This window comes from Erythrolamprus reginae, chromosome 1 (genome assembly GCF_031021105.1).
Source record: "Erythrolamprus reginae isolate rEryReg1 chromosome 1, rEryReg1.hap1, whole genome shotgun sequence".
Classification (NCBI taxonomy): domain Eukaryota; kingdom Metazoa; phylum Chordata; class Lepidosauria; order Squamata; family Dipsadidae; genus Erythrolamprus; species Erythrolamprus reginae.
Window position 1 is genome coordinate 326944161 of NC_091950.1, and position 287137 is coordinate 327231297.

General features: G+C 41.1%; 5 protein-coding genes across 7 annotated transcripts; 2 read left to right on the forward strand and 3 right to left on the reverse strand.

Moving 5' to 3' along the window:
- Window positions 1-10225: 10225 nt before the first annotated feature.
- On the reverse strand, window positions 10226-11215 carry LOC139161284 (mas-related G-protein coupled receptor member H-like). Its single transcript, XM_070740209.1, has one exon. The coding sequence runs from the start codon at window positions 11213-11215 to the stop codon at window positions 10286-10288; it is 930 nt and encodes a 309-aa protein (XP_070596310.1). The 3' UTR covers window positions 10226-10285.
- A 12206-nt stretch (window positions 11216-23421) lies between these two features.
- On the reverse strand, window positions 23422-34096 carry LOC139161292 (proto-oncogene Mas-like). The gene is made up of 2 exons (XM_070740220.1): window positions 34065-34096; window positions 23422-24676 (listed from the first exon to the last, which is right to left on the reverse strand). The coding sequence occupies exons 1-2, from the start codon at window positions 34094-34096 to the stop codon at window positions 23710-23712; spliced, it is 999 nt and encodes a 332-aa protein (XP_070596321.1). The 3' UTR covers window positions 23422-23709.
- A 10377-nt stretch (window positions 34097-44473) lies between these two features.
- IGF2R (insulin like growth factor 2 receptor) lies at window positions 44474-171349 on the forward strand. 3 transcript variants are annotated; one of them, XM_070733800.1, is made up of 48 exons: window positions 44474-44802; window positions 51637-51767; window positions 69148-69269; window positions 69976-70074; window positions 72877-73009; window positions 74117-74237; window positions 75051-75156; window positions 78843-79005; window positions 79968-80136; window positions 80416-80519; window positions 81284-81445; window positions 82304-82444; window positions 84719-84865; window positions 86185-86322; window positions 86539-86680; window positions 87649-87826; window positions 94222-94337; window positions 94812-94977; window positions 95178-95357; window positions 98035-98136; window positions 98890-98991; window positions 99706-99859; window positions 101637-101804; window positions 102602-102745; window positions 104177-104355; window positions 109767-109854; window positions 115280-115498; window positions 116656-116789; window positions 119423-119520; window positions 121304-121440; window positions 123274-123464; window positions 124765-124891; window positions 128991-129116; window positions 131306-131577; window positions 133352-133558; window positions 134415-134564; window positions 136158-136319; window positions 138199-138406; window positions 139902-140048; window positions 142203-142437; window positions 146323-146459; window positions 147537-147654; window positions 149345-149491; window positions 154930-155114; window positions 162867-163053; window positions 165044-165196; window positions 166729-166798; window positions 169255-171349. In XM_070733800.1, exons 1-48 carry the CDS (start codon window positions 44645-44647, stop codon window positions 169288-169290), a joined length of 7059 nt encoding a protein of 2352 aa, XP_070589901.1. In that variant the 5' UTR covers window positions 44474-44644; the 3' UTR covers window positions 169291-171349. The 3 variants fall into 3 exon arrangements, with proteins under 3 accessions (XP_070589901.1, XP_070589900.1, XP_070589902.1); XM_070733799.1 differs by having other exon boundaries at window positions 169588-171349; XM_070733801.1 differs by lacking the exon at window positions 169255-171349 and adding an exon at window positions 167074-167136.
- A 10738-nt stretch (window positions 171350-182087) lies between these two features.
- On the forward strand, window positions 182088-218288 carry LOC139157244 (solute carrier family 22 member 2-like). The gene is made up of 11 exons (XM_070733804.1): window positions 182088-182382; window positions 184929-185880; window positions 190042-190145; window positions 196840-196994; window positions 197646-197814; window positions 200094-200208; window positions 200759-200871; window positions 203940-204154; window positions 208419-208527; window positions 211878-211990; window positions 215547-218288. The coding sequence occupies exons 2-11, from the start codon at window positions 185467-185469 to the stop codon at window positions 215669-215671; spliced, it is 1632 nt and encodes a 543-aa protein (XP_070589905.1). The 5' UTR covers window positions 182088-182382; window positions 184929-185466; the 3' UTR covers window positions 215672-218288.
- Window positions 218289-222320: 4032 nt separating this feature from the next.
- Window positions 222321-243577, reverse strand: LOC139157243 (solute carrier family 22 member 2-like). Its single transcript, XM_070733802.1, has 11 exons — window positions 243108-243577; window positions 241311-241414; window positions 239268-239422; window positions 236846-237014; window positions 233477-233591; window positions 231764-231870; window positions 229611-229825; window positions 227392-227500; window positions 225630-225742; window positions 224473-224572; window positions 222321-222744 (listed from the first exon to the last, which is right to left on the reverse strand). Exons 1-11 carry the CDS (start codon window positions 243522-243524, stop codon window positions 222678-222680), a joined length of 1671 nt encoding a protein of 556 aa, XP_070589903.1. The 5' UTR covers window positions 243525-243577; the 3' UTR covers window positions 222321-222677.
- Between the last annotated feature and the right edge of the window lie 43560 nt (window positions 243578-287137).

Consider the following 287137-nt stretch of genomic DNA (forward strand, 5'->3'; position numbering starts at 1 on the left):
TCCTACTCTCTTCATTCTCTACATCAATGACCTCTGTGACCATATCGAAAGCAACTGTGTTCTTTTTGCCGACGATGTGAAACTTTTCAACACCACTGACAACACACTCACTCTCCAAAAAGACCTGGACTTTGTCTCAGACTGGTCTAACACCTGGCAACTTCAAATATCAACCAACAAATGCTCTACCCTCCACATCGGCAAAAAGAATCCAAACCGCACATACGAACTGAATAAACAATCTCTCACTGCTAACCCACACTCAGTAAAAGAACTTGGAATACTAATATTGAATGACCTAAGTGCTAGAGCCCACTGCAACAATATCGCCAAAAAAGCTTCTAGAGTTGTTAACCTGATCCTACGCAGCTTCTGCTCAGGCAATCTCACACTACTCACAAGAGCCTACAAACTTTTGCCAGACCCATCCTAGACTACTGCTCATCTGTCTGGAACCCATACCACATCTCAGACATCAACACCCTTGAAAATGTCCAAAGATATTTCACCAGAAGAGCCCTTCACTCCTCCACTCGAAACAGAATATCCTATGAAAATAGACTTACAATCCTGGGCCTAGAAAGCCTAGAACTACGGCGCCTAAAACACGATTTGAGTATTGCCCACAAGATCATATGCTGCAACGTCCTACCAGTCAATGACTACTTCAGCTTCAACCGCAACAACACAAGAGCATGCAACAGATTCAAACTTAATACGAACCGCTCCAAACTTGACTGTAAAAAAAATGATTTCAACAATCGAGTTATCGAAGTGTGGAACTCATTACCGGACTCAATTGTGTCAACCCCTAACCCCAAACATTTCTCCCTTAGACTCTCCACGATTGACCTCTCCAGGTTCCTAAGAAGCCAGTAAGGGGCATACATAAGTGCACTGGTGTGCCTTTCATCCCCTGTCCAATTGTCTTTCCTTTTTTCACCTATCATATATATTCTCTTCCTTTCATATATCCTCTCCTCTAAGTTCACTTTTACCCTTATATATATATTACCACATGTCTATTTTTCTTCCTATGTATTTGTGTATTGGACAAATGAATAAATAAATAAATATCGACTTCTGCAAAGCCTTTGATTCAGTGGTCCATGACAAACTACTCCTAATACCTAAATCCTATTGCATCTCAGGATTCCACCACAGCTGGATTACAGCATTCCTGTCAAAGAGACAAGTTGTCAAAATTGGAAGCACCATTTCCACCCCCGTCCCTGTTAAAAGTGGCATTCCCCAAGGCACTAGGACCTACTCTTTTCATTCTCTACATCAACGACCTCTGGGATCATATCACAAGCAACTGTGTTCATTCCGCCGACGATGTAAAACTCTTCAATACCACAGACAACACAGCTATTCTCCAAAAAGACCTTGACTTCGTCTCAGATTGGTCTAACACTTGGCAACTTCAAATATCATCTAGCAAATGCTCTGTTCTCCACATCGGCAAAAAGAATCCGAACTTCGTATACAAATTTAATAAACAAAATCTCACAAACAACCCTCACTCAGTAAAAGACCTTGGAATACTAATATCAAATGACTTAAGTGCCAAAGCTCACTGCAACATTATCGCAAAAAAGGCTTCTAGAATTGTCAACCTGATCCTACGTAGCTTCTGCTCCGGCAATCTCACACTACTCACCAGAGCTTACAAAACTTTCGCCAGACCCATCCTCGAATACAGCTCATCTGTCTGGAACCCACACCGCATTTCAGACATCAACATCCTCGAAAATGTCCAACGGTACTTCACCAGAAGAGCCCTTCACTCCACCACTCGAAACAGAATACCCTACGAAAATAGACTTACAATCCTGGGTCTAGAAAGGTTAGAACTACAACGCCTTAAACATGATCTAAGTATTGCCCACAAGATCATATGCTGCAACATCCTGCCTGTCAACAACTACTTCAGCTTCAACCGCAATAACACAAGAGCACGCAACAGATTCAAACTTAATATCAACCACTCCAAACTTGACGGTAAAAAATATGATTTTAGCAATCGACTTGTTGAAGCATGGAACTCATTACCAGACTCCGTGGTGTCAACCCCCAACCTCCAATACAAGCAACATTGTCTGGTTGATGGGACCCTAAGGAGGCCAACTCTGTGGGACCTGACCAAATGCTGGAATTCGTGCGGCAGAAGGAGGTCTCGGAGGTAATCTGGTTCAATGCCATGTAGGGCTTTATAGACGAGTAGTGACTGTGAAGGTAGAGGAGAGGGGTGGTTTTGCACATACAACCTCTTCCCATGCATGCACAAATGGAGCACACATTACTCACTCGCCTGCTGCTTGCGTAGACCAGTTATCAATGTGCTACAGACTGTTACCGGTTTACGGACGTGAGGTTGGGTACCTCTAGCCTACAGTCACTTCAGTTAGTGAGGCAAGGTGGCATTAAACATTAATTGATTGATTGATTAATTAATAATTAAAATATCTAACTCTCCAGAAGGATGAACTTCTCAACATCCCAGGATGACTGCTGACCGGTCATTGTTTGAATTAACTCCAAGAATCCTCCCCCCCCCCCCCCGATTATTTTCTTCTGAGAAGCTTGATACTAACAAGGTATCTGGAGTGATACGTTCCAGCACAGCCAAGGAATATGAGAACCTTATGACCTCACAGTGGTTCTTACTTCCACTGTGATGACATTTTAAAAACATAGAAGATTGACGGGGGAAAAGACCTCATGGTCCATCTAGTCTGTGTTGTACATACTCTTGATCAGTTGGAGGATGATGAAGATATTGAGGACACAGATTCAGATAGTGTTTATGAAGTAGTGGGGGGCCAGGGGTTACAGGTAGTAGAACAGGTGGGAGGCCAGCCACAGGATGGGGCTATGAGTTCAGGATCTAGTGAGGGAGAATTAGGGGCACGCTGGGTTAATCCTAAATTCAGAAGAATTCAGAAACGTAGAGAGCAAAGGTCTGGAAGAAGATATTAAGGAGATGAATGGGTTAAATAATTGAGTGAGGTAATTGGCACATCATGGGACTAGTAAAAAAAAGGGTAGAGTTTCAACATTGCCGAACAAAAGGATGTTGAGTTTTTATGCCGTTCTCCAAGTAAGCCAAAAATTCTGTGTGATAAACTGTCTGTCTGCTGTTTTTTAGTGAGCATGCTTTTACAAAATAAATCTTGTCTAGCAGAGCAGGAGAAGGAATGTAAGGAATGCAATTAAGAGAGATTACAGAGCCAGGAGAGATACGCCAGGATGAAATATGTGTATAACCGGAAGAGAAGAGAATAAAATGGAGTTTCTTTGTTTATGAAATAATGTGTTTGATAAAAGTTATTTGCACTTGCTGAATTTCTACCAGAAACCAGAACAGTCTGCTCTTATACTATTTCCTGTATTTTATCTTAGGATGGCTATATGTTTATCCCAGGCATGTTTAAATTCAGTTACTGTGGATTTACCAACCACGTCTGCAGGAAGTTAGTTCCAAGCATCTACTACTCTTTCAGTAAAATAATATTTTCTCACGTTGCTTCTAATCTTTCCCCCAACAAACCTCACATTGTGCCCCCTTGTTCTTGTGTTCACTTTCCTATTAAAACACTTCCCTCCTTAACCTTATTTAATCCTTTAACATATTTAAATGTTTCGATCATGTCCCCCCTTTCCCTTCTGTCCTCCAGACTATACAGATTGAGTTCATTAAGTCTTTCCTGATACGTTTTATGCTTAAGACCTTCCAATTTTCAAAGTTATCACTAATCTATTGGCTGGGGGCTTAGAGGTCAGCAGTTAGCAGAGGAACGGGCCCCAAAAGGCAAGATTTTAGCTTTCTGAGCAGGTTTTATTTTTTGCATGATTCCATTAATTTATGCATTATTATTATTATTATTATTATTATTATTATTATTATTATTATTTTAAAAAATGAGGGTGCAAAATAGAAATGTCTCCATATTTGTCATGTCTCAGTATTTTAGTGTGTCACTCTGACTGATTATAGACCAGAGTAAAACTGAAATTCAACTTTATTATGGTTTCAGAAAATGTTCAAAAATTAATAATAAGATGGGAGAGGAATTCCTTGCTGGTACTTTCTTGTCTGATTCTATACCGTCACCTTATTTAGTCTAAAAATGCATTACTACATTAATATCCTATCTTTTCCCTTGGAGTTCAAGCTCTAGATCAAGGGGGGGGGGGAAACCATGGTCTTTTAAGGCTTGTAGACCAGTGACAGGCAAGCCCGTCGCTGACGCTACTGGTGCGCTCCCAGCAACGGGCACAGGTGCGTCTGGCATGCATGCCAGCACAAGATTCAGCTTTGCAAAATCTCATGTGAGGATGCTTGTGTGTGAGATTTCACCAATTTTCACGATTTTTTGCTTCTGCGCCTGCGCAAAAGCAAAGAAATTGGCAAAAAGTGGCAAAATTTATTGCACGCGGGCGCCCTCGCATGACATTTTGCTTTCTGTGCGTGTTTTTCCAACTGGGACTGCAATTGGACCATTCATGCAGTAGCGTACTACTGCTGTAGACTTCAACTCCCAGAATTCCTTATTCAGTCATGTTGGCTTAGGAACTGTGGAAGTTGAAGTCCATTTCAGCAGTGAAATGCTACCTGGTTCGGCCTGGTTTGGGTGTATTGGTAGCGGCGGCTGCCGGTGTTTCAGAGAACTGGTAGTGGCTGCAACGCAAAGCTCCGCCCACACGCCCTCCCAGATGCCACCATTTTCTTTTTTTTAACTCTCTGCGCATACGCAAAAACTTCTGAGCATGCGCAGAAGGTGAAAAAATGCATGCTTCTGAACCGGTAGGGAAGGTAAGTAGATTTCACCACTGCTTCATAGTTGCCTACCCCTGCTCTAAATAATACCCTTGCCTCTAATTAATCTCCAAAACAACCCTGTAGAGCTGGGCTGTCAGGGTGTCAAACTCAATTTTATTGAGGGCCCCATCAGTGTTGTGTTTGACCTCAGGGGCCATGGTGAGCATAGCCAGCTTGATGTAGTTTGTGTCAGAGGCGCCTATGGTGGTGCTAGTGCTCTGTCAGCAAAAAATGGGCTCCCATTTTTGGCCATGACGGCCTCCTGCAGCTCTTTGCCAGTGAAAATGGAACTCGGGTGGGCTGTGCTTGCCCTCCAAGCCCCATTTTTAGCCATTATGGCCTCTGGCAGTTCTCTGCCAGCAAAAATAGAACTTTGATTTAGCTGGCAGAGGGCTACAGGAGGTCACTGCAGCTGCAAATGTGGCCTGTGAGGGCCTCACTCAGCCTTACTGAGCTCTGGTTTCTCTGCAGAGGCACCAGTCCTTTGCTGTTTCCAGGATGATTCCATTGGTCAGAGCTATGCACCATGCGGGTCAGATCCAGCCCCCAGGCCATAGTTTGACACCTCTGCTGTAAAATAAATAGGCTGAAAGATACAGGTGAAGGAAACAAAACTTACTAGTAAGTTTCCATGGTACGGTGGACTTGAACTAAATCTCTCAAATCCTAGTCCATTTTGTGGTTCAGCTTCTGGAACAGGTATGAATGTCAGAACAACTGTCATTTTAACTCATGCTTTTCCATAATTTTTTCCAGAACCAATTATTCTTCTTTTTTGCAATATTTAGACATTTTATAGAATATTGATTAAAATTTCAGATAACAAAATAAAGAAATTGCTTATGACTCTTTTCTTGGTTTTTAAAAAATTCCTATCACATAGATTGCAAGTAATTCAATGATCTTTGAGTAATTCTACAAAAAGTAGACAATTAATAATCCAGACGATACTTAGCTCTGTTTTTCAATTCCTGTTTCATGCATATTGGCTTAAACTTGCTCTAAAGAATCTTAACATTCCATTTCCAGGTAATCCTTGACTTACAACAGTTCATTTAATAACAGTTTGAAGTTATAGCGTCACTGAAAAAGTGACTTTTGATCATTTTTTTTACACTTGCAACCATAGCAGCATCTTCATGGTCACATGACCAAAATTTGGATGCTTAGCAACAGGTTCATATTTATGGCAGTGGCCGTGTGCCCAGACCGTGTGAATAACTTTTGTGACTTTCTAACTAACAAAGTCAATGGGGAAGCCAAATTCATATTTAACAACTGGATTATTAACTCAACAACGGCAGTGACTCAATTATGGCAAGAAAAAACAAAACTCACTTAACAAATTTCTCACTTAGCAACAAATTGTGGGCTCAATTATTGTTATAAGTGGAGGACTAACTGTAATTGTAAAAAGGCTTGACCCATATAGTGACAGATTCCCCCCACCCCAGTCTTGATAAATATGGGAAAAAGAAAAATACAGTAGGTAGGATAGGAAACCTTATCCTCTATCTATAGGAAACCAGGTCAAAAGCCAGAATGTTACATTCCAGGAGGGCTTAATTGACAATAGACTGGCAGATTTATTTATTTATTTATTTATTTATTTATTTATTTATTTATTTATTTATTTATTCATTCATTCATTCATTCATTCATTCATTCATTCACTCACTCACTCACTCATTCATTCATTCATTCATTTGATTTCTATGCCATCCAATCCCGAAGGACTCAGGATTGAAGAAAAGGCCAACAACAGATAAGCAGCAAACTAGCTTTTCCATTCCTAGTCTGTTATGGACAATTTGAGTCTCACTGATGTTAATGCTAGCGTTAATACTCTGGTATTTTTTAAAAATATATATATACACACCTAACTTGACAATGTATAAGTTACAAGCTGCTTATTTTTCCCTCTCAAAAAATACTCTGTTCTTTTCTATAGTAAGAAGGTGCTTACAATATTCCCAAGGAATCCACTGGATCTGAAAAAGCTAAATCTTTGCAAGTTATCCTAATCTACCAGGTGTGAAGAATCAGGACCACACATTAAACTCCAATTGATTTATCACTACCTATACACAAGAATCTGGTCAAAGAATGGTCAGCGCTAAATTGCTGTTAGATAAGAATTAACAAAATTTGGGGCTGGGTGGGTGGGACTTGGATCATTGTGGAAATGTACCAACTCCAGGCTGGTTCCTCTCTTGACTCTGCCTTTTCTTCTTTTATAGTTGTCTCTTTGAACAATGCTTTGAATCATCAGTTCAATCAGACCAGTCAACAAAGAAAGACCCAGGGATTCCAGGAATGCTATGCTATGGCATAGGGCAGTAATGGGTGCGACAGATGGCACACCAGGGCATATCTGCTGGCATGCGAGCTGTTGCACTAGCTCAGCTCCAACGTGCATGTATGGGGCGGCCAGCTGATTTTTGGCTCACACAGAGGCTCTGGGAGGCCATTTTTGGCTTCCAGAGAGCCTCCAAAGGGATGGGGGAGGGTGATTTTACCCTCCCCAGCCTCCAGGGAAGCTTTTGGAGCCTGGGGGAGGGCGAAACATGAGCGTATAGGGGCCCACCAGAAGTTGGGAAAGAGGGCTGCTAGGGGGGTAGGGGAAGCTGTTTTTTGCCCTCAGGCATTGAATTATGGGTGTGGACACTCACGCATGTGCGATAGTGCACGTGCACGCTCTTTCGGAACATGAGGAAAAAAAGGTTGGCCATCACTGGCATAGGGCATCTTAATTTCAAAAGACCACCCAAAATCTTCAATTCTCCCTTTTAAGATCAACAAGGTCAAGATGTGTTTTTTCTTGTTTTTTTCATCATGCTTTCTACATTCTGTTGTGGTTAGCTCTGGCCCAGGCTCCTGCCCCAAGGACTGTGGATGTGTGGGAGACATCCACATGCTGCAGGCCTGTTTTGCCCTCGGTGGAATCTGCTGATGAAGGCTCCTCTGACCAAGAAGACATGAGTGACAGGGAGGAGGAGAGTGTGGCAGACAGCTCAGAAGGAGATCAATTATCTAGCTCCTCCTTGGATTCAGAACCAGAGTTAATGATACAGCCTTGCATGCGGAGAGCGATGCATAGGCAGCAACAACGGAGAGATTATCAAAGAAAATGAGGCCACCTGTGGTTGGGTGGGGCTGTGGTAATTAGTGAGGCTGCTATAAAGAGCAGCCTGTGGGTTTGGCCATTGTGGAGGATTATCTGATCATTGTGTTTCATGAGTGCTTTACTGACTTTGACCTTTTGTGTGCTGATTTTCCCCCGCTTTGAAACTAAACCAGAGCAAAGTGTGTTTCACTTTGTGAAAGAAGAAGGACTGTGAATTGCCTCACAGCTGCAAGCTAAGTATCACAGAACTGATAAGGGACTTGTACAAATTACCAGTTTGTTTGGAGACGAGTGCTCTTTGCTATACCAAAAGAGGGCTTGGTTTAAGTGAATTTTCATTATAAAGAACATTGTTTTGAATTTTCAAACGTGTGTGTGTCTGAACTTTGTACCTGTGAATTTTGGGGAGGAGTGTACCAGAGAGCTGGACAGAACACATTCCTGGGGTCGAATATTTGGTTTTACTAATCTTATTCCTCTTGTTAGTAACAGAACTAAAGTCCTCTATAGTATGGATTTAAAATCATGTTAAGTTGCTAAATCAATTCCAATCCAAATCCAAAAACATATGCACAAATTGATACAAATCAGTCCAAATCATAATCTAAGTTGTCCACAATGTTCCAGGTATGAATCAACTCTTGCCTCAGCCCACTTTAAGGGGAGTCATTGGTTGAAGTTTTTCTTGGTGATGTTTGGTGAGAGGAAAAATAAACTTGGGGAATCCAACAATTGCTTTTCTTAACATCTGCATTCAACTGGTAAGGATAGTACCATTTGCTGGCTTCGTTACTAAGGCAGAATAGGGACAGGTCATCAAGGCAGTTCAAAGATCAAGGTGTTCTTTTTAAATGCGGACTTGAGGCCGAGCCCTTAGTAATGTATCCAAAGGTCAATGTCTTGATTGCATATACAGTGGTACCTCTACCTACGAACTCCTCTACTTACGATCTTTTCTAGATAAGAACCGAGTGTTCAAGATTTTTTTGATTCTTCTCAAGAACCATTTCCATTTACAAACCTGAGCCTCTGAAACTGTAACTGGAAAAGGCAGGGAGAAACCTTTGTGGGGCCTCTCTAGGAATCTCCTGGGAGGAAACAGGGCCAGAAAAGGCGGGGAGAAGCCTCCATGGGGCCTCTCTAGGAATCTCTTGGGAGGAAACAAGGCCTCTACCCTCCCTGTGGTTTCCCCAATTGCATGAATTATTTGCTTTTACATTGATTCCTATGGGAAAAATTGCTTCTTCTTACAAACTTTTCTACTTAAGAAACTGGTCACGGAACAAGTTAAGTTTGTAAGTAGAGGTACCACTGTAATGGCTAAAGATTTGCAATGTGTTGTTCATAGAAGAGCATAAGCATTGGGGTGGGTTTCTCTCACCTTCCCTACCAGTTTGGAAGTGTGTGCATCATGTGCATCACATCCAGGTTCTGACCCTTCGCATATGTGCGGAGGTCTTTGCGCATGCTCAGAGGGCTTGTTGTCATTTTTATTTATTTATTTATTATTTATTTATTATTTATTATTTATTTATTATTCATTCATTCATTCATTCATTTATTTATTTATTAGATTTGTATGCCGACCCTCTCCGTAGACTTGGGGCGGCTAACAACAGTAAAAAGACAATATGAAGAAATCTAATATTAAAAGTAATGTAAAAAACCCCAATTTAAGAAACCAATCATACATACAGACATACCATGCATAAATTTTATAAGCCTAGGGGGAAAGTATATCTCAGTCCCCCCATGCCTGACGACAGAGGTGGGTTTTAAGAAGCTTATGAAAGGCAAGGAGGGTGGGGGCAACTCTGATATCTGGGGGCAGTTGGTTCCAGAGGGTCGGGGCCACCACAGAGAAGGCTCTTCCCCTGGGTCCCGCCAAACAACATTGTTTAGTTGACGGGACCCGGAGAAGGCCAACTCTGTGGGACCTAACTGGTCGCTGGGATTCATGTGGCAGAAGACGGTCCCGGAGATATTCTGGTCCGATGCCATGAAGGGCTTTATAGGCCATAACCAACACTTTCAAGCAGCAGCAACTGGGGAACTGATTCAGGGGAGTGGCAAGCCGGCCATTACTACCAGTGAACGGGGCCAAATTTCCTCCCCCAGATCACGGGAACTTGTCCGAACTGGTAGCAACCTACCATTGGTAAACATGGTTTAGAAACTTGCAGAATGCAGATATATTAGAAGTAATGAACATAGCCAAACTGTATACAATAAATGCAATCTATTTATTCTGGAACTCAAGGCAATCACCAGTTACAGAGGGATGATTTTTGATAGCATCCCTTTGGTCCAACTTTCTTTTAATAAGCTCCTGCCTATTCGTGTGTTGTTCCATCATCCAACAAAGCTCTCTCTAGTAATGTTTGCAAAGGTTTTTCGGGATCGAGCTTTGTCTTTGAATAGCCAACAATCAGGTAGACGTAGGGGTTCCCACTGCTGTCAATGGCGTCAAGAAAATGAAGGCTGAGAAAGAGAATCGGAATGTGGAGTTTTGGAACCCAACGGGCTATGATTTCAATAATCCTCACTGAAGCAGAGAAAAGAAGAAACAGAAGAACAGTGGCCACTATAGTGATGTCAAGTCTTCTCAGAGGAGCTTCCTGGGATACAGTCAGCATTCTTGTGAAAATAAGGTATGTAGAAAAGACCATGATGGGAAGAAAAACAAGGAGGTTGATTATTACTCTGGCCGTTTTTATAGGCTCACAATGCTGATTAACATCCTTGAGTAATGAATCGGTGTCTAGATAGCAAGAATAATATAATGTGAGGGCTAGCAGGCCAGATAAGCTCCACAAAATGGCACACACGATTTGTGTGAAATGCTTGGGCCTGTGAAGTTGATACCAGGCTGGAAAGAAAATCATGACATACCTTTCAGCAGCGATAGCTGTTAGCACATAAGTCTTGGCATTGAACCCAAATGTATGTGCCAGGTCCATTACATGTAACGAATATAGACTGATGGGAGCAGATTTCAAAAATAAGACAAAAACAATAACATAGTAGATGAGTACAGCAAAATCAGCCACCACCAAATTTAGGAAATAGACAGTAAAGTTAGTTTTCCTGATTGTGCAGTGGAGAAGGCAGAAGATAATTGCATTCCCAAGTAATCCTAAAATGCAGATTGGAATGGAAATGATTGTAATTGTTTTTTGCAAAGTGTATCCAGTTTCCAGTTCTATCCCAGCATATTTTTGTTCTCCAATAGTATGGAAAGACAGAGAGTATGTTTCTGCCATCTTGCAACTATCAGTTTGTGATTCTTTTCAATCTGCCAAAATCAAAAACAAAAATTAGTAAGATGCAGCAAAGTATGCAGGCAGGAAAACTTAAGTGAATCAGCTGTTCAACTAGGAATGCTTGTTTGATTGTCCCTACAAGATTGGCCGGAAAAATCTAACCTGAGTATCATTTTATTTTGGCTGAATGTTTTGTATTGGATCATATGTCAGAGATTTTAATTTAGAAGACCTACAGATGATGCTTACAAAACGTGATCTGATCTAAATGTAGCAGTAAGATATACCGTGGATCAGTGGTTCTCAACCTTTCTAATGCCACCACCCCTTAATACAGTTCCCTATGTTGTGGTGATCCCCAACCAGTGGCAGGCAACATACAATGCTCCCAGGTACGCGGTTCTGGTAGGAAAATCCCAGATGTGTGCACAGTTGTGTTAGTATATCTTGCTGCAGCCCTGTGCGAAACCATTGATATACATACAGCAGAGTTATTGCAGTAGTATAGAAATGTATGCTAGCCAGTAAAAGACACAAGCTTAGTATTTAACAAAGTACAGTAGTACCTCTAGATACGAGCTGCTCCACGTGCGAGTATTCCAAGTTATGAGCCAAGATGCGAGCAAAATTTCTGTTCGACACCCGAGCTCAAATTCGGGATACGAGCTGAGCGTCCACTAGGTGGCGCAAGAATTCCATGTTTCCAGTTATCTCGGCGCGAAAAGCAAAATCTAAATGCATTCGTTCAAGATGCGAATTGATCGACATACGAGCTCGGCTCTGGCACGAAGTAAACTCATATGTCGAGGTACCACTGTATTATTTACAAATATATACAAATATCAACAACAGAGTATAAACCATACACAGCTACTCTCAAAGATAACTCCCCCCATAGAGAATGGTGCTGGCGCCCTCTTATGGTCAAACCAGCCAAAGCACTTAAAGACATATTACATCTTTACAGTCACAAACTACCATTGGTAGTTTACTACATGGCAACCCCAAAACAGGTGAGTACCAATGTACTAACAAGCTGTGCACCCCCGAAACCCCTCCCCACGAGGTTTGGCTTTTGCGCATGTGCAGCAAGCCAAATTTCATGTGAGGATGTGTGCGAGAGCGAGGTTTTAGTTATTTTTGCACATTTTTTGCTTCTGTATATGCACAGAAGCAAAAACATTGCCAAAATAGCTGAAATCTCACTCTTGCGTGCGTCCTCATGTGAAATTTGGCTTGCTGCACATGCGCAGAAGCCAAATCTTGTGCTAATGGGTGTGCACGTGACCAATGGGTGCGCACGCGTCCACGATGGCCTCTGAGGGAGCTTCGGTAGAAGGTAAGAAGAGCAGTCCTTCACTGCTCCCAACCATAAGCCTAGCACCAATTCTCCCAACAGAGATTTAAGCTGATTGGCAGGAAGGTCAGAGGGACACCCCCACTGTAAACGCCTGATTGGTCGGATTGTAAAAATATGTCCCAAGGTGCCAGAATAGAAGCTTCAGTTCCTAACACCATGGGAAATTTGTCTTTTCCCATGGTATTAGGTTGAGAACCACTGCCATAGATCCATGATGGCGAACAAATGGCACATTTGCCACAAGTTGTACATGGAGCCATATTGGTGGACATGCAAGCTCAGGTCCAAGCTGGAAAACAGGCCATTTCTGGCCTCTGGGATGGGTGGAGAAGGCTGTTTTCACCCTCCTAAGGCGCCTAGAAAGGCTCTGAAGCCTGCGAGTGCAAAAAATGGCCATGCCATTGTGTGCCGGAAGCGGTGGGGCACGCATGGAATTATGGAGATGAGCAACGCAGTCCCTCCATGCTCCCCCCCTTTTGGCACATGAATCAAAAAAGGTTCACCATCACATGATCCATGACTTTGCCAGGAATTGCCCTGCAGTTTTCTTGCAAGATTTCAGAAGTTATTTGTCCTTGCCTTCCTTCTCGGGCTGAGAGGGGGACTGGCACAAGGTCATCCAACTTGCTTTGTGCCTAAAGTGGGACTAGAAATCATAACCTTCTGCTTTCCAGTCTGTGTCTTAAATGCTACACCAAAGTACTCCATCAAAATGTATTAAATAAACAAAAAAAAAGCCTATAAAAACCACAGAACAGCGCAGATCCAAATGAAAAGATTTTTGCATGGCTAGGTAGGGAGAATAGAGCAGAAGCTAGTCTGATGTCCCTGAAGAAGATGTTGCCAAATCTGCAAAGTTGCTAAAAAGGTTCCCTGTTAGAAGAACACTTCCTAATGCCCAGTCAGGAATTTATATAGGAAAGTTATTTTTCAAGTAATTTAATCCAGTGGTGGGAAAATTTTCTGGGATTTGGAGAGCACTTGGGTTGCTTGGTCAACAATTTTGGGAGTTCAAGTTCACACACATCTTAAAGTTGCCAAGTTTGAGATATACAGTAATACCTCATGATACGAACTTAATTGGTGCAAGGAGGAGGTTCGTAAGACGAAAAGTTCGTAAGACGAAACATTGTTTCCCATAGGAAACAATGTAAAGTCAATTAATCCATGCAACCAAAAACCCCCCCGCAAAAAAACGGCTTTCCGGCTGTTTTAAAAGGTGACAGCCGGCCTGGGGGGCTTCCCAGCACCCCCCCGAACCCGGGTTCGGGGTTCGGGGGGGTGCTGGCAAGCCTCCCAGGCCGGCTGCGACCTTTTAAAACACCCGCGCCGCTTCGCAGCTGTCTCCTGAAGCCGAACGCTAAAGCCGAACTTCCGCGTTCGGCTTCGGGAGACAGCTACGAAGCGGCGCGGGTGTTTTAAAAGGTCGCAGCCGGCCTGGGGAGCTTGCCAGCACCCCCCCGAACCCCGAACCCGGAAGTTCGGCAAAAGTTCGGGGTTCGGGGGGGGTGCTGGCAAGCCCCCCAGGCCGGCTGCGACCTTTTAAAACACCCGCGCCGCTTCGTAGCTGTCTCCTGAAGCTGAACGCTAAAGCCGAACTTCCGCGTTCGGCTTCGAGAGACAGCTGCGAAGCGGCGCGGGTGTTTTAAAAGGTCGCAGCCGGCCTGGGAGGCTTGCCAGCACCCCCCCGAACCCCGAACTTTTGCCGAACTGCCGGGTTCGGGGTTCGGGGGGGTGCTGGCAAGCCCCCCAGGCCGGCTGCGACCTTTTAAAACACCCGCGCCGCTTCGTAGCTGTCTCCTGAAGCCGAACGCTAAAGCCGAACTTCCGCGTTCGGCTTCGCGAGACAGCTGCGAAGCGGCGCGGGTGTTTTAAAAGGTCGCAGCCAGCCTGGGGGGCTTCCCAGGAACCTCCCGAACCGAACCCGGGGTTCAGCCAAATTTTGCCTCTTCTTACGAACTTTGTTCGAGTTACGAACCGGCGTTCGGGTGGCTTCTGGGAAGCCCCGCCGCCCGGCTGTTACCTTTTAAAACAGCCGCGCGGCTTCCCAGCTGTCTCCGAACGCAGGTTCGTAACTCGAAAAAAGTTCGTAAGAAGAGGCAAAATTTTGCTGAACCCCGGGTTCGTATCACGAGTTGTTCGTAAGACGAGGGGTTCGTATCTTGAGGTACCACTGTACAGTGGTACCTCTACTTATGAACTTAATTCATTCCGTGACCAGGTTCTTAAGTAGAAAAGTTTGTACGAAGAAGCAATTTTTCCCATAGGAATCAATGTAAAAGCAAATAATGTATGCGATTGGGGAAACCACAGGGAGGATGGAGGCCCTATTTCCTCCCAGGAGATTCCTAGAGAGGCCCCACAGAGGCTTCTCCCCGCCTTTTCCGGCCCTGTTTCCTCCCAGGAGATTACTAGAGAGGCCCCATGGAGGCTTCTCCCCGCCTTTTCTGGCCCTGTTTCCTCCCAGGAGATTCCTAGAGAGGCCCCATGGAGGATTCTCCCCACCTTTTCCGGCCCTGTTTCCTCCCAGGAGATTCCTAGAGAGGCCCCAAGGAGACTTCTCCCTGCTTTTTCCGGTTACAGTTTTGGAGACTCAGGTTTGTAAGTGGAAAATGGCTCTTGATAAGAGGCAAAAAAATCTTGGACACACAGTTCTTATCTAGAAAAGTTCATAAGTAGAGGCGTTCATAGGTAGAGGTACCACTGTACTGTGCTAGAGGCCACACCAGCTTTCATTCTGCATTTTTTTCTATTAAAATAATCTTTTTAAATTCAAGTGGGATAGAATTTGTTGGCAGCCCAGTTTCCATCAGGTGGTACCATTTTGACATCTGTAGCTGTAGTACAGTACTTTATAATAAACTTTAATCCATGTTACTTGGGGTTTAAAGGTGACTTGCAAACAGCAAACTGGGAATTATGACATTTTCACCTTAATAAGAATTTATGAGACAAAAGACACATCAATTCAGATATACAATTAATAATAACTTGAATACTTCACTTACATGGAAGATTACTTATCATTTGTGGAAATATTTGTAATCCAGTACAGATTCCTGATAATAAGCAGAGGCAGATTATTTTCTAGTCTCTCTTTGCCTTGATAGTTTCTCCTGTGCCTCTCTCTTAGCCTTCTAGAGAGCTACAACAGAGGTACAGCTTTTAGTTGTACTAGGGTCAAAGGTGGGAGAGAGAATTAGAGTTATGACCAGTTAAACAGAGACCTAAGATGCTATGTGTTCATGAATATATATTTCATGTTAGTATTCCAGGATGCTTGGGATGCTTCATGGATAATTTGTCTCTGATTTCTACAGACAAGTAGAAAGATTTGTCTAGCCAGGGTGGCGCAGCAGGTAGAGTGCTGTACTGCAGGCCACTGAAGCTGACTGTGGATCTGTAGGTCAGCAGTTCAAATCTCATCACCGGCTCAAGGTTGACTCAGCCTTCCATCCTTCCGAGGTGGGTAAAATGAGGATCCAGATTGTGGGGGCAATATGCTGGCTCTGTTAAAAAGTGCTATTGCTAACATGATGTAAGCCACCCTGAGTTTAAGGAGAAGGATGGCATATAAATCGAATAACTAAATAAATAGTTCTAGTTTCTACTAGAAAGGAGGGGGGGAAAATAAACAAACGAAAATGGTCAACTATACTCATAACTAGCAGTGGGTTGTTCCCGGTTCGGGCCGATTCTGCGAACCGATGGTGGTAGAAGGTTCCACACATCATTTCTGCACAAGAGTGCACACAAACTGGTAGCAACAGGTTTTATAACCCACTACTGCTCATAAGTATTTTGTTTCTCTGAAATGTGCCTCTTGCTTCATTTGGACCTGTTCAACAATCTGTGACACAGTCATTAAAAGATCGTCTCTTCACAGTCCTGAAGATTCACTCCATATTAGGAAGTCAGCTCTATTCCAGAAGGCATGTACAGTGGTACCTCTATTTACGAACTTAATTCGTTCCATGACCAGGTTCTTAATTAGAAAAGTTTGTAAGAAGAAGCAATTTTCCCCATAGGAATCAATGTAAAAGCAAATAATGTGTGCGATTGGGGAAACCCCAGCGAGGGTGGAGACCCTGTTTCCTCCCAGGAGATTCCTAGAGAGGCCCACGGAGGCTTCTCACCGCCTTTTCCGGACCCGTTTCCTCCCAGCAGATTCCTAGAGAGGCCCCACAGAGGCTTCTCCCCGCTTTTCCCGGTTACAATTTTGGAGGCTCGGGTTTATAAGTGGAAAAAGGTTCTTAAGAAGAGGCAAAAAAATCTTGAACACCTGGTTTTTATCTAAAAAGGTTCGTAAGTAGAGGCGTTCTTAGGTAGAGGTACCACTGTATATTCGATTGGTACCAGTTCTATTTTTTCTGGCTGGATGACTAAATCGAGGGACCCATCTACTGTATTTCTAATTGGTGGTTTAGGAACTCATGACTTAATCAAGGAAGAGTCTCTCAATTACAATACATTCCAAAAATATCGACTTGTCATAGATGAAAATAACATTTTCACCCCTTTCACCTGTTATTTCATTTCCCTTTCAGTGCTCGTATGTTCAATCATGATAGAAAGTTAACATAACAAAACCATGGTAATGTGACCAATGACAATAACAACATCGTCATGAATTCGGTAAGAACAGCAGCTAAGTAGAAAACTAAATACTACCATTACTACACTGCATCCCTTTCAGTCTTGTCTGATTATGCTTCTGCCATCATATGAAGCCTTATGGCTTGCTGCAAAGGTATGGCCAGCAGCAACATGATAATGGGTGCCCTATGTAATAAACAGAAGGTGATATTTTCATGACCTCATAGAAACTGTTAGCTGCTGTGTTGCAAAGTTCACAGAGTCATTGTCCTTCATATCAATTGAGATCTAATGTCATGATTTTTGGCCTGAAGTCTCATGCAATCAATCTGACCGATGAACTATTCTTAGAATCAAACAGAGTATTTGTTTTAATGTTGAGAGTCCTCATTTTTCCAGTTAGTAATTTTTGAGGTCATCGGCCATGAGTTTCTGGTGGGATGGCTTGGATTCTACAACACTCCGTGGCCTGCATTGGCTGCCGATCAGTTTCCGGACACAATTCAAAGTGTTGGTCATGATCTTTAAAGCCCTACATGGCATTGGACCATAGTATCTCCGGAACCGCCTGCTACCGCACGAATCCCAGCGGCCGATAAGGTCCCACAGAGTTGGCCTTCTCCGGGTCCCGTCAATTAAACAATGTCATCTGGCGGGCCCCAGGGTAAGAGCCTTCTCTGTGGCGGCCTCGGCCCTCTGGAATCAACTCCCCCCCGGAGATTAGAACTGCTCCCACCCTCCTTGTCTTCCGTAAACTACTTAAGACCCACCTATACCGCCAGGCATGGGGGATTTGAGACATCTTTCCCCCAGGCTTATTATAATTTATGTTTGGTATGTATGTGCTGTTTGGTTTTTAATTATGATAGGGTTTTTAGTTTTTTAATATTAGATTTGTGCCATTATAATGTTGTTTTTATCATTGTTGTGAGCCGCCCTGAGTCTTCGGAGAGGAGCGGCATACAAATCTAATAAATTATAATAATAATAATAATAATAATAATAATAATAATAATAATAACAACAACAACAACAGGATCATGAAATGGCAGCGATTCTGCTCCTTCCAGGTCAGAAGATTCTGTAACGATCTACTCTTTTTGGATTCTTCACTTTAAGTGTGTTTCTAAATTTATTTATTTTTATTTTTTATTTATTTGTTTGTCAAGTACATATTGGTGGTATACAAAGATATAATAATATTTATATACATGATACTAGTAAAAGAGAAACATTAGGACGGGGGACGGAAGGCACTCTGGTGCACTTATGCAGGCCCCTTACTGACTTTCTGCTTTGAATTTGATTAGGATTCATTGGTGGAATTGAATAATGTGAGACTCAAAGTAGGAATAAATTCACCCTACAACCCATAGATGGCCAATATGTCTAGTCTGGATGGTGTCGTACTATGTATAGCAGAGGTGGGTTTCAGCAGGTAACTGACCAATTCTGGAGAACCGGTAATGGAAATTTTTAGTAGTTTGGAGAACAGGTAAAAACCACCTCTGGCTGGCCTTGCTCCTCCCATCTAGTCTTGGCCTCCCTAGTCCCAGCTGATCGGGAAGAAATGGGGATTTTGCAGTAACCTTTCCCTGGAGTGGGATGGGAGCACCGTTCCCTGTAGGCTGCGTGCATGAGTGCGCGCACACCCCAAAATACCGCCCCGCGCACCCTTTTCCATGGGCGCGCAGTCCCCATCCCCCTGCCAGCCCGCCGGGGGGCGGGGAGGCGCCGGCAGCAGAAGGGAAGGGAGCCGCGGCCGCCCCTGCCTCCCCACAGTGCCTCCGGCCCCCTCGGCCTTTCCGCGCTGCCCACCGCCCGCCCGTTCTGCCCCCTCTGCTCCTCCGCCACCTCCTGCCTTCAGCGCAGCTCCTCCCGCACCCGGAACGCACGCCCTGCCCGTCTCACCTTTGCCGAGAGCACTTTCGTCCCTGGCTCTCAGCAAGGGGGGCAGCCGTTCTCTCAGCGGAGGCCGGTGAAGGTGATATTCAATGTCGGGGGCGCGCGGGCGGTTGCGCGTGCTCCCTATCTCCCTGCTAACCCACTCGGAATATTCAAAATAAGAAAAACCTTCACCGGCAAAGGCTTTTCTTATTTTGAATATTCCGAGTGGGCTAGCAGGGGGATAGGGAGCACGCGCAACCGCCCGTGCGCCCCCGACATTGAATATCACCTTCGCCGGCCTCCGCTGAGAGAACGCCTGCCCTGTCTCTCCTGCAACCCCCTTGCTGAGAGCCCGGGACGAAAGTGCTCTCGGCAAAGGTGAGACAGGCAGGGTGTGCGCGCGTCACTGCTGAGAAGAACGGAGAGAGAACGAGAGTGAGTGAGAGCAACAGACAGCAAGATAGAGAGAAAGTGAGAAAGAGAGAGAGAGAAAGGGGGAGAGAAAGAGATAGCAAGAGAGAGAAAGAGTGTGAGAAAGAAAACAAGAGAGAAAGAGTGAGAGAGAGAGAAAGCAAGAGAGAGAGAAAGAAAACAAGAGAGAAAAAGTGAGAAGAAGAGAGAGAAAGAGGGGGAGAGAGAGAGAAAGAGAGAGAGATGAGAGAGGAAGGAAGAGAGTGAGAGAGAGGAAGAAAGCAAGAAAGAGAGAGACAGAGAAAACAAGAGAGAGAAGAGTGGAAGGAAGAGATAGAGAGAAATAATAGAAAAAAGGGGACAAAAGAGAAATGAGAAAATGATTGAGGCAGAGAATGACAGGAAAGAGAGAAACGGAGAGAGAAGTGACTCTTGATTTAAAGCATATGGTAAAAGCACTTAAATAATAACAGAGAAAAAAAACCCAGCCCTCACCTGTTTTTATTAATAGTTATGTTTTTGGTTTTGCTGGTTGATTTAATAGTAATGGATTTTGGTTTTTTTAAATTATTAATTTCTTTTAATAAAAAAGAAGGGATTTTTTTCTTATTTATTTATTTATGTATTTATTTATTATTCTATGCCGCCCAGTCCCAAAGGGACTGTCGCTCAGACACTATACTTTTCCGCCCACACCGAAAAAAATTTAGCGGGTACATTGGATGGGAGTAGAGATTTTACAGTATCCTTCCCCTGCCATGCCTACCAACCCACACCCACAGAACTGGCAGTAAAAAAATGTGAATCCCACCACTGATGTATAGTGTATCATATTTACAGCTGAGAAATATCCAGAATCCAGCCTTATTGAAGTCATGGCTAGAAGTGTCACTCCATTAAATTTTAACCATCTCCACTTTGTACAGAAATCTGATAACTCATCCTATATGGTGGTGGTGATGGAAGGTCTAAAATAATAAAAAAGGCAGTTGTGATTTTTTAAAATATATTTTAATTGATTTTTACAATAGCATAACAGTAAAATATTCACACGACCCATAACAAGTGTGCTCAATGCTCAAAGTGACCACCACCAAACAACATTCATACACCTCCACCAAAATGGGGGCATATTTTCTAAATACCATTTTAACTTAAGAGCAGTATATCTATTTACATATTATAAAGTAATTCTAATTTATTATTTATACCTTGGTCTCGAATTCTGCTAACCACGTCTTCTTACCTTGTCCCATCATCTCATGAGTTCCTGTAGATTAGTTTCATTGGCCGAATTCATCCTCTTATCCATAATCAGTTGTGAATTTCTTATACCTTCTCCTGGCTACTTTTACCATAGTTTAGAATTCTCACTGGTTCATATCCTATTTTAGTTCTCTTCTGTTCAATCATGCCCAATTCTTGGAGATTCTTACAATTTTCTTGGCAAGCTTTTTCAGACGTGCTTGCAATTGTTTCCTTTTTAGGGCTAATAGAAAGTCACTGGCCCAAGGTTACTCAGTTGGCTTTGTGCCAGTGTTGGGCACAAAGCCAGCTGAGTGACCTTAGGCCAGTGTTCTGGTTTCGAAGCTGATGCCTTAAGTCATTAAAGCAGAGTGTTAAAGCAGCCTACGTTTATTTAATGAAGTATAAATATAATTGAAAGTTTATTATAAAGCATAATTTCAAGTTAATTCAGGCTACCCAAATGGTCTAACTTTAGATCACTAAGAGTTTGTCTTTTCCTCTTTCTTTGATGAAAATTATGCTGATTTAATTGCTAAATCCATTTATATTAACGATTATCAACCCCCCCCCCCCAAGTAAACCAGGCTGCTTGGGAGATTGCCTTGAAGAAGAAATACAAGAACTGTTGAGGTCACTTTAGTTAGAGGAGGGATGAGGAATAAGAAAAAAAACCCACAATAACTCTGCCTTGATTCTGTATTATGAGAGGAAACAGGAGAAAACTGTAATAGGATTTCAAGATTCTGTAGTTGTAACTTATAGCAATAGTAGACTATATACTGTCTGCTCCTTGACCTGCCCCACCTTGATGGTTTGACATTTGGTCTAATAGAAACATAGAAACATAGAAGTCTGACGGCAGAAAAAGACCTCATGGTCCATCTAGTCTGCCCTTATACTATTTTCTGTATTTTATCTTAGGATGGATATATGTTTATCCCAGGCATGTTTAAATTCAGTTACTGTGGATTTATCTACCACGTCTGCTGGAAGTTTGTTCCAAGGATCTACTACTCTTTCAGTAAAATAATATTTTCTCATGTTGCTTTTGATCTTTCCCCCAACTAACTTCAGATTGTGTCCCCTTGTTCTTGTGTTCACTTTCCTATTAAAAACACTTCCCTCCTGGACCTTATTTAATCCTTTAATATATTTAAATGTTTCGATCATGTCCCCCCTTTTCCTTCTGTCCTCCAAACTATACAGATTGAGTTCATTAAGTCTTTCCTGATACGTTTTATGCTTAAGACCTTCCACCATTCAGATGGAATAGGTGTTTGATGTCCTCATGCTGCTTGTAATGACACTTGCACTCCTCCCCAGCTCATTCCTATGTCTGGACATTAGAATAGCTAGCTCATGTGGTAGGAGTTGTGCATGGAGAGCAGCAAAAACGGCCCCATATAGGACTTATATCTCACACATCAGAGGTGTCAAACTCATGTTGTCACGGCAATGTCACGGGACGTATTGGGACTTTTCTCCTCTTATCTAAACTGGGCATGGGTGTGGCCAGCATATGATGCATCCAGCCTGCAGGCCACAAGTTTGACAGCCCTGCCAAACATATTTAAATCATCAGCTACTAACCAAGTTGAATGACCCTAGAAGTGGTTCGGGCAGCACATGCTCACATTAACCTAGCTGTGAGCTCGGTAGCCTGTGTTCTGAACTCATGCCCCTCCTTACTGACTTTCTGCTTTGAATTTGGATTAGGTTTCAATGGTGGAAGTGAATAATGTGAGACTCAAAGTAGGAATAAATTCACCCTACAAACCCATAGATGGCCAATATGTCTATTCTGGATGGTGTCCTACTATGTATAGCAGAGGTGGGTTTCAGCAGGTAACTGACCAATTCTGGAGAACCGGTAATGGAAATTTTTAGTAGTTTGGAGAACAGGTAAAAACCACATCTGACTGGCCTTGCTCCCATCTAGTCCCAGCTGATCGGGAAGAAATGGGGATTTTGCAGTAACCTTTCCCTGGAGTGGGATGGGAGTAGAGATTTTACAGTATCCTTCCCCTGCCATGCCTACCAACCCACACCCACAGAACTGGCAGTAAAAAAACTTTAACCAGCCCCTCCTGGCTGGTTAAACCCTCCAAGGAAGTAAGTAACATATGGTTGGGTGCTCAGTGGGACAGGGGCAGGCTACCAATCCCAGCCCTACCGGAACGCACCGGGAGCACACAACTGCGTGTGCGCCTGGTGCGTGATTTGGCTTCTGTGCATGTGCACAAAGGCGCGCACACACGCGCGATATCCAGGTTTATATTGCTTCTGGCCCCAGTGAGGTAAAATAAATGGCACAATGCAAAAGACGTTTGCACATGGGCACAGTTAGAGCGTTGGCCCATGCCTCGTTGCATATTGAAAAAAACTGGATTTCCCAGGAGCCAGGACCGAGGTTATTGAGAAAGGCAGTCTGTTATCAGCTGCAAACAATAATGGTTGATTATCTAAAAACCCAATCCAAGGACATAAGAACATAAGAAGAGCCGTGCTGAATCAGGCCAAAGCCCATAGAGTCCATTCTGTGTGACACAGAGGCCCACCAATTGTACATGGGGATCTTATTTATTTTATTTTATTTATTTTTATTTATTCATTTTGTCCAATACACAATAATACACAATGAAGGTAATAGAAGGAGAAGGAAAAACCCTCCCTTTCCCCTGACCCCCAACAAATGGTACCCAAGGGAATCCTGCCTGCCTCAACCAACATAGAAGCAGCATTTGGACATCCATTTCAATAACCACCAATACACTTGGCACATCATTATGTAAAATTATATATCGTAGTAATGGAAAGAAAATGAAGAAAACAAAAACCCCAGGCATCAGTTAGAGAGATGGTGTGGTTATCAAAGGAAATCTGTCCTTGGCAAACCATCATTCTGGAACATGTTAGAGAACTGACTTCTTCATAAGCAGCCTTTTGAATGAATCAATCACCTGTCACCAAATGGATCTGTAGAAAGCTGCTTTTAGTGCTGCTTGTTCGCTGCTTGTTCACTGCTTTTTTGATCCAGTGTTTCATCATTGCAGGACCTATAGATCACTACATGCAAGGGTTCCTTGGAATGCCGCCATTTCTGTCTTCCAACAAAAAAGTAAACAAAAGGATTGAGGCTGCTGTTGATTAAATTAAGCAAGGAAAAGCTACGAAGAATGTTCCAATTTATGTACGTGGCTGGCCACATGTATTCTATCATGCAAAGGATCTTGTGAGGCACAGCTAAAATCAGAAACAGAATGACTGTGATAACAACAGTACGATAAAAGCGAGCTGGAGATTTTGACTTTGGGTATCTCGATATTTTGATAAACAGACTGAAGCTACAAAAGACCATAACTGGCAAAAATAGCATGAAAATAGTGGCAACGGCTATATTTGCAGGATAATTACTTGCTGTGGAATACAAGTATTCCTGCCAACATATATAATCTATTCCCAGCATGATACAGGAAAAGATCCAGAGGACAGCACACAATATGGTAGAAAGATTCTTTGGCCGTTTAAAACGATAGCAGAGAGGGAAAAATGCCCCCACATACCTCTCCACACTAATTGCTGTCAATAGGAAAAAACTGCTATTGTACCCAAAAAAGGTCAAGATATCAAATGCTAAAAAAAAATTCCAGTCCCAAGGAGTGTCACTCCATTCAATTACATTGTTAATGATCTGACAGAAGAGGAGAGTGAAATCAGCAATGGCTAAATTCAGTACATATACCGTGTATTTAGTCTTTTTGATTCTGCAGCAGAGAAGCCAGAAAACAACTCCATTGCTGAAAAGTCCCAAAATCAGGAAAGGTAGAGTAATATATGAAAATATTAGCAGAGTCTTCTGTTCTATGAGAAAATATTGGGTCTTATTTCTCGTGGCTTCATGATCAATAGGAGTGGTCTCGGTGATCAAGCCTTGTATGGAGAGACCAGTGTTCTCTTCCCTGTAAGAATAGAAATAACCCCATCGTTATTAAGACTGTTGAACTTCGTACGTCAGAGGTGTCAAACTCAAAGCCCACAGGCCAGATCTGGCCCACGGGGTGCTTAATCTGGTCTGTGGGGTGGCCCTGGATGCAGAGAAGGGCTGGGCCGCGGTGCTTCTGCCAGAGAAAATAGAGCCTAGGAGGGCCACCCAGGCCACCCCAGGTGCCCCATAGATGAGTGACACATTGAGCTGACCATTCCCCCTGACCACACACCCCAGCTCCCCCAGGGTCAAACCTGATGTGAAATACTTCCACACTTTAGCCGATAAATTGTGAAGTTTTTAGTCAAGCAGTTCTTTTTTTTTACTTAATAGCATAGTTCCTTCTAAGCTGAGCAGTGAGCAATCGCTCACTTAAAAATCATCATCAACTCAGAGTTTTCCAAACCTGCCCAGAAGCCGAGAGGGAAGGAGAGAGAGGGAAGGAGAGAGAGAGGAAGAGAGGAAGAGAGAGAAACAGATAGAAAAAAGAGGAAGGAAAAGAAAAAGAAAAAGAATGGGAGTAAGGAAGAGAGAAAGAAAATCAAAATCTAGTTTGAAACTAGTTCAACTATTTAAGTGGCATTTTGATATTGATAGAGTTGCCCTATTATGAGCTCACTGTTATAGACACACAGTACAGTATTTTATTTTGAAATTCTCTGAGGCAAAACAGGGTGGGTTTTTTATTTATTTGTTTGTTTGTTTGTTTGTTTATTTATTTATTATTTCTGTGCCGCCCAGTCCCAAAGGGACTGCTGCTCAGACACTATACTTTTCTGCCCACCCCCCCAAAAAATTAGAGGGAACACTGGTTAATAGTGTTGTGAGTGATCCTTGTCAGTCTCAGGACATGCCTGATTCTGAGGACAATGAGCAAAGTCCCTCAGGTTATCCTGGGTTAGAGAGGCTGTCAGACGAAAGGGAAGCCGAGAGTGAGGAAGATAGTGATGTGGGAGTGCCAGAGGGGGGTGATGTTACAATGAGAAGTTGGTCCCTATCAGGTAGTGAGGACAATGTATCAGGAGATGAATGGTTAGACCAGTGGTGGCAAACCTTTTTTCCCTCGGGTGCCAAAAGAGCGTGGGCACGCACTATTGCACATGTGCGAGTGCCCACACTCATAATTCATAAAAGAGTTGAGGTGGTGCAGCAGGTAGAGTGCAGTACTGCAGTCCACTAAAGCTGACTGTAGATCTGCAGGACAGCGGTTCAAATCTCATTACCGGCTCAAGGTTGACTCAGCCTTCCATCATTCCGAGTTGGGTAAAATGAGGATTCAGATTGTGAGGCAATATGCTGGCTCTGTTAAAAAATGCTATTGCTAACATGTAAGCCACCCTGAGTCTAAGGGGAAGGGTTGCATTAAAAAAATTGAATAAATAAATAATTCCGTGCCTGTGGAGGGCAAAAACAGACACCCCCCCCTGCCCCCTAGGAGGCCCTCTGGAGGCCAGAAATGGCCTGTTTTCCAATTTTGGTGGGCCCAGTAGGCTCATGTTTCACCCTCCCCAAGCTCCAAAGGTTTCTCTGGAACCAGGGGAGGGTAAAAATGCCCTCCCCCATCCCCCGGAGGCTCTCTGGAAGCCAAAAATTCCCTCTCAGAGTCTCTGTGCAAGCCAAAAATCAGCTGGCTGGCACACACACGCATGTTGGAGCTGAGCTAGGGCAACTGCTCATGTGCCAGCAGGTATGGCTCTACGTGCCACTCATGCCATAGGTTCGCCGTCACTGGAATAGACCATAGATATAGAAGAAGGGTAAAAAGAAGAGAAGAAATACAAGGCAAAAGGCATTAATCCATATAAATAGCTCTGTGGATTGTAAGATGTCATTTCCAGGTTAGAGTAGGAAGTGAAGGCAGGGTTTGACAATGTTGATCAAAGAGAATGGCAGAGATTTCGTGGTGTTCCTGAAACAAAAGAATATAAACTTCATGCTGTGGTTTTCGAAATGAGTCAGAAGGTGCACTGTTGAATTTATTATGAATCCCAGTAAACTGATGCACTTAAAGTGATGATTTATAGTTCTGTTATCTCCGAGCCAGTTAATGAAGGGAATGTTTGGAACACTTCCCAGAACGGTTAGAGTTCAAGATGAGAGAAATCGCTTCAGTCTTGTTGCGCTGCATTTTACCTTCCTAAGTTTAATGTATCTAAGCTGGTGTGAACATAAATAAAGAGACTATTATTTCAAGGAGTGGATTTTTCAGAGTCTTGGAAAAATATTGAAACTGTGCTCAGAACAAATAGCATGTGCATTCACTCCATCTACCTGCTCTTTTCTTGTTGTTGCTTTCCAATTTTAACAAGTCCTATAAAATGTAATAGTTTGACCGGGAGCCAATTTAAAACTCTGCAGAAAGAACACAGATGACCTTATTTGTATCTCCACCAAACTGAACTCCTTCCTCTATATTTAGATGTAGCTATTTGCACCTGGCAGCTGAACAAAGGGAAGGGTCACTCAGACAAAACAAACTACAGCACAATAGTTTTGGCTCCTCTTAGCACCTAAATGTGTATGCTTCTCTTTCCTTCCTATTCCCTTTTCTGTTCTTTCTTACACAGTCAGCCCATATGCGTGGAATATCTTGTCCTTTGTTTTCTTAACAACTCTCTAGTGAGTTGCACTAAATGCATTTTTCCCCTGGAATACACATGGGACAGAAAAATTCCCATGCATTTTCTTCTCTAAGTTCTCATTCTGTTTTACAGCTAATATTTCAAACAAGAAGAGCGTTTCAAACAATTATCATGAGCATGCTCTTAAACTGGTTACTTGTGTTTGCAAGACACAACTGCTTCAGCTTGCTACCGTGTTTCCACGATAGTAAGACCCCCCCGATTGTAAGACATATGGCGGGTTTCAGGGGGGTCGGCTAATATAAGCCATACCCCGAAAGTAAGACATATGTCTTACTTTCGGGGAAACACGGGGCTTTCAAGCGGCGCTGGGCGAAAGAGGGCGGGCGGCCAGCAGCAGAAGGCGAGAGGTGCCTCCTTCTCGAGCTCTCCGGCAGATTGAGCGCGCGAAGAGGCACCTCTCACCTTCCGCCGCTGCTGGCCGCCCTCTTTCGCCCAGCGTCGCTTCGGAAGCCGCCGAACGCCGTCAGGGGGGCCCTTGGCGACCGCCACTTGGTGAGCGGAGAGGCGGTCGCCAAGCGCCCCCTGACGGCGTTCAGTGGCTTCCGAAGCGACGCTGGGCGAAAGAGGGCGGCCAGCAGCGGCGGAAGGTGAGAGGTGCCTCTTCGCACGCTCGATCTGCCGGAGAGCTGGAGAAGGAGGCACCTCTCGCCTTCTGCTGCTGGCCGCCCGCCCTCTTTCACCCAGCGCCGCTTGAAAGGACCCCCCCCCCTTTCCACCCCTTGTCGCCCGACAAAGGAGAAACTTCTGTGAATCGTGCGCCGTCTCCAGCACTCTCTCCGGGTCGGGTTGTGTGAAAGAGGCCGGGGTTGGGGGAAGGGGAGAGGTAAGATGTGTTTGGGTTTTTTTGCAATGCCGCTCCGTTGGAGAAAGAGGGAAGGTGGTTCGCTCGGAGTTGGGGCTGAACAGAAGCGCGTGGAGAAGCCCAACCTTGGGGTGGGGTGGGGGAGAAGGGAGAGCAAGGAGGGCCATTGTGCATTGCCAGGTGGTGGGGGTCTCCCCCAGTTCAAAAGGTGCCTTGGCTGGAAGAGTAGCTGGTTTCCAGGGCATAAACTGGCTCGCTTCCGGGGATGGTGCACATCCGCTCACTTGCAGGGAAACAGCTTTGGGGCTAAAGAGGCGCTCCGGGCGGAAGATTGTATCCCGAGTAGTAATTCCATTTACTGCTCCGATGTGCCTCGCTGCAGGCTTTCTGTCAATGAAATAACAGCAACATGTTCTCGGAAGCCACCGCCTCTTCCCCTGCCTCGCTGCCCCTTGTCTCGGGCGACAAGGGGTGGAAAGGGGGGGGGGTCCGGAGCTGCGCCCTCCTTCGCCCGCCTCCTTTCCAATGTAAGACATACCCCGAAAGTAAGACATAGTGGGGCTTTTGGGGGTAAAAAGAAAGTAAGACACTGCCTTACTATCGGGGAAACACGGTATCAGCTGGAGTAAATAGACCAAGACCAGGAAGCAGATAGCCTTGGGTGTGCCCAATAAAAGGCTACCAAAAATTTTACTACCATCCTATGGGCATGGCTTATGCATTTTCTTTCAACATCTTTTAGTGCAAATTGGGTGTTCTGGGGTAGAGCTCCATTTTTGCTACCCCACTGCATCCCCCCTGGGCAGTAGCCCACCCTGGGTGTGCCACTCAAAACAAATAATGATTTGCAGACAGGTAGCTGGTAACCTGGGACTTCCTGAACTCTCTGAAACAAAAATCCAGTAGCCCAGATGGTTCAGAGGCACCTTAGCACTGTTGAAGGTGAATCTTCTCTGAAATCTTTGCAGGATCTGCCTGATCATATAAGCCTAGTTCAGCTCAAGACAAATCTAGTGTTGTTTGATATTAAAACTAACCCTAACACAAATCTCACATCTGGTTGGATGTGTTATTCCAATGGACACTATCCCCTCTTACCTGAGTTGTGACATGCAAATATGACTTAGTTAATAAGTACCGTATTTTTCAGAGTATCAGACACATCTTTTCCCCCCTAAAAGAGGCTGAAAATTTGGGTTTGTCTTATACTCCAATGTAGCTTTTACTAAGCTTTTTTTAGCCCTAGCAAGGTGCTAACATGATCTAAACATTCTTTCCTTTGCCTGCTTCTTTCATTGCTGCTCCCTCCAATAATCAGATGAGCATTTATTCAGCCCTAAAGAGCGCTAACAACAAGAACATCTCAGGGGCCGCCTTCTGCTGCATGAATCCCAGCGACCAGTTAGGTCCCACAGAGTGGGTCTTCTCCGGGTCCCGTCAACTAAACAATGCCGCTTGGCGGGACCCAGGGGAAGAGCCTTCTCTGTGGCAGCCCCGGCCCTCTGGAACCAACTCCCCCCCAGAGATTAGAATTGCCCCCACCCTCCTTGCCTTTCGTAAGCTACTTAAAAGCCACCTCTGTCGCCAGGCATGGGGGAATTGAGATGCTCTTTCCCCCTAGGCCTTTACAATTTCATGTATGGTATGTCTGTATGTATGTTTGGTTTTTTATATTAATGAGTTTTAATCATTTTTAGTATTTATTGGATTATTATTGTACATTGTTTTATTATTGCTGTTAGTCGCCCCGAGTCTCCGGAGAGGGGCGGCATACAAATCCAATAAATAAGTAAGTAAGTAAGTAAGTAAGTAAGTAAGTAAGTAAGTAAGTAAGTAAGTAAGTAAGTAAGTAAGTAATCTTCCTGCTTTGCTAGTAAGCAATCTTCCACCTTTTTTTCAGCCCTAACAAGGTGCTAATGAGTGAAGCAATCATCCCTTTCCCTGATTTTCTCATTGTTTCTCTCTGAAGAAAAAGAGAAGTGTTTTAGAAGCTGTTTTTATCCCCACCCAAGGGATTAAAAGCAAGCAGGTGGACTCAAAACCAGCAAACCAATGTGCTGAACCTGACCAGAATAAAGACTAGCCAGATCAATACCTGGTGGGCAGATTATTTTTCCCTATTTTCCTCCTCAAAACTGAGGTGTGTCTTATACTCCGGTACATCTTATACTCTGAAAAATACAGTAATCAACAACATGGTTGTATGTCCTGTACCCCACTTTTCTAGAAATCTATAGTCTTCCAGATTTACTAGGTTTGAATTAATCCCAAAAGAAGGCAACATGAAGGAATACCTTCGCTTGGAGAAGGGCGGTATAGAAGACAAACAAATAAGCAACCAAGCAACCAAATAAAAAACAACATAGTAATTGTGCCATTAATGTAAGCCTGAAAATGTTGTGGATTTTTTTCCCCCCTCTCTAGAAATTACCTATCCACCCATTTGATACAGGTTTGGCAATGGCAGTTCAGTCCAACTCTTGCTGAAATGTTTGCTGATCTTCAAGGCTCAAACAGCAATCCCATCTGTCATAAAGATTAATGTGATCTACTAAAATGTACATTATATCTCCCAATAGGAGAGCCCTGGGTTTGATGGCAGGCATATGTGCCTTTGCTGATCAGCCCAAAAAAGGGAAAAAAGTTTCTTTCACTTCTATTTTTTTCAAAACCTTAGCTGAGAAATGTTTTTAAGATGAGAAACCCATGACCCTGAAATGAAGGGCAATATTCAAAGATTCTGTAGGGATTCTGACAACCTTCAACCTGGGAATCTCCTTGTCACAGGAGACTATTCTCTAAATTTGGGATGACACTGAGAATTTTAACAGAAGGAGTGAAAGCATTTGACGAGGTAAAAAAATGAAAACCACGGAAACATATTTAGGGAACATCCTTAGTAGATGGAATAATAATGCCTACATCTGCAGTGAACATATTTCCTTATATACCTAACACATCTTTTTAATTTCTAAATTTAGTTGCATTATGTAGGCGGGGCAAATCCCCTTCATGCAAATAGTCATTATTTGATTGCTTATCACTGAAATTAAGAGACAGAGATTCTCTGAAAAGGACTGAGAAAGACCCTCACTAAATTCCTCAAGAACTGGTGCCAGGAACTTTGGAATATCAAAAATATTAAAACCTCTCTTTGTTCCCTAAAAGTGTGACTGTATCCTGGAGACAACTCCAGTTTTTTCCCTGACATAGGTGGGGCAGGCAGGGCTCCAGTGGTTGGACTTGTATGATTTATAATGGCAGAATTGTGGCTGATTTTCTCAGTGGATATAATGGGTGGAATAATGAGGGAAAGGATAGCCATGTATAGAAACATAGAAGACTGACGGCAGAAAAAGACCTCATGGTCCATCTAGTCTGCCCTTATACTATTTCTTGTATTTTATCTTACAATGGATATACTGTATGTTTATCCCAGGCATGTTTAAATTCGGTTACTGTGGATTTACCAACCACGTCTGCTGGAAGTTTGTTCCAAGGATCTACTACTCTTTCAGTAAAATAATATTTTCTCATGTTGCCTTTGATCTTTCCCCCAACTAACTTCAGATTGTGTCCCCTTGTTCTTGTGTTCACTTTCCGGACAGACTGGCAACTATTTCTATGAACTAAACTTAACTACGTCTACGGACTAAAATTATGATGATAGTTACAGTGTTTTTCATGGAAATAATGCTTAATTCTAATATATAATGAGCTTGAATAAACAAACCAATAGATATCTATATAGATACATTTATAAACAGTGGGGAGTTTGAAACAGTTCTTAACCACCTTGCTTGTCTCCTCTCTTTAATCATTGTTTTGGCTCTTTCTTTAGTGGTCTGACTGTGGCATTGGCTTTTAGGTAATAGAACAACAGGAAAAGCAGAAAAAATAACTTTTCCTTCAGCTTCTTAGCATTCTAGCATCTCTGTTCAAGCATTTTTCTTGCTTACTCCTGATCTGGCTTTTCCAAATGACTTCCTAGTGAAAAGAATCACTGAACAGGGAACTAGTTGAAGGACTTGGAGATTTCCGCTTCAGGTTTTTCCATTCAGCCTTGTGGCTCATTGGAACCCAGGGGACTAGTCTGTCCCTTTCTCAGCCTCACCTCATCTCATCTCACAAATAGCTGTGAGAATGAAATGTAGGAAGCTTCATGTAGGTCAGCTTTGATGCTCATAACAAAAGGCAGGATATTTATTTATTTATACATTTTTTAATTTATTTGTTTTGTCAAGTACCTATTGGTAGTATACAAAGATATAACAATGTTTATATACATGATACTTGTAAGAGTGAAACATTAGGACAGGGGACGTAAGGCACGCTGGTACATTTATTTACACTCCTTATTGACCTCTTAGGAATCGGGAGAGGTCAACAGTGGGATAGTCTAAGGGTAAAGTTTTGGGGGTTAGGTGATGATACTACAGAATCAGGCAGTGAGTTCCATGCATCAACGACTCGATTACTAAAGTTGTATTTCCTGCAGTCGAATTTGATGCTGTTTGCTTTAAATGTGTATCTGTTGTGTGCTCGTGTGTTCTTGTGGTATAGATGCAACAAATAACTAATGCACTTATTTGGGATGTGAATGCATGCATATACAGATTTCTGAAGTGCGGTTTAAGAAAAGTGAAAGAAATGAAATAACGTTTTAAAGAAAGGTAAAGGACTCGTGAGATGAGTTTATACATTCATTGCATTTCTTAGGCCAGGTGTGTCAAACTCAATTTCATTGAGGGCTGCATCAGGATTGTGTTTGATCTCAGGGAGGGGGGGGCATTGCCAGGCTGGGTGTGACCAGTTTGATTTCACTGTGTCAGGGTGCCTATGGCAACCTGAGCGATTTGCCAATGAAAACGAATTCCCAACCTCCAGTTTTGGCTGTGATAGCCTCCTGCAATCCCCTGGCAGCGAAAATGGAGCTGTTTTTGTTGGAAAAGGCACCACGGGCCAGTCCTTCACTGTTTCCAGAGCAGCCCCGCAGGCCAAATCTAAGCACCCCACAAGCTGGATCTGGCCCCTGGACCTTGTTTGACACCCATCTTAGTCAATCCTGAAAAGTGAGATTAAAACCACCAGAGGATGAATTCATGCCAATATGTATCTTGCACAAAGCACAACATCAGTAGGGAAGCACGGTTACTGTCAATTTGTTAATAGGCATTTCTGAATTTCTCAAACTATATAACTGGAAGTTTGGGGTGCGAGCCTTCACATTTCTGCACTAGGGCATATTTCGTTTTTCAGCCATGATTTGCTAAATAAGCCCAAATGGGCTGGGTTCAGTGAAGGGCTACCAAAATTTTGACTACCATGCTGTGGGTATGGCTTATGCAGGATGCCCTGCATTTTCTTTCAACATCTTTCATTGCAAATTGGGTGCTCTGGGGTGGAGATCCATTTTCGCTACTCCACTGTGTCGTCCCCCCACCCCCGTCCAGACAGCAGCCCACCCCAGGCTGGGTTCATCACTACATATCACTAAGCTGTAAACAATGGTTAAGAAAACAAACAGGCGACTTCTGTATTCTGTAAGCCGCCTTGAGTCGCCATGTACGAATAGGTGGGTGTTAAATTCCCTAAATAAATAAACAGCTAGATTCACATTACAATACATTCCTATCCCAAATAAGCCATATTATAGCTTCACTCAATGTGTGAAGTGAGCTGCTGGTTAAATCAGGCATATTACAGGTAATATAAAATTCTACACCAATGTAATAGTTAAAAGAAAAAAACCATAGTTAAATACCTGCAATAGCAGAAAGATTGTACAAGAATAGAAAAATGTGAAGGTGTGCTGCAAGAACAGACCAAAAAGAGCATTTTCTGGCAGGGATAAATCAGGCTTTTACTTTGGATCCTAAATCACTTAATCATCAAACAAATATAGTATTACTTACCCTTCATTATCCGGTGTAAAGTTCCGAAACATTTTTTTCCAGACAGTCAAATGATCTTACTAGATGGTAACAGCAGGAAAATAAAGTTCAGCTGCCAGCAGAATGAAGACACATCTTTATCTGCTTGCAATTTGACAAATGTCCAGTGCTGGTCTTTATTTGTCAGTGTTCAGCAGAGGCAATTTGGCAATGAAGAAAATTCATGAATTCATATGGGACGAGGAAGAAACAGAACTCTATTTTTTTTCCCTTCAGGCTAGGTCACATCTGACACTTGCTGACACACCCACGATTGCTTTTATGTGAACACTCTGCAGGTACCAGAAATATTATACATGTACGTATATTCCTTAAGTACTGTATGTTTTGCACACTTCAACAAACGGGCTAACACAGGGAAGGGGCTAATAACGGGCATAACACAGAGAAAATATTGAGAGATTAAATCAAGTGTGGGTTCCTCCCGGTTCAGACCAGATCGCCCTAACCGTTAGCGACCCGCTAGTTATATAATTATGGTATCATGGACCCGGTCCTGTCTATGCCGGTCCGTATTCACCACATTTTTTCCTGAATTTTTGGCCGATTTTCCTGTGTGGAAGGCTTCTCCTCCTTCTGTGCTTTGACCCCGATCTCGCCTGCCCCTGGGTTAAATAGTGACCTTTATTTCTTCACCCGAAGCACACCTGATCAGCTCCTGAATCCACCTTCTGCGTGGAAGTGAAAACCAGTGATGAAGGTAAGTGGAACCCACCTCTGTCTTAAATCTGAGTAATATTCATAGGTCTGACTACTTTTCTCCAGGGTGGCGCAGCAGGTAGAGTGCTGTACTGCAGGTCACTGAAGCTGACTGTAGATCTGTAGGTCAGCGGTTCAAATGTCATCACCGGCTCAAGGTTGACTCAGCCTTCCATCCTTCCTAGGTAGGTAAAATGAGGACCCGGATTGTGGGGGCAACAGCCTAGCTCTGTTAAAAAAGTGCTATTGCTAACATGCTGTAAGCTGCCCTGAGTCTAAGGAGAAGGGCGGCATAAAAATTGAATGAATGAATGAATGAATGAATGAATGAATGAATGAATAAATACATACATAAATACATAAATATATATATATATATATATACTATAGAGCAGGGATCTTCAATCTTGGCAACTTTTAAGACTTATGGACTTCAACTCCCAGAATTCCTCAGCCAAGAAGTTGCCAAGATTGGAGACCCCTGCTATAGATTTTTCTATAGAGAAACACTTGAAGGAGTAGAGTAGAGTAGAGCAGTGTTTCCCAACCTTGACAACTTGAAGATATCTGGACTTCAACTCCCAGAATTCGCTGGCTGGGGAATTCTGGGAGTTGAAGTCCAAATATCTTCAAGTTGCCAAGGTTGGGAAACACTGGAGTAGAGACTATAGAACACTTTATTGGCCAAGTGTGATTCGACACACAGGAATTTGTCTCTGGTGCCTAAGGATACAATCCAAATAATATAACCATTTGTAATCTTCAGCAAATCATAGTAAATAACAAAAACATCAAAACTATTGGAGAGCATTTAACTAAGGCTGCCATCAGTGATACCATCTTAAACCATATCTATTAGTGGCCTCTTGAATTTGCAAATTAGTTCACTGATACAGCATGGTTATTCACAGGATGGGGTTATAAAAAAACCCTCCAAATGGTAACCTTAGTAGGGCAATTAAAATTTGTCATTTTTTTTACATGCATCAAGTGATACATATAAAAAAGAACAGCTATAATTTTGGAGCTATGTTATCATTTCAAAATTTTGACCAGTTCCACCCATGGATGCTTTTGGGACCAGTTATTCTGTACCATCTTCTGATCCATAGTAAAATCAATGAAGGGCTGCAAAAAATTTTATTACCACACTGTGGGCTTATTTTGTGGGTGTGGCTTGCTGGCCATTTGATCAGGTGGGAATGGCTTGATGATCATGTGTTCGGGGTGGCTTAAAGGTCATGTGACTGGCTTAAAGGTGGCCGACCTGACGTCAACTCACATCACTCACATTTGGGTTAGGGTTAGGATGCCTGGTCTCTCCTCGCCTCAAAGATACAATTTCCCTTACTATTACTGAACATCCAAAATATACTATTTAATTCTATGTAAATATGCCATATATGTACATACATATTTCACACAGGCACACAAAAGTATACATTATCTACTATATAAAGTGTATGTACACACATGCACGCACAGTTCTTGTAAAATTATACACATTCAACCTCATTTACTGTAATAGGAAAAATATACCCAGGGCCCAGAAGGGGAAAAAAGAAAAAAATTATTTTTCTACTGGTTCTGTGCACCTGAACAAAATTTTTCTACCAGTTCTGCCTACCTGACTGTAACCGGAAGAGCCCATCACTGGGTAAAATGCAGCTAAAATTGGTAAAACTTTCTGAATGTGAATGGGACATAAACCTATTCTAGTCAGTGGGAAAATGGGGTCTTCTTCATTCTTACTTTCTTTTTTCCACACAGAAGAGAAAATGGAGAAAAGTGAGAGAAATAATTCCTTATCAATTTCAATCATATTCAGTGAATTTTTTGAGCACGTCTCTTATCACAGCTCATCTTTTTTGTTTCCGCTCCTTTAAAAATTATAGAGAAGTGGACTTCTCAGGATCTGGGAAAAAGAATTGTACTTTGTATGATATTACAGGTTCAGAGCTTCTGAATATTCTGCCTTAGTGAGTAGTTACTATCTGTCACAGCCCAGGACCCATTTGAATCTGATTCTCATGAAACTGCTCCAGCTGAACCAATGGAATGTCAGCCTCAAAGGGACCAAGGCAAGAATCGCCTGAGGCTGATCAAATACAGGAACCATCAGAATAGCTGGAGAAGTGAGAAGATGCTATATAGCAGTGCAGTAATGGGCAGCCAAATGTTTTACTGCCAAACTGTGGGTGTGGCTTATTTTGTGGGTGTGGCTTAATGGTCATGTGACTGGGTAGCAGTGGCTTGTCAGCCATGTGACCATGTGGGAGTGGCTTGAACGATCATCATCCTTTAAGTGAACTGTTAAGTCCTCAACTTACAACCTTACCAGTGTCGCTTGCTGGGGTGACAATTTGCTTCGCGTTTCCTGCACTCTCCTTCCTGGGTCATCCCCGCCACCTCAGGCTGGGTAGCTAGGCAAATGGGTGTTGCCAGAAGCATAAATGCTGCCAGCGCTGCTTCCACCCACGCCTTCTGCTTGCACCTGAGGCAGGAGGTGGCCGTGTGAGGCTGGAGGGGAGCTGGGCAGGAGAGAGGGAAGCTCGTCCGAGGCCAGGAAGGAGAAAAGCAAGGAACGCAGACATAGCAGCAGCAGCAGCAGGGAAAAAAAGGAGAGTCGAGCTGAGCCCAGTAATCCAGGAAGTGACAGCCACCGATCAGCTGGAGCTGCGCACACATCTTCATTTCCGCTGGTGGAACTGTGTTCCACCCCGTCCTGCCTGCTGCCCACCCCTGCAGCAGTGTTAGGTTGCTACTGGTTTGCCCCAGATCGGGCGAACCACTGGCGGCAATGGGGGGAAGGCTCCACTCACTCTCCTGGACATCTCCACCCACCCTCTTGGACCGCACATGCACTCCCAATAGCTAACTGGTAGTGAAGGTAATTGAAACTTACTACTGGTGCACAGCCTTCAAGTCTTCAGGCTCAATGAGTAAAGCAGGAGACTAGAGTAAAGACACTTACAGTGGCACTTTGCCAAGCAAGGAACTGACCATCTTAACTGAAGTTAACTGATTGCAACATCATTTAAGAGGCAGCCCTGGCTCACACTTCTCTGTTGGAAGCAACCATCCAATTTATTTTGTTTGCTGTATTGTTCCTGTATATTCTGTTTGTACAAGAAACCTTTACCTCCTGACCAGTGGTGGGTTCCTATCGGTGCGCTGGAGCGTGCTGTTCCACTAGCGGGCCACTGATTGCACAATTTGCATGTGATAGCTCTAGTGCCGTCTTCGCCGGTGTGGTGCCATCTTTTTTTCAATTTTTTGGCCTTTTTTGTTCCTGCGCATGCGCGGAAGCAAAAAAAAAATCACCAAAACCACAGGTGTGCCAGTGTCCCCTCACAAGATTTTGGAGACTTTTTGCTTTCTGTACATGCATGGAAGCAAAATCGTGTGAGGGGATGCACATGCATAGCAAGCGCTCACATGCATGAAACATGTTGTGTGCACAGCGCACTGGTAGCCAGGTAAGAGGAACGCACTCCTGCCTGTGACCTTTCAACAGGTTGATTAATCTGGTTTGATTCTTTCAATTTTGTATTGTATTGTATTATATTGTATTGTATTGTATTGTATTTATTTATTTATTTATTTATCCATCCATCTAATACACAAATACATAGGAAGAAAAATAGACATGTGGTAATATATATGAGGGTAAAAGTGAACTTAGAGGAGAGGATATATGAAAGGAAGAGAATATATATGATAGATGAAAGAAAGGAAAGACAATTGGACAGGGGACGAAAGGCACACCACTTATGTATGCCTCTAACTGGCCTCTTAGGAACCTGGAGAGTTCAATCGTGGAGAGTCTAAGGGAGAAATGTTGGAAGTTAGGGGTTGACACAATTGACTCTTCTGAATTTGTGTCTTTTACTTGTCTGTCGTTTAGCTACTTAGCTTTGAGTAAACTGCTGTAATCACCTGCCAAACTATATGAAAACTGAAACACCCATTGCATCAACAGGGGTTTAGCAAAAGAATCAAGGGATCCTTCTTCTAAAGAATTTAGAAATAAATGGTTAAGGTAAATGTATAGTATCCAGCTGCCATGAATTCGGCAACCTAATCTCCTTTCCCCCTTTTAATCAATTTTGTGTAATGAAGTTGAAAAATGTAGTTTTCTTGGCTGTAAGAGACTCCGGAGCACCTGTCATTTATCTTGGCAATTCTTCCTTGGCAACGGAAACTAGTTTTCCTCTGTTCCAGCTCACCCACTGGAAACAGCTAAACCACTGTGTGCATATGTGTCTTTGAGGGAGTTTTTGACTCCCGGGGATTATTTGAGCTAATCTCTGCATATTTCTTTAAAAGGTTATTCAGGAGTGGTTTGTCATTGTCTCATTCATAGAGCTGGAAAGAAACCTACTGGCCCAACATCAACCAGCCAGCATCATGCCTAGACTGAAACTCAGTCTCCTGGTTTCTCACCTGATCAAAATTGCTCTAAAATGGTGATGGCAAACCTCCCCCCCTGGGTGCCGAAAGAGCGTGTGCATGTGCTTTCATGCACGCGCGAATGCCCACATCCATAATTCAATGCCTGGGGAAAGCGAAAACAGCTTCCCCCACCCTCCGGAGGCCCTCTGGACGCCAGTAATTGCCCCGCTTCCCAATTTCTAGTGGGCCCAGTAGGTTTGTGTTTCATCCTCCCCAGGGTCCAAAAGCTTCTCTGGAGCTGGGGGAGAGTAAAAACGCCCTCCCTCACCCCACCATGGAAGCTCTCTGGAAGCCAAAACCACCCTCCCAGAATCTCTGTGCAAGCTAAAAATTAGCTGGCTGGCACACACATGCACATTGGAGCTGAGCTAGGGCAACAGCTCGTGTGCCAGCAGATATGGCTCCATGTTACCACCTGTGGCACCCATGCCATAGGTTCACCATCACTGCTCCAAGCTAATACTTTATTTCATCTCCATCAAAGGGCATAGATGAATTTACAACTATTCAAATGATACTCAATTTGGTCAAAAAAAGCAACTGACGGGGTACCGGGATTCATCTTTTGTTCCTACTTCACTGACCATGCTATATCACTCCCCAGGTTCATTAACACATAGATAGGATAGCTCACCATATCTTTTTAAGCCTTTCAACATTTAGTGTGAATTATACTTTCAGCTGAAACCAACTGAGTTTTTTACAAGATGTATTTGGGTGACATTCTTGCATTCTACATACTTACAAGCAGTTCCTATCATAAGCACCAATGAATCAGTAGCGGGTTGCTACCGGTATGGATGAAGACAACGCACTGGGAGTGAAGTTGCACTGCATGCCCAGCTTCTATTCTGCATGCATGTGCATGTATCCCAGGATGTTTTTGCTTCTGTGCATGCGTAGGAAGCAAAATCTCACCAGGGGATGCTTGCATGCGTGAGATTTCAGCGATTTTTTGCTTTCGGGCAGGCACATGGTTTCAGCTAAAAGTACACTGCTCAAAAAATAAATAAAGGGAACACTAAAAAAAGAGAATATAACTCCAAGTAAATCAAACTTCTGTGAAATCAAACTGTCCACTTAGGAAGCAACACTGATTGACAATCAATTTCACATGCTGTTGTGCAAATTCAGCTTTGTACAGAACAACGTATTCAATGAGAATGTTTCATTCATTCAGATCTAGGATGTGTTATTTGAGTGTTCCCTTTATTTTTTTAAGCAGTATGTCAGTGTTCTAAATAGAATCTGAGAAATAAACCAAGTCCCAGTCTAATTCTCTCAATCAGAGCTTGATTTATTAACACAACCATGTTAGCTATGCCATTGTTATTCCGATTCTGAATCCTTCCCAGAATCCCACCTAGGTTAAGGTTCATCTTACATCCCCCACACCCACAAGTTCATCACGAGAGCCCATCTGTGTGGAGGGGCTTATCAACTTCCTCTTCTCTTCAGTTGAGGCAGAACAAACGGTGGTCTTGGCTTGGAGAAAGGAATCTTTGGTTGTGTCTAGTAACTTTCCCCTCTGACTACTCACTACCTCTCCCATCCCCCCTTGTGTTGTATCAAGCTGAACTCTCTAACTCCACATGAAGACTTCGGCCTGACACAGTATATAATTCACAATGAATGCTGAAAGGCTTAAAAGATCTGCCGAGCCCTCCCATGGGAATCCGCCCCTGCCAATGAACCCATGATCCAAAACTACACCTATTTTGTGTTGAGGTTTAAACAAAGCTTCTGAAGACTGCCAGAACACTTGATGATTGGAAATTTTACAGATTGTACCAAGGAACATGCAAGAGTTCGTTATAGTTTCAACTGTATTCCAGGAATAGATTAGTTTTAGATTAGATCACCGGTGTTGAACTTTTGGTGTCACGTTACCATCACGTGATGTATCACAATATTTTTTCCCTTTCATGGAGCTGGGCTGGGCTTGGCCTGTGTGTGATGCATTTGGCCCACAGGCCGCCAGTTTGACACCTGGATTAAATTATCATTTCTGTGTTTAATGAACTGAGAGATGCCTTTATTCAAGCCACCACAGATAATTTAGCTGAATACTGTATCTATAGAATACTATAATATCTATAGAAAATTGGAACAGCATGGGTATGAGAAGAGATGTATGGGTATGAGAAGAGATTTTATACCTCTTTCATGCTCATTCCTTTTTTCCCCATTTTGTATGATTTCTGTGATTGAACCTCTGCAGCTTGGAGCTAATAAGCTCTTTTCTTAGTTATAAAATACCACAGCTGTTCCCTTGGTTAATTTGAATTTTAAAGTGCTTTAGGTGCATTTCTTGTAGATTATTTTACAGAAATAAAAGCATTCACAAAACAACAAAAATTTAAAAATATGAATACCATACATAACTGCATTTTGTATTTGTACTGTAATTTAAGGTACTTTGCATTATCTTGCTCTGCTAAACTTTGTTATACAAATCAGCTACGAAGTATCATACATAACAAAATTAAGAATCTTGTAGACTTCTGCCATCTTCTGCATCGGCATCATCTTGCTTTTTGTCAAGAAAAAATAAGAGTTCTTAGAAAGTGGTTGATTAATTAAGGACTCTATAACATTTAAAAAACCCTACTTACTTTGATCTGGAAAAAAATCCCTTTGGTTTTTAAAAAAATTAAAATTGGATTTATTAAATTGGATTTGAGGAGTAACTTTACAATTTAACCCGGAGAAAGGACCTTTATTAATATTTAATAGACTTTGACACAAGTTGGAGAGATCTGAACATACAGCAATGATTTTGGGTTTTTCAAACTGACTCATGATATTTCATGAACGAGGTATTTTGGGGCATTCTACACTGCAGCATATTTAGACAACATTTTGATTTCTTTCTAGGCATAGGGACAGAAATAAGAGCTACTACCAATACAATGGTCAGTTAAAGGGCGCCTGAGACAAGAATATATGTGTTAAATGTCTTAGGTCCATGCCTAGTTCATCCAAAGATGGAAGGAGAGAGGGAGGGGGGGGGGAAAAGCACATTAGGTTTTGTAAGATTCTATTAATTTACAGTAAATGTAGTAGTGATTTATGTGGCATTGACTTCCAAGCCTGATTATTTACATTGAAGGGCTGACACAGTGAACCAACTGCCCAAATGTGTCAGGAATGTTTGGGAAAAAATATAAAAATATGACCTATATGTATGTTTGCGCTTTTGCCCTCCCAGTTATCTAGGCCAAAGGATTTCTTAAGAAGGAATTAAGATTCTGCTGAAATAAATTCCATCTTATGTTGATAGTTTTCAAAATATGTCAAAGATGGAGGGTTTTAAAAAAACTTTCTCATGAGTTTTGTATTGGAGTTTGAAGGACTTCATTGGAAGTTTCAATTTACAAAGAAAGAGGCTCTATTTAAGTACACTTTTGAGGTTTAAGAAGCATTCCAGAATTTGAAATGTTGTCCTTTGGACAATGAATTATCATTTCATTGTGCAAAATGATGGCTTAAACTTTGCACTGAGTACTGTTCTCCCTACTATTTTTGCCTTACACTTTTAATTTCAGCTGCTTTTAACTTGCTGAATGGAAGTGTTTTTAATAAAATGTTTTGAATAAGATAACATGCACATTGCTTTCCAATTATGCTAACTTTTTGGAAGATTCAGTACACCCCCGTTCAATTCCGGATGATTGTTAAGAACCAGTGGTGAAATCCATTTTTTTAAACTACCAGTTCTATGGACATGTCTTGGTGGGCATTGTAGGGGAAAGATACTGCAAAATCTCCATTTCCTCCCTACTCTGGAGCCAGCCAGAGATGGTATTTGCTGGTTCTCCAAACTACTCAAAATTTCTGTTACTGGTTCTCCAGAACCTGTTGGATTTTATCTCTGGTAAGAATCCAGAACAGCATTTTTCATGGATGTATTAAATAGAATAACAGCAGCTGTTGTGTCCTTGGATTTGCATGTTAGCTGAGTTGTTTACAACCTAGTCCAGTCTACTGATCAGAAGTGCTGGTTGCTCTATTTAAACTGGGGCTTTCTGGTAGACCTTTGCTGAAGTTTACTCACTGTAACTAATAAAGAGCTGATGTCAGTCAACCTGCCTCCTGCCTCTTCAGTATTGGGAACCAATATTGGCGATGAAGGTGGGATTCTGAAGGACACTTTTTTCCGAGCAGCTAGCCCAGCCAGGAGCATTGGTGTGTTGTGGCACCAAATTTGAATCTGAACAAAGACTATACAAGCGCTATTGCTAACATGTTGTAAACCACCCTGAGTCTAAGGAGAAGGGCAGCATTAAAAAAATATTCAAACAAACAAACAAATAAACAAACAAATACTACATTCAGTTTTGGTCGCCAGGATACAAAAAGGATGTTGAGACTCTAGAAAAAGTGCACAGAAGAGCAACAAAGATGATTAGGGGACTGGAGGCTAAAACATATGAAGAACAGTTGCAGGAACTGGGCATGGCTAGTTTAACGAAAAGAAAGACCAGAAGAGACATGATAGCAGCGTTCCAATATCTCAGGGGTTGCCACATAGAAGGAGTCAACCTATTCACCAAAGCACCTGAGGGTAGAACAAGAAGCAATGGGTGTAAGCTGAACAAGAGAAGCAACTTAGAACTAAGGAGAAATTTCCTGACAGAACAATTAATCAGTGGAACAACCTGCCTCCAAAAGTTGTGAATGCTCCAACACTGGAAGTTTTAAAGAAGTTGTTGGATAACTATCTGTCTGAAGTAGTGTAGGGTTTCCTGCTTAAGTAGGGGGTTGGACTAGAACAGGAGTAGGCAAAGTTGGCTCTTCTATGACTTGCGGACTACAACTGCCAGAATTCCTGAGCTGGCATGATTGTCTCAGGAATTCTGGGAATTTAAGTCCACATGTCATAGAACAGCTAACTTTGCCTACCCTTGGACTAGAAGACCTCAAAGGTCCCTTCCAACTCTGTTGTTGTTATTTGACTCAATTTAAAGGGACAATAAAGTTATTCTAAGTTAAGTTCTAAGTCTGAGTCTTTCTCATTCCCCGTGTCAAGAGACGGTCGTCTCGCAGCAGCACCAACGATCCCTTCCCAACCGAGATATTTTTCCCCCCTTCTAACCCGCGCCCGGCTGAGGGAGCCCGCGCGCCCATTTCCAGAAGCGCGAGGGAGGCACCCCTCCCTTTGATTGCGCCACCTGCCTCCTCCCCCCCACCTCCGCCCAGCTTCCGTCACCCTCGCCTCACATGATTACCAGCACGTGACAAGCGCCGGGTCGGTCAGGTGACCGGCGCCGCGCGGAGGGAGGGGAGGGCGAGAGGGGATCACGTGACTCTTCCGCCAGTGCGCTTCCTGGCTCGCTCATGTTAGCCGAGTAACCTTCGTGGGAGCTTTTTCCCCTCGGCCTGCTATGGGAGGCGTCGTCGCGTTGGCCGCAGCGTGCGGGGCTGCTGCCCTCCGGCTCCGCTGGCTGCCGGTCCTCTTCTTGCTTCTCCTCCCGGGCCGGAAGGGGCACCTCTCCACTACCTTAGCGGCCCAGGACGCCTTCAGTTACCAGGCTCTGTGCAAGTAAGCGCCCAGCCCTCTCGGAACCTCCGCTCTGTGCTTGGGATACAGCTGCAGCTCCGCGGGACCAATTGGTCGGAAAGGGGTGGTTTGCAAAGGGATTTTGTCCCGGGTGGCGGCCCGGGTTCTGTAGTCGTTTTCTCTTTGGCAGGCAGCCTGGACGTGGGTAACCTTAAATGCGCACTTGCATGGCTTCCTTAAGAGTGCTTTCCCCATGAGTAAATTAAGAGGAACTGCGATCGAAAAAGCGAACCTTTTACAGTAACCGAACAAAGTTGGCGTTTCGGCTAACCAGCATCGTTCACCTTGTTTGTTCACAACTTGGTTTCCCGAAAAGCTTGCTTCATTTCATTTGCTATATTAGAATAGAATAGAATGGAATTCTTTATTGACCAAGTGTGATTGGACCCCCAAGGAATTTGTCTTTGGTACGCTTTGGTACACAAAAACGTTTTATGTACGCTTTCAGTGTACATAAAAGAAAGTATACATTTGTCAACACTTAATGATTGTCACAGGGGTCAAATAAGCAACCAAGAAACAATATTAATAAAAATCTTAAGGATACAAGCAACAAGTTACAGTCATACAGTCATAAATTGGAGGAAATGGGTGATAGGAATGATGAGGAAAAAACTAGTAGTAATAGTCGTGCCAACTTAGTAAATAGTTTCATTCAATAATTATTTGTTTAGCAGAGTGATAGCATTTGGGGGAAAAAACTTCTTGTGTCTAGTTGTTTTGATGTGTGGTGCTCTATAGCGACATTTGAGGGTAGGAGTTGAAACATTTTATGTCCAGGATGGTTTTGGAAGCAGTAATTTTAATGACCGTCACTGAGGAGGTAACAGCTGCTGTTATTTGTTTTAAATTGTGCTGTCTCTTAAACTTTTCGCATACAAAATTCTTAAGTTTAAGTACGTTTGTGTAGTATTTCTCTTGTTAAATACTGTTGCAGAATGCTGTTAATTTCTTTGTTCAGGTTTCCTCTGTAAGCGTATTGACAAACAGCACATAAATGCTTTGTTGCTTGGAGATCAGGGATGTTGAACAGTCTTTAAAAATAGGGGCTGTTATGAACCTAAACAGCCAGAAAAACCTGTTCCTTTCCCGAGTTAGGCAAAAGAAAAGAGATTGAGCTGAAAGAGAATACAGTAGTACCTTTCGCATAAGAGAATGAATTAGCTCTAAAAGCTTTCTGCTGGAATTTCTTGGGATGCGGATGAATGGCCCCTAGTTCAGTGTGTTTTGCTGACTTTATGCAACATGTTCAGTTCTAGTTAGTTTAACCAATTTAATACATGGGTCAGCTGGGTTTTTACAACATGCTAAATAAGCCACGTGATAACCATAAAAAAAAACCACATTATAATTCAGCATGTTATGTGAACGAGGCATATATGTAAGTAGAGGACCATTATTTTTCACCTACCATTATGTTAAGGTGAAAGGTTATTATATAGCTTAAATATTCCATTAAAATGAGCAACAGTTCTTCAGAGTGATAGATAGGAAATTTTGTCAACAATTTTCCTGATGATGCTAAGAATCTATTAGATTCACTCTACTGAGCCACAGTCTTTTTCTGGAAGGCACAATTCCAGACTCTGGTTAGTTTAGGATATAGCTACTTTACATGCTGCATACTAGTACATTCAGCAAAGACATAATCTTAGTATTTGTCACATCTCTCTGCTATTTTGATATGCCATGAAGAATAAGTAAAAGCAATAGCACTTGGAGAATTATGGGAGTTGAAGTCCACAAGTCTTAAAGTTGCCAAGTTTGGGGACCTCTGACTTAGACTTACCAGTATATACCACTTTGTAGTGCTTTTACAGTCCTTTCTAAGCTGTTTAAAGAGTCAGCGTATTGCCCCTAACAATCTGGGTCTTCAGATTAATATTAAATCTCTACTTCCTCAATGGTATAAAGCAATACCAAAGAAATTATGCCTACTGTGTATAGAAAAACACTGGAATGTTGTGCTTGCTTTATTTCATATACTGTATAAGCAAGTATAAATGAAGCACTTAATTTATCATAGTTAAAAACTTATAAAAGCTGCATCACTAATAAATGCAACCTGGACTTTTGGTTTCCTTCATTTCCACTTTCTCTGAATGCAGCATTTAATTGTGAATTTTTTCTCCCCGCAGAGCAATATTTAAGGCACTAACTGCAGCAGACAAATCGCTGTTTCATAAGTGACATAAGACTTTGTATGATTCCTTTCATGACTAAAATGAAATAAATATTTAAATTTTTGACAAAAATACTTGGTACTCCAAGTTCACGTAAACCAACTTTACGTGAGCTGGATTCGCCAACTTTAGAGAATCTACCAACTTTCCAGTGAAGGTATTTCAGCTAATCAGTTATGAACATTAGAAAGTAATTAGCTCATTCTTTTATCACTTCTTTCCATTGGTTCTGAATAGCATATAATCTAAGCAGAATTAAAAACAGCAAAAATCCAAGACAACTGTCTTTCACCACAGTCTGTTCTACAATTATACATTTTTATTAAAGGTTACATTAATATAATGCAAATTAAGCTCATGCAAAATGATATTCTGTTAGCTTTGTATTATTTTGTCACAGTTCATAAGTGTTTCATATGGGGAAAAAGCCTCGTTTTGTTGTTCATTGTTATTAGACATTGACAATGTACAGAGCAATTGTTCAATGTCTTAATTTGTTCATAAAAACAGAGGCCTATTTTCTGACCTGCTCTTAAGTTAGAATTTCCTGATTTTTTCCCTCATTCTATCACTATTTGCTCCACAGTTATATTTGTTACTTATTAATCAAATTAAGATCTGAGTGGTGTGGTGACATAGTGGTAAAGATGCTCACCTCCAATTCAGAAGGTTGAGAGTTCAATCCTAGGTAACAGCAGATCTTTCACTCTCAGGATGCAAAGAGTAAATATCTACAACTAACTCCATGTAGGTGTCAGGAAGGGCATCCAGCCAGTGGAACAATAACTGTATTCAGTTGATCCAAATCTACTCTGAATTTAAGAATTACACAGTTGTAAAAAGAAAAATTAATGATCTATGTTTTGAAATGAAATATACAACTAAGTGAATACTCAGGCAGAGTGACAAAAATATGACAAATGTCAAGTTTAAGTCTTATTTTGATTAAGTATGCCTTAATTGACTGAATAAACAATAAATCTGCAACAAAGTTGTCCCACTTTCAAATCAACTACTTATATATTGTCACCTGACTCTCTTTCGTGTTGTGCTTGAATGTCCCATAATACTATTGATACCTCATTAATAGATTGGCTGCTATTTAGCTCAGCTGCGTTGGAAGACTGTGTAATAACTGAATCAATTATTTAGTTAATTTAATGATTTTTCAAGACATGACTTTAAAATTGTTAATCTTATGATCTCTATTTACATAACATAAATCTAGGGGGGCAATCAATCTTCCTGGTACTATTATCCCCCCAAATAGCAAAATTTCTGCAACCTTCCATAATCAATCAATCGACTGGATTGGCCAAGAAATAAATATACAATCTTGATCAAATCTTGATCATGTCGACTACCTGTAAAAAAAACCCCTCATTTGTCTGACCAAGTCCTTAATTTTTATGGCTAGGTTAATCTTGTCATGCTATAAAAGTAGAACAATAGAGTTACAGAATAAGCTCAGTGAGGACAGTCCATATTTTATAAGGTTAAAGGTTTGTGTACTTTAAGTCATCTTGGTTGAGTGACAGTCACATGATTGGGAACAAAGCTCAGAAAAGCTTTATATACAGTATAGTACACAATAGTTAGCTCCAATGTTTGAATCACTTTTTGTGATTGTGATTCATTTGGTTAACTGTCTAGGCCTGTAGCTGAATCATTTACAGATACTATGGAAAGTTGATGCCTAACCACATAACGTCTTTGGAGAGGGGCGGCATATAAAATCAAATAAACAAACAAACAAACAAACTAACAAATAAATACAATATTAGAGAAATATATTCTGTGAAGAATATAGGCATTTCAAAAAGATTCTTGAAAACACATGTTTAATTGTACAATTTCCTTAGCATTTTAAAAGAAAGGCATGTAATAGTTTCGGTTCTTAGTTAATGATTACAGTTAGGTTTGTTGACACTTTTTTCCAGTGTCATCTGATATTTCTACGTATATACATAGGAGTCAGACATAATTGTAACTTAGGTTAGTAATAAAAGTTTTAAAAAAAATACAAACATTAGTGAAAGGTCTATTCAAGTAATCACAGACAAATGTCTTAAAAATGAAACTTGTGTTTTATGATAGTTGAATGTTTAATCTCTAGTATTGTATTGTCTTTTCCTCTAACATGCTAAGCTAGGATGTCATAAGTTTTCAGGATCTATTTAGTTTTTTCATTAGAATTACTAATATTCACCAAGCATAAAATTTGTGCTCTGAAAAGTAAATGAAGAATTGAAGAAAAAGAGCACAAAACCTGTGCTAAAATTAGTTTTCATTGATGCTTTTGTGCAAATAATTTGTTTCTATTTTTTCCCTTTGAGTTTGCTAGCTGTTTCTATGAAGGTAATAAGGGGATAGATAGTTCTTTCTTAGTCAACCACTTGGAACACTGAGAGCATATGCACCAAGACAAATTCCTTGTGTGTCCACTCACACTTGGCCAATAAAGAATTCTATTCTACTCTATTCTTAAAAATCATTGTTGATTAACTAGAAATTATGTGAAGATTTATATCTCTTTTCCTGATTCTACCCTTGGTGTATGATGTATTGCAATGGCATGGTTTGTACCCAGGGCTGAATCAAAATGCAGTTCATATCTGTATGGCTTTCTTGATATATGTGGACTCAGTTACTCTAGTTTTTAAACCCATTATTAAGTCATGTGGATCCACGTGATGTGGATCAGTCAAATGAAATCACTTTACAGTGGTACCTCGAGATACGAGTTTAATTCGTTCCGGACCTGGGCTCTTAAGTCGAGCAGCTCTTATCTCGAACGACTTTTCCCCATAGGAATTAATGTAAATAATTTTAATTGGTTCCAGCCCTCAAAAAACTCACAAAGTTAGTCTAAATTATGCAGAAAGACATGTTTTTAATGAAGAAATGTACATGTACATATAAATGAATAATGAAGTTTCTTTCACTTAACTTGTAAACTTTCTTAAACTTTTAAATTTACATATGTTCAACTTCTCTGCCACCCAATCCTGTAGGACAGAGGTCCCCAACCCTTTTTGCACCAGGGACCGGCTTTAAGCGATCAAGAGAGGAATGGGTGAATGAATGGACGGAGGGTGGGAAGGAAGGAAGGAAAGAGGGAAGGGACAGGAACAGAGGAAGGAAGCAAGGAAACTTATGAAAGGGGAGAGTAAGAGAGGAATGAGTGAAGGGAGGGAGGGAGGGAAGAAGGTGGGAAGGAGAAAGAAAAGAAGAAATAGAGGAAGGGAAGGTAAAAGAGAGAAAGAAAAAGAGCAAGAAAGAAAGAAAGAAAGAAAGAAAGAAAGAAAGGGGGAAGGGACAGGAACAGAGGAAGGAAGCAAGGAAACTTATGAAAGGGAAGAGTAAGAGAGGAATGAGTGAAGGGAGGGAGGGAGGGAAGAAGGTGGGAAGGGGAAAGAAAAGAAGAAATAGAGGAAGGGAAGGTAAAAGAGAGAAAGAAAAAGAGCAAGAAAGAAAGCTGCAAGCACCCCCCCGAGCCCCCCAGGCCGGCTGCAACCTTTTAAAACACGTGCGCCGCTTCGCAGCTGTCTCCTGAAGCCGAACGCGGAAGTTAGCGTTCGGCTTCAGGAGACAGCTCCTTGGCGCTTGTATCTCGAATTTGGGCTTGTAAGTAGAACAAAAATATCTCTCCCCTCCCAGCTCTTATCTCGAGTTGCTCTTAAGTAGAGCAGCTCTTATGTCGGGGTTCCACTGTACTTGGTTCCTCTGCTTTAAATTTAAATTTTGTCTGATTTGCACTTCATAACTGAGATGCTTTTTTAGTAATAGATCAATGAAAAGTGTAAATGAATTCTTACTTTTGTTTTCATTGATTCAAAACTTGAAATGTGTATTTTTTAAAAATAATCACTTTTACCAAATTGTATTTCCTTTATTAAGTCTTCAATTTCAGGAATGCCTTTGATGGCATTCTCAGTTCTTTAAAATTGTTTATATTTTAAAACTTTGCAGTACTAAAAAGTTTTATTTAATATTTCTTGGCAATTTATAGAGTTTTAAGTATTTGTTTTGCAGATTATCTAATTCAAATACTACAACTTCTTCCAATCCTATCACTCCTAGTTTGGAAGAACTATTTATGCAAATTCAAGAATCTTAAATGTCTTCTGGTAAAACAATAGAAAATTGCTGTAAACCCTATGAAGTTAGTTTTGTATGACTATAAAATCAAAATAAAATATTTTACCTTGTATATATGACACTTCAGAATGTTTAAGCCTCAAGCTATCAAGCGCAATGACTTTGGAGGAATTAGATTCAAAACATAGTTTTCCACACATCTCCTTTTTGTTTTTATCATTAGGATGATTATAAATAATAAAATTATTTCATCAATACTTTTAAAATGTACATAGATTTTATATTAATTAATTAATTAGTTGTTTGCCACCCAGAGTCTGGAAGGAGGTGGGCGGTTTATAAATCGAATTTTAAAAAAATTAAAACACTAACATAATTAATACATAAGCATGGTATTAACAATGAGCAAGTCAGTGTGGATGAAAAAAATGGATGGATGAAGTTATATTTGAGCACAGTAGTTTGGATTAAAACAGTTATTTGTGGAGTTTGTTAAAACATAGCAATAATACTTTCTCTCCTTTCCCCCCAGTTATACATGGGAAGCTGTTGATCCTGATAAAGTGCATTATAAAATAAATCCCTGTGGTAGTGCAGGAGATTGTGGGGGATCCAGTGCCATTTGTGCCCATGACCTAAAACGAAAATTATCTTTCTCCGTAGGTAAGTCAAAAGGCTTTTCTGCTCCATGGATTAAAAACATCAAATGCCATCTGTTCTGTTTTTTTCTTTAAATAAATATTAATGCTGAAATCTTGTTGTTTTAAATCAGTTTAAATTTTATACAGAAGGTATCTATTTGAATACCCTTCACAATTTCTTTCGGGTTAAGTTACATGACAGGAAATACCCGTAAAAAGGAGTAAGAAATAGTGAACAAAGAAATGAAAGGCATGATACGAGAAAAGGAAAGGGCTGCAGGCCTTTATGACCACAATTAGAATTGGAATTTCGGTTGTTGAATGAAACGATTGTTAAGCAAGACGCCTATGGAACCACTACATTCAACTATCACAATTCTGGCACTCCTTTTTGCAGTTGTGAATAAAGCAGCAACCCACCTTCTAGCAGGCTTTTTCTTTTTTTTTTGAGAGTGAAAAGCTGCCTCCTGGAAGATTTGAGTTCCTCATAGAATTGAAACCTTCCATGCTTGCAGCCCTATGAGAGTGAAAAGGCTGTGGGCCAGAGTGTTTGAGTTCCACATGGAGCTGAAATCCATCAGCAAGCTGCTCTTCCCGTCAGACTTCAGAGATGAGATGGAATCCTTTTGGCAAATGACAACAACTTTCAAATTTCCTTGCTGTCTGTTGTGTTTAGCTGTGGCCCAGCTCCTGTCCCAAGGAATGTGAGGTGGATGTGGGGGAGACATCCACATGCCGCAGGCCTGTTTTGCTCCCAGTAGAATCTGCCGACGAAGTCTCCTCTGACCAAGGAAGCGTGAGTGACAGGGCAGAGGGAAGTTGGGCAGACAGACCAGGAGGAGATCAATAATCTGTATCATCCCTGGATTATGAACAAGAATTAATGACATATTCACGCATGCGTAGAGTGATGCATAGGAGACAACAACTGAAGGATTATTACAAGAGAAAATGAGGCCACCTGTGGTTGGGTGGGGCTGCTGTAATTAGTGCTACAGATAAAAGTGCAGCCTGGTGTTTTAGCCTCATGGCAGTTTATCTGATTCATTGTTTCGTCAAGATCGTGGTTTTTGCTGTTCAGGATTGTGTGTGTGGACTCTCTGGACTTTAGAATTGGACTCAATTTCCCAGTTATTGGGTGAGCTGTTGGATTGCATTTAACCTGTGCCTTGTGTGTACCATAAAATCCCTTTGACATTTAAAAAGGGTGCTGTTTCTGTTTTTCTGTTTATAAAAATTTTTGGGTTTTCCTTTTATCGTGTGTTGTGTGTCTTCCTGGACTAATTACCCTGTAATTACGGGCGGTTGAGACACGCCAGCAGAGCACTGTCTTTCCTATTGATTTTCTGGGGGCATTGGCAGAGAAGATTGCAAATGGTGACCATACGAACATGTGGCGGTGGGGAACTTGTTGTGAGTGCAAAGTGATTGCCAAACGCCCTGACTGGAGGGGGGCGGGGGTGTACAATATTTTGTGACTGTCAGATGTGCTATATGGGAGGTAAAGCATTTTTCCTGAGGACTACCTGAACATATAGTTTATACCAGTTTCATTAATGATACCCCCATTTTCCTTTTTCTTTGCCAACTGTCCTTGCTTGATTGATAAATGCTTTAAACGAGTCATGATATACCCTTGCTTTATTTCCTACTCAGTGATAAATCATACATGAAGTATTAAATTTATTTTCACTGTAGAGTGCTCTACTGCATTCAGTAACCAACTGCAAAATTTTGATTTCTGCAAAATATTCTTTTACTCAAGACTTTTCACTTAACAGTCATATCTCAGCACTTGCTGCTTCAAAACTTGTTGAATTAGATTCAATTCTTAAGCACTCTTGAGAGGTAATAAAGTAATTGCCTTGAATTTTTTTCTTTGACTTTTGCTAACTTTCCCTTTGTACAAGGAAACACAAGGTTCTTATAATCATTACACATTTTCTCTCTGTTATATTGTCGTATCTGCAGCGCAAACATTTGTCAACATCCTCAAGCCATTTTATGACATTTTTTGCAACTATTTTTGGATTTATATTTGTTACAAATGTAATATTTGACATCTTGCTCTTATTTCTAAAGTTTCTAAAATGCTGCTGTTTCATCATAATTAATTTCATTACGGTATATTTATTTCAGTTAAGTTTCATTCTGCTAGAGACTTCATCTTCAATCACTTTCACAATAATACATTGACTTCAGTGAAAATCATTTTGCATTCTCTGTACCTTTTTAATATTTACAATTCCTTGTTTCATTCAATTACTTTCTTGACATCTGTTTTTTCTATCTATATACATCCTAATTTTTTGCCACAGTAATTTTCATTGTTGCATTATTCCAGAGACATCCTTTACTATTCTACTCATTATTGTTCCATATTTCTGTAGCACTTAGTAATTTCTTTTTGTTCCAAGCACCTATTATGTTCATTGTTTTATAACCGTTTATGTTCTGTTTGCATAATCCTTTTACTTTCTCTCTAGTTGTTTCACTTCTCCCATAGCCAGTCTTGCCAAAGATTGACTCTTGATATTGCCAAATAATGGCCTTTTTCACATTCAGAACTGTTCTAGTTTTTTTTAAGCTTTTCTTAGTTCCGTATGTCTCTAGATTTGTATTTATTCCTTTGCCATGTGAACATATGTGCTTAAGCCTTGTATTCCAAACAAAACTTTTTCAATTCAAATACCTGTCACCCTTTTTTTCACCGAATCTCTTATCTATTCATTTTTAATGAACTATAAGTTCTCTTGTCTCTCATCCACTCAAGTCACCCAGTGGAATAACTTCCCCCTGGGATTTAATATATTTAGAATTTGAATATTTTTCAAAACTCACATTTGGTCCTTCTCTTTTTATTCCATTGCAGATATTGATACGTTCAATTATGGTAATTCACAAAACTGGAGCTTTTCATTCATTTCCCTTTCTCTTACTTTATAGATATGCAATATTTTTTTTCTTTTATTTCACTTATGGAATCATGGTCTTTGCCACTGACTCCCATTATATTTCAAATTTCTTTTTGTGTGTGCCATGATCATCACCTTATGAGATCATAAATAATTGACATGTGCAGCTCATCATGATTTAATTTAAATTTAGATTTCCAAATAATCTTTTTAATACGTTAGGGAAAGTATAATCTGTGTTGCCTGTCTTAGTAATACTTATGCCATCCACAGCAATCTCTCTTAATGATAAGAACACCCTAAACTCCTGTGCTTTATTATATGCAAGTTATGATTTATAGTTTAGAAATTGCCTTGTAAGCTAGGACCCTGTGGCTTTTATTCCATCAACTTGGAAGTATGTGAAGTGTACCGACATATGATTAAAATGCAACCTGAGCTATCTTAGTAGGCTACACTTCTCCATAACTCCAGGTAAAGTCTACAAATATAGTGATGCCAGATGTATCTAGAGTTTCAGGTTAAGAAAAGCTGTAATAGATTTCAGAGGTTAATTTCTAGGTTTGCCAGAAAGATACAATTTCTTTATAGTACATTAATTGGATTCAAATAGGAGTAGGCAGGATATGTAAATAGTCTGTCCCAGTCTTTGTGTGATTCTGCAGTGGTCTTGATTACTTGTTTTATTAGAGAATCTTATCTGAATTGGCAATATTTTCTGCTACTATCTCTATCCCCATGATCTGTTTAACCCAGGGATTTGGATAAGTTATTTTCCTTTCTTCTTCAGAATCAGCAGGAGAAAGTGATATAATATGACTTAGACTGCTTAGCAGTTTAATAAATCTTAATTTCCACCATAATCTCATTAAGTGGATTTCTGCTATCCATTCTTTAAAATGATTATACCACCTTGGTAGGGCCACCCTTGGAATACTGCATTCAGTTTTGATTGCCATGATGCAAAAAGGATGCTGAGACTCTAGAAAAAGTGCAGAGAAGAGCAACAAAGAGGATTAAGGGATTGGAGGCTAAAACATATGAAGAACGGTTGCAGGAACTGGGTATTTCATTTGTCTGAAGTAGTGTAGGGTTTCCTACCTAAGCAGGAGGTTGGACTAGAAGACCTCCAAGGTCCCTTCCAACTCTTGTTGTTGTTGTTGTTGTCAATACAACACAGCAAATGAGATCACTATGCTGGATTTTGTATTATTATTATTATTGTTGTTGTTGTTGTTGTTGTTGTTGTTGTTATTATTATTATTATTATTATTATTATTATTATTATTATGTTGGTGCTAAGTAAAGACAAGATTTTTTGTCTGTGTGTGTGCATGCACTCCTGAGTTAGTGTTAATTCCTGGCAACTGCCCAGATTAATCTGTGTAATTTCCTTGAAAAGAGTTTTTTTTCCTTTGTAGGTGATTTGCCATTGCCTCCTTTCTAACACAGAGAGAAAGTAACTGACCCAAGGCAGGAGTAGAATGCATAGTGTCCTAGTTTCTAGCCTGGTGGGTTCACCACTACAGCACATTGGATTACTTTGAATAAGAAATAGCTAAAAACACTAGGTTTGTGCGAAAGAAAGCCAGCAGGACAAGAAGGAATGCTTTATAATAAAATTATATATAAATAAATACTTGAATGAGATACATACACTCAATTTTTTTCTTTAATCAGTCAAGTAAAAATACAAGAGGTGACTCTGCATCTGAATCCCATAGGGTTATTTGTTTTGGTATGAGGTGGATGATGTTCTGAAAAGAGCTTGGAATTTGAAGCTGGATCTCTATAGCAGTGTTTCCCAACCTTGGCAACTTGAAGATATTTGGACTTCAACTCCCAGAATTCCCCAGCCAGCAAATGCTGGCTGGGGAATTCTGGGAGTTGAAGTCCAGATATCTTCAAGTTGCCAAGGTTGGGAAACACTGCTCTATAGCAATGACTAGTACATTCTCCGTACTGAAGGAGCGGGTCCAGCAGTCACATGGGTTGCTCACGTCCAATCCGGTGGAACTGAGCCTAGTGTTAAAAAAGCTTGCCGGATCCGCCCCTTCCCCAGAATTCGCTCAGTTCGCATATCCTGCGGTTGTATTGTGATAGCTCGTTCAACATTCTAACACCTTCCCTTCGATCTTTTCCTTCAAAAGTAGTAAGATTTGTTTTACCATTATTATTTACTTGCACTAATAGCGCCAGCCGTTTGCGGCTCGGCTTTTTTACTTTGGAGAAGTTGCGGTTTCGTTTTCCCCCGGCGGTTTTGCCGTGTACGATCCCCGCGGCCGCTTGTGGATTCTTTTAATCCTTTGGCCTGGAGGTTCTGGTGCAAGTATTAATTTATTGATTTATTGATTCTTTATTGTATATATATATTAAAGGGCTTAAGAAATACCTCCTGCGGAGTGAGACGGCTTTCTAGTCTCCTGGACTTAGTCGATCGCTTCCCCTTTAAGACATATTCGGAGCGATTTTTCGGCGCGAAGGCCTTCGCGCCCTTTTTAAATTAGGCCTCTCGTGTTGGCCTCCTGCCAGCCGCGTAGGCCTCAGTCCACCGCGTGGATCCCGGAGCGGGCCTTGGGACGCCCAGGCTAAATTCTCCACCGGCTAAGCCTCCAACCAGAGTGCCTTGGTTTACTTAATTGAAAAGTTTAGGGAGGCTGGCCCCGCTGGATTTGGGGACACGAACTCTGGGTTTGCCCAGATTGTCCTCACGTCTCAGCAGCTTCGAGGCCTCGAAGCAGGATCCATTCCTCTTGGGAAGTCCTTGAAATTCTTCTCCTTATTTATTCAGTTATTGGCTCAGCCTTGTCTTCTGTTAATTGTCAGACTATGGCTACTTTTCCCAAGAGAGGCACAACTAAAGGTCCCAGAGAGGTCAGGCCTACAGGCGATGAGATTACTAGTATCCCCCAGGCCTCTTCCTCCTCTTCTCCAGGGGCCCGCCCCTCGACCAAGGTCACCAGGGCCGAGAAGAGAAGGGACCTAGCCCTGCAAAGAATCCATGACAAATCAGCAAAACGTTTAAAGGTGCAGGCCCAAGTACTCAGTAGTCAAGACCCCCCAGAGGCTTCTAGTCTACCTCCTTCTGGGGTCCCTGTGTTATCTCTGGATGAGCCTAACCTAGACAGACCCCAACCTAACCTATGGGGCATAGGTCCAGAGGAACCAGATAATATTGAAGATTCCCCCCAGCCAGGATCCTCCCAGGCCTTTAGGGATTCTTCTGCCATTCCTGCTGATATTTCTAGTTTACCTCCTGAGTTCCAATCTATTTTTGCTGTGTTGTCTAAGGCCATTGATGCCAAACTCTCTTCCATCAATGAGCTTCCCTTACCTCCTCCTCCTTCTCGTCCCTCCCGCCCCTTGGGTTCTTCCCCAGCGGTTAGAGCTCCTATTCAGGATGACTCAGATTCCTCTCAGGACGAATATGAGGATATGGAGGATGATGAGGACCCTTTTCAAGGCCTATCAGATGATGAGGAATCCCAAATAAAGGTTCCTTCTCCAATTACCATTTTCCCTTCTCAATTATTCAAATCTCTCCTCCTCAAAGCTAGGATTTCTACGGGATTAGCGGCCCAGGAGAAACAAGCCTCCACTTCCACTGATCCCCCGGAGGAGAATTTACCTTACTTCACAGAGGAACAGGAGGATAACGAGGTAATTCCTATGCCTAAATTGTTTAAGGATGCCTTACTCAAACAGTGGGATTTCCCAGCCTCTGGCCTTAATCCCTCCACCAAAGACAGAAAGTTGTACAAACTTTCCTCTTCCTATGAAGAGCTTCTATCCTTTCCCAAACCGGATGAACCTGTCAAGATCCTTCATTCGGCAGCGGCTGTGCCTGGAGAGGCGGAGGAAGTCCTCCGCCCAGAGGACAAGCGTATTGAACAAATGCTCAAAAGAGGATTCACCGCAGATTCCTGGGCCATTAAAAGTTCTGCAGCAGCCTCCTTTTTCTCCAGAGCCATGCTGCTGTGGCTTCGCCAACTTCAACAGCATATTCCTCCCGATGACTTGAGAGGTCAACAAGACTTCAACAAGGTCTTTGCAGCTGCCCAGTACGTGGCTGATGCCACCTTGCAATCTACTAGATTTTCTGCTAAGTCTATTGCAGCTTCTACAACGGCAAGAAGACTCCTATGGATTCGCCCTTGGCAAGCGGGAGTACGCCAGAAGTGGCAGTTATCCCAGGGACCCTTAAAGCGCGACCTTCTTTTCGGTGATCTTCTGGATCCACTCCTCACGGAAACCACGGACAAGAAGAAAGTTTTGGGTCCAACCACAAAAAAGGCTACCAAAACGCAGTCCTTTCGTCGCCCGGGGCGCCAGCAAGATCAAGCGGCTTCCTATCAGAGATCTCCAGGTCAGTATTCCCCCCGCTTTCGTTCCCAAGGTAGGAACTCCAGGGGTAGAGGTTTTCGCTTCCAAAGGGGAGCTTCCTCTAACAGGGCCTCAAAAAAACCTAGATGGTAATCTTTCCTCTATTCCCATAGGGGGTCGCCTAGCTCATTTCGCCTCTAATTGGCGTCTCACCTCCAAGGACCCCTGGGTCATTGACACTGTTTAAACAGGCCTTCTTTTAGAATTTATTTCTCCTCCCCCTAAACGTTTTATTTCCTGCCCTTCTCCCAGGTCCTCCTCAGATTGTAACCGTATGGAGGAGGCCATTTCTCATCTATTGTCCATCAGAGCCATTCAACCGGTTCCTTCCGGTCAGAAGGGCCTAGGTTTTTACTCCATTCTATTTATGGTTCCAAAGTCCTCCGGAGGTTGGAGAGCTATTTTGGATTTAAAGAAACTAAACCTATTCATCAAATATAGGAAGTTTAAGATGCATTCCTTATCTTCTATTTTGGCCGCCATTCACACGGGAGATTTCATGGTCTCCTTAGACCTCACTGAGGCCTACCTTCACATTCCTATAGCCAAATACCACAGAAAATTTTTACGTTTTTCCTTTCAAGGCAGGCATTTCCAGTATAGGGCGATGCCATTTGGCCTTTCCTCGGCCCCTCGGGTCTTTACAAAGCTCTTGGGGTCCCTGGCGGCCTATATCCGGGCGTCTCCCATCCACATTTTATGTTATCTTGATGATATTTTGATTCATGGGAACTCCCTAGAGACAGTGAAAACAGACCTTTCTGTCACCATGTCAGTCCTTCAGGACCATGGATTTTCCATCAACTTTGAAAAAAGTCACCTCCAACCTTCCACATCCATTCCTCACCTGGGTTCCATTATCAATTCAGAATCCTCCCAGGTTTTCCTCTCTCCCGAGAGAAAACTTAGTATAGGGGAGTTAATTTCTAACATTTTATCTAATTCTTCAGTAGCCATAGTAACTCTGTCTTCCCTTTTGGGGAAGATGGTGTCATGCATAGGCATCATTCCCTGGGCTCGCCTTCATGCTAGGGAACTCCAGTGGCTCCTATTACCCTTTCAGAGATCGGGGCACAGCAACTCAAATCGGCGCATTGTCATCCCACCAAGTGTTCGCAGATCCTTCAAGTGGTGGAAGTCTCCGGCCATGGACAAAGGATCCCCGTTCAGGTGCCCGGATCAATTTGTCATCACCACAGATGCCAGTCTATCGGGATGGGGCGCCCACGCCCAGGGGATGATAGCCCAGGGCACGTGGTCCCCGGAGGAAGCTTCCAGGCCAATCAATTGGCTAGAGTTAAGAGCCGTTTCCCTGGCTCTGAAGCATTTCTCTCCTCGCATTCCCAACCGGCACGTTCTCATTCTCACCGACAACATTGCCACCAAAAGCCATATCTGCAGACAGGGGGGCACGAGATCCAAGGCTCTCATGAGGGAGGCCCTCAAGTTAGGCCTTTGGGCGGAAAAACATCTTCGGTCGCTCCTAGCCGATCACATCTCGGGGAGCCTCAACGTCCAGGCGGATTGGCTATCTCGAGCAACGATAGACCCAGGAGAGTGGAACCTCCATCAAGACCTGTTCCATCAAATCAGCCTCAGATTCGGCCTACCAATCCTGGATCTCTTCGCGACCAATGCGAACGCCCAACTCCCTCGCTTCTTTTCCAGATTTCCATCCCCGGGAGCGGAAGCAATCAATGCCCTCCGGAGTCCATGGCCTCCAGGCCTTCTCTACGCATTCCCTCCAATTCCAATTCTCCCGGACGTGATTCACAAGGTCCTCACCGAGAGGGCCCGAATAATCTTAATCGCCCCTCATTGGCCCCGCCGGCCCTGGTTCGCGGATCTCCAACAGCTGTCCGTCCAGGACCCTTGGCGACTCCCCGTTTCGGGGGATATGCTGCGGCAGGGGGCCTCTTTCCATCCAGACCCGGAGTGGTTCCACCTCACCGCCTGGCTGTTATCAGGAGAGACTTAGAACTGCGTGGTCATGACTCCGATTCAGTGGAGGTCATTTTAAAGGCCAGAAGGGGTTCGACCAATCGAATCTACGACCACACGTGGTCCAAGTTTCACCAGTGGTGTCTACAGGAAGGTCTCTCCCCTCTGTGCATCCCCATACACAGAATTATTTCCTTCCTTATGCAAGGCTTCCATAAAGGACTTTCTACCAGCACCCTCCGGCGTCACCGGGCAGCCATTTCATCTGTCCTAGGGGGTCCCCGCAGACAGCCTCTCCGATCCTTCCCTGAAGTTCAGGAATTCCTCAAGGGCATAGCCAACCTCAGACCTTCCAAGGTCCACAGGTATCCATCCTGGGATTTGCCACGGGTTCTCCATTCCCTCACGCAGGCACCATACGAACCCCTAAAATCGGCGTCCCTCAGGTACCTATCTTTTAAGGTAGCATTTCTGGTGGCTATTACCTCTGCCCGACGCATTTCGGAGCTGGCTGCCCTCTCAATCAGGCAGGACCTTTGTCAATTCCATCAGGACAAGGTAGTCTTGCGACTGGACCCCACCTTCTTACCCAAGGTCAGTTCCATGTTCCACAGATCTCAGGATATTGTCCTACCTTCCTTCTGCCTCCAACGAGACCATCCCTTGGCAATTAGATGGCACACCCTGGATCTCATCAGAGCGCTGAGAATCTATATCCAACGCACAGGACCCTTTCGGAGGTCAGAAGCACTTTTTATAGCCTATCACCCCAGAGTCATGGGGGCCAAAGTGTCTTCAACAGTAATAGGCCGTTGGATCAGAGGGACTATATCTAAGGCCTATGAGTCGGCCTCCCTCTCAGTTCCAAGGAACATCACAGCGCATTCTACCAGGAGCGCAGCCACCTCGGCCGCTTGGGCGACTCAAGCCCCGTTGGAGGAGGTCTGCAAAGCAGCCACTTGGGCCTCGCCAAATTCCTTCATCAGGCACTACAAGATTGATTCTTACGCTTCAGCGGACGCTGCCTTCGGCAGAAGGGTACTCCAATCCGTTATCTCACACGATAGCAATCTAATCCCACCCTAGGGACCATCTATTGGGTATGTCCCATGTGACTGCTGGACCCGCTCCTTCAGTACGGAGAATAGGCGTTGATTGCTTACCTGAACGCCTCTTCTCGTACGGTGAGCGGGTACAGCAGTCACTTCCCGCCCTTGTATGTGTCTTCTTTACCTTTCTATACCTTTCTTCCTCTAACAATGAGAGTTGAACACTACAGAGCATCACAACTGAGCCTAGTCTATGGATTCGCGAATTCTGGGGAAGGGGCGGATCCGGCAAGCTTTTTTAACACTAGGCTCAGTTCCACCGGATTGGACGTGAGCAACCCATGTGACTGCTGTACCCGCTCACCGTACGAGAAGAGGCGTTCAGGTAAGCAATCAACGCCTATTTTCTGACTTAGGTTATGGAGTATAATCTTAGTTTCTGCATGAAAATATTCCAGGATGATCCTACTAAATGGTGAGGCTATTCCTAAAAAAACTAGTTCAACAATATACCAGTAGAATTGGGCTTTTAAGAAGGAGCAGGAGTAGAGTTTTTCAGCTTGATACTTTTTGGTCTGTATAAAATGCTACTCTACCTGTGATAGTCTGAACTTTTCCCTATATTGGTATCATGAAATAGTACGTTAAGGTGTGCCAAACTAGTTAAAGACAGATCTGCTCTAGCTGCCCACTGGTTTCTATTCCTCATTACACAATTGACATTCTGCATGGGAGTATTTGTCTTGTTTATAAAATGGGAGTGTACCATTATATTGCCACTTTTATTTTTTTCTTAATTGCTGCAACTTATCTTCTTATCTGGCACTAAATGGTTGAAGCTTCAACTTTGCTAATTTTACATATTCTAAGATAAAATTCAACAGGATTTTCAGCAACTCAAAGTAAAAAGACTCTGACTTTTTAATATTTTCTTCTTAAACTTAAAGCAAATATTCATGAACTCAACAAACCTTGATTAACAGATAATTAAGTTACTAAATGGGATGTCACTTTGTACAAAAATGCTCTGGCCTATGAGATGCAGTTTTGCTAATTTTTAAAATGCATATTGAAATGTCATTTTAAAAATGAATTTATTTCCCTTACATTAATACCATACCTACACTATCTAAAATTTATCTAAGTGTCCTGTCATATCTGCTAAGAGGATCCCCATGTATATTAGAACAGTGTTTCCCAACCTTGGCAACTTGAAGATATCTGGACTTCAACTCCCAGAATTCCACAGCCAGCATCTGCTGCCTGGGGAATTCTGGGAACTGAAGTCCAAATATCTTCAAGTTGCCAAGGTTGGGAAACACTGTATTAGAGAATGCTATTTTACAGGACCCAGGGACTGTGCCTTTTCTTGTTGTCTTCTGGAGTACTATACTATCTGAAATTAGGTTGACACCAAACTGTGTTGGCTTTTCAGAAAACTTTTCAGACCTGGCTATTTTCCCAACATGGGATTGGGAATTTAGCTGAGCCTAGGTAGGCTGGTTGCTGCTTTCCTTGGTTGCTGCAACACATTGTTTGTTCTTGTCTTTAGTTTTTATTTTACTAGTGGCACAGTTTTAGATTTTCTTACCAGTTCAGGATCATGTTTGTGAGGTGGGCAGCTGGTCCCCAAATATTTCAGTACTTTTATCTGCTTTCTGGGAGTGCCAGACAAGCTGTGTTACAGCTGCTCCACACTGTGAGCCAATCTTTCAATTTGAAGTAACTGCTAAAACTAGAAAGTGGAAAACAAGCAGGAATTGACATGTTAATAGCTATGAGTCTGCCTATGGCATAAACAATGTGAGCAGCGTCATTAGCATTATCTTGGCGAATGTATTGTCTCAGTCCAGTCTGCAGAGCTGATAGCTAATAGGCTCAGAAAAGGCTCAGAAAAGGTATGAGTTGTTTCACTACATAGTACAAGCCCCCCCCCCCCCTGTCCATCACAGCCCACGTTGGATGGAATTTATTCTAAAGCATTCCAAAAGTTTATCTGATAAGCATGAGGGATTTCGTGTCAAGGTTGTAATTACAGTAACTCTGTAATTACACTCTTACTCCATTCTGAGATTCAGCATTTATTCTTCCCTTTCATTCTCCATTTTGTAATCTTCCTTTGCTTTTTGCTAATTTTGAAGCATCGCCGAATCTAAGGTAAACATGGAGTCCAGTCAAAGGATGAAGCAGACGGCATGCATCCAGAAAAGTCTAATGCCCACATTTTGGCAGATTATATTTCTGCTCATGTTGCTATCAATCACAGTTTGTCTTTATTACTCGATAAGAAATCCGATGCTTAAATTTTGGCTCTGTGGGAATACCACATGATCAATCGTCTGGGGGAAGAAGACAACTCATTTATGAAACCCCACCTCAATTGTGAAATTTAGGTGGAGTTCAAAAAGGGGGGAAATGAAGAAGATGCATGTTAATCACTAGATTCACCAGTACATTAATCTTATACATATAAGGTACAATCTCTCCAACCTCTAAGTAACTTTCCTGTTCAAAGTTCACTAACCTTTAGAAAACCCCTTGCTTACTGGAACAGCACAAGGAAAAGTCATATGCTGGAACAAAAGTAACAGATGGTGTAAGATAATGTATATTTTCCTATTTAGGATGTGATTTGTTTTCATACTTACTTCTCCTTTTTCTTTATAAGGACATGTTATCAATTATAATTTGTTATTGGCAGATTGATGACACATCTTGATGACTCAGTAGTGTCAACCCCTAACCCCCAACATTTTTCCCTTAGACTATCCACGATTGACCTCTCCAGGTTCCTTAGAGGTCAGTAAGGGGCGTGCATAAGTGCCCCAGTATGCCTTCCGTCCCCTGTCCAATTGTCTCTCCTTATCTCATTTATCTTTTCTTCCTTTCAAATATGTTCACCTATACTTTTATATCTTTTCTTCTATTCTTTTCTTTACTTATATTATTACACATCTTTCTCTTCAATGTGTATTATGTATTGGACTAAATAAATAAATAAAATAAAAATAAATCTTGGTCATCCTGGCATTGTGTAAGGTATAAGACGACTGTGTTGGGTGTAATCCAACATTTAGACTTTGTCATGAGGATACTCTGAACCTGTGTGCACCATTAAACCTGTGTTGTCCCATCCCTTTGTGGGTCTTCGTTCCTGAAACTGGTGAACTCATTCAGCTGCAACACTATATTGGCAAAGATTTCTGTACATAGGAATAATTAATTGTAATAGATTTAGAGTGATTTCCAGAAAGTTACGTTTATATTAGGAGGGGTAAGATTGGCAGAAACAAGGAACAGAAAAATTATGTATAAGTGTTGCTAGTGAAAGTCTCTGGTCACAATTCAAGGTGTTGGTTATTACCTATAAAGCCCTACATGGCTTAGGACCAGACTATTTAAGGGATCGTCCCCTGCCTCATACCTCCCAGAAACCAATTAGATCCCATAGGGTTGGCCTTCTCCGGATCCCATCGACTAAACAATGCCGGTTGGCAGGCCCGCGGGGGGAGAGCCAGCTCTGTGATGGTCCCGGCTCTTTGGAACCAACCCAAGGTCCATATTGCCCTCAGCCTACTGGCCTTCCGAAAAGCCTTGAAGACTTGGCTTTGCCGGCAGACTTGGGGGCTGTGAGACTAACAGCTTAAACCTGGCTGAAACATTGGTATGTGTGATGGTATGATTGTACTGATTATATTAAGGGATTTTTATTGTTATTAATGTTTGAATTTGGCATTTTACTGTATTCTTTTCTGAAAAAACAAAGAATGGAATAGAATAGAATAGAATTTTTATTGGCCAAGTGTGATTGGACACACAAGGAATTTCTCTTGGTGCATATGCTCTCAGCGTACATAAAATAAAATATACATTTGTCAAGAATCATGTGGTACAACACTTAATGATTATCATAGGGGTCAAATAGTCATTCCAGGAGCTACTGAATATAAAATACACCCCTATTTATAGCATAAGCCAGATCAGGTGCCTCTTTTTCCCATCTGCCCAGGTACAGTTGTCTGGAGGTCTCATACTTTAGGATAAGAGATAATAAAATATATCTTTTATTGTAACAGACTGGTCTTGTCTGAGGATGCTTCTAACCGTATCAGAACAGTTTTGGTATACCTTCCTTCTCTATTTCCTCCTCTCCTCCCTCCCACATTCAAGGAAGAACTTGATGCTTTTCCACCCCTTTGCCATGTCTATATCAATATATAGAGACACATTAAATTCTAATTTTCTGAGATTGTGGATTTGGGTTTTCATGAGCTGTACCCCATAATCATAGCACAATTATGACAAATCATGGCTTGAACTATCTTGCTTTGCATGTAATGAGTTTCTCTCACCTATTAGTTTCACCTTTTAAGTTGCATAAATGAACTTTTGCACGATGTTCTAATTTTTCGAGTTTCAATTGTAAGACTGGCTACTTCTCTAAGTATGCCAGAGGAATGTGGTCTAAAGTTAGTTTGTTTGCTTATTTGTCAGAGAAATAGCTGCTGAAGCCATATTGTTGGAGAAATTTATATTTTGTTAGTAATCAAAGAATTGAAAGAATAATATTGCTTATCTATCTCAGTGATTTTAAAACTACTGACTTCTGGGAACCATTTCCTATGATTTAATATTTTTTCAGGATCTTTCCAGGAAAATAATACTAGATATTCTAATCTCGCATCAGCTGCAAGTACATCTAGATAAAGATGCAAAGCATCTTGAAATATCAGAAACATTGAAGCCATGTGAGGAAAACTTGTATACTGAATATATGCAATATTCAGGTAGTCTTTGACTTATGAATCCAGAATCCAGAGCAGGATACTATGGTCTTTCGAGACTGAAGGATGCCAATACAAAAAAAAATTAACTTATGGCCACTGATTTGTAACTGGTTGAAGTTATGACCCACCCAAAAAAAGGACACTTGCAACTTGAATTTAAAGTTTGGCCTCCCTTCATGGTCATGACAATTTGGATGCATCGATTGCCATTTGCAACACCACGTTTTACAGTGGTTTCATTGAAAACTGCTGTTTTTCTGGTTTTCTGCAAAACCATGCCTGCAGCAAACCATGTTTAATGACTGCCATATTCGCTTAATGACTCCAAAAAAATAACAACTCATCTTGCAACCATCATAGTATGGGATCATAGTCAGCAGCCTCCATTATGATTGCACGTTGACGACCTGCAGCGTTAGGCTTTTCTCATCTGAAACTAGAAGTGCAAAACTGATAGAGACAACCTGTTGATAAGTATGTTTACTGCAAGAACAAAGAATGCAACTAAAAATTGTTCTAGCAACTGCTAAATATAAAATACCATCATATTTATAGCATAAACAGTATCATGTTCTTGTGCCTCTTTTTCCCACCTGCACAGGTGCAGTTGTCTAGAGGTGTTATAATTTTAAACAGGAGAAATAATTGGCAGATATCTTTTATTGTAACAGACTACATTCATAATGTATTATTAGTTTTTCAGAACACGACCTTAAACCAGCCCTCTCTATTTCCTTCTTTGCTCCATCCCTTATTTAAGGAAAAAATTACTGTAAGTTTTCTCCTTTCCCTTTTCCTTGGATGTGCAACAACTGAAGGATATGTTGCTCTTCCACTTTCCAGGGGAACTTTGACGTAATTTCTATCCTTATCCAAAAGGTAAAGACCTGAATTTCAGGTTTTCAGGTTTTGCTTTTCACTGAGATAATAAAGATAGATGCTTGAATACATATGTGGGTTGTGTGGCCTATAGATTTAATTACTTAATTAAACACACATGCACTTAAGTAGTACTGAACTACAGATAGTCCTCCACTTGTGACCACAATGGAGCCCAGAATCTTGGTCATTGAGCAAGACTTCACGTGACTTTTTTGCTCAATGACAGCAATCCTGGCTCCAAGCTTGGTTGTTAAGTGACTGCATAGGTTATTAAGCAGAGGGCCTGGAGCTTTCATCTTCTCTGGGAGGCCTAGGGCATCTCCCTGCCCTCCTAGGGTGAATGATCACAAAAACAATGGCAGTCAGTAGCATTTTTGCCAGATTTGAGATTTGTTCCTTCAGTGTTCCGAGGGATTTCTCCAGGGGAAGCTTAGAACACTAGAAGGAAAAATGCTAGCAAAGGCCATTATTATTAGTCTTTCAGAATTATGACGTTTTAAAGGAGAAATGCTAGTATCCTTCTGGGATAGTGTATTAATGTATATAAGTAGGTTTATGGGTTGGTAGGATGGGATTTAAAATTACAGTTCTTGGATGATTTTCCTTAAATAGATTATGAGCGATCCATGCCATCTGTCTCTAATCTGATCTATAGGTCTTCCAGCATAACTGAGTTCATTCATCTTGCTACTGGCTTTCTCCTCTTCTTTTTCCTTCCACGTTTCCCAGCAATAGAGACTTTTCTAGGGAACTAAGTCTTCACATAATTAATACATCCAAAGTAATTTGAACCAGACCATTTGTGCCTTGAGTGGATTGATTTGTTTAATGAGACATTTATTTGTTTCTTTGACTGCTTATGGTATTCACAAGAATCTTTTCCAAAACTCTTTCTATCCAACTTTTCTGCGATCTGTTACACAAAGTACAGTATAGTAGATGAATTTAACCTGAGGATAAGTTCAATTGAAACTCAGTCACCATGAGTTAAAGTGGAGCTGCATAAGATTGTACTGTAGTTCTTAGAGGACAATATCCTTATCCTGTGTCTATGGGTTTTTCAGATGTTTCTTTGGATTGTGATAAAAAGTCACATTGTTTTGCCACTCTGCTTAGAACATCTGTATATTTATCTGTGTAAGTTTTTGCATCCTGCATCTTTTTTAAATAGCTGCTTGAAGACAGTATCAGTTTAATACCTACTTGTATAAGTGGTTTAGAGAAAGTTTAGAAATTCTATCAAGAGCTTGTTGATGTAATGTACAAGGCATAATTTTTTTTGGCCTAGATTTATTGTGCTTGGTATATGGTATTCATAATTAGTTTAGTTTTCCAAAGATTTCTCTTCTATGCTTTGTTGGTGTAAATTTTTTATGTGTTTTATCTCATATAACTGGAAATCACCTTTTGAGATTAATGTATAGTATATGCTCTTTTTGTTTTAGGGGAATCCTCACTGATGAAAAAGTCTAATTTACTCTTGGAATTCAACACTACACAAACTTGTTCTCAGGGAAATCAACGCACATGGCAAAGTAACATCAATTTCTATTGCGGGAAGACTTTGGTTAGTATGTTACCGCTGAATATTTTATTTCTAAATAGGCAATAATTATTTTTAATTATTAAATACTGATAAACTATCCCAATCCTGACAGAATTATGTTTGTCCTTGAATGTATCTGCATCTTCCCGCTGTACATATTGGTTATCTGTTTTCCTAAATGATCCTATTTAAAAAAGGTGTTTATTAATGTACCAACATGAAATAAAAATATCAAATTGGTCAGATTGCATAAAACTAGTGTTTCTTAAAAAATGATTTAAAAATGTGCCACTCAACTTATCTGCTTGATATCAGCTAAAATAAGCATACTTTATGTTAGGCATTTCATTATATATCTGTTTTCAGGTATGTTTCTTTAGCAGAACACCTTTAAATTATTTACTTATTAAATATGCATGCAACCCATTTCCTGATAGAGAGACTCTGGCTGGTTTAAAAAACAGTACGGTGCTATTAAAGAGATTAGCTCTTGGCATTTAATTTTGTACTGTCTAGTTATGTTAGTTTTGTTGTATTTTCCCAGTTATTTTAATTTATGGGTGAATTTCCATACTGAAATGTATCTGGATAAAAATAGTTTCTTGCTTGGAAATGTAAACTATACTAACCAATAGAATGTATTTTAAACTTTATTATTATGTAGGTTTTAATTATAATTACAAATACAAATTGATCAATATTGTGCATCACTTTTTTTCTTAATCAGGGTTCCCCAGAATTTGTGACTTCATCCGAGTGTGTTCATTATTTTGAATGGAGAACATTCCTTGCATGCAAGAAGGACTTATTTACATCAGCTGAAGAGGTAACACAATTTCTGTTCAAACATAACCCAAAAAATCATCAGATATACCGTATTTTTTGGAGTATAAGACATACTTTTTTATCCTCCAAAAGAGGGTGAAAACTTGGATGCACCTTATTCAACGAATGTAGCCTCACCTGGCCACCTCCACCCTTTGGTCTCTGCCTCCCAGCAATTTACCTCCTTGCAGCAAACAGCGGAGAGCCTGACTAGCAAAAGCAAGTGATTCTCAGCCTTCCGACCTACAGTTGGTTCAGCACAGGTAGGTCATGTGCTAGAACTGAAAGTGAAACTAGCTTCAGGGAGGCAAATTGCTGAGAGGTGGACTGTGGCAATGTTGGACTGCTGAAACTGCAAGGAGGTAAGTGTCTATAGAATGTTCAAATTATTATTTATTTTTTAAAGAATGCTTTATTATTGTTCTCTAGACAACTTAACAAAATGAAGAAGCTTTTTAAAATAAATGCCTGATTTGAAGAGGTCCAGTGCTATCTTATCTTCTTTTAAATAGGAGAGAATACTTCCAGAAAGCCACATCAGTTTTAAAGATCTGTAAAAGTATAATCTGATATGTAATAGTGTCCTGTTGTAGTATTAAAACAAGGCAGCTGAGTTAAGCCCTGATTTAGTCATGTTTGGAGTAGATCTATTTAAATAATTGGGAGGAGTTAATGTGACCACATTTAAGAAAACTTTCTGGCATTAATGTACTGCCATAATGTACATTTCTCCAATTCTTTGCTATTTCTATGGGTCAGGCTCACATGCACAAAAATACACAGCAAATAGTGTATATCATCTGTACTGTTTGCTGGGAGGCAAAGGCCTTTTTCCCTTATTTTCCTCCCCCAAAACTAAGATGCATCTTATATTCTGAAAAATATAGTATGTTGTTTGAGAAGTCAGCCCATTAGATTCACTGGACCTATATAGGTTAACTAAGCAATGCATCCTCAATTTATTTCATATTGTTTACAACAAGTGTTATTAAATGCAATTTAGTGTTAGGTTTGTTGTAATGTCATTAATTTTTTTAAATAGTAGTCAAACATTGTATGTTTTTTCGTTTGAACAATCTGTCAGTTTTTTAATCTAGTTATAAAGATGTAATATTCAGCACCAAGCATTAAGTTTAAGGCTTCCCTTCTTATCTGCACTAGGGATTAAGTAACTTGTGATATGAGTTTGACCGAGTTAAGACATTGGTTAGTTACTCTAGGCCCAATTTTGCTTCTGGATATTAGTGTATGATTCAGTAGAGCTAAACTCAAGCAACCAAACTAGTCCTCATTTTCATGAAATCCAAATTAAAACAAAAAAGAGGCGAAGATAATTTATTATTCTTTTTCTTCTTCTATTCCTGCTTATATAATTTCTGTTGTTTGTTAAATATTCTGCAGTATGTGAAAGAAATTAATATTTTGTGTATTCCTGAGAACTCATTTTTATTTTTTGAATATGGTTTTGTCTCAGTAGATTGTGTATTGAATTGTGTACACTCTTTCATATACTCATGCCCCCATTACTTGCTGTTACTTGCTTAGTTTCTTGGAACAGAGTTCCCCACACTTTCTGTCTTTGTGGACTGGCAGGGTGGGGGAGAGAAGATGGTTTTGTGTGAGAGGTGGGTAAGCAGGCACGTACGCTGGACTCAATTTGCGCGAGTGGTGGGTTTATGTGCCGGTCACTTGCGCAAATAGGAGCACACACACACTTGCCCACTGCATGTGGATGTGGGGATGCATAGTAGTGGACTGCAGCCTGGGTGATGGAAACCCCGTCCGAGAAAACTGCTGGGCAAATAGGCAATCAATTACATGGCAGGAGTAAAATAACAATCCAGATATGAATACAGTAATCCCTAGTTTTTCATGGGGGATGCGTTTCAAGACCACCCGTGAAAAACGAATTTCCTTGAAATAGAGGAAAGATATTTTTTATGTATTTAACGAGTATTTGGACTTTTAAAGCCCACCCTTTGCATTAAACAGTCATTCTATAATGTTTCTCAGCTGGAACTACATGTGATATCCTACCAGTTTCTTTAATAGAGTACAGTAGTACTGTAGAAGAATTTTATGAATTTTTAATGGATTTAAAATTTTCAATGGATTTAATGGATTTAAGCCCCCCTTTGAAAACCCGTGAAGTAGCGAATCTGCGAAAGATGAACCGCGAAGTAGCGAAGGATTACTGCTTGTTAACAATTGACCATATATGTATTAAACAGTAGTCACAGGAAATTTTGGATTCTGATGGCCCTTCCAGAATACTAGAGGTTTGATAAAACTGTTCTGTATACAGTAGTACCTCTAGATACGAGCTGCTCCACATGCGAGTATTCCAGGTTATGAGCTGAGACGTGAGCAGAATTTCTGTTCGACACCCAAGCTCAAATTCGGGATACGAGCCAAGCTTCCACTAGGTGGCGCAAGAATCACCTTGCTTCCAGTTATCTCGGCGTGAAAAACAAAGTCTAAAGGCATTCGTTCGAGATGCGAGTTGATCGACTTACGAGCTCGGGTCTGGAACGAATTAAACTCGTATGTCGAGGTACCACTGTATCTGGTTTTGATTTGCTCAAGCTGTGAGTAATAAATAGTAGCTTCAGATGAGTGCACACTCTCATCAGTGCCACAAGATGGAAGCATAATATCTTTATTAGTTCTGATGTTAAAAAGTATAGGACCGGGTTAAAGTACTTCTGTTTAAAACATAGAAGACAGATGGAATGTCAATAATGACCTTATATTGTGTATGATCTTACTTGCAAGACACTTACTGTATGTTTTAAATTTCTAGGTACCTTGCTACATATTTGATGAAAACCTGAAGAAACATGATTTAAATCCATTGATTAAGACTTCTGGTGGATACTTGATAGAAGACTCAGATGATGATTCAGAGTTATACATCAACATTTGTAGAAACATAGGTATGAAATCCAACTAAATAATGGGTAATTTTCTCTAATCTCCCTAAGGCAAGATGTTTTCTATATCTGAAATTTTACCATGCTTCCCTTTTAAGACGAAAGACATAAAATATTAGTGCTTTTATTTGAGCTACACTGATTCCTCAGTGTTTCCCAGTTCTCCATTTCATTCAATACCTCTATTTTATTAAATATTCAGATATTTATTTTCCATTAATATTTATAAGACTTTACAGTTTTTGAAAATATACTCTAAATTTCCTCTTGTACCTGTGGCTTCGTAGAATTTGCTGATCAACACTTTACCACATTTCCCCATAACCTTTTGTCTAAATATTAGATAATGTTTATGCCTATTTTTCTAAAATATTTGGTTGTTGAATAATCTGTAGTTCAATATGTCTTTTCGGTGCTACCTTATTCCATTTTAGCTATCAAAAATAGTGAGATCTTCCTTAAAATGTGTAGAAAAACTATGTCTAAACTCCAGATTTCCTCAAACTGTTGCTTCTTGGGATATTAGTCTGCCTTGTGGCAATCAGTTCTTGGGCACTAGTTTAAATACAATACAATTTTGGGAGAAAATAACAATTTCAGTTATATAAAATATTTTAGAACATATATTAATAGGTATAAAGTTGATTTATAGCTTCCTTTGAAAATGCCATTTCTATCACTATAAGATATGACTTTGGTGCATGATGTTATTCTTAAAGCAGTGAAAACCATTTCGAGGCACTAAAAATGAGTGTAATCTTACATAATATTTAATGCAAATAACTTTATAAATATATTTGCCTTATTTCTGGAACGTCTGATGAAAATACCTCTGTAAGACCGGTATCATTTTAGTCATACATTTCTAAAATGTTCTTGCCCGCTTTGCCATGTTAGTGTCTATTGTATATAAAATACAATCTTAATTGCCATAATTCTGATTTATAACTTGGCTAAATAGCTTGTCCCTTCTATTTTTTTATGGTTTTGGATGATGTGGCCAAAGAACATATTTTTTATTTTATTTAAGCAAACTTTTGGAAACTTTAACCAAGGATCATACTTATATATCAGTAATACATAGGTTGTTACTCATTATTGCTTTAACAGGAAGGTCATCAGGTGAAACTAGTGGTTGTCCAGAGCACAGTGCAGCTTGCTTGGTGAAGGATGGTCATGCATTTGATCTGGGCCATACTAAAGAATTACTAAAACGGCTTGATAAAGACAGGTATGGATTTGTGTTATCTTTGAAAGTCATCAGTATGCAGTGCTGTTTATGGTGAATAAGGTTGGAAGAATGTAGCTATGAAGTATATATATTAATGCAAAGTTTAATTCTTTCATGTTTCTGCTATTACTAGGGATTTTTATTGAGAATTGAATTACATGTCCTTTAATTTACAACAGTTTTAAAATTAGCCTATTTTTTGTATGTTTTTTGTATGTTTTACATGATGGTCTAGAATCCCTAGAAAACCACTAACATTGCTTTCATAGATACTGTATTCTTAATTTTGTTCCTAATTGTGTATTATATTATTCTGCTGAATTCCTTGAATTTACAGCTGTTCTGTCCACCACTATCCCTTTATTATTTACTTGTGCTAATGCAGCAAATTTCAACAAATGTTTCTTCGGAAGTGCCCACCATCTCCCTGGAAGTATCTTACTTGTTATTTTATTTTTTCTGGCTATATATTGCCTTGGGGTGGGCAAAATGATTATGCAAGAATATTGATAGAATTAGTGTAATATTAACCTGGGAAAACAATATAAAAACAAATTGAGTCATCTTGTAAACAACAATTTGAAATTATTATGACACCATTGTTCTAGATTCTACTTGTATAATTGTTCACTCCCCCAATTTGGTATCCTGCAGATAAGTTTGAATTCCATTTCCTTATATTTTCTAGCTGTCTTGTTCATTAACTATTACCCTTCAATTAGACTTTGGGAGGGTTTTACATTGGGAACCTTGTGTGAATCTCCCGGTAGTCTCCCCCTCCCTCTTCATTTTTATGTCTCTTTATTTTCTCAGGTTTCAGCTGAGATACAGCAATGTAAAAGACAGACCAGACTTTTGTGGTAGCCATGACCCATCAGTTACAATTACTTTTGTATGCCCAGAGGGAAGGCGAAGAGAGGTAATCAACAATTTCCTATGGTGGATGTTGAGCACTGTTACTTGACTGGGAAGACCAATGGATCATAGCATTAACTAAAAATAAATGTATCAGCATATTTCAATTTCACAAGGCCAGGTCAAGATAACTTATTGCTTGAAAAGTAAATATCTTGATCATTCTTTCTCATACCGGCTCAAGGTTGACTCATCCTTCCATCCTTCCGAGGTGGGTAAAATGAGGACCCGGATTGTGGGGGCAATAGGCTGGCGCTGTTAAAAAGTGCTATTGCTAACATGTTGTAAGCCGCCCTGAGTCTAAGGAGAAGGGCGGCATAAAAATTGAATAAATAAAATAAATAAATAAATACCTTTCCTCGTTGCCCAGTCAGAGTTCAGTATGAAGGCTGTTAAAATTATTTTTGAGGCAGAACATCTGACAAGTCTTTCCCTTTCCTGACAACAAAGATAAAGTCATAATGGATTAAATGATGACAACTTCTGCAAAATCACCTGTGTTGACACTTTCATTGAGGCATTAAGATCTTTGTCATGATTCATAACCATCTAAACTGCAAACAATTTTTGACAGCCACTGTCATGATTTTCCAGTGGTTGAGGATTTTATTGGACAAGGATACTTACAGATTTAGGGAGTTTTATGGTATTCTTTCAAGTTGATAGTTGATTATTTGAAATTTTAAAATGCAAGGTCAGCTGTTTTTGAGCAAGTGTTGCATCCCCCCCCCCATTTATGTCTAATTCCTAAAGACTGCTTGTGTCAGCGCCCTAAATAGCATCTGAGAAATAAATCAGATTCTAGTCCAGTTCTCTCATCCAAGGTTCGATTTATTAACAGAGCCATGTTGGTCACACCGTTGCCATCCCGATACTAACTTCCTTCCAGTACCCCACCCAGGTTAAGGTTCATCCCCCATGCCCATACCCACAAGTTCATCACGAGGACCAGTCAAAAGTGTAGGGATTTCACCAACCTCCTCCTCACATCCACTGATGCAGAACGAAAGATGACTTTGGACACTAAGAAAGGAATTTGTTGTGGCTAGTAACTTTCACTCTCATGCAACTCCTCCTCCCAGTTCCCATAATACTATTCTACTGTGGCAGGCCAAAGTACAGTGCTCGAAATGATGGCTTTGGCCTGACAGCTAGAGGCAATTGAGATAAAGTCCGCAGTCTGCATTGGTTGCCAATCAGTTTCCGGTCACAATTCAAAGTGTTGGTTATGACCTATAAAGCCCTTCATGGCACCGGACCAGATTATCTCAGGGACCGTCTTCTGTTGCACGAATCCCAGCGACCAGTTAGGTCCCACAGAGTGGGTCTTCTCCGGGTCCCGTCAACTAAACAATGCCGCTTGGCGGGACCCAGTGGAAGAGCCTTCTCTGTGGCGGCCCCGGCCCATTGGAACTAACTCTCCCCAGAAATTAGAATTGCCCCCACCCGCCTTGCCTTTCATAGGCTACTTAAAACCCACCTCTGCCGCCAGGCATGGGGGAATTGAGATACTCTTTCCCCCTAGGCCTTTACAATTTTCTGCATGGTATGTCTGTATATATGTTTGGTTTTTATATTAATGGGTTTTTAATCGTTTTTAGTGTTGGATTATTATTGTACGCTGTCTTATTATTGCTGTTAGCTGCCCCGAGTCTCCGGAGAGGGGCGGCATACAAATCCAATTAAATAAATAAACAAACAAACAAACAAACAAATAAATAAATAAATGTCACAAAAGTGATAGGCTAAAATATTTAGCCAGTTTTTTTTCTATTTTGAGTGGATATACGCTTTAGTTAAAAACAGAAAAAGGGATATAAATTATACCAAAGCTTTAATCATTTATTTTAGGGTGATATTTATTGGATGGGAAAACAGTACATTTTACTACTGAAAATTGAGGCTTGACTAGTAGGTTTTGATTATAGGATCCTCCAAGTTGCTAGAAACAATAAAAAATGATTCATAAGAGGGCTTATGCACAACATTAAACAGTTTGTCATCATACACCCCTGCCCCTTCCCTCCCCAGTTTAGGCTATTGAAAATCTAAAATCTGGGAGCTAGAAGGACAAAGCAATATATAGAAAGCAAGTAGCCATTTGAAACTAAATTACTGTATTTTATAATAAATAGTTCATATACGTTGTTTTGTTGGAAAATTTCAAAATCCAAATTTGATTTTGTATTAGAAAGCTGCACTCAGTCTTGCTATAGCACACCTTTGATTCCCCTGTCAGCTACCATGTTTCCCCGAAAGTAAGACAGTGTCTTACTTTCTTTTTATCCCCAAAAGCCCCACTATGTCTTACTTTTGGGGTATGTCTTATATTGTTAAAGGGGCACTGACAGCTAAAAAAACTGTGTAAAATGTGTTTTTTTAGTGTATATGCATTTTACCTTGTGTGACGGGTGGGGGGGGGAGGTTTCTTTGGAGTAGGGACGTGCCCGAGTAAATTTGCAGAGGCGGCAGTGACAAGTGCAGGAGACGGCGCGGCGACGTATGGAGAGGGGGACGGTGCGGACGTGGGCAGGAGGCGGAGCGCAGCTAGATGAGAGGGAGGCGGCAATACCCCCCGTGTTTCCCCGAAAGTAAGACATATGTCTTTCGGGGTACGGCTTATATTAGCCGACCCCCCTGAAACCCCCGATACGTCTTACAATCGGGGGTGTCTTACTATCGGGGAAACAGGGTAGCAGCTATTACTAAGTACGCATGAAGGATTATTTGAAGTGGGGAACAAAGATGGTTGCATGACATTAGTTTTAATTTTTTTTAAATTGGTGAACAGAAAAAGCTTTTACAGAGTAGGTAGACTAAAATGGAGTAGATGGAACAAAATAAAACCATTCAGCTGGTTGTTCTACCACCTTAGTAGGATTTAGACACTGAAATGGCATTTCTGTGACCAAGTTTGGTAAATATTATTATTATTATTATTATTATTATTATTATTATTATTATTATTATTAATTATTATTATTATTATTTAGATTTGTATGCTGCCCCTCTCCGAAGACTTGGAGCGGCTAACAACAATATAAAAAGACAATGTAAACAAATCTAATATTAAAAACAATCTAAAAAACCCCAATTTAAAAAACCACTCATACATACAAGCATACCATGTATAAATTCTATAAGCCTAGGGGGAAGGGAAATTTCAATTCCCCCATGCTTGATAACAGAGGTGGGTTTTAAGGAACTTGCGAAAGGCAAGGAGAGTGGGGGCAACTCTGATATCTGGGGGGAGCTGGTTCCAGAGGGTCGGGGCCACCACAGAGAAGGCTCTTCTCCTGGGTCCCGCCAAATGACATTGCTTATATAACTTGTTTTAGCAACATTTATGTAGGGTGGTATTAAAACGAGAGGTTGTGTTACTATTCAGGGGTGGATTCCATCTTACATTGCTGCCAGTTTGCTTCCTCCCAGGCCACGTGGCTGCACCTCACCTATGCACAGTGCCCAAAATTCCAGACACACCCCAAAAAGTCAAAAACAAGAGGGTAGTGCATGCACAATGTTTGAAATATGCGCAGAAGAAAAAATATCAGCAAAAACTGAACCAGGAGGAACCCATTCTGTTACTATTCCCTAATTCTGGAAACTTGTTCTGGACTTGTGAGCTTATGTTTGGGGGTAGATAAATCAAAGTTTTCTGATCTGACTATTTATTTTTTAAAAATATAGGATACAAATCCTACGCTCACTGCTTCAAGCAATTGCCACTATGAGATTGAATGGGTTACTGAGTCTGCTTGTGCCAGGGACTACCTGGAGAGTCATAATTGTACTCTGAGCAGTGAACAACATGGTATTTATGTGGATCTGACACCTCTTATGCAACCTCCAGGTAACTATACTATTTCCCCTGAGAATGTGTGCAACATGATATTTTATACGAGTGAAACCAGCAGCTATAGCAAAAAAAATCAAATTCTAGTATAGATGTATTGTACAAAATGTTACGTAAATAGTGTTTTGGTCTTGAAAATGAACCAAATGGATGGATATATAAATGAAGTTGCCATAGATGGGATTGTGCTATTTTGAAGATTATCTGTTTTGAATGTATTTTTATGTATGGGAACAGTTAGTTTTTAGCTTTTTGCCAAAAATACAGTATTTATGAAAGCATTAAAATGAAAGCAACAGATTGAAATTACAGATTGCTCATTAGTCATTGCAATAAGTGCTCTAAACACTAATGAGCTAGCAGTTTAGAAATCAGAGTAATGAACAAATCTGATCAAACGCAGTGGAAACAGTATTATATATCTTCTGCTCTAAAAATCACAAAAACATGGTTTCCTTTTTGGTTGTGTCAGATTAGGATGATCACATAAGGTTAAAGATACCAAAACAAAAATAAATATGGAAGAAGGAAAACAAAAATAAACAAAAAAAAATATTATAAAGACATTACATGTTTTAGAGATATTTACATAGATTTCACAGCTTTATTAATACATGGGATTTCATAATGCTAGATGCAGTATGCATTCAATTTAATACCGCCAGAAGTGGGGTATGGAGAAAAAAACTAAAAAAATTGTTAGGAGACTCTTGTTTTGAATCTGAGGATAAAATAGAGAAAATTATAAATATCTAGAGAGTAGTTTTCATGAAATTAAAATTTGTCTTGCAAAATCCTACGCCTGAATCATTGTGTAAATTTAGAAAATGGCTAAGGAGATCATCACTCGTGGCACACGGGCAGATTATATCAATGCTATACAGTGATCATATAAGTATTTTGGTATTATATCACCATTTGAGTATTTCAGATGTGTATTTCAATCACATTTTCTTTAGGCGATGTGTCACCATATCTTGCAAAAGATAAAGAATATAACTATTATCTGAATGTATGTGGGAAAGTAGCTGGTGATGTTTGTAAGGATAAGGATGCATCTTCATGCCAAGTTAAATCTGAAAAAACTCAACAGAAAGTGGCAGGAAGATTTACCAATCAAACTCTCAGGTTAGTACTAGTCCAGAAATGTAAATATGGGGGGTTTTTTGGGAAAGAAAATATGTGATATTGCCCAAAAATATTTTGCTCAATATTAGAGAAAAATAGTTTTTATTTCTGAAAGAAGATATTTTTTCACAACATAAAGCGTCAAATTATTACTATCATGCAGCAATCATACAAAATATTGATGGCACTGTGATGCTTACAACTGATCCTTGAAATTCTGACTGTTGCATCATTCAATAAAACTGATTAAGTAGAATTGTATTGTTTTTTTGAAATCAGGTATGCTGATGGAGACCTTATTCTGATGTATCCAGGAGGAGATATTTGTAGCTCGGGTTTTCAGAGAATGACAGTCATAAATTTTGATTGCAATCAAACTGCAGGTAATGTATAGTCTGGGTGTTAATAGATTAATTTGAGCAGTATTGTTCTGTTAGAGACACTGCTGATACTTAAAATATATATACATAGAGAAAAATGTTATATAGGAAACTAGGTACAGTAGTACCTCTAGATACGAGCTGCTCCACATGCGAGTATTCCAAGTTACGAGCCGAGACGCGAGCAAAATTTCTGTTCGACACCCGAGCTCAAATTCGGGATACAAGCCAAGCTTCCACTAGGTGGCGCAAGAATTCCATGTTTCCAGTTATCTCGGTGTGAAAAACAAAGTCTAAAGGCATTTGTTCGAGATCCACATACGAGCTCGAGTCTGGAACAAATTAGACTTGTATGTCGAGGTACCACTGTACTTAATTTCATTACCACCCATGTCATTCAAAGAGACATTGTTCTATGCAAAAAGTTGTGGCTTATTTGGTAAATGAATACACTGAACAAATTATAGGTAAGTGTGGTATATGACCTCTAATATTAATTGCAGTATTAAAGCCTTTTTATTTTAACGTGATGGATCGGCTCATGCCAATTCTGCTATGGAAATTATATTTGACTTCAAGTTTTTAATTGTTTATTTTTTTTAGTTTCTCTTTAATTATTTGGGGGTATCTGGACTCTGTTATTGTTACATTTCATTATGTAGGGGACAGTATCAGAACTTTAATCTGATATTTTAAAATATATTTTCTGTTATATGTTAACCCCTTTTAATCTTAATGCTTCCTGTATTTTTGTGAATTTATTAAAGATAATAATGGCAAAGGACATCCAGAATTTAATGGTGAAACAGACTGTTCATATTTTTTCACCTGGCAAACCAAATATGCTTGTGTTGGAGAAGAAGGTTTGCCTTGCATGGTTTCAGATAACAAGAAAAAGTATGATTTGACACGACTAATTCGTCATTCTGGTATGAAACTTTTAAAAATCTATTGTCTACTTAATTGTTTTTAAAATCTCTAGTTCTGGAGACCTCCTGGATGAAGAATTTTATCCCCTTTATGATATGTAGTATGGCTTTCTTTAAATTGTTGTATGGTTTTATATTATACACCAAATGACACCAATAACTGAACTTGTCATTTTGGGTAGGGAATTTAAGAATGGAATGTTTTTCCAACATGTGGCATTATAAAGCAAGCAGGCAGTGTATAAGCTATACAGTGTTCCCTCGATTTCCGTGGGGGATGCGTTCTGAGACAGCCCACGAAAGTTGAATTTCCGTGAAGTAGAGATGCGAAAGTAAATACACTATTTTTGGCTATGAACAGTATCACAAGCCTTCCCTTAACACTTTAAACCCCTAAATTGCAATTTCCCATTCCCTTAGCAACCATTTAGATTATTACTCACCATGTTTATTTATCAAAGTTTATTAAAAAAATATTTATTAAAGGTGGACAAAAGTTTGGTGATGATATATGATGTCATTGGGCAGGAAAAACCATGGTATAGGGGAAAAAACCGCAAAGTATTTTTTAATTAATATTTTTGAAAAACCGTAGTATAGACTTTTTGCGAAGTTCAAACCCACGAAAATCGAGGGAACACTGTAGTAGAAACTAGAAAAGAAAAGTATGGAGAGTGACCATGAGTTGCATTATTGTAAATTAGCTATTATTTTCTTGTCTCTTACTTTTTATTTCTTTGTTTTACAATTACTTACTCCTTTTCTCCAATGCTTATATAGTAACTGCTTACCCCAAAGGGAAATAACATTGTGGATATGTTGTATATTTTAATCTAAAGCATGTCATCTTAATTCTAGAATCAGAGGAGAATTGGGAAGCTGTAGATATCAACCCCGTAGAAGCAAAAAAGAAGCGTTTCTTTATAAATGTCTGTCACAAGGTACTCCAGAAAGGGGAAGCTATGTACTGTGCCAAAGATGCCTCAGTTTGCTCTGTTGGTGAGTAGGGGCCTAAACCCAACCTCTCTCTTAATTGTTCTGTCGGGCTCGCTGGTAGACTCCTCCCCAAAATTCACAGATACAAAGTTCACACACGTTTGAAAATTCAAAACAATGTTCTTTATACGGAAAATTCACTTAACCTAAGCCCTCTTTTTGTATAGCAAAGAGCACTTGTCTCCAAACAAACTGGTAATTTGTTCAAGTCCCTTATCAGTTCTGTGATACTTAGCTTGCAGCTGAGAGGCAATTCACAGTCCTTCTTCTTTCACAAAGTGAAACACACTTTGCTCTGGTTTAGTTTCAAAGCGGGGAAAAATCAGCACACAAAAGGTCAAAGTCAGCAAAGTAGGCACGAAACACAACGATCAGATAATCCTCCACAATGGCCAAACCCGCAGGCTGCTATTTATAGCAGCCTCACTAATTACCACAGCCCCACCCAACCACAGGTGGCCTCATTTTCTTTGATAATAATCTCTCAGTTGTTGCTGCCTATGCATCGCTCTCCTCATGCGTGGCTGTATCATTAACTCTTGTTCTGAATCCAAGGAGGAGCTAGATAATTGATCTCCTTCTGAGCTGTCTGCCACACTCTCCTCCTCCCTGTCACTCATGTCTTCTTGGTGAGAGGAGCCTTCATCAGCAGATTCCACTGGGGGCAAAACAGGCCTGCAGCATGTGGATGTCTCCCCCACATCCACAGTCCTTGGGGCAGGAGCTGGGCCAGAGCTAACCACAACATTAATGAGAGCTAAGTTGCTTTTCTTTTCATAGAGCAACGATAATAATTTATTTTAAGTCTGCAGGACAAAGTGTCTACTCTAGAATTTGCCCTCCCAGTTTCTCTGTTTTGCATGTTTCTTTCAATTTTCATGTTTTAAATTTTAAGATGGTATCTGCATTAAAATTACAACTTAACTTACACTTAGGAGACTGGCTTAATATTCTAGAAGGTTTGATAAATCCTTATGTTCTAAAGACTGATTAGAATAGAATAGAACAGAACAGAACGTAATAGAATTCTTTATTGCCCAAGTGTGATTGGACACACAAGGAATTTGTCTTGGTGTATATGCTCTCAGTATACATATATATAAAAAAAATACATTTGTCAAGAATCATGTGGTACAACACTTAATAAGGAGAGAAAATTAAGAAGTATAGGTTTGAGAAGTAAGGCATCTGTTCTTTCTACACTTTATATTTAAAATTCCCTGAAGAGCATCTGTCGTAGGAGGCTATGCTGTGAATCTTAAAAACCATCATCTTCCCTCTTCCTTTGTTGATTTTTTGGATCACTTGTTGTACTTATTTTAAATTATTTCTATGCTGCCCAATTACCTAGCTCTGGCATATATACAGTTACATAAATGAAACCATCAAATATATAATTGCAATAGAATAAAATAAAAATAAGTCCAAAAGCCAGAGAGAAGAGAATACTTTTAATTTATTTTCTAAATGTCAATAAGAAAGCGGTAATTCATAGAGGATAGCTGCTCCCTAGGACTGGGGCAGCAACAGAAGAGGAGGATATTTCCTGGTTCCACTCTTGAGTTTCATGTTGCATAGGAATATATTATGTCCGATGCAAGCTAAAAACCTTGGTATTTTTAGTTAAGATTTAGGTTTAGATTTACAGGGGCATATGCACCTTATGGATGCAGTTGGTCAGTAGCTAAGATGCTGAGCTTGTTGTTGCCGCAGTTTTGGCGGTTTGAATCTCTAGCGCAGTGTAAAGGAGTGAGCTCCCGTTACTTGCCCCAGCTTCTGCCAGCCTAGCAGTTCAAAAGCATACAAAAATGCAAGTAGAAAAATAGTGACCATCTTGGTGGGAAGGTAACAACGTTCCGTGCGCCTTCAGCTTTGTTCATGTTGGCCACTTGACCACGAAATCATCATCAGACAGCGCTGGCTCTTTGGCTTAGAAATAGTGATGAGCACCGCCCCCTAGAGACGGGAACAACTAGCACGGATGTGCAAGGGGAATCTTTACCTTTACCTTATACACCTTATAATGCCCTTGGTCCTTTGGTGAATCCACAACATAAATAGAACAATCTTTAGCGGTGTATTATAACAGAATTTTAAAATAATTCTTGAATCCCTTCACTTTCAAGATAAAATAATCTTTTCCATCTGACAGCTATATTGAAGATTTTATTTTGTGTACTATCTTGCACTTAACTTGCACTAACCCGCCAGTTTGAGAGCGAAAGCCTTTTTTGTGAAAGCAAGGATTCATAGTTTTCATATTGTATTGCTTTCTAGATAAAAACAACAATACAAGAAATCTTGGGACTTTCATGTCTCCTCCCAAAAAGGTTAGAGAAAATATTGAGCTTCACTATTCAGATGGAGACGAATGTGCACCCAATAAAAAAATTGAAACAAATATCATCCTTATATGTAAACCAGGTGAGTGATGTGATTTCATTATTAAACCTTAAATATCTGAATAGAGAATAGTAACATTTTGAGTGCAAATAGCAGTGAGACCATAAAGTCTGCTAGGGCATCTTTTTTTCACCTTTCACTTTGATCATTAATAATTAAACCATTCTCAAACTACTTTTGCAGCTTTAGAGTACTTTTATATTTACACATACAAGAAAATTTGATACTATTTTGGAAAGGCATGTTCGTCTCAAATGGAAGTGGTATGGAAGTTTCTGGTTGAGGACCTCAAAATGTGAACTGATCTATTAGAGATTTTTAATTTAACTTTATAGAATTACTAATATGTTGTTATGACTAAACAGGTTGCTATGTGGTGAGATTGTTTTGGAGATAACTTTGTCCTCATCCATTGGATTAAGATTTCATAGGCAATAACCAGTGCCTTAAGAATTAAATCTGGTAATGAATTGAAAACTTACGATGATTGCTTGATTGATTATAACCCAACACAATCAGTTTGATTGATGCAGCTGGTTTGACATAAAATTATGCAAAAAGCAATCCTTGGAATCATTCCAATTATATTTTCTAGCAAAATACACTGTAGTAATTGTATATTTTTTACAAGCTTTGACTTTTGAGGCTTTAATGTCTCTACAAAGTGTTTTATTTTTGTGTACAGAATAGTGAGGATTAATTATTATAACTTTCAGGTATACCACTACAAAGTGTGGACATAGCATATACAGTAGTACTTAAAAATGAATACTGTACTTTTGAATCTTCAATATTTCTATATAAATACAGTATGTACAAAAATATGATCTGTTTTCCACACAAGTACTAAAACTAGTTAGAAAATGCTATTAAATATCTCAAAAAACCATTATACTTGTTAAAATGATCCAAAACTACATATGGGAAAAAAAGGTCAAAAGTGAGATTTTGCAAAATGTTTTGATTTAAACCATTTTGAACTAAAACCATCCTAGCTTGAGTGTGAAACCAGCTGCTTTGGCAATGGAACAATTTTTAGTTATTCCAAAAGTTATCTGGGCTCAGGATGCACCTGAGATGCTTGAAATAGCCAATTTTCTGCTTGAGAATAAAAAAGATTGCAGACTTCTAGTCCATAAATCAAAATTTCACAGCTAAAAGAAAACCAGATACGAAAGAAGGTGGCATTTGTCAGTCATTATATTTTATTGGTGATGGAAAATGCTCTAATGGAAGAAATATAAACTGACTAAATACATCTGATCAGATAATCTAGGAAGTTTTGTTACTATGTTCTTGAAGACGAGTGACTATTGCAATCAGTATTTTTCTGTTGATAGGTGATCTAGAAAGTGCTCCAATTTTGATGAATTATGGATCTGATGGATGCTTGTTTGAGTTTGAATGGCATACTGCTGCTGCCTGTGTCCTCTCTAAAACAAAAGGAGACCACTGCAGAGTTTCAGATCTCCAAGCTGGTATGTAGCTAAAAACTTCAAATGGGGAATTCAGATTTCCTGTCTGCTTTTAACATTTTGTGTCAGCTAGGAACACTGTTTTTATCTTCATTCTGAGATTAAGTATAGAATTATACATACTTAAAATAGTTATTACGTATTTTCCCTTTTAAGATGACTGTCTTACGCACATTCACAACTTTTTACTAAACAAGACTTTTAAAAATTTCTACTTAGGAGTTTCCTTCGACTTATCACCACTGATTAATGAATCTTTCTCAATAAACACAACTGACTATACCTTTCACATTAGTATTTGTGGCTCTTTGTCAGATAAGTATTGTGGATCAGAGTCTGCAGTTTGTCAAGTAAAGAAAAAGTAAGTATTATGTGTATGCCTCCTGAATCTCCATTTTATGGGATGCTTGAAGGCTTTTGAATACTTTTTGTCCTTACCGTAAATTAGGAAATTATTTAGGGCAGGGCTCAAAGAATGAAATAAACCAAAAATGGTGAATAGGGCTGTTGGCTTTACCTGCCCTTCGTTTATTGTGTCCTTTAAAACAGTGCTCTACATCTCAACTTGGCCTTCACAACTCAAGTTAATTCAGCCTTTTCATCCAGTGAAGTGATGTTTCCTTTTTCCCCAACCCCAAGGCCAAATTAGGGAAAATTTGACGCAGGATTACTGATGATATCCAAATAAAAGTATGTTGTATCTTCAAAATGAGTTAGCTCCTTTAGCTGAGTGATTGTGAGGTGGTGAAAAAGATTAATTACATTTTGGAATATTATTTTGTGTTTTGTTGGGTTGTTTATATGACGTTAAGGTTTTGGTTTATATTTCTGTCATGTATGTTTTATTCACATACTTACTGAATGGAGTATGACAACAGTAATAATACTGAATGAATGTTTCCTCTAAATCTGTTTTGGAATCAAAAAAGCTCTTCCAATCGCAAGTGATCAATCCCAAGGAGCTGTCCCACTCCATGAATTGCCCAATGGCATGAACTCTGATTAATACTTGACCTGAGCTCCTAATTTTATTGGGTGGCTATAAATATGTGCTAGGATGTGGCCTTAGCAATTTGCCTTCTTAATAAAAGATGAATTATTATTGATTGTGATTGGAAAGCATGATCCAAACACAAGCGTATCTTGGATTAGTGATAACACATTGGACAAACCACAATACAGAAAGTAGATTCATAAGATTGAAGTTATCAGTCAGGAAACATACATGTGACAGTTGCATATATTTTTGTAATGCAGCTTAATTTTTGGAAATGTGAGATTATGCTGGAATATTTAAAGCAAACTTACACGAAATTGCATTAATTCTAGTGACCCAAGTTCTTGGAATCTTGGGATGCCCAATTCTCAGCTGTCCTATTATGATGGAATTATTCAGCTAAACTATCAGAATGGCACACCCTACCACAATAAGGAGCATACAAAGCGGTCTACCCATATAACATTCCTGTGTGATCGTAATGCAAACAAGAGTGTACTGGAGTATCAGGTAGGAGCTGAGTATGAAAAAAATCCTTTAATTCTGTTCTTGCACTGCATTTTTAAGTCAGCTTTTGAAGGACCAACAAAATGGGCAATTAACTCATCAGCCTTTTTGAGCAGTATAGAGGAGGATCATGCGGCTGTTGATAAAAATAGGATTGCCAACATCCGATGACGGATATGGTACAACAAGAAGATGGTAGACCGGGAATCCTAAAAGCCTTATATGCCTTGGAGATCTATCTTTACAGATTGCCTGAAAGCATCAAGAAATCAGCTTTGATGTTAATTTTAGATATTTTCATATAATTCTTACACTTTGGGACGAAGTACACATACATTTCAGCTTTGAAGTCCCCTAGCTAACCCATTCATAAAATTGACATGAGTAGTGAAGGGCTACCAAAAGTTTTACTACCACACTGGGCATGGCTTATGCAGGACGCCCTGCATTTTCTTTCAACATCTTTCAGTGCAAATTGGGTTCTCTGGGGTGGAGCTCCATTTTTGCTACCCCACTGTATTCCCCGCCATCCGGGCAGTAGCCCACCCCTGCCTATGAGGCATCTCCAGTTACACATTGCTAGTTTACTAGAATGCTATCTACCAGCCTCTTTAACTACTCCTGATATAGGACATTTCATCCTGTCTCATTCTCCAATGCACTTGCAAGGAGAGTCCAACGTGGGTAATTCTCCAGTCTCATTGGAGGGACTGAGTTTTAATTTAAACGTTATGCAGGTACCGCCCCCTAGCCTCCCAGTCATCAAAACTCAGTCGCAGTAATGGGACATTTTTTGAGTTTCTCCTCATAAGTATTAGTTGTAATATATGATTAAATACTGTGTGATTGTTTTTTCTGATTACTAATACTTTTCTTTATTCCTTTTCCTTGTTTGTGGGTTTTTTCGTGTATGGATTGGCTTCTCCTTTACAGCAACGGATCAGGCCCTCCGAGGGTTCTGTCCGTCTGACTGTGGCGCCCTGCCCCCCCCTCTTTTTTGTTCCATGGCATTGGCGCTCACGGGGACCGGAGCGCAGCTGTGGGGGGGGGGGCGTTAAAATGATAGGGCGACCAGGTTCCCGGCCTCCGAGGTCGCACCTGGGGATAGGAGACGGTTGCCGCCGGAAAGGGCCTGCCCCGCCCGGCGAATAACACCACAGCCAAAGATCCGGCGACCAAGGGAAGGCTGCGTTTTAAACGCAGGGCAAGCCCCAAGGAAGGGAAAGTTATTATCGGAGCCCTGCATAAACGCCAGAACGGCGTCGGAGCAGCCTTCGGGTAAAACGGCGGGAGCGGCTCTTGAGTTTCCCGCCGGTTGCCATGGCAACGGCGCGGTGGCCATTTTGTTTGGCCGATAGCTGTCAATCACTAGGGGTGAGAGGAGCGAGGAACGCTCCGAGGCAACCCCCCCCGTTTACCCAGCAACACGCAGCCGCATTGAGGTCACAGCCTCATTGCTTTGTTAGCTGCGTTACGATCGGCATTATTGTTCATTGTCTAACCGTGAGTGATTCAAATATGACCGACAATTCGACCCATCTGGGGGAGGAGGGGGCCATTTCCATCAGGCCCACTACCCCCAAGGACAAGCCTTCCTCCGAAAAGGCCAAGGCTAAATCCTCTCAGGCCGCCTCCCTTAAGGAAGCCGAAAAAAGGATACGGGCTCTGGAGAGGCAGCTAGAGATGGCCCAGAAACAGCCACCAGCGCCACAGGCCCAGCCAAATTATCTTCGGGGGGCCATGCCCCCCCCCGGCCTCCCCCTTGCCAGGCATTGCTGGGGTTGTAGGCTCGGCAACAGAACATGATTGGTCGCCTGAACGCCCCCTACTGTCCACTGGACCCCAATATACCTTGCCCATGGCCAGCAGCACGGGTGCTCAGTACAACCAGCCCACAGCCACCTTTACACCTTCTGCTGTGGGTCTGAGGAGCTCGTTTGATACATGGCAGAGCATGCCTCAGGATCTCCAGAATCTAATAAGCAGTGTTTATGCCCAAGGGATTACAGTAGGGGCACAACAACAGGCCCCTGGGATTCCCATTCCACCAAAGCATAGAAATGTGTGGGCACCTACTGCTCCAGCCTCCTTCCAAGGATCCATGGAGGAGGACCTCTATCCCAGAGAGGAAGATAGTGAAGAAGGCGAAGGTTTGTCGGGGGATGAGCAACCACCCGAACCACCAAGCCTTGTAGGCCTCTTCAAGCCCTCTCTCTTTCGAATTATGTTAAATAAGGCTAAGCTGGTCTTTGAGGGAGCAGGAGAGGGGAAGTTGCCTGCAGAAAACACTGCACAGGCCTCTAAAGGGGTCCTACTTTCAGTGCCAAAAAAAGAACCGGAAACCATTCCCTCCTCTGATATTTTCCTTGACAATATTAAAAGACCTTGGGAAGCGCCAGCAGCAGCACAAGGCCCCTCTCTGATTGATAGGAAATACTACACCTTCGATCAGGAGATGGAATCGCTTTTAACACCTCCAACCATAGACACTCCTGTGGCAAGTTTGGTGTCCAATGCCTTGGTCCCTTCTGAGGTTTCGGAGGGTCTGAAGGCGGAGGACAAAAGAGCCGAGACGGTAGTCATGAAGACTCACCAAATGGCAGCCTGGGCCTTGCGAGCCGCCTCGGCTGCCTCATTTTTTAATAGGGCAACTATCCTGTGGATACAGGACATGCAAGCACGTGCAAGTCAGGAGGATGGCAGGTTCCGCCAGGATTTAAATAAACTGCTGGCGGCAACGGAGTTCTCCGCGGATGCTACCATGGATGCGGCAAAATTTGCATCCCGTGCGCTGGCATCCTCTTTGTCCTCCCGGAGATTAATTTGGCTATGAAGCTGGCAGGCGGACGTAAAATCAAAATGGCGCCTAGCTTCTGCCAAGTTCCAAGGGGAACAGTTGTTCGGCGATTCCCTTGAGAAGGTCCTTATCAAGGACAAAGATAAGAAGAAGGTGCTCCCAAGATCCAACAGGAGAGCAGAACGACGGTTCACCCCTTTCTATAGAAGGCAGAACTTTCGTGCAGAGCCCTCCTCAACCGTCTCTCAGGGTTCGAGGAATTTCTCTCAGGGCTCTTTCAACCAGGGAGGCTTCCGTCAGGACAGACCGTACTTCGCGGACCGAGGCAGACCCTACCAGCAGAGACGCCGACTCATGGCATACCTCGACGATGTCCTGATCCTGTCGAAGTCCCGGGACCGGGCACAGCAGGATCTCCAACTGACCCTGTCGACCCTAAGAACTTTCGGGTTTACCATAAACCTGGAAAAGAGTCAGCTAGTTCCATCAACCAGATTAGCTCACCTGGGCACCATCATCGATACAGACTTGTGCCAGGTTTTCCTATCGGAGGACAGACAGGCCAATATCCGTACTCTACTACAGAACCTGTCTTATCAACCAAGACCTTCCCTGGCCTTTCTCTCCAAAATCCTGGGCACGTTGGTTTCTTGCATAGATGTGGTTCCCTGGGCCAGGTTACACATTCGAGACCTCCAATGGTTTCTCCTACCCTATCAAAGGAGAAAGACCAGCCATACCAGGATGCAGGTGGTTCTCCCTGCAGCGGTCAGGAGATCCATGCGATGGTGGACCTCAACCGCCATTCAAAGGGGGTCACCCTTTCAGGGACAGGACTTTATCACTCTCACGACGGACGCCAGCCTGTTCGGATGGGGTGCTCACCTTTCATCCAATGTAGCCCAGGGCCTGTGGACTCCTCGGGAGTTGGAAAACATCAACATCAATTTCTTGGAATTGAGGGCAGTGTCTCTCGCTCTGCTGAGTTTTTCTCATCTGGTGCAGGGCAGCCATGTCCTGGTTCTAACGGACAACGTTTCCGCTCGCTCTTACATCAACCACCAGGGCGGGACGAGATCCAGGCGCCTGATGCAGGAGGCCAACACTCTGTTCAAGTGGGCAGAGACCCACCTGGCCTCTCTCGCAGCCGAGCACATCTCAGGCCAAGAGAATGTAACGGCGGATTGGCTGAGCCGCAGGACTTTGGACCCGGGGGAGTGGAAGCTGGATCCAGGAGTGTTCCGGGCACTAACCGCTCAGTTCAGCACACCGATCGTGGACCTGTTTGCAACGTGCCACAACGCACAGCTACCCCGCTTCTTTTCCCGGTTCCCATCTCCGGGTTCAGAAGGGGTGGATGCACTACGCCTCCCCTGGCCAGTAGGGCTCCTGTATGCATTCCCTCCTACTCGCATACTTCAGAGAGTGCTACACAAAATCATACAGGAACGAGCCGAAGTACTGCTGGTAGCACCTTTTTGGCCTCGGCGGGCTTGGTTCTCGGACTTGAAGGAGCTGTCCGTCTCCCCTCCTTGGAGAATCCCAGACGACCTGGTAGCCCTCAGTCAGAGGTGCATCGCGCATCCGGAGCCTCAATGGTGGAACCTGACCTTGTGGCACTTGAGGGGGACCGTCTAAGGCAATTACGTCTCCCTGACACGGTCATCGCTACCATGCAGGCGGCGCGCAGACCTTCTACAAGGAGGATTTACCAATCCACGTGGTCAGCCTTCTGCACCTTCTGTGAGGACCGGCAGCTCGATCCGGTAGCGGCCTTGCCTGGTACTGTTTTAACCTTCCTCCAGGCAGGATTAGACAAGGGACTGGCTCCGAACACGTTACGACGCCATGTGGCGGCGCTGTCTACAATATTGAACCACGACCAGTACCAACCCTTGTCAAGACATCCTTGGATTCGAGATTTCTTAAAAGGAGCGTCGAATATTAGACCGGCTCCAGTCCATAGGTTCCCCTCGTGGGACCTATCTCTTGTCCTTAAGGCCTTGACAGCTCCACCCTTTGAACCGTTGAGGACGGTATCGCTGCGGTTTTTATCCATCAAAACGGCCTTTCTAGTCGCCATTACCTCAGCCAGGAGGGTGTCGGAGCTGTCGGCCCTGTCAGTAAGATCTGACCTTTGTCTATTCCATCCGGACAGAGTAGTTCTTCGACTGGACCCGTCTTTCATCCCCAAGGTGAACTCTGGCTTTCATAGAACTCAAGAGATAATATTACCTGATTTCTGTACACATGGCACGCATCCATCTGAACTCAGATGGCATAAATTGGATGTGAGACGGGCGGTAAAAATTTATATTCGTAGGACACAGGCTTCCAGGGCATCGGAAGCTTTGTTTGTTTCCTTTTCATCACATGAACAAGGTACTAGAGTGTCTTCACGAACTATCAGTCGTTGGATAAGGATCTGCATCACTGAGGCCTATAAAGCGTCAGGACAGACTGTTCCTCAGGGAATTACTGGACATTCAACACGAAGTGCGGCTGTTTCGGCAGCATGGTCTACACAGGCTTCGATCGAAGAGATTTGTAGAGCCGCCACGTGGGCAGCTCCATCTACCTTCATCAAGCATTACCGGATTGATACGTTTGCTTCCGCGGAAGCAGCCTTTGGGAGGAGGGTGTTACAAAGGGTGCGTTCCACTTGACCGTCCTTGGTCCTGTTTCCCTCCCTGTTTATGTCTTGGGTATATCCCACGTTGGACTCTCCTTGCAAGTGCATTGGAGAAGAACCGTTGAAACTTACCTGAACGGTCTTCTCGATGCACTGCAAGGAGAGTCCAAAACCCACCCGATTGGTGGACCAAGGGCCTCTCTTTTTGTCTGGCATTGTTAAGAAATTGGGCCCGGCGTGTGCCTTCCAGTTGTTAATAAAAAAGTTATAGTTTACTGCTCCTTCGTTTCTTTATGACTGGTAGGCTAGGGGGCGGTACCTGCATAATGTTTAAATTAAAACTCAGTCCCTCCAATGAGACTGGAGAATTACCCACGTTGGACTCTCCTTGCAGTGCATCGAGAAGAACGTTCAGGTAAGTTTCAACGGTTCATCTATACCCTCCCCCACTTTAATCTGGATAAGTTATATTCTAGGCAAAGTGCTCTTACATCCTCCCCCCCCAAAAAACCCCCTATGTGGCTTATTGGGGGCTATGAGAATCTTTTAGAAGTAGAGATAACCTATCATTTACTGTGCATGATGACATTTTTGTTTTCTTTTTTAACTGTACAGTTAGAAAAGTTTAATAGACTTTTTAAACTTTAACTTTTTAAATGTCAATGATTTCAGTAATCGGAAAGGAGGAGTATAGTAGGCATTAAAAGAAGATGCCTTCATTGTTGTCCTGGGCACCGCATTGAGGAATCTGTAGTTAAATATTGAAAGTTTTTGTTTGGGGTCTGCTGCTTCTAATTGCAAGTATAAATATAGATTATACCGAACATTCTGGTGAAAAAGCTGAATCTATAAAGACAAAATCTGTGTCTTTAAGCTGAAACGTCTCCTTTTGAACTGTCATAATAATTGAGGTGTTTTATTTCCAGTATTGATTTTTTGCTTTCTGTATTTTTGATCATGATAACCTAGGAAGAAGACAATTTCACATACAACTTCAAGTTGTATACTCAGTATGCTTGCCCTGAAATACCCACAGAATGTGTTGTAACAGATCCTCAAACCTTGAAGCAATATGATCTGTCAAGGTAAACGAGAAAACAAAAGTTATGAATGTAAATTCCAGATATGTGGGAGAATTCTCAGCTAGCATTTCTGTTTTAATCTTAACACTACCTTGCATTGATCAACAGTGCTGTCATTATGCTGATTCTCATTATCAGAGAATCAGTATGTTGTGAAAAAACAGCTTGTTATCTTACAACTTCTAAAGCTGTCCATGTATAGTAGGAATTTGTTCATCCATCAGTTATTGTTATTATTTCTGATGTGGATAAGTTGTATTAAATCTTATTTTCTCAATAGTGTATTTTAAATCAACTAATTTAAATTTAAATCAATAATTTCTGATGTTTTTCCATGTTTACTGCAGTAGGGAAATATAGGAATATTATTGACTTCTGTCTTATTTATGAATAAATTATTGCCAACTGTAACCTTTGTTTTTTATTCTTTTTAAACTGATATACATTTTAAGGCTTTAATGTTTGGTCTATTTTTAGTTTATCATTATTTGGCAATGCAAAAGAAAATTGGTTTGCAATGGATAACTCTGGAGAGAATGTTCACAAAAAATACTACATAAATGTCTGCCGACCTTTGAACCCCATCCCAGGATGTGACAGAAGAGCATCCATCTGTGAAATGACATTCCAAAGGGGCGAGAGTGTAAGTATGTCCATTGTATAGAGAGACAGACTCAAAATTAACTTTGGAGTTCTCCTTTTCTTTGTATTCTTGGGTATGGGTAAGACTTGGAGAATTTTTATAATCTTTACAGGAATATGTGCGTGTCTTATTGCATTATTTTAAATATTTTTTCCTATTAATGCCCTTGCTTTAAAAATATTTCATTCCTCTCATTTCAGGCTGGCTCTTCTAAAATTTCCAATAGTAACCTTGGGATTGCTCAGAAAAGTCCCAGTTTTGAAGGACCTGGTAGAATCCTTCTAAATTACACTGGTGGCTCTCTATGCATAAGGGCAGGTGATAGCAAGTCGGAACCTTTTTCAAGCCTCATCCATCTTATTTGTACCAAGGGCCTTCTTGTAAGTTTCTGATGATTTGTTTGTTTGTTTGTTTGTTGGTTTGTTTATACACTGTAGCGTCATAGTGTTATGGAATTTGACCACCACTATATAAGAGTAGAAATTATAGATTTTGCTTTATAGATGGATAGATGGGATGGATGGATGGATAGATAGATAGATAGATAGATAGATAGATACATAGATACATAGATACATAGATACATAGAATTCTTTATTAGCCAACTGTGATTGGACACACAAAGAATTTGTCAAAGGTGCATATTCTCTTAGTATACATAAAAGAAAAGATACATTTGTCAAGAAACATGAGGTACCACTCTTAATTATTGTCATAGGGTACAAATAAGAACCATGAAAAATCAATATTAATATAAATCGTAATGATACAAGCAACAAGTTATAGTCACATGGTCATAAGTGGAAGGAGATGGGTGATAGGAACGATGAGAAGATAAATAATTCTTTGATTCCTCTTGTCATATTTTATGTATTAATTTAAAAAATTTATACAGCCACCCGTTTCACAAAACAATACATCTAAATAACAACAAAACACAAATGCTATGTACTATTATTAAAAACTTTAAAGCTATAAAAGCACAACTTTAAAATATGGGGGTCAACGATAATGGAGCTATTTTACTAGTTTGACACTTCTCTGGGATCTCGAGATCTGGTGCCAACCTAACTTCTGTGGAAGTTAGATATTCCACATTGCGGATGCCACAGCTTAGAAAGCCTGCGCCCTAGGACTCTCCAAATGAAGCTGAATGATGGAGCCCATAGCATGCCCTTCTCTACTAAATCCGGTGGTACATAAAGAGGTATTTGGGGAGATGTATTTGTCTTGAAATGACCCAATCCCATGCCATGTAAGGATTTAAAGGTCAAAATCAACAGCTTGAATTGGACCTAGAAAAAAACTGGCAACCTCACGGTGCAGAGGTTGTTCTAGGTGGAACACATGTAACCGTGTTGCTACATTTTGCACTAGGTGAAATTTCCAGATACTCTTCAAGGACAATCTGATGTAGAGTGCATTATAGTAGTCCAACAGGGTGGTGGCTAGGGATGAGACAATGTGAATAGAACTTAATCTAGGAATAAGCACAACTGATGCACAATACAATGTTGTGTGAAGGCCCTTCTAGCCGTGACTGCCACCTGCTTGTTGGTAAGATTTATGAGTCCAGGAGGATCTCCAGATTGCACATGTGATCTACTTCAGGCAGTATAATTTCCATTGAGCAGCAATAATCTTTGTATCATAATACTCCAACATATGCTTTGAAATCTTTGTGATTCATTTCATCTTCATCCAGCTGAAATATCATTCAAGGGTGGAAATAAAGCACCACCAAAAAAAGCCCTAGAATTTTCAGAAATGGAACATTTTCAAAGCACCTTAACAAGGACCACATATATATGTTTTTTATAGTAAGCTAAATAATTCCCAATGTTGTGAAATCAGAACAAAGGGAGGATAGGACATAGTAGGAGTGTCAAATTTGTGGCCTGCAGGATGGATGTGTCATGCACTGGCCATGCCCACCCCTATTTTAGCAAAGTTGTGATACGTCATATGATGACGTGTCGTTGCAAGTTTGACAGCCCTTGGATAGAGCATCCAGTTAATTAACCAGGACTAATTTAGCTTTTTCTATCCCAGGTTATATTATTAAAAGTGATATAACTGCAGGATGAACTATTCTACTCTGTTTTCTCCAAAATAAGGCATTCCCTGATAATAAGCCTAAGTAGGCTTTTGAGTGCATGGGGCTTTTGAGTGCATGGCTTATTTTAAAATATATATATAAGACAGGGTCTTATTTTCGGGGAAACACGGTAATTTAAAAAAAATTCATTTCTAAGTGGAAGTGATGATGGCTAAGCACGTCCTGTGTTTTAGAGGACAGTGGAGTATATTTCCCTTAGTCTATAACAGACCTGGGCAAAGGGCAGCCTGCGGGCCACATGCGGCCTGCCCGCTGTCTGTGACCGGCCCGCCCACTATCTGTGACTGGTCCACGGAGATCGGGGTCCGCTCCAGTGCGCGGATGAAAGAGCTCACCGCGTCTGCCGGGACTCCTCCGGTTTCTGCTTTCCTGATGAATCATGAGGAAACCAGGAACCAGAGGAGTCCCGGCAGATGCGGTGAGCTCTTTCATCCTCGCACTGGAGCAGACCCCAACCTCCTACCGAGCGCGGCCGAGCACAGAAACCACACAAATACTCCAGCTCAGTGACTGTGGTGCACCGTGTTACCGTAAAGCAAACAATTAGGGGTCTGTAGAGTGGGTCTGGGTGTTTAGGTCAGGCCAGGGTCTGGGTCTTTACAGTATTGGATAGAACTGAGTTAATTATATTAGTCCGGCCCTCTAAAACCATCCCAATTTCTCATGCAGCCCCATGGCAAAATTAATTGCCCACCCCGGTCTATAAGCATGCTATTTTCTAGTTCACTAAGTATTAACCAAGTCCAACTTTGCTTAGTTTTTCAATATTGCCCAGATTGGAACATTGTCCCATTTCATATTTTTTTATCTCTCTTTCAGAGCAATTTCAAAATTGACATATTACCCTTCCAAAGTTTTCTTCCCATATTGGCAAAAAAATGTGTGTGTTTATTTTAGTATATTCCTTATCTTAACTTTTGGACCTATTATATTTCCAGAATAGCAGCCCAAGATTTGTAGAAATGAAAGACTGTGTTGCAACTTTTCTATGGGAAACCGAAGCTGCCTGTCCAGTCACCACCACACAAGGTGAATCTCAGGTAAGAGCAGAACAGGCTTATATTTGCATACTATGCATAAGCCTATAAAGATGGGTTATAAGGATCCATATATAATAAATGTGAATCCTAATAATCCATCTTTTGCTTGTTGATCTGGAATTCAGTCTGAGTAAGCTTGCATGCATGCATGCATGCTATAGGCGAAATCTTGTTTCATCTCTTCTATTTCTTCTCCTCTGCAAAGACTAAATAATTATAGCTTTACATTTTTATGCAGCAACTCATTATTAATTTTCAATATGTAGAAAGGCTTCTGGGAGATGACTAAGACAGTAGAGGCAAGCACTTGAAGCAAGCAAATTTACAAAGAGATCTAAACAGGATACTGATGTTAGAATTTACTTTTATTCAACTTCTTACAATATTTTTTAAAATCAGATTTTCCTAGATCATTCCCTTAATTTTTTTTAAATTAATTTTTTATTTTTATTTTTAATTTCAAGAAAGTTTTGAGACACAAATGACATAACCCTTAAACCTTATATATGTGATTCACCAAACAAGATTTGGTACCAAAGCTGCTGCAGATAGAGGGCACTTTTGTAAATACTGTATTACTAACCTTACTTTACTTGATATCCTTTGACTTTCAACAAAATAAATATCCTAAATATAAATAGGTTTGAACTTACCTCTAAATAATCATAACCATATGGTAAATACTACTTCCTTGACTCTTTATTTTCAAGACTGCATATGTTTTAAGTTTATGAATTATGTCTTTTCCTCCAGAGCTGCTCTGTAAAAGACCCAAACACTGGATTTCTATATAACCTGGAACCATTGGCTTTGGAAAAAGCATACTTTGTTGAAGGAATTAAAAAACACTACATGGTAATAATTTTCATTTCTAATTATGTTTTTTCAGAAATGAGTTAATAAATCGGCCTGCTTTCTTGAAGGAAGTATAGAAAGCATTCAGAACCATATCTTGTGTATTGTAAGAAGAATTCCTGATAATAGTAATGTTAATAAATAACCAATAAATAGACTGTGAGCCATACACTGGAGAAAGCTATAGCCCAAGAACTGAACATATTTTAATGCAGGATTTGGTAGTTAAATGTAAAAGACTGTTCATTTAAATCCTTGCAAAGCTGCTATGAAGCAGAACAGAAAATACTCACTTGTGAGTTAGGTGAGTTATATGGGCTAGCTATGAATAGATGGGTAAAAGGCAACTTACAGAGGTGTTACTCTGGAATTAGAATTTTTCATGTCAAACTCAAAGCTTAAATTTATATTCTGTATCAGTTTGGCTGAGCTAAAAACTTTGTATAAAGATAACATGAATAAAATGGGAGGCTGCAATTATCAAGTTGGTCTTGATAACCATGTCCATCAAATAGTAATATAGATTGATTTTGTTCAATCTTTTAATTTTATTATTTTTGGGAAAACTTTATTGGGATTTTTGAAAATATTTTCTTTAAAAACAATGACATAGTTGTACTTTTAGTAATTCTGCATGGATTCATAAAAAAAGAAAAATAAATAATCACATATCTACATTTCATCATATAGATTGATTGTGTTCAATCTTTTTAGATAAGTATCTGTAGACCAACCAAGGAATGTGGTAATGAAGTTGATGATTCAATTGGTGGATGTGAAGCAGAAGATGTGGAACACATTCGCTTGGTGAAACTGAACAAAACTCTTCAGTTTTCTACAGAAGGATATCTGTCACTTACTTATACAGGTAAACGGGAGTGCGGTTACTCTGTAAATGTTTGCATTCTGATACAGTCACCACATGTTTTTGAGATATAATATTTAGTCATGATTCAGTGCTCATCCCATCAGGCTTTATTCTGCAATCTGGTTTCTAGAGCTCATATCTAGAGAAACACCTTTTCTTAATTCAAAGGGAATCAAAGAGTCAATGCACAATGTACAGCTTTTTGGATATTGCCTTAGAAACTGTATAAGGCTGCTCACCTTTTGAATTCATAGACATAAAGGTTTAATGTTTCTCCACATTCTTTGTGTGTGTAAGAGAGAGAGAGAGAGAGAGAGAGAGAGAGAGAGAGAGAGAGAGAGAGAGAGATTGAGATTCTCCACATTCCTGTTAAAAAGGAATGAAAAGAATAAAAAAGAATTTTAAAAGAATAAAAGGAGAGAGAGAGGGAAGGACAGAGAGAGAATGTCTAGAGCTTAAAAATCTGGAGATGTGGAAGTCAAGATATATAAGAAAAGCCCAGTAAGAAAGATTGTAGAAAATGTTCTTTGCTTACAGGATATAATTTATCTCCATCATATTTTAATACAGTGTTCCCTCGATTTTCACGGGTTCGAACTTCACAAAAAGTCTATACCACGTTTTTCCAAAAATATTAATTAAAAAATACTTCACGGTTTCCCCCCCATACCACGGTTTTCCCCGCCCGATGACGTCACATGTCATCGCCAAACTTTCGTCCGCCTTTAGTAAATATTTTTAAAATAAACTTTAATAAATAAACATGTTGAATAATAATCTAAATGGTTGCTAAGGGAATGGGAAATTGTAATTTAGTGGTTTAAAGTGTTAAGGGAAGGCTTGTGATACTGTTCATAGCCAAAAATAGTGTATTTACTTCCGCATCTCTACTTTGCGGAAATTCGACTTTCGCGGGTGGTCTCGGAACGCATTCCCCCGTGAAAATTGAGGGAACACTGTATTTGCTTTTTTCTTTAACCTATATTAGTAAATGTATCCTGACTCAGTCATTTTATTTTCTAAAAGTGCATGCTGAACCTGCCATCCCTGAAAACCATCATGCTGTATTTATTCTTTCATTTAACTGTATTGTTCTTGTGGGATTTTTTGTTTCTGTTTTGCTCATGTTATTGTCTGATATTCCAATGTGTGCAGATTTAAAGGAACAACATATATAGTAGTCCTTATTCAGCAATCACTTGTTCAGCGACTGAAGTTATGATGCTGAACAATGAGACTTATGGCTAACTCTTGTAGTTGTAGCTGTTGTAGTGCCCTCAAGGTCATGCGATAGCAAGGTGAATGTTTGGCAACTGCCTCACAATTACAACCTTGCAATGTCCCTCACACGATTGCTGCTTGTTGCCTTTATTGCTCTTTTCTGACAAGCAAAACCAATAGGGAAATCAGCAGGAGGTTGCAAATGACAATCATGCGATGTTATGCCCAAGTGGGGTTTGCCTAACAATAGCACTTAGATTTATATACTGCTTCACAGTGCTTTACAGCCCTCTCTAAGCAGTTTGCAGAGTCAGCATATTGCCCCCAACAATCTGGGTCTTCATTTACCCACCTTGGAACGATGGAAGGCCAAGTCATCTTTGAGCCGGTGGAGAATTGAACTCAGCAGAAGTAGCCTATAGTACTGTATACTAACCACTGGACCATCACGACAGCAATTTGTCACTGGAATTCTCAGCTCCAAGTACTGTAGTTTACCACTACCTGAAAAGAGTTAGAGAATACTTTGTCTTGACATTTTATTTTCATTCTTCAGGGCCCAATGACAGTTTCATCATCACTTTTACTTGCAATCGGTCCTATCCTGGAGAACTCAAATTTGTACGTGAAGAAATGAATTCTGCACAAAATATTCTTAATACTTACTTTAACTTCTACACGGCGTTAGCCTGCCCACCTGTTCCAGTTGATTGCCAAGTCACTGGTAAGTAAACTAGAAAAGGTAAATATTCCAAGTCAGGCACTAAGTGCTTTTATATATGTTTTTACCCCTACATTCAAATAGTAGGTAATGGAATTTCAGAGTTATGGGCATTTGTGTTGTTATTTTCTAGAATCCAAAGATCATCCTTCAAGGGGAACCTGGTTTAAAAGATGTAGAATTTAAGATGTAGAATTTTGAGCTCACATTAGGGTGACTTCATTACCCTTCCACAGACGGCATGGATTGCTTTTAAACATATTAGCAGTGCAATCTTTGATTTTTGAGATGCTAACCATTTTGTTCTTTTTGTATTTAGTAATTATTTTTTATCATACTATAAATTGTCTCTTTTTTCCTAAGGTACTTTAGTGGGTTTTTTTTTGGTAAATTATGTTTAAAAACAAAGAAGAAACATTTAAGAGGTTTTTTGTTGACTTAATATTGCAAAGATATTTTAGGTAAAAATTTAAAATGCTCAGTCTCTTTAGTTTTTTTTTTTAATGTAGGATGTCCAGAATTTATATTTATATTATTTTTACACCCCCCCTTCTTTTATTGTTGAGATGTGCTTCAATATTTGATATAAAGATACTGGGAAGTTATGTACAGTAAAGCACGCAACATTTATTTGTAGAATCTTCTGATTTCATAATACAGATTTTGTTTTAATATTATTTTATTACTTTGCTCTTCAAATGTCAGGCTTGGATGACTAACCTCTTGGAAATTGGGGACTAATTTGGATAAGGAGGATTTGATTTAAGCAAGCATTTCCAGTTCCTGCTTTGTCTTTTCAGATTCTGATGGCAATGAATACGATCTGAGTGACTTGAGCAGAGATCATGAACCCTGGGTTGCCCTGGATACGACCACAGATGCCAAAAAAAGAACTTTCTATCTCAATGTTTGCAGGCCACTTCCCTATATACCTGGATGTCCTGGTAAGTACCGTATCTTAGATGAACTAATGATGTAGTTTTGAGCTGCCAGTGCTTAGAATTCAAATGAGCAGGCATAGTTGAACAGACTACAGTGGTAAGGTTCAGGCAATAGATTGAATCAGAAATATGCATCCTGTTACTCGTGAACTGCAAGATTCTCCCCAATTGTGATTTTGTTACGTTTTATTGAATTGATCGGTTGATTGATAATGTACAATGAAGTCACTGTCAATTCTTAAGCCGCCCTAAGTCCTATGGGATTGGGTGGCATAGAAGTCGAATAAATCATTTAAATTAAGTGATAACATAGATAAAATTTCTCCATGATGATCTATCCCTCACTGTGCACTCCAGGGGTGGGTTCCTCCCGGTTCGGACCAGATCATCAAAACTGGTAGCAACCCGCTGGTGACATCACTGAATTGGATCGACTGGTGCTGATCTGTGGGCGCCGCCATCTTTTTTTTTTTTTAATTTTTTGTGAACTTTTTTACTGTTTTGAAGGTTTTTCCTGTTCTGCTGCTTGTAAAAGGGCCATCCCACTCGGCCCTGACTTAAAGGATTTATCCCTTCTCCCAAAGCACAGCTGATCAGCTCTTCAGCTATGTTTCGGGCCAATTCTAGCTACTGAGCATGCGTGGAAACCAAATTGCATGAAGGTAACGTGCACGTGTGTGCAATCGGAGCACACGTGTGCATGCAAAACATCACAATGTGAACTGATGGCGAAGGTAAGTGGAACCCATCCCTGGTGCACTGATTATCACTTTAACTTAGGGGTGTCAAACTTGTATCACGCACTGGCCACACTCATACCTGGTTCAGAGAAGGGGGGGAAATTCTGGGGTGCTGTGAGTTTGACCCCCTGCTTTAACTGAATCCATTCACCGTGCTGCTGGCTGCTCTTTTTCTTTTCTTTCACCTTTCTCAGCATTGTGGTGACTTCATTTGCCGATCATATTAATCAAAGCTAAACAAACAGTTTGGCCACATCTCTTATGTAAACCTGTCAATGGTTTATTTGTTTAAGGACCTTCAAATGATTTTAAAAAATCGACTGAATTGTTTCTAAAAGCCTTTTAATCTGGCTTTTATTCTCCTATCTTTGTCAGATTGTATTGTAATGTTAGAATAGCAATTATCATTTTGATGCTTCGGTAATGTAAAGATAGAAATAATAGCTTTAAACCAATTTTAATTGTTTTTACAGAGAGACAACTGTAACAATAAGAGAAGTAAAGAAAAAATCCTTCTATGTCAGCAAAGTCATATTAAGTTTATATATAACTAGCACATAATCAGTCCAGATATGATTAATTTAAGAATAGGAGAAAATAATGTCAAATTACTTCTGAGCCCGTTAAAAAGAATCAATGCAACCCTTTTTGGAAAACATAAACATCTATTTTGAAATGTGTCTTTTGGCTGCAGCTGGCATACTAGGAGCTTGTGTGAAATATGCAGATAAAAGCCAGAATCTTGGTGTCATTCAAATGAATCCTCAGGCTGCCACCGATGGATCCCTTAGTATTATGTATTTAAGTGGAGACATATGCAAAGATAAACAACAGTACTCAACCCGGATAATTTTCCAGTGTGATCAAGCGATGGTAAGTTTTTTTGTAGCAGTTTTTTTTCAAACTTGACAACTTTAAGATGTGTGGTAGCCCAGAATTCCAAAGCCAGCCTACTGAGTTGAAGTCTATACATCTTAAACTTGTCAGGTTTGAAAAACACCGTGTGCTGTATATGCAAAGTCTAGTATTTCAATATCCTGATGCCATAACATGACTGCTTTTTGAGACTGTGCAGGCTGGAATTATATCTGTCATTCATATCTTTTCCCAACTTGTTTGTATTGTTGCAGCATCCTTTATCCTAGTATGTCATGAAGCCAGGGGTGAGCTGCCAGCTGGAACGCCTAACTATGCTCGCCTCCATGGCTATGGAGGTACTGTGAGTTTGAGTGGACTTATGCTTCTGCGCCCGTACAGGTAGCAAAATCGCACACAGAGACGCTTCTGCAAAAAAACTCGCCGGAGTACGGGTGCACCTGCGTCTCCGTGCACGATTTTGCTACCTACACAGGCGCAGAAGCATAATTCCACTCGAACTCCTGGTACCTCGAGAGTCGTGGAGGTGAGCCCAACTAGGTGTTCTGGCTAGGAGCCCACCCTGCACGGAGCTTAGGAATTCTGTCCCTTTAAAAATATTTATTTATTTATTTATTTATTTATTTATTTACTTACTTACTTACTTACTTACTTACTTACTTACTTACTTACTTACTTACTTATTTACTTACTTACTTTACTTACTTTACTTTACTTTACTTACTTTACTTACTTACTTACCTACCTACCTACCTACCTACCTACCTACCTACCTAATGTCAACGCCCCAAATAGCATCTGAGAAATAAATCAGATTCCAGTCCAATTCTCTCACATAAGGTTTGATTTATTATCAGAGCCATGTTGGTCACGTTATTACCATCCCGATGCTAACTTCCTTCCAATACCCAACCCAGGTTAAGATTCATCCCACATCCCCACACCCACAAGTTCATCACAAAGATCAGCCCAAGTGCGAGGACTTCACCAACTTCCTCTTTTCTTCAGTTGATGCAGAACAAAAGATGACCTTGGACTCTAAGGAAGGAATTTGTTGTTGCTAATAACTTTCTTCTCATTCAACTACCCCTCCCAATTCCCCTAATACAGTAGTACCCCTAGATACGAGCATAATTCATTCCATAAGGGAGCTTGTATCTCGAGGCAACTCGTATCTGGAACAAGTTGTTTTTCCCCTCCGAGATAACCAAAAGCAAGGATTCTTGCGCCACCTAGTGGACGCTCGACTAGTATCCCGAATTTGAGCTCGAAACTAGAACAGAAATGTCTCTCCCCTCGTGGCTCGTATCTTGAAATACTCGCATGTAGAGCAGCTCGTATCTAGAGGTACTACTATACTGTGTTACTGTGGAAGACCAAAGCCTCTAACTCCACAAGACGGCTTTCAGCCTGACATCTACTTACCTATTTAAATTTCTAAGCCGCCCAACTTCTTGTGGACTCTGGGTGGTGAGTATTTATCAAATAATTGTGCATAGATGCATTTTTCAAGACTGCATTTTTTTCTAACCTCAAAGGCTTTGGTTAGAAGAAACTTGAGTGTACAGTTGCAAATTATCCCTTTCACAGATGACTCCTTTGGATTCTGTCAAGGCTCTCTTAGAGCAGTCTTTTTTAAACACTTTCCCCCCACCTTCCTCTACACCTGAAGAGAATCAGGGACTCCAAAAGTAATAAGATATTGTACCTGTGTCATATGAATGTATGTAGTTGATTTGGGTGGAATAGCTTCGCAAACTTTCTTCTGCTTATAAAGGTGTAAAAATAAATTTAGAGGAACTAATCAGTGAATGCTTCCTATTTGAAATCATAGTTGCTAAAATAGGATGCTAAATTTAAAGTAAAATAAAATAAAAGGCGCTGTTTTTTCTCATTGTTTAAAAATGACAATTTCATATTGAGCAGTACATATTTGAATTTGAACATTCATTTCCATTTTTCCACTTCAGAGAGAGCCTCGGAGATGTGGCAATATAGGTTGATGAGAAGTTTATTTATTTAGGTTTAACAGTTCAGAGTCTTAGCCTTCCTTCCCTTCCTTCCCTCCCCTTCTCCCTCGCTTCCAATACCAATATTTGATGGTGTGATCTACAGAGGCAGTATGGCCAAGAGTTGAGATTCAAATCACTTGGTTAATTATTATTGTTAATTCTGCATTTGAATGAAGTTGGAGCTAAGCTAACAGAGGAAGAGGGAAGGAAAACAATGCAAGAAAGATTGGTAAAGACAATGTAGACAATAGATAGATAGGTGTTTAGATATGTTTTGAAAAACCTGGCTCTGCTGACTCACTTAGGGCTTACAGACCACTTGGAATGGGTTAGCACTTTGAAGGACCTCCCCCCTCTTTTTTACTTTTATTACTTTATTCCTATTTTAACTGCCCCCTATGGGACCAAAATATTTATATGGTTTTTATGTTTTAATTGTATATCACCCAGAATACCTGTGTGAGTGGAATGGGCAGTCTCCAAATTTGATGAATAAATACGCTTTATTACTTCTCTAAAGAAGCCAGTGTATTACGAGAACAAAGGCTGCTTCCATAGGTTATAAAAACAGTCAGTATGTGATGAAATGTCTGTAAATTGAGAATCATGTCACCTTCCCAACAATCATTACTGTGGTTCTGCTGCAAATATATTTAAAATGGGGATGCAGCTAAACACATTGCCCCACAATATAGATCAGAGGTCCCCAACCTTTTTTGCACCAGGGACCGGCTTTCAGCTAGACCAGTTTTCCATGGCCCGGTGGGGGGGGGGGAGCTAGCTGTCAGCGGCGCCGTAAAAGGGGCGATCAAGAGAGGAATGGGTGAATGAATGGACGGAGGGTGGGAAGGAAGGAAGGAAAGAGGGAAGATACAGGAACAGAAGAAGGGTGCAAAGAAGCAAAGAAAGGTGTGAAAGGGGAGAGTAAGAGAGGAAGGAGTGAAAGAAGGGAATGAGGGAGGAAAGAAGGGAGGAAGGAAAAGGAAAGCAAGAAATGGAGGGAGGAAAGGAAGGGAGGAAAGGAAGGAAGGAAGGAAGAAAGAAGGAAAGAGGGAAGGGACAGGAACAGAGGAAGGAAGCAAGGAAACTTATGAAAGGGGAGAGTAAGAGAGGAAGGACTGGAGGGAGGGAGGGAAGAAGGTAGGAAGGAGAAAGAAAAGAAATAGAGGAAGGAAAGGTAAAAGAGAGAAAGAAAAAGAGCAAGAAAGAAAGAAAGAAAGAGAAAGAAAGAAAGAAAGAAAGGCAACTTCAAAGAAAGGCTCACTGAGCATCTCTCACTCTCTCTCTCTTTCTATCCCTCTTTCTTTCTTTCTCTTCCTTTCTCTCTCTCCTCTTCCTTTATCTCCTCTTTCTCTCCCCCCTCTCTCCCCCTTTCCCTCTCTCTTTCTCTCTCCCTCTCTTGCTATCTCTCCCCCCTTTCCCTCTCTTTCTCCCTCTCTTTCCCTCTCTCCCCCTTTCTCTTTCTCTCTCTCTCCCCCTCTTTCTCTCTCTTCTTCTCACTTTCTCTCTCTTGTTTTCTTTCTGTCTCTTTTGCTTTCTCTCTCTCTCACTCTTTCTCTCTTGTTTTGTTTCTCACGCTCTTTCTCTCTCTTGTTCTCTCTCTCTTGCTATCTCTTTCTCTCCCCCCCTTTCTCTCACTCTCTCTTTCTCACTTTCTCTCTATCTTGCTGTCTGTTGCTTTCACTCACTCTCGTTCTCTCTCCGTTCTTCTCAGCGGTGACGTGCGCACGCCCTGCCCGCCTCACATTTGCCGAGAGGACTTTCGCCCCGGGCTCTCAGCAAGGGGGTTTGCATGAGAGGCGGGGCCGGCGGAAGGTGATATTCAATGTCGGGGGCGCACGGGCGGTTTTGCGCGCGCTCCCTATCTCCCTGCTAGCCCACTCGGAATACGTATTCAAAATAAGAAAAGCCTTTGCCGGCAAAGGCTTTTCTTATTTTGAATACGTATTCCGAGTGGGCTAGCAGGGAGATAGGGAGCGCGCGCAAAACTGCCCGTGCGCCCCCGACATTGAATATCACCTTCCGCCGGCCCCGCCTCTCATGCAGCCCCCTTGCTGAGAGCCCGGGGCGAAAGTCCTCTCGGCAAATGTGAGGCGGGCAGGGCGTGCGTTCCGGGTGCGGGAGGAGCTGCGGTGAAAGGCAGGAGGTGGCAGAGGAGCAGAGGGGGCAAATCGGGCGGGCGATGGGCAGCGCGGAAAGGCCGAGGGGGCCCTGGCACCGCGGACCGGCTGAAAACCCCCAACGGCCCGGTCCCGGTCCGCGGACCGGCGGTTGGAGACCCCTGATATAGATTACCATATTTTTCGTACTATAAGATGCACCGGTGTATAAAACACACCCAAGATTTCATAATAATAATAATAATAATAATAATAATAATAATAACAACAACAACAACAACAACAACAACAGCAGCAACAACAACAACAACAACAATAAAAATAATTTATTAGATTTGTATGCCGCCCCTCTCCAAAGACTCAGAGTAAGAAGTAGAAAAGTTTTTATCCTCCCAGCTTCCAGGAGTACTTTGCAAGCCTCCCAAACCCTCTGGGCGCCCTGTTTTTTGCAAAAAATGGGGCATTTTTACCTTCCACCAACCCCCAGGAGCATTCTTCATGCCTCCCAAACCCTCTGCACACTCCATTCTTTGGAAAAATGGACCAATGTTTTGCCAAAATGGACCCATTTTTCACCCGTTTTTGCAGAAAATGGGCACACAGAGGGTTTGGGAAGCTTTCAGAGTGCTCCTGGGGGCTGGGGGAAGGTAAAAACGCCCCTGCTTCATGAAAAATGGCCTGTTTTTCACCCATATTTTGCAAACCAAAAAATGGCCCTTTTTCACCCTTTTTTGCAAAATTGCGATGTGCAGAGAGTTTGGGAAGCTTACAGAATGCTTCTGGGGGCTGGGGAAGGCAGAAATGCCCCCATTTTTTGGGGGGGAAAATCAGCCAATTTTTTGCCTTTTTTTTTTTTAAACGAGGGTGTTTTGCATCATCCTCCAGTCCTCAGGAGCACTCTACAGGCCTCCCAAACCCTCTGCACACCCAATGTTCAAAAAATGGGACATGGGGGTGAGGCTTTGTGAGGTCCATGATGGCATTATTCAGTGTATAAGACACACCAACATTTCCACCCTCTTGGAGAGGTGGGGGTGCATGTTATACTCTGAAAAATACAGTATGTCTGTCATGTAGCAATACTGATTAGTTCTTCTGTTGGGTTGTAAAATGTTAGGTCAAAAATGAAAATTCTCAGGTTCCCAGGTTTTGGGGGTTTTTTGGACAATTTGAATAGAATAATTACCAATGAATCAGAAAATGGTTATTTAGTAGCATATAGGAGAATCATAAGTTCATGCATGAAGCCTGTCACATTATTCATTTTTATTTTTAGGGATCACCAGTGTTTCAATATGAAAAAGACTGTGAGTTTGTATTTCTCTGGAGAACACTAGCAGCTTGCCCTGTGCACAGAGCAGAAGGTAAGTATAAATACCTAAAAGAGTTTTGTTCTTCAACCTAGATATCTAAAACTCATGAATAAGTTTAATATGCCTGTTGAAAGGCAGGTACTATCTTGACCTTGCCCCATTAGTTCTTTTCTAATTTGTGTATATGGCAGAAGTCTTAACTTCAAAATATTTCATAGAGGAGCAATATGATTATACATATTATATTCTATCTCCAAAATTGTTTTCAAGTTACAGCTGCTAATATTAACTATTTTTTTAGTTTTTAATGTAAATTAAGTAAAACGTTGTTCATAACCTAATTCCACCTTTTAGTTTTGGGAATTGGAGCCTTCAGTATTTGTTATGGGCCAGAGATGGGCCAGAAGAGATGGTCTCACTTTTTAAATTCACATTATAATAACATTTACTTTACTTATGATCAATCTTTATTTTAATAACATAAATATTTACCAATTTTAAATTTAGTCAATTAGTGAAGTCTATATCAATTTATATCCCATTGATATATTCCATTAGTTTCACTTATATTTCTTCCTCCTAATCCATGTAAATGTTTAACAATTTTAAGTTTTTATATATATTTGCTTATATTAAATTGTTTGTGATACCTAAAGTAATACTGAAAAAAAGCAAACAGAAATTGTTCTATAATAAGAACCCAATCAGAACAATTGGAAGAACAAACAGACCCCCAATATAAATTTAATAATAGAAAAAATATATACATGTGCAGAAATGGATAAATTGACAAACCTACTTAAGGGAAACAGAATCAACGAAACTAAAAGCATGTGGAATAATTGGCACGAGTGGATTCAAAGGAAAAGATTTGTATAACCTTATACAAAATAGCAGTACAAACCTTAAAAAAAAAATGAAAATACCATTTGAATGTTTTTACCCTGTTTTGCATTGCATAGTATTAAGTTAATATTATCCATATACAGTGGAACCCCGACATAAGAGCTGCTCTACTTAAGAGCAACTCGAGATAAGAGCTGGGAGGGGAGAGATATTTTTGTTCTACTTACAAGCCCAAATTCGAGATACAAGCGCCAAGGAGCTGTCTCCTGAAGCCAAACGCTAACTTCCGCGTTCTGCTTCAGGAGACAGCTGTGAAGCGGCGCGCGTGTTTTAAAAGGTTGCAGCCGGCCTGGGGGGCTCGGGGCGGTGCTTGCAGCTTTCTTTCTTGCTCTTTTTCTTTCTCTCTTTTACCTTCCCTTCCTCTATTTCTTCTTTTCTTTCTCCTTCCCACCTTCTTCCCTCCCTCCCTCCCTCCCTTCACTCATTCCTCTCTTACTCTCCCCTTTCATAAGTTTCCTTGCTTCCTTCCTCTGTTCCTGTCCCTTCCCTCTTTCCTTCCTTCCTTCCCACCCTCCGTCCATTCATTCACCCATTCCTCTCTTGATCGCTTAAAGCCGGTCCCTGGTGCAAAAAGGGTTGGGGACCTCTGTCCTACAGGATTGGGTGGCAGAGAAGTTGAACATATGTAAATTTAAAAGTTTAAGAAAGTTTACAAGTTAAGTGAAAGAAACTTCATTATTCATTTATATGTACATGTACATTTCTTCATTAAAAACATGTCTTTCTGCATAATTTAGACTAACTTTGTGAGTTTTTTGAGGGCTGGAACCAATTAAAATTATTTACATTAATTCCTATGGGGAAAAGTCGTTCGAGATAAGAGCTGCTCGACTTAAGAGCCCAGGTCCGGAACGAATTAAACTCGTATCTCGAGGTACCACTGTACAGTGATCCCTCGATTAGCACGGTCTCGATTAGCGCAAAACGCTGCAACGCGGTTTTTCAAAAAATATTAATTAAAAAATAAGTCCGCGCTAGTTCTCTCTCTCTTTCTCTCCCTGTTGCCGGCGTGGTATATGAGAGAGAAAGAGAGAGGCAGAGGTCGGGCGCATTACCGGGAGGTGGAGGCGGCGTGGGGATGCTGGGTGCCGGGGACACCGAGGAGGGGGTGGACGTGGCCTCTCAGCTGCAGAGCCGAACAAGGGCGGAGGCAACGGCGGAGTCCGGCGCTGGGGCCATGCGGGGCCGCTCATCCAGGGGGGCGTGGACTGGCAAGTCGCCCTCCTTTCTCTTTCTTTCTCTCTCTTATACCACACCGGTAACAGGGAGAGAAAGAGAGAGAGCGGAGGGCACCTTGCCGGTCCACGCCCCCCTAGATGAGCGGCTCCGCATGGCCCCAGCGCCGCCCAGGCAAAGGGGAAACCCCAAGATCGCTTGCCGCTTGCCGTATTGCAGCGAAGGAGGTGAAGCAAGGCTCCAAGCTGCAATACGGCAAGCGGCAAGCAGCAAGTGATCTTGGGGTTTCCCCTTTGCCTGGGCGGCGAGAAGACCAAGGGAAGGTTCCTTCAGCCGCCCAACACCTGATCCGCTCCGCAGCGCGGCAGCAGCGAGGAGCCGAAGATGGGGTTTCCCCTTTGCCTTTACCCCATCTTCGGCTCCTCGCTGCGGAGCAGATCAGCTGTTGGGCGGCTGAAGGAACCTTCCCTTGGTCTTCCCCGCCGCCCACATGCAAACTCCACCATCTACGCATGTGCGGCCATGAAAAAAATGGTGCGCATGCGTAGATGGTGTTTTTTACTTCCGCACCACTATAATGCGGAAATCGATTAGCGCGGGAGGTCTTGGAACGTAACCCCCGCGCTAATCGAGAGATCACTGTAACAACTGTAACCGGTAAAAAAGTTGGATAAGACCTGTAAACTGTATAAACAAATTGTGATATATGTATCTATAAAACAATAAAAAGATTTGCAAAAAAAAAGAAAAAAAAAAGAACCCAATCATCCATTTTCTTTAAACTTCCATTCTCTTTTTCTAAACTCCCCAAGTTTCTTTCTTTTTTCTTTATACCCCCAATTTCTTTCCGTTTTCTTTTCCCCCTTCTCCTCTTTATGAATATTGTTTGTGTGCATTCCCTTCCAATCACTTTGTTCATTTCCTTCTTCCTTTTTAACTTGCCCATATCCAATACTTCTGCCCATGCCCTATCCTTTTCTTATCATTGTTTGTCTCAGTGTAATCATAACATGAAAAATAGCCATTTTCAAAATCTTCTTTCCTTTTATCTCTATAATTCTCCACATCACTAATCAATCCAATATAATCTCCTTCCACATCACTAATCAATCCAATATAATCACCATAATAAATAATCTGTCCATTTTTAAAATCTTCATTCTTCTTGTCTCCGTAATTGTTGATATTTTCTTCCATCTGATCACCCTCCTCTGATTTTTCTTCTTTTCCAACTCTTCTGCTTTATATTTGCCATTATTTTCAGTCTTTGTTGTTATTATTTAGAAATCTCATTTTTGTCCAAAACTTTTTGTATCTTCCTTCTGATCCCATCTTCGAATTTCTTCTCCCTTTAAGTCTTCACAATGATCTTTGAAAAAAACTGCAAAATCCTCAAATTTACTTGCCTCAGTATTGTCAATGTCAGAAATCACAAACCTTTATAATAAATCCAGCTACCTAAAAGTATCTTCCAACAGCCTAATGCAAATTACTTTTCTCTGTGCCAAATACAGTAACCATTTCGGTATTTAATGTAGCCTTTCCAAATTCATTTAAAGTTTAGTCAGCCAGTAGATGAGAATACTTTTTTATAACAATTAGAGACAAAATAACCAGTGCTTTGTGTTTATTAAGATAAGCTCTCATTTCAAGGTCAACAGCTGAGTAAATAGCCACTGGTGAACAGTTAATGTGAAGCCTCTCATCAGGAGATGGAACACCTACTTAATACCATACTCTATTTCTTTTTTTATTCAATATCTTTGTATATTTTAAAAATGGTAATAATCAATATAGATCTAACCAATTCTTTCTTAATTCGTGGTTAATTCAAAAAGTTTTCAGAATTTTTCTAGGGTTGGGTTTTAGTGGCTGCTGCGGCTTGGATGGCTTTTACAAGCCATTTCCCATTGCCGCTGGTCATGGGCTCCAAGCCGGCTTTCTGGGGGGGTTGCCAACCCCTTCAGCTCGCCAGTGGTGTCCCACTTCTTCACCACCCCTACAGGCGACAGGGATATCGGGATTCTCCTACAGAATGAGGGGAACTCTGTATCGCCACAGTGCTTGGCCACACCCCTCTCATGGCCTCACTTTTTCCATGTGTGTGTGTGATGCATGTAATATATTCAGGAAACAGGTGATGCAGGTGCTTTTGGAACGGAAGTATATAACTAAACAATTGTCTGTACTGTTAGAGATGTAATATTTTTGTATTTCCAGTTATATACTGTAAAATATATAGGAAAAAGGAAGTTTGCTTTTTAGTAATATCCTCTGGCCATATAGTTTCAGAGTGAGGAGAGGAAGAAAAAAACAAGAGTAGTCATTAAGAGAAGGTAATGGAAAGGATGTTGATGGTGCACAGGCATGCAAACGGATGCACCAGCCTTGCACTACTTGCCCCATAAGTCCCGCCCATTCAATTTTTTTGTGGTCAAAAACCTGGAACAATCAAGCAGTTCCAAGTTTAATTCAGACAACCTGCATCATACCTAGAATGGTTCAGCTATATAGAAATAGCACTCAAATCTATCTCTCTAAGTGTTTTACAGTAGTCAGCATATTGCCCCCAACAATCTGCATCCCCATTTTACCAATCGTGGAAGAATGGAGGGCTGAGTCAGCCTTAAGCCCATCAGGATCGAACTCTAGGCTGTGGGCAGAGACAGCCTGCAACACTGCACTCAAACTGCTGTGCCACCACAGGGGCTTCATATTTCTTTGTGGCTTCATACAGAACATTTTTTTCTTTAGAAACCTCACCTACAAAAATATATTGACAAAATTGAACGGGTCCAAAGACAGGCTACAAGAATGATGGAAGGTCTTAAGCATAAAACGTATCAGGAAAGACTTAATGAATTCAATCTGTATAATCTGGAGGACAGAAGGAAAAGGGGGGACATGATCGAAACATTTAAATATGTTAAAGGGTTAAATAAGGTCCAGGAGGGAAGTGTTTTTAATAGGAAAGTGAACACAAGAACAAGGGGACACAATCTGAAGTTAGTTGGGGGAAAGATCAAAAGCAACATGAGAAAATATTATTTTACTGAAAGAGTAGTAGATCCTTGGAACAAACTTCCAACAGATGTGGTGGATAAATCCACAGTAACTGAATTTAAACATTCCTGGGATAAACATATATCCATCCTAAGATAGATTACAGAAAATAGTATAAGGGCAGACTAGATGGACCATGAGGTCTTTTTCTGCCGTCAGTCTTCTATGTTTTCTATGTTTCTATGAAACTTGCATTGTATAATCTATTACTGTGAAAGTAGTTTTAATAGTCCAAGAAAGTTAAATTATTGTCTTAAATAAATAACTATATGTCATTCTACAGTATTAGGTCATAACTTTTTCCCTTGTGGCTTTGTTTTTTTTTTTAAAGGTGAGAACTGTCAAGTGAAAGATCCAAGGTATAGTTATGTATATAACTTGTCACCGCTTCGTGGGCATGACATTAAAGTCAGCACCGAAGAATACGACTATTTCTTTAGAATTTGTGATGGATTAGCAACAGAGCCTTGCAGACAATTGGGCAACAGAGAACGTATTGTGTCATCATGTCAAATTAAAAAACAAGAGCCACATGCTAAAAGAATAGCAGGTAAGATCATTCTCAGAGTGTTCTCTTGATTTGTTATCCAAGCAAATGTCTTCATGGAACTTGAAACCCCACATTTGATATTACTCTAGCTAACTTGATATTTATTTGTACTGGCTGTGTAGTTCTGCTTCCACAGCCAGCAAGTCCTCAAGGTATGCAATAATTAATAATAATAAGTAATAATTTATTAGATTTGTATGCCGCCTCTCTCCGAAGACTCGGGGCGGCTCACAACATTAACGGCAATACAGTACAATACAAATCTAATGTTAAAAAATTTAAAAACTAATTTAAAAGACATCACTAAAAAACCATCAACTACACAATCATACACACTCAGTCCAACTAGTCATAATACAGAAGTCAGGAAAGGGGGGGCATTAATTCCCCCATGCCTGGCGACAGAGGTGAGTCTTCAGCATTTTGCGGAAGGCGAGGAGGATAGGGGCAGTTCGAATCTCCGGGGGGAGTTGATGCCAGACGGCCGGGGCTGCCACAGAGAAGGCTCTTCTTCTGGGTCCCGCCAGATGACATTGTTTAGTCGACGGGACCCAGAGAAGGCCAATTCTGTGGGACCTAATTGGCCTCTGGGATTCGTGCGGCAGAAGGCGGTCTTGTAGAAGAACAGCCAAGCCTGACAAGTCTCAACAGAAGAGTATCCGCAAATGAATGTGCTTCATGAATTATCAATTATGGTGATAATGCCCAGTCTTGAATTGTGGGACTCCAAAACAAAGAATGTGTGCCTCCAGATTACTGAATAGTGAGAAACTGATGAAGCGTTTAGAAAAGAGGATAGAGAAAAGCCCTGGAGAATATTTTATGTTTATGTATTGATTGTGTCTGTAATGAATGGATACATTTTTGGCATATCTTGAACAAATAATATACAGGAAGTTGTGTGTGTTTGCTCAGCTTAATGTAAAGACTAGCATTGAAAGTTTTGGTGGGGTAATGTATGCTGGTGATTAAAACTGGATTGTTAAACTTCCATTCTTTTCTCCCAGAAACATAACTCTATTAGTTTTTTGATACAACTCTAAGAATCTTCTTTCAGCTAGGAATAGCTCATTCTCTCTCCATATACATATGCTTAGAAATTTTAAATTTTCAGTAAGTTTCTCTTAATATTTTGTCATACACATTTCTGTAACTAGGTTTGCAGACTGAAAAAGTGACATATGAAAATGGATTACTTAAGATATACTACACTGGTGGGGAGACATGCCACAAGGTGTATAACAGATCGACAGCCATATTTTTCTACTGTGATCCTAATCCTGATTTGCAGGTAAGGAGACTTGGGGATTTTAGTCTGTTCCAGAATAATTAAATGTGGCTTGGCAGTTGTCTAAACTTGGAAAGAGAAAGAAGCTCTGTATAGATCAACCATACAAAAAATTAAATGCAGTGAGAGATTAATGTTGCATAATTCCAATAGCTGCCTGTTAGAAAACATGTTAAGGACAAAGGTATATACTGAGTCCTCAGATGCAAGTTAAGTTGCTAATGATCAAAGGCAATCTCCTTTTTTTGCACTGTGTCAGAAGGGAAAATATTAAATATATGTAATTTCACCATTTAATTAATTCAATTTTAATTTCAGTTAAGTTTAAAGGAAATCATATGTAGCTTTTCTCCAGGCCTAACCTTAACCCTATCCATTGCTTTGTCTTGTGCAGTGCTTGTCTTAAAATATCACCCTGCTTGAAGCACATAAATTATATACATTCTTGTCATATCACTCTCATTTTTTTCCATTAATTTTGTGCTGCAGTGGCCGTCACTTATTTATATATGTTCTGATTATCTTATTGAAACAAGTCTAATAAATGGCATGGAAATAAAAAAATGTTGAAACTGCAATAGCTTAAAGCAGGCATCATAAAGGGGGCTGTGAAAATATTTACTGACCCCTTGCATCTTGGACATAAACTTCCAACTCCTATCCTCAAAACATTCCTACAGAGCACTGCATACCAAGACAGACACAAGAACAGTCCCCCCCTCCGAATGCCATCACTCTGCTAAACAAATAATTCCCTCAACATTGTCAAAATATTTACTAAATCTCCACTACTATTACTACTAGTTTTTTCCCATCATTCCTATCATTCATTTCCTCCCACTAATGATTGTATGACTGCAACTTGTTGCTTGTATCCTTAAGATTTTTATTAATAGTGATTGTTTCCTGATTGTTTATTTGACCCCTGCGACAATCATTAAGTGTTGTACCTCATGATTCTTGACAAATGTATATTTTCTTTTATGTACACTGAGAGCATATGCACTAAAGACAAATTCCTTGTGTGTCCAAATCACACTTGGCCAATAAATAATTCTATTCTATTCTATTCTATTTATTCTGTTCTATTCTATTCTATTCTATTGTACTCTACTCTACTCTACTCTACCCTACCCTATCCTACCCTACCCTATCCATCAACCTTCAGCCCTTGGGCCACATGTGCCCTGGAGAGCTCGCAACTCAGCCCCACAAGATCATAAACTTTTAACCTTATGTGTATTTCTATATATTACCTATATATGTATATGTAACCCGATTTAATTCCTCTTCACTCAATATGGCCCAGTAAAGCCAAAACGTTAGACATGCCTGGTTTAAAGAAAGAACAGGTTGTGGTCTGTCAGCTGCCAACTCCTCCAGCAGCCAAATCCGAGGAGGCGGAGGCGTGGGAGTCAGGGTCAACAAAAGCGGTGGGTTGCTCCTGGTTTGGCCCAATTCTAAGAACCAGTAGCACATTGGTGGGAGGTTTTGCCCACTTGCCCAGGATGCTTCTGCGCATGTGTGCAAGTGGGAGTGCAAACCGGTAGTAAACATAGAAACATAGAAGACTGACGGCAGAAAAAGACCTCATGAACCATCTAGTCTGCCCTTATACTATATTCTGTATTTTATCTTAGGATGGATATATGTTTATTCCAGGCATGTTTAAATTCAGTTACTGTGGATTTACCAACCATGTCTGCTGGAAGTTTGTTCCAAGGATCTACTACTCTTTCAGTAAAATAATATTTTCTCATGTTGCTTTTGATCTTTCCCCCAACTAACTTCAGATTGTGTCCCTTTGTTCTTGTGTTCACTTTCCTATTAAAAACACTTCCCTCCTGGACCTTATTTAACTGTTTGACATATTTAAATGTTTAAATGTAAAGGGTTTTAGAACCCGCTACTGGTCAGCATCAAGGCAACCTGAGAGTTATGAGGGGAAAGAGGGAATAGAGCTGGCATAAGGAGAGAGAGAGGCAGAGGCAGAGGCTGGGCAGTCCGTCAGCCCTCTGATGAAGAGTCAACAACTCTCAGGTCTCGATATGGTTGAGGAGGAAGAGGAGGAACAGCTGAGTCCAGAGCCTGATGCGCAGATGCTCAGAAGGCACATGAGAAGAGACCAGTGGAAATCCATGGGCCGATCCTTGGGAAGGAAGAGCCCCCTCTGTTAGCGAAGCCCTATCCTAGTTCTGTGGATAAACGGTAGTGGGGTGAAGATGAATAGATGTGGCGGATAACTATTCATGTTCAGGACGGATTGGTTAGCTGGTGTTGAGAGAGAAACTTTTTGCTGGGGCTGCTGGTGCCCCTAAATAAAGGAATCTTTGAGTTAAATTCAGAGAGTTCGTCATATTTGGGGAGCTGGGTTAGAACAGAGGTTCTGTCAAAGGATTGGTTAATTTGATGATAGATTGCCAAGACTTTCTACGTGGGAAGAATCCAGCCCACATTTCTGGCCTTGTCTCCTTTCTTCCACTCCAATAGACTTCAGTCCTGAAATCACTCCCTTGTGCAAAAGAGCTTGAGGATGCATTTCCAAATGTCCATCGGTGGTTTAATATTTTCAGCTCTGGTGCTGATGTGATCTTGAGCATGCAACAGTTTTTTAAAAAAAAAATCTGTTTCCACAGCCAGTATTTCTGAAGGAAACCGAAGATTGCACCTATATGTTTGAATGGCACACCCCTTTGGCCTGCCCACCTGCCAAATCTGTGGAGTGCTCCTATAAGTAAGTTGTCTTTCCCCACAGTGTTTTAGGATTTTCTATTTTATTGATCTGTTCTTTAATCCAGTGTTTCCCAACCTTGGCAACTTGAAGATATTTGGACTTCAACTCCCAGAATTCCCCAGCCAGCGAATGCTGGCTGGGGAGTTCTGGGAGTTGAAGTCCAAATATCTTCAAGTTGCCAAGGTTGGGAAACACTGCTTTAATCCATACCAGATATAAGATTTGCTGTGACATTTTGAAAACGTGAGTTTTCCTCTTCTGTAACTGTAGCCTTACTTGTACATGAGTAACATTTGAGTGCTGTCGAGATAAAATTGTGTTGTCCAACTCAGTGGTTCGCAATGTGGGGGCCACATCCCACAGGGGGGCAATTTGCTTTTAATGGGGGCAATTGGAACATTCTTTAAACCAAGTTAATAGCCTTTTAGGCTTCCTTCGCATGAGTAGGAGTTCACTTTTTGAATTATATGTCACGAGGGTGGAGGGACATCAGGATTTTAGAGATGCTTAGGTGGGGCATGGCCAAAAAAAGGTTGGTCTAACTCAAAGAAAATAGGGATTAATTAACATAGTAATAATGAAAAATAGAGACAAATGCTTAAGTCTTTTCTTGCAATATTCCAGTATGCCTGTCAGGGTTGTAAGAATAATCTTCGGAGAGGGGCAGCATACAATTCTAAGTAATAAATAAATAAATAAATAATAAATACCTCCGAGACTGCCTTCTGCCGCACGAATCCCAGTGGCCGATAAGGTCCCACAGAGTTGGTCTTCTCCGGGTCCCGTTGACTTAATAATGTCGTCTGGCGGGCCCAGGGGAAGAGCCTTCTCTGTGGCGGCCCCGGCCCTCTGAAATTAACTCTCCCCAGAGATTAGAACTGCCTCCACCATCGTTGTCTTTCGTAAATTGCTTAGGACCCACCTATACCACCAGGCATGGGGGAATTGAAACATTTTCCCCAGGCTTATATAGTTTTATGTATGGTACGCTTGTGTTGTATGGTTTTATATAATGGGTTTTTTAGATATCTCTTTTTAAATATTAGATTTGTTTACTGTATACTGTTTATTACTGTTGTGAGCCGCCCCGAGTCTTCGGAGGGGGGCCGCATACAAATCTAATAAATAATAATAATAATAATAATAATAATAATTATTATTATTATTATTATTATTATTATTATTATTATTATTATTATTATTATTAGCAATAGCACCTAGACTTATATACTGCCTTACAGCCCTCTCTAAGCAGTTTACAGAATCAGCAAATTGCCCCCCAACAATTTGGGGCCTCATTTTACCCACCTCAGAAGGATAGAAGGCTGAGTCAACCTTGATCCTGGTGAGATTCAAACTGCCAATTTGCAGGCAGCCGGCAGTCAGCATAAGTAGCCGCCCCGAGTCTGCGGAGAGGGGCAGCATACAAATCTAAATAATAAATAAAAGCCTGCAGTACTGCATTCTAGCTGCTACATTTCCAAATTTCCCAATTTTCTTCTGCAGGCAGCTGTTCTTGCCAAGAAACTGCTTTGCTAGGACAAGGTTTAGCCCTAGCCCTCCAATGTTCAGTTTGGATGATGGAGAACATTGAATATCGTAGTGCATTAGAAATTATGTGGTTAAAGAGGAATTCAAAAGAATTGTGCATACATTCAAAATGTATGTAAATACGATTGTTTTGAACATTTGACCTGGATTTTTGTAACAGAGGTTGTCTACATCTTGAATATATTTCCTCTGTTCATTTATCATTAAATGTTTTTTTTTTCTTGTTTTGTAGAGATAGTGATGGCAATTCCTATGATCTCTCTCCTCTGATCCAGCAAAAGAAAAACTGGGAGGTTATTTCAAAGATCAGCTCTTCGCAGAAATACTACATCAATGTTTGTAGATCATTAGTACCTCATGTGGGAGCTGGTAAGAATTGGGGGGAAGGGTATGCTATTTACTCAGACGTTTTATAAGAAGTTTTGGAGAAAATTTTGAATGTACCACCAGATTCCGAACAAAATAATTCAGTATCTTTGTGGTGAGTCATTTGCTCAATTAAATCTAGCCTTTTATGCCTGAATTACCATCTGTCTCCTGGTAAATTCCCATGTGTAATGGATAATGGATAAAATTTCATTATCAGTTATACAAATCTGGACAGTGAAACAACGGCCAGAAGATTGTAAGCTTGGTGCCATGCTATTGGGTCAAGCTAGGATTTACTGGGGCAGCTGAGACTGAGATAGATTGTCTGTAGCTTTCTCCATTGGCTATATCTTTGGGCTAGGTTGCTGGGGCAGCTGATGTTCCCAGAGCTGGGACACCCAGAAGCCCCTTAGTTGAGTGGTTCTGGGGCTCTTTGCTGCACCACAAGTGTAGGGAAGCCAGAAGGGCAAAGATGGAAGAAATGGGGATAATTGAAGGGGAGGCATTTCCTTACCTTGGAAAAATTGAGATTTGGGTTTGGGAGGGACCAAGCCTAGAACGACTTGGCTGATGATGGCAATTTGAGTGTGTGTGTTGCGGAATAGCAGGATTGCTGTTGCTATGTGATGTTGTCATGTGACATTGCATTTTTTGACTGCATCTCTTAGCGATTTAAATTCTCGTCCAAATTACTGATGTAACTTTAGAACTACCTGTACGCTGAGTATGTATTAAGGGAAGTTGGAATGGGAAAAGAAGAACGTGGTTTTAAAACTGGATGAAGAAACATCACTGGCTTGCACTGTGCTGATGACATTATAATTTCACAACTGAAAATGCAAAGGGTTTGTAAGCTCCAGTAACAAACAATTAAAAAGCAAAGCGAAAACAGTGATTAAATTAAACATAAAGATAGAACAATAAATGTTAACAGAACGGTCAGTTTTAAAATTAGCAATAATGATACAGATGTGGTGATTAGCTTCTGCCTTCTAGGTTCAATAATTAACAGTAAAGGAACAAGCAGTTAAGAAATGTATTTTTTAGAGTATAAGACGAACCTTTTTCCTCCCTAAACGTTGCTGAAAATTTGGGTGCGTCTTATACTTAGAATGTAGCTTTTTCTAAGCTTTTCCCCCGAGCCCTAACTAGGTGCTAATGATCTTCCCAGCTTCCTACTCCCTCTGAAGAAAGTTTTTTCCCGCCCTAAGTTTTTGCAGGCTTTCTTTCATTCCTACTCCCTCTGAAAAAGGCTTTTTCAACCCTAGCACACTATCAGACAGAGTGTTGAATACCAGATGAATACCTGGTAGGTAGATTCCCCCCCCCTTTTTTTACTCCAAAAAAACTAAGGTGCATCTTATACTCTGAAAAATATGGTACATCACATAGCATTTGGTATGGTAGCCATGAGGATTCTGGAAAAGACATTCCTTTGTTTAAATTTATTGGCCACTCAACTACTTACCATTCAGATGTGATGATGTCTCAGATTGGAATTGTGCAAGCCAGGGAGATGGGTGAGTGGAATGCTGCAGTGTCCATGCAGTTAGTTGGAAAGGCAAATGACCACCAGGACGCTGCAACGGAACCAGATCATAAGTAGATTTTGAAGGGTTCGCTGTAATTGCAAACAGTCCCTGAGCAATGACTTCGTCTATATAACATCTTATCTATAAAATGAATTGTCTCATGCTGAATTAACCTTCTTTTTTTGGCTAGATCCAGAATTTTTTTTTTTAATGCTATTTTTAAAGTATAATTTCTGTGTGTATCCATACTAAATTACATTAGTTTTCTAACTGTTGTTTTGTTTGTTTGTTCCATATTTAGATTTTTGTCCCCCAGGTGCTGCAGCCTGCCTAATGAATGGTTCTAAGTACATAAGCTTAGGTGAAGTGTCTGAGGGACTGAGATGGGAAAATGGTATTTTTGTTCTTAAATATATAAATGGTGAGAAGTGTGGCGACCATATCCGGAACAAATCTGCAACCATCCACTTTAAATGTGATGAAAAGAAAGATGTAAGTATGTTTCATTTATGGAGGGCTTGATGAAAATATTTCATAGGCTCCTATGAAAATAGGAGAATTGGAATTAGAATCCCAATTCTTATTTCGATCTCATTTTCATAAATTTGCCTCTACATGGTGTTGTGGTTGGCTCTGGCCCAGCTCCTGCCCCAAGGAATGTGGAGGTAGATGCAGGGGAAACATCAACATGTCATAGGCCTGTTTTATTGCCAACAGAGTCAGGTAGTGCAGTTTCCTCGGATGAAGAAGAAGGTGGGGGAGACTTGGAAGAGGGGGGCTTGGCACATAGCCCAGGAAGCCAATCTCCATTATCTTCGGTCGATTCGGATGAGGAAGTGTTAGACCCACGGATGTGCAGAATTATGCATCGAAGAGACCAATTGAAGAAATATTACAGGAGATAAGAGAGGCCACCTGTGTTTGGGTGGGGCTCCAGTAATTAAAGCAGCTGATATAAATAGCAGCATGCTGGCTTGGCCGTTGTGGAAGATTATATCATCGTTGTTTCTTCAGGACCGTGCCTTGCTGTTTCCAGACTTTGTTTGTTGATTTTTCACGACTTTGAAACCAAAGCAGAGCAAAGTGTGGGGGTCTCACTTCGTGGAAGGAGGGGGGCTATGGCGTTCCTTCACAGCTGTTAGCTAAGTACTTAAGGACTGATTAAGGGGATTGTACAGACTACCAGGTTGTTTTGGGACGAGTGCTCTTTGCAATACAAAAAGGGTGCTTTGTTTCTTTTGAATTTTTGTGATAAAGAACATTGTTTTTGAACTTTCAAGTGTGTGTGTGTCTGAAATTTGTACTCTTGAATTTTCAGGAGACTCATACCATAGAGCCGGGCAGAACACATGGAATAAAATCCATCTTTTCATTTCTTAGGAGGAAGCAGTTATTTAGCTACAGCTATTTGAGTTTTGTAGCAAGAAGAAAAAAAACAAAGAAAGTGAAGTTTTCTGCTTTATAAAACTCTTTTATAAGTAATAATAGGCAAACTGGTATCTTCCAGAAATTTGACCAATGCTTCCAGAATTCCTTAACATCGGTTATACTGATGTAATAATGCTTCAAGTATGTGGAAATTATACCTGTCTTAAAATGTAAATTCATTAGCATTATCCAGTTAATCAATATTAGTCACAATTTTTATGTGACCCCTGAAAAAAGATGAACTGATCCCAGCTAGCCATGTTTTCATTATTTTTCAAAGTGGGAAAGTTGTTTCTTGAATACCGACCAAACCATTGTGTATCAGCTTTGATTGTACTCATATTGTCCTTTTTTTATCTTCCAGAATTCCAATCCAGAATTGGTAACAGCCCACATGGATTGCGAATATAATTTTATATGGTATACCGCTGCTGCATGTCCTCTGAAAAGCAATATGCACAATAATTGCACTGTGTCTAACCCTCGTACAGGTAATACTTTTCTCTAAATGCAGGGTGATTAAATGTAAGTAAGTAGAAAAGTGGATTAGAGTTGACGTCTAATGCCATAGAAGTTCATGCTAGAAAATCCTCAATGTTTTTTCAAATGCTAACTGAACTGAAGCAGCTTTCCTGAAGGAATGGGCCATAATTCCCATATAGGAACACAAAATAACTGATCACTAAGTACCAAAAATGTTTGGCTGCAGTTATTACAATAAAATATAGAAGAACTACCGTGTTTTTCAGAGTATAAGACACAACTTTTCCCCCCTAAAAGAGGGTGGATATGTTGGTGCGTCTTATACACCGAATACAGCCATTTTTTTGCCTCCTAAAGCCTCTGACTCCGCATCCCATTTTTGTGAAAAATGGGCCATGCAGAGACTCTAGGAGGCCTGCAGAGTGCTTTTGGGAGCTTGGAGAAGGCAACCCCCCCCCCCCATTTTTGTGAAAAACGGGTGGAAAACAGACCATTTGTTGCAAAAACTGGCATTTTTGCCAGTTGCCTAGAAGAATAGGGAGGCCTGCAGAGTGCTGGGAATGACAAAAACTATTTTTTCTTACCTCTTGAAAATCTTAGTGCATCTTATTTACTGGTGCACCTTATAGTCTGAAAAATATGGTAATTACTAAATCTAAGGAGGTGATATTGCATATTTCATGTTGGTTGCATTAATAAATTTGGGAGAGGTTTGTTGAGACCCATAGAAAGCTGTGACAACATTCATTGATAGAAAAGGTTAAAAAATTGAAAAGGAAGCAAGTGCTTTTTCACATAACTAGACTCAGTTACTTTCCGATCTAGAAAAAAATATTATTTTTTCTATCCTGCAATTTTGTTAGCATAATCCTCATATTCCTCTATTTTTACCAGCAAGGAAGTTGCCCTCTGATCTCTATACCCATACGCCTCTTGGTATTTTTTAGATCCACTTTCTCTCCGTATTTGGTAAATACTGCTTTCTTTTTCCTAAATATTTTGTTCTGTAGTTTTTAGTTGAGAATAATTAGAACTACAGTGATCCCTCGATTTTCGCGATCTCGATCTTCGCGAAACGCTATATCGCGATTTTTCAAAAAATAATAAATTAAAAATACTCCCCGGTTTTTTTGCTATACTGTACCATGGTTTTTCTCACCCGATGATGTCTTTTTTTCTATCATTTCTCTCTCTCTTCCTTCCACTCTTCTCTCTTTCTTCCTCTCTCACACTCTCTTCCTCCCTCTCTCATCTCTTTCGGGGGGGACGGCGGGAGGGCGGGTGCCTACGGGGGACGGTGGCCGCCAGCGCTGGACTCGGCGGTGAGAGGGGCGGGTAGCGGCGAATGAGCGGGCGGGCGGGCAAGTGGCGGGCGGGTGGGTGCTTACGGGGAACGGTGGCCGCTGCTGCAGGAGGACTCGGCGGTGAGAGGGGGCGGTAGCGGCGAGCGGGCGGGTGGACGAGTGGCGGGTGGACAAGCGGCGGGCGGACAAGCGGCGGGCAGGCAGGCGGCGGACAAGCGGCGGGCGGACAAGCGGTGGGCAGGCAGGCAGCGGACAAGCGGCGGGCGGACAAGCGGCGGGCGGGCAGGCGGCGGACAAGCGGCGGGCAGACAAGCGGCGGGCAGGCAGGCGCCGGACAAGCGGCGGCCGGACAAGCGGCGGGCGGACAAGCGGCGGGCGGGCAGGCGCCGGACAAGCGGCGGGCGGACAAGCGGCGGGCGGACAAGCGGCGGGCGGGCAGGCGGCGGGCGGGCAGGCGGCGGACAAGCGGCGGGCGGGCGGGGAGCTGTATGTAGCGGAAGTAAAAACACCATGGAAAAGTGGCGCGCATGCGCAGATGGTGTTTTTACTTCCGCACCACTATATTGCGAAAAATCGAGTATCGCGAGGGGTCTTGGAACGTAACCCTCGCGATACTCGAGGGATCACTGTAGTGCATGATTGACTTATGACAGCCATGCACATATTAATCAATATTCTCTTTTAATAATGTGGATTATTATTTTTTATGTATTAAAATATTTTTCTTTTAACTTGATTGAGATCAATGTTCCCCATTCTTCATAAATAAGAATTCCATTGATGGTAATGGTACTCATTTTTTTTCTTCAAGTAATGAATTAATTACAGCTGTGCAAAATCTTCAGCTGTATGCTTTATAAATTAAGGTACTTCCTTGAAGCTAACTGCACTGCATTACAGCTACTGCTGTCTCAGAGAGAAACAAAGGGATCGGAGTTCCAGAAATTATACATTTAAATGTCCATTGATATATCTCTCTTTCTCACTTTAAAAAAAAAACAAAACAATTGGAAATATTTGCTATTGCATCTGATTGCAGGAAAATATGCACACCGTATAATTTCAAAGGAAGCTTGCATAGAAGAAAAGGGCAGTACAGTCATTCACAATTGCAACATTTGTAGCATCCTGCAGCTATGTCAGGACTGTCAAACTCAAGGTCTGTGAGCCAGATGCATCGCTCTGGCCACGCCCATGCCTGGTTTAGCAATTGGGAAAAAAGAAAATGGGGAAGCTGGCAGGAGGTTGCAAGTCACTGTAGTATGTTCCCATTCTTTCAATTTTTTTTTCTGACACTTGCCCATTTAATATCCCATAATGCTTGCTCACAGTCCTCAGTGCCCATCCATGATGCCCACCTACTTGCATACACATCACCTGGCCCATCATAGGTCTTGATCTGCTTGCCATGTTTTCTGCCTCTTTCCAGTGGTCCTTGTTTAACCACAGAAGTGGGGACTGCTGAGATTACTGTCACTAAGTGATGCAGTCATGGAACATCATGCTTTAAAACTGGATTTGTGATGGAAATTTCAATCCTAACTGTCATAATGAAATCTATCTATCTATGTATCTATGTATCTATGTATGTATCTATGTATCTATCTATCTATCTATCTATCTATCTATCTATCTATCTATCCTATCCTATCCTATCCTATCCTATCCTATCCTATCCTATCCTATCCTATCCTATCCTATCCTATCCCATCCATCCATCCATCCATCCATCCATCCATCCATCCATCTATCTATACATCTATACAGAATAAAATCCATAATTGTTATTATATGTGTCCTGTCTGGCCAGATCAGGAATAAAGACCCACTCACACTTTGGTTCAGAGGTACTTATAGGGAAAGTCTCTTTGTAACACAACATTCTGCAATACAAGGGTTAACTCAATGGAATGCGATGTTAGCCGGGGTTTCTATCATTAGCAGGAGATAAGGGATGCCAGCCAAAATAGAATCATAAATCTTCGTGACTGATGTCTCTTTCTAAACTAATTTACTCAGACAGTCCAGGGGAAAATATGACTCAAAGCAAAAGCAGGCATCGAAATCCATGGGGACAGAAAAGGTTCTCAGCTCCAGGGCGACTGTCCTCCATGCTGAAAGTTGTTTACCACACCCCAGCCTTTCTTTATATAGTGCCCAGGTGTGGCCAAATGTCCCATAGATCTTATCAACGCCAAGAACCCCTTCTAGAGAGATATTAATATCTAGATCTCATCCTCCTTATTTTTGCATCTAACAGAGGGTCCTGATCATCAAAGTCCTCATCGCCCTCTGACTCAGACAATACCCTAACTGAGGGTTCTACAGTCTCTGGTGGTTCCTTAGTCCCTAACTTTCCCTCACTCTCACTCTCAAACTCAGGTGGCAAGAACGCTGGCTTGCAATGCCAGTATTGCTCCGTCTCCTGGTCCTCGAAATCCATGACCAGCTGAGCCAAACGTGAACCACTCGCAACAATATGAAATATTGTTTGACCGCAGTGACAGGAAGGCTTGGGGTCTCATTCTTATGGTTATATTGAGATGCAAACCATTACACTGCATGCACTTATGTTTAGGGCTCATGTTAAAATTCTGTGGGTATATATATATATATATATACCATCTTTATTATTTTTATAAATAATATGTCAAAAGTCCCGAATGAATGACTTTTATATTGGCTTTGAATTTTTTATGTCCTTCTACTGGAGTCAGCTTACTCAGCATCTTGATTGTTTTAATAAAAACGTGTTTTCCATACTAATATTTCTTTTTTTCCTCCCTCTTCTGTTTTCTTTCAGGTCAACTCTTTGACCTTAATCCTTTAAAGAGACAGGCTGGATACACTCTCTTAGACTTTGTGAACCAGAGAATGCTCCAGTTGAGTGTATGTGATGAACCTAAAACTTCCTGCGGTGGAAACAGTGGTAAGTTTTAACTTGCTGAGATGCTGACATTGAACCCAGGTACATAGGAAGAAAAAAGATTGTTGTGATGCTTTTTTTCCTTAAACCTATGTTACCATTGAGATTTGATGTAGCAGTAGTAATGTAGTAAAGTACATTTCAATAAAAATGTAGGACAGTACCTGGCTAATGATGTGTGCTCTTCTCCTGGGGTAAGCTTTTCCTTCCTTCCTGGTATATCCAGTTTATCAGCTATTCGTATAATCTACACATACGTCTCAATTAGTACATTAATGAATCCCACAAAATGGTTTGAATTCATACTATTCGAGGAGATTTTTCTCTTTTTAAAAGTTTTTATTGATTTTAAAAAAGAAAACAAAAAAAAAGAATATATGTCACATATACATTGTAGAACAGGTCATATTCCTTTTCTGCAACATCTTATATTGCCATTTCCTATACTCAATATTATACTAACCTATATACATTTCGAAGAAATTTTTCTGTGGGAAGCAGAATTATTGTTTCCATCTCAATGGAAATAGGCAGTTTTAAAACTCAACATAATGTTTATATGTTTATTAATGGAATACAGTGGTACCTCGATATACGAGTTTAATTCGTGCCAGAGCCGACCTCGTATGTCGATCAATTCGTATCTCGAACCAATGCATTTAGATTTGGCTTTTCGCGCTGAGATAACTGGAAAAAATTGAATTCTTGCGCCACCTAGTGGACGCTCGGCTCGTATCCCGAATTTGAGCTTGGGTGTCGAACAGAAATTTTGCTCGCGTCTCAGCTCGTAACTTGGAATACTCGCATGTGGAGCAGCTCGTATCTAGAGGTACTACTGTACTGTCATTATTTCCATTTAATGATCTCATAATCCCTTGCGGGTTGGAGTCTTGGCAACCGAATGGAATTAAGTGCTTAGTGGCCGGATGCCTTTCCTGTTGCCAATGCAGAGTTATATTCAGCAAGTATATTCTCATCATGCGCAGAGAGAGAAATATTACCTCTACCTAGGATCAAACTCGTAGCCTCCTGATTGTGAGGCGAGAGCTCTACCTCTAGGCCACCATACCACTCTACTAATGGAATACTGTATAATGGTTAAAAAAAAAGAGAGAGGGAGAGAAATTTGCATCCAATGTATATATAATATCTTCTGTATTCTGCTGCAGTTCTTCAAATTGAACTTTCCTTTTCTCCATTTTGCACAAGCTTTTAAAACCCAAACTGTGGCTTCAGCTACATATTTTCAGCTTTGTACTAAGTGAATTCTGGCTTACATTAAATGTGGTTTGAAATCAGTTTAAAAATTACACTAAATCAAATTTTGCACTATTCAGACTTACTCTAATTGTGGTCTACCTGTAACTTTAAAAAAATAGATAACTGCAAAACTTGCTACATGGCTCAGATTATCTTAGTTTCCAAAATTTATCTGGGATAGCAGTAAAATGATTTTTGGAGCGCATAGGCACGCTATATTTTACAAGCATGAAGTCCATTATGCCATATTTAAACAGCCACTCACTATATTGTTAATGGGATTAATACAAGACAAGTGTGTGGGGAGGAGGTGCATGTTCACAGCATATCATGCTGTATTGTGGATCTGGTGAAGACACTATCCCAACAATCTGATGTTAAGAAGCCTACATAGCCTCCTGTTGGGCATTGTAAGCCTTAATTGCCTACTTTATATTGAAGAAATAAGTCTGGAAGAGCAAAACTATATTAGGACTCTTCAGTGAATCATTAAACAACTTGATTCCAGCACTGGAAAATAGATAATAGTCTTTTAAATAAAAATCATAAAAGCATATCTCTTTTTAAAATGTATTAATAAAGTAGCATTTTCCCTACTACAGTGGTACCTCTACTTAAGAACGCCTCTACGTAAGAACTTTTCTAGACAAGAACCGGGTGTTCAAGATTTTTTTTGCCTCTTCTTAAGAGCCATTTTCTACTTAAGAACCCGAGCCCGGAAAAATTTCCCAGGAAATTTGAGAGCGGCACGAAGGCTCGGCCACTTTCCTGCCATTCCCCCTTTAATCCCAGGCATCTCGGACTTTTCTGGGCTGCCAAAGTTACAGTAGAGGTACCACTGTAATTGTGTTGGGCTCAATATTTCTTCTGTCAAAAACCAAGGAAAAAGAAAAAAAAATCCACTAGCATTGCTCTATTAATTCTGTTCATAGGAGTTTGCGTCACAGGTAGCCATCAGCCATCAATTAATGCTGGACAACTAAGTAAAGCATTAACCTATGAAGATGGAGTTTTGAAACTTGTCTACAAAGAAGGCGAGTCCTGTCCTGCAGATCCTGCTTTGAAGTACACAAGCTATTTCACCTTTGTGTGCAGGTTGGATGCTGGGCCTGGCAGTCAGCCAGTTCTCATTTCTTTTGATGAGAAAATATGCACTTATTTTTTCTCTTGGCATACTGTTTTAGCCTGTGAAGAAGAAAGAGTGGTAAGCAAATTGACTGTTTTATCAACTTAATTTTATCTAAAATGACTTGGTGTTATTTAAGATTTTTAAAAAGTTTAAATCTAGGGGGTTTTTTTGGGGTGGGGGGGTGGGGGGAGTTACAACGTAATACATTTACAAGTTTATTACATTCATTTGTGCTATTTTGCAAGGCAGTTGTTGAAGTAGAATAAGTTATTCTTACTAAGATAATAGAGGCAATATAATGTATATTAATTAGATTACTTGTAATCACCCTGTCATATTAATAAAAATCTTAGGATACAAGCAACAAGTGACAGTCATACAGTCCTAAGTGGAGGAAAAGGATGATAGGAATGATGAGAAAAAAAACCCTAGTAGAAATAGAAGTGCAAGTTTAGTAAAAAGTCTGAAAGTGTTGAGGGAATTATTTGTTTAGTAGAGTGATGGCGTTCAGGGAAAAGCTGTTCTTGTGTCTAGTTGTCTTGGTGTGCAGTGCTCTCTAGCAACGATTTGAGGGTAGGAGTTGAAACAGTTTGTGTCCAGGATGCGAGGGGTCAGTAAATATTTTCACAGCCCTCTTTTTGACTGGTGCAATATACAGGTCCTCAATGGAAGACAGGTTGGCAGCAATTGTTTTTTCTGGAGTTCTGATTCTCCTCTGAAGTCTGTGTCGGTCTTGTTGGGTTGCAGAACCAATCCAGACAGTTATAGAAGTGCAGACGACAGATTCAATGATTCCTCTGTAGAACTGTATCAGCAGCTCCTTGGGCAGTTTGAGCTTCCTGAGTTGGCACAGAAAGAACGTTCTTTGTTATGCTTTTTTGATGATGTTTTTGATGTTTTTGACTAGAGGTTTATGTCATGTTGCCCAGTGGTTAGAATGCAGTATTGTAGGCTAACCCTGGTCACAGCCAGGAATTCAGTCTTGACTGGCTCAAGATTGACTCAGCCTTCCATCCTTCCAAGATGGATAAAATGATATGCTGGCATTGTAAACTGCTCAGAGAGTGCTATAAAGCATTATGCAGTGGCATATGAGTGTTATTGCTATGCCATGCTAAAAGCTGCTGAAAGTAAGAGATGACATACATCAAATTTTCCCTTATTCACTCAATGCAGATTTATCTATAAAAGTTAACAGCCAAAACATTCTGGATTTTCCCCCTCTCTTTTAATAATGTTATTAAAAGTTTGAAAAATCTAAAAGCTAATACAATAATAAAATAAAAAATCAAGTATAAGAAAATTTAAAAAGTTAAAGGAAAGATTGCAAAAAAATTATTTCTAATCTTAGAAGTCTCTGTTGTTTTTATGCAGACATTTGTGTGCCTGTTTTTTATATATACTGTTTTTTATGAGATTATTAATTTCAATTGGAACTGGATGGGTGGGCATTGGATTTGGTATTGTGTACTGTACTGTTTTTTATTATTGTTGTGAGCCGCCCCGAGTTTGCGGAGAGGGGCGGCATATAAATCCAATAAACCTAAACCTAAACCTATTTCCTTACTTGGCTAGGCAATATCCTCAGGGTTAGAAAAGAGCAGTTTTTGTTGTCTGTTTATATATAGTAGCCTACCCTGTCAGTATTGGTGATGTTTGCTCCCTTAATAGTTCCTTGATAATAACAACAATAAAACGGAGACAACTCTTTATTTTTTTTAACTTCCTAAATTATTGCCCTCCAATTTTTATAAATGAAATGTTTGTGTTCTTTTTTCCAATATGTATCTATTATACCATTCATAATGGTTTTTTCTACTCATGTGAATCTTCTCTCCCCCATCCACAGGTAGACTGCTCAGTTACCAATGGCAGCAGTGTAATTGACCTTTCCCCTTTAATCCATTGGACAAGTGCTTATGAGATATTTAATGACTTTTCTGACCAAAATCCAGATTTCTATATAAATATTTGCCAACCATTAAATTCTATCAAGGATGTCAGTTGTCCACCTGGTGTAGCTGTTTGCATGATCCCACTTAATGGCTCTCCTGTAGTAAGTAATATTATCAGCATTTATGAAATTGTCTTCTTTTTTCACACCAGGATATTAGAATGAATACCTAAAATACCATGCCTAATAAGCTGGTTTAGTATTATTTAAGAGCACCAGTTCTTCGGTGACTCCATATTCTCCAAACAATAATTTGGAAAAGTAATTTCAGCATTTGACATAATATAAAATATTGAAAAGATGAGAGAAAAATGTTTCATTTTGGGGCACATCCACTGCTAAAAAGTCATGTTCCAAATTTCAGGAAACATTTCAATTATTTTCAAAGGGTTTTTGAATTTTGAACAATATGTGTTTACATATCATGACAAATCTCTTTAAAATTGAGAATATCTACAATCTTGGGGCAAGTAAAGGTTACACTTATTATTCATTAAAGTAGTCCAACTTCTTTCAGTCTTCTATATAAACTGGAAGAAACATTTTAACTTCTTTAAACAGCTGACTTATTTAAAACTAATATCATTTTGAAAGCAAAACAATTCAAACCAGGTCAGACTACTTAAAATATAGAAGCTGATTCTGGTATTTTGTGCTAAATGGGTAGTAATTTCAGACAGTGGATCATATTGATCTTGCCTAGGTTTTTAGCAGTAGTAATGTAACGATTTTGAGTACATCAGAACAAAATGTAATTGAAGTAATATCTCTCATCTTATGAGAAATACATTCATCATTAAAACGGATGGATTCCTTCTAAACCATCCTTTCACTCTGTCACTCAATGTAACACATGTTATTGCAACTTGTATATAGATAAAAGTAATTTATTTCCCACTTGATGCTGAAGCTTCAGTTTCATTTTGTGGTCAATCATATTTATATTATATTTAATTAGGATATTGGTCGAATCACAGCACCTCCTCACCTCAACAGTGCAACAAATGAAGTTAATATTGCTTTCAACAGCACCACTCCTTGTCCAGAAGATAAAAATCTCAACTATTCATCCCTTATTGTGTTTCACTGCAACAAAGGAACAAATCTGGTAACCATAGTTTTTTTTTGCTTGTTGGCAAAAACTTATAAATTAAGAAAATGTTGCCCGGGGGGGGGGGGGGGGCGATCTCTTCCAGGCATTGGGGGGGGGTGCACAACCAAACAGCTGTCTAATTTGTGAGTTAGCAGAAACTATAAGAGAAAAGAGCTATGCTCTGTTTGCATAGCCAATTCCTACTCTGCTTCACTAATGAGACTGGTGCATGAGGCTGTCTGCTACTAGGAAAGTTAATGTCCAGTAATTACAGTAATTTGTATGCCGCCCCGAGTCCGCGGAGAGGGGCGGCATAGAAATCTAAATAATAAATAAATAATAAATAATAAATTAGTGGGTTTTCTAGTGGCAGAGAAGACATTCTTCAATTGCTTTCCTGGTGGAGTGAGATTGAGACTCTAGAAAATGGAGAGTTTTGGAAATGATTAGAAAATTTGGTTTATTGAAACTGATCTGTGGAGTAGATGGGGGGTGGGGGGTGTTTTCTTGTCCTGCTTTAACAGGAAGCCCATAACTTTCTTGTGCATCACCTATGGTGCCAGATCCATGGGGTAGTTAGGCACATAGATATGGGAAGGTTAAGATGGGTACAGATGGAGGGGGAGTCTCTTTTGCTTCATTTGAAGCCTCTATTCAATCAACAAATCACTTTCATCTACTTGGAGAGGTTAGTACATATCCTTCCTTCTCAAATTCCTCCATGCTACAAGAAGATTCTGAGAACAATTACTACCCACTCATAGATGAGCATACCAGACAAAACCAAACAATGGGTACTGGACACATCCCTTCCCTCCTGCATCATTATCTACCGCCAAATGACTCAAGTCGAATGGATGGCATAGCTTGTGTTGGGAGAAGGTTGAAAACACTATTTCCATATTAGATCAATACATTTCAAAGTTGTCTGGCCACATCTTTTGATTTGGAGATGCATTATGTTGATATGTCCTTGTGGAATGCTTAGCGAAGCATGACATTAGAGGGATATTAAATGTGCTAATAGATATGCAAAGTTCCTTAACTATAAATAAAATAATTTCACCCATCCCAAACGTTCAACTTTCTGATCAGTAAAATAGATACATTGCCAACAGAGCCCATGATGATGAGGGGGAAATGTATTCAAGTTTCTGCTTTGGTCAGTTATCAAGCACTTCTTTGTTCCATTTTTAAACTAAATAAGGAGAAGTGGAGAAAGAATGAATTTTGAAGCCTCACAAAGGAAATATTCAAGTTGTGTACATAACCTGATATCAAACCCTTCTCTGGTACAGGCAAATTAATTTTTTAAAATTGTCTTAGATTTGTATATAAGCATGTGATCTGCAGTTCTCGCCAGAAAATCAGCATGAAGCAACAGAAGTTGAGACATGATCTTATTCTTTTGTTGTTGTAGAAATTTTTGAAGCTTGGTTATTTCCAGTGTCATCAACCTCAGTCACAGCAAGCAAAATCAAAATAATATAAATAAAAGCAGATGGGTTTATTTAACTTCAGTGTGTGTTTAATTTTCAACCATTTAGCTTTCTTATCTGATTCTCAAGCATAACCACTTTATTCCCTTGTTTGTTGTGTTGGTAATAGGGGAAGCCCAGAATGATAGAAAAATCCGGCTGTGAATATATATTTGAATGGAGCACCCCAGTGGTATGCCCTGATGAAGAAAATGTTTTGGGCTGCTCTGTCATGGATGAACAGTTACACTATGTTTTCAACCTGTCAAGCCTTGCAGGAAAGCCCTATAAGGTGATTATTATCAATAATTAGTTATGATTGTTCAGTCCAAAATATGTCAAAAAACCCTCTGGACACAAATTTGAATTTGTCTAGGACAGTAGGATATTCATACGACAATAAAATGTGCTCGTCATAAAAAGTTTCTTTTTCTGTAAGATATGGGCCTAAAAATCATGCAAATAATATACCGTGTTTCCCTAAAAATAAGACCCTGTCTTACATATTTTTTAAAAAAACCCAAATATGGCCCTGGCATTGGGGGGGGGGGCTTATTACTTTTGGGGTGCAGGAGGCGGGGCAGGCCACAAGACACACATCTTACATGAGTCTGGCAGCTCCACGCGAGAAGTTGTTAATTGCTAGCCCTCATGAAAAGTTTTTCTATACTTTGCAAGGTGTTCCTCTCTCTGTATAGAGAGACACCACAGAGCTACCAGACTTGGGTAAGGCGCATGTCTCGCTGTGGGGCAGGGGATTGGAGAGGATGGGGCTCTCGCCCCTCCAGCCGTGTCTGCTCCAGAGCCTTAATCCCTGCCTCGCCTCCGCCTCCTTTCAGGCAGGAGCGCATTTCAGAACACCGCCAAAGGCAGAGCCAGTCTTGTGGGGTAAGCACATCTTGTGTCGGTGCCTGCATGTACCCGCCTCTCGCTTGGGCGCTCTATCGCGCCTGGCCAAAAGAGTGCCCCCCGCAAAACGAGTGGCTTCTGTGCGGGGAAGAAAAAGAGAGCAACGAGAGGTGGGTGCACACAGGCACCGACACAAGAGCCGGGGTGGCGCAGCAGGTAGAGTGTTGTACTGCAGGCCACTGAAGCTGACTGTAGATCTGTAGGTCAGCGGTTCAAATCTCATCACCGGCTCAAGGTTCTCAGCCTTCCATCCTTCCGAGGTGGGTAAAATGAGGACCCGGATTGTGGGGGCAATATGCTGGCTCTGTTAAAAAGTGCTATTGCTAACATGTTGTAAGCCGCCCTGAGTCTAAGGAAAAGGGCGGCACAAAAATCAAACAAACAAACAAACAAACAAATAAACATTTCTTCCCGCTGGGTGAGTTACTACTGCTGCCACTTTTCCGAGGAAAGGATGGGGGGATTTGGAACAAATGGGAGCCACTGGGCGAGGGAGTGGCTTCCTCTGTTGTCCCGAGCGGACTCAGCCCGGGTGTGTGGGTCATGTCTTCCCCTTTCCCCGGAAAGTAGTTGTGAGGGCTTATTTTGGGGGGGAGGGGGAAATTTCCGTGCATGCCCTGAAAAGCCCAGTTGGGCTTAATATCAGGACATGTCCTATTTTCGGGAAACACGGTAGATGCATTGATCATCAGTGAGATGAATAAATACCATTCCTGGAACTGTTTCCCCCTATGAGTGTGAGATGAAATTCTGGTAACAACTGTGGGAGATTTTACAAGCATGATATTCACAGTACAGTAGTACCTCTAGATACGAGTTTAATTCGTTCCAGAACCGAGCTCGTATGTCAATCAACTCGCATCTCGAACGAATGCCTTTAGACATTGTTTTTCCCCACCGAGATAACCAGAAGCAAGGATTCTTGCGCCACCTAGTGGAGGCTTGACTCGTATCCCGAATTTGAGCTCGGGTGTCGAACAGAAATTTCGCTCTCGTCGTGGCTCGTAACTTGGAATACTCGCATGTGGAGCAGCTCGTATCTAGAGGTACTACTGTATTTTGGAAAATGAGCAAAGCATCTCTCTGAGCCTGCTGTTTAAAATGAACATCCTCTGGAAGATTCATTCTGAAACCCTTTGCACATTGTCTTGCATCATCTGGGGAGGCTCTTGGCATGGCCATTTGAGCCTTTTAAAATATTTAGCATTTTCTCTTATTCCATTTGCAGTTTTTTAATGGTATAGTTTTGGCTGTCAAAACAGGTTCCCTCTGGACGCAGGAGCTACCATCTTGGGGTATGTTCAGAAGCAGCAGATATACCTCAAGGACAATGCAAAGACGCTGCAGTTTGTCTTATCTCTGGCAATAGTGCCATCTCATTTGGCAACAAAAAACAATTAAAATTGGACTACCGGCATCAAGATGAAGCTGTTTTCTTGCAGTATAAAGGTGGTGAAAAATGTCCTCCAGGTACGAGATTTGCAAGGAATTTACTTTGAAAACTATACCATTGCTTGCTTAGTGGTCTTAATTCATCAGCTTTTCAGTGTTAAGATAAACTAACCTTATTTCCTTAACTTATTTATCCTAAGAATAATCCCATTGAGAATTTAAGGACGGTAACATTTAAGGCTACTCGGGTCTAATTCACCCATAGAATTTTCACTTAGTGATTTTGAGATTGAACTTTGTCCAGTGATCAAATGCATTAACTTATGTACTATTCTGGACTATCAAATTATAAGAAGTAAAAAGGAGGGATCAATGGGATAATACAGAGTGTCTTCGTGTAAATTTAAATCTTGAACATTGTATGATGTTGTTTTGGGGTTTGCATCTTGTTCCTCTTTGTATAATGTCATTTTGAAAGAAGAGCTGGAAGCAAAAGTATTCCAGGTGAAAGTGGCCAAGAATGATGATCTTTGAGACCATCTCAGTTTGTTCTTGTTCTGCCGGGCTCTCTGGTAGAAGCCTCCCGAAAATTCACGGGTACAAATTTCAGACATACACACACACACACACACACACACACGTACGTACGTGTTTGAAAATTCAAAACAATGTCCTTTATCACAAAATTCAAAAGAAACAAAGCACCCTTTTTGTATTGCAAAGAGTACTCTTCCCCAGAACAACCTTGTTGGCTGTACAAGTCCCTTAATCAGTCCTTAAGTACTTAGCTAGTAGCTATGAAGAAACGTCACCGCCGTCCTTCTTCCCACAAAGTGAAACACACACACACTTTACTCTGCTTTGGTGTCAAAGGCGTGAAAAAATCCACAAAGTTCAGACACAGCGAGGCACGATCCTGAAGAACTGCGATCAGATAATCTTCCACAATGGCCAAACTAGCACGCTGCTATTTACTCCGAGTCTTCGGAGAGGGGCGGCATACAAATCTAAGTAATAAAAATAAATAAATAAATAGCAGCAGCTCTAATTACTGGAGCCCCACCCAAATACAGGTGGCCTCTCTTATGTCCTGTAATATTTCCTCAATTGGTCTCTTCGATGCATAAGTCCACGCCTGCGTGGGTCTAACACTTCGTCATCCGAATCGACCGAAGATAATGGAGATTGGCTTCCTGGGCTGTGTGCCAAGCCCCCCTCTTCCAAGTCACCCCCACCTTCTTCGTCCGAGGAAACTGCACTCCCTGACTTTGCTGGCAACAAAACAGGCCTATGACATGTTGACGTTTCCCCTGCCTCCACCTCCACATTCCCTGGGGCAGGAGCTGGGCCAGAGCCAACGACAACAGTTCTAAAATAACCTGTGTAGAAATATGATGGCTGGTAGCAGTAGTTACATCAATTGTTACTTAAAACATGGCCTTTCTTAATTCTTGGTGCCACTGACAATCAACTTCTGTGCTAAGTTTTTAGTTAAGATATATTAATATTTTACTGTTAACATTTCATTGGTATTGCCGATTAAATATTTATTGCCTTTTTTTTTTACTTCCAGTGACTGAAAAGGGTGAGCTTTGTGTCTTCCCTTTCCAGTACAGTGGTAAAAGTTATGACAGGTGCATATCAGAGGGACAAGCGCGTCCATGGTGTGCTACAACTGATAACTTACTGAGAGACCAAAAATGGGGATTCTGTGTAAATGGTAAGTAAAGCGATCAAATTCTGCTATGCAGGGTTAAGCATTAAGATGCACAGCTGTACTGTATAGTGCTGGGATATCTTGGTGGCTTGAGATAAAGCAACAGCTGCTGAAAAGAAAATCCAATCAGGGTACAGATGGTTCTTGACTTATGACCACAGTTGAGCTCTAAATTTCTGTTGCTAAACAAGACAGTTATTGAGTGTGTTTTTTCCTGTTTTACAACCTTTCTTGCCACGGTTGTTAAGTAAATTACTCTGGTTGTTAAATTGTTAAAACATGGCTGAGAGCATATACACCAAGACAAATTCCTTGTGTGTCCAATCACACTTGGCCAATAAAATTCTATTCTATTCTATTCTATTCTATTCTAAAGTGAATTTGACTTTCTCCGTTGGCATTGTCAGAAGGTTGCAAAAAATGGTCACACAACCGCAGGATAGTGGCACCGTCATAAATATGAACTGGTTTGACAAGTGTTCAAATTTTAATGTAGCCATGGGGATGCTGCAATGGTTGTGAGTGTGAAAAATGGTCACAAGTCACTTTTTCCCAATGCTGTTGTAACTTGAAATGGTCACTAAACAATTAGTTATAAGTTGAGGGCCACCCTAATTTGTATTGCCGCACTTTAAGTGTTGTTATGTAACAGCACTAAAACCAGTTTTGTGCTCTAGATACAGACAATGCTTCAATATTTGTATTTGACTTTATTTATTTATTATTTATTTATTACTTAGATTTGTATGCCGCCCCTCTCCGAAGACTCGGGGCGGCTCACAACATGTAAAAAACAAATCATGTTTATCCACATTTGGAAGCGTCATTCAGAGACAACTGGCCATAAACCGGTCCTGTTGATGCATTACAGGTGGTCCTTGACTTAACCACTGCAAGTCAGGCCAGAAAGGGCTTCACAGCCCTCTCTAAGCAGTTTACAGAGAGTAAGCATATTGCTCCCAACAATCTGGGCCCTTATTTTACCGACCTTAGCAGAATGGAAGGCTGAGTCAACCTTGAGCCTATTGAGATTCGATCTGCCAAACTGCTGGCAGCTGGTGATCAACAGAAGTAGCTTGCAGTACTGTACTCTAACCACTGTACCACTAAAGCTCTTATTATGATCTTATTCATGGTGCTTGTTTAGTGGGCCATCACATGATCAGTTTTTTCAGAACTTTGGAATCATCAGAGTCATAAGTATCTTTCTTGGAGTCTTTTGTAACTTCGAACAATTGTTAAGTGACTGGTCGCAAGGCAAGGACTACCAGTACTAAGGCCAAGAAAAATAGAAACCTCATACAGGTTAATTAACCCCCTATCGTGTTTTCTTGAAGAAGAAGAAAATGTGACTGAATGTTAAGATTGGGAATTCCAAGTATACTTGAATATTAATACCCTCCAAATCAATTAGACTCAGCTTATTTTACATTTTAAAATGAGAATTTTGTAGAAAATGTATAAGATTGCCTTTGCTTTCTGAAACCTTCCTCCTTCCCAAATTCACTGTCCCTTATGATGACCTTATTACTTTGAATCGGTGTACAGCGTTCCCTCGATTTTTGCGGGTTCGAACTTCGCGAAACATCTATACCACGGTTTTTCAAAAATATTAATTAAAAAATACGCGGTTTCCCCCCCATACCACGGTTTTTCCCGCCCGATGATGTCATATGTCATTGCCAAACTTTTGTCTGCCTTTAAAAAACATTTTTTTAAAATAAACTTTATTAAATAAACATGGTGAGTAATAATCTAAATGGTTTCTAAGGGGATGGGAAATGGTAATTTAGGGGTTTAAAGTGTTAAGGGAAGGCTTGGTATACTGTTCATAGCCAAAAATGGTGTTTTTACTTCCGCATCTCTACTTCGCGGAAATTCGACTTTCGCGGGCGGTCTCGGAACGCATCCCCCGCGAAAATCAAGGGAACACTGTATAATAATTCCAGTTCTGATCACTAACTCAGATAGCTGATATGCCTAGACTTATACAGTTTTGCCCAAATATAACACTACCGAACCATTGTACACAACTTGGACGATATGAACATTAAAAGACAAAGATAGATAAACGTATTTATTGCTAACAACTTTCCCATAGAATTTAATTCATGGATTTACAGTCTTATTTATAAAGCTTTTGTTTATATCTTGCAGAAACTGGACAGCGTGAATCTACTATTATTTTTAAGTGTGATGAAAGTGCTAATGATAGAAGTCCTCAGCTGCTGAGTGAGACCCTTGGCTGCTCTGTCACATTTGAATGGAGGACCCAGCTTCTATGTCCTCCAAGGAAGATGGAATGCAAGTTTATTCAGAAGCACAAAACTTATGATTTGAGAGTACTTTCCTCACTCACAGGCTCATGGGTCTTCGCGGACAAGGGCAGCTCGTGAGTGTACTTTGGAACTCTAATGGAACTCAACTTACCAGTTTGTTATTCATTGCTAGTACAGCTAATCATTCTTTTGAGTGTGTATCTTGCAATTCAGGCAAGGATGCTTGAGTATCAGGAAAGTGACTAAGACTAGGCAGCGCTTAAATAAAATGTTGTAGTCGTGTTTTTTTTTCCCCCAGTCAAGGGACTGTTTGAAGGAAAATGTACATCAAAGAGAAGTGTAGGGTGGTTGTTAATTAAAAAGGGAGGGAATACATTATTTTTACTAGAAATATTTGATCACCCCGCTTTGCTCTGTTGAATAATCTAGAATCATTGGAATACCGTGTCTAGATTGACTATCACTTTAGAAAATTATATTTGAAATACAGTGGTACCTCTACTTAAGAACTTAATTCGTTCCGTGACCAAGTTCTTAAGTAGAAAAGTTTGTAAGTAGAAACAGTTTTCCCATAGGAATCAATGTAAAAGCAAATAATGCGTGCAAATCCATTACGAAAGAAATAAAAGCTCGGAATTTGGGTGGGAGGAGGAGGAAGAAGAAGAGGAAGAGGAGTCACTGCCGAAGGGAGAAGGTGAGGTGAGGGGAATCAAAAAATGTGTGCAAACCCATTAAGAAAGAAATAAAAGCTTGGAATTTGGGTGGGAGGAGGAGGAGGAAGAAGAGGAGGAAGACAGTCACTGCCGAAGGAAGAAGGTGAGGTGAGGAGAATAAAAAAAATCCAAAATTTAAGGCTAAAAAAAAAAAGAGGGATTCTGAGGCGGTGAAGAAGAGCATGCGCCTCCCATACACCTGGCATGAGGCTGCTTCCCATACACTGCACCAGAGAGGGAAACCCAGGTGGGGGGAACCTCCCACTCCTTTGAACGAAAGGCTGCTGCTGCTGCTACCTGCTTCCTCTTCCTTCCCATGCTGAAGGGCTCTCCTCTCGCTCGCTTTGTAGCTGGCGCTTTCCTTCACTGTGGTGACTCCTTGGTTTGGCTGAAGCCGAGTTGATCTGGCCAGGGCGAAGCACCGCCTTTTGCCTTTCCATGCCCAGACACTCCGGGAAGCAACCTCGCTGGGTGTATGGGAGGCAATGAAGTGGTTTATCCCCTCTCTAAGTGCCCAGAGAAAGGAAAATGCTCCGTTCGCTCTGGACTGCCAAAGCCTCCTTAAACGCCACCGAAAAACTCCACTGGCAGCCCAGAAAAGCCCGAGATCGCCGAGATTAAAGGGGGAATGGCAGGAAACTGGCTGGGCCTTTCTGCCACTCTCAATTTCCTGGGAAATTTTTCCGGGCTCAGGTTCTTAAGTAGAAAATGGTTCTTGAGAAGAGGCAAAAAAATCTTGAACACCTGGTTCTTATCTAGAAAAGTTCTTAAGTAGAGGCATTCTTAGGTAGAGGTACCACTGTATATAGAAGAACTTTTGGAAAATTCAGTTGAGTTACATTGGTTGTCATAGATAGATAATGTTCCATTTCATGCTCTGGGAATTTATTTTTTAAAGTAAGATAGTCCTTATTGGGGCCCTATACTGATTACATTTGGAAACATTAAACTGCAGTTTAATGTTTCCAAATGTAAAATAATGCACTTGGAGAAAAGGAATCCTCAATCTGAGTATTGCATTGGCAGTTCTGTGTTAGCAAAAACTTCAGAGGAGAAGGATTTAGGGGTAGTGATTTCTGACAGTCTCAAAATGGGTGAACAGTGTGGTCGGGTGGTAGGAAAAGCAAGTAGGATGCTTGGCTGCATAGCTAGAAGTATAACAAGCAGGAAGAGGGAGATTGTGATCCCCTTATATAGAGCGCTGGTGAGACCCCATTTGGAATACTGTGTTCAGTTCTGGAGACCTCACCTACAAAAAGATATTGGCAAAATTGAACGGGTCCAAAGACAAGAATGGTGGAAGGTCTTAAGCATAAAACGTATCAGGAAAGACTTAATGAACTCAATCTTTATAGTTTGGAGGACAGAACGAAAAGGGGGGACATGATCGAACCATTTAAATATGTTAAAGGGTTAAATAAGGTTCAGGAGGGAAGTGTTTTTAATAGGAAAGTGAACACAAGAACAAGGGGACACAATCTGAAGTTAGTTGGGGGAAAGATCAAAAGCAACATGAGAAAATATTATTTTACTGAAAGAGTAGTAGATCCTTGGAACAAACTTCCAGCATACGTGGTTGGTAAATCCACAGTAACTGAATTTAAACATGCCTGGGATAAACATACCGTATTTTTCGCTCTATAAGACGCACCTGCTGATAAGACGCACCTAGATTTTAGAGGAGGAAAATAGAAAAAAAATATTTTGAGCCAAAAAGGGGAGAGGAAGAGAGGAAGGAGTGAAAGAAGGGAGTGGGGGAGGAAAGAAGGGAGGAAGGAAAAGGAAAGCAAGAAATGGAGGGAGGAAAGGAAGGAAGGAAGGAAAGAAAGAAAGAAAGAAAGAAAGGGGGAAGGGACAGGAACAGAGGAAGGAAGCAAGGAAACTTATGAAAGGGGAGAGTAAGAGAGGAAGGACTGAAGGGAGGGAGGGAGGGAAGAAGGTAGGAAGGAGAAAGAAAAGAAGAAATAGAGGAAGGGAAGGTAAAAGAGAGAAAGAAAAAGAGCAAGAAAGAAAGCAAGAAAGAGAGAAAGAAAGAAAATGAAAGAGAAATAAAAATAGAGAGGGGGAATGAAAGAAATGGAAGGAGGGAAGGAAGGAGAGAAAGAAAGAGAAAGAAAGAAAGCAAGAGAAAGAAAAAAGAATGAAAGAGCAAGAGAGCAAGAGAGAAAAAGAAAGAAAGAAAGAAAGAAAGAAAGGCAACTTCAAAGAAAGGCTCACTGAGTATCTCTCACTCTCTCTCTCTCTCTCTTTCTATCCCTCTTTCTTTCTTTCTCTTCCTTTCTCTCTCTCCTCTTCCTTTATCTCCTCTCTCTCCCTCCCTCTCTCTTTCTCTCCCCCCTCTCTCCCCCTTTCCCTCTCTCTTTCTCTCTCGCTATCTCTCCCCCCTCTCCCTCTCTCTTTCTCTCCCACCTCTCCCCCCTTTCCCTCTCTCTTTCAGGAGAGGCGGGGCCGGCGAAGGTGATATTCAATGTCGGGGCGCTCGGGCGGTTGCGCGCGCTCCCTATCTCCCTGCTAGCCCACTCAGAATATTCAAAATAAGAAAAACCTTCACCGGCAAAGGCTTTTCTTATTTTGAATATTCCGAGTGGGCTAGCAGGGAGATAGGGAGCGCGCGCAACCGCCCGTGCGCCCCCGACATTGAAGACCTCCGCTGAGAAAAACTTTTGCCGGCATTTCCTCTCGGCGTCAAGGAGGCGCAGCGGCGGGCGGAGAGAGGGAAGGGGGGGCAGCGGCGTCCCTCCTGGCCTTGGCGGGCCGCCCGACCCTCCCCACCTCCTGCAAATGCGGCGGGCGGCGGGGGGAGAGCGAGGAGCCGGTTCTGGCGGGCGCGGGGCTTGGCTGGCTGGCTGGTGGGGGGAGCGCCGCTGGTGCGGAGGGAGACCCTCCTCCGGGAGGGAGGGGGCCAGGCAGCAGCTAGCCAGCCAGCCGGCGGGATGGCTCTTCCGAGTTCGCAGCCTCCCCCCCCTCCCTGCCTGCATCTTCGCTCCATAAGACGGGGCTGATTTTTCTTCCTACTTTGGGAGGAAAAAAACTGCATCTTATGGAGCGAAAAATACGGTATATCCATCCTAAGATAAAATACAGGAAATAGTATAAGGGCAGACTAGATGGACCATGAGGTCTTTTTCTGCCGTCAGTCTTCTATGTTTCTATGTTTCTATGATTGTGTTTTTAAAAAACTTTTGATGCTTTAAATAAAATAAAACATCAGTATTGATGCTTTAAATATTTATTGCACTGATGGAATGTCTGCTGAAATGACCGTCTTTTCCTTCTTGGATTTAGTTACTACATGAACCTTTGTCAGAGAGTCCACGAAGGACCCTCAGGTTGTCCTGAGAGGGCAAGTGTTTGTCGACGAAATCAGAATGGTGCCGTCCAAGTTCTGGGGTTAGTTCATACGCAAACACTTAATGTTGCAGGTATGTCTCTTTGGTGTCCCCTGCTATTTTATGCAAGGGAAAGTGAAAATAGCCTTAATTTGTTAACATTTATTTATTATTTGTCTTGGACCATTTTGTACTCCTATGCAAACAAATCCAGGTGGTATACAGTAAGTTTGTGATAAAATGATAACATTTGTCCTACATTATTAACAAATACTTAATACATAAGTAATAGCAGAATTGCTAGCTTTGCAAGTTAAAAGGTCCCAATGTTCATTTGGTAGAAGCTAAAGGTTCAATAAAAATGGTAAGGTTTTTAGTGCCCTCCAGGATGCCTGGATGAAGGCGCTGTGTACACCTTTGTTTTACCAAGTGGAAAGAGTCATAGAGAAAGTCTGTTTTCTAGCCTGTGTCCATATCCTTCACAGGGAAAGGAACTTAAGCAGATACTCTATAGAAGTTTGTAGATGATGAGAGGATAAGGAGGTCCCTAAAGTGAACTGATCACTCCTTGGATAGTCTTAAAATGGGACCAGGAAGCCTGTTGGTGGCAGCTGCAAGCTTTGTCTTGATCTGCAAAACTGAGTTATCCTTAGTTTTAATTTTGTTTTCTAATTTCATTAGGGTTACATGAACTCATTTGCATATGGATTACTGAAAAAACAAAACTAATGCTAACATATTATTCATTACATCCATGTAATTCCCCTTATGATGTTCTTCTAGAAAGGGTCTGTAGCTATGGAAATAGAAAGAAACCTCCTGGTGCTCAGTGCTTACATGGGTCAGCTATTCTTTAAAATTCAAACAGTTTTTAGAACAAAATATTTTTTTAATTTTGCGAAAGTATTGATATCAATCTGTGAAATCAAACTATGGACATATACTAAATATATTCATATGTCCCAGCTATAAAGTATTAGTCTTTGGAGATATTACCAATTATTGTTGATGAAGAAAATATTACTAATGCCAAATCATAAATAATTTAATTTTAATAAAACATCACAAATAGCATCTAGTTAAATTCATTTTGGGGGAGAGGACCTTCACAGCATTGCTCTATATTCAGAATCTCATTTGCTTTTAATAAAACCTGGTGCTTTATTTCAGGTGACAAGGTTCTTGTCAGCTACTCCAATGGTCATGAATGTCCAAAGAAGAACAAAAAGGCAACAACAGTCATAGAGCTGAAATGTGGAAAAACTGTTGGGTTGCCAAGATTCAACAGGTAAAGAGGTGTATGGATGATTTGTTTTTTATGGCATAACAAAGGCCACTTCAGCTTTTATCAAGGTATATACTATGCACATGGCATCATTTAGATTTTAGGGAAGCTTTCTTTGATCTAGTGCCAAATTTGTGTCATTGCGGTGTCATACGACATATCATGACTTTCCCCCCCTTTGCTAAACTGGGCGTGGCCGTGCCCAGTGCATGATGCATTCAGCCTGTGGGCCGTGAGTTTGACAACCCTGATCTAGCGTGTTCTGTATATTTTAGTAACTCCTAATCAGCCATAATATGGCCATACAAATGAAGTCAACAAATGAATGAATGAATGAATGTTGAGAAAGACCAGCATGTGGTGTGGACGAGTGATTTACACTAATCACCAAATTAAGTAGTAGAAATAAAATAATCGTTATGCTAGTAAAGTGATACCTCGTCTTATGAACTGAATTCGTTCCGTGACCAGGTTCGTAAGATGAAAAGTTCGTAAGACTAAGCAATTTTCCCCGTAGGAATCAATGCAAAAGCAAATAATGCGTGCAACCCCATCCCAAAAGTCACCCCTTTTGCCTTGCACTGCTGGGAATCCCCGCCTCCGGACTTCCGCTGCCAGCCGAAGCACTGGGATTCCCCCCTGAGGCTCCCCTCGCTGTGAAACCCCATCTCCGGACTTCCATTGCCAGCCGAAGCGAAGGATTCCCATCATTTTTGCTGGCGCTGCTTTGAATCCCAGCGAGGGGAGCTTCAGAGGAATCCCAGCACTTCGGTTGGTAACGGAGGTCCAGCGGTGGGGTTTCCCAGCGAGGGGGGCCTCAGGAGAATCTCAGCACTTCGGCTGGCAATGGAAGTCCAGAGGCGGGGCATCCCAGTGGCGGTGGCTCGGGTTCGTAAGGTGAAAATAGTTCGGAAGAAGAGGCAAAAAAATCTTAAGCACCGGGTTCGTATCATGAAAAGTTCATATGAAGAGGGGTTCGTAAGATGAGGTATCACTGTAGTACCAATGAAAATAAAATCTATGTTCCAGTCTAGTTTTGGTTCTAATTCTTCCATTTTTTGAGCATAAATGTCTCTATCTGCTGAAAATCCAGCTGCAGACCTTGAGCTGATTGATGTAACATACTGTATGTACATGTGCACAAACACACATATCCCCCTTATGCAAAGTATAATTCTGTGTTTTACACTTTAAACCATTCTGCTCAGATAGTTAGGAGGCAAAAGAGGAGGTCTCCCCCCTGTATCTTGACAGCATGCCTATTTTAAGGTCAAATCCTCTAAAGGTTTACATTGGATTACTAAATAAAACCATCTATTTTAAATGGGTGATTTATAAACCTTTGCCTCTTATGGCTATAGAGAAGTGTTGAACTAATTCTTTAAAACTGGAACTCTTTACATAATTGCATTCTGATTTACAGAGCAGAAAAAAGTTTTTTGCGGGGTTTAAACTTTATTGAATAAACCCAATTGGCTAGGTTCACAAAGAACATTAAGTTAGGAACTAGAATGACCCTAATGGAACTTGGGAAAATGTGTGCTTGATTTATGTTCAGTGAAATGTGTAAATCCAATCGTCACATCCACCCAATAGGAAAGATAAATAGCAAATTTTATTCCTCTTAGTCTTTACCGTCATGTCATCTCGGCCTCTACTGTTATGTGTTAATTTCCCAAATGCTTCCTTTTAGGATTGATGAAGAAAATTGTGCCTATTACATTACCTGGGAAACTCGAGCTGCTTGTGCTGTGAAACCTCAAGAAGTAAAGATAGAGAATGGCACAGTTATAAATCCAGAGACAGGAAAGAATTTCAGCTTGGGTAATATTTATTACAAGTAAGTTATTTTTTGGTGTGTGCGTGTAATTTTTTTAATTTTTTTTCGTCCATACAAACTTTTTTCAATATTATTATTATTATTATTATTATTATTATTATTATTATTATTATTATTATTAAATTTGTATGCCGCCCCTCTCCGAAGACTCGGGGCGGCTAACAACAATATAAAAAGACAGTATAAACAAATCTAATATTAAAAAGCAATCTAAAAACCCCCAATTTAAAGAACCACTCATACATACAAGCATACCATGTATAAATTTCAATTCCCCCATGCCTGACGACAGAGGTGGGTTTTAAGGAGCTTGCGAAAGGCAAGGAGGGTGGGGGCAACTCTGATATCTGGGGGGAGCTGGTTCCAGAGGGTCGGGGCCGCCACAGAGAAGGCGCTTCTCCTGGGTCCCGCCAAACGACATTGCTTAGTCTACGGGATCCGGAGAAGGCCAACTCTGTGGGACCTGACCGGTCGCTGGGATTCGTGCAGCAGAAGGCGGTCCCGGAGATATTCTGGTCCGATACCATGAAGGGCTTTATAGGTCATAACCAACACTTTGAATTGTGACCGGAAATTGATCGGCAACCAATGCAGACTGCGGAGTGTTGACGTAACATGGGCATACCTTGGGAAGCCCATGATTACCTTCAAATTACAATAAAAACAGTATCATATTAGTAAAAAGTAAGTTAATTTTTAAAGTACTTGTAAGAGACCAAGAGAAGACTCTTGATGATCTGTTTTTAGTTGCCAATTGGTTTAGTGAAAAACTGGTAGGTGAACTGAACTGAACAAAACGTCTATCTACCACGTCTAGAAATAGGAAGTTTCCGGTCATAACCATTCGTCTGGATTTTTTTAAAGTGATGCAATAACTTTTAAATCCGGGTGGATGTACTGACAACTTTATAAGAAGGGAAATTTAAGAGCTAAGGTTTGGTATATGGTGCATGGGTTAATACATTTCTTAAGGAATTAACTAATTTTACACAGTAGTAGGTTCTACTTATCTTTGTTACAGGTTTGGGAATGGGAGCGCATGGGTTGCACGCTTTCCATGCAGGCAGTGCTTCTGCATATATGCAGAAGATTCTGCACATGCGCAGAGCATTTTTTGATGACGTCCGGGCGGATGGGTGGAGCCTCCCACCACCGCTGCTACCAGATCACCGTACTGGGTTGAATGGTGGTGGATTGCTACTGAGCAATCCACCACTGATTTTGCATCTATATGGCTTATTTATACTGTTATATAGGTATGTGTGCATATTGAAAAACACTCCATTTTCTCACAGAGACAGATTCATCCTAATCTGTTGAACTTTAGTGCAACATACATCCATATAGTATTAAGTAAATCAATAGAACAGAAGTAAATTCTCTTCCAGTAGGCACAGTAGCAAATTTGTGTATATGTGGTAGATTGATGCAAGAGATATAAGGTAGATTTTTCAATTTTTAGGAAAGTAATTATTATTGATGATAATAATAATAATAATAATAATAATAATTTATTAGATTTGTATGCCGCCCCTCTCCGAAGACTCGGGGCGGCTCACAACAAGCGATAAAACAATATTGTACAGGCACAAATATAATATTAAGAAAAAACTAAAAACCCTATCAATTTAAAAAACCAAACAGCACATACATACCAAACATAAATTATAATAAGCCTGGGGGAAAGGTGTCTCAAATCCCCCATGCCTGGCGGTATAGATGGGTCTTAAGTAGTTTACGGAAGACAAGGAGGGTGGGAGCAGTTCTAATCTCCAGGGGGAGTTGATTCCAGAGGGCCGGGGCCGCCACAGAGAAGGCTCTTCCCCTGGGGCCCGCCAGACGACATTGTTTAGTCGACGGGACCCGGAGAAGGCCAACTCTGTGGGACCTTATCGGCCGCTGGGATTCGTACGTTCTGCACGATCTGAAGTTTCCGAACACTTTTCAGAGGTAGCCCCATGTAGAGAGCATTGCAGTAATCGAACCTTGAGGTGATAAGGGCATGAGTGACTGTGAGCAATGACTCCCTGTCCAAATAGGGCCGCAACTGGTGCACCAGGCGAACCTGGGCAAACGCCCTCCTCGCCACAGCCGAAAGATGATGTTCCAATGTCAGCTGTGGGTCGAGGAGGACGCCCAAGTTGCGCACCCTCTCTGAGGGGGTCAGTGGTTCCCCCCCCCAGGGTAATGGACGGACAGATGGAATTGTCCTTGGGAGGCAACACCCACAGCCACTCTGTCTTGTCTGGATTGAGTTTGAGTTTGTTGACACCCATCCAGTCCCCAACAGCCTCCAGGCACCGGCACATCACTTCCGCTGCTTCGCTGACTGGACATGGGGTGGAGATGTACAACTGGGTATCATCCGCATATTGATGATACCTCACCCCATGCCCTTGGATGATCTCACCCAGCGGTTTCATGTAGATATTAAATAGCAGGGGGGAGAGGACCGACCCCTGAGGTACCCCACAAGGGAGAAACCTAGAGGTCGACCTCTGACCCCCCACTAACACCAACTGCGACCGACCGGAGAGGTAGGAGGAGAACCACTGGAGAACAGTGCCTCCCACTCCCAACCCCTCCAGTCGGCGCAGAAGGATACCATGGTCGATGGTATCGAAAGCCGCTGAGAGGTTAAGAAGCACCAGGACAGAGGACAAGCCCCTGTCCCGGGCCTGCCAGAGATCATCCATCAACGCGACCAAAGCAGTTTCCGTGCTGTAACCGGGCCTGAAACCCGACTGTTGGGGCCCTAGATAATCGGCTTCTTCCAAGGACCGCTGGAGTTGGAGCGCCACCACCTTCTCAACAACCTTCCCCATAAAGGGAAGGTTGGAGACTGGACGGTAGTTATTAAGCACGGCTGGGTCCAGGGAAGGCTTCTTGAGGAGGGGGCGCACAAGTGCCTCCTTATAAGGAGCTGGGAAGGACCCCCTCCCCAAGGAGGCGGTGACAATCTCCTGGACCCAGCTCCGTGTCACCTCTCGACTGGCCGAAACCAACCAAGAGGGACACGGATCCAGTAAGCAGGTGGCAGAACTCACAGCTCCAATGGCCTTGTCCACTTCATCAGGTGTCACCAAGTCAAACTCCTCCCAGACAGATGGACAAAGACGTTTAGCCCCAGTCACCTCGACTGACTCATTGTCAGCCGATACTGCTATGCAATTGGAGTCGAGTTCCGCTCGGATCCGAGCGACTTTATCAGCGAAAAACGAGATAAATTCCTCAGCACTGCCCTGCAAGGGTTCCCCAACTCCCCCCTGATTTAGAAGGGAGCGGGTCACCCTAAACAGGGCAGCCGGGCGGGATTCCACTGATGCAATCAAGGCGGCATGGTACGCGCATCTTGCCGCCTTGAGCGCCACTTTGTAAGTCTTAATAAAAGCTCTTACAAGTGTTCGGTCGGATTCGGACTTACTCTTCCTCCATCGCTTCTCTAGACGTCTCTTCTGGCGTTTCAACTCCCGGAGCTCCTCGTTGAACCATGGAGCTCTACGGGGTCTAGTGCCACAGAGAGGTCGCAGTGGCGCAATTCGGTCAAGAGCCTCCGCTGCAGCCTTGTTCCAGGCCTCAGCAAGAGACTCTGCCGAGCTGTGGACGAGCGAATCTGGTAGAACCCCAAGCGCCTTCTGAAAGCCCTCAGGGTCCATCAGGCGTCTGGGGCGGAACCTCCTAATCGGTTCCGCCTCCCTGCGGGGGAGGATTGGAGCCAGGAAGTTGAGCCGCAGTAGAAAATGGTCTGACCATGACAAAGGCAATGCTTCTAAGCCCCTTAGTCTCAGACCACTATTCAATTGCTCCGAGAGGAATACCATGTCGGGTGTGTGTCCACCCTCGTGAGTCGGACCCTGAACTACTTGAGTCAGGTCCATGGCTGTCATGGTGGCCATGAACTCCTGTGCTAATCCTGAGGAACCGCCGAGCGATGGCAGATTGAAGTCCCCCAGGACAATGAGTCCGGGGAACTCCACCGCCAGCCCGGCCACCTCTTCGAGCAGCACAGGCAGGGCTGTTGACACGCAGCTGGGAGGCAGGTACGTGAGTAACAAGCCCACCTGAACCCCTAAGTCCAACTTCACAAGGAGTGACTCACAACCCGAGATCTCAGGAGCAACGAGTCTACGCAGATGGAGGCTCTCCCTGGCTACAATAGCCACTCCTCGCCCCCTTCCCTGGGGTCGAGGCTGGTGCCATATCTGAAACCCAGCTGGACATATTTCCGAGAGAGGCACCCCTCCCTCTGGGCCCAGCCAGGTTTCAGTAACACATGCCAGATCGGCCTCCTCATCCAGGATCAGATCCCGGATGAGGAGAGCTTTATTCGCGACCGATCTGGCATTGAGTAGCAGCACCTTGAGCCCAGGGCCCGGATTACACTCGTCACCAGGGCTCCGGTTTGAGCTCACGGGACCGGAACAAGGGATCGCTATTAAGCAGCGATCTCTTTTTCCTCCAGAACGGCTAGCCCCGTGACTCCCGCCATATCTACCTCTCCCCAGCAGGACCGGGATATTCTGGCCCTCTGTCACCCCAGAGAAAGATACCCCCATCTCTCCTGTCTCTCTATATTATAAAGCTATGATAAATATATAACTTTAAATTTACCCCATATTATTTAAATTTATCCCTATGCCTATCATTAAAAGTAAAAATTAGTTCTAGAATGAAGGACATTTGAACAAAATATTTTCTCCAACTCAGCTGTGTATTCTTGTGCATTATACCTATGGTTTTCATAAATAATAGTGAAGATCGGAACACTTAGTTCTCGAATTATGACCACAGTTGAGCCCAAAATTTCCATTGGTATACAAAACAGTTGTGAAGTGAGTTTTGCTCCATTTTACAAGCTTTCTTGCCACAGTGGTTAAATGAACCACTGAAATTGTTACGCTAATACTGTTATTAGGTTAATCTGTCTTCCCCATTGATTTTTCTCATCAGAAGATCACAAAAGGTGATTAGGTGCCCCCCCTCCCAAGATGTTGCAGTTCATAAAAACTCTGTTTCCCCCAAAATAAGACATCCCCTGATAATAAGCCCAATCGGGCTTTTGAGTGCATGACAATAAGATCAAGCGCTTATTTCGGGGTTCAAAAAATATAAGATAGGATGTTATTTTCAGGAAAACACGGTATAAGAGTTGCCAATGGTTTAAGTTGAAGACTACCTATATAGCATTCAGGTAAAATGAAAATTGAGGAATTGTAGATTGCTTGGAAATGAGTGAAGAAAATCCCTTGCTAGATGGAAGTAAACTTGACATTTTAGGTGAATTAAAATAGGTAACTTGGAATAGAGAATAGTAGTAATTAGGTGAAAAGAGGTGCTTCCAAAGTTTTTTGATGTAGTTCTAGTTATTTCTGTATCATTACTCTGTATATGTGTATGCATTATGTATTTTAATTTTTATTTATTTATTTTTGTTTCAGATTATACAATGCATCAGGAGATTTCAGAACAAATGGTGACAGATACATTTATGAGATTCAGCTTTCTTCTATCACTGATTCAAAGAATCCAAAGTGTATGGGAGCTAACATCTGTCAAGTTAAAATATCAGATGCACGTACTCGTAGAGTTGGATCATCAAAAAATGCTCACTATTACATTCAAGGTAAGTAGCAACTTGCTAGAGATTATGACAACCTGGATTATGTCAAAGTAGAAACCCAAACCAAACACATTGCATTGGAAGCTCTGTTGAACTATTCCAGCATTCACTAAAAAATAAAATCTAGAATGTTTTGCTTGTCCCTAGTTTCTTCTAAATCTTCTGTTGGAATCCAAAGTGATTCCAAAGGGATTTTACTGACCAAGTTGAGCAAGTCTGCTATGTTGTGTTTCTTCGCCCCGTCCCCCATGTCAGCTGCAGAATGTAACCATGTCCCATAATCAGATATCTCACTTGTATGCCCATCGTCAATCTTCCCAGTGTATTTCCTTCTTCAATTTTTTTATAAAAGGCTATACCTAGTCATCCAAACACAATCTAAAGCTGGTCCTCCAATCCTTTAGGACAGAGGTCTTCAAACTTGGCAACTTTAAGACTTGTGGACTTCAACTCCCAGAATTCCCCAGTCAACTGGCTGGAGAATTTTAGGAGTTGAAGTCCACAAGTCTTAAAGTTGCTAAGTTTGGGGACCCCTGCTTTAGGGATTTCTTAAAAAGCCACGTTTTTATGACTCACCGAAAGTCTGATTATTGGAGGTTTTTTTCCCAATTATATTTTTTCACAATTTTCTTCAGAAGGACATATTTCAATGTGTGGGAAAGAAATCACATTTCATTCCTTATAATTGAGGAAAGAATTAGCCAGCAGTAGCTGTTTTATGGCTAGAATTATTTGGCCATAAATCTACCCAGTAACTTTTGTGTGACGGAGCAGACACATAAATTTGATTAAAGATATATAAAGCATTTTGCACATCCACATCATCTCCTTATTTGTTTTAATTATACTGATTTCTCAGTATCAGTATATTTTCTTTTTTAAAAAAAATTCTCTCCCTGTTGATTTCCTAATGTCTCCAAATTCACCTTCTTGGTTTTCATTCCTGTGAGCAGAATTGAACGATGCTATTAATAATTGTCAGTCAGTCCCACCTCTGAAGGATGTTAATTTATTCTCTTGTCCCTCCAAATACTAGCATATTTATTTTATTTATTTATTTATTTATTAAATTTGTATGCCGCCCCTCTCCGCAGACTTGGGGCGGCTCACAACAGCAACAGAAAAACAGTGTAAAATACAAATTCAATAATTAGAAAGCTAAAAACCCATAATTTAAAAAACATCCACACAAAATATCAAACATACAAAGATATTTCAATTCCCCCATGCCTGATGACAGAGGTGGGTCTTAAGGAGTTTGCGAAAGGCAAGGAGGATGGGGGCTGTTCTAATCTCAGGGGGGAGCTGGTTCCAGAGGGTTGGGGCCGCCACAGAGAAGGCTGTTCCCCTGGGACCCGCCAAACAACATTGTTTGGTCGATGGGACCCGGAAAAGGCCAACTCTGTGGGACCTAATCAGTCGCTGAGATTCTTGGTTGCTTAGGCTGATTGAGAGGCATTGAGCATTTGTGAAAAGTCCTATTTTTTTAGACACGGGGATTCTTTGATTCTGACTGTCTATGGAAATTCTCAATCATCCAGGTCATGATTGTCCCAAAAATGCTTTTCTCAAGAGACAAGTGGACTTTCTGGTTTCTCTTTGAAGACGTTTCGCTTCTCAAGAAAGCTGAAAAAGCTTCTTGGATGAGAAGCAAAACGTTTTCAAAGAAAAATCAGAAAGTCCAGTTGCCTCTTGAAAAAGCACCTTTGGGATTTTGATTCCGACCTTTTCCTATCCCAGGGGGTGAAAATAAAGCAGCTCCTTATTTCTGCTTGGTCCCTATATATGTTTAGGCTCCCCCCACACCATATACAGTATAGAGATGGGGGGGGGAGAGAGTGTGAGTTATATTTCCCCCTTAGTGCTCCTCTATCAACCACCTGCTGCCTTTCTAAGTTTAGAGAACAACTGAAAAGGTGATACTCAACAATAGAAGAACAGGGTAAGAGTAAGACAATATAATTTTTTTCACTGCATCTTCTCTTGCTTTCTGTGAGGAGAAGAGTTGATTTTTTTTTTTTTACATATATAGATCCTGTTTTTGGTTTTCCTAAACCCGGTAGCTAGAGAGCAAATGTGGGAAAACAATAAAGATGAATCTTTTGTCTACTTGCCTCGTTTCCTTTCCAGTCGTTACATGAATGGAAACCTAATGTGTAAACTTGCCAACTCACCTCCATGAGAGGCAAGAAGGAAACTAAAGTAAGAACATTAATTACTAAGCGAGAAATTTAGCAACTTGTGTTCGGAAACTTCAGATCGTGCAGAATGCGGCCGCGAGAGCCATCGTGGGGCTTCCTAGATTCGCCCACGTTTCTGCAACACTCCGTGGCCTGCATTGGCTGCCGATCAGTTTCCGGTCACAATTCAAAGTGTTGGTTATGACCTTTAAAGCCCTACATGGCATTGGGCCAGAATACATCCGGAACCGCTTTCTACCGCACGAATCCCAGCGGCCAATAAGGTCCCACAGAGTTGGCCTTCTCCGGGTCCCGTCGACTAAACAATGTCGTTTGGTGGGCCCCAGCGGAAGAGCCTTCTCTGTGGCGGCCCCGGTCCTCTGAAATCAATTCCCCCCAGAGATTAGAACGGCCCCCACCCTCCTTGTCTTTCACAAATTACTCAAGACCCACCTTTGTCGCCAGGCATGGGGGAGTTAGGATATTCCTTCCCCTAGGCCATTACAAGTTATGTATGGTATGTTTGTGTGTATGTTTGGTTTTTATAATAAGGGTTTTTAGTTGTTTTATTAAATTGGATTGTTACATGTTGTTTTTTATCATTGTTGTTAGCCGCCCCGAGTCTGCGGAGAGGGGCGGCATACAAATCCAATAAATAAATAAGTAAATAAATAAATAAAATAAATAAATATATAAGAAAAAATAGTCCTCACTTAGCAACTGCTATTACTATTCAACTGCTAAGTGACCATTGAGTTAGGATGGCGCTGAAAAAAGTAGCTTTAAGACCAATGCCTACATTTATAACCTTCACAGTTGTCTTTCAATTGTGTGATTGCCTTTACAGTTAGTAAGACTTGTCCTGTGCTTAATCTTTCTCCCCTCCTGCTTGCAGAGCAGGAAACTTAGAGAAGAAGGGAATAACGCACACAATGGGGAATGAACGTAGAAAGAAATACAAGGGAGGAATTTTTGACAAATAATAGGCACAGGAGCAATTGCCCACATAAATTCATTGGGTTTCCTCCCCCACCACCCGAACTGCTTGTTTAGGCAATCTCTGCCCTATGGGAGAGAGTGGAGGGGGTTGGTGTTTTTTTTATGCTCCTGTGCTTGGCCCCATTTTTTACTCCCTCTTCCCTCTCTGGCAGAGAAAGAGATTGGGGAGGAAGGATTTACAACAGAATAAGTAGGCACACAGAGGGGAAGTATATCAGCTGTTGTATCTTGTGGAAACCTGCAAGTACATTTCTTCCCTATCACCTTAACAGCCCAATAAACTATAATAATGCACTTGGGGAAAAGGAATCCTCAATCTGAGTATTGTATTGGCAGTTCTGTGTTAGCAAAAACTTCAGAAGAGAAGGATTTAGGGGTAGTGATTTCTGATAGTCTCAAAATAGGTGAGCAGTGTGGTCGGGTGGTAGGAAAAGCAAGTAGGATGCTTGGCTGCATAGCTAGAGGTATAACAAGCAGGAAGAGGGAGATTGTGATCCCGCTATATAGAGCGCATTTTGAATACTGTGTTCAGTTCTGGAGACCTCACCTACAAAAAGATATTGACAAAATTGAATGGGTCCAAAGACGGGCTACAAGAATGGTGGAAGGTCTTAAGCATAAGGAAAGACTTAATGAACTCAATCTGTATAGTCTGGAGCAGTGTTTCCCAACCTTTTTGGAGCCGCGGCACATTTTTCATATTTTCAAAATCCTGGGGAACATTGGGGGGGGGGGGGCGCTAAAAAAAGTTTGGATAAAAAAAATATCTCTTCCTCCCTTTCGCTCTATTTCTCTCTCCCTCTTTCTCTCTCTTCCTTCCTTTCTCTCTCCATCCCTCTTTCTTTCTCTCTTCCTTCCTTCTTCTCTTTCTGTCTCCTCCTTCCTCTCTCATCTCTCTTTCCTTCCTCTCCCTCCCTTTCTCTCTTTCCTTTCTCTCCCTTTTTGTCTATCCTTTCTATCTCTCACCCCTTCTGCCTCTTTCATTCCCTTTCTCTCCCTCCCTTTCTCTCCCTCTTTCCTTTCTATCTCTCTTTCTTTTTCTCCCTCCTTCATATCTTCTTTCTCTCCCCCCTTCCTCCCTCTTTCCTTTCTCCCCCTCCCTTTCTCTTCCTTTTTCTCTATCCTTTCTACTTCTTACTCTTTCTTTCTCTCCCTCCTTCATTCAATTTTCTCTCCCTCCCTTTCTCTCTCTTTCCTTTCTCTCCCTCCCTTGTTCTCCCCTGGGGCTGCCTGTGCCTGCCCTGCACCACCCAACACGGACGGACAGCCCCCGGTCGTCGGTTCGTGCCCCCCCCCCCCCACACGGAGGGAGATCAGCCACTGGAGGGAAATCGGGCTGGCGGGGGTGGCGAATCCACCTCCCCACTCGGGTGGAGGGAGATCGGGCTGGCGAGGGCGGTGGATCCGCGTCCCCAGCCACTGGATGGAAATCGGGCTGGCGGGGGCGGCGAATCCACCTCCCCACTCGGGTGGAGGGAGATCGGGCTGGCGGGGGCGGCGAATCCACCTCCCCACTCGGGTGGAGGAAGATCGGGCTGGCGAGGGCGGTGGATCCGCGTCCCCAGCCACTGGAGGGAAATTGGGCTGGCAGGGGCGGCGAATCCACCTCCCCACTCGGGTGGAGGGAGATCGGGCTGGCGAGGGCGGTGGATCCGCGTCCCCAGCCACTGGAGGGAAATCGGGCTGGCGGGGGCGGCGAATCCACCTCCCCACTCGGGTGGAGGGAGATCGGGCTGGCGGGGGCGGCGAATCCACCTCCCCACTCGGGTGGAGGAAGATCGGGCTGGCGAGGGCGGTGGATCCGCGTCCCCAGCCACTGGAGGGAAATTGGGCTGGCAGGGGCGGCGAATCCACCTCCCCACTCGGGTGGAGGGAGATCGGGCTGGCGAGGGCGGTGGATCCGCGTCCCCAGCCGCGCGGAGGGAAATCGGGCAGGCGGGCGGGTGGCCGCGGCTCCCTGTGCGCCCCTGGAAAAGGGTGCGCGGGGGGGCATTTTGGGGTGCGTTGGCGTGCGCAGCCTACAGGGAACGGTGCCCGGGGCCGCTGCAGCCGGCAGCCTGTTTCCGCTGCCAGTGCCCTCCCACCGGGCCCCCAAAGGACACTTGCCGCCGACGCCATTGAAGGCGGGAAAAAGGCAGGAAGAATGAAGCTCTCTTTCTTCCTGCCTTCCTTCTTTGGGGCGCAGCAGGAGAGCGGCAGAAACCGCGGCATCGGGCAGGAGCCGGGAGGTCGGAGGCACCGGCAGCTCCCCGCCCAGCTGTCGCTGTCGCGGCACACCTGGCTGTGTCTCGCGGCACACTAGTGTGCCGCGGCACACCGGTTGGGAAACGCTGGTCTGGAGGACAGAAGGAAAAGGGGGGACATGATCGAAACATTTAAATATGTCAAAGGGTTAAATAAGATTCAGGAGGGAAGTGTTTTTAATAGGAAAGTGAACACAAGAACAAGGGGACACAATCTGAAGTTAGTTGGGGGAAAGATCAGAAGCAACATGAGAAAATATTATTTTACTGAAAAAGTAGGTAGATCCTTGGAACAAACTTCCAACAGACTTGGTTGGTAAATCCACAGTAACTGAATTTAAACATGCCTGGGATAAACATATATCCATTGTAAGATAAAATACAGGAAATAGTATAAGGGCAGACTAGATGGACCATGAGGTCTTTTTCTGCCATCAGTCTTCTATGTTTCTATGTTTCTCTTCTGAGATACAGTGGAACCCCGACATACGAAATTAATTGGTTCCGGAAGGAACCTCGTATGTCGAAGAGCTCGTAGGTCGAAGCATTGTTTCCCATAGGAAACAATGGAAAAGTGATTAATGCATGCAAGCCCGAGGGCTGAGGGGAAAAGACGTCGGCTGAGGGGTGCCCGGTGCTTCGGAGCCGGCATGGGGGGGCTTTCCATGCTGGCTCCGATCATTTCAGATAGGCGCGCCGATTCTCCACTCACTCTGGGTGAGCGGCGAATCGGCGCATCTGTTTAAAAAGATCGTAGCCGGCATGGAACATCCCCCCATGCCAGCTACGAGCTTTTCAGACAGGCGTGCCGATTCTCCGCTTTTAGCAGTGAGCGGAGAATCGGCGCGCCTGCCTGAAAAGCTCGTAGCTGGCATGGGGGGATGTTCCATGCCGGCTACGATCTTTTTAAACAGATGCGCCGATTCGCCGCTCACCCGGAGTGAGCGGAGAATCGGCGCGCCTGCCTGAAAAGCTCGTAGCTGGCATGGGGGGATGTTCCATGCCGGCTACGAGCTTTTTAAACAGATGCGCCGATTCGCCACTCACCCGGAGTGAGCGGAGAATTGGCGCGCCTGCCTGAAAAGCTCGTAGCTGGCATGGGGGGATGTTCCATGCCGGCTACGATCTTTTTAAACAGATGCGCCGATTCGCCGCTCACCCCGGAGTGAGCGGAGAATCGGCGCGCCTGCCTGAAAAGCTCGTAGCTGGCATGGGGGGATGTTCCATGCCAGCTACGATCTTTTTAAACAGATGCGCCGATTCGCCGCTCACCCGGAGTGAGCGGAGAATCGGCGCGCCTTTCTGAAAAGCTCGTAGCTGGCATGGGGGGATGTTCCATGCCGGCTACGATCTTTTTAAACAGATGCGCCGATTCGCCGCTCACCCGGAGTGAGCGGAGAATCGGCGCGCCTTTCTGAAAAGCTCGTAGCTGGCATGGGGGGGTGTTCCATGCCGGCTACGATCTTTTTAAACAGATGCGCCGATTCGCCGCTCACCCGGAGTGAGCGGAGAATCGGCACGCCTGCCTGAAAAGCTCGTAGCTGGCATGGGGGGATGTTCCATGCCAGCTACGAGCTTTTCAGACAGACGCGCCGATTCTCCGCTCACTGCTAAAAGCGGAGAATCGGCACGCCTGTCTGAAAAGATCGCCGCCGGTCCGGTGGGGTTTTGCAGCAACCTCCGAGCCCAGGTTGCTCGGAGGTTGCTGCAAAACCCCACCAGACCAGCGGCGATCTTTTCAGACAGGCGCGCTTTCTCGAAAGGGCGGAGAAAGCCCTCTCTCGCAGCCTCCTGGCTGGGAGCACTTTCGCTGCGAGAGAGGGCTTTCTCCGTCCCTTTCGGGAAAGCCCTCTCTCGCAGCGAAAGTGCTCCCAGCCAGGGAGAGCGTTCAGATCCCCCCACCCCCAGCAGAAAGCGTTCAGATCCCCCCACCCCCAGCAGAAGCCAAGGACTCACCAAGCGCTGGATACGAACGGAGAAGAGCCAGGCTGGTTTGCTTTGCAGAGCCGAATAAAGCGTCACGCCCCCCTGACGCTTTTGGCGGCAAAAGAGCCCAGCATCGCTTCGGAAGCCGCCGAAAGCGTCAGAGGGGCGTGACGCTTTATTCGGCTCTGCATCAGCTCGGAAGCAAAGCAAGCCAGGCCGGCTCTTCTCGGCTCGTATCCCGAATGGAAGCTCGTGAGTCGAGCAAAAATTTCTCTACTCTCCCAGCTCGTATCTCGAGTAGCTCGTAAGTAGAGCTGCTCGTATGTCGGGGTTCCACTGTATTCACAAAACATATCCACAACCAACCATTGATTGTGAATTTTTAATTTTGTTTTCTTCCTTTGCAGATGATGTTTTGGATCTTGTGTTCTTCTCTGAATCCCCATGCGGGAGAGATTCCCAAAAATCTGTCTCCTCAACTATTGTCTTCCACTGTGATAAAGACGCTGGAGAAGGCATCCCAAAATTTCTTCATGAATCAATGGACTGCCAGTACTTATTCACCTGGTACACCTCGGCAGTTTGCCAGTTGGTGTAAGTAAATTTCATGAGAATAATTCTTGTTACCATGTTTGTTTTTCTGTTTTTTAATTGTTCAGCTACCCAAAGTCATTCTGGAGTCTGTCCATCTCTAAAATTGACTAAATAGAGAGATCACAAAAGTTCTGTATAGTGCGTACTGTCTCAGCCTGTTACAGCCTTAAAACTAACAATTTCAAATAAATTTCCTCTTCTCGAATTATGTGTGTGATATAGCTATCACAGTTTTAGTTTTAGGAGTTTTAAAGTGCAAGAAAATACAAAAATATTAGTGAATTTTGAAGAGATCGTCAATCATCTTTATTAGATTAAATTTGTCCAGATGTTTACTTCAAGCTGCAGCTTCTTCTGGACAAATTACAGAGATTACATTTAGCTACAAATGTACTGAGAGAAATGCAGCCCCATGAAAACAGATTGAGCCCCCTTCCCCAAACCGCAGTATTACTTGAATTAAATTTCAGTTTTTTCATCCTAACCAGTCCATTGCAGAGTTGAGCAATTCTATTTTTCGGTACTAAGCCTGAAGGATTGATGTAATGGATGCTGCCTTTTTCAGATGTGACCATTATGAAGAATAAAGTGAAATATAACAAACCTAATATGATTTCAGATAGTAGTCACTCAAGAGTTATTTATATGGCAATAACTGTAACATACTTTTGTGCTGAAAAATTTTGCTTGTTTTGTTGGAAGTTGATTAATTTGCTGTGAAATGGGAGGATTAAAATATTTTTTTAAAAGTACTTATAGCTTATTATATTTCCAGGAATGTATTTGAATGTGGTTGTTAATCATTTCTGAATAGAAGCTTCACGTATTATTTCAGAATTTAGCAATGTTTTTGAATATTATTGAATTTAATCAAAAGTTTGCAAGGTTCATTTATGAAAAAAGTCCAGGGAAATACAATAGAAATGTGTGCTCAGTCTACATTTAATAATGATATAGGTCTATAATTTTGAATTTTATCTTTATCTGTCCCATCCTTATGAATTAACGTTATTAACGAATCAGACCATGATTTTGGTATTTTACCATCCATAACAATCTCATTAAAAATTTCCAACATATTATTTATTATTACATCGCTTTCTATTTTATACCATTCCGCCGGAATAGCATCCGGCCCTGTAGCTTTATTATTTTTTTGTTTTTTAATAGTTGTCTGCAGTTCTTGTATTGTAATTAAACTATCTAACCTTTCTTGTTGTCCTTCCGTTAGTTGTGGTAAGTCTGATGAATTTAAGTACCTAAAAATCTCCTCTTCTTTAATATCTTCTTTCTTATATAGTTCTTTATAGAAATCTTGTATGATTTTTGCTTTTTCCTCACTTCTATATTTTTTAATGCCTTTGTCATCTACCAGTTCTTTAATTATTTTTGATTGTCTATACTTTCTTAGTTTATATGCGAGCCATCTTCCTGGTTTATTGGCATGTTCAAAATACTGCTGTTTGGCCCTTTTAAACTTTTCTGCTATTTGCTTTTGTTCAATAAATTTTATTTTATGCTTAATTAAATCCATTTTCCTCTTAATCTCGTAGTCTTTAATATTGTGTTGAAATACTAACTCAAGTTGTTTCAACTCACTAATCAGTTGTTCGTATTCTATCCATTGTTCTTTATTTTTCTTTGCTGTATAAGAGATCGTTAATCCTCTAATGTATGCTTTAGCTGTATCCCACAAATTTTGAAAAGAGGTCTCTGAATTTTTATTGCATTTAAAAAAAAATCTAATTCTTTTTCTATCCATTCTCTGTATTGTTTATCTCTTATAATGTTCCTATTCATCTGCCAATTTATCTGTCTCTCTTTATTTTTCCAATATATCACTAACCTTTCCAAGGGTCAAAGAGACCCATTCTAGTGGGCCGGAAGAGCTGCAACAGAGAAGAGAGAACAAATAATATGTGGAGGGCTGCTTTTGCCGAACAGATGGTACCTTTTGAATTCAAATTCCCATTTCTTTAATCATTTGCAGTAGCTCGGAAACAACAAACGATGGAAAGTACGAAGAAGGTTTTTCTAAAGGCCTTTCAGGAAGAAGCCAAGCAGTTGGAGCACTATTAAGTTTACTCCTTGTGATTCTCACAGCATGCCTTGTGGTCCTGCTACTTTACAAAAAAGAAAGAAGGTAGGACAAAAGAGAATAGTCAGATTGTTGCTTTATGTATGTATGTATGTAGGTATGTAGGTATGTAGGTAGGTAGGTAGGTAGGTAGGTATTTATGTATTTAGTTAGTTAGTTAATTAGTTAGTTAATTAGTTAGTTAGTTAGTTAGACTTCTATGACGCCCAATCCCGAAGGACTCAGGGTGGCTTACGACAATATGAAATTACAATATAAAATTACAACAACAATAAAAAGAAGTCAAAGAGAAAAGAATCTAATTACTAAAACTTTAGCTAAAACTGGTATTAGGACGACTCCACAACATGCATACATACCATTCATTCACAATCATAATTATACAGATGGTCAAGCTGGTTGTTAATTTAGGGCCTCCAGGCCTGCCGGTATAGCCATGTCTTTATGGCTTTACGAAAAACTAGCAGGGTGGAAGCAGTATGGACATCGGGGGGGGGGAGTTGATTTTATAGAATCGGAGCAGCAACATAGAAGGCTCTCCCCCGCGGTCCCGCCAGTCTACATTGCTTGGCTGACGGGACCTGGAGGGGGCCAACTCTGTGTGCTCTAATTGGTCTCTGGGAGGTATGTGGCAGGAGTTATTTTGCAATAACTCCCCAATATAACATTTTGGAAATGTTTTAAAGTCAGAAAGCTTGGGGTATCATTGAAAACAACGTGTCCAACACCCATAAAACTGTGCCAGAACTGTTACTTCTTTAAACATATTGCTATTCTTATAGGATAGTAGCAATAGCACTTAGATGTATGTACCACTTCACAGTGCTTTACAGGCCCCTCTAAGCAGTTTACAGAGTCAGCACATTCCCCCCAGCAATCTAGGTCCTCATTTTACCAACCTCGGAAGGATGAAAGGCTGAGTCAGCCTTGAGCCTGGTGAGATTCAAACTGCTGAACTGCTGGCAGTCAGCAATCAGCAGAATTGGACTGCAATACTGCATTCTAACCTCCATGCCACCAGGGCTCTAGTAGTAGCACACAACAAATAGTCCTGGCCAATATTCTGATATCAGACTATGTCTCATTTTTTAAATCAAGCACAAGTGTTTTTGAAAGAACTAATATCTACGTGCATTTTTAGAAATTGCTGTTGATGTCAAAACTGCTACTAATAGTATCTCATTCCCACTTTTGTCATCCACTGTAACCAAACTTCCTCCTTCCTCTAGTCCAGTGTTTCCCAACCTTGGTCACTTGAAGATATCTGGACTTCAACTCCCAGAATTCCCCAGCCAGCGAATGCTGGCTGGGGAATTCTGGGAGTTGAAGTCCAGATATCTTCAAGTGGCCAAGGTTGGGAAACACTGCTCTAGTCTGCCATCAGGGTTCTCGTCAAAGCTTGCAGTGCTAATTCTTGACACATGGGCTTGCTTTCTTTTTTTTTCAAATATGATATCCCCATTTTCCAGTTTCATTTGCAACTTGATAATGGCTTGTTGTATTGAGAAGACACCCAAACGTGTAGATTAGTTATCTCAGAATATAAAGTGTGTAACACTAATTTTTCTATTTTGCAGAGAATCTATGAAGCAGAAGATAGTCAACTGCTGTCGGAGATCATCAAATGTTTCTTATAAATATACCAAGGTATTTTATTATAAATATGCATCAAGTATTCTGCTTACAGCTCTGTATTATAATCATAACTATACTGGGTGCAGAACTATATCCTGTTTAAAATCAGTGCTACTTAATTATACATAAGCATGAAGTATAAATAACTGGATGGATTTTACAATTTTTTTAAAAAAATCTGCCCTACATTCACTAAGCATTATTTATTGATAGCTTTCAGTTGAGATTTTTGGCTATTATTCAAGATTTGAAAGAATTATATTAAAAAAAATTCTATTCCTCCAAAGCTTCGAGCATGGCTGTGTGTCATTTCAAAAGAATAAGGGCCAAAGGGAGAAGCAGCCAGAAAAGGTATAGAGGTTTACAGCATATTCCTCTAAATCAATCAATCAATATCAACTTTATTTGATTAGTCAATTGACCATATCAAAGCAAGGAAAAGGACCACATCGGTCGTCATAAAACTGTGACAGGTTAAAATACAATAAAATTGGCTAAGATACAGGAGGGAATTTGAATAAATGATAAGTTAAAATGCAGTATAATATGCTAAAATTGAGTAGTAAAACATGAGAATATAACTCGTGCAAAGGATTATATTAAACAAATCTAAGATACTGATATAAAATATTCTTAAGTGAGTTCATCTCCTTTGCATGCCACCCCAATATGTTCTATAAAACGTATTCTCATCTGAACAGCCCTAAATCATATTGTGGAACTGGTGGCCCTTAGGGTTTTTCTGGACTATAAATGTAAACCATCCTATCAATGTCCATGCCAGATTCTTAGAAGATATACTTAGCAAGTGAAGGTGATAGCTTTCTCATCCTATCTGCAGAAAACAACTAAATTCTTTTCTATAGGAACAAGGCTGCTTGTATTTAATCAATCAATGTGGTATGTCCTTTTGAATTTGCAATATTTCTGCGTAAATTTGATGTAAAACACGATCTGTTATCATACAAGTCCTAAAATCAGATGAAGAAAACCCAATTAAATAAATAAACCAAAAATTATATTTGTTTATTGAAAGAAATAATTCAAAGCTATTTTGGCAAAAGTATGTGAACCTTTGCTTTCAGTAACTGGTATGCTCTCCTTGGGGATTAATAAGTGCAACTAAACTTTTTTTGATTATTGTTGATCAGTTCTGTACATCAGTTTGGAGGAATTTTAGTCCATTCCTCCATACAGAATAGCTTCAATTCAGAGATGTTTCGGTTCAGAGGCTTCTTCGCATGAATTGCTCTCTCAGGTTCTTCCACAACATTTCTATTAGATTAAGGTATGGACTTTGACTTGGCCATTTCAATACATTAACTTTCTTTTGATTTAATCATTCTTTGGTTTTATGGCTTGTGTGTTTTCAACTGTTGGTGTGCTGCATAATCCGCTTTCTCTTAACTTTCAGTCCTGGCATTTTCCTCTAGAGTTGGCCATATAATAATTCAGAATTCATAGTTCCAACAATAATGGCAAATCATTCTAGTCAAAAAGCAGCAGAGCACACCCAAACCATAATATTGCCATCACCGTGTTTCACAGATGAGATAAGTTATTGTGCTGGAATGCAGTGTTTGCCTTTCACCAATATAATGTTTTTTATTCAAGGCAAAAAACCCAAAACCAAAATAACACCACCTGTTTTGATCTCATCCATCCACAGAACGTTCTTCCAATAGCTTTCTGTCATATTCTGTCATACTCAGGTCTTCTGCAAACTGTAGATGGACAGCAATATTCTTTTTGGATAGAAGTGATTTTCTCCTTGCAATCCTGCCGTGCATACTATTATTCTTCATTCTTCTCTTGATTTATTTATTTATTAGATTTGTATGCCGCCCCTCTCCGTAGACTCGGGGCGGCTCACAACAACAATAGAAAACAGTTCATAACAAATCTAATAATTTTCATGATGGTTTCATGAATGATGCCATTTATCAATACAAAAGAGGCCCTCAATTTCTAAAACATTACCTTGGGGTTCTTTGAAAGCTTCCAGTATATTATATATACATTGCTCTTAGTGTGACCGTAGTGGATCAAACACTCCTGGGGGAGGTTATGTGAAGAGTTGAGTTTCCTCCATTTGTACACAATCTACTTGATCGGAGTCCAAACCCTTTGGAAGTAGATTTGTAACCTCTTCTAGTATGTTGAGAATCAGCTGTTTTTCAGGGGATTTCAGAAGCCTCTTTTGTTCTAGCTATTACATATTTCTATGTACCTGTATTGTAAAGATTGGACTTCGATAGTGTATACGCAGAATTCCGTTCTTTAAGGAAGGACTTCCCACATTCACATCTAATTACAATCGCTCTAATTTCCCCTTTAAATGAACTTATATTCCTAGAGCTTCACATACTTTTTTTAACAGAAATATGAAGGTTTGGATAATTTTCCTCAATAAATACATGAACAAGTATAGTGAAACTCATTTGTTTAATTGAGCTTTCTTTATCTAGTTTCAGGACTTGTATGAAGAATACATCACGCCTTAGGCCATATTTTTGCAAAACTATTGGAACATTCAAAGGGGTTCACAGATTTTTGAGCACCACTGAAGTGATCCATAAAGCACAGTGTTCTTTGCTCAGTGATCCATATAACCTGAGCAGATGCTTTTCAAGATCTCAGGAAAAGTTTTTCCCATTGTTTGTTCCTGATTCTATCTAGTAAAAGAATTGAATCTGCAAAACACTTACTTTGCTGAATATAGTTCTCCAAAATCAGATGTACCTTGATTTTCAGTAAACTAAATGATCATGTTTTTAACACTATTCACTTGGACTTAACAGATAAATACTGAAGAAGTAAATGAGAATGAAACAGAATGGCTCATGGAAGAAGTAGCTACACCAAATCACAATTCAGGAAACGAAGCGTACATAAATGGCCACATAGCACGAAAGGCAGCCATGTCGGATACGCTCATGTCCCTTCCGGTGGATGACATGGACAGTGAGGATGAAGTATTGACAATACCAGAGGTGAAGATTCATTCAGCAAGAGATGTTGATTCAAGAGGCATCAGCAGCACTAGAAGACCTTATCAAAGCAAAGCTCCCAAGCCTTCAGCCAGTGGAAAAACTGCTCTGCCTAACGGAAGGAAGAATAGCAAAACCAGCCCCACTTTTGGTCAAGAAGAAATGCAGAACTCCATGAACATTGCATCGTACCATGATGATAGCGACGAGGACTTGTTGAACATTTAACCTGCAGCTGTGCCTAATGAAAATTCCATTATGTGTATATGTATATTAAATATATTAAGGTGGGACAGCAAAACACTTCCAACCAAAAACGAAGACTTGAGTTGCAGATGCCTTTAGCGAGGGATTGTTTCAAGGGAAAGGGAAGGAAGGGTCAGTCCTGGTTGTTTACAGTGTTTGGTGACGGCAGAGTTTCTAGCATTCAGTGAATGAAATAAGAGCTAGAACACTCACACATATCCCTTGGGAAGGTTTTAGAAACTCTTTATCATATTTTACGATGATGGGCTCAAATCTAAATGAAGTCCTTTCCGCTTCATTGTGAGACTTGCATTTTAACACTCTTTCTATTTATTGCTACTCAGGTTCACTGGAAAAAAAGTGTGTTCTTCCTGCAGGCAGGGTATTTTCTTCTGTAGATTCACCCATCTCGTTAGGTTGGGTTTCTTTGGTGTACATCTCGGAGCTGGTCTGTATCTTGAATTTGCCTGTATATTTGATTTCTGTAATCTTATTCAATTAAAATGATTTGATTTGTTTTGAAAAACGTTTTAGCTGGAAGATATAAATCCTATAGCTTTAGCCTTGAGCAGTGGCTGTCCTTTGCATGTAAAAGTCTGTTTTCTGGTACCAGTCATATAATGTCGTTCATCAGTGTTTACAAGACTGTTGGTACAACAACCCAGTGCTATCCTTCAGCATTAGCTGGGCAAAAAAATAATAGAGTATGCCCTTTCCCAAAGACCTTTTCAAGTTAGATACTAATAATGCTTGTAGCTTTTTCTTTCCAACTGTTGTTGTGATGAAAAAACACACCTGTGTACCTTTTTCCGAATGCTGTCTCTCATCAAAAACTTAAAACAATATTTTTCCTCTTCTTGCGAAGTTGCCAACTAATTCCAGATCAAACTAGAGTATCAGTTTTATTGCCCTACAATTTTTTATCGCTGCTTTAAAGCCAAAGGCTTGCAGAACATGGGCACACTAAGATTTTGGTACTAAGTGCATTTCCTTTGGAAAGGTAAAACCCTTTGGATATCATCACCAAACTCCTTCATCTTTGTTACATGCTGCAACAATTAACCTTAAGGGAAAGATGGGACAAGTTATTCTTGCAGTATTTAGCATCTTAGTGCTTTTTAAGAGATTCATGGCCAACATGTGAGTTTCCAAGAACTATGCACCAGTATTTAGGCCGGCCAGAGGTTCTTCCTTCATTCCTCCTTTCTATCTTGTCCTGTTCACGTTGGAGTACTTAAGATTGGCTTCCACTTGGTACCTGGATTTGATGTAACAAAGTGTTTAAAGAATTTCAATAAATAAAAATTAAATTATGTTTCTGTAGGAATCTGTGTGGTACATTTTTTTCATGCCTTTGAATGTTTATTATGTTGGGTTTTCAAACAAGCAAGGTCCAAACCTTTCCAAAGTCCTTAAAGCAGAATGCAAATAACTTAACAAGATAGTGATGAACTACAATGATGTTAAAATGGATGAAAGAGGAATGGTATGAAACGGTTCATTTCAAATACCAATATGGCAGATTTGTTGGGAGGAGCATAAAATATTAGTAAGTAAATAAAATGTTGACTTCTTCAGTTACATGAAGGGCACTAAGGTAGAACTTAGAAAATAGTCTTGCAAAGGCAAAACTACAATTATAAGGGGCTGCTGAAACTAGTACAGAATTGGAAACTTGGAAGTCTGCATACTGTCGTACAATACTCAGTATACTTTACATTTAAAACTGAAAAGATGCCTCTAAATAGAAGTACTGTTATCATAGATACAATACAGAGATGGTTAAAACAGCATGTTTCTGGCATGCATGGCAGTAATAGCAATAGCATCTACACTTATATATTGCTTCAGAATGCTTTACAGCCTTCTCTAAGTGGTTTACAGAGTCAGTATATTGCCCTCCAAATATGGGTCCTCATTTTTCCCACCTCAGAAGGATGGAAGGCTGGGCCTGATGAGATTTGAACTGCAAATTGCAGGCAATAGGCAGGCAGAAGTAGCCTGCAGTACTGCATTTTAACCACCGCGCCACCATGTAAACTCCAAAAATATTTATTACCACACTGTGGGCGTGGGTTATTTTGTGGGTGTGGCTTGCTGGCCATGTGACAGAGGGTGGCTTAAAGGTCATATGACTGCTTAAAGTTGGCCAACTTGACATTACTCATGTCAACGGGTTAGGGCTAGGGTGCCTGGACTCTCCTCACCTCAAAGAGATACAATTTCCCTATCTATTTACTATTATTACTGAACATCCAAAATATACTATTTAATTCTATGTATATATGGAAGTTTGACTCATCCTTCAATCCTTCCGAGGTGGGTAAAATGAGGACCCGGATTATGGGGGCAATAGGCTGTCTCTGTTAAGAAGTGCTATTGCTTACATGTTGTAAGCCGCCCTGAGTCTAAGGAGAAGGGCGGCATAAAAATTGAATGAATGAATGAATAAATAAATAAATAAATATGCCATATGTATACTTACATATTACACACAGGCACACAAAAATATACATTATCTCCTATTTAAATTGTATGTATATGTACACACAGAGAGAGAAAGAGAGAAAGCTCTTCTAAAATTATACACATTCAACCTCATTTACTGTGATAGGAAAAACATACCCAGAGCCCAGAAAGGAAAAAAAGAAAAAAGAAAATCAAAATTTTTCTACCACTTCTGCGTATCTGACCAAATTTTTTTTACCGGTTCTGCATACCCAACTGTACCCGTAGGAGCCCATCACTGATAGAGATACTAATAACACTCTAAATATCTCTCTGTACTCAATGATCTAGAACGCTTGCTTGTCTGAAGTGGTGAGTACAGTACATAAATACTGACCCTTGCTTGCAAAAATTATTGTTGCAACAGTAGACAAAGAGAGAAGAATAGCTCTCAGTGAGGGAGGTGGAGTTTCTTATGGCCTTGTGAGAACAGTCAGAAGAGGTCTATAGGGGCAAATCTGCTCGGACTTGAGCAATAGTCAGCTCACATAATGTGAGTTTCTTACTCCCACCCCCACCTCACAATCACCATACGATCTCAAGTAAAACAACAAATGGAAAACGCAATACAAGCAGTTCTCCCAGCCAAAGAAAATCTAAAACAGCCAGCTTTGTCTCAATACCTCTTACAAAATTAGGAGAGTGTACAATCTTTCTTAAACCCTTAAGTACGTTTCTACTTTAAAAGAGGTGCTTGAAAAACCAAGCAGATCTGTAGCAAATATCAGTAGCTTATATACCTGACACTTGTGCCGGTACCCCCATTACGTTCCTCGGCATTATGTCCAGGAGAGTCTGTTCTAAAAGAAAACATCTTTCAAGTTCAATCAAACTACTCGAACTTGCAAGATGTTTTCTTTTAGAACAGGCTGCCCTGGACACAATGCCAAGTAACGTGACAGAAGTACCGGCACAAGTGTCAGGTAGGTTGCACATCTAGCGATGGGGCGCAATTTGGGGGTGACAGGTCAGGCGGGGTGGGCTGTGGGATGTGCGTCGGAGAGTTGAAGGGCATGAAATGTTTACTTCTTCATGGGGGGGAGGCATAACAGAAAATAATTGAGAAGAAGTGCATTAGGAGATGAAGAGGAAAAACAAGGGACTTACTCCAGTAGTGATTTCTGAATTAGTTTACTAGCAGTTCGTGTGTGTGCTCCCGACGCTTCTGCACATGTGCAGATGTGTTCCAGGTGGGTGGGTGGAGCCTCCCACAGCCGCGACTGATTCTAAGAACCGTTCCAAACTGGAAGCAAACCACCACTGCCTTACTCTTTTTAATGAGGCCCCACTCATTGCTTTCAGTTTATTGTAACTGCACAGAGGGAGAATACATTGTTCTGCTCATTGGGCAAGGAAGAAGAAGCAACGTACAGTACTTGGTCAGATAATGATGTCCCATAGCAACAGCACTCTTCCCTTGGCACCCAGAGCCAGCTTTGTCTTATCTAATCATAGCAGACAAAATGTCCATAAGTCTTCTCAAAACTCTTACTTCCCCTCCTACTTTATCAAACTGTATAACCTGTTGCTATAATTGTGCTTCTTTGCATCTTTTTAGCAAGCTGAAGCTATTTTCACTTAGTTCAAGCTACCTCTTCGATCAGTTTTTTTCTCCTTGAGAGGAAGCCTGAGAATTGTGACTTTTCAATATCTCAGTTCTAATGCATCCTCCTTCAGCAGAGATGGACAATGCCTTATGGGCTGTGACGACTTCTTGATGTCGGAAATAGGTTAAAACACAGAGATGGAGCAATGACCAAGAAATTGGGGGAACCATATCAGGTACAGAGCAAGGCTGTATATTTTTCTTCGTGCTTTTGAGCAAAATATTGGGGGTGGGGGTGGGGGTTCTTCTTTAAAAAAAAAAACAACTTAAAAACCTGGTAAGTCTACTTTAAAGCTTATGCTATTTTTTAAAGTCTCTTTCTCTAATCTATGTCAGCAATTATTATTTTTTTTGCAATCATGATAAAGAAAAGTCTCACCCTTGGGCCTATGTTGTATAATATTTCCATCCTGGTTGTCTACATATGAAGTACTCTGCACAATGTTTGTGCAGGGATTTCATTGCAAATGACTTTTTCCTGTATTAAAAAGCCGCTCCGAGTTTTCGGAGAGGGGTGGCATACAAATCTAATAAATTAAATTAAATTAAATTAAAAAGTCTTCTTCATTAGTCTGATATTCTGACCCTGGCTCATAAAATTCAGTGTCACAACAATACTCTAGCCAGAGAACAATAGTTCTCAGTGATGGAGGCAAAGTCTCTACTTGCCTTCTGAGGACAGTAAAAGAAGACATCTACAAGACCAAATTTGCTGAGTAGTGTTTAGCTTATGCAATAGGAGCTTCTTCCTCTCTCAGTCCCCATCTGATCTCATATAAAACAACAACACAACTTGCAATTGTAAAACATAAACACAGGCAGTTTTCCCGGCCAACGAAAACCAAGAATAGTCAGCACTGGCTCTTCAGCTTCCCCACTTAAGAAAATAGGAGAGCACATAATCTATCCTAAATCAGTGAATAAATTTCCACTTAAAAAGTGATACCTGAAAAAGAAGGTAGCCTGGCCCTATAGAGGTGTTGTGGTTAGCTCTGGCCCAGCTCCTGCCCCAAGGACTCTGGATGTGGGGGAGACATCCACATGCTGTAGGCCTGTTTTGCCCCCGGTGGAATCTGCTGATGAAGGCTCCTCTGACCAAGAAGACATGAGTGACAGGAAGGAGGAGAGTGTGGCAGACAGCTCAGAAGGAGATCAATTATCTAGCTCCTCCTTGGATTCGGAACAAGAGTTAATGATACAGCCATGCATGCGGAGAGTGATGCATAGGCAACAACAACTGAGAGATTATTATCAAAGAAAATGTGGCCACCTGTGGTTGGGTGGGGCTGTGGTAATTAGTGAGGCTGCTATAAATAGCAGCCTGTGGGTTTGGCCATTGTGGAGGATTATCTGATTGTTGTGTTTCGTGACTGCTTTACTGACTTTGACCTTTTGTGTGCTGATTTTTCCCCGCTTTGAAACTAAACCAGAGCAAAGTGTGTTTCACTTTGTGAAAGAAGAAGGACTGTGAATTACCTCACAGCTGCAAGCTAAGTATCACAGAACTGATAAGGGACTTGTACAAATTACCAGTTTGTTTGGAGACGAGTGCTCTTTGCTATACCAAAAGAGGGCTTGGTTTAAGTGAATTTTCATGATAAAGAACATTGTTTTGAATTTTCAAACGTGTGTGTGTCTGAAATTTGTACCTGTGAATTTTTGGGAGGAGTCTACCAGAGAGCCCGACAGAACAAGAGGTAAGTGTCAATTTTCAACAGGGATTATTTGGGGGCCTATGTTATGAGACACATACTATATTTCCCCATTTCTTTTCCACGTTCCTTTGCAAAAACCCTTGAAAGAATTCCCATTTGAAAAATAGCTCTTGATTCATCCCTATGCGTTCACACAATGATTGACCTTCTGGGTGCTTCCTCACTGGAGGTTTTTAAGTAGAGATTGCAGAGTCACTTGTCTGAAATGGTGTAGGACAGTGATGGCAAACCTATGGCCCGTGTGCCATAGGTGGCATGTGGAGTCACATTTGCCGGCACGTGAGCCATTACTCTAGCTCAACTCCGGTGCGCACCTATGGTGGAAATGTGAAAAATCACAGACTTACTGGGGAAAAAATTGGAACCTGGCTTGACGAAATTCTCAATCTTAAATTAGACAAAACACCAGAATGCTTCCTTTTAGGTATTTTAAGGCAGAATTTTTTTTTTTTTTAAAAAATCATATTTACTTAGTCATTCATATTACTACAGCGGCCAGGTTAGCATTTGCACAATGGTGGAAAAACGAAGACACACCCCAAGATGGGTTAATACTAGAAAAAATTAGAAATTGTGCAGAAATGGCCAAACTAACTCTGGAACTTAGAAATAACGATGAATCTTTATTTTATAACTGCTGGGACCCTTTTTACCACTGGTTTGAAATAAAGAATAATCCGCCCAACAACTGTTAAAAACACGCCATATTCAAAAATTCTCTACATACAAAGATAATTATCTGGTGTTTAAATTATCTCAATGGATGAATGAAATAAGATATATGTAAAAATTAAGCTTATCTATTTAAAACCTCCTTGCTTTGTTATACTCAACTCTTCCTTTTATTTACTTATAATTTAGATTATTAGATCTAATGTAACGGCTACAGAGAATATTTAAAGCTCACACTATCAATACAGATCTGCTGTCCACCCGTCCATCCTTTATTGTTTGTTGTTATTGTACATTGTTTATCATATGATTCATTGTATAATTCTTGTTTTTTTCTTTGTGTTTCTTTTCTCTGGGAGGGCATTGTAGGTTTCCAGAGGGCCTCAGGCAGGGGGCGGCTGGAGAAAGGCCACTGCAAAGGTGGGGGAGGTCTTTTTTGCCCTCCCCACAGGTTGAATTATGAGTGTGGGCACTCACGTGTGCATGATAGCATGTGTGCATGCGCTTTCAGCACCCAAGGGAAAAAAGGTTCGCCATCAGTGGTACTGGATCTTCTTGTTTGAGCAGGGGCCTGGATTAGAAGACCTCAGAGGTCCCTTCAACCTAGATTCTGATATTTGATTTAATGCTGAAAGTAGAAATAGTAAGCTGTCATCATCTGGGAAGTGACAGATCAGTGTTATTAGTATGTTGGACATTTCTGAGGTTGCCGGGCCATAAGATAAAAGATCAGCTACTGTAGAACATCCCTGTACCCATATTTCTGAGGTAACTTTTTATTATTATTATTATTATTATTATTATTATTATTATTATTATTATTAATTAAATTTGTATGCCACCCCTCTCCGTAGACTCGGGGCGGCTCACAACAATAGTGGCAAAACAATGCAATACAAATCTAATAATTTAAACTAAAAACCCATAATTTAAAAACATATACACAACACACCATACATAAACAATATAGGCCTGGGGAAGTTATTTCAATTTCTCCATGCTTGACGGCACAGGTGGGTTTAAAGGAGTTTACGAAAGGCAAGGAGAGTGGGGGCAATTCTAATCTCAGGGGGGAGCTGGTTCCAGAGGGTCGGGACTGCCCTGGGACCCGCCAGATGACATTGTTTAGTCGATGGGACCCGAAGAAGGCCAACTCTGTGGGACCTAATCGGTTGCTGGGATTTGTGCGGCAGAAGGCGGTCCCGGAGATATTCTGGTCCGATGCCATAAAGGACTTTATAGGTCAAAACCAACATTTTGAATTGTGACCGGAAATTGATCAGCAACCAGTGCAGACTGTGGAGTGTTGGTGTAACATGGGCATATTTGGAAAAGCCCATGATTGCTCTCGCAGCTGCATTCTGCACAATCTGAAGTTTCCGAACACTTTTCAAAGGTAGCCCCATGTAGAGAGCATTACAGTAGTCGAATCTCGAGGTGATGAGGGCATGAGTGACTGTGAGTAGTGAGTCCCGATCCAGATAGGGCCGCAACTGGTGCACCAGGCGAACCTGGGCAAACGCCCCCCTCGCCACAGCTGAAAGATGGTTCTCTAATGTGAGCTGTGGATCGAGGAGGACACCCAAGTTGCATACCCTCTCTGAGGGTGTCAATAATTTCCCCCCCCCAGGGTTATGGATGGACAGATGGAGTTGTCCTTGGGAGGCAGAACCCACAGCCACTCCGTCTTATCCGGGTTGACAACTTTGTTGTCATTGTGGTTATTTATTTATTTATTTTATTTATTTAGTATTAGAGTTGAAAGGGACCTTGCAGGTCATCAAGTTCAATCCCCTGCTCAAGCAGGAAACCCTATACCACCCCAGCCAGATGGCAGTCCAATTTTCTTTTGAATGTGTCAAGTGATGGGGCATTCACAACCTCTGCTGGCAGTCTGTTCCACTGGTTGATCGCTCTTACTGTCAGAAAGTTCTTCCTTATTTCCAGGTTGAATCTCTCATTGGTCAGTTTCCATCCGTTGCTCCTGGTCTGGCCCTCTGGTGCCCTGGAAAATAGTGTGACCCCCTCCTCTCTGTGGCAACCCCTCAAGTATCTGTATACTGCTGTCATGTCCTCTCTGGCCCTCCTTTTTGCTAAACTATCCATGCCCAGTTCCAGCAACCTCTCTTCATATGTCTTGGTTTCAAGTCCCTTTATCATTTTAGTTGCTCTTTTCTGTACTTTCTCTAGAGTTTCAATGTCCTTTTTGCAGTGGGGTGACCAAAATTGAATGCAGTACTCTAGGTGCGATCTGACTAGGGCATTATAGAGTGATATACAGTAGTGAATTCCTACATTATACAATAGTGAATTCCTACATTGGCTTAGACCACTAAGGCTCCATATAATTGTTACACTCTATGGGTCTATTCTGAGTTATATCATCATAAGGATGGTTGGGTGATGCTATAAATTATGATTTTGTGCAATAATGATTCCTTACTCGCATAATTTTATGGGAGATCAGGATGATGTCAATGTCCACATATAACCTTCTCATATCTTACTGTTGTTTCTTCCATCTTTTTTTTATTTTTACTGAAAAGAAGGGAAAAATTGAAGAAAGATTAGAGGCAGTAACATTAAGAAAGTCGTACATTCACTCAAAATATAAAATTAGCAAATAATGTATAGGTTTAAATATATGGAAGCAATAGGCACAAGTATTGGAAACAGAGCTAATACATAGTCCTCAGAAGTGTAGACTACAAGAAGTGTAGAGGTGTAATTTAAAATTGTGTCTAGATGGCAAAAGGAACAATGATAAATGAAAGACTCAAATTGCTTGTGAATCCAATGGCTAAATCAGCCGATCTGCTATTTACTGGTCTTCCGCTTATATTTATGTTGTACCCAGCGGTGGGCTACTAGCCGGAACGCTAAATTGTGCTTGCCGCGGCAGCTCATATGTGCTTGCGGGGCCAGTGAGATTTTGTCACACTGTATATTGACAGCCCCTCAGAGACATTTAGTAATGAAAGAGTTAACTGTGTGTGCCTTATTGGATCCTCCTCTTATGATAAACAAATAAAAGATTGTCTCGAGGGACGACATAACATATACGTCTTACATCATGGAGGTTAGGAAGAGAAGAGGGAAGAAGTGAAGAAGAAGGAGGAAGTGAAGTGAGATGGGCAGGATATTGCATCATAAGAGGAGGATCCAATAAAGCACACACAGTTAACTCTTTCATTACTAAATGTCTCTGAGGGGCTGTCAATATACAGCGTGACAGATTTTGCTTCTGCGCTTGTGTTTCAGCATGCGTGGAAGCAAAAAACTCGCCAAAACATGGGTGCACCTGTGGCTCCGGGCATGATTTTGCTACCTCCACAGGTGCAGAAGCAAAATTGCGCTGGCCCTGCAAGTACTTACAAGCCGCGGCAGTGAGCGCAATTTAGCGTTCCAGCTAGTAGCCCACTGGTTGTACCACACTGCATTTTTGGTAGTTAGCTATTTTAAAACACAGTTTTTAGAATAGAAGGTACTTGCAATTGTGTTAAAGGCCTTAAATGAATTTTTGTGGTGAACCTGATGATCTAATTAAATATTCCATGCACCTCTTTTCCCACAGATTGTCCAGTTTAGCTGAGCAGCAGAAAGCAGTGGACAAAGTGCATTTACCATTTTTCCACGAAACCCTCACAGATAAGAGTAAAATGTGGATTGGGTAATGCTACTGTTGTGTTTGTGTGTGTGTCTACAAGTCAGTGTTTACTCCTGGCAACTGCCTGAAGCAGTTCCTGCAGTTTTGTTGACAAGATTTTGGAAGTGGCTTGTCATAGTCCCCTTCCTAGGGCTGAGAGAGACTGGCTCAAAATCATCCAAGTGGCATTGTGTCCAAGGCAGGGCCAGAAATCACGGGCTCCGGGTTTCTAGCATGGTACCTTAACCTTTGCACCAATTTGACTCTAAACTGGTATTAGTTGGGTATAAAATGAACAATCATCTTAGTACACCAATGACTCAACTTCAGAAATAAGAATTGAATTGAATTCCAGTCCAATTCCATTCAAGGCTCTGGTAATATTCATAAATAACATGGGTGAGGGTTAGAAAACACGATTATCAAATTTGCAGGTGACATTAAAGTAGCATTTAAATATGAGCCAGGAGTGTGCAGAAGTTGCCAAAAAAGCTAACACAGTTCTAGGCTGAATTAACAGAGGGATAGAATCAAGATCACGTGAAGTGTTAATACCACTTTATAAGGCCTTGGTAAGGCCACACTTGGAATACGGCATTCAGTTTTGGTCACCACGATGCAAAAAGGATGTTGAGACTCTAGAAAAAGTGCAGAGAAAAGCAACTACTCAAGACTCACTTATGCTGCCAGGCATGGAGGAGTTAAGATATTCCTTCCCCCTAGGTCATTACAAGTTATGCCTGGTATGTTTGTGTGTATGTATGGTTTATAATAAGGGTTTTTAGTTGTTTTAGTTGTTTATAATAAGGGTTTTTAGTTGTTTTATTAATTGGATTGTTACATGTTGTTTTTCATCATTGTTGTTAGCCGCCCCGAGTCTACGGAGAGGGGCAGCATACAAATCCAATAAATAAATAAATAAGCAAAGATGATTAGGGGACTAGAGGCTAAGACATATGAAGAACAGTTGCAGGAACTGGGCATGAAAAGAAGGACCAGGAGAGACATGACAGCAGTGTTCCAATATCTCAGGGGTTGCCACAAAGAAGGAGTCAATCTATTCTCCAAAGCACCTGAGGGTAGAACAAGAAGCAATGGGTGGAAACTGAACAAGGAGAGAAGCAACTTAAAACTAAGGAGAAATTTCCTGACAGTTAGAACAATGAGTGGAACAGCTTGCCTCCAGAAATTGTGAATGCTCCAACACTGGAAGTTTTTAAGAGGATGTTGGATAACCATCTGTCTGAAGTAGTGTAGACTTTCCTGCCTAAGCAGAGGACTGGACTAGAAGACCTCCAAAGTCCCTTCCAACTCTGTTTTTTGCATTTCAAGAGAGACAAATGCTTGTATGAAAGAAAACCCAGATGACAGAAGATGAGAAAACCATAACGGATAGCAGTACATGGGTATTTTACTAACTGGCAAGCTGACTACGAGTTAAATATAATATTCAGGGTTGTGGGGTGTTTGTTTTTTTTTTTTTTTTGAAAGATGCAATTCTAAGCTGCAACGTCATAAGCACAAGATCAAAATTAAGAGATGTAATAGCTGCTTTCTATTCTGTGTTGGTCAAGCAATGTCTAAAACATGGCATCCAATTCTGGGGAGTTGAATTTTAAGAAGGACATCGACAGAACTGAGTGTGTCCAAAAGACAACAATGATAATCGCGAAATTTTCCTACCTGCAGATTGGGAGGAAGATGATTTTCTCCATTTACCTTTTTCATTCTCTCTGGGTCTCCTATAAATGTACTCCAGGCTTATGACAGACACTCTGACCCAGCATGGGAGGAATTGCTGCAGAGACTGTGAAATTGGCCAAACTATATATCGTCCCTCCGCCTTAACCAGTAGGAATCTCTGCTGCTTGCTGAGTCTTTCACTTCATTAAAAAAAAAGCCCCCTCTTTCTCCCTTCTCTTGAACATAAGCACTCATATTGCCAAATATGAACAAACAGGCCGGACTGCAGCTTACTTCATACCTTGACCCTGCAATTCTTCCAGACTCAGCCAAAGAGTAGAACTTGTTTGAGAAGTAAATATGGTGGATTTAAATCTACGGCCGTCCATTTTCTAATGGAAGCAATTCAAATGATTGCTTTGGTTTAGTTGCAGAAATCTCTGTGAAGTAAGTGGAAGGGGGGGGGGGGAAATCATCTACACTTTAAGAAAGGAATTGATACCACCGAACACCAGAAACTGCTCAAACAGGTAAGTATCTAACAGGCAATCAGAATTCTTTCTCTCTCTCTTTCTCCTAATCTTGGTTTTCCTCTACAAAAAGCAAAAGATTGTCCATTTTCTTATCGATTCAAGGTAGTTTTAATTAAGCAAGTCTGTTTTTATTAAAAGTTATCTTCCTACATCTAAGAAATTTTGAATGTAAAAATGTAAAGTTTCAAATGAAATTTAACATGCAAGTTAAATTATGATTACAACTAAATAATAAAGAGAAAAGAATAATAAGAGGAAAAAAGAATAAATACAATTACAAGGAAATTATATACAAAGATGTGTGTACAGTGTTCCCTCAATTTTCACGGGTTCGAACTTCGCGAAAAGTCTATACCACGGTTTTTCAAAAATATTAATTAAAAAATACTTCATGGTTTTCCCCCCTATACCACGATTTTTCCCACCCGATGACGTCATATGTCATCGCCAAACTTTTGTCTGCTTTTAATAAATATTTTTTTTAATAAACTTTAATAAATAAACATGGTGATTAATAATCTAAATGGTTGCTAAGGGAATGAAAAATTGCAATTTAGGGGTTTAAAGTGTTAAAGGAAGGTTTGTGATACTGTTCATAGCCAAAAATAGTGTATTTACTTCCGCATCTCTACTTCGCGGAAATTCGACTTTCGCTGGTGGTCTCGGAACGCATCCCCCGCAAAAAGCGAGGGAACACTGTATTTGCACACATTTTGTTATACATTTAAACATTTTACACAACAGTTCCAATAAACATGTTACGTATGATCAATTTGAGGTTTATATGTATAACATTGCAATTTAATCTAATAGAACTATATTTCGACATGGATAGCAAATGTTCCTGATATTTGATCAGTAACTGTTGCATTTTTTTCTTGGAGTGTTGCTTTGAAAACAAAAGCTGAAAATATAACATTTGCCAGCTTTAATCGGAGGGGAAAAAGAATGAGAGGTTCTGTTTTTTCCTACTTTATAAAGTGAAAAAGCAACGTAACTGACTAAAGAAGAATGATGAAAGAGGTGAAGAACTTGGAAACAAAATTCTATGAAGATTGGCTAAAAGAACTGAGTATCTTTGTTTTAAAGGCAAGGCAGCTATGGGGAGACAGGATTGCTGTCTTCCAAGGGATGTCACTTCCAATGATGTTCTATTAACAGTCCTATCAACCATTCACGATTTAAAAAAAACTTAGGTGGTGAACAATCATTTTTTTAAAAACCAAGACATTTCTTGGAATAAAGTGAAAATTAATACATTGAATGAGGGGTGTGAACTAAGTGCAGCCCGCAATACTTTGAGATGTGAAAATTATAGTAAAATAGCTGATTTTGTTTAAAAAAATAAAAAATAAAATAAGGTCAAGTGGCCTCATGAAGCAACCATTCCCATTTCTGCATCTAAAACATTTCCTTTTAATTCCCTAAATTACACTACCAAGATGTGTAGCAATTTTGCCAGTGAATTTCAAAAGCATGAATCAGGACTGTTTTTTAGAATATGGGAGAACGTTATAAAGGGTTATCAATGGAAGCCGTCTGTTTTCCCAGGGCTCTTAGCTACTAGTTCAATTTTCCTAAATTCTCTGAATGAACTGATATAATTTGGGCAAATGCCATCTAATGAAGGCACTGTACAATTCATGATTATTAGTAGTATTTTTTTACTTTTGCTTTACTTACTGTTTACTTCACTGGATTTTAGTTGTAAATGACTGGGGATCTTGGCAGATATGACAAGATGCAAAGTACATTAAACAAACAAATAGTGCACTTTGTAGAATTAGTGTCACAGAAACAAATATGCCAATCTGGATATTGTCTACATGAAAAATAGCACAAAACTGACTGCTAGATTTGAAAAATGTTTATAAAAGTTGAAAAAGTTACAGTATCTGTTTAACCGGGTTTAAATGAAAATCCGGTAAGGAAAAACCATTAAGATATATATTAATTTTTAAAATAACTTAAATATTTCTGTTTAATTAGTATGTCTGAAATTATATTAAGCTGTTATTAAGTGGGAAAACATTATTTTGAAATATATGTGTGAATAAATGAAATAGGAAAGGGTTTTTTTAGAGATGTGCTAATTATGCAATAGTTAATGAAAAATGAAGATAAGTTTTAGGAAAAAGTATTAATACGTTCTGCTGCGGTAGTAAGATTCTGATTATAAAAATTCAAATTGTGTTACTTAGATTTCTTAACAGGTGCTAAATAAAAATGTTGGAAATTAAGCAATGGAGATCCATTATCCATTATGTCTATTGATTTAGGAATTTCAGAAATTAGAAGATCCCTGAATCAATTAGGATCCTAAACATACTTCCTTATTAAGAAATATGTGTATGTATGCACAGATACACACTCACACAGTGCCCATATTACACAGTATGTATGTGATTTGTGTATATGTTGTTTGGACTTTTAAAAAATAAGCATTAGTGTAAAACTGTACTAGAGTATTCACAAGAAGGTGTTAGTTCTGTTGAATAGCTCTGAAAGTCAAATTGTAACAGAATCATTGTACCTCTCTCCAGATTGCCAGTCTATCGCATGATGGGTTTTTCCTAGAATATTCATTACAGGGTAAATTAGGGGCAGCATTTGAAGAAACATACTATGGAATGCAGAGTACGTGATTATACAAGAGTGTCCAGCGCTGGACAAATGTTCTAGGAAAGCAAGAGAAAGAGACTTTACTCACCAGCAGAGGTTTGTTGATTGCATTACTGGTGTTCACACTGATATTTGATGAATACATTCAGATTGTTCATTTGGTTCTGGTTGATTTTTCACCCACAACAAGCCAGAGAAATCATGATTTCTGGAATACTTCACAGAAGTTTATTACCAAACCTGGTTGCCTGCTAAATAAGCCAAACAAGCCACGAAAGATATTTGAAGCTTTCTGAGATGATCTTCTCTCTGGTGAAACATCTACAAAAATTGCAATGGATGGCTTAATCATTAATAAATTAACTCTTTTATCTTGGGGCTAAATGCCTTGTTGTATAAGCACCTCTCTTCTCAGTACAATTAAATACTGGATTGCAATTGACTCAGCCTTCATCCAAAATGCCTGACTTTGATGATCTTTTGGAACACATTGGGGAATTTGACTTCTTCCAGAAAAGGGTCTTTTTTCTCGTTTGCTTTCTCTCAGTTGTCTTCGCCCCAGTCTATGTAGGAGTTGTTTTCCTAGGGCTAATACCAGAGCACCGTTGTCGGACTCCAGGAGTGACTGAATTAAGCAACCGGTGTGGCTGGACTCTTGAATATGAACTGAATCACACCGTTCCAAAAGGGACATCCAAAGAGGACACTTTCACCCCTCAATGCATGAGATACAACATCAACTGGAATGAAAGTGGGTTGAGCTGTACAAATCCCCTGGAAAACTTCACCAGTCTGGAGAACAGAAGCCTCCTTGTCACCACTTGTCAAGATGGATGGGTTTATGATGCTTCATTCAAGTCCATTGTGACTGAGGTAAAGTCTTGCAGTTATTTCAAATGTAATATAAGATTTTGTTTTTAAAATACCATATTTTTCAGAGTATGTGATGCAGTGGAGTATAAGATTTTATTTTATTATTTATTTATTTATTCATTTGTCCAATACACAAATACATAGGAAGAAAAAGACATGTATAAGGGTAAAAGTGAACTTAGAGGAGATGATATATGAAAGGAAGAGAATATATATGATAGAAGAAAGAAAGGAAAGACAATTGGACAGGGGACAAAAGGCACACTGGTGCACTTATGTACGCCCCTTAGTGGCCTCTTAGGAACCTGGAGAGGTCAACCGTGGAGAGTCTAAGGGAGAAATGTTGGGGGTTAGGGGTTGACACAATTGAGTCCGGTAATGAGTTCCACGCTTCGATAACTCGATTGTTGAAATCATATTTTTTACAGTCAAGTTTGGAGTGGTTCGTATTAAGTTTGAATCTGTTGCGTGCTCTTGTGTTGTTGCGGTTGAAGCTGAAGTAGTCATTGACCGGTAGGACGTTGCAGCATATGATCTTGTGGGCAATACTCTAATCGTGTTTTAGGCACCATAGTTCTAGGCTTTCCAGGCCCAGGATTGTTAGTCTATTTTCGTAGGATATTCTGTTTCGAGTGGAGGAGTGAAGGGCTCTTCTGGTGAAATATCTTTGGACATTTTCAAGGGTGTTGATGTCTGAGATGTGGTATGGGTTCCAGACAGATGAGGAGTAGTCTAGGATGGGTCTGGCAAAAGTTTTGTAGGCTCTTGTGAGTAGTGTGAGATTGCCTGAGCAGAAGCTGCAAAGGATCAGGTTAACAATATTCATCTGGCTATTGTCCTTAGTCTAGTCAGCTTCAGAACATTATTTTATCACCTGGTTAGGGATGAAAAAAAATCTTCTTTGGAGGGAGTAGCAATGAAAACAAGCCTGCAAGCTGGGAAGAGCCGGGAAAACCTTTAGCACCTTGCTGGGAAAAAAAGGGGGGGTTTTTTGGGGGGGGAAAATTATAATCAGAGTTTAAGACACACCCAAATTTTCAGCCTCTTTGTGGTGGGGAGGCACGTCTTATACTCCATATGGTCTATGCCGCATGTCATGTTTTTCCACTTGGATTTATTCAGCCCGAAGATAAATGCATTTCTCCCATCTGGTATTCATGTTATATAATCAAGTGTCAACACTGTGGAAGATGTCCATATCCTACATAGTTTTGAAGAAATGGACATGTCATTTTAAAAATGCTGAATTGTGATTTCCGCATTTTAAAATCCTTTTGACGTGTTTTTTGAACTTGTGGTAGTTATTTCCTGGACCATCACTTTGCTCCTCTGGAGAAGATAAGAGTGGAGGGCCTTTACGTGCTACTGTTTAGTTCTGCACTGTTTATCTTGTCTAATCTTTCTTCCGAACAATCAGTTGTCAACCCACTGTTGATTAGGGCTCCCAGTTATCATTTCTGCAACCTCTTCCCTGATACAGTAGTACCTCTACTTACAAATGCCTCTACTTACGAACTTTTCTTGTTAAGAACCGGGTGTTCAAGATTTTTTTGCCTCTTCTCAAGAACCATTTTCTACTTACAAACCCGAGGCTCCGAAACTGTAACTGGAAAAGACAGGGAGAAGCCTCCGTGGGGCTTCTCTAGGAATCTCCTGGGAGGAAACAGGGCCGGAAAAGGTGGGGAGAAGCCTCCATGGGGCCTCTCTAGGAATCTCCTGGGAGGAAACAGGGCCTCCACCCTCCCTGTAGTTTCCCCAATCGCACACATTATTTGCTTTTACATTGATTCCTATGGGAAAAATTGCTTCTTACAAACGTTTCTACTTAAGAACCTGGTCATGGAATGAATTAAGTTCATAAGTAGAGGTACCACTGTACAAACACTGAACTATTTATTGTCTGTATTTAGAGCACATGACTGGTTTTAATGCTGTTGCATAATAACACCTAAAGTGCGGCAATACAAATTACAGGTGGCCCTCAACTTATAACTACTTGTTTAGTGACCATTTCAAGTTAGAAGAGCATTGTGAAAAAGTGACTTATGACCATTTTTCACACTCACAACCATTGCAGCATCCCCATGGCTACATCAAAATTTGGACACTTGGTAAACCAGCTCATATTTATAATGGTGCCACTATCCTGGGGGTCGTGTGACCATTTTTTGCAACCTTCTGACAAAGCCAACGGAGAAGGTCAGGTTCACTTTACAACCATGTTTTAATAATTTAACAACTGCAGTGATTTATTTAACAACTGTGGCAAGTAAGGTCATAAAACGGGGCAAAACTCACTCAATAATTGTCTTGTTTAGCAACAGAAATTTAGAACTCAATTGTGGTCATAAGTCAAGAAGGTACCACTGTAGTTCCAAACAAAGCAGGTATTAAGTGAAACATCAGAGGACTGCACCACGTGGTGACAGCATTTCAGATGTTAGACCAGAACCATGCCATCATTAGATAATTCGCTCCTCCTGCCCAGATGCATTAACTTCCACTTCAATTTCTCTCAAATGTCCACCTCCCCATCTTTTCCCTTTTGACTGCCTTCGTTCTGCCTCTCCTACTGCCCCCAATTGACCTTTGCCATCTTCTTCACCCAGTTGGCAAGGCATGCTTGGATCTTTGCCATCTTCTTCAACCAGTTGGCCTTTCACAAGTTCGTGTGAGGCCTTCCCAAGGCACACATCAGCATTTTTTTTTGTTTCCTTTGTAGAGTGAAAATTCCCAATAGCTACAGCAATAGCACTTCGACTTATATACTGCTTCAGAGTGCTTTACAGCCCTCTCTAAATGGTTTACAGAGTCAGCATATTGCCCCCAATTATCTGGATCCTCATTTTATCAACCTAGGGAGAATGGAAAGCTGAGATAATCTTGAACTAGTCAGGATCAAACTCCTGGCTGTGAGCAGAATTAACCTGAAGTCTGGCATTATAACCACTGTGTCTCCACAGCTCTTGAGGCAAAGTCATACCAGAGATGGGTTCTTACTGGTTCAGACCGGTTCTATAGAACCATTAGTAACTTGGTGGCCTGGGTTGCTGGAATCGGCAGCCCCCCAGCCTTTTACACCCCCAAGCTGGTTCTCTTGGCAGTGCCATAGGTGGTGTCATTTTACTTTTTTTAGTACAGTGGTACCTCTACTTAAGAACTTTTCTAGATAAGAACTGAGTGTTCAAGATTTTTTGCCTCTACTTAAGAACCATTTTCTACTTAAGAAGCCAAGCCTGGAAAAATTTCCCAGGAAATTTGAGAGCAGCATGAAGACCCAGCCAGTTTCTTGCCATTTCCCCTTTAATCCTGGCCATCTTGGCCTTTTCTGGGCTGCCAGAGGAGCCTTTTGGTGATGCTTAAGGAGGCTTTGGCAGCCCAGAGTGAATGGAGCGTTTTCCTTTCTCTGGGTGCTTGGAGAGGGAATAAACCTCTGCCAGTACCCAGAGAAAAGAAACGCTCCCTTCACTCTGGGCAGCGACTGTCCTCCTCCTCTTCTTCTTCCTCCTCCTCCCACCCAAATTCCGAGCTTTTATTTCTTTCCTAATGGTTTTGCATGCATTATTTGCTTTTACATTGATTCCTATGGGAAAAATTGCTTCTACTTACAAACTTTTCTACTTAAGAACCTGGTCACGGAATGGATTAAGTTCGTAAGTAGAGGTATCATTGTACTGCACTTGTGCCCCCACCTGCACAAAGCCTGCCAGCCCACACGAAGCATTCCTGAGCGAATTGGCAGTAGAAGAATCTAGAACTCACCAGAGTCATACCATATGGACGAGTCATATGTTTTTGGCAGAACACAAATGAGATAAGGAAAAAAACCAAATTAATCAAATTAATGCATGCATGCATACATACCCCTATATATACATTTTGCAAAACAGTATCTTCCTTTGTCTTCCCTAATTGCTTGGATTCCAGCAGAATTCCAATGACCTATTCAATGATAATTTAGTGGAATACAACTCAAAATAACAACACTTTGAAAAAGTTGTTCTCCTAAATTTGGAGCAAAGCAGTTGTTAGGGAGGGTTCTGGGGAAGAATCTGGTTTATTTTTGTTTTATCTGTTTCCCCTTTCTTTGTAAATTTCTCTGTGAAAGTAACTGTTTTAATGGTTAGAACTAATGTTACTTCTGTTTCTTTATCTCCTCAGTTTAACTTGGTTTGTGGAGATTCCTGGAAACTAGATTTGTTTCAGTCAGCTGTGAATGGTGGGTTTCTGGTTGGATCTATATTCGCTGGCTATCTAGCGGACAGGTGGGTGCATCATTCAATTTTGTTAAAACTAAATACAGTGGCACCTCGTGATACGAACATCTCGAGATACGAACCTGGGGTTTGGAAATTTTTTGCCTCATCTTACGAACTTTTTTTGGCTTACGAACCCACCGCAGATCGCAAAATGGCACTCCACTGGGCGCTGCCGCCCAGCTGTCACCTTTTAAAACAGCCAGGTGGCTTCTCGGCGTTCTCCCGAACCCGAACTTTTGCCGAACGTTTCGGGTTCGGGAGAATGCCGAGAAGCCCCCCGGCTGTTTTAAAAGGTGACAGCCAGGCGGCGGCGCCCAGCGGAGTGCCATTTTGCCATTTCCCCCCTTTGCACGCATTAATCACGATTACATTGTTTCCTATGGGAAACATTGTTTCGTGTTACGAACTTTTCGCCTTACGAACCTCATTCGGAACCAATTAGGTTCGTAAGACGAGGTATTACTGTATAAATAACGAAAAGTAAGGATTGGTGAAATGAAGAAAAACTTTTCTAAAAGTGGGTGAAGAAAACTAAATTGCCTCCACTAGAGTGGATGGTTGTAAAAATAAGTGAATAATTTATTTGGGATGCAACTGAAGTGAGACACTAAAAGGAATATTTTAGAGATTGGTTCCAGAATAATAGTGATTATGTCAAAGAATCAAGTTGAACCAAATGCAAAGAATATTTTTGACTAAGAACAAATGCTATGGAAAATTATAAAATCTGTGAGAATGTCAAAAGCCTGGAAAGCTGCAAAAGATCATACTGTATATCAAAGAAATATTGAAAAATGAATGTAGTTAGCTGATGGTATACTGTATTTGTGAACTTATTCCTGCACCTATTTCTGCTGGTTTGAAAAATGTTACTCCTAAAAATAACAGAAAAATAAGAAGCGTGAAAGTCAAAACTACAGAAGGGCTAGTATGATAAAGGTTTTGAAATGGCGCAAGGCATCATTCTGACACAAGGATGCAAGAGTGACAATCAGGAAAATGTAGGAAACACAGCATGGTTGTATCTTAAGCAGAAATTCTGCCAAAAGGATTTCTGCTCTCATTGAGAAGTGTCTGTAAATGATCCAGAAAGGGAGCCAATTGAGAGAAAGCAGATGGTAAAATGAATAGGTTTGAAATACTTTTATTTAGGAATATGGATTTAGGCACTGGTTTTTTTAATATGTTTGTAGTTATATGCATTGATATTTGTATGAATATATGTGAAAAAAATAAAAAACTTTTTACAAAAAAAGGAAATACATCTATCTATCATCTATCTATCTATCTATCTATCTATCTATCTATCTATCTATCTATCTATCTATCTATCTATCTATCTATCTATCTATCATCTATCAAAACATGTACAAGACAATAGTTATGGTATAAACATAAACAAAAGCAAGCATAGGATAGTAAGACAGGGATGGTAGGCACGGTGGTGCACTTACGCATGTCCTTACAGATCTTTTAGGAATAGGATGAGGTCAACTGTAGACAATCTAAGGTTAACATTTTTGGGGTTTGGGGAAGAAACCAAAGAGTCAGGTGGTCCATTCCATGCATTGATCTCTCTGTTACTGAAGTTGTATTTTCTGCAGTTGAGTTTCGAGTGGTTTACATTGAGTTTGAATCTATTTTGTGTGCATGTGTTGTATCTATTTTGTATGTGTATGTAGACAGTGTGTTGTTGCGGTAGATATACAGGTAGAGATTGACTTATGCCCACAATTGGACCTAAAATTTCTGTTACTAAGTAGAACATATGATAGCTGATTGTTGCCCCATTTTATCATCTTTCTTGCCATAGTTGTTAAATGAATTGAAGTTTAATTGATGAACACAACTACATGTAGTGTATGATTTAAATAAAGCATGTGTGACAATACATAAATTGCATAGGAGGTTAGACAAGTATCCTTGGCTACTTAATGTCTTTATGAATAAAAGCATAAGGAATGTTTGTGATGGTGATGTATTGGTAGAGGTTATGAATTCAGGCATATTGTGTATGGTCAGTCAGGACCTGAATGTTAATATATGAAACAAGGCAGACGGTTCTGAAAAGTAACGTACCAAAGACCAAAGTAATTATGTTTGACAAGGAAATTAGGTTCTACTTGTGCTAGTTTTTTGCAATTTATGAGAACATGCCTGCATATGCCGAGGTGATGTAGTGGGTAGAGTGCAGTACTGCAGACCACTAAAGCTGACTGCTAGATCTGTAGGTGAGTGGTTCAAATCTCATCACCAGCTCAAGGTTGACTCAGCCTTCCATCCTTCCGAGGTGGGTAAAATGAGGACCTGGATTGTGGGGGCAATATGCTGGCTCTGTTAAAAAGTGCTGTAGCTAACATGTTGTAAACCACTTTGAGTCTGAAGAGAAGAGTGGCATAAAAAAAATCAAATGAATGAATGAATGAATGAATTTGGTTTTTACAGCTGGTGTCAATCAACCAATTATGAAGTTTGGGTTGAATAGCCAGGTCTAGTTTTCTGGTCCTGTTGCTCATTTTGAAGATACCAGCCACAGCTGTTTGCAAACATCAGGATGCCAGAAAACTAGACCCTGGCCATTCAATCTGAAACTTCGTCTTTGGTTGGTATTTGTATAAACTCATTCATACACTTATACTCCCCATATAGGTGGTGTATATGGACGTTTCTGGGTACTTTAGACTTCTAACTAAACTGAAGAATTGAATATTTGATCATCTAAGTGAGTTTATGGAGCAAAGCTTAACTGAGTACAAAATATCCCATATTTTCAGAGTATAAGACACATCGTTTTGCCCCTTAAAAGAGGGTGGGGGTGTTGGTGCATCTTGTACACTGAATGCAGCCATTTTGGGCCTCCTGAAGCCTCACCCAAACATCCTCTTTTTGTGAAAAATTAACCCATTTTTCACAAAAATGGGGTGCGCAGAGGATTTGGGAGGTCTGCAGAGTGTTGGGGGGGGGCTGGGGGAAGGCTAAAACACCATTGTTTTAAAAAAAAAAAAGGGTGTGTGTGAAAAATGGGCCTGGGAAAATGTGGGTGTTTTTGACTTTCCCCAGCCCCCAGAAGCATTCTATAGGCCTCCCAAATAGAAACATAGAAACATAGAAGTCTGACGGCAGAAAAAGACCTCATGGTCCATCTAGTCTGCCCTTATACTATTTTCTGTATTTTATCTTAGGATGGATATATGTTTATCCCAGGCATGTTTAAATTCAGTTACTGTGGATTTATCTACCACATCTGCTGGAAGTTTGTTCCAAGGATCTACTACTCTTTCAGTAAAATAATATTTTCTCATGTTGCTTTTGATCTTTCCCCCAACTAACTTCAGATTGTGTCCCCTTGTTCTTGTGTTCACTTTCCTATTAAAAACACTTCCCTCCTGGACCTTATTTAACCCTTTAATATATTTAAATGTTTCGATCATGTCCCCCCTTTTCCTTCTGTCCTCCAGACTATACAGATTGAGTTCATTAAGTCTTTCCTGATGCGTTTTATGCTTAAGACCTTCCACCATTCTTGTAGCCCGTCTTTGGACCCGTTCAATTTTGTCAATATCTTTTTGTAGGTGAGGTCTCCAGAACTGAATACAGTATTCCAAATGTGGTCTCACCACATACACTGTGCACCCCGTTTTGCTTTATACAAATTTTAAGAAACTTAACAAGAAAATGTTCACACAACCTGCAGGTATATAAAGCAAAACGGGGTGTATGTACCTGCAGGTTTTGTGAACATTTTCTTGTTAAGTTTCTTAAAATTTGTTTAAACCTTGCTAAAAAGACCAGTGTTAAAAAAAAATCATCACACTTTCCTGTGGATAAGGAGAATAGAGGATAAATAAAATAAAGCTTTATTTATTTGTCTTTCCATGGTGCTTTGTTCTTAGATATTATGTTGTTTTCCAGTGCATGATTCTCAATGGGATTTGTTAGCTTAGCTGAAAGCAACAGGGATTCTACTGTTCCTAGCCCTAAGAAGTTAAAAATGTTCCCAGTGCCTTCTCTCACATTTCCTGCCAAAGCTACACCATCCTTCCAGTCTTCTTTAAAAAAAAAAAACTTTATGGAATTCTTCTCTTCTTCAAACTCTTACCCCAATACTCAAATTTTCATCTGACTTTTAAAAACAAATATATATATACAGTCATGCCAGCATGCTTTCAGGATAAAATATAGTTTATGCATGGTATGTTTGTGCGTGTTTTGCTTTTTAAATAAGGGTTTTTTAGAGTTTTTAAATATTAGTTTTATTATACATTGTTTTTATCATTGCTGTAAGCCACCCCGAGTCTACGGAGAGGGGCTGCATACAAATCTAATAAATAATAAAAATCTAATAAATAATAAGCAATTTTCTGCAAAGTGCAAAAAAATAAGAAGCAAGAAGAAAATATCTATGGCCGTGATGGCGAACCTATGACACAGTGGCATGCAGAGGCATCTATCTGGGCCCATGAGACGTTGCCTGTTGTTCTTCCTGGGTCCAGCGGGCCAGACAGCTGGTCTTCACGTGTACATGAGCTCCGGTAACCAGAAAAGCAGCCACTCAGTGTGCATGTACGTGTTGGGAAGATGATCTTCCGGTTTTCGGTACGCGCATGTGCACTGGGCACCTGGTCTTCTAGTTTCTGCCACACATGTGTGCAGAAAGACCAACTGTCCAATGCACATGTGCACCAGGTTGCTGCTCTTCAGGTTTCTGGCATGCAGCCATCAGTGGTGGGTTGCTCCCAGTTTTTATTTTATTTTATTTTATTCATTTGTTTTGTCAAATACATTGTTCTGCCGGCGTGTTTCCACCACCCATAATTACAGGGTAATTAGTCCAGGAAGACACACACCACACGATAAAAGGAAAACCCAAAAGTTTTTATAAACAGAAAAACAGAAACAGCTCCCTTTTTAAATGTTAAAGGGATTTTTTGGTACACACAGGGCACAGGTTAAATGCAATCCAATTGCTCACCCAATAACTGGGAAATTGAGTCCAATTCTAAAGTCCAGAGAGTCCACACACAATCTTGAACAGCACAAAAACCACAATCTTGACGAAAAAATGAATCAGATGAACTGCCATGAGGCTAAAACACCAGGCTGCACTTTTATCCGTAGCACTAATTACAGCAGCCCCACCCAACCACAGGTGGTGTCATTTTCTCTTGTAATAATCCTTCAGTTGTTGTCTCCTATGCATCACTCTACGCATGCGTGGATGTTTCATTAATTCTTGTTCAGAATCCAGGGATGATACAGATGATTGATCTCCTCCTGGGCTGTCTGCCAAACTCCCCTCTTCCCTGTCACTCATGTTTCCTTGGTCAGAGGAGGCTTCGTTGGCAGATTTCATCAGGATCAAAACATGCCTGCGGCATGTGGATGTTTCCGCCACATCCACCTGCCCATTCCTTGGGGCAGGAGCTGGGCCAGAGCTAACCACAACATACATAATGTAAGATTTAAAGGAAATGATCATAGTAAGATATAGTAATAGAAGAATAAGGATAAAACATTTGGAGTGATATATAAGGAGTAATCATTGAGAATAATAGAATTCAAAAACATAAACTAATCACTGTTTTTATTTTATTTTATTTTGTCAAATATGTATTAGTAGTATACATACATATAATGTTGTTTATATACATGAGATGGGTACTAATAAGAGGGAAACATTAGGACAGGGGACAGGAGGCACATTGGTGCACTTATGCACGCCCCTTACCGACCTCTTAGGAATCGGGAGAGGTCGACCATCGATAGTCTAGGGGGGAAATTTTGGGGGTTAGGGGATGACATGGCAGAGTCTGGTAAAGAGTTCCATGCTTCGACAATCCGATTACTAAAGTCATACTTTTTGCAGTCAAGTTTGGAGCGTTTAATATTAAGTTTGAATCTGTTGTGTGCTTGTGTGCTGTTTTAGTTGAAGCTGAAGTAGCCATTGACAGGGAGGATGTTGCAGCATATAATCTTATGGGCTATGCTTAGATCGTGTTTGAAGCATTGTAGTTCTAGGCTTTTGAGACCTAGGAGTCTAGTTTCATAAGGAATTCTATCGCGGGCAGAGGAGTGAAGGGCTCTTCTGGTGAAGTATCTTCGGCCTGGTTCTACGAACTGGTAACAGGGGACGCTTTTGCGTATGCACAGAAGCATCGCAGGTGCACACAAGCTCATGAGTGAACCAGTAGTAATGGGATTTAGAAGCCACTCCTAACAGGCATGTGCACACATTCCCGTTTTCTCACTTGGTGCTTAAAAGGTTCACCAACACTGATCTATGGAGATTCTCAATCAACTAAGTCATGGTTGTCCCAAAGGTGCTTCCCCCCCCAACTTAACAATTTTGGCAACAAAAATCATAAAATGGGGCAAAACTCACTTAACAAATTTGTCACTCAGCAACATAAATTTGGAGTTCAATTGTGGTCATAAGTCAAGGGAAACCTATACCACTAGGGCAGCGGTGGGTTGCTCCCGATTCTTAAAACCGGTAGCGGTGGGGGTGGGAGGCTCTGCCCACTTGCCTAGGATGCTTCTGTGCATGCAGAAATGTTGCACACATGTGAGCATGCACACAAACTGGTGACAATCTAATTTAGAACCCACCACTGCACTAGGGCAGGTTAAGTAGAGCTTCAGCATATGATTTTCCATGTATCTTTCTGAGCGTGTGTATCTATTGTTTCTCTTAATGCAGATTTGGACGGAAAGTAAGCCTTTTAATTTCTGTCCTGGTAACTGCAATCTCTGGAGTACTTGTTGCCTTCTCACCAAACTACTTATGGTCTGTGATATTTCGTTTCATCCAAGGCCTGTTCTGCAAGGGCAGCTGGATGGCAGGTTACAGTTTGCGTAAGTATGATACTTTCCTGTACAATGGTATTCTGGGAGAGGACAAAATCTTGAATATTAGTGCAGAGGGCTTTAAACTTGGCCATTTTAAGTCCTGTGGACTTCAACTCTCAGAATTCTCTGCTGGCTGGAGAATTCTGGGAGCTGAAGTCCATAATAAAGTTGCCAAGTTTGGGGACCCCTGCTAATTAGTGGAACCCATTTAACTTTTTTAAAAATTAAAAAGAGAGTTAATTTTTAATACTGTTTCCTAAATTCACTCTGAGTCTTCGGAGAGGGGCGGCATACAAATCTAATAAATAAATAAAATAAATACATAAATAAATATTTATCTACTTATCTACTTATCTACTTATCTACTTATCTACTTATCTACTTATCTACTTATCTACATATCTACTTACTTACTTACTTACTTACTTACTTACTTACTTACTTACTTACTTACTTACTTACTTACTTACTTACTTATTGGATTTGTATGCCGCCCCTCTCCGTAGACTCGGGGCGGCTAACAACAATGATAAAAAACAACATGTAACAATCCAATTAATAAATCAATAGTAATCAAGTTCAACTGTAACAAATCAAACTTATTCTTGAAACTCAAAATAAAGAATCAATATGGGAAGCTCTCATTTTATTTTCCAGTCACAGAAATTGTTGGCCCAAGCTACAGGAGGACTGTGGCCATTCTCTATCAACTAGCATATGCTTTTGGCCTCCTCTCCATCAATGCTTTGGCTTATGCAATTCCCAACTGGAGGTGGCTTCAACTTGCTGTTACTCTTCCAATGTTCCTTCTATTACTCTACTACTGGTAAGAACTTTTTGCCCAGAGTCAGTCTTTTGCCTATAATGACCAAGGAATAGATTCTATTATGGAACAAGGAAAGGATGGTGAATCTCTGGGTGATATTAGATTCCAACATCCGGCAGCCATGTCCACCATGGCAATGTGAAGGATTGTGGAAGCTGTAATTTAACAACACCACGAGGCCCATGATTATTTGCTTATTTCTAATAAATGACTAAGCCCAGGGGTGGGCAGCAGGCAGGACAGGGTGGAACGCAGTTCCACTGGCGGAAATGAAGCTGCATGAGCAGCTCCAGCTGATCGGCGGCAGTCACTTCCTGGATTACCGGTCTCGGCTTGGCTTTCGTTTTTTCCCCTGCTGCTGCTGCTGCTGTATCTGCACTCCTTGCTTTTTTCCTCTTTTCTCCTTCCTGGCCTTGGACGAGCTTCCCTCTCTCCTGCCCGGCTCCCCTGCAGACTTACCCGGCCATCTCCCACCTGAGGTGCAAGCAGAAGGCGTGGGTGGAAGCAGCGCTGGCGGCATTTATGCTTCTGACGGCACCCATTCACCTAGCTACCCAGTCTGAGGTGGGGGGGGCGACCCAGGAAGGAGAGCGTGGGTAACGTGAAGCAAATTGTCACCCCAGCGAGCGACACTGGTAAGATTGTAAGTCAAGGACTTAACAGTTCACTTGAACGATGATGATCGTTCAAGCCACTCCCACCTGATCACATGGCCGGAAAGCCACTCCTACTCAGTCACATGACCATTAGTCCACCCACAAAATAAGCCATACCCACAGCATGGCAGTAAAAATTTTGGCTGCCCATTACTGACTAAACCTGATTCTCATCTTCCTCTCTTCTGAACATAAATGAATTATTTCTATTTAGTGGCTGTTTTTCACAAATTACTAAACCACTAAGTTGATCTAGCCTAAATCATGGTTGCCACCAGATTTCCTAAAAACCAGAATAATCAAGGATAAATTTAGAGATGAGTTTACTCTAATAAAAACATTCTCCCTTTTGAGAGGCTTGTTTGCTGAGACTGCCTTGAAGTAGTGGTTCTCAACCCTTTTTTCCACCACAGATAACCCTCGAATACTTTTTGTGGCAATGGAACATGGCTACGGACACCCCCCCGAGACTTAACTCAAGATTTAAATCTTGATATTTCTTCAAGCCTTTGCGGACCCCCTATGTTGTGTCCAGAGGACAGTTAGGCCTTGTACCCGCCCCATATTCCTTGGGCGGGAAAATACTGCAAAGTGATTGGTTGGCTCAGCCTGGCAGCCCAGGATATATATATCTGCCAGGCACGGCCATGTTGTTGTTGTCTCATTCCTTTTCTGTGAACCGTTACTTTCTGTTCTAATAAAAAGAACTGTTACTTGCTCAGAGAGTCTGCAGTCGATTCTTGTGAGGATCTAACACCCTATGATGACATTGTGGCCTTCGGGGGTCCACAGACCACAGTTTGAGAACCATGACCTAAAAGGATGATTATCTGGTATCAACAGCCTCCCCTGCAAAGCTTGTTTTTTTCCCTATAAGCCAACAGAGGCTGCTGCCTGTGACCTCAAACAAATCATCTGAACAAAGGAGTGAAAGAAGACAAGATTATGTAATCATAGTCATCTATTTCTCAAGAAGTAAACAGAAACTCAGGCCCCTTATCATCCTTCAAGAATGAAATAATGTTTGTGTTGCATCCAACAATTGATTTGTGAATAGCCAGGAACAATAGGCAATTTTCACTGCTTGCTTCTCCTACATCTCCATTTCCTTCTGAATTAGGTTACTGCTATCTAATCTGGCCCGATAAGCATAGCTATGGATGTATTCCTTTTATGGAATAATGTTGTTCATATAGGGGTGGGTTCTGGTTTGCTGCCCGTTTGTTCAGTGCTGCGTGGTGCGGGCTTAAAACCCAGCTTCTGAGCATGTACAGAAGCAAAAAACCCCAGCTTGTGTGCATGCACAGAAGCAAAACCCAAGATGGTGGTACCTACAATACTGCTGAGAGACCCAATTCGGGGGTGTGGCAGGCTTGGGTCACTGCCGATTCTAGAGACACAGGCTGCCAAGTTACTACTGGTTCTATAGAATTGGTCTGAACTGGCAGGAACCCACCTCTGTGTTCGTATCACCCCACAATAAATTGGTTATATCTTTAAATTGCAACAAGCCTAAGCTAATTAATGCATGTAGAAGAAGGTAGACGTCTGGTCCTACCCTATGAGCTTGTTTCTTGCTATGAACATTTCTGGACCAGACCAATGATTCCAGTTCTTTTGTAGGTGCCTCCCCGAGTCACCCAGGTGGCTGATCACTCAAGGACAGAATGCCCGAGCTATGAAAGTCGTGCATGAAATTGCTAAAAAAAATGGAAAAGTTGTACCTGCCTTTTATGAGGTGAGTCTTAAACACTACGCCCCGAGTCTACGGAGTCTATGGAGAGGGGCGACATACAAATCTAATAAATAATAATAATAATAATAATAATAATAATAATAATAATAATAATAATGTATCTATTTATCATTGGTAGGCTATTGTCATAGGATGTTGTTGTAATCCATTAATCTTCTGTTAATCTTCTTCCACCTCTGCCTCATTAGATGGATTTAAATCTTTCAGTGGTGGGTTTGAGCAGACAGATGGACGGTGTTGTGCTACACATTTACACTACACCGTTCTCCATTCTTCTGCATCTGCCCATACCTTCTGAAATGAAAAGGACCCAAGTCCAAGAAAGATGTGGTTGACCGGAATGAATATATTCCTCAAAGAGTGTTAATTAGCTTTAAATTTTTCTTTTAGATTAACTTTTTCTTATCTTACATTTCTTACTTAATCTCTATTGTCAGCGTAACGTTTATCCCGAACAAAAACAATGTGATGGATGTGTATGTATTTATGTTCCTTGTCTTTTTATTTATTTTGCAATTGTTGCACCTTATAGAATATTAATCTTGAAGAAGAACATGTAGAAGACACAAAGCTTAGCCCTTCACTGCTGGACCTTGTGAGGACACCACAGATCAGGAAATACACATTAATTTTGATGTATAACTGGTAAGAGGACATGCAATTCATCGAATCCTTGTTTACGTTAGCTATGCCAGCTACATTGGCTCTATTGGTACACACATAACCCTAATATGTTACATTTACAATTTTTTGTGCAACTGAGGGTCAGGTAAACTCTTGACTCAGGTACCAGGTACAATGGCCTAGGATACCAACCTACATCTGTCTCTCAGTCTTCAGAATCTGTGATCAGCTGCGCAGAATGCAGACAGGCCACAAGAAGATGGAACTAGAATTCATAGTCTCCTGGCTTCCAATCTGATACCTTAACCAAGATCTTAATTGCACCAAACTTTGTGCCTATGCCTGCAGGCTGTAATGCTATATAGCAGTGATGGCGAACTTATGGCACGGGTGCCAAAGGTGGCACACGGAGCCATATCTGCTGGCACACAAGCCATTGCCCTAGTTCAGCTTCAACGTGCATGTGTGTGCCAGCCAGCTGATTTTTGGCTCTCACAGAGGCTCTGGGAGGGCATTATTGACTTCCAGAGAGCCTCCAGGGGGAATGGGGGAGGGTGTTTTTACCCTCCCTCGACTCCAAGGAAGCCTTTGGAGCCTAAGAAGGGCAAAACATGAGCTTAGTGGGCCCACCAGAAGTTGGGAAACACCTGGGGGTGTAGGAAGCTGTTTTCACCCTCCACATTCATTGAATTATGGGTGTGGGCAGTCATGCATGCGCAATAGCACATGCACATACTCTTTCAGCAGCTGAGGAAAAAAAAGGTTCGCCATCACTGGTACATAGGAATGACCTTGGGAGAAAGGAGGTTGCAACCAGGGCAATGGTTGCATTAGTGGCAGCTTAGCCCACAGGAATGTAGGTGTGGCAAATATCCCAGAAGGGATGCTCTGTAGTTTCTTTGGCTCTAAAGGAGGCAGGGGGAGAAATGTGATTTCAGACTTGCAAGATTCTGTTACCTTACAATAAAGGAGAATTAGCTCCTGTAGCCATGCTTCCTATCTGGTCTACTTCACAAAGTTAACATCAGGCCCTTCTGTCTCTTACTGTTGTCAGCTTCATTGCACTGAACAAAACAAAATTTATATTCATATTCATGCAGATGCAAGTACAGCTCTCTCTGTAATCTGCTACTCATAAAGTACCAGGATCACATGGTGAGCGGTGCTCATATACTAGTGAATATAATTATTCTTTCCTTTCTGATCGGCCTGCTGAGTGCATGGAGATTGAGGAGAGGGAAAATGGGATGTAAGAATTTGGATTACTGTAGATAACCCAATTCTTTATTCAGTTTCCAATTCTAATACAGTAGGTTCAGAGCTAGCATGTGAAGTGTTGGCTTAGGACTGGGGAAACCCAGTTCAAGCCCAGATTAGAAGGGCTTTAAACTGACAACTTCTATATAAATGGTAGACTATCTGAGAAGATATCGTAGATTTTTCATTCATTCATTCATTCATTCATTCATTCATTCATTCATTCATTCATTCATATTTTGGAGGGGAGAAGCTCCAAAAAAAATAAATAAAGGAAGCAAGCTAAGGGAGTAGTGCATTCCCCATTCACATAAACTGTGGATATTTTAGGATTGTGGGGTTGCAATATCTAATAGAAAACAACTTCCTGTTTTCCAACAAGCTCCTGTTCCCTAATTACTTTTTAAAATCCATTCACACTGCTACTCATCGGTTAATGGCAGGAAATTCCAGAAGGAGGAAAGAATCAAGGAGTCATTGGTGCTCTCTAAACTTGGTTGTTTGGTTGCAGATTAATTACCCAACTGCCATATTTTTAGAGTATAGGAGGCACCTTTCCCCCCCCCCCTAAAAGAGGCTGAAAATTCAAGTGCATTTTATACTCTGAATGTAGCTTTTTTCAAAGCTATTTTTACAGCCCTAACTAAGAACTAACAATCTTCCCACCTATTACCTTGCAAGTTCTTTCATTGTTACTCTTTGCAAAGAATGTTTTCCAAGCCCTAAGTCTTTGCAGGTTTTTTTTTTCATTGCTCTAACTTGCTCCAAATGTTTCTTTCCAGTCCTAACCAGGTGCTAACAATGTTCCTAGCTCTTACCCGCTTGCAAGCTCTTTCATTGTTACTCTCTGTCAAGAATGTTTTCCAGACCCTGTCTTTGTAGTTTTTTTCATTGCTCTAACTTGTTCCGAATGTTTCTTTCCGGCCCTAGTCAGGTGCTAACAATGTTCCCAGCTCTTACTGGCTTGCAAGCTCTTTCATTGTTACTCTCTCTGAATAGGGTTTTTTTAAAGCCCTAACCAGGGGATAAAATAATGTGCTGAAGCTGACCAGACTAAAGATGCTAGCCAGGTGAATATCTGGTAAGCATATTCTTTTCCCTATCTTCCTCCTCCAAAACTAAGGTGCGTCTTATACTTTGGTGTGTCTTATACTCCGAAAAATATGGTAGGTAACATCACCAGGGCATCAAGGACTCCACTGTTCAATTCTGAGTTACATAGGAAAGTGAACACAAGAACAAGGGGACACAATCTGAAGTTAGTTGGGGGAAAGATCAAAAGCAACATAAGAAAATATTATTTTACTGAAAGAGTAGTAGATCCTTGGAACAAACTTCCAGCAGACGTGGTTGGTAAATCCACAGTAACTGAATTTAAACATGCCTGGGATAAACATATATCCATCCTAAGATAAAATACAAAAAATAGTATAAGGGCAGACTAGATGGACCATGAGGTCTTTTTCTGCCGTCAGTCTTCTATGTTTCTATGTTTCTATATAGTCTCTTCTAACATAAGAAATAGGGATTCATATCTAAGGAACATACATGCCAACATGGAGAACTAAACTCTTTTTAACAATCAAAATCCCAGAAGACAAAAAAAGCTTTTACTCTACTAAAAGCTTCATCATGCATCAGTTTGCTTACATTAGTAATATAATGTGGGATTGACATGTAAAATCTAGAGCATTGATTCTTTCAAGGTTTGCGATTCTGTAAACTGCTTAGAGAGGGCTGTAAAAACACTGTGAAGTGGTATGGAAGTTTAAGTGCTATTGCTAGACAATAAATCTAGCCCCAATTAGCTGTTGTTCCTCCTCTTTTCCTAGGTTCACAAGTGCCATAATGTACCAAGGACTTATTATGCACATAGGAGTTGCTGGTGGAAATGTTTACCTGGATTTTTTCTACGCCACCCTTATTGAATTTCCAGCTGCTTTCATCCTCATTGTCACCATAGAGCGTGTGGGCCGTCGTTATCCCTGGGCAGCTTCTAATCTAGTAGCCGGAATTGCTTGCCTTATTACAGCTTTCAGCCCAGAGGGTAAGTACACAATGTCTGGCCATCTTTTTGAATTGCACTGACCAATGGCAGCCTGGAGGAAAATGCTGCAAGAATCTACTTTAGCAAAATGATGGTCACAAGCAACCTTTCTGCAGAGGCATCAAGAGGAACAACCCAACAAATAGGCGGGTCAATTGATAAGAGAAAAAGCTATGCACAAGATAGATAAAAACGATGATTGTGGTCATGATGATGGTGATAATCATGATGATTATCATGATGATGAATAAAGAGGTTTGAGGCAGGGGTGAAATTCAGCAGGTTCTGACAGGTTCTGGAGAACCATTAGCAGACATTTTGAGTAGTTCAGAGAATCAGCAAATACCACTTCTGGCTGGCCCCAGAGTGGGGAGGAATGGGGATCTTGTTGTATCCTTCCCCTGCCATGCCCACCAAATCACTGGTAGGGGGGAAAAATGAATTTCACCCCTAGTTTGAGAGATTCAGGTTTTCTAAACTCTGATAGAAATGGACCGAACCACTTCACAGTGGTTCCTCTACCTAAGTGGTAGAGTGGTACAGTGGTACATCTACCTAAGAACACCTCTATTCACAAGTCAGAGTGTTGGTAATGACCTTTAAAGCCCTACATGGCATTGGGCCAGAATACATCCGGAACCGCCTTCTACCGCACGAATCCCAGCGGCCGATAAGGTCCCACAGAGTTGGCCTTCTCCGGGTCCCGTCGACCAAACAATGTCATTTTGCGGGCCCCAGGGGAAGAGCCTTCTCTGTGGCGGCCCCGTCCCTCTGGAACCAACTCCCCCCAGAGATTAGAACAGCCCCCACCCTCCTTGTCTTTCGCAAATTACTTAAGACCCACCTTTGTCGCCAGGCATGGGGGAGTTAAGTTATCCTTTCCCCCTAGGCTATTACAAGTTATGCATAGTATGTTTGTGTGTATGTTTGGTTTTTTATAATAAGGGTTTTTTAGTTGTTTTTATTAATTGGATTGTTCATGTTGTTTTACCACTGTTGTTAGCCACCCCGAGGGGCGGTATACAAATCCAATAAATAATAATAATAATAATATTTACAAACTTTTCTAGATAAGAACCGGGTGTTCAAGATTTTTTTGCCTCTTCTTAAGAACCATTTTCCACTTACAAACCTGAGCTTCCGAAACTGTAACCAGAAAAGGCAGGGAAGAACCTCCGTGGGGCCTCTCTAGGAATCTCCTGGGAGGAAACAGGGCCGGAAAAGGTGGGGAGAAGCCTCCGTGGGGCCTCTCTAGGAATCTCCTGGGAGGAAACAGGGCCTCCACTCTCCCTGTGGTTTCCCGAATCGCACACATTATTTGCTTTTACATTGATTCCTATGGGAAAAATTGCTTCTTCTTACAAACTTTTCTACTTAAGAACCTGGTCATAGAACGAATAAAGTTCCTAAGTAGAGGTATCACAGTATAGTGGTCAGAATGAAGCTATTTATTTGATTTCACACTTATGTTCAGTGCAAAAGAATATCAAATAGCTTTTTGAAATGTATTTTGAACAGGCATACTACACATATCATTAAATAATTAAGAAGGGCATATTTAAATGGATTTTCTAAGTAGTTGAATTCAGAGATGGATAGTGACATGTGCAAAAGGACATGATTAGAAGCAGGCCATTTATTCCTTCCCCGTTATATTGATTGCAATGTGCTATTAATATGTCCGGGGTGGCGCAGCAGGTAGAGTGCTATACTGCAGGCCACTGAAGCTGACTTGTAGATCTGAAGGTCAGCAGTTCAAATCTCATCACCGGCTCAAGGTTGACTCAGCCTTCCATCCTTCCAAGGTGGGTAAAATGAGGACCCGGATTGTGGGGGCAATAGCCTTGCTCTGTTTAAAAAGTGCTATTGCTAACATGTTGTAAGCCGCCCTGAGTCTAAGGAGAAGGGCGGCATAAAAATCAAATAAATAAAAAAAATAATAAATAAATAAATAAATGTGTCTTTTCTAATTTCTGCCAAAATCCCCTTCTGCCCAATTTACTGTCATTCTCCCAACAGGGGAGGACTCTAAGGGGCATCCTCTATCCAAAACTCAAGGCACTTCTAGTTATGAACAGACAACAGACATTTGTCTCCCTTGTTTACAGAACCAAAAAGTTGAGAACAGCTCTTTCTCACTAATTGCACTACACTAGTGGAAGGGAGAAGAAAGGAGAATGAAGAGGGAAGGAAAAAGAAGAGAAGGAAGGAAGGAAGGAAGGAAGGAAGGAGATTATAATGAGAGTAAGGGAGGGTCTAAGGAAAATGCTGCCTTACCATTTGGCCACCAAAGTTACCCCCAGCAGGAGTGATGTCAAGCTGGCCACCCCTACCCTGGCCAACCCATGGCCATACCAACCCCAACCATGCCCCACCTCCTTGCCTACCCGAGATCAAACACAACCCTGATGCAGCCCTCAGTGAAATTGAGTTTGACACCCCTGCTTTAGGGAACTTATCTTTACCTCCAGTTCTCAGGGAAATTGCACAGGTAGTCCTTATTTAGTGACTGCCTTGGACAGTGACTATCTGTAGTGGTGGTGGTGGTGATGATGATGATGATGATGATGATGATGATGATGATGATGACATATGTTTTTTCTCCAACCCACCTCCAGAGATTGACTAAACAAGCTATCTCTTCCTGAGCTGCTTTTTTCTCCAGTGCAGTGCATCCTAAAAAATGTACAGACAAATTAACAAGCTCACCTTGGTTAGAATTCTTCTATGGCTTGCATTGCTGCCTACCACTGATAAGACTTTAATCACTTTCATACTAAAGTCCTTTATTTGCCTCCTAAGCTGCCTGCTTTCAGCTGCAGGCCCTATTTCTTTAGATGCATATTCCCCATTGCTTGCTTGCATACTCTCTTGAAATCTTTCCTCATCAATGAATGTAAATGCAAACATTAATTCTCTTCTTGCTAATTAGCCCAGTGCCAGGAGAACATTTCAAAGGGTGGGAGAATTGGGTAAAAGAGCTATAAGATTTATCCAGCTTCCTCGTGAATTGAGTTCGAGGAACTAACCCATCACTTAGCTTCCCCTGGCTATTTAGAGCTGTATCTTTCTGATCTAGTAAAACAAAGGAAAATTAAAGTAAAATTTTGAGCACAATTGTGGTTGTGTGATTTTTCACTTAGCAACCACTTCCCAGTTATTATTATTATTATTATTATTATTATTATTATTATTATTAATTAAATTTGTATGCCGCCCCTCTCCGTAGACTCGGGGCGGCTCACAACAATAACAAGAACAATGTAAGAACAAATCTAATAATTTAAAAAATGCTAAAAAACCCATTAATAAAAGCAAACATACACACAAACATACCATGTATAAACTGTATAGGCCCAGGGGAGATGTCTTAGTTCCCCCATGCCTGACGGCAGAGATGGGTCTTAAGAACTTTACGAAAGGCAAGGAGGGTGGGGGCAGTTCTAATCTCTGGGGCAGCTGGTTCCAGAGGGTCGGGGCCACCACAGAGAAGGCTCTTCTCCTGGGTCCCGCCAAACGACATTGTTTAGTCGACGGGACCCGGAGAAGGCCAACTCTGTGGGACCTAACCGGTCGCTGGGATTCGTGTGGCAGAAGGCAGTCCCGGAGGTATTCTGGTCCGATGCCATGAAGGGCTTTATAGGTCATAACCAACACTTTGAATTGTGACCGGAAATTGATCGGCAACCAATGCAGACTGCGGAGTGTTGGTGTAACATGGGCATACCTTGGGAAGCCCATGATTGGTCTCCCAGCTGCATTCTGCACGATCTGAACTTTCCGAACACTTTTCAAAAGTAGCCCCAAGTAGAGAGCATTACAGTAGTCGAACCTCGAGGTGATGAGGGCATGAGTGACTGTGAGCAGTGAGTCCCGGTCCAGATAGGGCCGCAACTGGTGCACCAGGCGAACCTGGGCAAACGCCCCCCTCGCCACAGCTGAAAGATGTTTCTCTAATGTGAGCTGTGGATCGAGGAGGACACCCAAGTTGCGGACCCTCTCCGAGGGGGTCAATAATTTCCCCTGCCCAGGGTAATGGACGGACAGATGGAATTGTCCCTGGGAGGCAGGACCCACAGCCACTCCGTATTATCCTGGTTGAGTTTGAGTCTGTTGACACCCATCCAGACCCCAACAGCCTCCAAGCACCGGCACATCACTTCCCAATTCCCATTGTGGTTGCAAAATAATATATCACCAGTATTAATTGTCTTCCTCCAATAAATTAATTTGGATAAACTATGTACATATGCTTTCTTTTCAGATATGCATTGGTTAAAGATTCTTACAGGTTCCTTTGGCAGGTTGGGAATTACTATGGCTTTCGAAATGGTCTGCTTTGTCAATTCTGAATTGTACCCAACATTTCTTAGGTAGGTGCTACTTCAAAAAATGGCTTAATGCAGAACTCTGAATCTTTGATTACTCCACTATCACCAATTTTGAGGCATTATCTCTCTGAATTAACTTCGTAAATAGAATTAACATTGCAAGATAGAGTGGAGAAATTTTGGAGATAAGGCAGGATAAAACCAATGGCATCTCCTTTCCTATGGATAAAAGCCAACTAGGGAAATCTTTGATCAACTCAGGGGATGAGATGATGGCATTCATCACGTCTAAGGGAGGAAACTTGGTCTCACCAAGAGGGAAATAAACAAGGTGGTAGCTAGAAATAGTGACAGTTTTGAACTGGAATGCCATAGAAGAGAGTAATACTCGGAATACTAATAACTAAAGATCTAAGTGCGAAAGCCCTCTGCAACAACATAGCTAAGAGGGCCTCAAGAGTTGTTAATCTAATCCTATGTAGCTTCTGCTCTGGAAATCTCACACTACTTACCAAATCTTACAAAACTTTCGCCAGACCCATCCTAGAATACAGCTCATCCGTTTGGAACCCATATCGCATCTCAGACATTAACACTCTTGAAAATGTTCAAAGATACTTCACAAGAAGAGCCCTTCACTCCTCCACTCGAAACAGAATACCCTACGAAACTAGACTTACAATCCTGGGTCTTGCAAGCTTAGAACTACGACACCTTAAACATGATCTAAGTATTGCCCACAAGATTGTATGCTGCAATGTCCTGCCTGTCAAAGACTATTTCAGCTTCAACCACAACAACACAAGAGCACACAACAGATTCAAGCTTAATATTAACCAAACTTGACTGTAAAAAATATGACTTTAGTAATCGGGTGATCGAAGCATGGAACTCATTACCGGAATCTGTAGTATCATCCCCTAACCCTCAACATTTTACCCTTAGACTATCCACGGTTGACCTCTCCAGATTCCTAAGAGGTCAGTAAGGGGCGTACATAAGAGCACTAGAGTGCCTTCCGTCCCCTGCCCTATAGTCTCTCCTATATCTCGTATTTCTTCTCTACTATATTCTCTATAACAGTGTTTCCCAACCTTGACAACTTGAAGATATCTGGACTTCAACTCCCAGAAGTCCCCAGCCAGCATTTGCTGGCTGGGGAATTCTGGGAGTTGAAGTCCAAATGTCTTCAAGTTGCCAAGGTTGGGAAACACTGCTCTATAACCTTCATTGTGTATGATTGTGTATTGGACTGACTGACTAACTAACTAACTAACTAACTAACTAACTAACTAACTAACTAACTAACTAACTAACTAACTAACTAAACAAACAAACAAACAAACAAACAAACAAACAAACAGTATAACAGTCACTCCATGGAATGACTTGGAGCAGGGGTGTCAAACTATCATTGTCATTAACGTATCATGACTTTCTCTCCCTTCACTAAACTGGGGTGGGCGTGGCCAGCGCATGACGCATCCAGCCCATGGGCCAAGCATTTAACACCCCTGGCTTGGAGAACCTGAAGCACATCGGCTGACTGTGCTGCCTTCATGAATCTGTTTCCTTCCTGCTTTGTATCCATATTTGTAAATAAGCCTAGGATGTTAGATCTGCAGTTGTCCTGGATGTTCCTATTAAAAACAAAATAAGCATATACCCATTAAACTAGAGCCACTTTTGCCACTTTTGCTTTGCCTCATAACTGATTTTTAGTTATATTTATTTCCATTCTGTTCAAAAAGACATTAATTTCTTACAAAAAAAATAAAACAAAAGGGGTTTTAACCTTTATGCACTAAATAGACTTAATCAGGGAAAATGGTTTCCAGCATGGAAGTGATCACATAGAAATGGCTTGTTGTGTAGCTATGAAAGGCTTTATTTCAGGACTATAAACAGGAATTGAACTTCAGGCTTTTAAGAGTTTAAGCAATTAACATATGAAATAAACAAATCTGTTAGTTTTCCTCTTTCTCCCACTTTCAATTCCTTTAAATTTGAACCTCTTTACTTTTCTGTAAAGAAGGAAAAAAAGAAAAAAATATCGGTAAAGTTTTAATTTTTAAAAACAATGTCTCATGCACCTACCTCTACTTAGTGTACTTAATGATGATGATGATGATGATGATGATGTTTACCAAAGGGCATAACAGGCAATCTTAAAATAAGATCTCTCCCAGGCGTTTTGCAGGATGTATGAATTCAGTGGTGAAGAATTTGTATTTGTTCAACTTGTAGGCATTTCTCTTTAATCCATCTATGCTCTCTTCTGATTCCTTTATGAAGAGGAATCTGAAGGGCTCAGTGTATTTTCAGACAAATGACTAGGTTGCAACCACCCATCAAACGCATAGGCTTATCTGGAGGTCAGATGTATTCTAGGGAATGAAAATTTATTTGTTTGCTTGTTTGTTTGTTGGTTGGTTGGTTTGTCAACACATGTACAGGACAGCAGGTATTGGTATAAACATAAACATAAGCAAAGTTGGTACAGGGACAATAGGACAGTAAGACAGGGATGGTAGGCACAATGATGTGCTTATGCATGCTCTTAGGAATGGGGTGAGTTTGACTATAGACAGTCTAAGGTTAAAGTTTTGGGGGTTTGGGGAAGAAAGCACAGAGTTAGGTAGTGCATTCCAGGCATTGATCCCTCTGTTGCTGAAGTTGTATTTTCTGCAGTCGAATTTTGAGCAATTTACATTGAGTTTGAATCTATTGTGTGCTCATGTACTGTTGGGATTGAAGCTGAAGTATTCATTGACAGGTAGGACATTGTAGTAGATGATTTTATGAATTACATTTAGATTACATCAAAGACAACGTAGCTCTAAGATGTATAAACCCAAAATTACAAGTCTGGTAGAATAAGGTATTCTGCTGCGAGCAGAGGAGTGGAAGAATCTTCTTGTGAAATATTTCTGGACTTTCTCAATTGTATTAATGTCCGATATGCAGTGCGGATTCCAAAAGGTGAGCTGTATTGGAGAACTGGTCTAGCAAATGTTTTGTATGCTCTGGTTAACAGTGTAATATTGCCAGAGAAGAAGCTATGCAAGATTAGATTAACAACTCTTAATGCCTTTTTGGTTAGCAGTGTAATATCATTACAAAAAAATTATTTAATTGTTTGTTTGTTTGCTTCCTTTGTCACATACGTATTGGTGGTATACAAAGCTATAATATTTATATACACGATACTAGTAAAAGATTAGGAGAGGGGATGGAAGGCACTCTGGTGCACTTATGCATGCCCCTTAATTATATAAAATGATATTAAGATTTGGCTCTTGGCTTTCTAATAAGACAATTTCTCATTTATTCATTTATTTTATATGCATGTATAACATTGAATCTGATCTTTCTGTCTGTCTGTCTTTCAGAAACCTTGGCATGATGGTATGCTCTTCCCTGTGCGATTTTGGTGGAATAATATCACCATTTATAGTCTACAGATTGGCAGAGATCTGGCATGAACTACCTCTTATAGTATTCTGTAAGTAATATTCTATCAATAGCAGCTACAGGTCATTAATGCTTAATCATGTACTTTTGTATTTTTCCAGGGATACAGTCCAACTGAACCTAACTGGGCTTAGGTCTATATCGACTGGTATCATACAATAGAAATAGAAATACAATATAAATTACTGTCTCTTATATTTCTATTTCCTGACAGTTAGGAACAATTAAGCAGTGGAACAATTTACCTCCAGAAGTTGTAAATGCTCCAACCCTGGAAGTTTTTAAGAAGATCTATCTGAAGTAGGGTAGGGTTTCCTGCCTAAGTAGGGGGTTGGATAGAAGACCTCCAAGGTCCCTTCCAACTCTGTTGTTGTTGTTGTTGTTGTTGTTGTTATTATTATTATTATTATTATTATTATTATTATTATTATTAATAAGAGGCACTGCTTGTGGTTACAGATTGGAATGCCAAAGTTGGAAACACAAAAGAGGAAAATATAGTTTGATTATGTGGCTTAGGAAACCAAAATGAAGCAGAAGACCATTTTATCTATTTCTGTCACTCCAAAGAAACAGCTAACATGGTCCTCAAATAATCAGAATGTCTTTATGCGTGGACACTACCAGATGAAGTATATAGAAATCAAATTAGCTAAAAGGAAATAGATGAGTTCCTTTATGGCACCAAGATTTGCCCAAATGCTGGCTGTGCAATAGAATAGAATAGAATTCTTGATTGGCCAAGTGTGATTGGACACACAAGGGATTTGTCTTGGTGCATATGCTCTCAGCGTACATAAAATAAAATATACATTTGTCAAGAATCATGTGGTACAACACTTAATGATTGTCATAGGGGTCAAATAAGCAATGAAGAAACAATCAATCTTAATAAAAATCTTAGGATACAAGCAACAAGTTACAGTCATACAGTTCTAAGTGGGACGGAAAGGATGATGGGAATGATGAGGAAAAACTAGTAGAAATAGAAGTGCAGACTTAGTAAAAAGTTTGACAGTGTTGAGGCAATTATTTGTTTAGCAGAGTGGTGGCGTTTGGAAAATAACTGTTCTTGTGTCTAGTTGTCTTGGTGTGCAGTGCTCTGTAGCAACGTTTTGAGGGTAGGAGTTGAAACAGTTTGTGTCCAGGATGGAGGAGTCAGTAAAGATTTTCACCGCCCTCTTTCTGACTCGTGAAGTATACAGGTCCTCAATGGAAGGCAGGTTGGCAACAATTGTTTTTTCTGCAGTTCTGCAGAAAACTAACTGCAGATCACTGCAGTTTTCTGCAGATCACTAACTGTTCCTGTGCAAATTTCAAGTTAACCTAAAGAAGAAGAAGAGCAGTCGGTTTCCATGATCTGATCTTGAACATATACCAACCAGGCGGGAGTTGATGCTCCTGCTGCTACTGGTGTGCTCTGTGCACAGCTTTGGGTGTCTGGCTTGCACGCATACATGTCCCAGCGAGATTTTGCTTCTGCGCATGAGCAAACTCTCATGAGAAATTGTCTGTGTGCATGAGATTTCAGTGATTTTTTTTGTTTCCACACATGTGCAAAAGCAAAAAAAATCTCTGGGATGCACATATGCGCATGCTGGACACCTGAAGCTGCGCATGCAGCTCCCATTTTACTACCAGTGCACAGTATGCCTGTACCAGGTAGGAACCTGATACTGATAGCCACTATTTTCAAGGAGAACATCAGGGGTCATTCTGAAGTCCTGAACTCATTGATAGAAAACCAAAAGAATCGTGGAATGAAGTTAAAAGAAGTCATGAGGAAGTTAAAAGAAGTTAAAATAAGTCATGCCAAAAATTAGGAAAAAGAAGAAAGTAAACTCAATAAGACAAGGTATGGAAATTGCTAAGAAAAGGAGAGGAACCAAAGCCAAGTAAGAGAATACAATATCCTTAATTTCACATGACTCCAGGATACAGCAACTGTCATACATGTGAATCAGCTGTCAAGCATCCAAATATAAATCACATGACCACGGGCTTGCTGCAATGGTTGTAAGTCCGAAGAACGGTCACAAGTCACTTTTTCAGTGTCGTTATAACTTTGAACTGTCACTAAATGAACTGTTGTAAGTTGAGGACTACCAGTAGAGATAATTTTGATGCAGCAGAAATAAATTTTGATGCAACCCAACAAGAACGACACAGACTTCAGAGGACAATCATAACTGCAGAAAAAACAATTGCTGCCAACCTGCCTTCCATTGAGGACCTGTATACTGCACCAGTCAAAAAGAGGGCGGGGAAAATATTTACTGACCTCTCGCATCCTGGACACAAACTGTTTCAACTCCTACCCTCAAAATGTCGCTAGAGAGCACTGTACACCAAGACAACTAGACACAAGAACACTTTGTCCCAAATGCCATCACTCTACTAAACAAATAATTCCCTCAACACTGCCAATTTTTTTACTAAGTCTGCACTTCTATTTCTACTAGTTTTTTTCTCATCATTCCTATCACCCTTTTCCTCCCACTTAGGACTGTATGACTGTAACTTGTTGCTTGTATCCTAAGATTTTTATTAATATTGATTTGTCCTCATTGCTTATTTGACTCTATGACAATCATTAATTCAGCTGTGGCGAGGGGGACATTTGCCCAGGTTCGCCTGGTGCACCAGTTGCGGCCCTATCTGGACTGGGACTCACTGCTCACAGTCACTCATGCCCTCATCACCTCGAGATTCGACTACTGTAATGCTCTCTACATGGGGCTACCTTTGAAAAGTGTTCGGAAACTTCAGATCATGCAGAATGCAGCTGCGAGAGCAATCATGGGCTTCCCAAGGTATGCCTATGTTACACCAACACTCCGCAGTCTGCATTGGTTGCCGATCAATTTCCGGTCACAAATCAAAGTGTTGGTTATGACCTATAAAGCCCTTCATGGCATCAGACCAGTATATCTCTGGGATCGCCTTCTGCCGCACGATCCCAGTGACCGATTAGGTCCCACAGAGTTGGCCTTCTCCGGGTCCCGTCGACTAAACAATGTCGTTTGGCAGGTCCCAGGGGAAGAGCCTTCTCTGTGGCGGCCCCAACCCTTTGGAACCAGCTCCCCCCGAAGATTAGAATTGCCCCCACCCTCCTTGCCTTTCGTAAACTCCTTAAAACCCACCTCTGCCCTCAGGCATGGGGGAATTGAGACATCTCCCCCGAGCCTATACAATTCATGTATGGTATGTTCGTGTGTATGTCTGCTTTAATAATGGGTTTTTAAAAATGTTTTTAAATTATTAGATTTGTCTTGAATTGTTTTATTATTGTTGTGAGCCACCCCGAGTCTACGTAGAAGGGCGGCATACAAATAAACAAACAAACAAACAAACAAACAAACAAAGTGTTGTACCACATGATTGTTGACAAATGTACTGTATCTTTTCCTTTTATGTACACTGAGAGTATATGCACCAAGACAAATTCCTTGTATATCCAATCACACTTGACCAATAAAGAATTCTCTAATTCTCTGTCTAAAATATCCCCAAAAATGATTGTGTGTCCATATTGACAATGTGTCATAGTTCAGTTTCTCATGTTTTTTGTTATGTTTTATTTGCAGCTGTCATAGGGTTAATAGCTGCTGGATCAGTGCTGCTTTTGCCGGAGACCAAGGGAAGCACCTTGCCTGAGACCATTGATGAAATAGAAAACCTTCACAAACTTAAATTAAACATTCAATCTTGAAGCAAATTCAAGTTTAATTATTTTTGAAAAGTGTGTGCGCAGCTACGGTCCATAAAAATTCCAGATCTACTCACAAATAAAAAAATATGACACCGTACAGTCTTTCATTTGGAAAATAGGTATTTGATGCATACACAAAACACTCATTTTTCAACCTGTACCTGTGTTAAACTGATAGACACTGTCAACATAGCAAACACAGCATGTAAACAGTAATAATAAGCAGTGAAAATGATACTTTTAACTTGGTATTTAAACACTGTGTAATGATTGGAGGTTCTAGATTTGTTAATACGCTATTCCTTCTTTTTATTTTAACTTTTGCTACTTCATGTAGTTTTCGATGCATTATATGTATGCTGTAAATCTTCTGGTGGTTCTTTGTAGTGCCCAGAACCAAGATAAATATCCTGCTGCAGGTAAAAGATATCAATATGTAAATAAATGGAAATGTCTATATTATCTGGTTGGTTGCAGGCAGTAGTGGATTCTAAATCCCGTTGTTACCAGTTTGCTCATGTGCACACATGCACAGAAGTGTCCCAGGTGGATGGGTGGAGCCTACGCCGCTGCTGCTCCTACCAGTTCGCTGAACCAGGCTGAACCAGGAGCAACCCACCACAGGTTACAGCACAGTTGAAAAATAGGCAAAGTGGTTAAAATTGGTGCAAAGTGGCAAGACTTTGCCAGGACAAGTAAGGAAATTAATATAGGTGTTTTGTATCTGTTTGAACAGGCCTAGAACTGGAAGGAGTCAGATGTAGAGGAATGATTACCCTTGGAGATACTAAGATAAACAGAGATAGCAATAAAAGGCTGAATCAGGAAGTCAACATAGGAGATGTCTGGAAGGAAAGGAGGGTTTGTCCCAAAGAAAAACCCAATCCAGAAAGATTAGGAGAAAAATGAAAAGCAAAATGCTTAGATGCACATACAAATCTAGCCTTCATTCACAAAAGTGGATGAATCAAGGATAGAAAAAGAAAGAAAGAGAATATTAGTTAAGGAAAAAGGAGAAAAGGTAACACAAACAGCGATAGGGAATATCAGCCAAATCTTAAGGTAGGGGGAAAAAAGACCATTCATGAGTAGGTAAGAGTTAAAGGAGAAAGGAAGCAAGACTTTTCTCCAGGTAGCTTTTTGGCTAGCAGGTTTCCACCCATGCATCCAACAAGGGTAGAGAGGTGTCGAAGGTGCAAAGATCCACAAGTACAGTATCAGTTGCAGTATCCATTGCAATGCAGATAAACAGAGGGAGATGATCATTTTACTGTTAGGAGAACCTGCACAGCAGATCAATTAGTTGTGGTAGGATAGAAGCTTGGAGGACCAGGAGGAAGGGCGAATAGGATTCAGATGAGCCAGGCAGGAAGAAATTTAAAGAATAACAGTGTTGGAAATGACCAGTGAAGGGCTGCCCATTGCCGGCACTCCTGGTGTGCTCCTGGCGATGGGCATGGACGCGTGCATCTGTTGGGCATGGGCGCACATGCTGACACAAGATTCAGATTCTGCATATGTGGAGGAAGCAAAGTCTTGAGTGAGGATGCTCTCGTGCATGAGATTTTGCCGATTTCCCATGATTTATTTGCTTCTGCGCATGCACAGAAGCAAAAACCACCAAACATTGCATGAGATTTCACTTCCTGCGCATGTACAGAAGCTAAATCTCACGCAGGCATGCACGTGCACATGTCTGGAATGCAGAGGTGCGTGTACATCTCAATTTTTCCAACCGGGACTGTGCACTTGACCGTCCATGCAGCAGCCCACTACTGGAAGGGACCATGGAGGTCTTCTAATCCATCTTCCTGCTTAAGAAGGAGTCCCTATACCAGTGATGGCAAACCTTTGTGTGCTGAAAAGGGAGCGCATGCATGTGCTTGCCTGGACCACAGACTGGAAGAGGAGCTGCATGTGCATCAGCCAGCTTGTCTTGTGCGCATGGTGATCAGTTGGCCGGCGCATTTTCTCAATGCAGGAAAATAGAAAGCCAATTCTTCCAGTTTCCAGCACTGCCACATACATGAAGGCTAGCTGACTGTCACGCATGCATGCACGCCACAAACCCAGAAGAGGAATGGGTGATGCCCTGTATCCCAGGTGACATGGCTCTGCATGCCACTTTCAGCATATGTGCCATAAGTTTGCCATCACAGCCCTATACCATTCTGAACAAGTGGTTGCGCAACCTCTTCTTAAAAACGCCCAGTGATGGAGCACTCATAGCTTCTGAAGCAAAGCTGATTAATTGGGGAGCAGGGGTGGGGGTGGGATTAAGCAGCCCAGAAGAGAGGACAAGAACTGGCCCATGAGATTTTTGCAGAGGTAAATCTGGGCATTTTATGAGGTTAGATTGTTTAAATATGCACTGTGCCCTGGATGTGCTGCATGTTGAAGGCAATTGTTCAGTATGTATATCATATGGATGTAGGAATTGTTGGCTCTGAACAAGCTCCTGTGTGGGACATATGGAAAATCACCCCATTGAGCTCTGTACCTTGTTTTTATTTAAAATTAGTCCTATGCCTATTTGATACTGTCTGTATATCTGTATATCTGTATGCTGATTACTTTTCTATTGCTAATAGTAAAGTTCTTCTTGTCTTCTTGTCTATTCAAGAGGTTGGATATATTTTTTCCTTATTGGATAGCCTGGGGGGGGGGGAGGTGGGAAATCTCCCCTTAAAATCTCCTTACATATAGGCTTCTGGTTTGACGTCACAACGAGATCAAATTGTGCCAAATCCTCCTTGTTGGCGGGGCCCCCAAATGGCTAAAGTCACCCTGTAGGGTTGACGAAGAAAGGTGGGTCACCCTTCAGATCATGGAGAGTGGCAGCTCTTCAGCTAGATCCAGGGATTACCTCCCATCCAATGACGAAAAGGAGAGGCAGCTGTTATGGCTGCTGTGAAGCTGGGGCAGTCGAAGAAACAAAGAATATTCTGGAGCAGTGTAGATGAACAGTGATTGGAACTGTGTGAGGTGATTTTCTTTTTACCTAAAAGCTAACCCCAAATAAAATAAAACTTTGAAAAGAGACAATTTGAAATGCTTGCTTAAGCAGCGAATAATTGCAGATTTAGAGAAAGGAATTAAAGGGAGAGTGCAAAATCTTTAAAATATAAAAAGATTGGAGCTTCCAACTTTATTTTTAATATTTTGGTAAGGCATTTTAAAATACCGGAATTATTTGTCTGAATATTGACTACCGGTATTTGCAAAACAAATAAATATTTGTTAGATTTTGAGCAAAGTTGAAATTTAAGCTGAAGGTGCCATCTACTGGTAGAGATATAGTGGTATCTCTACCTACAAACACCTTTGCTTATGAACTTTTCTAGATAAGAACAGGGAGTTCAAGATTTTTTTGCCTCTTCTCAAGAAGCATTTCCCACTTTGTTGTATCCTGTAATGGCTACCTTGTAACTCTGTAAATAGTTTGTTCCTCTTTCAGCGCTGTCTGAGCCCAAGCAGGAAGTCGCTCCTGATTGGCTCAGACGCGGCCGGCTCTAGCTTTGGCGGGAACCGCAAATATATAAAAGGAGCGGTTTCTCCAGGCAGAGTCAGTCGGTACTCGCTGAATTGTCACTTTACCTTGCTGAGCTGTCACTTGTTCTCTGAGCTGAATAAAAGTACCGATTGCTCCAAACCCTGTCTCTGGGTCTACTTCACTGGCGACGAACGGACGGAAGAAACTTCGCGTGCAACATGGACAAAATCCAGATCGGCCAGGCTCCGGAACTCTTCGATCCCGAGAAATCGACATGGGACGAGTACATGGCCACCTTCGAGATCTTCCTCGAGGCGGCGGGAATGCAGGACGCCAAAGCCGATCGCAGACGGGCTATTTTCCTTAACTACTGCGGCGCAGAAATCCGTAGACTTGCCCAAACTCTCACCGAACCGGAACAAGCAAGAGCCACAGCGTGGGACGTCCTACAACAAAAACTGGCGAGCCATTTCAAGCCGACCAAACCAGCCATGGTTTTTCGGCATCAATTCCACATGATGGCTCAGAAGGAAACCGAATCGATCAGCCAGTTTACAACGCGGCTTCGAACGGTACTTGCTCAATGCAAGTTTAAAGACCCGGAAGCTCGCCTCACCGACGCCTTGGTTTTCTCTGGGTCTACTTCACACTTCTACTATCCTATCCCCTTATTTCTCTTAGGCTTGGCCTACAAAAGCCTCTACTATCCTATCCAGTAGCAGGTTCCCACCCATACGGACGAGGACACTGCATGGTAGTAAACGAACTGTGCACACAGTTCTGGGTCTTTGGTGAGCTGCACATGCATGTGAAGTTTTGCTTTTCTGTATGTGCAGGAAGCAAAATCTTGCGAGGGGATGTGCGCACGAGAGAGATTTTGGCAATTTTTGCTTCTGTGCATGCACGGAAGCAAAGAATTTGTCAAAATCATGCGCACGCAAGTGTCCGCTTGCAAGATTTTGGTCATGTCATTCCTGGGCCATTTCCACTGGCCGGACGGCGTCCCCCCATGGAGAGGAGCCCATGACTGCCTACTTCCAAGCATAGAATAAGAACCCCTGAGCAACATGCTAATCTCAGGGGTATTTGGGAAAGTGGTAAAAGCATCCCTGTTCATTATAACATGCTCTCTGCACAACATAAACATGCTTATGTTTATAGATCTTTAAAGTAGGAGAAAGTAATTGGACCCCTCTCTGTGCATCGCCCCCTGCATCTCATTTATGTAACCCTTCTATCCTTGTGTCCAGTTTTATTGAGAGGGAAACCCCCCCCCCCAATCATCTCCAAAAGTGGGAGGTGAAAAGAATGGAAAACTGCACATACAAGTGCCGTAGGAAGGTGTGTGTATGTGCGTGTGTGTGTGTACCTAGGGATATGAAATTGGGCTCCAGGAAAAGATTTTGTGTGATTTTTTGCATAACCTTCAAAATTTTCAATTTTGTCAGGGTGCAGCTAAAGTTAGAAAGAAAAGAATGAATCAATGCATTTTCTAAAGCACAGGGGAAGAGAAATTGAAAGCCGGAGTAGGTGGGAGAGAGAGGCAAATTAGTCAAGGTTACTTTATTTACATGAGGGGTGATAAGTCTTCTGATATTTCTCTAATTCAACAGAATAATAGAGTTGGAAGGGACTTTGGACGTCTTCTAATCAAATTCCCTGCTCAGGCAGAAAACTTTATACCATTTCACATAAATTGTTATCCAATGTCTTTTTAAAAACTTCTAGCTTGGAGCATTCACAACTTCTGGAGGCAAGTTGTTCTACTTATTACTGGTAATTGTTCTTACTGTCAGGAAATTTCTTCTTAGTTGCTTCCAGCGGTGGCCTACGAGCCGGAATGCTTAATTGCACTTGCCGCCGCAGCTCGTAAGTTCTTGCGGGACCAGTGCAATTTTGCTTCCACACCTGTGCAGATAGCAAAATTGCACTCAGATCTGCAGGTGCGCCCGTGTTTCAGCATGCACTGAAGCAAAAAAAACCCTCACCGAAACATGGGCGCACCTGCGGTTCCATGCACGATTTCCACAGGTATCTCCACAGGTGTGGAAGCAAAATCACACTGGTCCCGCAAGAAGTTACAAGCCATGCTGGCGAGCGCAATTTAGCATTCTGGCTTGTAGCCCACTGCTGGTTGCTTCTCTCCTTAATTAGTTTCCACCTATTGCTTCTTGTCCTGCTCTCAGGTGCTTTGGAGAATAGCTTAACTCCCTCTTCCTTGTAATAACCCCTGAGATATTGTAACGCTGCTATTATGTCACCCCTAGTCCTTCTTTTCGTTAAACTAGCCATGCCCAGTTCCAGCAACCGTTCTTTCTATGTTTTAACTTCCAGTCCCCTAATCATTGCTCTTCTCTGCACTTTTTCTAGAGTTTTATATTTCCTTGTCTGTTTGAAACAATGGCTAAGCATATTTTCAAATATATACTGAATTGTTGTCTCTCCTTCAAAAATGGTCATAACAGTTGGTTTTGCCAGCCATAGTCAGAAAGGTCTCTGGGTTGCAAAACTGGTAATCCACTCACAGGATGGATTTAGGTTAATGATCCTGAGCCCCAGATTGTTCCTGGAATCTTGAGTACTAACCTTTTCTGGAAGCTTCCAATAGCTGTTATGAAATGATAATGTTTAACGGACAGAGGATCACATGATTAACTGCAAGTACTTCTTGTTGAACAACTGTTTGCAGTTATGGTGGGGAAGAAAAGGTAACTTTATGGTTGATCCTTGCATTTATGATCTTGTAAAGCAAAAGAAATTTGAAGTGAGATCATAAACACAGCTGCAGTTTTACTTAGTGATTGTTTTGTTGAATGATTGAGTTGCCAGTCCCAGTTGTGGTTGCTAAAAGACTGCCTATACATAAACAGAATAAAATGAAACTCTGGTGAATGTTTTGAGACTATGCATTACTATTTGGCTAGTGTCCTCTGGTTTCTCTCCTCTAAATCAAGGGAGATCCCTGGCCCAGAATGCTGGTTCCGTCTGGAAAGTTCTCACAGAGATCTGTATATTAGGAGCATGGTGTATTGGAAGAAAATGAAATGCATATACATTTGTGTGGGAGAAACAGAAAACATCAGCTGATAAATGAAACAGAACAAAAGTTAAGGAAAAAACAATAGGAACAAATTGAAATCAAGCTTTCAGACAATGTCAATTTCTCGGTCATATTTTATGTTACATTGCACAAAGGTATTTCCATTTGAATGAGAGGTATCTCCAGCTATGGCTCCTTAATTTTATTTTGGGATTATTAGACTCAATGACACATTTATGACAAATTCAAGCCAGATTACATAACTGAAGGGGCATCACCCTCAGAAATACTAAAAAGTTTGCCAGGACTACAGAATTCTCTGGAATGCATCACAGTCATAGCTTCACACAAAATGCAAGGGATATCGAACGTTTAAAGATGTTAGAGCCCCCATGAAGAGTTATGTTTGTATCCACTGTTTTGCTTTTCTCTCCTTGTGCATCCATGGAAATTTGTGGGGAACCCAGTTGTTCTCAGTCCATTGTCACATCTGAGTTCTGCACATGAAGATAAATCATTTTTTCTTTGGGCCTCCCTGGCCTATGTAAAGGAACCAAGAGACGAATGGGAACAGATAAAATAAATGGAATTGATAACCACAGCCATTTCATCCAAGTTCTTAAGTACCGTACATATATTATCATGACTATTTGGCCAATTTACTCTTGAAAGAAAAAGAAGAGTGGCTTTGCATTAGGTGGAAATTATTTGGAAGAAATACTTTAGACCTGTATGAATTGCATGTCCCTGCATTTCTTCAGACTTTCACACTAATGACTGAAAAAAGGAGGACTATTTTAAGTTTACCAAACTGTCTCAATGTCAGCCAGATCATAGAACACTGCAGGAAATATGAATATGTCAAAGAGGGCAGATGTGGGCCTCAGACTTGGGCCCCAATAGGACATCTGCCCCAAGAAAACTTCTCAAGAGTTCCCCATGCTGCTTCACTTTGGTGTGGCTGTCTTAGGATGCTAAAGAAAATAATGTTATGGAGATCTAATATTATCTGCTAGGACAGTCGGGCAGCATGAGGTTTTAGGCTAGTTCATGGACCTGGATGAGAGCCCATAAATGTTGTGGTTAGCTCTGGCCCAGCTCCTGCCCCAGGGAATGTGGAGGTGTATGCAGGGGAAACTTCAACATGTCATAGGCCTGTGTTATTGCCGACAGAGTGAGTTCAGAGTTTACTTTCCTCGGATGAAGAAGAAGGTGGGAGTGACTTGGAAGAGGGGGGCTTGGCACACAGCCCAGGCAGTCAATCTCCCTTATCTTCCATTGATTCGGAAGAAGACGTCTTGGACCCACGCAAGCGCAGAATTAAGTGTAGAAGAGACCAAGTAAGGACATATTACAGGAGATAAGAGAGGCCACCTGTGTTTGGGTGGGGCTCCAGTAATTAGGGCTGCTGCTATAAATAGCAGTGTGTGGGTTAGGACTTTGTGGAAGAGTATCTGATCGCAGTTCTTCAGGAATCCTGTGTTGCTGTTTTCTGGACTTTGTTTGTTGATTTTTCACGCCTTTGAAACCAAAGCAGAGCAACGTGTGTGTGTGTGTGTGTGTGTGTGTGTGTGTGTCTCACTTCGTTGGAAGAAGAAGGGGTGTGAAGTGTCTTCACAGCTGCTAGCTAAGTACTTAATGACTGCTTAAGGGAAATTGTACAGACTACCCAGTTGCTTTGGGACGTGTGCTCTTTGCAATACAAAAAGAGTGCTTAGTTTATTTTGAATTTTGTGATAAAGGACATCGTTTTGAATTTTCAAACGTGTGTGTGTGTGTGTGTCTGAAATTTGTACCCTTGAATTTTCGGGAGGTTCCTACCAGAGAGCCCGGCAGAACAATAAATGCCTTTTTTTTCTATGTAAGGCTGAAAGTTTTTCAGAGGTGGAAACAGATGAAGCCTGAAGCTCTTGGGAAATATTTTTTTAAGCTTTGAGGAGAGATGGGCTGTTCACAGCTAATTTTGAGAAATGGCTGGCAAATTTCCCACATTAATTGAAGCTCTTTGCATTCCAGCCCACTTTAGGCAGAGAATATTCCAGATTTTAAAAAAATTACTAGAAAGTATTATCCCAGAAAGCTGACCAGTTTTATCACAACACCCAAACCAATGGTTGTGTCCTCATAAAGTTTGTTTCCTAATACTCTGTTATGGGGGATGTTAGAGAAGGTGAGTGAGAGGAACATTCAGCCTGCATCACAATGCAACCTTGTTTTCTGATTCTGAACAGAAAACATTCCTCTTTAAGAAATATCACGGGCCCATACCTGTGCAGATTTTCAGCATCATCAATAGTCTCAGGTAAAGCTTTCCCTTTGGTTTCAGGTAAGAGCAACACCAGGCCGCCACCCACAAGGCCAATGACAGCTTCAGGAACAGAGGAGAAAAAAAAGGAACCACGTGTGACTTCTGTCATGGAGGTGACATGACAAATATGCCTTTCGGTCATTTATTTGTTAAAAAATGCATTCCCAAAATGCATCCATTATTATTTTTTCCTCCACCAATTCATTAGGTATACTAAAATAGCAATCAGAATATGGATGAAACGTATCCTTTAAAAATCACCACAAAATTATACGAAGGAAAGAATTTTCAGACAAGTACAAAGAAAGATAGACAGGTATCCATAATCCAGGCTTTTTTTCCAATGAAAAAAATCTTAGGCAGCCTTCTTTTCTTTTTAAAACAAACCTAAGGGGAGTGATTTGTTTGGCCACTGATGGGGTCTCTTAATAACAATAACAACAACAATAATAATAGTAGTAGTAGTAATAATAATAATAATAATAATAATAATAATAATAATAATAATAATAATAAAATACGAAATCCAGCATAGTGATCTCGTTTGCTGTGTTGTATTGACATAATAATAATAATAATAATAATAATAATAATAATAATAATAATAATAATAATTTATTAGATTTGTCATTAAATAATGACATCAAGTTGTTTTTATTTTATTTTATGAATAGCCAAAGTCTGCTCTAGTCATTTGCCAGATTCTGGCTGACCCACAAGGGCAAGGGAGAAATTGGTTTTAAAATTGGTGTTTTCATTGTTGTGACTGGCCATTATGCCAGAATTCAGGGCTATGAGGTGATAGGTCATTCCTACCACCCCTTGCCTTTCCTCATAATTCCTGTCCATGTAATTCTTCCTCCCTAGATATCTCTAATCACTCTAACACCAGGCTGTAAATCATTGATTAAACTGAATTGCTTAATAGGACAAGATAAAATTCCATTGCCATGACCCTGAAATTTAGATTTTTTTTAAAAAAAAGAGTTTGACCAGAAATCCCCCAAGTCTGTGCTGTTCTGCCAGGATACTTCTGAGATACAGGGAGGAATCTGGAACTTGCTATGACAGAAGCCCTTATTCTCAATCACTCAAAAGAACAAAAGGTCATTCTTACCGAAGACAATAAGCGGAAGCTCGTGCCAAATATTTGCCAGCCTATAGACAATGAATGGAGTTATGATCCCTCCAATATCACTCATGGAAGAGCAGACAAGAACCCCCAGATTTCTTTTAAAAAAGACAAAAAAAGCACAGGGAAAAATCCCTTATTGTTATCAGTAGTGTGACAACCTTGAATTAAGCTTTCTTTGATAGCACCATTCCCCTTAGCTTTTGAAGCCAAAAGAATTGAGAAAGACTTTCATGAGCTTGGTAGGATGGAAATGTGCATGCATCACAAGCTGGCTTTGAATATCAAAAGTGAATGGAATGGTTGTTTTTGGGGAGTTTTTAGATTTTTAATTAGTTAATTGGATTAAGGTATTTTGCATTGTGTATTTTATATGTTGCGAGCCACCCCGAGTCCTCGGAGAGGGTGTGGCATAGAAATCAAACAAACAAACAAATAAATAAACAAACAAACAAATAAACAAATAAATAAATAAATAAATGCTACTTGAGCAAGAATAACAGAGTTGGAAGGGATCTTGAGGATCTTCTATTTATTTATTTATTTATTTATTTATTTATTATTTATTTATTTACACAATACATATTGAAGAGAATAGACATGTAGTAATATATATAAAGAAAAGGATAGAAGAAAAGATATAAAAACAGAGGAGAAGATATATGAAAGGAATAAAAGATATATGAGATATGAGATAAGGAGAAACAATTGGACAGGGGACGAAAGGCACACTGGTGCACTTATGCTCGCCCCTTACTGACCTCTTAGGAATCTGGAGAGGTCAATCGTGGATAGTCCAAGGGAGAAATGTTGGGGGTTATGGGTTGACACTACTGAGTCCAGTAATGAGTTCCATGCTTCGACAACTCGATTGCTAAAGTCATATTTTTTACAGTCAAGTTTGGAGCCATTAATATTAAGTTTGAATCTGTTGCGTGCTCTTGTGCTGTTGCGGTTGAAGCTGAAGTAGTCATTGACAGGCAGGACGTTGCAGCATATGATCTTGTGGGCAATATTTAAATTGTGTTTTAGGCATCGTAGTTCTAAGCTTTCTAGATCCAGGATTGTTAGTCTATTTTCTAGTTCAGTGATAGTGAACCTTTTTTTCCTTGGGTGCCAAAAGAGCATGCAAGCGTGCTATTGCACATGCAAGAGTGCCCAAACCTATAATTCAATGCATGGGGGAGGGTCAAAACAGCTTCCCCCACCCCCCGGAGGCCCTCTGGAGGCTGGAAACTGCCTGTTTCCCAACTTCTGGTAGGCCCAGTAGGCTCGTGTTTCGCCTTCACTAGACTCCAAAGGCTTCCCTGGAGCCAGCAGAGGGTAAAAATGCCTTTCCCCATCCCTCAGAGGCTCTCTGGAAGCCAAAAACACCCTCCCAGAGCCTCTTTATAAGCCAAAAACCAGTTGGCTGGCACACACATGTACGTTGGAGCTGAGCTAGGGCAACTGCTAGCCGTGCCAGCAGATATGGCTCTGTGTGCCATCTGTGGCACCCATGCCGTGGGTTCACCATCACTGTTCTAGTTCAATCCCTTGTTCAAATCTACAATTCTAGACAAATGGCTGTTCAATCTCTTCTTGACAATCTCCAATGATGGAGCACCCACAGCTTCTGGAGGCAAGTTGTTCCACTGATTAATTGTTCTAACTGTCAGGAAATTCCTCCTTCATTCATCCCAACCCAATCGAGAAAGACCCAACAAAGGTCATCCCAACCTAGGGTAACAGAAGAGGATTCACTTACCTGAGGAAGGTTGGGTAGAGCTCTGCATTGACTAAGCAAACCATTTCATAGCACATTGTAATACCCAGCCTGCCAAAGCAAGCTGCAGTGATTTTTAGCCAATAGAGATCTGAAAAAATATTGAACGAAATTCTCAGCTGAATGTTGTCTTTTAACTTCTTGGGGTGTTATTGGTTTTATACTATTTTTATAACTGGGGGTGGGGTGGGTGCAAAATGGCAGAAGTGTTCATACCTAATTAGGAAATCTAGTTTGTACTCAAATAACATGATATGCATCAGGGAATAAGGGATTAAGAGATAAAACATGGGCACAAAACCTCCAAACTGTATTGAAAAAAGTTGCCTTGTAGTCGGGATTTGGCGTGTTCTAGAATCTAGATGACCCAAACAGCTGCTGTTTTCTTTGTAGTTCTTTAAATAAATGCTTACATAATGAATATTTATATATTATACAAATACTTAGATTTAAAAAAGGCACATAGTACTTTATGTACTCAGTGGTGTCTACTTGTCTATGAGATCTGGCAGATGATCAGATCTCTCTGTCTGTGAGAGAAATGGGATTGCTGTCTCCCAGGACCCAGGAGGAAGGTCTTTTCTGCCGTAATGCCTGTCCTTGAGCATACCAAGACCCATGCTGAAATGAAATGAGTCTTTCGCAGAGCACTAAAAACCTGTCTTTTATCATCAAGCCTGGGGGGCTGATAGCATGGGTGAGTGTTGTGTCCCAGTTAGGGGTCCCCTTAGAAATGATGCACACACCATTTTGGCAAACAATCCTATTTACTACAAATAAATCATCTTATCGGCTATGATAGAAAGTCCATACAAAACAAAAAGGTTGTTTTGTCAGCAATGTTACTTTTTCTTCTTAAAAGCTGGCCCGATATCAAACCCCCAAAGTAAACAGGCAATTAATTCCGCAGTTATCAAAAATCACAGAGGTTGGCCAACAGCCTGGTACTAATTATTTTCACAGAGCGATAATCCAGAGTTCAGAAAGCAGAAAAGTCAGAACATGGCAAAACTAGGAATAATTAATTAACCACGTTGTCTCCAGCAAGTGACTCTATGTGATTACGCCTTAAGTAGCCTCAGGGTGTGGCCAATTAGCCTGCAGTTCTACTCACGAGGAGACCTCCTCCTACAGAGCCAGTCACACCTGCTAGCTGCCCTGCATGCCCTAGCATCAAGCAGAGATTCCTCCTCTTCTCTTGAGTCACTCAGCTCAAACTGAGGAGGTGCAGAAGGCTCTGGTTGGCTTTCAGCCTCTGGCACCGAGCCCTCCTCACTATTGCACTCAGGTGCCAGGTGCACAGGATAAACTGGTCATGCCACAATCATCTACTGGTCCTCTGGATGCGTGACAAACTGCATGGGACCTGGGTAGGCCACAGCAGGTGAGCTTATGTCATGACATGTTTGAATGTTTGCGACTCTTCTCAGTTCCTATTTTTATGTCATTTTTATGCATTTTTACTCTGGTTGGTCCCCCCCCCATTGTTTTTATTTTGTTTTAACTCTGAGCTGCCCAGATGAAATGTGGCAGCCTATAAATTCACTAAATAAATTAAAGAATCCAGAGCATGCATGTCATTTATGCATATGTCCATACTTCACAAGTCAAGGTTACCCAATAGCCATTGTATGTGTGGTGATGTGCGGTGTATGTGCAATTTTGCCTGTGTATAATACAAAAGGTTAGATTTCACTAATGAAGCAATTGGGATGAAGGAAGGATGGACAAAGAAATGTCTGCGTATCTCTTTCCTGATTGGACCACATCATTTGCAGAATTATCTGCAAATTTTATTTGCCTTTTTCCATGAGAGGAAGGAGAATGGTATAAGCTCTATACATTATATTTTGGTAGAGAGACAGTCTGACCACCAATCGGAGTACATTACATACACAGGAACAGGAAACGAGGAGGTGGGGCCCAACAGAGGTCATAAAACCAAGGGACACATCATCATTTCCTTCCTTTTTCTCTTCACCCTACATCTGGAAGGAGGCGATCCACCTTTTCTATTCAGGAGCTCATGCCATGTGCTCCTGTCCTCCATTAAAGCTTCTTTCCAAGCAACTTCCATGAATCCAGTGTCTTTCCCCCCACGTGGAGCTGAACCCAGAAGGATATTCCTTCCAACAGTCACTATTGTTGATCCCTAGATTAGAGGGAAAGGGGCACACACAATGTATCACTACAACACTCACCTTCAGGAACTAAGGCAGTAACGAGACAGGCGATTCCTGTCATAAAATTTGCCACAGCCCAGGGAAAACGGCGGCCTATGCGGTCCACTGTGACTATGAGTATGATGGCAGCAGGGAATTCCACAAGAGCAGAATAGAAAAAGTCCAGGTAAATGTTGCCTCCGCCAATTCCCAGATGCATGATGAGGCCCTGATACACCGCAGCGCTGCTAAACCTAGGCAAAGAAGTAGAACTAGATGAAGCCAGGGTTGTTGATGGGGGTTTTTTTGGTTTGCAAAGAGTTACACATCCAGAAAGTCCTGTATTGTATTGCCTCACACCATTTTCTAAAGCTGTAAGACACCATATTTTGGAGTATAAGACGCACCGGAGTATAAGATGCACCTTAGTTTGGGGGAGGAAAACAAGGAAAAAAGGCCTCTGCCTCCCAGCAATTTGCTAAATAACAAACAGCACAGATGATATACACTATTTGATGTGTATTTCTCTGCATCTGTGTCTGACCCAGAGAAATAGCAAAAAAATTGGAGAAATGTACATTATGACAATATATATTAATGCCAGAAAGTTTTCTAAAATGTAGTCACACTAACTCCTCCCAATTATCTAAATAGATATTCTCCAAACATGACTAACTCAGGATTTAACTCAGCTGCCTTATCTTAATACTAAACAGGACACTGTTACATTTCAGATTATACTTTTACAGATCTTTAAGTCTGATGTAGCTTTCTGGAAGTGTAGTTATTTTCTGGTATTTACAAGAAGATATAATAGCACTGGGCCTCTTCAGATCAAGCACTTATTTTAAAAAGCTTCTTCATTCTGTTAAGTTGTCTAGAAAAATAATAAAGCAGTCTTTAAAAATATAAGTCTAATAAATTGAACATTCTATAGACATTTGTATTTATTGACTTGCCTCCTTGCAGTTTCAGCAGTCCAACATTGCCATAGTCCGACCTCTCAGCAATTTGCCTCCCTGAAGCTAGTTTCACTTTCAGTTCTAGCACATGGCTTGCCTGGGTTGAATCAGCTGTTTGTCGGGAGGCTGATACTCAATTGCTTATGCTAATCAGGCTCTGTGCTGTTTGCTGCAAAGAGGTAAATTTCTGGGAGGCAGAGATCAAAGGATGGGAGTGGCTAAGTGGGGCTACATTTGGTGTATAAGACCCACCCAGGTTTTCACTCTGTTTTGGAGGGTAAAAAAGTGTCTCTTATATACCGGTAGTTTGAAATTAACCCTGACTGTAGTTTAATGCCAAAAAGTTTGAGAATTAATGCATATGAATTATACCTGGGCTACCTGTCAATATTCATGCCAGGATACATTGCACTATAAAAGCAGGTTTGCTTCACACCTTTTTAGCCATAATGTGATTTGTTTCATTTTGGCATAGCATATTATTGGGTGAACGTAATTTACACTGTGATTTGTAAAGCACTTTTTGTGGCCTAAAACAGGGGAATCCAATCTTGGCAACTAGTTCAACTCCCAAAATAGAGAGTGGCTGGCTGGTTGGCTGGGGAATTCTGGGAGTTGGAATTCACAAGTTGCTAAGGTTGGACATCCCTGGCCTAGAATATTAAATTTGCTGAGATGAATCACTGAACTGCAGCTAAGCAAACAATGGCTTACTACAGTGTGCAAATCCAATCAAGTAACTAAAGAGCTCCTTTAAGTGTAGGCATTCCTCTCAGAAATTGTGGCTGGGAGAGAAAATGGATTGGCTTCATGAAGAAAGATTGAATCAAGACATTCTCCTCAAGTAATAAAGGCTAACCTTTTCCATTCCACAGTCAAAAGCTAAACAAGTAGCAGTGAATTAAATTAAATAAGTTGTTAATGAGGCGATTGGATGGAGTCACTGGGCTTAAATGGACTCCAGGGGATGAAAGAGGACAGGAAGGCCTGAAGGAATGTTGTCCATGGGGTCACGATAGGTTGGACATGACTTCACAACTAACAACAAAGGTGTTTAAAATGAAAAAAGAAAACCACTGACATTTCTGATGGATTCTATCCTTGATTTCAATGCAATCTCTTCCAATCTCCTATTGCCATTCTTACTATTTCTGCAGCCTCCCCCTGAGCTAGTCAGTTACATGGAGGTGTTTTTGGACCTTTTTTTTTAAAAAAAAAGAGCTTTCTTACCAAGTGTACATTAAGATTAATGTATGTTTCCTTATCTGTGGTGTTCTCACCAGGTCTATAAAGGAAGGGTTAGGCTTATCGCTTATTTCTTCCTCAGGCTGAAGTTTCTAGGGGAAAAACACACAATTTTTCAATGTTGAAGGTAGTTGAAATCACGGTATCAGATTTTGGTGGGAGAACTTAGCTTTTCAATTTTTTAAAGTAAAAAAAAATACATGGAAAACACACTAGTCAGCCATAAAGGAAAGAAATGTGCCCTATTTCAAAATGCAAACGTGTATCTGTTCTCCATGTTCATTTCCTGACTGACGGCAATTAAAGTAAAGTCAAAGTTCCAATAAATAAAAATAGATAAAAAATAAAAAGACAAGGAATAACGGATGGAAGCTGACCAAAGAGTGATTCAATCTAGAAGTAAAGAGGAATTTTCTGGCATTGAGAGCGATCAACTACTGGAACAGCTTGCCTGCGAATGTTGTGAGAACTCCAACACTTGAGACTTTCAAGGGGAGATTGGACTACCATTTGTCCGAAATGGTGTAAGGCAGTGATGGTGAACCTTTTTTGGTTTGCATGCCAAAAGGAGTGCTCACACCACTTCCCTGCCCCCCACGCATGAACATTCCCACGCTGCCCACGTTGCGCACAGGCAGGGGTCGGCTGCTGCCCAGACAAGGGGGGGGGGATGCAGTGAGTAGCGAAAATGGAGCTCCACCCCAGAACACCCAATTTGCACTGAAAGATGTTGAAAGAAAATGCAGGGCATCCTGTATAAGCCACGCCCACAGCATGGTAGTAAAAATTTTGGTAGCTCTTCACTGTGCATAGGCCTTTCTGAAGCCTGATAGGTGAAAAAAATGCCCAAATGGGCAAACTGGAAGTTTGGAAAACACACTTCTGGTTTGTCTATTGTGCTGTTTTTTGCACTCTGGGGTTTCAGGAAACTTCCCTGAACCCTCTGGAATGCAAAAAACCCCAGCACAACGGCAAACTGGAAGTGTATTTTTAACTTCCGGTTTTGTCTGTTGGACAACTTTTTTTGCCACTGGGGGTATCAGAGGAAAAAATCAGCTGAAACATGGCAAAGCCTCATTTGCCCTCCAATATGGCTCCGTGTGCCACCTGTGGCATACATGCCATAGGTTCGCCATCAATCTAATCTAGTCTAGTCTAGTCTAGTCTAGTCTAGTCTAGTCTAGTCTAGTCTAGTCTAGTCTAGTCTAGTCTAGTCTAGTCTAGTCTAGTCTAGAGTAGCAGAAATCAGAGACTTCTTATAAACCTAGGGAGGAAAATAATGTCCCATCAGCCTCCTTCTACAGTCATTTCCTTGTACAAATGTCTTACATAACCAGGGTTATTCTTGTTTTTGTTATTTTGCTCTTTCCATGCTGTTCATGGTGATGTCCACATGGAAGCAATTTTGTTGGGATAACTTTTGCTTTGGAGTTACTAACATGTTGAGCTTCTTATTTATTTGCTCTTATATGTATTCTGCATTCTCCAGTCAAGGAGCTCTAAATAATATATAGCAATGCCTACTCACAAGACACAGTAGAGTGAAATAATAATATGTCTGCAAAGAGTATTTTGAAAATTACAAGTTCTGTCCAGAATCCTGGCTTAACAAGTGAGATGCTAAGTCCATATTTCGGAATATTATCTGCACAGCACACCACTCCTGGGATAGCTTTGCAAGGAGATAGTTCGGATTACCTCCATGGATGGTGGCAGCTTCTTTTGGTTCCCCTTGGCAATACGTTTAATAATTTTCAGGGCTTTGTCAGTTTCCTGCTGGGATATCAACCATCTTGGGGATTCTGGAAGGCACCTGTAAAGCAGTGTACAATATCTGTGTAACATTGATAGTAACACAAAATCAAGATGACATAGGACTTGGCTTAAGTCGGCCGAAATGTTACTTCAGAAATAAGATTCATCTTCTTTGTAGCAGGTGTGCAGTATCTGGTCCAAGTTCCCTTTTTGTAACACCATGGATTTTGTGAAGATTGAAAATACACAGGTAGCCCTTGAATTATAAATATCTGTTAAACTCTGCTCAAAGTGATGAAAAAAATGACTTACAAATATCAGGGAGTCCCCATGGTCAAGTGATCAAAATTTGAATCTTTCCGACATGCATTTACAATGGATTATTTTATTTATTTATTAATCAGATTTATATACTGCCTCTCTCTGAAGACTCGGGGTGGCTCACAACATATCAAAAACCAAGGTACATTGAATCCAATTAATTAATTAAAGTTAAAATCTAAAAACCTGAAAACCAATTAAAATACACTCGTATCAGTTCAATCAACCAGCTCCCCATACATTCATCGGCCAGTATCTAATGACCCCAAGCCTGGTGGCATAGACTCTTATGAAAGGCGAGGAGGGTTGTAGTGTCCTGAGGTCATATGATCACCATTTGTGTCCTTCCCAGTTGGCTTCCAACAAATAAAGTCAATAGAGGAAGTTGGATTTATTTGACAGCCAGGTGTATCCCTTAACAACTATGGTGATTTGCTTACAAACCATAACACAAAATGATGATAAAAGTGACCATAATTCATGCAACAACTGTCTCACTTAACAATGGAAGTTCTGGGCTCAGTTATGATAATAAGTCAAGGTCTATCAATATGTTATTCAGGGTTGGAGTGTCAGGAATTGTTTGGGCTTGACCAGGGGTGGGCTGCTGCCTGGACAGGGGGCGCGCGCAATGGGGTAGCGAAAATGGAGCTCCATCCCAGAGCACTCAATTTGCACTGAAAGGTGAAAGAAAATGCAGGGCATCCTGCAGACAGTTTGGTAGTAAAAATTTTGGTAGCCCTTCACTGGGTTTGACCATCAAGGCCATGTCTTTTATGGGATGTAGTCTGGAGGAAATGCTTTTCAGAGGTGTAATCAGCAACCTAGTTCAGTTAGTTCATGTGAGAGAAACAGGGTGAAGATAGTCTCTCCCTAATGGTACCCAAAGCATATGCTTCATATAGGGTATAGTTTGCTTTAGTTTGGTAAGGTTGTGTGGAACAATAAAGACATCTCCTTGTTTCAACCTGGAAATAAAGAAGAACTTCCTGATGGTCAGAGTGATCAACCAGTGGAGGTTGTGAACGCCCCAACTCTGGACATTTTCAAGAAGAGATTGGACTGTCATCTGGCTGGGGAGGGGTAGGATTTCCTGCTTGAGCAGGGGGTTGGACTTGATGACCTGCAAGGTCCCTTTCAACTCTAATAAAATAAAATAAAAAAAGACTCACCACATGTCCTTCTTAGTTCTTGGAGCCTGACATATCTCCTTTTGGAAAAATGAGGTTTGTTGGTTATCTAGGGCAGTGTTTCCCAACCTTGGCAACTTGAAGATATTTGGCTGGGGAATTCTGGGAGTTGAAGTCCAAATATCTTCAAGTTGCCAAGGTTGGGAAACACTGATCTAGGGAATGTATAGTGGTCTGTCCTACCAGGATTGGGTGTAATAGGGTGAGCTATGCAGTTGAGAGTTGCTGTTTACCAAGTGATAGACATGTTATTTGGTTCTTGTAATGTTCATGCAGTATCATCTGCTGCTCATCTGGCTGTTGTTTGATAGTTGCATGAGAAGACACTAGGTGGCACCACATCAGTATAACAAAAGTGGCCCAGCCATCACAGAGAAAGCAATAAAATGCAGCAGCATAGACAATCCACTCCCATATAAGCAGTTTCCACAGTAAGCAGCAAATCTCACATCCCCAAAATCATACCACTGAAGATGTTACCCAGGTAGGACACAAAACTTCCACAAATGGAAAGCCAGCTCAAACTCAACTCTTACAACACAACTGTTCTTTTCTAAGATCTTCACATGGATTAATATTGCAAATCTTCAATGGCCTTTCATAACACTGGTCAACACAAAAATATCATCAGCAAAGATACTATGTCTCTTTTATGGAGTTTGATATGCTGATTCCAAAAATAGGCTTAGTTTTGCTCTATCACATAAAGTTATTTTTATATTTTTAATGTATGTGGAAATTACTGTTCTCTTAATTCACCTGTATATTTCCTATACTTTGTAATAATGATGCTGCTCCGTGGAAATTACACCTTTTTTGAAATCAGAACAAAAAATGATTCCGAAAAGTACAAGGTCAACTGCGATGATTACAAAAAAATTTTTTGTAGACCGGTGTAACCGTTTTCTTAATGTTGCCGCCAGTATATTTCCTATACCTTATATAATGATGCTGCCCCAAGGAAAGTATACCTGCTGCAGAAAAACTATATACGTTTTTAAAATCAGAACAAAAAAATAATTCAGAAAAGTACAAGTTCAACTGCGATGATTACAAAAAATATTTTTGTAGACCTGTGTAATTAAAGCATACTAACTTGAAAAATAATTCAAAAAATATATTTTGGGGTGCACAGAACTGTGAACACAGCTCCTATCTGCCACCATGACTTTTCATAGGATCATGCAGCTGCTCTCTGAAGCTATCAAATGACTGCAAGAAAAATGCAGCTGTTTTAAAGATAATTGCTACAACATTCTTCATGTCCTGAGTCCAAAGCAGAGGTGGGTTCCTCTCGGTTTGGACCAGTTTGGGCAAAGATGTCACTGATCCAGCTCAGTCGGTGCTGGTCGGATTTTATTTGAATTTTTTTCCCTAATTTTTTAATTTTTTTTTTCATATGAGCATGCACAGAAGCCAGGTTTCTGGCACTGTGCATGCAATCAGCATTTTGTTTTTGGCTTTTAATTTTTCTTTAAAAAAATATTTTGCCACTGAACATGCACAATTGCCCATGTAGCGTGGAATGAAACGAACCGGCAGTGAGGTAAGTAGGAACCCACCCCTGATCCAAAGTATTACATACCTCCCCAGATTAACATTTTGGAATGTTAAATTTGGGTGATACTGTCAAAGCAAATCTGGCAACAAGTGCCTTTTTCCTGGAAAAAAATAAAAGCATCTAGTTAGGTCCCAATTTAAGAAACAGCTACCCAAAGCTTCTTCTTGGTTACAATATTTTATTTTGTATTCTTGGTTGGGTTTTTTTCCCTGTTTTAATTAGGAGAGCAGCCTTACTTACCAATAATAGAGCAAAAAGAAGAAATTTGGCAATGTGACAGCAAGCTGAAGCCATCTCCAGTGAGGAATTCCATAAGCAAGAGCATCAAGCACGAGGAGTCCAACACTGAAGGCCACTTGATAAATAATACCAACTGTTCTTCTATAGTCCAGACCAACAAACTCTGCAACTTTGAAAGGACAGAGGAAATTAAACATAGTACTGTATCATCATCATCATCATCATCATCATCATCATCATCATCATCATAAAGGAGCTCAGTTTTAGTGTTCCACGTGTAGGGTGCAATTAGGAAAGTTTTTGCTTTTTAATGTATGAGATACTATTCATCATTCAAAATTCAGTTTCTATAAAATGGTGAAGCATACCTTTCTATGACATCATCAAATGTATTCAGTATACTCCTGGAATTTTATGAACCTTCCCAAGGTTAAAATGTGCACACCATCCCAACCAAAGCGGTCCACAAGAGAATCAAAATATTCAAGATGTTGGCCACAATTGTGTGACCTGAGCACCACTCCGTTTTAATGTATGTCATAACACACTTTAAAGGAAGGGTAGGGTTAGATTGCAGAATTGTGGCCAACACCTTGATTTGACTTCTCCTTGCAAATATTCCTATGTCTCACATATCCTTTGTTAATTGTAAAAAGCATCTTCTATGAATAAGCAGCTTTCCCTGTTAGCAAAACCTACTATTGGTTCTGAAATAATGAAAAAACATATATGGCAACTTTTAATTTTAATTAAAGTAATTAAAATTTTAAATTTTAATTAAAGAGCTAGGATGGTGCAGTGGTAAGAATGCATCACTGCAGGCTACTTCAGCTAACTGCTAGCTGCAGTTCAGCAGTTCAAATCTCACCACCGGCTCAAGGTTGACTTAGCCTTCCAGCCTTCCGAGGTGGGTAAAATGAGGACCCAGATTGTTGGGGGCAATATGCTGATTTTGTAAACCGCTTAGAGAGAGCTGGAAAGCACTATAAAGCAGTATATAAGTCTAAATGCTATTGCTATTAATTCAATAATGAAACATTAGCCAAGGTTATTAGATGGAAATACTAATTACAGTGATCCCCCGAGTTTCGCGATCTCGATCTTTGCGAAACGCTATATCGTGATTTTTCCACCCGATGACGTCACTCCCTTCCTTTCTCATCTTTCTTTCTCTCTCTCTTTCTCTATCTTGCTTCTTCCTCTCTCACACTCTCTTCCTCCCTCTCTCATCTCTTTCTTTCCTTCTCTCTCTTTCTCTATCTCTCCCCCTCTTGCTCTCGAGCGGCAAGCAAGCAGCCGGGCGGGCGGGTGAATGGGCAAGCGGAGTGGCCGGGCGGGCGGGTGAACGGGCAAGCGAGCAGCCGGGCGGGCGGGCGAATGGGCAAGCGGAGCGGCCGGGCGGGTGGGTAACTGGGCAAGCGAGCAGCCGGGCGGGCGGGTGAACGGGCAAGCGGAGCGGCCGGGCGGGCAGGTGAACGGGCAAGCGAGCAGCCGGGCGGGCGGGTGAACGGGCAAGCGGCAAGCGATCTTGGGGTTTCCCCTTTGCCTGGGCGGCGGGAAGACCCAGGGAAGGTTCCTTCGGCCGCCCAACAGCTGATCTGCTCCGCAGCGTGGCAGCAGCGAGGAGCCGAAGATGGGGTTTCCCCGTTGCCTGGGCAACGGGGAAACCCCATCTTCGGCTCCTCGCTGCTGCCGCGCTGCGGAGCAGATCAGCTGTTGGGCGGCCGAAGGAACCTTCCCTGGGTCTTCCCCGCCGCCCACATGCAAACTCCACCATCTGCGCATGTGCGGCCATGGAAAAAGGGGCGCGCATGCGCAGATGGTGTTTTTACTTCCGCACCACTACATCCCGAAAAATCGATTATCGCGAGGGGTCTTGGAACGGAACCCTCGCGATAATCGGGGGATCACTGTATTTTATTTTAATTAATCAATGTTTAAGAGTAGGGTCAGGAGCATGCTTAAAATATAGTAGTATACAGGATTATTCAAAAAGAATGAACTGATTTCATGACACAGTATTTTATTAAGGAAAAGTAAATCAAAACTCCAGCCAAGTCAAAAGTATTCTACTCATAATCAACTTTTAATTCCTGTCTTACAATTGTTCGATGTGACCACCACCAACATCAATGCGATAAGAGAATTCCTCCCAGGCATGTATCAGCATATCACAATCCACTGAGTTGATCACTGTTGTTATTCAGTGTTTAAGGTCATCGAGGTTAGTGGATAGCGGTAGAACATAAACTCAATCTTTTACCATTCAAAACTTAGATAAGTCCTCTTTCAAATGGTCACTGACTCATTACATGGCGATGCTTGAGAACTGAAGCAATGCGTCATGAAATTGTTTCTTTCTTTTTGAATAACCCTGTATTGTCCAGTATCAACTAAATATTTAAACTATCAACACTCTTACTCAAGATATATCCTGTTAACCAGCCTCCTTTGCTGACTAATCCTTGTATAAAGCGAAAAACCACTACCCATGTGTAACTAGGGACAACAGCCATCAGAACACCGGAGATAGAATTGATTAGGATGGTAATTAGTAAGCACCGTTTTCGGCCATACCTAGAGAGAAAAAACATTACAGTCATTGTTATGTATTTGAAAAGTGGAAGGGAGGTGAACAGTATTAATAGAATAGAGATAGAATAGAATAGAATAATAGAATTCTTTTTTGCCAAGTTTGATTGGACACACAAGGAATTTGTCTTTGATGCATATGCTCTCAGTGTACATAAAAGAAAAGATACATTTGTTAAAAATCATGAGGTACAATACTTAATAATTGTCATAGGGGTCAAATAAGCAACGGGGAAACAATCAATATTAATAAAAATCTTAAGGATACAAGCAACAGAAACTTTTCTAATATACTGCTCAAAAAAATAAAGGGAACACTCAAATTACACATCCTAGATTTGAATGAATGAAATATTCTCATTGAATACGTTTTTCTGTACAAAGTTGAATGTGCACAACAGCATGTGAAATTGATTGTCAATCAGTGTTGCTTCCTAAATGGACAGTTTGATTTCACAGAAGTTTGATTTACTTGGAGTTACAGTCATACAGTCATACGTGGAAGGAAATGGGTGATAGGAATGATGAGAAAATATTATTTTACTGAAAGAGTAGTAGATGCTTGGAACAAACTTCCAGCAGACGTGGTTGGTAAATCCACAGTACCTGAATTTAAACATGCCTGGGATAAACATATATCTATCCTAAGATAAAATACAGGAAATAGAATAAGGGCAGCCTAGATGGACCGTGAGGTCTTTTTCTGCCGTCAATCTTCTGTTTCTATGAGAAAAAACTAGTAGTGATGTTCAAGAAGGACCTTTACATCTAATGGGTTGTGGCTGTACATGATATGTCCCCGAGTGGCCGGTAAGCTTATATGGGCACAAAATGTTCTGCTACATGTTGGGCAGACATGTGCGGGCACCACTGTCACAGCATTTGTATTTGCCGTTATTGAAAACATGGAATTATTTGCCAATGAAACTCTAGACCAGTGATTTTCAACCTTTTTTGAGCCGTGGCACATTTTTTACATTTACAAAATCCTGAGGCACATCACCAACCAAAATAACATTTACCTCCAGTCCTGACCAGGATTAGAAATCGGGACCTGGGGTGGGTAGCAGCTTCAACTACTCACCGCGGCCACACAATGACAAGTGTGCAGCAGCCCAAACAGGGACCTTCCTGGGTGTGGATGAGAGGCGGCCTGCTATTGGTTCATCACTAGTGGTCGGGATGAATCCTAGAAGATGATTGGTCAGTGAGCGTTCCCTGTGCCTCCACTCTTCCTGTCGCTGATAGCTGGAGGGATTGTGAGGGGAATGTTTATGTTTGGATGGAGGCGGCTGGCGGCAGGACGGATAAATGGCCTCCGCGGGCCATATCTGGCATGCAGGCCGTGGTTTGTTTAATATCCCCATGGCACACCTGACCATGTCTCACAACACACTACTGTGCCATGGCACACTGGTTGAAAAACACTACTCTAGACAATTAAAAAAAACCTCAATCATTAATTTAAAGCAGTCCTCTTGCTCCAGAGTGCTGTGATGTTGAAAAGATTGAGAACAAAGGGCATTTATGTTCAGACTTGAGGCAGTGCAGTGTAGTATGTTATTGCTGGTGGCATGCCCATGTCTCTTCTTCAGGTCTTCTTAGAATTTCCTGTTGGCTGGATGGACTTTCCCTTAACAAAGTAACATTAGATTGCATAGAATCTCATTAGACCTAATGAAAGGGCGGCTAAGGGCCAACTCCGAGAACAAATATTCTCACCTGCTGAATAAATAATACAACATTTTTTTCAAAGTGTTAATTTTCCAACAGAAGGCAACTTTGTTCTAAAGAATGACTCTGCAGTTTCCCCTTTTTTTTGTAACAGAGAAACATTAAACGCTACATTTTAACATGGAAAAATCTTACTCACTTGTCTGCCAGGTAGCCGATGCTTACGCAACCAAGAAAAAAGCCCACGTTCACACATGACTGAAATAGATCCAGTTTCCAGGCATCTTTGCACACCAGGTTAAACTGAAAAGGTGAAGCATGCTGGTTAGAGAAAGTACATCCAAATGTTTCAAATATTTTACACAAAAGTAACTTTCTCCTTAAATTTAAGACATAATAGCAAAAATATCTTTCCTTTCCCCCCATCCTTTTTTGCTGTAAATAATATTCAGAGCACTTAACCATAGCATATAGATATTAACATTAAGACATAAATCTCATAAATTAAAACTATATTAGCATGTCTAAGTTGTCCTGTTGTGATCAGCGAGTCTCCTCTAAACATGACAAAGTCTGAATCTTTATCATTTAATTCCAAATTCTTTCAAGGCTATTATTATTGTCTCATGTCTCCCTCTCTGATGTTTGTCCTCTCTGAAATACATTTACACACCTCTATTTCCCATTGAACATCCAAGGGTTTAAAAAAAAAAAATCTCTTTAGAACATTTGTAATATGAACATACTACATTACACATCTGTAATATGGCAAATGATATAGATTTACTAGATAAGTGGTCAAAGCAATGGAAACTGCAGTTTAATGGTTCCAAATGTAAAATAATGCACTTGGAGAAAAGGAATCCTCAATCTGAGTATTGTATTGGCAGTTCTGTGTTAGCAAAACTTTAAGAAGAGAAGGATTTGGGGGTAGTGATTTCTGACAGTCTCAAAATGGGTGAACAGTGCGGTCAGGCAGTAAGGAAAGCAAGTAGAATGCTTGGCTGCATAGCTAGAGGTATAACAAGCAGGAAGAGGGAGATTGTGATCCTGCTGTATAGAGCGCTGGTGAGACCACATTTGGAATACTGTGTTCAGTTCTGGAGACCTCACCTACAAAAAGATATTGATAAAATTGAACGGGTCCAAAGACAGGCTACAAAAATGGTGGAAGGTCTTAAGCATAAAACTTATCAGGAAAGACTTAATGAACTCAATCTGTATAGTCTGGAGGACAGGAGGAAAAGGGGGGACATGATCGAAACATTTAAATATGTTAAAGGGTTAAATAAGGTCCAGGAGGGAAGTGTTTTTAATAAGAAAGTGAACACAAGAACAAGGGTTAGTTGGGGGAAAGATCAGAAGCAACGTGAGAAAATATTATTTTACTGAAAGAGTAGTAGATGCTTGAAACAAACTCCCAGCAGACATGGTTGGTAAATCCACAGTGACTGAATTTAAACATGCCTGGATAAACATATATCCATCCTAAGATAAAATACAGGAAATAGTGTAAGGGCAGACTAGATGGACCATGAGGTCTTTTTCTGCCATCAATATTATATGTTTCTATGTTTCTATTTATACAGGGTGCACAGGGTCAAACCCACAGTCTAATCACAATATGTTTTATTCATTACAGATAGTCCTTGATTTATAGCCGTAATTGATCCTGAAATTGTGGTTGTATGGGGGTCATCGTGTGCTTGATTTTACCCGCTTTTCTAAGGTGATTGTTAAGCTTGAACTCAGATGAATAGTACATACTTTGCTTGATGTCTAAAAGATAATATGGAAAATAGATCTACCTTGGGAGAGAGTTAGTCTGCTCTTTCATCTGTCTAACTTCAGGAGGCAATAACATCTGGAGAAGAGAAGAGCCTTTGGTGTCCTTCCCAGTTGCACTGGCCAAAAAGGCTTAGCAGAGGCTTAGCTCTTTACATTAACTTTGTCGCCTACTGTAGCAAGCAATTTATGATTATTGGAAGGATCTTACCTCAGTCACAATGGATGATCCATGGAAATCATAAAGCCAACCATCCTGGCATGCAACGACAGGAACCTGGCTGACGTTGCTGTCAGCAGTGAAAAAATTAATTGGATTTGTGCAATTGAGCCCAGATACATTCCAATCCACATTGTATCTCTGGCATTGACTAATGAAAGCATCTCCATGAGTTTCTTCCTTTGGAAGGGTATGATTCAGCTCCTCTTTAAGGCTCCAGCCACATCTGGCTGTTAATTCAGGTAGCCCAGCTGTTCGGCAACGATGCTCAGGAGTAAAACCTAAGAAAACGATACCTACATAGATGGGTGTGAAGGCAGCAGAGAGCAAACACAGGACAAAAAATGCTCTTTTCTGATACAAGTCAAACTCTCCAATGTGTTCTAGAATATCATCTAAGGTTGGCATTCTTGCACCAGGGACAGGTCACCAAAAGTGACAGCCTCCAATGCATCTCTCAACATTTTTGTAGGCAGTAACATTGCTTAAATTAACAAGGTGCGATCAGACCAAAAGTCACAGGAAAGTCATTAATTTACTTTGTAAATTGGCAAACCATGCATTGCAGACTTCATTTTTAAGCTGCTAATTCACATTGCACTTGCCGGCTCACGTCTTACATGTTGGATGATTTCTTAATGTTAAATTTAATACTCCACTATTAACTTTCTGGTATGGTCTTCCTTCCAACCATCAGCATATATAATACAAAGATCTGCAGGAATGCACAAGATCTTGTGAATCTTCATATTCTAAGTCCAACAATTACTTTTTTTCTGTATTTTGGTTCACCTAAATGAACCTTGATTCTTCCATGATGTCTGCTCAGGTTCCAAGCAGAACAGCAATCCCTAACTTTTCCACCTTGATGACCAGGCTCAGCATAGGGAGGCGGCAGGTGAGTTGTAAACACATGTACACAGTTTGTTTGGTGTAAGAGGCACATGCTCTACATTCATACAAATGGAGCTTAACACATGAACAAAAGGTGCTCACATGCAAAGTTCCATTCATGCGAGAGATGGGCCCTTACATCCAGGGTTAGCATGCAACCTGGTAGTGGGTCATGCTCATGGCACGGGGGGTTGGGGATCCCTGATCTAGAATGATGCCATATTGAAGAAGAGCCAATAATATTGATTGATTGATTGATTGATTGATTGATTTTGTCCAATACACAATGAGGATTTCTCTGGGTATACACATAGTAAAATACATGATGAAGGTTATAGAAGATATACTCATAGTAAAATATATCTAAGAAAGAATAGAAGAGAAGTTATAGGAATAGAACATATAAATGAAAGAATAGAAGAAGAGATATAGGAATAGAAGAAAGGCATAGGAGATATAGGAGAGCAATAGGACAGGGGACGGAAGGCACTCTAGTGCACTTGTACTCGCCCCTTGCTGACCTCTTAGGAATCTGGATAGGTCAATCGTGGATAATCCAAGGGTAAAGTGTTGGGGGTTTGGGGATGACACTATGGAGTCCGGTAATGAGTTCCACGCTTCGACAACTCGGTTACTGAAGTCATATTTTTTACAGTCAAGTTTGGAGCAGTTAATATTAAGTTTAAATCTGTTGTGTGCTCTTGTGTTGTTGTGGTTGAAGCTGAAGTAGTCTCCGACAGGCAGGACGTTGCAGCATATGATCTTGTGGGCAATACTTAGATCATGTTTAAGGTGTTGTAATTCTAGGCTTTCTAGGTCCAGGATTGAAAATCTAGTCTCGTAGGGTATTCTGTTTTGAGTGGAGGAGTGAAGGGCTCTTCTGGTGAAGTATCTTTGGACATTTTCAAGGGTGTTAATGTCTGAGATGCGATATGGGTTCCAAACGGATGAGCTGTATTCGAGGATGGGTCTGGCGAAAGTTTTGTAAGCTCTGGTAAGTAGTGTGAGATTGCCAGAGCAGAAGCTACGTAGGATTAGTTTTACAACTCTTGAAGCCTTCTTGGCTATGTTGTTGCAGTGGGCTTTGGCATTTAAATCTTTTATTATTAGTATATCAAGGACTTTAACCGAGTGGGGGTTATCTGTGATAATTTGATTATTCAGTTTGTATTTGTATGTAATATGCATAGAAACTGGAGTCTTGTGCTTTGCCTTTGCCCCAATTCCACATGTCATAATGGACAACCCTCCTGGACCATCACGGAAGGCCACACTTTAACTAAGTCAGATGTTATTGTAAGGGGTTTGGGGTCTCTCTGAGCTTGGTTGTTTTCTTGCAGATGTTTCATTAGCCAAACTAGGTAACATTGTCAATGCACTTTTAGCATTAGTCAAATTCTATATCCTGTGATACAGCTTAAACAATACTTCCAAGGCCAGCTGATTTTCGTCCTTCTTTTCTATCATTTTTGCATTCCCCATGTTTCAGGGAAGCCTCCTCAAGCCTGAGGACGGCAAAAAACGGCCAAACTGAGTCAGTTGTGAAGTCTGTGCGCATGTGTGGGAGGAGCAGCAGGGGGAGTAAGCATGCACAGGGGGAGTAGTACAGCAGTTGTGTGCATGCATGGGGAAAGGGCATAGGTGTGGGATGCACATGTGTGTTAGCGTGCACACCTTTTTGGCACGCGAGCCAAAAAAGCTTCTCCATCACAGATCTAAGATTGAAGATATAGTTAGAAATAGGGCACTGCTTCTGAATAGGGGGAAGTAATAGCTTTCACCAAGCACATCAACGGGTGTGGACAGTTATGTTAAATTCACACAAAAAGATGTTAAGGAGAATTGTCTGGCTTTCCTGACCTGTGCAGTACACACTAAGGAACACAAAAGCCTCAGCAGTAAAGAATACAACAAACTAGACAGACTAACACAGTGGGCCCACACCAGCAAAATGATGTTTAACATCGACAAGAGCAAAGTCCTTCACCTAGGCAGAAAAAACCCTGGACACACATACAACCTGGGAGAAACCCCTCTTAGCAGTAGCGACTGCGAAAGAGACCTCGGAGTCTTGGTGGACAATCAACTAAACATGAGCCAACAATGTGCAGCAGCAGCTAAAAACGCCAACACAATCCTAAGCTGCATCAACAGGGGAATACACTCCAAGACCAAGGAAGTCTTAATACCACTCTACTACGCCCTGGTCCAACCACACCTGGGGTACTGTATTCAGTTCTGGTCACCACACTTCAAAAGAGACATTGAAACTCTGGAGAAGGTGCAAAAAAGAGCAACCAAGATGATTAAGGGATTGGAAACCAAGACTTACAAAGAGAGACTGAGGGAATTGGGCATGGATAGCCTAGAGAAAAGGAGGGCCAGAGCGGACATGATAGCAGTTTACAAGTATACGAAGGGATGTCACAGAGAGGAGGGGATCACTTTATTTTTCAGGGCACCAGAGGGCCGGACAAGGAACAACGGCTGGAAGCTGACCAAGGAGAGATTCAACATGGAGATAAGGAGGAACTTCCTGACGTTCAGAGCGATCAACCAATGGAACAACCTACCAACGGACATTGTGAACTCCAACACTCTGGACATTTTTAAGAGAAGATTGAACTGCCACTTGAATGGTGTACTATAGGGTTCCTGCTTGGGCAGGGGGTTGAACTCGATGGCCTTCATGGTCCCTTTCAACTCTAACAATAAATAAATAAATAAACTGACACACAGAGATCAGTATTTACATACAGATTCTCCTTTTCTTTGACAAGAAACAAAAAAAGTTCCAGATAGAAGATGATGACGCCTAACAACTATGAAAAAAACGCTGGCTAAATATGATGATAGCATCAGGAGCATTTTACCTGGAAGTCTCTCTGGAAAGTGCAATCATTATTGGAAAACAATTTTTCTGACCCTGCAAGACTCCAGTGCAGTGATTTTCATTGCCTTCTCCGTCTTCTTCAATTGCTTCCCATGGCTAAAACTTTTAGATATGGCAACAGTCTTATGGATCATTTCTGCTTAACGTCATAGACATATCGTGTTTCCCCCAAAATAAGATTCTGTCTCATTTTTTTTGAACCCTGAAATAAGTGCTTGCCCTTATTGCCATGCACTCAAAACCCCAATTGTGCTTATTATCAGGGAATGTCTTATTTTGGGAAAAACAGGGCAGATACCTGGCAACGCCTATGCTATAAATTCTTACTTACCATACCTTATAATGTACATGAAATTGTGACAGAATGAGACCAATGAAACCAAAGACCAAGACTGAGAATAAGATGAAAAATAAGTGCACTTTTAAATGTGCACTCTTAAAGACCTCACACTAAAAGTCCCTTATGAATTTTGTAATTGTGATCACATCTATTGCATTTTCCTCTTTTTAGTACAATATTATTTTTACTCTTTGTTTTTTTCTTTCCTTTAAGCCATTGAATTGTTTTTGGAATCTTTTATATTTAGAGCAAACATCCCAATTCAGGTGTATGTACAGAATAGAATAGAATAGAATATAATTTTTATTGGCCAAGTGTGATTGGACACACAAGGAATTTGTCTTGGTGCATATGCTCTCAGCGTACATAAAATAAAATATACATTTGTCAAGAATCATGTGGTACGACGCTTAATGATTGTCATAGGGGTCAAATAAGCAATGAAGAAGCAATATTAATAAAAATCTTAGGATATAAGCAACAAGTTACAGTCATACAGTCAACATGGGAGGAAATGGGTGAAAGGAATGATGAGAAAAACTAGTAGAATAGAAGTGCAGATTTAGTAGAAAGTAGAAATATCTGTCCCTTTAAGAGAATGAACAATGATGACCTTAGGAATTATTTTCCTAGTGAGAAAAAAAAGCCTAGCAAATGGAAAGTATGTAAACTGTCATGTCTTCCAATAAAAACAGAGTTTGTCCTTTTGTTATTTGTTGTTCTATTCTCTGGGGATGTCACCTCACAAAATGTTTCCTCTTGTAATTTTAATAAAAATGCAGCAACCAGAGCCACAAACCAGTGAAAAAAGATCAGAGAGCAACAGTAGTGGGGAATGGATGAAGGGATGGTGAGAAATGGAAAGGAATGAAAGGTTGAGATCCTTCCATTCCCCACCATCCTGTCAGAGTTGAAGAAGTTTCTTGGATGAGAAGTGAAACATCTTAAAACAAGAAATTCCAACTGCCTCCTGAAAAAGCACCTTTTGGACAATCATGACCTGGATAATTAAGAACCTCTATAGACTTTTAACTATACAATTTGGGATGGACATCCTTTGGATGATGTGGGAGTAGAAATGGATTTCCAGAGGAAAAAAAAATTGCAGACTACAGGAACTGGGAACCTCCAAGAGCTTCAACAACCCTCTATAAGGATGCAAATGACCAGCTGTCTGCAAGGAATATAAATCCTTCTATTCCTCACTATCCTGTCAGAGCTGAAGAAGCTTCTTGGATGAGAAGTGAAATGTCTTCAAAGAAAAAAACAAGAAAGTCCACTTGCCTCCTGGAAAAGCACCTTTGGGACAACTGGATGACTGTGAAACTCTACAGAATTCCTATATCTCTTCACTTCCTTTAAAAAAAATATGGCAATGTCTGAATCCAAGAGGCACCAATTGCTCTCAAATTGCTTTCCATTAAATCTGCTTTCTTGGGAGCATTTCTACTTTTGTAATTAGTAACCCATCAGTCTATAAAAGAACATAATCTCATGCTTTTTGGCAGGATATGTTACATGCCTCAAAAGCACAACTGTATTCTTGTACTCTGCAATGTTAGCATTGAACAAGACAAGCAGACGTTGCTCCACTTCAGAGGCTAAGAATTGCTGGACTTGTAAGTGTAACTGTTGCAGAAGGAAATGAAGGACAAAAAGGATGGGAATAGAAGAATCCAAACCTCATATATAAACTGAATAAACAAAATCTCACAGCCAACCCCCACTCAGTAAAAGACCTTGGAATACTAATATCAAATGACCTAAGTGCCAAAGCCCACTACAACAATTTTTATTTTTTATTTATTTATTTATTTGTCCAATATACAATACATATGGAAGAGAATAGATATTAAATAATATATATGACGATAGAAAGTAAAAAGAAGAGAAGTAGATGGGAGGGAGAGAGCAACTCCCCCCGGAGATTAGAACTGCCCCTACTCTTCCTGCCTTCCGTAAACTCCTTAAAACCCACCTTTGCCGTCAGGCATGGGGGAACTGAAACATCTCCCCCTGGGCACGTTTAATTTATGCATGGTATGTCTGTGTGTATGACTGTTAGTATATGGGTTTTTTAAATATTTAAATATTTTAAATTTGTCTGATTGCTTATGATTTGTTTCTACATGTTGTGAGCCGCCCCGAGTCTTCGGAGAGGGGCGGCATACAAATCTAAGTAATAAATAAATAAATAAAATATATGATATAAGAGATAAGGAGAGAATATATATAGATATAGATATAGATATATAGATATAGATAAGGAGAAAATATATATGACATATGAGATAAGGAAAGACAATTGGACAGGGGACGATAGGCACATCAGTGCACTTATATATGCCCCTTACTGGCCTCTTAGGAACCTGGAGAGGTCAATCGTGGAGAGTCTAAGGGAGAAGTGTTGGGGGTTGGGAGTTGACACTATCGAGTCCGGTAATGAGTTCCACGCTTTGACAATATCGCCAAAAAGGCTTCTAGAGTTGTTAACCTGATCCTTCACAGCTTCTGCTCCGGCAATCTCACACTACTAATCAGAGCCTACAAAACTTTTGCCAGATCCATCTTTAAATAAAGTTCATCTGTCTGGAACCCATACCACATCTCGGACATCAACACCCTCGAAAATGTCCAAAGATACTTCACCAGAAGAGCCCTTCACACCTCCACTCGAAACAGAATACCCTACGAAGCTAGACTCACTATCCTGGGTCTGGAAAGCTTAGAATTACGACGCCTAAAACACGATCTAAGTATTGCCCACAAGATCATATGCTGCAATGTTCTAGCTGTCAATGACTACTTCAGCTTCAACCGCAACAACACAAGAGCATGCAACAGATTCAAACTTAATATTAACCACTCCAAACTTGACTGTAAAAAATAGGACTTCAGCAATCGAGTTGTCGAAGCGTGGAACTCATTACCTGACTCAGTAGTGTCAACCCCTAACCCCCAACATTTTTCCCTTAGACTCTCCACGATTGACCTCTCCAGGTTCCTAAGAGGTCAGTAAGGGGCGTGCATAAGTGCACTAGTGTGCCTTCCGTCCCCTGTCCAATTGTCTCTCCTTTATCTCCTTTATCTTTTCTTCCTTTCATATATCTTCTCCTCTATTTTTATATCTTTTCTTCTATCCTTTTCTTTATATATATTACTACTTGTCTATTCTCTTCAATGTGTATTGTGTATTGGACAAAATAAATAACTAAAATAAATAAAGAATTAGCAGGTGGTGGATTTTGCACAACCAAACGTTATGGTGGCTTCAACTTGTAAACTGTCTATGGAGATTCTCAATCATTCAGGGTCATGGACCTGTCAAGAAAATCCAGTTGCCTTTTGAAAAGCATCTTTGGGACTTCACTGGTAACCCAAACTGGAAAAGATACAAAACTCCACACATTAAAATAAACAAAGGTGTGGACAGACGTCTGTGATGAAGAGTTACAATAAATTGACTTTTCCCCCTGAGAAAAACATTGAATAGGGAAAATCTATTGAATGATAAACTATTGCATGGTATGGAAAATGTGTCAGGGGGGTTAAAATATTACACTAAAGTATTTATTCCTAAAGTCATCCAATAATGCTGAATAAAGATATTCTGATTTAATAAAAAGTATTCCTTCTTAATTAAAATCTGAAGTAATGCCACGATGTAAAGATGCTTTTCAACCAGAACAAAGAAGATTTGTTAACACAAATGAGAAAGGCTGTCAATGGCTGCCTATCATTATTATTTATCTTTTGTTATGAGTTGCTGGGATTTACAAGTGGGAGGTGCTACTGACATCTGTTGATAGGTTGCAGGGTAGCCTTTGTGATCACAGGATACAGGTGTACAATGTACTACTACGTACTGTATGCCTTTTATACAGTGACCCATTGTTTTTCCTAAGTTTCCTACTTCTCCCTAATTCAGTGGTTCTCAATCTGGGGGTCAAACAACCATTTCAAAGACAAAGACAAAATACCAATTCCCCATGGTGTTAGGAACTAAACCTTCTAGTCTGGTGTCTTGGAACATATTTTCACAATCTGACCAATCAGGTGTTTACAGTGGGGGTGTCCCTCTGACTTCCCTGCCAATCAGCTTAAAGTTCTGTTGGGAGAACTGGCACTAGATTTATGGTTGGGGGTCACCACAACATGAGGAACTGTATTAAGGGGTCACAGCATTAGAAAGGTTGAGAACCACTGCCTTAGTTACATGGTCAAATAATAATAATTACATGCTCTATATAATAAATATCATGATGCTTAGTTTACCTTGGCCTCCTGAACGGCTTACTGCATCACAGGCAACAACCACTGGTGCCTCAGATCCTGCTCATGTCTCATTCCTTACAGTCATAAGAGTCTTACATCCAATTCTGATTTCACTATACCAGAGGTCGGTTTCAGTAGGTTGTGACCAGTTCTAGAGAACCAGTAGTGGAAATTTTGAATACTTCGGAGAACTGGCCCAGCCTCCATCTATTCTCTGCCTCCCGAGTCCCAGCTGATCGGGAGGAAATGGAGATTTTACAGTATCCTTCCCCAGCCATGCCCACCAAGCCATGCCCACAGAACCAGTAGTAAAAAAAAATGATCCCACCACTGCACTATACTTGAACATGACCACATTCTTCCAGCTTTGGAGCATTATATACTACGCATGAATCCCAGCGGCCGGTTAGGTCCCACAGTCTTCTCCGGGTCCCGTCGACTAAACAATGTCATCTGGCGGGACCCAGCAGAAGAGCCTTCTCTGTGGCAGCTCCAACCCTCTGGAATCAACTCCCCCCAGAGATTAGGACTGCCCCCACCCTCCTTGCCTTTCGTAAACTCCTTAAAACCCACCTCTGTCATCAGGTTTGGGGGAACTGAGACATCCCCCCCTTGCCTATGTAATTTTGTGCATGATATGACTGTGTGTATGTATTTTATCTATTGGGTTTTTCTTTTTCTTTTTAGACTTTGTAATGTAAAACTGTTATTTTAGATTTTAATTATTAGATTTGTTACCATGTATTGTTTTTATCACTGTTGTGAGCTGCCCCGAGTCTACGGAGAGGGGTGGCATACAAATCTAAATAATAATAATAATAATAATAATAATAATAATAATAATAATAATACTCAAAATAAATAAATAAAGTGAACACTTAAATAACACAATATAACTCCAAGTAAATCAAACTTCTGTGAGATCAAACTGTCCACTTAGGAAGCAACACTGATTGACAATCAATTTCACATGTTGTCAGCACATTCAGTTTTGTACAGAACAAAGTATTCAATGAGAATATTTCACACCTTCAGCTCTAGGATGTGTTCTTTGAGTGTTCCCTTTATTTTTTTTGAGCAGTGTATTTTTTCCCTTCACTTTCTTAATGAACACAGAACTAGAAAACAGAAAATCCCATGCCTAGTGTAAAATCACACTTGCTTTCCTTCCTGCCTTTGAACTTCCTCAAAAATACTAAAATCTGAGTATTTAGGCTTGAAGTAAGTGTTAAAAAATCCACTCTGTAAATTTTCTCTCATTCTTTGAATTATCTTTCTTTTGGGGATGGGGGCTCAACAGTTCTTTCTCCCCACCCACTCCTTTAAAAAAACACTTGGCACAACTTCATCCTTTACCACCATTCTAGGGCTGTTGCCTGTGAATTAATTGCTACCAATTAGTCCCTTGAACTCTCATCCAACATGTTATGCAAAAGCATCTATGAACTTCTGGGGGGGGGGAGACTTTTGTCCTAGTAGCTAAGAGTCAGGCAAGCTGGCCAAGAAGGATTGTTCGCCGCTACCTGAATTTAATTAGAATGTTCTCTTCTCAAGTAATCTTAACTGCAAAGCAAACATTCAATCAAACACTTTCAGATGTACCGTAGCTTTTTTTGTCGTAAAGCAGTGGAATGAGAAATGCATTTGAACATTACCTTTGATATTTTGCTTGTTATACTTGTTTCCATTTGCTGTTTTATAGCGTTGCCTCTTATTTCCAGAGCCCGGTCAACTATTTTTAATCATCCAGCTACTTTTAAGTATATGCACCACTTATTCACAACAGCTACTGTGTACAGCATGTCAATTACGCCTGACTTTGGTTTAAACTATCTGGCTTCTTTTTCCAAATTCATTTGTGCTCCCACCAGAGAAAGCAAATCCTTTTTCATGCTTTTTTTAATGCTTACTAATCATATTTATTCTTTTCCCCCCTAGATTTATAAATGAAGCTTACAGTTTATATTTTCAACTATTTTTGGCACCTGGAATAAGAATCTGAGATGTTGTATTGGCTCAGAAAATTGAAGAATCTGATATGTTGTATTGGCTCAGATAATTGCATTTATTAAAGTGTATGAAAATATCAAATTAAATAATAAATCAGAGTTAGAAAGCATCATTAAAACGTAAGACTATATATGTACATATGTATGTATGTGTATGCATCTATATCTACGTTTGTGTATATGTATGTATGTATGTATGTGAATGTGTGTGTGTGTGTGTGTATGTGTGTAACATATTTTTTGCTGATAATGAAAAGGAAGGGAGACTAGTATAGAATCCAAGAAAATAGAAAGAGGTTGACCATGATTCCTTGAAATTGTAAGCTAGTAATCCAAAATTACACATACATATATTGTATATTCAGTCTCTCTGTCTCTGTCTCTGTCTGTCTCTCTCTCTGGAATAAAGTTTTCTTCCTCTCTTATAATTTTAAAACCTCAACATGAATTTTTGTATTTTCTTAAAATGAAAATTCATCTTCTATGCAGCATTCAAGAAAGAAAGGCAAGAACTAGGGGCTAGTTGCTCCTAGACGTCCTACCTTTGAAAGGAAGTTTCAATAACTGAATTAGACCTCTTCATAAATAGGAACATGAATACAGCTAAAAAAAGTCCAAGAGCTCAATAAAGATTGATGCTGTTATATAGGATTTTTGCTGAAGTTCTTAATCTGTCATCCTTTTCCCATTTGACCTTAGAAACAGGTACATTGCCTGTCTTGGCTTTCATCTAAAATAATAAACATATTTAAAGCAAAAAAGAAAAAAAATATTAGTCTCACAATTTCATTTACATTTGCCAGTTTGATAAATAAAGATGCAAAAATCTTCACTACATTTCTTGCTTTTTTAAAAGAATAAACTCATAGGTCAAAAATATTTAGGGGCAATGGTGAAAATTTTGCTGGTAGATTGCCAGATAGACTCCCAATGTAATCTATGTTGTTAGTTTTTGTTGTTTGGCTGATAAGTTATTTCCGATTCTTGACAACTCCATGGACCATAGCACACCAGCTATAGCACGTAGCACACCAGCCTTCAATCTTTCCCAACATCAGGGTCTTTTCCAAAGTGTAATCTATACCATGAAAAAAGGTCAACTTTCTTTCCACCTTTTCTTTTTGCCATAGCATATGCTGACAAATCCTTTGAATTGAAAATTGATTTTTCTTTTTGAACTTTTTAATGATATAGATAAGAGAGAGAAGAGATAAATCTTTACAATCCAACTGTACTGCATTAATAAAAGGTCTGACTTAAAAAAAAGTCAGGGTAATTTCCTTTGCCCCATTCATTGTCTTAATTATGAGACTAAAAATCTATATACCCTGTGTTCTGTCTGGGTTCCCCCAGACCTCAACATGAACTGGAAAAAAGAGCCAGACACGCTGGTAAAAGCAAAAGTACTTTATAGCTGGAAAAAATAAACACAGAGGAAAACCTGTTCTTCCCAACAGACAGGCTATAATACTTTACAGCAGAGTCCTGATGTCCAGACAATACAGCAAGCTTCTTGCTGGCACACCCACCCCAAGGTTTCAGTAGTCAAAGGCACAAACCAGGATTCCAAGTCGCCAAAGTTCACAGCCAGGTCCCAAGACTCTCAAAGATAAAACTCCACAAGCCAGGAAGGGTGGGTCTGCCTTTTAGCCTTTCCACAGAGCACCACACCCAAACCCAGCTGTTGCCTCTTTAATGCTGAAAGTACCTAGCCAATTGGTCCCTTCGCTGTGTAGCTCTTCTCTGTCGCAGATCAATTATGGCTTGTGCATTTTCCTCTAAGGAATCCAGGCTGCTTGCTGGGGAGAGCTCCCTCTGGGGGGACTCTGGCTGTCCTCCCTCTTCTTCAGCCTGGGATTCCTCCTCCTCGTCTGCCTGCACCTCCTGTTCCTCATCCTCTCCCTCTGAGCTGGAAACCGACAGAAGATCAGCCGTTCCCTGAGGGGCCTCCGACGGAACCACAACACCCTGCTATATGTCTTACTCAAAGCAATCAGAATAGAATGGACTGGACTGGACTGGACTGGAATAGAATAGAATAGAATAGAATAGAATGAGTTGGAAGGGACCTTGGAAATTTTTTAGTCCAACCCTCTGCTTAGGCAGGAAACCGTATCATTTCAGACAAATGGTTATCCAATCTGTTCTTTAAATCTTCCAGTGTTGGAGCATTCACAATTTCTGGAAGTAAGTTTAGTTGTTCTAACTGTCAGGAAATTTCTCCTTAGTTCTAGGCTGCCTCTCTGCTTGATTATATTTCCATCCATTTCTTCTAAACCTGCCTTCAAGTGCTTTGGAGAACAGCTTGACTCCCTCTTCGTTGTGGCAGCCCTTCAGATATTGGAACACTTATTTATTTATTTATTCATTCATTCATTCATTCATTCATTCATTCATTTATTGGATTTGTATGCCGCCCCTCTCCGCAGACTCGGGGCGGCTAACAACAGTAACAAAACAGTATAATCCAATACTAAAAAACAGTTAAAACCCATTATATAAAAACCAATCATACATACAGACATACCATGCATAAAATTTTAAAGGCCTAGGGGGAAAGTGTATCTCAGTTCCCCCATGGCCCATGCCAGGTGGGTTTTAAGCAGCTTATGAAAGGCAAGGAGGGTGGGGGCAATTCTAATCTCTGGGGGGAGTTGGTTCCAGAGGGCTGGGGCCGCCACAGATAAGGCTCTTCCCCTGGATCCCGCCAAGCGACATTGTTTGGTTGACAGGACCCGGAGAAGACCCACTCTATGGGACGTAACTGGTCGCTGGGATTCGTGCAGCAGAAGGCGGCCCCTGAGGTATTCCTTCTTTTCAGATTGTAGATAGTGCCGGCTGCGAAATTCTGAGAATTGAAGGCCACATCTTAAAGTCACCAAGTTTGAAAAGCAGCGATCTAAAGCAACATCAAAATCCTAACACAGGCATTAAGTCTGGTCTTCAGATTAAATAAGGAAAACAAACTGAATGAAGACTTGGGGAGCAAGCAACAATTTAGCTCCGACAAGCTAAACGTTGAGAAAGTCAGCAGAACTGGGTGACCATTCTTGGATGAGTTTGAATTTAGCTGAAGAATCTAGCGGAATTGGATGGTGGAATATTATAGTCTCACTGCTGCTACTTATGGAAAGGAGACTGGAGACCTCAGGCTAATATACTAATGTGGGAGGAGAACATTGTATTGGAGTCCTCCTTGGTTGGATACACTTTATTTTTAAAGAAAAGGGATTAAAAAATTACACTATTTATGGATTTACAGAGCCTGTCTTTCTTGTTTTTAGGTACTTATAGTACCGGAACACAAACGTTTGTAAGTGCAAAAGGACTTTGGATGTAGAATAATTTAAATTGCAGATCTTGACATATGATGGCGACAGGCACATACAAAACAGCTTTTGCTTTTGAGGAGATGAACAAATGTTTTAAAGAAATCTGGGAGAAAAAAGCCATATGGGTCGGGTTTTTTTAAAAAGAAATTCTGCAAAACATTAATGGTCTTGAACTTAAACCTAGAAAAAGTACAGCTGCTTATAAAAGAAGAAATCAATGCAGCTGCAGCTCAAAGCTAGTTTATCCATTAGGTCAAAGTATTTTGGGCAGTGATCCTAATGAGCACTCTGGCATTGACTTATATAGCTTGGCTTGTTGGGGAAACTAATATATAAGTACTTTGAACTCTGTCCAAGCTGTTCAGAGGCCTGACTTACCCATGCACGCCTCATAATGATAGAGAAAAAGGGAAATTTATGCACCTTCTTAGAAACCTCTGCCTAGGCTGGTTTCTCATATCTTAATGCATCTTCATTTGCCAACCATTCCTCTGTGACAATTCTACTAATCAGAGAGTAGTGGAGTAAGTCTATTCTAGCACTGATTATTGAAGTAAACCCAGAGACAGGGTTAGGTGAAGACGGTTCCTTTATTTCAGTTCAAGAAAGATAAGAGACTTTCAGCGGATACCGTCTGCTCTACCTGGGAGAAACCGCTCCTTTTATACATTCGTGGTTCCCGCCAAACAAAGAGCAGCCGCGTCTGAGCCAATCAGGAGCGACTTCCTGATTCTAGCTCAGACAGCGTTTCAACAAGGAACTAACTATTTACAAGGATACAAAGTAGCCATTACGGATACAACAATTATGTTACCCAGTTTGGGTAATGAATGACACATTTGCCAGAAAACAAGCAAGGTCAGAGAGCACCAAGGACCACTCAAGTTAACTCTGAGCTACACATATTCTCCTCTGCTAATGCATCCCAGAGCCAATCTCATGGGTCTTTGAGCAATCTAAAAATGATTGTTTAATTAACTATGTCCCATACATCCAACTTGTCACTGGAAGCTCACTACATGGGTAACAAGCCTGCCTCCACATTTTATCCCCACCAAAAGCCCTATGACAGTGATGGTGAACCTGTTTTTCCTCGAGTGCCGAAAGAACATGGGCTCACACTATCACAAATGTGCAAGTGCCCACACCCATAATTCAATGTCTGGGGAGGGCGAAAACAGCTCCCCTCGCCCTCCCAGAAGCCCTCTGGAGGCTGGAAAAGGCCTGTTTCCCAACTTCTGGTGGGCCCAGTAGGCTCATGTTTTGCCCTCCCCAGGCTCCAATGGCTTCCCTGGAGCCAGGGGAGAGTAAAAACGCCTTCCCCATCACCCCAGAGGGTCTCTGAAAGCTAAAACTGCCCTCCCAGAGCCTCTGTGTGAGCCAAAAGTGAACTGGCTAGCATACACATGCATGTTGGTGCTAGGACAATAGCTTGCGTGCCAGCAGATATAATAATAATAATAGTAATAATAATAATAATAATAATAATAATAATAATAATAATATAACAACAATAACAACAATAATAATTTATTAGATTTGTATGCCGCCTCTCTCCGAAGCCTCGGGGCGGTTCACAACAATAATAAAAAACAATATTATAGCAAAACAAATCGAATATTTAAAAAGAAGCATATAAAACCCTACCTTATTTAAAAACCAAACAACACATACATACCAAACATAAAATATAAAGAGCCTGGGGAAAAGGTTTCTCAACTCCCCCATGCCTTGCGGTATAGGTGGGTCTTGAGTAGTTTACGAAAGACAAGGAGGGTGGGGGCAGTTCTAATTTCTGGAGGGAGTTGATTCCAGAGGGCCGGGGCCACCACAGAGAAGGCTCTTCCCCTGGGGCCCGCCAAACGACATTGTTTAGTTGACAGGACCCAGAGAAGGCCAACTCTGTGGGACCTTATTGGTCGCTGGGATTCGTGTGGTAGTAGGCAGTTCCGGAGGTATTCTGGTCCAATGCCATGTAGGGCTTTAAAGGTCATATCCAACACTTTGAATTGTGACTGGAAACTGATCGGCAGCCAATATGGCTCCACGTGCCACCTGTGGCACCCATGCCATAGGTTCGCCATCACTGCCCTATGAGATATGTTGGGCTGAGAGATAGTCATTGACCCAATGGTATCAAGTGAATTTAGGATGGACTTGCACAGCAAGGAGAAGGCTTTCCGACAACACTTGTAATACATAGGCCCTTCTTATCAACAAGCCCTCTCTATCCAGTTTTATCTTGCCACTCTTTGTTTCATTACGCATGAAAAGATGAGAAAACTAGAAGAAACAAGAACTTAGAGCCAATAACAAACCACTCAATTGCCATCAATGTAGGGATGAAGAGGCAGTGAAATAAAGAAGGGAAAACCAAGCTAATGCCGGTACAGAAACCTAATATGCATAACTCTATGACAAGAAAAAATGAGCAATGTGGTGGCCCAGTGGTGAAGACACTCACTTCCCATTTGGAAGGTTGAAAGTTCAATCCTTGGTAGTGGCAATGTCAGGAAGGGCATCTGGCTAGTAAACTCTCAGCTCCATCCAGATGCCCCAACTCTACTCTGAATAGGGACTACAGGGTCATAAAAAGGAAGTTTTTGTGACAAGAAAAAGCTAGAACAAAAAGCTATTAGGAGTAGGACTAATACGTAGGATAGTCTCATAGTGAGTCAGAACTTGGCTCTTCTAGCTACCATGTGTCAATAGCGGTCCAAGGTTTTAGATGTGAATCTTTGCAGGCTACCTGTAAAAGTCAGCTATTAAATCCAGGGCTTTCTGCATTTAAAGTTTCAATCAGTAAACGCAATGTGTTAATTATGTTGGCTTTGGTTTTTAAGTGACTAGTACCTTTCCTAAGTGGGGAGGGAAACAATTCTTAGGAAATAGCAAAGACCCACTTCAAAAGGGTCTTTGCTATTTCAAGTGCTTATTTGGATTGTTCCTTCCCTAAATGAAGTCAGTACAGTGATACCTCGTCTTACAAACACCTCGTCATGCAAACTTTTCAAGATACAAACCCGGGGTTTAAGATTTTTTTGCCTCTTCTTACAAACTATTTTCACCTTACAAACCCACCGCAGCTGCTGGGATGCCCCGCCTCCGGACTTCTGTTGCCAGCGAAGCACCCGTTTTTGTGCTGCTGGGATTCCCCTGAGGCTTTCCTCCATGGGAAACCCCACCTCCGGACTTCTGTGTTTTTGTGATGCTGCAGGGGAATCCCAGCAGTGCAAAAATGGGTGCTTCGCTGGCAACGGAAGTCCAAAGATGGGATTTCCCAGCAAGGGGAGCCTCAGTGAAATCGCAGCATCGCAAAAACACAGAGGTCCGGAAGTGGGGTTTTGAGGACTTCGGTGTTTTTGCGATGCTGCAATTTCACTGATGCTCCCTTCGCTGGGAAACCCCACCTCTGGACTTCTGTTGCCAGTGAAGCATTCGTTTTTGCGATGTTGGGATTCTCCTGCTGGGATTTCCCTGCAGCATTGCAAAAACACAGAAGTCCGGAGGTGGGGTTTCCCATGGAGGGGAGCCTCAGGGGAATCCCAGCAGTGCAAAAATGGGCGCTTCGGCTGGCAAAAGGGGTGAATTTTGGACTTGCATGCATTAATCACTTTTCCATTGATTTCTATGGGAAACAATGTTTTGTCTTACAAACCTTTCAACTTAAGAACCTCGTACCGGAACCAATTACGTTTGTAAGACAAGATATCACTGTACTTGAGCTACCTGGGAAGCGGCAAGGAACAACATTTCTCCCACTCAAAATAAGGTCGTAGAAAAGGAACTGGCAACACCATGAAAAATGTTGGTTGTATCCAGTAAAGGGCTACCAATTTTTTTACTACCACACTGTGGGCATGGCTTATGCAGGACACCCTGCATTTTCTTTCAACATCTTTCAGTGCAAATTGGGTGTTCTTGGGTGGAGCTCCATTTTTGCTACACCACTGCGTTCCACCCTGTCCAGGCAGCAGCCCACCCCTGGTTGTATCATCTGCAGAGGGTCTTACAATTCCTTAGGAAGGACACAGTTATTCCAGACATGGTCCTCGCTGTTCTGCTGATTTGCTGCAGTGCCTAAATGAATATACAGGGAAAAGAGCAGCAGACTGAAGAAGCTGCTACCCCAGATGTCTGCTCTTTTGTTGGTTAGTGCTTATTTGGATTGTTCCTTCCCTGAATGAAGTCAATGGATCTTGGCCACTGCAGCAAGAACAAGGTGGGACTTGACTCAGAGAAGAAAACAGACCAAGAGCAACTGCCCCACCACAGGCAGCAGGAAAAATCAGGGAAGGATCAGTAGTTGCCTAAGTCATCCCATTGGCAAGTCAGACCAAAGTATGGAAAGAGAATGGCTAGCACTCAACAAGAGTCAGCTTTGGAGGCAAGATTTTCTTCTTCTTCTTCTGTCGCGTACCCTGGTTAACCTTTCTGTGTGTGTATCCATAAGAGAACAGCTGACTTGCTCTCCTTAGTCATAGGGCAGATCTGCTTGGCCCATCACCAGTTAGGCCATTCATCAATTCCTGACTGGAGAAACAAATGTTATTATCTTCCTTCCACTCCTATTGCAAATGATCCCCACACCCATGTTTTAAGACAAAACTGCTGTTTCCCAATCTGAGTATCAAGGTTATGACGAATGAACTGTAGGAAGTTAGAACCCACCCATCTCCTAGAAGAATGTAATATTCTGGGAAATATTTAAAAAGGCAGAATATTATATTTCCCTGGATGAGAAAAGGAAAAACATGTTTTAAACCAATGCAAACTGCGGAGTGTTAGTGTAACATGGGCATACCTGGGGAAGCCCATGATTGCGCTCGCAGCTGCATTCTGCACAATCTGAAGTTTCCGAACACTCTTCAAAGGTAGTCCCATGTAGAGAGCATTACAGTAGTCGAGCCTCGAGGTGATGAGGGCATGAGTGACTGTGAGCAGTGACTCCCGGTACAAATAGGGCCGCAACTGGTGCACCAGGCGAACCTGGGCAAACGCCCCCCTCGCCACAGCTGAAAGGTGGTTCTCTAATGTTAGCTGTGGATCGAGGAGGATGCCCAAGTTGCAGACCCTCTCTGAGGTGGTCAATAATTCCCCCCCCCCAGGGTAATGGACGGACAGATGGAATTGCCCTTGGGAGGCAAGACCCACAGCCACTCCATCTTATCAGGGTTGAGTTTGAGTCTGTTGACACTCATCCAGACCCTAAGAGCCTCCAGGCACCGATACATCACTTCCACTGCTTCATTGACCTCAACTCAGGCTGCAGTCAATCCTTATATCTCTCAGTGGACACCTTCCTTTGAATTCTGCCCTTCTCTTTCCTCCCCCACCCCTCAAATATTTAAATGGCAAGGTAGAAATGTTACTACATGTAGAAAGAATTTTGACTTTCATAACAGTTCCAAATTACTACAACCTTAGAAAAAAAAAGTTTCATGATCTGTACTCTCACGTGAAACCACACTCATACGATTGCAATCGGGGCGTTAGGTCATTGGCTTGCATTTACAACTGGTTGCAGCATTCTGCAGTTGTATGATTGAGATTTGCAACAATTTTTGCTTATGTCCAGCAAAAAAACGGCCAATGGGGAAGTAGGATTTCTTAAAGACCACAGGATGTACTTAATGAGCACCATAAAAATTGTCATAAAATTGGATGGATGCCACTTGATTTATGTCTGCAATGATTTATATTGAAATTCTGGTCCCAATTATGTTTATAAGTAGAGGACTACTTGTACTTTGCTTCTACGAAGGTGAACTATCAGTTCTGCCTTCTCTAGTTCCGTCAGTTTCCAGGGATCTACGGAGGAATTTACGAGCAGAAGAACAATCTGTTCCCTGTTGCTTTGATTTTTTGTATCACAAAGAAAAAGTCTTTGCCTTAGTGTCAAATGAGATATGTGGGAAGGGCGTGTGAAAGCACCCATGTGTGCAAACCTTTTGAAAAGCAAAGAAAAGGCATGGGGCACTAGTGAAGGGCAAACAATACATAAAAATAATTGTTTTCTAACTTGTTTTCACACTTACGACAGTTGCAGGATGCCCACAGTAGTCACATGGTTGAATTTTGGATGCTTGACAACCGGCATCTATTAATGATGGTTGCAGCATCTTGGGATTCTGGAATTGCCATTTGCAACCTTGCTAGGGAGCATCTGATAGCAAAATCAATTGGAGAAGCAGGATTCATTTAGAGACTGCACAATTCACTGAGCAAGTATAGTGAGTCGCTTAACAACCAAGGGAGGGCATGACTCCCTTAACAGTGCCTTGCTTAGCAGTAGAAATTTCGAGCTCCATTATGATGATAAATCAAGAGCTACATGTATTGAATAAGTATTCAAAAATATTTTAGATTTTTTAAAAAATTTCAGCTCTTGATGTCAAGTTTCACAAGGTGTTTTGCTGTTGCGACTATGATCACTTTCCATCTTGCCAATGAACTATGGGAGGGGGAGGGAAAATATAAATAAAATTTGTTTGTTTGTTTGTTTGTTTGTTTATTTATTACTTGCTTGCTTGCTTGCTTGCTTGCTTGCTTGCTTGCTTGCTTGCTTGCTTGCTTGCTTGCTTGCTTGCTTGCTTGCTTGCTTGCTTACTTACTTACTTACTTACTTACTTACTTACTTACTTACTTACTTACTTACTTACTTACTTACTTACTTACTTACTTATTTGCTGCCCTTCACCTTAGACTCAGGGCGACTTACAATATGTTAGCAATAGCACTTTTTAACAGAGCCAGCATATTGCCCCCACAATTTGGGTCCTCATTTTACCCACCTCGGAAGGATGGAAGGCTGACTAAACCTTGAGCCGGTGATGAGATTTGAACTGTTGACCTTCAGATCTACAGTCAGCTTCAGTGGCCTGCAGTACAGCATTCTACTTGCTGAGTCACCCCAGCTCATATAGCTTCTAGACATCAGGATGCCAGCCATGAGAACAAAGGACATATTGGCAGGTGTTTACTGGAGCCAAAATAACTTCTCACAACACTACCAGCACTAACACAGCACTTTGGACAACGTGACCAGTGGTGGGTTCCTATCATTCTTTGGAGAGGGGCGGCATACAAATCTAATAAATTATTATTATTATTATTATTATTATTATTATTATTATTATTATTATTATATCATCATCATCATCATCACAATCATCATCATCATCATCATTGCGGTCCAATGCAATGCTCCGTTAGTGGTTCACCAATTGCGTAATTTCGGTGCCACAGCTCCGGCCTGTCTTTGCCATTCCGTGCGCGCCGCCATCTTTTTTTATATAATTTTCTGTGATTTTTGGCTCTGTCAGCAGGCATAGAAGGAAAATCATCCCACTGCACATGTGCAGAAGCAAAATCCTGCTGGGGACGTGCACACATGCAAAACATTGCGATGCGAACACAGCGATCTGGTAGGAAAAGGTAAGCAACCTGCCCCTGAATGTGATCTAGTCTAATGGGGGGAGAGAAGACCAGAACTTTAACTATGTGGGTTTGAGTGGGAAATTGTTAGATCTGGTTTTGCCTTCATCTTTGCTGATATAATGTATGCAATAATGTATGCATTAAGAGATTGGATCATCTCGGCCGTGCTTGCTTTGGTTGGGTTCATCAGTCAGAACATTGACACTAGATGTTTAAGAATTATAGAGTCAATCTTAGGATATTGCTGCTTTCCAGATCTTTCAGTAGCCAAATATGCCTATATTTTTCAGTTTCAGTTCATCCTACAATCTGTTAATTAGCTTTGTACAGTGAAACCTCTACTGAAGAACACCTCTACTTAAGAACTTTTCTAGATAAGAACTGGATGTTCAAGATTTTTTTGCCTCTACTTAAGAACCATTTTCTACTTAAGAACCCGAGCCCGGAAAAATTTCCCAGGAAATTTGAGAGCGGCACAAAGGCCCGGCCAGTTTCCTGCCATTTCCCCTTTAATCCTGGCCATCTCGGGCTTTTCTTGGCTGCCAGAGGAGCCTTTCAGTGGCACTTAAGGAGGCTTTGGCAGCCCAGAGCGAATGGACCATTTTCTTTTCTCTGGGAGCTTGGAGAGGGAATAAACCACTTTGCTGTGATGACTCCCTCCCACTGCCTCCCATAGAACCTGGCGCAAAGTTGCTTCCTGGAGCGTCTGGGTGCGGAAAGTCAAAAGGGGGTCCTTTGTCCCGGCCAGATCAACTCGGTTCAGAGTCCCTCTTTTCTTTTTTTTAAAGCCTTAAAGTTTTGGATTTTTTTTATTCCCCTCACCTCACGACTGTCCTCCTCCTCTTCCTCCTCCTCCTCCTCCCACCCAAATGCTGAGCTTTTATTTTTTCCTAATGGGTTTCCATGCATTATTTGCCTTTACATTCCTATGGGAAAATTCCTTCTACTTAAGAACTTTTCTACTTAAGAACCTGGTCATGGAACGAATTAAGTTCTTAAGTAGAGGTACCACTGTATAGGCAAATTTCATGTATGTGAATGGCATTTTTATGGAGGCAGAGGGCAAGGAGGGAGAAGGGGAAGAGGAGAGGGTGGCAGTTGAGGAAGAGAGAGAGAGAATCCATAACTCAGTGTCAGAGCACATATATTGCAATGCGATGTTTCTAGATTTGGAAAAATAGAGCCATTCAAGACTAAATGGACCAGGTATTGAATATGGTATAAAGTGGCTTCAATATTCGCTGAATGTAAAATATACAAAGTAGAAACATCTGTGTTATGTCTGAGCCCTAGAACTTGGCATTGTCATGCATCACTATTTGCCTGGCAGGAATCTACTCAACTGGAACTTCCTTGGGTCAGACTTTTTTTCTCAAAACACTTTATTGGCCTATTCTCCAGGGGTGGGCGACTGCCCGGGCGGGGGGGAGGGGAACGCAGTGGGGTAGCGAAACTGGAGCCCCACCCCAGAGCACCCAATTTGCACTGAAAGATGTTGAAAGAAAATGCATAAGCCACACCCACAGTGTGGTAGTAAAAATTCTGGAAGCCCTTCACAGGTTTTCTCCCTTGGGTTTCGGCAGATTTGATTTTTTGATTTTGATTGGATTTGATTGGATTTGTATGCCGCCCCTCTCCGTAGACTCGGGGCAGCTAACAACAGTAGTAAACAGCATCTGACAATCCAATATAAACAGTTAAAAACCCTTATTGTAAAACCAAACATACATACAGACATACCATACATAAAATTGTAAAGGCCTAGGGGGAAAGAGTATCTCAATTCCCCCATGCCTGGCGGCAGAGGTGGGTTTTAAGAAGCTTACGAAAGGCAAGGAGGGTGGGAGCAATTCTAATCTCTGGGGGGAGTTGGTTCCAGAGGGCCGGGGCCACCACAGAGAAGGCTCTTCCCCTGGGTCCCGCCAAGAGACATTGTTTAGTTGACAGGACCCGGAGAAGATCCACTCTGTGGGACCTAACTGGTCGCTGGGATTCGTGCAGCAGAAGGCGATCCCTGAGATAGTCTGGTCCAGTACCCTGAAGGGCTTTATAGGTCATAATCAATACATTGCAATCTAATTCCCATTGGCCCTGTAACACAGAGCAGAACAGATCCATCATATGGTTTTTGTGCCATATGGCTTTTAGTAGCCTGGCCTGGTTGTGCTGGTGGGTGTTAGCAAAGGGAATGAGAAAATGTGTGTGTGCGTGTGTGAGAGAGAGAGAGAGAGAGTGAGTGAGACACTTTTTCTCATTCCCTTTGCTAACTCCCAAAGTGTGTGTGTGTGAGAAAGCTCAGTTCTGGCCTTGCAGGGCAGCTGTGTTGTCACAAAGCAAGCGAACGAATCTGGCTGCTAACCAAAGTGGTTGTGGAAGATGTCAACATAGCTATCCTATTGCTACAGCCTGATATTCAAGTGTGGGTGGAAACACACTTCCTAAGTTGTTTGGGAGACATGGTGACTCTTTGACCTAAAAATTGGAGAGCGGGAGATGAAGACAGAGTGGGGGCGAGAAAGGGAGAGAAAAAGGCTGCAAAATGGATTGGCTGGAGAGAAAGGTTGGAGAATGAAGTTACATGAATGTGCAGAGCAGTTGATGTTTCCTGGTCAAGGCAGGAAGAAGAAAGGTCCATAGGTAGCTTGCCTGGAAGAATGAGAGTAAAGACCCAGACAGTGGACATCTTCATTCAAGACAGAAAGATGGAGCCAGCAGACAGCAACTTTCGAGGCCCAAGGTGGAAAGAAAAGATTTTATTGGTCCTTGCCAAAGACCTGGTGTCTGGGGAAGGGCTGGGCAGAAGAATGTGAGGGAGGCAAAAAAAACGGCCCAACAGGCCAACTGGAAGTTCAGAAATGAACTTCCATTTGACCTGTTGGCTGTTTTTCACTGTCCCCAGGCTTCAGGAGTCCATTGTGAGGTCTTTGCGCATGCACAAAATGAAATGGTCACTAAAGCTGACTGTAGATCTGCAGGTCAGCAGTTCAAATCTCATCACCGGCTCAAGGTTGACTCAACCTTCCATCCTTCCGAGGTGGGTAAAATGAGGACCCGGATTGTGGGGGCAATAGGCTGGCTCTGTTAAAAAGTGCTATTGCTAACATGTTGTAAGCCGCCCTGAGTCTAAGGAGAAGGGATAAATAAATAAACGAACAAACAAACAAACAAACAAATAAATAAATAAATAAATAGATAGATAGATAGATAGATAAATAGATAGATAAATAAATAAATAAATAAGCAAGCAAGCAAGCAAGCTAGCTAACTAACAAACAAACAAACAAACAAACAAACAAACAAACAAACAAGTAAGTAAGTAAGTAAGTTGAGGCCTGCTGGTAAATATAAAAAGCATAAAAGCCTCCTCAGCTATTGTTTGTGGCCAAAATTGAGCATCTTCCTTTTCTCACTCTGTATGTTGACTATTGCCAGCACCACTACAGTCATGCCATGTCACAAAACACTACCTGCCATAGATCTAACACTCCAAATATACAGAACAAATGTACTTTGGTAAAAGTCTGAACGTGATTCCTTCACTCTCGTTTTATCTTTGTGTGAATTAAAGAGGGGCTTATCTGAGTTGTTTTCTCAAATTAACTTCTTGAAAAGACTCCAGCCCCATTTGTCTGATCATTGTTGTGATAGTGGCTTGATCTTGTGCTTCAAGGCCATTCCTGTTCCCTTTACATCTTTCATCATCTTCATTTGGCCTCTCTGTTTGTCATGATATCCGGAAACGATGGGAGTTTTAATCTAAAGCATCTGGAAGATGGAAGCGTGAGGATCAGAGGTGGTTTCTGGTTTTCTTTGCTGCCAGTTTGCTCCTTGATGTGCTGTGCAAGGGGTCATGTTGCATGTTCCTTGCGCCCACGCGAGCGCACACACATGCACAGTTCTAAAAAAATCCCCTGGCTTCTATGCATGCACAGAAGCAAAAAACAAGATGGCGGCTCTGTGGCATGACAGGCTTGGGTCACTGCTGGTTTCAGCGACCCAGGCCACCAAGTTTGTTTGTTTGTTTGTTTGTTTGTTTGTTTGTTTACTTACTTACTTACTTACTTACTTACTTACTTACTTACTTACTTACTTACTTACTTACTTACTTACTTACTTACTAGATTTGTATGCCACCCCTCTCCGAAGACTCGGGGCAGCTCACAACAAAAAACCAGTACAAATCCAATAATTAAAACAATTTAAAACCCTTAATATAAAAGGCAATCATGCATCTCATACATACCATACACAAAGCGGGAACAGCCCAGGGGAATCAATTTCCCCATGCCTGAAAACAGAGGTGGGTTTTGAGGAGTTTACGAAAGGCATGGAGGGTGGGGGCAGTCCTAATCTCCGGGGGGAGTTGATTCCAGAGGGTCGGGGCCACCACAGAGAAGGCTCTTCCCCCGGGTCCCACCAGATGACATTGTTTCGTCGACAGGACCCGGAGAAGGCCAACTCTGTGGGACCTAACCGGTCGCTGGGATTCGTGCGGCAGAAGACGGTCCTGGAGATATTCTGGTTCAATGCCATGAAAGGCTTTATAGTTACTACCAGTTGCATAGAACCAGTCCAAACGGAGTAACCCATCTATGCCTAGGTTCATAATTTGACTAACATAAATCTCTGTGTTAAATAGCCAGTTTGGAGATTTCTCTACAGGACTATTTAAGCCTGTGATGGCAAACCTTTTTTTCCTCAGGTGCTGAAAGAGTGTGCACATGCGTGAGTACCCACACCCATAATTCAATACCTGGGGAAGGGCGAAAACAGCTCCCTCCACCTCCCCCGGAGGCCCTCTGGAGGCAAGAAATGGCCTGTTTCCCAACTTCTGGTGAGCCCAGTAGGCTTGTGTTTCACCCTCTCCACACTTCAAAGGCTTCCCTGGAGTCAGGGGAAAGTAAAAACACCTTCTCTATGGAAGCCAAAAAAACCCTCCCAGAGCCTTTGTGCAAGCCAAAAATCAGCTGGTCGGCACACACATGCATGTTGAAGCTGAGCTAGGGCAATGGCTCAGGTGCCAGCAGATATGGCTCCATGTTTCACCTGTGGCAACCGTGCCATAGGTTCGCTATCACTGGTTTAAGCCAACATCTTTTTGAGAATTGACGCTCACAGAAGGAATAACAGGAAGAGAACATCTGGAAATAGCAACTGTAGGAGAATGAAAACATCTTTTAGAGCAGTGTTTCCCAACCGGTGTGCCGCGGCACACTGGTGTGCCGTGAGACATGGTCAGGTGTGCCGCGAAGAAATAAGCTCAGCTTCTGGTCTCGCAACTTTTTGCGAAGAGAAAAAAGTTATGAGACCGGAAGCTGAGCTTGCTTCTTTGCGCCTTCCAAATTTTCCAGCAGCTGCGGCGCCCCGCCCGGCTGGAGCTTCCCTGTGAGCAGGTGAGCTTTGGGGCTTGGTGGGAGGGCAGCGGCAGTGGGAGGGCGGCGCGCAGCGGGAGGGTGATGGCGGCAGCAGCGGCAGCGGGCAGGAGCCATGCCGTGGGGCGGTGGCAGGGTGGTCCCTCTCTCTCTCCCCCTCTCTTGCTTTCTCTTTCTCTCCCCCCTCTCTCCCTCTCTCTTTCTCCCAGTAGCCATGGGGCGACGTCAGGGAGATCAGCTGTGAGGCGGAGCTCCAGAACAGAGGAATAGAGGCACCGACGGCAGCGGCTGGAAATGCTGGAATTGCGTGGCTGGCACTTGCCTGCTGGCTGGACCAGGATGGAGGCTCAAGCCCCACGTCCATGCCCAGCGCAACGCCAGAAATGTACGGCGTCTAGCCACCGCCATCTGTGCCTCCGTTCTGGAGCTCTGCTTCACAGCTGATCCCCCTGCCGTCGCCCCACGGCTACTGGAAGAAAGAGAGAGGGAGAGAGGGGGGAGAGAAAGAGAAAGCAAGTGAGGGAGAGAGAGAAAGAGAGAGGAAGAGAGGGGGGGAGAAACATAGAAACATAGAAACATAGAAGACTGACGGCAGAAAAAGACCCCATGGTCCATCTAGTCTGCCCTTTTACTATTTCCTGTATTTTATCTTACAATGGATATATGTTTATCCCAGGCATGTTTAAATTCGGTTACTGTGGATTTACAAACCACGTCTGCTGGAAGTTTGTTCCAAGGATCTACTACTCTTTCAGTAAAATAATACTTTCTCATGTTGCCTTTGATCTTTCCCCCAACTAACTTCAGATTGTGTCCCCTTGTTCTTGTGTTCACTTTCCTGTTAAAAACACTTCCCTCCTGAACCCTATTTAACCCTTTAACATATTTAAATGTTTCGATCATGTCCCCCCTTTTCCTTCTGTCTTCCAGACTATACAGATTGAGTTCATTAAGTCTTTCCTGATACGTTTTATACTTCAGACCTTCCACCATTCTTGTAGCCCGTCTTTGGACCCGTTCAATTTTGTCAATATCTTTTTGTAGGTGAGGTCTCCAGAACTGAACACAGTACTCCAAATGTGGTCTCACCAGCGCTCTATATAAGGGGATCACAATCTCCCTCTTCCTGCTTGTTATACCTCTAGCTATGCAGCCAAGCATCCTACTTGCCTTTCCTACCGCCCGACCACACTGCTCACCCATTTTGAGACTGTCAGAAATCACTACCCCTAAATCCTTCTCTTCTGAAGTTTTTGCTAACACAGAACTGCCAATGCAATACTCAGATTTAGGATTCCTTTTCCCCAAGTGCATTATTTTACATTTGGAAACATTAAACTGCAGTTTCCATTGCTTTGACCATTTATCTAGTAACGCTAAATCATTTACCATATTACAGACCCCTCCAGGAATATCAACCCTATTGCACACTTTAGAGTCATCGGCAAATAGGCAAACCTATTTGCCGAGAAAGAGAGAGAAAGATATAGCAAGAGAGGGAGAGAGAGAAAGAGAGAGGAAGAGAGGGGGGATAGAAAGAGAGAGAAAGAGATAGCAAGAGAGGGAGAGAGAGAAGGAGAGAGGGAGAGAGGGGGAGAGAAAGAGATAGAAAAAGAGGGAGAGAGAGAGAGGGAGAGAGGGGGAGAGAGAAAGAGATAGCAAGAGAGGGAGAGAGAGAAAGAGAGAGGGAGAGAGGGGGGAGAGAAAGAAGGAGAGAGAGGGGGTAGAGAAAGAGAGAAAGCAAAAGAGAGAGAGAGAGAAAGAGAGATAGCAAGAGAGAGGGAGAGAGAGAAAGAGAGAGGGGGAAGAGAGAAAGAGAGAAAGACAGCAAGAGAGAGAAAGCAAGAGAGAGAGAGAAAGAGGGGGGAAGGAGGGTGAGGGAAAGACAGAGAGAGGGAAGGAGGGAGAGAGAAGGAGGGCAAAAAAGAGAGGAAGGAAGGGAGAAACAAAGAGAGATGGAGAGAGAGGGGAAAGAAAGAGGAGGGAAGGGAGAGAGAGAGAGAAAGAGGGAGAGAGAAAAATAGAGCAAAAGGGAGGAAGAGAGATATTTTTTGTCCAAACTTTTTTTTACACACACACCCCACCCCCCCACCCCCGCTCAATGTTCCCCAGGATTTTGTAAATGTGAATAATGTGCCGCGGCTCAAAAAAGGTTGGGAAACACTGTTTTATAGGATAGACACTGCTAAAAAAATTATCTGTGACCATATATGGTGCCTATTCGCATAGTTATTACCCAAACAGACTTATTATAATGTTTGATGTTCATCATATGTTTTCCAGCTGGGTAATTTAAGTCCAGTATTTTAAACAAAAAGCTAAATAAAATCAATCATTTAAAGGTCAAAGAAAGTATTGCCCTTTTCCAAAATAACAGATTTTGAACCTATAAGACATTAATGCCACAATTATTTGTGCATTGCAGGTAATTAGAATAAATTCATAAGCTGGGACATGTGAAGTCAATAGACTCAATAGAGCAATTTCAAAGAGGTTACAAAGGAACATTTATGTTACTATGTCTGATTAGCAAACACGCACAAACAAATAAGTAAGATTCAAGGAATGGTTCAGAAAAGCAAGAAGAATAAACAAGCAATCATCCTCATCTGGTCATCATGTTGAGTCTTGTGAGTGTCTAGAACAGTGATGGCGAACCTATGGCACGGGTGCTACAGGTGGCACACGGAGCCATATCTGCTGGCACACAAGCCATTGCCCTTGCTCAGCTCCAACGTGCATGTGCATGCTGGCCTGTTGATTTTCAATTCACCTGGAGTCTATGGGAGGGCAATTTTGGCTTACAGAGGACCTCCGGAGGAATTGGAGAGGGCACTTTTGCCCTCTCCAGGCTCCAAGGAAGCCTCTAGAACCTGGGGAGGGTGGAAAATGGAACTACCAGGCCCACCAGAAGTTGGGAAACGCAGCACTTCTGGAGGGCCTCCAGGAGGAAGGGGGGCTGTTTTCACCCGCCCCAGGCATTGAATTATGGGTTTGGGCACTTGCGCATGCACGATAGCATGCACACATGCATGGGGAAAAAGGTTCACCATCACTGGTTTAGAGTCACCTTTGGCAAGATGGGCAGCATAACAAGTTCAACAGATGAACAAACAACCCCCAAAACCTCACTCTAAAGAATGGACAATTACAGAAGATGTTTTCAGAACATCTTATGTTGAATCGCAAAAGATAATTTTCCTAGAAGAGTCCAAAAGTGAAATGCAAGATATCTACTGGGATTAAAAGTCCCAAGAAATGAAAGCCAGAAAACATCTGTCCAAGTCACATTCAAAAAAATGTAGTGCCAATTTCATAGTTGGGATTCACATAATCAGACTGCCCTAAAACCCTATAGAGACTGGGTTGTTTAGATAACTCCGTCTAAAATGAAACAAGACAGGAAGCTTCTTTCAAAATGAATAGGAGCAGATTGAGAATGATGATGAACATTGGTGTCCTAAATAACCCATTAATGAGATATGTTCATACAGGGACAAACAAGGAATGAATTGAGCCTCCAGATTTTGCAACAGCAAACAAAGACTCATTTTAAATGGATGATGCTGTTGTTTGAAATAATCAGTTACATTGGATCAGATCGGGGGTGGGCTACCATTCCCAGCCCTACTGGAATGGGCAGGGAGCATGTCCCCGCCCTTGCGGGTCCTCGCCCCTGCGCATGTGCACCCTATGCTCACGTGCCCACATGCAGAATTCAGTTTCTGTGCCTGTGCGGAATCTGAATCTCGCGTGAGGATGCTTGTGTGCAAGATTTCCATTTTTTTTTGCTTCTGCGCATGCGCAGAGGCAAAAAGAACCCAGAAATATGCAAAAACAAGGTAAGTGCTCGCTCCCCCCCATCCACTCTGCCATGCTACCGTCTTCTCGCCGCTGTTCGCCCCACACACCTCTTGTGGCAGTTCCCCCACCTGCTCTGCCACCCCCCTGCTCCCTCGCCACCATTTGCCCCATGTGCCTCTCACGGCAGCTTCCCTCAGGGCCGCCGATAGACGGGTATTACTGGGAGCCCTGTCCCGGGCCCTGGCCAAATTGAACAATTAGGGGCCCCGGCGTTCTGGCGCCAAATCAGCAGCTTCTTGCACATGCGCAGACTGTACCCTCCCTCTTTTGCAGTAAAAGGCGAGGCAGAACTCGAAGCCCCGACGAAGGTAAGCCGAAGAGGAGCCTGAGAGAATGAAGAAGGCAGGAAAAGCTCCCGGGTTGCTTCGTGCGCGTTTCCTCAGCCGTCGCGGAGCGGAGAGAAAAGGGCCCCGTGGGGGGGAGGCATTCCTTAAGGGACGGGACGGCTTCATTGATTTCGGCCGGCCGCGGAGTGGGGCTGCCGGTGTGGGGAAAAGGGCGGCGAGAGGCTTCTCTCTCTCTCTCCTGGATTGCGACCTTCGGCACATGGGGGGGGGGAGTGCGGGGGGCAGGGGCGGGCGGAGGGACAACAACTTTGCAGGGTTTTTTGCTTGGTCTTTCTTTCTTTCTTTCTTTCTTTCTTTGCTTGCTTGCTTGCTTGCTCCTTTCTTCCTTACCTTCTTTCTTTCCTTCCTTTCTCTCTCCTTCCTTTCTCTCTCTATTTTCTCTCCTTTCTTTTTTCCTTCATTCCTTCTTTTTCTTCCTTCCTTCTTTCTCTCTCTCGCCTTTCTTTCTTTCTCTTCTTTCTTTTTTCTTCCCTTTCTTCCCTTCCTTCCTTTTTTCTTTCCTTCCTCTCTCCTTTCTTTCTCTTTTCTTTCTCTCTCCTTCCTTCCTTTCCTTCTTTCCTTCATATCTCTCTCTGTCTCTCCCTCTCTGTCTCTCTCTGTGTCTCTCTCGCGATCGCTGTTAGAAAGGAAGTTCAAGTGAGGAGTTGTGAAATCAGCAAGGCCAGTCGGCGGCCACTCCCGCAACTTAACTTTTTTAAAAAAATGGCTCTTCTATAGGTTACAGTTAAGCTGCCGATTACGTTCTGTCACCTCAAAGATGGACGAGATTAAAAATGAGAGGGAGCTGGAGGGGGCGTGGCCTAGCCCCATTTCTGGTTCGAAGAGGTTTTGCAGGTTTTTTGTGGTGCTCCTTTCGGGGATGGCTGCGGTGGGATGAAGCCGATCTTCCCACTTTTCCCCAACTCCTGAAACTCAAAAGTTTTTCCTCCAGCCATGTTTTTTTTTAAAAAAAGTGGGTTACATCTGTACAGGTAATCCTCGATATATGATCACATTGGAGCCCATACTTTCTATTGTTAAGTGAGACATTTCTGGGGTGAATTTTGCCCTGTTTTATAAGGTTCCTTTGTTAAGTGGATTGCTACAATTCATAAGTTAGTGACCTGCTTGCTAAGTGGATCAGCCTTCCCCATTGACTTTCCTTGTCCAAAGCTTGAAAAAGGTGATGGACTTTTTGCTGAAGAATCATTTGATGTTTAATTTAAAGGAGCCATGCTCCTGAAGGGATAAAACAACTACACTGAGGACTGCTATAAAGAAGATTGGAAGTTATTCCTTTACATTTTTATGCCTCTTTTCTTTTCTTCTTTTCTGTCTCTGTTCTTTATTTCTTATTTATCAATTTTGGTTTTTTTTAAAAATTCTGTAAAATTTTAAAAAAGAACAAGGAAAAATATGTTGATGTTAAAGAACAATCAAAATTGACTGTAAATTTAAAGTAGAATGCAGTGGACTTGATAGGATTAGGCTGAGAGAGAGGAGAGAAAGGAAGAGGAGAGATAGAAAGGAAGAGAGAGATAGAAAGAGGGATAGAAAGAGAAAGAGAGTGAGAGATGCTCAGTGAGCCTTTCTTTGAAGTTGCCTTTCTTTCTTTCTTTCTTTCTTTCTTTCTTTCTTTCTCTCTTTCTTTCTCTTTCTCTCTTTCTCTCTTGCTCTTTCATTCTTTTTTCTTTCTCTTTCTTTCTTTCTTTCTCTTTCTTTCTCTCCTTCCTTCCCTCCTTCCATTTCTTTCATTCCCCCTCTCTATTTTATTTCTCTTTCATTCACTTTCTTGCTTTCTCTCTTTCTTGCTTTCTTTCTTGCTCTTTTTCTTTCTCTCTTTTACCTTCCCTTCCTCTATTTCTTCTTTTCTTTCTCCTTCCTACCTTCTTCCCTCCCTCCCTTCCTTCAGTCCTTCCTCTCTTACTCTCCCCTTTCATAAGTTTCCTTGCTTCCTTCCTCTGTTCCTGTCCCTTCCCCTTTCTTTCTTTCTTTCTTTCTTTCCTTCCCTCCCTCCATTTCTTGCTTTCCTTCTCCTTCCTCCCTTCTTTCCTCCCTCATTCCCTTCTTTCACTCCTTCCTCTCTTACTCTCCCGTTTCACACCTTTCCTTGCTTCCTTTGCACCCTTCCTCTGTTCCTGTCCCTTCCCTCTTTCCTTCCTTCCTTCCCACCCTCCGTCCATTCATTCACCCATTCCTCTCTTGATCGCCCCTTTTACCATTCCTTCCTCCCTCCCTCCTTCTTTCATAGCTCGCCCTCGCCTTTCTTCCCTTCCTTCCAGATGGGAGTGCCCCCTCAAGACACCCGCCTGACTGCTGGTACCCTGCTTTTTCTCTCCCCTCATCCTTTCCAGCTCCTCGCCGGTGGCTGCTGGGTGTGTGTGTTTGCTGGCTGGGGAATTCTGGGAGTTGAAGTCCAGATATCTTCAAGTTGCCAGGGTTGGGAAACACTGGCCTATGGGACCGCCTCGCTTGGCGTGAAGCGGGAAATGATCCCCGGGGGATGGAGTGGCTTGGCGACTTAAAATAGTTTTAAAATGGCGGGGGGGCAGACACTTAGGCTGTATGGGGCCCCAAAATTCCTGATGGCGGCCCTGGCTTCCCTTCACCTCCTGCTCTGCCATGCCACCACGCACCACATTGCGAGCAGCCCACCCGGCCCTTACCTTGCTCCGGTGACCTCCTACAGGGGCGCCGAGAGCATGCAGGCCAGGTGTCCCTGAGCTCTGGTCACGGGGCCTGCTCTGTGCTCTCTTGAGTTGCAGGCATCTCTCTTCTGTGGCGTGAGAAAACAGGTGCATGGCCAGTAATTTTTTACTGGAATCACTCCATTTGCACGTGCACAGCATGTTTACACCCAGCAGCAATGGAGCGAGGCTACGCGCACCGTTTCCACCAGCGGAATGGCGTTTCCAACCCTTCCGGCTGCTGCCCATCGCTGGATCAGATGTTCACTGCTCCTTTCTGATTCTCTCTTTGGGAATGTTTAACCGCTATCCATATTAATAGAGAAGAATCCCTTTAAATAACAAAAGCTACTGGTAAGCATGAGAGCATTGAATTTACTCCGAAGAAACTAGTATGATACTCTGCCAACAAACAGTGCTTTTTGAACAATTTGGCTCCAACCTAATCCTGAATATCTTCATTCCTAGGGCAAAAGTACAGGAAATGCACCAAGATATCAAAACAATTCAACCAAACAATGTGAAACTCTTGACTCTCCAGCATCTGGGAAATTTCAGTGAATAGAATGAAGTAATAATAGCCAGCTTGTCAAGGGGATTACCCCAATGTTTCAAACCATTTTTGTAACGGCTATGATAACAAGCTTTCAAAATGCAAGCGCTTCCTGTTTCACTATATCCGATGGCAGACTTGAAATTTTCAGAAACATTCAGAAGCAGAAAACCAAAGGATTAATTAATTTGAGAATTAAACCTTAGATTGATTCACTCAGAAATAAATTCCACTGAATATAGTGTTTTGCCCTTTATAACATGGGGCCCTAACCTTGTTTGCACCAGGGACCAGTTTTGTGGAAGACAATTTTTCCATGGACTGCGGGGGAGGGGGGGAGGTGTGTGCAACCTAGATTCCATATATGTGCAATTTTGCTCTCTTCCAATTCACCTCCACAATCAAGGATTGCAGTCCTATTAATATAGATTTTGATGCCACATCGAAATATCTAGGGAAGATCAGAACTCTAGCTAGACTCAGATTTTTTTAAAAAAATCCACACTCAGTAGTAAAAAATTACTATATTGTTCTATATTTATATGCAGTATATACATATATAAACTGCTCCAAAAAAAGGGAACACTTAAACAACACAAAATAACTACAAGTAAATCAAACTTCTGTGAAATCAAACTGTCCACTTAGGAAGCAACACTGATTGACAATCCATTTCACATGCTGTTGTGCACATTCAACTTTGTACAGAACAAAGTGTTCAATGAGAATATTTCATTCATTCAGATGTAGGATGTGTTATTTAAGTGTTCCTTTTATTTTTTTGAGCAGTGTGTATATATATATATATATATATATATATATATATATATATATATATATATATATATATATATATATAAAATTATAAACAATATATACATATACAGTATATACGGCCGATATTATGAATGATTGAATTGGATGAATGTGTATGACTGTATATGGGGTTTTTCTAACTTTTTTAGTAATTTCGTATTATTCTTTTTAACGTAATTTAGATTTCTTTATATATATGGTTCAATTTATAATGCTGTACACCACCCTGAATCGTCTCAAGAAGGGCGGCATAGAAATCTAATTAATAATAATTCATATACTGTATATATATGACATGAAGATATATGTAGAAACATAGAAACATAGAAGACTGACGGCAGAAAAAGACCCCATGGTCCATCTAGTCTGCCCTTTTACTATTTCCTGTATTTTATCTTACAATGGATATATGTTTATCCCAGGCATGTTTAAATTCGGTTACTGTGGATTTACCAACCACGTCTGCTGGAAGTTTGTTCCAAGGATCTACTACTCTTTCAGTAAAATAATACTTTCTCATGTTGCCTTTGATCTTTCCCCCAACTAACTTCAGATTGTGTTCCCTTGTTCTTGTGTTCACTTTCCTGTTAAAAACACTTCCCTCCTGAACCCTATTTAACCCTTTAACATATTTAAATGTTTCGATCATGTCCCCCCTTTTCCTTCTGTCTTCCAGACTATACAGATTGAGTTCATTAAGTCTTTCCTGATACGTTTTATACTTCAGACCTTCCACCATTCTTGTAGCCCGTCTTTGGACCCGTTCAATTTTGTCAATATCTTTTTGTAGGTGAGGTCTCCAGAACTGAACACAGTACTCCAAATGTGGTCTCACCAGCGCTCTATATAAGGGGATCACAATCTCCCTCTTCCTGCTTGTTATACCTCTAGCTATGCAGCCAAGCATCCTACTTGCCTTTCCTACTGCCCGACCACACTGCTCACCCATTTTGAGACTGTCAGAAATCACTACCCCTAAATCCTTCTCTTCTGAAGTTTTTGCTAACACAGAACTGCCGATGCAATACTCAGATTTAGGATTCCTTTTCCCCAAGTGCATTATTTTACATTTGGAAACATTAAACTGCACTTTCCATTGCTTTGACCATTTATCTAGTAACGCTAAATCATTTACCATATTACAGACCCCTCCAGGAATATCAACCCTATTGCACACTTTAGAGTCATCGGCAAATAGGCAAACCTTCCCTACCAAACCTTCCCCTATGTCACTCACAAACATATTAAAAAGAATAGGACCCAGAACAGACCCTTGTGGCACACCGCTTGTAACCTGTCTCTGCTCAGAATACTCGCCATTAACAATAACTCTCTGATGTCTATGCTTCAGCCAGCTTGAAATCCACTGAACTATCCAGGGATTAAGTCCAATCTTCACTAATTTATCTACCAGCTCTTTATGTGGAACCGTATTTAGGGGAAAACCGTATTTAGGGGAAACCGTATTTACCGAAAAGGATTTAGGGGTAGTGATTTCTGACAGTCTCAAAATGGGTGAACAGTGCAGTCAGGCGGTAGGGAAAGCAAGTAGGATGCTTGGCTGCATAGCTAGAGGTATAACAAGCAGGAAGAGGGAGATTATGATCCCACTATATAGAATGCTGGTGAGACCACATTTGGAATACTGTGTTCAGTTCTGGAGACCTCACCTACAAAAAGATATTGACAAAATTGAACGGGTCCAAAGACGGGCTACAAGAATGGTGGAAGGTCTTAAGCATAAAACGTATCAGGAAAGACTTAATGAACTCAATCTGTATAGTCTGGAGGACAGAAGGAAAAGGGGGGACATGATCGAAACATTTAAATATATTAAAGGGTTAAATAAGGTCCAGGAGGGAAGTGTTTTTAATAGGAAAGTGAACACAAGAACAAGGGGACACAATCTGAAGTTAGTTGGGGGAAAGATCAAAAGCAACATGAGAAAATATTATTTTACTGAAAGAGTAGTAGATCCTTGGAACAAACTTCCAGCAGATGTGGTAGATAAATCCACAGTAGCTGAATTTAAACATGCCTGGGATAAACATATATCCATCCTAAGATAAAATACAGAAAATAGTATAAGGGCAGACTAGATGGACCATGAGGTCTTTTTCTGCCGTCAGACTTCTATGTTTCTATGTTTCTATGTATCAAAGGCTTTGCTGAAGTCCAGATAGGCAATATCCACAGCACCACCTTGATCCAACACCTTTGTGACATAGTCAAAGAACTCAATGAGATTAGTCTGACACGATTTGCCTTCAGTAAAGCCATGCTGATTTGGGTCCAATAAGTTATTGTTTTTTAGATGCTGATTTATCCTCTTTTTGAGTAGAGTCTCCATCATTTTAACTACAACTGATGTCAAGCTAACTGGCCTGTAGTTTCCAGCTTCTTCTCTACTGCCCTTCTTGTGGATAGGCACAACACTGGCCATTCTCCAATCCTCAGGAACATCTCCTATTAACAGGGATTGGTTAAACAAATCAGTCAGGGGGGTAGCAATGACAGATCTGAGTTCTTTAAGAACTCTGGGATGGATGCCATCTGGACCCATTGCCTTATTTATCTTTAATCTTTCAAGTTCTTCTAAGACATCGGCTTCTAAGATCACTGGAGCTGAATCCGTACAGCTGGAAGCAATGCTATATCCCTCTATAGTATTATTTTGTAAGGTGTCCTTTGAGAAAACTGAACAGAAGTAGCTATTGAAATGGTCAGCGATCTCCTTATTCCCATTAATGCATGTATTATTCCCGGTACTAAGCTTTGTGATGCTGCAGTTTTTCTTCTTCCTATCACTAATATATCTGAAGAAGGTTTTATCCCCCTTCTTTACAGATTTTGCTATTTCTTCCTCTTTTGAGGCTTTAGCAGCATATATTATCTGTTTCGCCTCCTTCTGTCTCATTTTATACACCTCTCTATCAGCTATACTTCCAGACTCTTTATACCTCCTATAGGCAGCCTTTTTTTCATTGACTATAGCCCTTACATCATTGCTAAACCATAGCGGTTTCTTCTTCCTTTTACCTTTAGTTACTTGCTTTACATAAAGTCTTGTGGCTTTTAAGATGGCCTTTTTTAATACAGTCCACTGGGTGCTCGCTCCTGCCATTTTATCCCTCCTCTTTAATTCATTATTTAAATATTCCCCCATTGCATTAAAATTTGTTTTTCTGAAATCCAATACTTTGGTTGCAGTATAGGATTGCTCACAATCAGTTTTTACATCAAACCACAAACATAGATGGTCGCTGCAACCTAAATTTTCTCCCACCTTGACCTCTGAAACCCGATTCCCATTTGTAAAAACTAGATCTAGAATATTCTCCCCTCTAGTTGGTGTCTTAACTAGCTGTGCCATAGCTGCTCCTGTAAAGGCCTCTACTATATTCTTACTTTTGCATGTAAGGGCACTGGGGATATTCCAGTCAACATCAGGCATGTTGAAATCACCCATAACCACAATATCTCCCTTTACTGCCATTAGGGTAATCTCATCCACCATCTTGTTGTCATGTTCCTCAGATTGCCCTGGAGGCCTATAGATCACCCCAATTCTAATGACAGAACCGTCTTTATTTTGCATGCAAATCCAGAGGGTCTCCAGATCTTTACATGTATTTTGAATTAGCATTGTTTTTAGACTTTCTTTAACATAAATGGCTACTCCACCTCCCCTTCTCTCTATTCTATCCCAAATGTAGATATTATATTTACAATAAGATATGTTGTAATTGATTTTTTTTGGAATTGTTTGCATACAATAAACATAGGTTCAAAAGAATCATTAACTTCATTTAACTTCAAAAATACTTTTTTCTAATATAAGTTAATTTTGATTCTACTCATTATTTTATCCATTCATCCAGAGATGTGTGTCAACCAGTCTTCTTCAAACCAAGATTATACAGTTTGTATTTAGAATCAAGAAATAAGTTTTTAAAATGCTTTAGTTTGATGGAAACAATGATGCACATCATGTAAAGTTTTTTTCATCTTTCCCAAAGGTGGGAACCCTGTGGATAGGAAGTAGCAGATGGGATAAATGACATTTCCCATGACTCAAGGCTAATCTGCAAGCTGCCATGTGACCCTGGAAGTCTGGGAAATGCTTAATAAATCTATCAAGTGTTGCCACCTTTTGGAAAAGAAAGGAAAAGAGAAAAAGAAATTAAATAAAGTCAAGGGACACAAATATAAATAATATATTTATTATTTAACTGTATTGATGGATAGGTTAACTAACTTTTATAATATAATTTTAGATAAAAATAGATGAAAATGTTTTTCTGTAGTAAATCAGGTAATAAATCTTTCTGCCTTAAAAATTGGTTCTATCAAGGTGATCAAATGCAAATGTTTGAGAAGCATGTAAGGGAATCCTTATTGGGAGGGTCATGCCTATACAGTAATCCCTCGTTTTTCACGGGGGATGCATTCCAAGACCACCCGCAAAAAACGAATTTCCGCGAACTAGAGGAAAGATTTTTTAAAATGTATTTTTATGTATTTAATGAGTATTTGGACTTTTAAACCCCTTTAAAACATGTACTGTATGTAAGAAATACTTGTAAATGATATATTTTGTCACCTATAGACCTAGTCTAATACATGCAAATAATAAAAAATAATTAAAAATACTTTTAATTTACACCTCATAAGAAAAAACTGTTTTTATTTACAGTAATAAAGAAGAAACACTTTTTGTTTACGCATCATAAAAAACTTTAGTCTAAGCCATGTAACATTAAAAAAAATCTTTTTTGAGAGGATGGAAAAACATTGTGATCGGAAGTTGTTGTTGCTTTTTGCGCTCAAAGAGCACCTTGTAGGGTTGCACGACCTCGTCAAGCTTGTTACAAAATTGCAATGAATGAGTCATATCATCATCCCATTCCTGGCTAGACACTATTGCTCTTTGAATATGACTGAAGATCTCAGAGAGTCGCTTTAATGTCAAGCCGGGTTGCTCGACAACTTTGGTCTCTTGCTCTTCTTCTTCTTCCTCACTGCCCGACTTGGTCAATTCTTCGAGTTCTACGTCAGTTAGTGGCTGGGAATGGCAGTCCAACAACTCATTAAGGTCTTGCGTTGTCATGTCTGAAAATTCGGCATCTTCAATATAAGTGGCCAACTGCACAGCTTTCTGAACGGTGGAGTGTTGGATTTCAGTAGGTGTAAAGCCTTGTCATCGTAAATTATATCAGGCCACAACTTCTTCCAGCTCGCGTTAATAGTAGCAGGCTTCATGTCTTTTAATGCCCTCTGGATATTTTGAAGGCATGTAGCAATTGTGTACTGCTGCCAGTATGTCTTGACGTTGATGTTTTCCTTTTCCTTGTTTTTTTGAGCGGCATCGACGTAGGCAACAATGTTGTCCATGGCATTCCTTGTGTATAAGGCCTTGAATGCCCTGATAACCCCCTGGTCCATTGGCTGAATAAGCGATGTAGTGTCGGGTGGCAGAAACTCAATCTGTAGACTGTCATACTGTAAGTCAGTAGCGTGGCCACCAGCGTAATCCATAAGGAGAAGAACTTTGAAAGGCAAATCCTTCTCTAATAGATAAACCTTCACTTGTGGGACGAAACACTGGTGGAACCAGTCTGAGGTCAGCATCCTCGGCATCCACACCTTGGGATTGTACATCGAATGTACGGGTAGCAAATTCTTGTTTCTATTCTTCAAGGTCCTTGGGTTTTTAGACTTGTAAATAAGTGCTGGCTTTAACAAATATCCCACAGCATTGTCGCACATCGTGAGGGTTACGAGATCTTTAAAGGCTTTAAAGCCAGATGCTTTTGCTTCTTCTTTAAACAGGAAAATTCTTGGTGGCATTCTTTTCCAATATAGGCCAGTCTCATCCATATTAAAAACTTGTTCAGGTTTATAATCACCATCTGATATAATCTTCTTGAACTTTTTGTTCACGTATGCTTCAGCAGCTTCCTTGTCAGCAGAGGAAGCCTCTCCATACAAGGAAACATTTTTCAGGCCGTATGGTTCCTGAAATTTTGCAAACTACCCTTTGCTAGCAGTAAAAAAAAAATTTATGACCAGATTGAGACTCACTGGACGTTCCTGGTTGCGGTTCATCATCTTCTTCCTGCTCGTTGTCATTTATTTCTTCAGGCTCATTACCCGCCAAACTCTCGTACAGGCTCCTAGCCTTGGTTTGGATGATGTTCGAATTCAAGGTTGTGCCCTTCTTTTGACAGTCGTTTATCCATACAGCCAAAACAGCTTCCATATGGACAATAGTTTTATTACAAGCCGTAACCACCCTCTTTGCCGTCTTATTAAAGGAGAGAGTAGTCGTCTTCCTGAGGCTAGCCTCACACTTCTTGATGGAGCTTACAGTAGATTTATTAACACCAAAGTGGTGTCCCGTGGCTGCGCAGCTTCTCCTTCCCTTCGACATATCTAAAAGTTGAATCTTCTCAGCAATCGTCATCATTTTTCATTTGCGTTTAGCCTCATTACCGGCCTTGGGTAAATAAGCACGCTTGGGAGCCGTTGCAGAGGGTCAAAATCACAAAGAAATGCAAAAAACACACTGCGCACAGTGAATACGACCACCAATCACCAATAACCAATCACAGGCCAGAATACAAAATGGGAGTCTATGATTCTTCATTTTCGCACCAATCACAGCCCCTGGTACAACACACTTTACACTATGATATCGCATCGGATGGTGCTGAAATATTTTGTTTTTGGATATTCATCTTTCATGGTTTTCCGAGATTTTCCTTTATTATCCACGATATAGTGGCAATCAGCCCCTTTGAAAAAAACCGTGAAATAGCAAATTCACAAAATTCACAAAGTAGTGAGGGATTACTGTATCTTTAAATCTTTAACAGTGATTGTGCTACAGCAGTGGTTTTCAACTTGGGGGTTGGGACCTCTTTGGGGGTTGAACAGCTGTTTCACAGGGCTTGCCTAAGACCATGGGAAAAGACAAATTTCCCATGGTGTTAGGAACTAAAGCTTCCATTCTGGCTCCTTGGAACCTATTTTTACAATCCGACCAATCAGGCATTTACAGTGGGTATCAGCGTAAAGCTTTGATGGGAGAACTGGTACTAGACTTATGGTTGGGGATCACCACAACATGAGGAACTGTATTAAGGAGTCGCAGCATCAGAAAGGTTGAAAACCACTATGCTATAGGCTTGACTCAATATTGCTTGCATAAGCTCTAAGAAATACAGTATATTCAGTACTCCTCCCTCCAGGTGTATTCCTTGGCAACTCTATGAGGAAAATTTAAAAATATTGACTGGCTCAAAGCCATCAACGAAATTTCTGTGACTAGAAGTAGACCTGAATCATGGGCTCCCTGGTGCTAGTCCAAACCTTGGTAATTACACCACGTTCAAACCCTGACTGTTCAATTCAATGGATTGTGTAACCCCAAAACAGGATTCTTTAATGGTTCTTCAAGAAGTAAGGCCAATATGTCTATTTGCCTATTCTGAGTAGTAGCACAGATAACAATGGATTCCCTGAATGGGTGGCTGAAATGATCCCCAATTTCCCTCCATCAATATATCCTCCCCTTCCTCCTTTTTCTTTCTTTCTTTCTTTTTCTTCCTCTATTTCCCCCTTTTCTTCTATTTTGTTTTCTATCCTATAGATTTACTACTCTATTTCATATTATGCACATGTATTTTATATCTTTTGTTACGATTTGCGGCATACAAATCTAATAAATTATTATTAATTATTATTAACTGAGACTGCAGGAACAATATAGTTTCAAAGCCCATACAAGTGATGAACTGTAAAAGGGGCGAATACAAGTGCACTAGAGTGCCTTCCGTCCCCTGTCCTATTGCTCTCCTATATCTCCTATGCCTTTCCTCTATTCCTATATCTCTTCTTCTATTCTTTCATTGATATGTCCTATTACTATATCTTCTTTTCTATTCTTTTATAGATATATTTAACTCAGTCCTTTCCTAAAATATGCAGATCTGGTCAACATGACACATACATATTCTATAATATCACTATTGTGCACTTCGCACAGCACTGGATTGAAAATTTTGGAAACAATTGCCTGAAAAATATTGTGTAATCATCGATATGTTAAGAGGGACAGATTGTCATGGAGAAAATCTATTTGTGTTTGCTATGAAGTGACACCAACTTGATGGTGCATAATCAATCAATCAATCAATCAATCAATCAATCAATCGATACTTTAACTAGACTGACTACTGAAAGCAGATTCTCTTCCAGAAACAACTCTAACCACTGGTTATGACCTTTACAGCTCTGAGTGATTTAGGGCCATGATATTTTAATGACTGGCTTATCTCATACGATCATGTTCAGAAGCTCTCTTGTTACACCCAACAATTTTTGAGATTCACATTGGAGGGGATCACTTTGATGGATATGCCTACGCTTTGGAACACCCTTTTGGGGGATATGTGTCTCACTACTTTGCTAACAAGTTTTCAGAAGTGAGAAATCCAGTATCATAGGAAGGCCTCTGTTGTTTATTCCTCCCTGCTATTTGTGTTCTGGGGTGGGTTTTTTAAGCTACTACTTTGTATTTTCTGTGTTTGTGCACAAGTCATTGTAAAAGATCTTAATTTTTTTAAAAAGAGCTTCCTAGAATTGTACAGACTTATGGAATGTACAGTAAAAATAAACACATTAATAAACTGCCAAAACAAAAGTTTAACATTTGTTATTCATAATCGTTACAACACCGAAGAGTTTTACCTATGATATGAATTTTTAAATAGCATCGGTTGATGAAACTACAAATTTCAGTGGCATTCAATGTCTTGTTTATTTGACCATAACCTGGAAATTATAACGCCCACTTCACAAATACTATCCAGAAAGCATAAAGAAGCATTGCAGACTAATTATTGCTTTTATAATCAAGAATTGTAGGTATTTTTTCAGCCCTAACCAGGGGATAAAATAATGTGATGAAGCTGACCAGTCTAAGGATGCTAGCCAGATGAATACCTGGTAGGTAGATCTTTCCCCCTATTTTTCTCCTCTAAATCTAAGGTGCGTCTTATACTCTGGTGTGTCCTATGCTCCAAAAAGTATGGTAACTAATTCACAACCAAACTTTGGCATGGTAGCAGAGAGGAGCGGCATACAAATCTAATAAATTATTATTAATTATTATTAACTGAGACTGCAGGAACAATATAGTTTCGAAGCCCATACA

Excerpts from the sequence above, each read along its gene's own strand:
- LOC139161284 (XM_070740209.1), bottom strand. The coding sequence starts at position 11,215 with ATGGCAGAAACATACTCTCTGTCTTTCCATACTATTGGAGAACAAAAA.
- LOC139161292 (XM_070740220.1), bottom strand. The coding sequence starts at position 34,096 with ATGTTTCGGAACTTTACACCGGATAATGAAGG. Across the intron at positions 24,677-34,064 it reads TTTACACCGGATAATGAAGG|GGAAGAGAACACTGGTCTCT; the intron begins GTAAGTAATACT and ends CTATTCTTACAG.
- IGF2R (XM_070733799.1), top strand. The coding sequence starts at position 44,645 with ATGGGAGGCGTCGTCGCGTTGGCCGCAGCGTGCGGGGCTGCTGCCCTC. Across the intron at positions 124,892-128,990 it reads TGTGTCTAACCCTCGTACAG|GTCAACTCTTTGACCTTAAT; the intron begins GTAATACTTTTC and ends GTTTTCTTTCAG. Across the intron at positions 166,799-169,587 it reads TTTCTTATAAATATACCAAG|ATAAATACTGAAGAAGTAAA; the intron begins GTATTTTATTAT and ends TGGACTTAACAG.
- LOC139157244 (XM_070733804.1), top strand. The coding sequence starts at position 185,467 with ATGCCTGACTTTGATGATCTTTTGGAACACATTGGGGAATTTGACTTC. Across the intron at positions 185,881-190,041 it reads TCAAGTCCATTGTGACTGAG|TTTAACTTGGTTTGTGGAGA; the intron begins GTAAAGTCTTGC and ends TTATCTCCTCAG. Across the intron at positions 200,872-203,939 it reads TTAATTTTGATGTATAACTG|GTTCACAAGTGCCATAATGT; the intron begins GTAAGAGGACAT and ends CTCTTTTCCTAG.
- LOC139157243 (XM_070733802.1), bottom strand. The coding sequence starts at position 243,524 with ATGCCAACCTTAGATGATATTCTAGAACACATTGGAGAGTTTGACTTG. Across the intron at positions 229,826-231,763 it reads TTAATCTTAATGTACACTTG|GTTTAGCAGCGCTGCGGTGT; the intron begins GTAAGAAAGCTC and ends TTCTTTGCCTAG. Across the intron at positions 225,743-227,391 it reads CTCTACCCAACCTTCCTCAG|AAATCTGGGGGTTCTTGTCT; the intron begins GTAAGTGAATCC and ends CTTTTTTAAAAG.